At 41.0% G+C, this 278,931-nt stretch overlaps 4 protein-coding genes and 5 non-coding genes across 10 annotated transcripts; 6 read left to right on the top strand and 3 right to left on the bottom strand.

Annotated features, from left to right (window-relative positions):
- Positions 1–56,058: 56,058 nt before the first annotated feature.
- On the bottom strand, positions 56,059–68,906 carry c25h12orf75 (chromosome 25 C12orf75 homolog). Its single transcript, XM_030730693.1, has 6 exons — positions 68,566–68,906; positions 61,497–61,521; positions 57,909–57,944; positions 57,501–57,580; positions 56,695–56,725; positions 56,059–56,604 (listed from the first exon to the last, which is right to left on the bottom strand). The coding sequence occupies exons 1-5, from the start codon at positions 68,606–68,608 to the stop codon at positions 56,721–56,723; spliced, it is 189 nt and encodes a 62-aa protein (XP_030586553.1). The 5' UTR covers positions 68,609–68,906; the 3' UTR covers positions 56,059–56,604; positions 56,695–56,720.
- A 3,733-nt stretch (positions 68,907–72,639) lies between these two features.
- appl2 (adaptor protein, phosphotyrosine interaction, PH domain and leucine zipper containing 2) lies at positions 72,640–88,938 on the top strand. Its single transcript, XM_030730739.1, has 21 exons — positions 72,640–72,968; positions 74,222–74,320; positions 74,890–74,949; positions 75,887–75,958; positions 76,803–76,890; positions 77,024–77,065; positions 77,155–77,213; positions 77,537–77,683; positions 77,870–77,952; positions 78,278–78,430; positions 80,723–80,911; positions 81,058–81,100; positions 81,350–81,406; positions 82,586–82,680; positions 83,453–83,608; positions 83,832–83,884; positions 84,088–84,262; positions 85,040–85,076; positions 85,168–85,323; positions 85,411–85,458; positions 85,829–88,938. The coding sequence occupies exons 1-21, from the start codon at positions 72,912–72,914 to the stop codon at positions 85,958–85,960; spliced, it is 2,001 nt and encodes a 666-aa protein (XP_030586599.1). The 5' UTR covers positions 72,640–72,911; the 3' UTR covers positions 85,961–88,938.
- A 45-nt stretch (positions 88,939–88,983) lies between these two features.
- tubgcp6 (tubulin gamma complex component 6) lies at positions 88,984–113,708 on the bottom strand. Its single transcript, XM_030730738.1, has 25 exons — positions 113,437–113,708; positions 112,259–113,058; positions 111,942–112,105; positions 111,583–111,796; positions 110,109–110,267; positions 109,602–109,723; positions 109,379–109,442; positions 109,168–109,277; positions 108,921–109,012; positions 106,008–106,147; positions 103,520–103,669; positions 102,422–102,503; positions 101,786–101,874; positions 101,493–101,608; positions 100,434–100,572; positions 100,257–100,355; positions 98,374–100,153; positions 97,575–97,736; positions 95,221–95,389; positions 94,328–94,469; positions 92,390–92,584; positions 91,362–91,494; positions 90,439–90,652; positions 89,826–90,019; positions 88,984–89,525 (listed from the first exon to the last, which is right to left on the bottom strand). Exons 2-25 carry the CDS (start codon positions 113,036–113,038, stop codon positions 89,434–89,436), a joined length of 5,601 nt encoding a protein of 1,866 aa, XP_030586598.1. The 5' UTR covers positions 113,039–113,058; positions 113,437–113,708; the 3' UTR covers positions 88,984–89,433.
- Positions 113,709–116,058: 2,350 nt separating this feature from the next.
- Positions 116,059–244,879, bottom strand: plxnb2b (plexin b2b). Of its 2 annotated transcripts, XM_030730891.1 has the most exons (37): positions 244,299–244,879; positions 219,538–219,724; positions 156,751–157,886; positions 153,919–154,107; positions 153,688–153,813; positions 152,653–152,753; positions 151,243–151,369; positions 150,608–150,767; positions 149,819–149,930; positions 149,162–149,270; positions 148,686–148,787; positions 147,338–147,430; positions 146,702–146,789; positions 146,198–146,364; positions 145,097–145,245; positions 142,427–142,532; positions 141,624–141,760; positions 140,989–141,171; positions 139,718–139,802; positions 137,474–137,671; positions 135,957–136,121; positions 134,791–134,927; positions 134,335–134,435; positions 133,771–134,000; positions 131,907–132,088; positions 129,923–129,989; positions 128,405–128,551; positions 127,123–127,279; positions 126,168–126,268; positions 124,923–125,007; positions 124,368–124,519; positions 123,986–124,146; positions 121,040–121,187; positions 120,796–120,860; positions 120,582–120,657; positions 119,583–119,657; positions 116,059–119,039 (listed from the first exon to the last, which is right to left on the bottom strand). In XM_030730891.1, exons 3-37 carry the CDS (start codon positions 157,882–157,884, stop codon positions 118,935–118,937), a joined length of 5,520 nt encoding a protein of 1,839 aa, XP_030586751.1. In that variant the 5' UTR covers positions 157,885–157,886; positions 219,538–219,724; positions 244,299–244,879; the 3' UTR covers positions 116,059–118,934. The 2 variants fall into 2 exon arrangements, with proteins under 2 accessions (XP_030586751.1, XP_030586752.1); XM_030730892.1 differs by lacking the exons at positions 219,538–219,724; positions 244,299–244,879 and adding an exon at positions 162,968–163,093.
- Positions 244,880–252,413: 7,534 nt separating this feature from the next.
- Positions 252,414–252,554, top strand: LOC115782395 (U4 spliceosomal RNA). The gene has a single exon (XR_004020135.1). It is a non-coding gene; the product is annotated as a U4 spliceosomal RNA (small nuclear RNA).
- Positions 252,555–253,167: 613 nt separating this feature from the next.
- LOC115782398 (U4 spliceosomal RNA) lies at positions 253,168–253,308 on the top strand. Its single transcript, XR_004020137.1, has one exon. It is a non-coding gene; the product is annotated as a U4 spliceosomal RNA (small nuclear RNA).
- Positions 253,309–253,906: 598 nt separating this feature from the next.
- LOC115782400 (U4 spliceosomal RNA) lies at positions 253,907–254,047 on the top strand. The gene has a single exon (XR_004020138.1). It is a non-coding gene; the product is annotated as a U4 spliceosomal RNA (small nuclear RNA).
- Positions 254,048–254,645: 598 nt separating this feature from the next.
- LOC115782394 (U4 spliceosomal RNA) lies at positions 254,646–254,786 on the top strand. Its single transcript, XR_004020134.1, has one exon. It is a non-coding gene; the product is annotated as a U4 spliceosomal RNA (small nuclear RNA).
- A 578-nt stretch (positions 254,787–255,364) lies between these two features.
- On the top strand, positions 255,365–255,505 carry LOC115782396 (U4 spliceosomal RNA). Its single transcript, XR_004020136.1, has one exon. It is a non-coding gene; the product is annotated as a U4 spliceosomal RNA (small nuclear RNA).
- Positions 255,506–278,931: the final 23,426 nt, after the last annotated feature.

The following is a 278,931-nucleotide window of genomic DNA, read 5'->3' as shown; positions in this document are numbered from 1 at the left end:
CTTCCACCCAAACAGCAATGAAATGTAGAATGAAAACAAATGAAAAGATAGTGCTTTGAAAATGGATCCATCCCAGCAGCTCTCCACACCTCCCGCCTTAATTCTGACCCCCTCCTCCATCCACTTGTGCAGGCTTGATGAAAGAGTATACTTTGCTTCATCGCACGCAACTGAGGGTGGGAGGGTTGAGGTAAAATGTAAGAAAAAAAAAAATGTGAGGGAGGAAAAAGGAGTGATGAAGACAAGAGAAAATGAGAAAGTGATGTTTAAAATAATATCCATTTGTGGAGACTGATGATGAAAAAACATAGAATAGCTTGTGTGTGTGTATATATATATATATATATATATATATATATATATATATATATATATATATATAGGAGAGGAGGGAAAGAAAAAGTGATGGTTCTTGTTTTTTGTAGATGAGGAATAGAAGGAGGTTTAAAATGGCTAAACAAGGGTAAATAGGTGGAGGAGCTTTGAAGGGCACACCTGTGGTTTACAATGCAGTGGTCACAGAGGGAGGGGATGTTTCTTTAAATGTCATATATACAAGGGAATATGTATATTTTACTTTATTCAAATCTTTTTTTCATGTTTTTTTAATATAAGACTGACTCTAATTTGTAGCATTCCTAACAAAACAATTAATCAGGCAGCTGATAGAACTTGTTCCTCTGACCACTCTATCCATTTACAGAGAAAATCAGTACCTGACAACATCAAAGAAAGTGACACACACAAGCCTCATGCACTCCTTTATACTTTCATACGCTAATGACACACTATAGTGGTGAGCAATGCACTGAGCAGGGTGGGAAAGATTAGTGAGCTGACAGACATTCCTCCGAGGTGATGCTGAGGCACTATCGCAAAATATGCTCACTGTGACATTACAAACCAAAACATGAACCTCCTGGACAATATGATAGCTGATATGTTTGTACAATGGTGCTCCCCAACTGGCTGACCCAGAGGTCACAATCATAACTTCTGAGGTGGAAATTCCTTAGGCTTGGTTCAAGGAGAGCGTTACAAAGGTGAGAGGAGAACCAGGATGCCTTTGTTGCCAGACTTCGGAAGCAAAATGCTAGCCAAATGACTGGTTCCCGGGCCTGCTGACCACAAAGGCACATTCCAGACATTCTGCCCTCAGACAGTTAAGTCTTGGTGTGTTTACAGAGGGCAGATGGCCTCCTTACAACCTGTGTGGCAGGAGGGGTGTCAGAAAGCAAGCAGATGATCTTTTGATAGCACTGTTTTTTTCCCCACTTCCAGACTTGCTGTGGTTTGAACTCTGGTGAATCACTCTGTATGAGTCCCTGTAAAGCTCATCCATCTAAAAGCTGCCAGAAGTTTGATGTTGGACCAGGAAAATTAACTTTATACCCTGCAGGCATCGCAGCCAGCTTGTAGTTTCAAGGTCAGGTCATCTGAACATAGAACAGAGCTCAAATTCACGTGTCAGGAAAAAAAACACCGTCCCTGGGAAACGAGAATCTGACAGAGGCTTTGTTGAAGCAAATTACTAATAGTATCTACTGTGGTTTGCAAGCAAAGCAGCATTAATCAGTATTTGGGGAAGTGACAAAGTGACAAACCCACAATCAATCATCACCAGAGTCTTTAGGAACAACACATATGCCTTCAGATACCAGTTTTAGTGCATTCTCAATGACAGTTTCCTACATAAATCTGCCCAGTGCAGCATTTCTATATTAAAAAGCCATCAAATTGCATAGCCAATGTGGTCCAAAGATAAATATGCCAACAGATTAGCTTGTTTGCAATAATGCAGCCAACTCCTTACTTGACTCTTGCCTTCCGAGCATTAGAGCTCTCGTGTAGTCTCTCCGTCAAACTAAATGGAATTCATTCAGCCGCCATCTGGTTCAAGGTAAATATATTCAACATAGATTAAAACAGTTATCTATATTGTTAGGTCTAACTGAAGTGCATTTAAAATACTTTATTGCAATGTAACTTTACTGTTTTAAACTTTTAACAGGGAGTTTTAAAAGCATGTCAAGTGTGGTTTTAAAAAGTAGCTTCAGATTTAGTAACAGTAACGGGTCATTTGTGAATGTTCATCTCTTTATCTGCTCATTGCAACACAATCTGTGTGCAGCATTGCAAATCTGCCAATTCAATTCTCTTGAATTTTTCTCAAAGGGTCAATTTAAAGGGCTCTGATTGAGGTCTACCAGGTGTCCATACAGTCTTTAGACGTGGTATTTTCCTTCACCTAATTCACATCCTCAAATGGCTCTTTTATCTGGAATTTTCTCTCAATAAAGCAGCTGCATAAACAGGAAAAGCAATTTCTGTTTGCATGCAACCCTGCAAGCGCCAAGGCTTCCTTCGGCACAGTTGGCTCTCAGCGAAATGTCAACGACAGTTTAGGGTTTCATTCCCGATCTAGTTTCCCTCCTGCAGAGAGAAGCGTTTCATTATGGGAATTGTTATAGGAAGACAATCTTACTCCAATTAACCTCCACCTTCTGTGGATGGAGATAGCAGCTTTGCGCAGCATGTGTGACAAAAATGAAAGCTGTGTATGCACAGTATCAACACAGGAATCACTGGAGGGCTTTTTGCACTGAGCCTTCTGCATTGATAGACTACAAAAGGTTTCATCTCACTGGCGGTGTGTTTAACTTCCTTTCCCGCACACATGATTTGTCTTTCAGTCAGGCTTGACCATGGGTGGAATGGCTACTTCCTGTGCAAAGCAGAGAAGGCTGAAGGGGTTAAATGGGAGGCAACTGACCCACATAAACAAGCACTCTCATTCATGGCCTCTGTTACTCCCTCATTGCTTAAGTCTGACTCACAAATATCCAAACACTAGTGAAGTGCCCCCCCCCTCCAATTCCTCTTTCAAACCCAATCACCACTACCAGACTCTTCTTCTTCTCCCACACAACTCCAGACAAGCTCACTTTGGTTTAAAAAAGAAAAAAGAAAAACAGCATTCATATACCATACACTTCACACACACAGCGTCCCACAGCACATGCACACTGTATGGTGCTGTGGGACGCTGTGTGTGTGAAGTGTGAGCATAGATGCATGCTTTATACACGCATGTATGCAGGCTCACACTCAGTATTTCCTTTACACACACAAACACCCTGAGAGAGGCAGAGGAGGTCAACATAACTCTTCTCTCAAGAATGCAGAAGAAGTTTATGTTGCCATTGGAAAGGGAGCGAGGCATCTTGTGTGAGCTCAGATGAGCAATTATCCTTTTCAGCACACAGACAAGAAAGGGCCCTTTTTCTGGGAACGTGCCTCCCACCAATATTTCTCCTTGCAGCCACAGGAGCACAGCAACACTTGAACTAAATGGGCAAATGTCGATCTGTCACTCGGCAGGAATGTGTTATTTTTACCGTGACTATTTTTACCTCCACTTATTTCCATGGCGCCAAGTAATAAAATTTTTTTGGAAACATAAAAGCGCAACCAGTAAAGGTTCTTGAAGTGCTGGTTTTTCTGTTGCACTTTGCATTTATGTTACACGGCCATTATGCAGTATATGGTGGATATTGCGTTCTCAATTATGAGCACTTGTGCTTATTTGGTTTGTGGCCCCAGCTTACTAAGATGTGGAGACACAACGTAAAGTAATGGCATTGTAAAGATAGAGCAAAGAAGCTATTACAAGCTATTTAGATAGGAAAAAAATGTACAAGTTAAGCAAGGATTGCCGTGCATTAATTAATGACAGTCTAGCTTTGTCTGAAGAAGTGCACACAACTTTATGACTGTGGGTTTTGAGGTTGTATAAAGCAAACTTCTGCACTGTTCCCAATTACTCTTATAGGGACTTTTATGAAGAGTAGAAATAAACATTCAGGGCTGTAATCTTTAAAAAGACCGAAGGCTCCACACCCATACATACACTCGTATATGTCGCCGATCCGTCCTGTTCTTCTGCTGATAGAGAGTGTTTACAACTGAAATCCCAAAGTTGATCAGTAATTCCTGTCCTGCCAACATTTGAGCCAGTCTGTTTATGTAATCCATGACTGTGGAAGGGTGGCTTCTACGGCACATTTTCCTTCACAATCTCTGTTTATATCTCCTCTCTCCCTATGTGTGCGTTAATGTGTTTATCCTGTATGATACTCAGTCTTCCTGTCCTCTGCCAAAGATTAATTGGATTGTTTTCTGGCATCCCCGCTCACAATGTGAATAAACGACAAGCACGCAAGTGTTTACACTTCATTTCTCCAGCTGGCAGCATGAAACTGAAAAGTTCATGTTTTGCTTTGCCTTCACAATCCATAAAAAGACAATAAGGGAACAGGAGTGTGGTGTCTAAGAAATGGCACATACATGAGAAAATGAAGCCATTTCCTTTCACTACACCGTGGGTTTGTGTTGGGTTTCTGCATACATAAAAGCCATGTGGGTTGTTTGTGAATATGTCTGCACAAAATATGTTTTTTAAAAATCCCTGCAACTTTTTACTGACATGAAAAGAATGAAGGGACATTCTGAATCAGCAGTTTAGTCAGCAGCTTAGTATGTAGGTTCCTGTTGCAATAAACATATTCCTTTGAAAGATGGTATGCTAAATTTAAAACAGTTAATATTCCTGCATATATTTATTATTTTATTTTTTAGAAATATTTTACAAATCTTAGAGTATAACCTCTGTGATCCCAAATTGGGGGATTTACCTTTTTGTTTACCTTGTGTAAGATGCACTGCCCTTTTCTTCTGACCTTTCCTTATCTCTGACCATGCTGGTTGGCGAAGCAGATACAGCCTTGTGTAGAAAAAACAAACAAACAAACTCATCCAGACAGGACGGGGACCTTTATTTACATTGCAGATAAGAATTGTGGGTAGCGGTGGGTGCAAGGTGTGCCTGTACGTAGGCATGTTTTGGGGAAGCATCTGGGATGTCTGTGATAAGAACTAAATGTGTGAGGGAAGGAGGGCTGTTTCCAAACAATTAAAAACAGCTCTAGTAAACCTGTACTGTCCTCCAAGGTACTCTTGGGTCATCAAGCATTAAACCACACGACTATAAGTGAGTCTTACAAGAGAGAAACAGCAAAACAGATGACACTAAAAACCACAGAGGCAATGTCACAGTATACAACAATAAACTTAGTACTGAGCTACTTTCAGTTGCTCCTTTATTCACAAGGGGGTGACCACAGCAGGTAACTCCACATGTTTGATTTGGCAAAATTTTACGCCAGACGATCTCGCTGACACAAATCCCCTTTGGAGTTGTGTTAATGACTACATTAAACCTATTTTTGCTTTACTGAACCCCACAGCTGTACATTGGTTGAAATGAACTACCCCATTCATTGCCAGATGTGTCCATATAAAGAGATTTTAAAATGTCTTTGATTAAGGTCATTATAATCACTTTTTTGTACTACACAGCTGCAGGTGACATTTCAGCCACGTCCAAGTTTGCATTGAAACTGTAATGATTGCGACAGTTGTACACTTTGTGAGCTCAGACACAGTTTGCATGAGGAAAAATAAAGCAAAACAAAACAAAACAAAACATAAAAACCCAAAACGGGCATTGTGTTGCAGTTCCATTGTGCCACAATGATTTGGTTTTGGCCAGATCCATAAAACTCACCAAAGCTCTCTTTGAACTTTCCTATTCTAATCTCTGCTGTATGAAACCACCATGACACCACCATGATGTCACCCATTGCTTAGTGAGGTTCCATGTTTAAGGCCAAAGCGGCCTGTTTTAGTGATGACCTTCTTTGTGTTTTCAAAGCAGACGTGAAAAGTGAGAGAAATGTAGGGACACTACATGCCCATAGGAACTTGTCAGTCAATTACATGGTATGCTGGCTTTGTCAAATTTTTTGACAGTAATGGAACCATAATTTATCACACAAACATCATTTTGTATTTAATATTTGTGTTTTCTAACAAGTGATTAAGACCATAAACCCATAAGGAAAGTATTAACGTGAAGTAATGGGTCAAGAAAGGTGAAACATTATTTTCCCATAGACTTCAATACAGCTGCACTTCCTTTTGAGAAAGTATGTAGGGTTCAAGCAAATTCTCATTGTGTTCACTTTTCAGACCTAGAAAAAGCATCCATCTTTCATACACATCTCTGTCTGAGGCTTGAATACTGTTCTTTTTGTGCTTAAATAAAATAGGCGCTAACTACAATCCCTCAAAGTCCTCATGGATTTGCCTCTTTTGGAAAGCCATAATGTTTAGTCTCATTCACTTCATGCCAGAGGTACCGTAGTCACTTGTTTCGTACTTGTGCAGTTTCCTACTTGTAAACCCCATTTGTGTCAATATTTAGGTCACAACTATGAGAGGAAATATGGGAAGCCACATTTTTCTCAAAGCCCCTGATGCACCTAAGTTAATTGGTGCTAAAATGTAAAGATGCAAAGCAAAGAAGAATATCTGAGTCTGTGGTAAAAGGCAGTGTAACACTGAATATTTATATATGTAATAGTGCTATATAGAACAAGAACTGTATTTTTAGTGCACACATGTCCAACTCTGCAGTGAAGAGTCAGCTTTTTAGTTGCTATTTAAAATGAGCTAAAGTGGAATCAGGAAGCTCACGTTAGTGAGAAGCGGTGGAAAAGCCAAAGCGGTCTCATAGAAACTTACAAAATCACCACAAACAGCTCATTCTGTAATTTGAGCTCACTGATTGTACAGCCATGGAAATAATGCTAAAGGAAAGTCAATTTGGAATTTGGTGTACACAAAAACTCCCTGATTCCCCCGAGGTTGTAGTGTAACTAACACACACGTCCCACTTTGAATTGAGTGTGTAGCTGTAGAGTGGCTCAAACCCAAGACTTTCCAGTGATCAGGTTTTAAGAGACTGAAAACAACCAAGTTTTACAAAAGCCACCTCTAGTCATATATACAGCTTACTGCACAAGCCTACTGTATGCTGATTAAAACTGACTCTCTGCTTCAGACTATTGTAAGCTTAAAATGTTCCTTTAATGCGTGCAGAGAGGAGGAATGCGTGTCTGTGCCAGCTGAGGGAGACCCAGAAGTGTAAAGTGTGTTGAGTGAGAATTATAGCCATGTGTGATCACTGTAATTATAAAGTTCAGGACAGCTTGCGCTCCATTCATCATCACTTGTAGGTGGCTCGTATCGTTCACACTTTGGCTGATTCAGCTGATGAATGTGTGTCAATGAGGTAAAGTTTGGGCCCAGTATTTTATTTTTGTTTTCTTCAGAGTTAAATATTCTCTCTAATCTTTCTTACATGTTTTTTTGTGTGCACAGTAAGCATGCGCGTTTACCCAAGAGTTTGGCAGACAGAACGAACACCTCCAAATTATTTTTTTTATTTTCATAATTCACTCACATGAGTACTGGAGCATGCGGGTTTTTGATGTCCTCAAATGAGCCAGCTCCCAATCTGTTCTCGAAAAAAGCCTATCTCCTCTTTACCGATCCACAACAACATCATAATGTCTGGCTCCTGTGATGTTTTTCAACCACTTCCCATCATTCCTGCTCATATTTATCTCTTAACGCTAAATTGCTGCTGGGAGCGGCGGTGGGCATATCCATCACTAAAATGCATGAAAAGCCGAGATAACTCGATTGACGTGGGATGAAAACAAGGCCTTCCAGCATTCCCAAACATCCCGCACCAGTCCACTGGATGTACATTCATCCAATCGCTGATTCAGCTGCATGTTGACAGAAAATATGAGCTTGAGAGACACGAGAACACCTGCGAAAGGAAGAGCTGTGGAAAGCCATAGCACGACTATCTTCACAGCAAGTTGGTTATCATGAATGTGGTTCGTGTCAACTTTCGCCAAAGAGCATGAAAGCATGCGTGTGAGTGTTTGTGCATGTATGTGCGTGTTTTTAGATAAATTGCATAAACAGAGAGAGACGGAGATAAATGAGATATAAGGAGAGTAAGACATCTGCCTATCCTTGCTCAGTTTCATCCTGAAACAAAAAAAAAAGAGTTTCCAGTTTACAATAAGGCTGCTGTGCTCTTCTACAGCGTCAAAGTTGGCCAGCAGTATTTCATTAACATCAAAAAGATGAATCAGGTGCACTGCATTTTCACCTTGTGTTGCACAACAAATCAGCAATTAGCTCATTCCTGTGCTTTGGCATCATCCTCCTCCTCTCTGGTTTAATTTAACTTACGTAACAGTGTCCCCTTACTGCAGAAGGCCTGCTTTATATGGATGCTTTAGCAATGACTATGTGGGTGAAACTGACATTGTGAATGTTTATACCCTGTTGTGTTTACATGCTTACAAGTGTGTGATTATGAGAATGCAGCTGTGACTGCTCACTGGATTACAGGTAGATGAAGGCAAGGCAAATAAACTTTTGCTTAGAAGCTAATTGAAGCAGGATCCACAGTTAAAGGTGTAATGTGTAATGCTGGATTGGCTCTTTGCACAGTAAAGCCTGTGCAGCCTTCAAGGATTTCTACATTTCCAAGCCTCTTGGACCTATATGATACACTTCAGACATTAATAAGACATTAATAACCCTCTATGTACACTTCGGGGAAACAGTTTGTCTATTCATGGCAGGGAAAGCACATATGTTACTAATAAAATCAATGATATTTACATTTACAGATGCTAGTAAGCCTTGCTGGTGTGTCAGAATTTAGGTATTTCAGTGGCATACGCCTTCATCTAAACATTTGTCAGCCCTATATTTAGTAAATAAGAGAACTAATCTAGCTAACATTAACAAATATCAGTACCACACCTCAGTCATGGCATGGCATATAATGACCACAGTTTTATTTTGACTTTTTAACTTTATTGTGAGCACAGTCAGCAGAAAAATGCTTCCAACTATGGAAACACAACATTTAGTGTACGATAGGTGATATGATAGAACAAAACAAAAAAAAAGAAAAAAAAAAAGAGGCAGAAATCTGCACTTACATCCACATTTTCCTTGTTTGGGTGTCAATCAACGTTTGGTCACAGCTGCTGGTGTGGCTGGACGCACCTGGGTTGCAGTGTTAGTGAGACTGGTCTGTCACTCCCATTTGGTTGCTGTTGTGAAGGTGTATAGAAAAATTGATCTTTTTCCTAAACCCACTCAAGTTCTAAGTGTGAGCATATGTTGCGATGACATGACACCTCATCTTATTCAGTCTTGTGTCAGTGATTTGATATTTGGTAAACAGGAAAAACTGTCTGCTAATAGATGCTACCAAAGAGCACTGTCCAGCATCACCACTATCCCTGAAGATGGTACACATTTTTATCTTGTGCCTAAAAGTTGTAAGCATGTGAACACAAGAAAACCATTTTCATGGCTAATGTATTTTTTTTTTTCCATCTGAGTAAGATTTAATCACAAAAGAACATCTCTTAGTTATTTCAGCCATTCTAAAAATATCTAGCTGTGTTGTTTTACAGTAGGTAGTTATACATTCAGTGTAATATATGAGTTTCCCATTGGCTGACTGTCATTATAGTCTGCTTCCTTCAAGCCTCTGTTTCCTTTTTAAGTGTGGAGAAATAACTGATGGCAACCGGCCCAGACAGCCAAATTCATGCCAGTGATTAAAAGAAATTAAAAAAGCTGAAACTTGAATGAAGCATGTAGGTGGGCCGCGTGCAAAATGTTCTTTAATTACGTGTACCCTTTCTGAACCACAGGACTTTAAACAGTGCTGCATGCTAGCTGTAAATGTTGTCTTTCTAACACTGGCAGGAAATTGAAAACAGGCAAAAAAAATAATATTTTTCCGGCATTAAGGATGATGGATCACAATTTATGTGAAACAAAGCATCTTTAAATCCTTTATTCAGAGAAAACTGGCTTAAATATACCCTTTAATCGATTTGATGAAAGATTAACTACCTTGCATGAGTTCATGCTTTTGAGCTCTGTCTCTGCAATTATCATGTGTTCAAATGAAGTAGGTTCATTATCAAAGGCAGATGTTCATTTAGCTGACATTGCTAATTGCCGGTCTCCTCCAGTGTGTGTGTGTGTGTGTGTGTGTGTGTGTGTGAGAAAGAGAGAGAGAGAGAGAGAGAGAGAGAGAGTAAACGAATGTGTGTATGTACATATACTCAAAACACACAGCAGGCAAAAATCCCAAAGAAAACCAGAGGCGATCCAATCTGACTCCAAGCCATCTGTCTCTGCCAGAAGAAATGATAGAGGGAGCAGTGATAAATTATTCCTCTGCTTGTGATCTTCAGGGCAGCATTCTTCCCTTTCCACAAGCATATGTGACCCCTGTCTTCCGATTTCTTTCTCTCTTTTTTTGTTGGGGGTGGGGGGGTAAATATACTGCCTTCCTCTAGATAGATGTTTTATCCTCTTCCAAATGCACTAGTTCCTCACTCTTGTTCTTATGTGGTTAGCTCTGCTTGTTGCGTCGTGTGGCTGTCTTTCAGATGTCTCCCCAAGGCCTCCATAAGTAGCAGATGGGTATAACGGGATCCATGAGTATTTAGAGCTCCATATCGAAGCTCATGTGATGATGTGACACCCAAGGGACAACAAAAGGAAAGACTGATCTCATTTCTTTTCCATACAAGTCCCCTCCCTTGTTTAGGCTGTGTAAGCCTGGAAAAAAAAGAACAGATGCTGAAGCAATTTAATGTGGAGTTAGTTAAGAATTAGCAATGGGAATTCTCTGTGGTGGCTGCACCCTTAAGCCAGACCCACACTGGTCTCACATTTACAGGCTCGTCTCCACACTGGAATTCACTGTGCCAATGCACAAGGAAGGGCAAGCAGAACCCACTATCAGTGGTACTGTAAGTGGAAATAAAATGGGGTTTCATGGAGTGAATCTGAATTTGCATAACGAGTCTATAACTTAGGCTGAAGTTATTAAAACATTCTTTCAAACTTTAGAGCCATTTTCCACTGAATAAAAATAGACCACATCTACAGCAGAGTTTTTAAGAGGCAAAGCAGAATGAATATGTTTGCTAGTATATTAACAGTTTTCTTCTGGTTTTTCTATTGTTTACAATATGACAATTTCCTTTCTGCTGGGGTGGGGTGGGGGTTGGGGGGGCACCAATGTGTCCAATCTGAGCGAGAGCCTCTTGTTATAGTTATTTGCATGCTCAGTAAAATATTTGGTGCAGTTTGGTGGAAAGGAAATTGGGAACTTCTGCCAAAGCAGTCCAGATGAATAAATATCACTGCACGCTAGAGGAAAAGTATGAAACACCTAAAACTGGCTTATGAATCACTCAAGCACAAAAAAAAGCACCTAACTCAAGGGATGAACCAATGTTGTTTCTACACATAACAGACAAGTTAGCAAAGGCATTAACACTTTGTTACTAGCAGCTTGTTGCAAAAACACATAATTTGTTTGCATTTATTTAGTTGAATCTAAAAAAAGTCAAAGGTAGCACAGTTTGTTTGAAATTTAAAAAAATCCAGCAAAGACCTGACACAGGACCTGACGTAGGCATCTGGCCCAGCAGTTGATTCGTCTACTGTTCACTGAGGCCTCATCAGAAATGGTCTCATTGGAAGGGTGGCTGTCAAGAAGTCATTCTGAAGGAAGGGAAACAGGAAGAAAAAGCTGAGGTATGCCAAATTACACAAGGACTGGACTGAAAATCAGTGGTAACAGGTCTGATGGAGTGATGAATCTAAATTTGAAAATTTTGGTTTAAAAAAATCAATATGTACAGAGGCGGTCAGGAGAGAGAGAAACAACAGTAACTGCAGCCATCTGTGGAAGACGGTTGTGGCTGTCATGGTTTGGAGCTGCATTTCAGCCAGTGGTGTTAGGGATCTTGCCAAAATGGATGGAATTATGAATGCAGGAATGCACCATCAGATTTTGATCCACCATCTGAGGCAAATATTAACTTTCAAGCTTGCCAGAATTGCAGAAACTCTACTTTGCCATATATATATATATATATATCTCTTTCACACATACGCACACACACATATGCATGCACGCATGCACGTACACACACACAAACACACACACACACACACACACACACACACACACACACACACACACACACACACACACACACACACACACACAAACAAATGCTTTTGAAAAGTGTTATTGTAGGGCACAAGATATTAGACATTTTGTGTCTTAATTGGGGCTGTTTTCAGAAGCAGTGACACACTGTTCTCTCAGATTTTTCATTACTTAACACAATGATTTTAGCGGGGGCAGCTGTTGTAGAGGAAATATTTGAGTTCTGTGCTGGTGTGCTGGAAGTGAACACGCCACATGAACCCGAGTTCACACTGGTCACACTAGTCAAATGAACAGGTCTTTTGGGGGTCAAATGTACTCGGCCATAATACTTGTGTGAGTACATCCTATGTTGGGACTCCAGTGACAACGCACACGCTTACCTGCCACAGGGGGCAAAATTTTCAAGTAGTTTTTTAAATTTTTATAAGGATTGCCATCATTTTAAACAGTACTGCATCTGAGAAACCACAATAACATTAAAAAAAACAAAAATTATATGTTATAATTTCTATTAATCTGCTCATCAAGTAACAGTCATACACAACTGACACCCGTAGAAGGTCTATGGTTGCTCTTTTATTTTCCAACTTTAGACTGGAAAATATTTGTCCTTGATGCCTTGACTTATTCTCTCCTCCTTAATTTGGCTACCAAACACATACCCACATGAGATCATTTGATCTTTGATGTGAAGCTGTTTGGCACTGTGTCTCATGCGTAGGAGCTATCCGTACTCCCTTTGATCACAGGCTTGATGTTAGTGATGGAGTCATTTTTACATGCTATCTGTCTCTAGCCAGCCTCATCTAATTCCCTCACAGCTGGTCGTCCACTTCCCCTGCAGCTTCCTCCTTAGCTTTGACACCTGTCCTTGGCTCCACTGACAGGTAAATCCTGAAAATGACTTTACACAGCTTGCACTGCACTACTCAATCTACTGTACACCACATCGCCTACACAGTCTCAGACTACATCTTTCACCACCATACTATGATGGCCAGACCTTTCGATCATACAGTGCCAGCGATGAAATGGGCTGTCCCTGCATATAAGCACCCTGACTGGGAAAACTACACTGCTCAAAAAAATAAAGGGAACACTCAAATAACACATCCTAGATCTGAATGAATGAAATATTCTCATTGAATTCTTTGTTCTGTACAAAGTTGAATGTGCTAACAACAAAATCACACAAAAATCATCAATGGAAATCAAATTTATTAACCAATGGAGGCCTGGATTTGGAGTCACACACAAAATTAAAGTGGAAAAACACACTACAGGCTGATCCAACTTTGATGTACAGTAATCCCTCACTTATCGCGGGTGTTACGTTCCAGGACAACCCGCGATAAGTGAAAATCCGTGTAGTAGGGACGCTATATTTATTTTAATACTTATACATTATTTTAGTAGTTATACACTATTTTTTATAAAGTTCTTATAAACCCTCCCCACACACTTATACACCAAACATATACATTACTGTACAACACGTACTACGTACGTGAAGAACAATACCGCAAAAACCCGCGAAACAACGAAAATACCACAATAAATATTATATACTAATATTGATTGAAAACCCGCGAAACAGCGAGTCTGTGAAAAGCGAACCGCGAAGTAGCGAAGGATTACTGTAATGTCCTTAAAACAAGTCAAAATGAGGCTCAGTATTGTGTGTGGCCTCCACGTGCCTGTATGACCTCCCTACAATGCCTGGGCATGCTCCTGATGAGGTGGTGGATGGTCTCCTGAGGGATCTCCTCCCAGACCTGGACTCCTGGACAACTCCTGGACAGTCTGTGGTGCAACGTGACGTTGGTGGATGGAGTGAGACATGATGTCCCAGATGTGCTCAATCAGATTCAGGTCTGGGGAACGGGCAGGCCAGTCCATAGCATCAATGCCTTCATCTTGCAGGAACTGCTGACACACTCCAGCCACATGAGGTCTAGCATCCTCCTGCATTCGGAGGAACCCAGGGCCAACCGCACCAGCATATGGTCTCACAAGGGGTCTGAGGATCTCATCTCGGTACCTAATGGCAGTCATGCTACCTCTGGCGAGTACATGGAGGGCTGTGCGGCCCTCCAAAGAAATGCCACCCCACACCATTACTGACCCACTGCCAAACCGGTCATGCTGAAGGATGTTGCAGGCAGCAGATCGTTCTCCACGGCGTCTCCAGACTCTGTCCCGTCTGTCACATGTGCTCAGTGTGAACCTGCTTTCATCTGTGAAGAGCACAGGGCGCCAGTGGTGAATTTGCCAATCCTGGTGTTCTCTGGCAAATGCCAAGCATCCTGCATGGTGTTGGGCTGTGAGCACAACCCCCATCTGTGGACGTCGGGCCCTCATACCATCCTCATAGAGTCAGTTTCTAACTGTTTGTGCAGACACATGCACATTTGTGGCCTGCTGGAGGACATTTTGCAGGGCTCTGGCAGTGCTCCTCCTGTTCCTCCTTGCACAAAGGCAGAGGTAGTGGTCCTGCTGCTGGGTTCTTGCCCTCCTACGGCCTCCTCCACGTCTGCTGGTGTACTGGCCTGTCTCCTGGTAGTGCCTCCAGCCTCTGGACACTACGCTGACAGACACAGCAAACCTTCTTGCCACAGCTCGCATTGATGTGCCATCCTGGATGAGCTGCATTTCCTGAGCCACTTGTGTGGGTTGTAGAGTCCGTGTCATGCTACCACGAGTGTGAAAGCACCACCAACATTCAAAAGTGACCAAAACATCAGCCAGAAAGCATAGGTACTGAGAAGTGGTCTGTGGTCCCCACCTGCAGAACCACTCCTTTTGTCTTGCTAATTGCCAATAATTTCCACCTGTTGTCTATTCCATTTGCACAACCACATGTGAAATTGATTGTCAATCAGTGTTGCTTCCTAAGTGGACAGTTTGATTTCACAGAAGTTTGATTTACTTGGAGTTATATTGTGTTGTTTAAGTGTTCCCTTTATTTTTTTGAGCAGTGTAATTAGGCCAGGAAAGATTGGGAAATTTAGGTGCAGGTATACTTGACTTTTCTCTTTACAGAAAAGACCGTCTGTAGTCCTATGTGTGAAAAAGCTGCTGAAATCAAACCTAAATCCAAACATAATGCTACATTTGTACATAAACCAGGACAAAGGAAAAAAGAAACACTTTGGCACAGGCAACAGTCACAGAGTGCTGTAGGTAAGTGGGTGACTCATGCATCTCATGTGTTGACACAGTCTGGTTGGAGGTTCACAGCTTCATAGAAGCAGAAAAGGTCACACACCTGCACAGGCCTTTCCACTTTATTATGTCCACTGGTCAGCTCCTACCATTAGCATTTGAATTCACTGCTGCAAGATACACACAAGGTGGCAAAGTCTATGTTCTTCACTGGAGATGTTCTGTGAGAAGCTCTTTGCGTGCACAACATCCATTCATCATTGTTAGTAGCCTTGTGTTGTCTGGCCAACCCCCCCAAAAAGCTCAGGGATGAACCACTGACTCCTGTAAAAGGGGTTTCAAGTTAGCCAAGGTTCAATAAAAAAAAAAAGGCCAATGCACTTAATGTGCTGTTAATTACCCCACTTCAAGTGAAGCAAAACCTGTGTTAACTTAATGTAATGGACTCTGTCGCCAGCTGTTTGGGGTAAACAACGGGTTCTTTTAATGCAGTAGCTTATTGTATACACAGCTAAGCATTATTTAGTGGTATGTCTTATGAAAACAACAGACGACTGTATTTAGAATTGACCTCTTTCTCATCATTAAATTTGCATTTGCTTAATTTTACAACAATTCAATTATGATTCCTGAACTTTTTTAAAAAAATCTTTCTTTAAAATGGCATGTTACCAATGTGATGTTTCTGTTGTGGGTAATAGACAACAATATAATATTTATAGCATGAATACAATCTAACAGCCAACATTTGACACTTGCGAAACACAATTATGAACTATGGTAGCATGACATTGAAACATTAGTGGAATAGAATAGAAATTTATTGTCATTATACATACAATGAAATTAATCATTATAAAATGAATTATATACTCTAGTATAGTATTACTAACTATAAGAATTAATTAATTTGTCCCCATTAATCTAGTGAATGCCAGTATAACTGGGCAGACCAACAGATACTGCTGTCCATAGAGGACCAGCTTTAATAGGCTTAAAAAAGAACTGTCCTCCTTTTCAAAATAAAAGCAGTGGGTATAAAGACTGACCCATCTCTGTCTTTTAGAGGTCATAAAAGCACACAAACAACAAACAGAGGAGTGGAGATATGTGAGGCTGAGAATATCTGGCCTAGTTCTGAAGTAGCCCTTTCTAAACTGGTACACCTCACTCAAAGGCAGCTGGCCTCACTGTTTATTGCTCTTTTTTTAAGACAAATGTGTTTCTGTAAATGTATGTTTGCACCCTTGTGGTTTTCCACGGGACTTTGAAACAGATAATGTTGGTCTAGCGAGGAAGCAAACACATGAAGACTTCCTGTCCTCTGAATTTCAAGCAAATGATGTTGCAGCTACCCATTCAATTACTGTAAGTGGAGCGGATTCCAAATGGATGTGTCCGGTTCAAATCGGAGCTGCTTTCAACTCAAAATATCAAGTTTTACTTCACTAAATGTAATATGAGCTAAGCAGCAGCAGAACTGATATTAAGACTTTTGCAGACAAAAGGAGAAATCAACTTTAATAATTTTAAATGAACATAGCAGTGACGCTGTATATATCAAATTGTCACTGGCAATGCCCTACTTTCAGGACATCAAGATTTCCTGCAATTGCTGTCTAATTAATAGTGTCTGGGGCAAAAATTTCACTTTGAACTAAAAGTTCATTTTGAGCTTCAGATCTTTCAAAAGCAATTACAGCATTTTTTTAAAATTTTTATCTGCAGTAGCAAATAAGTCCCAGATAAGGTTGAGGTCATAACAACTTCTAAGAAGTTCCATCTGACACAAGACACTTCTCCCACATGAATTTACGTCCTGTATTTCAGGTGAGGCCAGTTAACTAATTTCATTTGGCCAACCTGTGTGTGAATCATGCTCTCTTTTTGTCGGTGAAGAGCTTACCTTTACAAAGAGGTAAATTACATAATGAGATCAAGGGCCAGAGTGTTTGTGTGACCCAGTTTGACGAGCGGTAAGCAGACATGATCTGAGAACCATTATTCACTCTTACAGACCCAAATGAATGGGCCATTTCTCTAATGTGGAACAGGGATGGGGGGCCTCAGATACTTCAAATGTTTCAAATTCAGCAAAACAGTCACCTCCCTCCAGAGAGCTGCAAAAATAAATCCCCAGTCACACACTTCAGCAGCAGGAAAAGAGAAAAATGGGGCCCGTCTGTGTAGCCCACTCGCTTGCTTTCTTGCCAGCACGTGAGACAAAGTGGAAAAGTATGCGGTGCTCTACTTGCATTATGTTCCATGTTTTTTTATATGTTTCATGACTTTTTGGAGGGGGGCCTTTTTGTAACCTCATTTCTCCTGTATATATATATATATATATATATATATGTGAATATACAAAAAACGGTGCTTTTGTGTTATCAATTTACATGTATGAGTGCATGCCCCTGAAAGACCATTTGTAATACTGTTGTGTGTGAGATGGAGAATGTCTGTTTTCTCAGTTTTCCATTTCCCTCTCGCCTCTTGTTCTCTGTATCATCTCCCACTGTCAGTCTGCCTACTAGGCCAGCGTCTCTGGACCTCAGCCATGGAGAGGCCATTTTCTGGCTCCAGTGGTGTGTGCAGAAAAATCCCTACTTGAACTCATCAGAACCATTGGCTTTGTGAGTTTCCAGCTTCTGGATGGTGGTTGCCAATTTGAATCCACTATGCTGGCTGGTAGAGGTACAACCATGTATTATAATAATAAAAAAAAGGATTATATTCTTGGAGCACAGTGGATCGCGGATATATAAAAATCAGTTCCGATTTCAGACTCCAGAAGGCACTCACTTATGATTACACACATAAAGGTGGTGTACTATTAAACTGCTTCCGCTGAGAGAGTCTTCAGAGGTAAATGCTACCTCTGAAAAAGTTTACAGTCTTTTGGGGTTTGTGGAAAACTAAAGAATGTGAATTTCATCTTCATATTTTCATCTTGTAACCATCAAACTATTAACTATCACTATGCTTATATTGATTCAAAAAGTAGAATATGAATATTACTCCTGCAATAACAAACTTTGGTTGAAGCTTCACATGATCTGTTGTACATGTATGCTTAGAGGACATTATGCTCACCAAAGTTCCAATAAAGATTTAAAAACTGCACAGCGTAAAATTCAACCACACTCCTTGTCGTCCAAGCTCCCACTCACATGTCATACTTCTTGTCACTCAGTCTGCGAGCGGGCTGGCGGAGAAAAGGAAGCCATAAAACCGTGAAGTGCTTCTTTTCCTTCCCTCTGACACATTTCTCTTTCGACAGGGCTTTTTTTGCACGCTGAGCAGGCAGCAGCAGGACTAGGAGGAGGCTGATGGAAAGGGCCACCTGAACAAACCCAGTGTGGAACCAGGCAGCCAGGACAACCAGGCCCAGCCAGATTTATGGCCCTCCACCATTCTTTTCCCACAGTGAGGCCCCTCTCTGGAGCTTCTGGATGTATTATTCCTAGTCTATTACTTTTTGTCACCTCTGTCTACTTCTCCTTCCTCTCCCTTTCCTGTTCCACATTCCCAATTCTCTTTTTTTATGTCTGTCGTTTATCTTCCTCTTTTTCTCAATCTTGGTGTCTCCCACCACCCTCTTCCTTTTCTCCCAGACATCCTGGCCAGCTGTTCACTCAGACAGGGTGTCTACAGCTCTCCATGTAAGCTGAGTTGCAGCTCCAGAGGTATGTCCCATAGCCTGCAGCGCGGAGATCTTTCTCAACACCTTTGTCTCCTCTCTTCACAACATCCACGAGCTGAGCATGACCTTGACAGCACAACCGCGTGTTTTCTCCAAAACCACCCACGCACACTACGCAGGGGTTGTCTGTTGGAGGTAGTACTGCTGAAAACATCAAAACAATATACTGCGCCATCCAGAGGCACACGATACAATATAAATGCATTTTGTATTTGAAATCGCCATAAAATTTAACATTTCTTTGAGGGAGTATCATTTACAGTACAGTAAACACAAAAAACAAAAAAATGTGCTCTCAGCTTTTTTTTCCCCCCTCTGTCTTTTTTTCCCCCTCCACCAAGCAACAGCAAAGCTTTGGCAAATGCTTCACATTAAAAATCAAACCACTGACTACAGACATCAGTAAAAGGGTAAAAAACTTCCCCAGACAAGGCTAAACTCTGTTACAACACCCCATGAGACAAGGGGTAGTAAAACCAAATGAAGTGTGCTGCAAATTAGTCCTGCTTTGCTGTAGATGTAGCAATAATTAATCTCGTTCTTGCATGCTTTTGTGCTGTGGTATTCTGCCCTGTTGGCCAAGTTAGTCTTAGATGAGGAAAATTTTAAACTGTACCTTAATGGATATTTGCCTTGGGAACTGTGTTTCTCAGTTATTTCTTATTATTTCTGAGAGAAACAGCTTCTTAAAAGTTTACAGAGTTGCATTCCTGTTTTGTTTTTTTCCTGGAGTTCCTGGCTAATTGTAGAGATAGGTCAAAAACAACATTCCTTTGTCACTTAACAAATAGCAGATTCAATTATTGGAGGCAACAGTTTAAGACACTTGAAGCAACACTGACTTAAACTACAAATAATCCGGTGTTTCTTAGTTGGTTGTTGCAGTAGACTTTGTTGTCATCGATGCCCCACTGTAGAGACCTGAGACCTTTGAGATGGACGTGTTTACCCTGCAGTTAATCACCATGTCTGATGCGGCCTCTCTGGATGTGTGAGGGGGAAATGCTGGCTAAATGCAGTCACCACGACCTAATGAGGTGGTTTAGCTGCAGCAGCGTGCCTTCAGTTGTACTCTGTAATTCAGAGACACCGATTCCACAGTTCCCCTGACCAGTCTGCGTCACAAGTGCGTTCGTCTGTATTCACCACGTTGCCCACAGCCCTGCGAAACATGTTGAACGGCTGCTTTAGGAGACCGGGGTCCTACAGGCCGTCAATCAATGTGGAGCATGTGGTTTGACAATGGGGAGAATGGAGAGAGCGAGGAATGGCTACAGTGAAAAAGGAATTATAGTCTATTCATTTTTTTGTGAAGTAAGCATCAGACTTCCCATACGAAAGCAAAATGAGTGTAAAAGCTGTTAATGTCTCTCAAATGCAGAAATCACTGCAGCAGGGCTTTCTCCTCCTCTTTGTCCTCGTGGCACAGCATTGCTGTTCTTGGAAAAGCGTGGGGCCGTAGCTCCACTCCTCGCTAATGGTTAAACAGCATGCCTATGCCATGCTCGCTAATGACAGGCTAGGCTTATTCCACTGAAGTGGCGCTTTTCAGAGTCAATGGCGCACAGAGAGCATAGCGAGCACCTCCCAAAGCAGCTGAGGTGCTGTGAGGACACTGTCTGCAAGAATTCATGCACGTATTAGCAAACACTCAGAGGGGCTCAAGCTAAGCTGTGGCAACTGAGAAAGTACATATTACCTGGCTGTCATTCCTCCTTTTGAAAGCATTCATTCACTTACCTTTAGTTTACAATTAAAAATCATCAAAACTCAACCTCTGCATCCCGAACGAACTCTCCCAGATATCCTGTATAACGCAGCAAAACATTTGTCTATGCATGAGAATGAAATGGAAATAAATGCTTCCCAGATTCACAGGTTAGGGCCTTTCACTGAGCAATCAACAGATGAGAGCAAGTAGATGCCGCTTGGTTGTCTTTCAAAATAGAAGCCCTGAGCCCATCGTATGACTTATTTGTTTAGACACATTACTAGCAGAGACTTTATGTGCACCACATGTTAGGCTTTTTTTCTTTTCTTTTCTTTTTTTTTTTTTTACATTTCTCAAGAGACAGCTAAAGTGTAAGAGGACCTCCACCTATTCCCACTGTGAGGTGATGTCGGAGAGTTAGAGGTCTGAAATATGCTGGAGAATTTCATGCACATCATCCATCATTTCCACCGAGCAAAGCACGAATACACGTGTATGCATGCACATGAGGAAAAAAAGAACTTTTATTGCATTGTGTGTGTGTGTGTGTGTGTGTGTGTGTGTGTGTGTGTGTGTGTGTGTGTGTGTGTGTGTGTGTGTGTGTGTGTGTGTGTGTGTGTGTGTGTGTGTGTGTGTGCCTGCGTGGGTGTCTGTCGATGTAAAGGCATACGTGCACTCAAATTCTCTGGCTTTGGGATATTTGACTCTCAGATCCTGACACACTTTCCCAGCATCCACAGGCTAGATATGTTTCTGCCCCATGGCGAGCCCACTTCAACACTTCCTCCACAGAAAAGGTGGGAGCACAAAGAATGCAGCTTTTCATCAAGACTGGCGCTGCATAAATATTTCAAACACGCAACATGATTCCTCAGTGCCACCACGGCACAAAGGAGAGGTCTCTGGGTGAGTTCAGGGGTGGGGTAAGCGGAGGTGAAATCTCAGATTGGAGCTTGGTTTGCAGACGCCACCTGTTCACAGCGTCAGACATGCAGACAAGGCCCTGAAGCTTGTGCCGCGACAGAGGTTTGCCTAAACCCTATCCAGCTATGTCTGTATGAATCAGTGCCAGGCCTGCCACTTTGCTGTGGAAAACCATAAGTACAAGTCCAGGCGTGTGCTTGCATTGTTGATTGTACGTGTGGATGGAGATTTTGGGTGTGCCTGGACATACCGGGCATTCCAGGCTGGCATTAAAGCCAAATTGAAGGTGGGGGATGAAGTCGGGATGTGTTGAGTGATACCTGGGCAGCTGGGAATGAGAAGGTGGGACATTGCATTGGGTAAAGTGGGGAAAGATTAAACTCGAGTGAGGATTTTTGCGGTCAAACCGTCATTGACTGTGAATTAGATGAGTGTGCTCTCAAGAGCCAAGAAGAATATATGAATTTTACCCCAGCTGTGCCACAGTCAGCTGGACTGATTGAATAAGACTTGAGCAGTTTGTGTGAATGTTGTACTGACTGAACATGTAACAAACAATCATTGTGGTGATTCTTGTTCTATATCACTGCCAACAAACACACTGTCTTATTGTTATTGTAAATGTTCATGGCGGTGACTCTGGATTGGCATGACAATGCCAGGTGTTTAGGTTTAGAAAACTTTTCCAATGTGTTGGTGACGGCATCAGCTAAACATGCTGTGCAGATCTGAAGCAGATAGCTGATACTTGCTATAAAATTACACAGGAAACTAAGTGTTCTTTCAAGCATGTTGCAAAGAAATAAATGTTCATATTGCGTTGCAGTGATTTAAAACCTTTTGACTTTTGACAACTTTAAAGGTCCAGTATGTAAAATCTCACCGCTAGATGTCAGTAGATTGTAGATTGCAGTCAAGTGAATTCTGTTTTCTTACCCCTCGCAATTCAAGTGCATAATCCTAGCTACAGTGGCAACTGTAGGTCAAGAGAGAACAAAAACATTAAATATTGATTGTACTGTTTTACATTGGTCTTGAAATTCAGGACACACTAAAATCCACACCAGACAGATTTCTTTTAAATAGTGTATTTTAACTACAGACTATATTAAAAGATGGAGTAAAGTGGCATCCACAGAGGAAGCAATTCTCTTGTCATGCATTGTTTTATCACTGAGAGCTGGTCACTAGTGGATGTTCCAACATCAAGTTGCCTAGGTAACCCTCTAATGTATTTACCACTCTATAATATGGCAGTGAACAGTATTCTTGGCTCTCACTGGTAATTACTTTAATTGCTACCTGTGTGCATGCCCCTTCAGCAACCCAGTATCACGGCAAAGCCTGTAACAGAGCCGCCCATCCACTAGAGGACATTGTGTGGATGTCACGCTTTACCTGTCCTAGGCGTGAAATGGAAACACATGTTGAAGCTGCAGTAAGTAATGAAGTATTGTTTAAATGCCCGATAGTCAGCTGATAATCAGCCATTTAAACAATGGAGAAAGGTGATAGAAAGTTGTTGGCTAGAAATTAAATCTCGCACCCTGCTGGTACTGCAAGTTACTGCAAGTTATTGCCTGCAAGTTATTCAACATGCACGTACATTTCACGCCTAAGCGAGGCAAAGCGTGAAATGGACACGGTGGACTGGTGGATCTCTTACACTCTTTGCCGTGATACTTGGTTGCCTTGAGTGTTCAGAAGCCAAATGAAGCCTGTGTGTAAATGCCTTAAACGAGCATTTTCTCTGATTGTCAGCACGGTGAAACCTCTCCAGTTATTAAAATGAGTTGGGGAAAACAATGAGCTTTGTTTCTTATTGAAAACATCATGTATATTTTGTAAATTATGTTATATGTTATGTCCAGCTCTTTGCTTGTCCCTGACCAGATCACATAAGAAATTAGGATTAAAGCATAAATAAGCATACATCATGCAGTTTCAGCCACCAAAGACTCTTTGGTAAACTCCCCATCAGAGAATGGCTTACTTTTTTTGTTTTGTTTTGCTTTGTTTTGTTTGCTATTTTTGTGGGAAATCACAATATAACTGTCTTGGTTTTATTTTAAAAACAACCCCTTTTTTTTTTGCTTGTTTGTTTTTTAATTCATGCAAGCATTTGTGTGCAAGTGAATGCAGCTTCACTGTAAATGTGTTGGAACAGTTGTATATGAGAGATGTGAGAACCGTAACAAAATGGATCAAGGGCACTGCAGGAAATCTGGAGCTTCAGCTGAAAGACAAAGGGGACAATTTAGACTTTTTTCTTTGGTTCTGGGCAAGAGCTGTGATGTCTGCGATACACTCCCGTTACTCATTTTGCGCATGGGATAACAAAAGAGTTTGAGATTACGGAGGAGCCGGCAGCAGTGCATTCAATAGAGGGATTACAACAGGGAATGATTTGTTCATGGAGGTAATTGCATGCTTGGATAGGCTTGGGCTGAAATGGGACAGACTGGCAGGTGTCACAACCGATGACTGTCCAAATCTGACCGGGGGTGACACAATAAACTGACTGAAATGAGCCTAGCACTGAAATTGGTATTTTTGCATTATATTATATGCCAGGAGGTGTTGTCTAAGTCAGTGCTAAAAATGAACCATGTTGTTGATGTTGTAACTAAAATAGTTAACTTCATCAGGGAAGCACACTGAATCACAGACAGTTTGTTGCACTTTTGGGGGAACATGAGACGGAACTTGGTAGCACGGGCTACCACACAGCGATCAGTTGGCTCAGCAGGGGCAAAGTGCTCAAGAGTGTGGGACCTGAGAGCAGTGTTTTGTGCGAACAAAAGCGAGGACATTCCTAAACTCTCAGATGCAGAATGGAAGGCAGAGCTTGAATTTGCTGTTGATGTGACTGTGCTTCGTATTTCCACTTCAGACATTAAACCTGAGTTTGATGCAGTGGTTCAAACCCAAAACAGACTCGATTTCTCTCACTGAACAACAAAAAAGAACTGAAAAACTGCAGCTGAGGTCATTAAACTACAAACAAAATAGGAACAGCACTTTGTATAAAGTTAAACGTCTCCAAAATGTTGCAGAAACGTTCACATTTAATTCACAGTTGTTTCTGGGAATTTTGATTGAATAGTGATAAAATGTTGGCTTTTTTTCATTGTCTAATTGTAACATCTCTGACCAGTAGCAGGTTTTTGTTTTGCTTCTTAGCAAGGCACATTCAAGCATCACTATCAATACAGCACAGTGCTTGTTTTTGGGGAGTTTTTTTGCCTTAAAAACAGCACGTCCATGGACAGAGTCTGGTCGGTGGTCTGTGCATAGTTTATTTATCAAGTCATAAATACATAATAGTGGCAGCACAGATTAAAAATGTTATAGTTTTACTACTGCTTACGTTCACTGGAGCTACTAAATAACTGGAGCTACTCAACCCCAAGTTGATGGGGTATTCCTGATGAATATTCCAGCTGAAAACTCAGAAATTCTGACTTCCAGGTTCATCTGAAATGCACCAAAAACACCAAGATGACAGCCAAAATGCTTGAGGCTTCATAACGGCACCCCACTAATATACACTAATTTATATACACTAATATGCACACTTATATTGTGCAGGTAATTAGTTAACTATATATTTATATTATCCTGTATTATACTCAGTATGTCATGTGATTGTTGAATCAGGCTTCATTAACACACAAATATGGCTCTCACATGTGCAGTTTTGTGATCAGCATGTTCTAAAATGTAAATGGGCTTGATACAGTTTCGGATGGCTGTTGGTGAGTGCAAAGTACAGCTAAAGGCATGGCTCATTAAGCTGCAAGACTGAAGCAATTAAAGCCAATTAAAAGCCTGTTAGAGACCAATGGGCTCCCCGCTGAGACAGGCCGTGCAACATGAGACTTGGGAACAATGTTGCAGGTCAAGGCTGCTGACATAATTTGGTCATCAGGGCTCAATGGAGTATAATGTTCTACAGTGTTTGAGTGGAGCAGCACTGACATAAGACAAAACTTTCAAAATGTTTTCCATGTTCCGATGTAATTTCCCCAGTGTGTCACCTAAATGCTTTCACCTGGTGCTCACCTTTTAATTTTCCTCCAGTAGTGGACTTTAAATCTGCAAGGCTGAAAACCTCCATTGTTCTTTTGATACACTCTGGATTCCCTCACTCTCACACACACTCTGCTCTCTGTTGTGGCAAAGGCATGGAAGCTCTGCTGAAGCCACAAATAAGCCTTGGGCTTTAATAGTGGAGCAATTTCCAGAGCTGTGTAATAATAACTCAATGCCCATAGTTAATGGCAGGCTGCTCTTACATGAGTCTTTGGACATCTGGATGCTCAGCAGATAGTCTCCCTAACATGGTATGGTCAATTCAAAAAAACAAAAAAAAAAAGGGCTGTTTCAAAAGACAACAGAATGGGCTTTTGTCTTTTGTTTGACCGACCTCCAAGCAAAATGTGGACAGGGCAGCGATTTTACTCTTTAGGTATGCCCTGCTGAATTCAGGGCCCTTTGTACTCCTGGACAGCCTAATGTAAGCCAGATTGCTGGTGCTTTGGGGGAAATATAGATCTCATGATTACCAACAATTGACCAATTCATTTGAGACCTTCTTTCACATGGTGTGTGTGCAGCTGCATTTGAAACTGTGGTTATATTGTGTGTCTGGGTGTGTGTGTGTGGGTGTGTGTGTGTGTGTGTGTGTGTGTGTGTTTAGGCTCGATCACGCTCACAATAATAAATCAAAAGTGGCTGGTAGCCTTTAGATCTTGTTGGGCCTCATGTTTTGAAGAATGGCTTGGCACTGAATATGAGCACTGATTGAGCCACCGAGAGGGTGTTTGGATTAGAATGAGCCTATACATTACACAGATGGAGCTTCGTCTAAGTCTGTGTGCGTGTATGTGTGTGTGCCATCACACAGCAACAGTTGTCTGATGAACAGTTTAAATGCTCAACTGAGATCACCAGCGTTTGTATAGTTGGAGCCCAGATAGCTTCAGATGGGCTGCCATAAAATCATTTTGAAAAGGCAAAGGGAGGCAATAGAATAACCTTACTGGCTTAAGATGAGTGCTTGTCTACAAAGGAATTCCAGAAATGCCAGGGGAGACTGTCGCTGCCAGGTAGCTTTCTAAAACATCCTCTTTCCTTATCACGAAGCAATTCACAGCTGGCTTACACCTGCTTTTCTGCACTGCTCTGCCTAATAGCACTGGCACTAGAACTTATATACATGCTAATATAATTGTGAGCACTGCAAGATAAATCTGTAAAATCCTCTTCCTGCATGTTAATCAAAACTGAATGTTACTATCCACTGCTGACGAGTTCCATCTCTTCAGTCAGTTTGAAAGAGTTAGCCAGAATAACAAAAGCAAATGAACAAATAAAAGAAAAAGCCATCCAGTTTTAGCTCCACTTTAGGAGCTTTTTGTATATGTGTAAATTTTGTCTTCCAGTCAACAGCAGTTAGTGTGTGCCACTTCATGCAAACAGTCCTTGTTTGTGTGTGTAGATTTTAAATAGGTGAATAAAATGTTTTTGGTTTTTTTTTATTAGTCAGCATCACACCTGCTTTCGAATCCTGTATTCATCCTGTTGTTGTGTTCTCATGAAAAAGTCTATTGCAGTTAAGTGAACAGCTTACATTTCCTTGTATGCTTTACTACTTTTTGCTAAGTTTGGATTAGACTAAGCCTATACTGTGTGTGTGTGTGTGTGTGTGTGTGTGTGTGTGTGTGTGTGTGTGTGTGTGTGTGTGTGTGTGTGTGTGTGTGTGTGTGTGTTGAAATTTGTTACTTAAATGTCCCTGGGTAGTTCTGATTTGGGTAGTGTTTTAAAGGTTAAAAAATGCACTATGTAGCAGAACTAATATTTAGTTTAGTGTTGCCTTGATTAATTGCTTGATCATTGGTTAATCAGCTAATGTGATCACATTATAAACATGAGTGCACATCGTGTTTCCTGCTCACCTGATTTTCGTAGCGGTGATGCTGACTGGTTCTTTTGTAGAAGCTGCTAATGGATTTTCATGGAGTTTCATGGATTGTTGGCATGTCATTCCTTCCCTTGTGCTTTCATCTGTGGTAAAACCCCATATAGGTCTCCTCCTCCCTGAATCAGAACAGTTGACTGTGATTGATACTCAGCATTTGCTTGTTGTGAAGCTAGATTTCCGTTTTGATGCAGCATTGTTTTATCATGCATCTCTGGGACTTAAGGCCTGGGTTGGTGGACCACTACTGCTGCTCTGGTCTATGCTGCAGGGATGCTGCTGCTTTGCCTTTCTGTGTAGCTTTTTGTGTTGTTTTAGCTTTACCCGTTTGCTTTATTTTGGCTTATTGCATTGTTTCTATCCTTCCATTTGGCTTATGTTCTCTAAAGTAATCTGTTCCCCTTTTACTAATTACTAATTTACTAATTAGTTGGGTCCGCAAATCCGCTGTAATTTGCATCTAATTTGCATCTAATTTGCATCCCGCTCCGGCTTGTCAGGACCGCTCTGAGCCTCGGTTAGCTAACGCAATGGCTGCCACGAGTTCGGGCGGAACTATTAAACCACAGGTAAGTCTCTTTCAATGGCCCATATTCTTGTCGTGTAAAACTCGACTGATTTTAACAAGTTTCCTTTCATCTAGCTTAGTTGCGTCCTAGTCTTACAGAGGCCTGTAAGACCGCGAGCGATTGTTGGCTAATGTGCTTGAGCTAGCTAACTCTCTTGTGTTGCCCCCAACCCTCAGAACTTAGAGGCCAGTGTGATTGCTGCTGCCCAAGGTCTGATTAATGTGCTACAGCAAAATATTCAGCAATCAAACACCCCTCCAGTACTGCAAAGTTCAGTGCCCACTAATGAACAGAGAGATGGGCGAGCACAAGCACCAAAGCCAGCAGTTCTAGAGGAGATGTCAAGGTTTGGTATCTATCTTCTTTTTATACATTACCTGTTTCATAGGAAAGTGTGCTATGGGCGGGGGGCAGTTTATACATTAATGTTTACTTCTCACATGCAGGTCATTTCCAGGCTTCTATGTCAAAAGAAAAGGAAAAAAACGCTTTTCCCCCTTACAACCTGCTCCAGGGAAGGCTAAGACCTGTAAGCCATTCATTGTGTACGTATATTTAGTGAACAGGGGCTGTACCAGCACTCCCTCTGCTACTGAAGAGTTGGAGTTGACCCAAGCAGGTTTGGGAAAGCGATCCCTCACCTTGGCAGATGATACGAATCATACAATGGTAAGAAAGTAATAATTTATGGAACAATTATCTAACAAATGCATGAAATTATGATAATTCATATTACAATACAGTGAGTGGTTGTTGTACAAGTCTACAGGTCTATATCATAGCATTTACATACCTTTATAACTTCCTGCAAGACCTTGAAATCCCAGGTTTCACACTCAACTTGTCATTGATCTGAGTACTAGCCACAAAATTTGGGGGCCATAAAAATGGTCTTAACACTTGATTTTACTTATTTTAATTGAAAATAAAATTACAGGAATGGCATCAAAACAAAGGTTTTTAGTATTTTTAATAGTCCATAGTCTTGCTTTTTGGTCAAATGTGTTAAGATTTTGACCTAGAACATTTTTAATTGTGGACCTTTTCAGTTATTTCTATGTTGAGGCTTTCAGCGTGACTGTTATGCTTGTGCTCCAAAAAATTTTCTTAAATTTTATTTATCTGCTAATAATTTTTTTTTTAGCCAACTGAGAAGAAAGAGTATTGTGTTAAACAGTAATTAATGAACAGAATTTAAAGCTTTTACAGTGTTTGAAGTCTGGACAAGGGGTTTAAAAGGAATGTGCTGTTTATTGTAGGAACGGTAAAGGGTATCAAATATACCAGTGTTGCATTGGAAAAAGAAATCTCAAATCAGTTTTTGGTGATTATCTTTTTTTTTATCAGCTAGTTGTCTTAGTATCAATATTAACAAATAAATAATTCCATGAAATACAATACCAGTCAAACTTTGACTCATTTATCAGGGCATTTTTTGTTATTTTAATATTATAACAGTAGAAAAGGAGCCTGGGGGAGAAAACTGATAACACATGCTCCCTACTTAGTTTTATTATGGTTTTTGGAGATTACAATCAATTCCTCATTATCCTAAAAAAGTCAATAGTTATTCCTTCAATCCACTTACCTTTGGACTTCTTCATGAAGGACAGCTGTTTCTGTCTCTGTATCAAAGTCTCCCTCACCTAATTAAAAATGCTGGCTAGGGTTAATCCTGCAACCACACATTATGGGGCGCAGTGGCTGATGATTTAAATTGTATGTATGAATGGACTGACAGCTTTTTGTTTTAAAATAATTATAAATAAACGAGCTTCCCAATGGCCTGAGCCACGTCTCTAATTCAGCAGTCCTGAATGCCCTTTTGGTGATTGGTACTGTTCTGAAGTAAATATTCCCTTGCTAGAAATTCCAAGGGTGGCATTTTTGGATTTTCCCTCTTAACATTAAAGCTCATGGGCTCTTTCTATCAATATTGTGTATTTCTGTCAGCACAATCAAATTTGCTTGAATACAATATTACTCACACAGCACATATGAACAATAGAGAAAAGTCAGAAATCACAATTTATTACATTATATCTTTGTTAAGTGTATGTTCAAGTGGCTTGAAGAGGCCAACTTCAAGCCAAATGCACAAGTCACCATCAAGTGCGGGATTCATCAAGGAGATGCTCTGTCTCCACTGATGTTCTTCATAGGCCTGAACCCCCTTGGCCAGATCATTAACAAGGCTGGCTACGGCTAACAACGAATGGAGCAAACATCAGCCACCTCCTCTACCTGGATGACATCAAGCTGTAGGCCAGGAGTGAACAAGACATCGATTCACTGATCCACACCACACAGATCTACAGCAATGACACTGGAATTTCATTCAGACTGGAGAAGTGTAGTCAGATGGTGACAAACAGATGGAAGGTAGTCAGAACTGAGGGGATTTCACTACCAGAAGGCAACATTGCAGACACTGAGGACAGCTACAAGTACCTTGGAATCCCACAGGCAAATGGGAACCACGAAGAGGCCGTTAGGAAAGCTGAAACCTCCAAGTACCTTCAGAGAATAAGGCAAGTCCTGAGGAGTCCGCTGAATGGGAAGAACAAGATGTGGGAAATCAACACCTATGCCCTGCCAGTTGTCAGACACCCTGCTGAGATAATAAGCTAGCCAAAGGAGGAGATGGAGGCCACTGACATCAAGACAAGAAAGTTCCTCACTATGCATGGAGGGTTTCACCCCAAATCCAGCACCCTGAGACTGTACGCTAAGTGAAGGAGGCTGAGGACTAGCGAGCGTCAGAACTATTATCCTTGAAACAACAAAGATCCATGAATACATAAGGAAGATGGACACAAATAATCACATGCTTAGTAAAGACCTGAGGCAGCTGGGCTGCAACGATTCCTCGAGTAACTCGAATAATTCGATTATAAAAAATCCTCGACACAAAATTGTTGCTTCGATGCTTTGTTTAAACTCTGCAGCACTCATGTGCCACCGTGTAAGCAGAGTGTTTCACCCACATTAGCAGCATTAACATTCTCCATCGCTATGACGGATTTCCATCATTTGGAAGCCAACTCTGTACAGATTTTTTTTTTTTTTGTGCATTTTTGGCCACAGCGGCTTTTTATTATCAGTGGGGAGAGACAGAAAATGGGGGAAAGATACAGGGGAAGACACGCAGGCAACGGGCCGGGACGTGAACCCGCGCTTCACCACTAAGCCACCCAGGCGCCCAACTCTGTACAGATTTGAATTAAGTGTCTTGATGAAATTAAATCTTGGATGGCTCTAAGCTTTCTGAATTTTAATGAAAAAAAGACAGAGGTGATTGTTTTTGGCCCTAGTACCACTGGTGGATCTCCTCCCGTGGACCTGGGTCCATTATCACAATATGTAAAGCCGTCTGTCACAAATTTGGGTTTTATGATGGATGAGAGTTTTAAGTTGGAGGGCCAGATCAGTGCAGTGGTGAAATCTAGTTTCTTTCATTTGAGGAAGCTGGCGAAGATAAAAAATATTTTATCAAAAAAACACTTTGAAGTAGTGATCCATGCCTTTATCACAACTAGGCTGGATTACTGTAACGCTTTGTATGTTGGTGTTAGCCAGTCTTCCCTATCTCGTCTACAACTGGTTCAAAATGCTGCTGCGCGGCTTTTGACGGGATCACGGAAGAGGGAGCATATTACTCCTGTTTAATCTTCACTGCACTGGCTGCCCGTCCATTTTAGAGTCCATTTTAAAATTCTTTTATTTGTTTTTAAGTCATTACATGCCCTTACCTTATCTCTCGGTGTTGCTGCACTTGCATACTCCTTCCTGGTCACTCAGATCAGCTGACCAACTGCGCCTTGATGTGCCGAGGACACAGCGGAGGCTCAGAGGAGACAGAGCCTTTGCTGTGGCAGCTCCTAAACTCTGGAATTCACTGCCATTGGGCATTAAACTACGAAGTAGTATTAGGGCCACATTGAGAAAAAAAAATTAATTGTGCATTTTGAGAATAAAGTCAAAATTTCGAGAATAAAGTCAAAATTTCGAGAAAAAAGTCAAAATTTCGAGAATAAAGTCGAAAATCTATTTCGAGAATAAAGTCAAAATTTTGAGAAAAAAGTCAAAATTTTGAGAAAAACGTTGAAATACTACTTCGAGAATAACGTCAAAATTTTGAGAATAAAGTCAAAATTTTGAGAAAAAAGTTGAAATTTTGAGAAAAAAGTCAAAATAGTATTTTGAGAAAAAAGTTGAAATGTGCAGATTTAAGTCGTTTCAAGTCAAACACCTGCCATGCCACGTCTACTATAACCTCCAGAATGTCTTGTATTATGAGTTAGCGAAACTATACTTAAGAATCGAAACTTATTTCTCTTTTAGTACACAAACACAATGGAGTGATGACTATGAGGATGGTAATGACGTGCAGAAAGCTCCATCGGCTCAGAAGGAAAACCACACAAACTGGCAATGGTTAGATGCAAGGATTTCGATGAATGCACCTTCGTGCAGTACAGAGGGGATTTTCAGAATCACAAGTCACAATAAGGGGCTCGCCTCTCGGGGAGCGACGTCGTTCGCTCTCCATTCATTTCCTATGGAACTTGTGCAAGGATGCCACAATCGCTTCGCAGAAGTTCCATGAATGGAGAGGGAGCGACATCGCTCCCCATGTGTAGAGCCCCTAAGACAGCTGATCAAGTTGTTTCATCTACCCAAGGCATTTTGTAGAGGGTATAGCAGCCGCTATGACGACTTCGACTTTTTTCTCGAAATAGTATTTCGACTTTATTCTCGAAATTTTGACTTTATTCACAAAATGCACGATTTATTTTTTTTTCTAAATGTGGCCCTAATACTCCGTCGTATTAAACAGGCATCGTCACTGGCCAATTTTCAATCTGCTCTTAAGACATCTTTTTCATTTGGCCTTTGACTAGTATGAGCTGCTGTTTTTGTTTTGTTTTTATTTTATTTATTTATTTTTTAGGATAAACTGTATTTTATTGTTTTTATTTATTTATTTTTATTTTATTTATGTATAATTTTTTTTAATTACCTTTTTAAATTTTATCTTCTCTTGTCCTGATGTGTTTTATGTATAGCACTTTGGTCAGTGGTTACTGTTTTTAAAGTGCTTTATAAATAAACTTGGCTTGGCTTGGAAAAAACAACCCTTTAACACTGAGTGGATCATCACTGACACATTTTTCCATGCCTCCACTGCACAGCTGTTAGCTATCACAGTTTGCTAGCAGGCGCAGCCATTAGCACTAGCGATCGTTCGGTAACGACATGATGCACAATGCTGTGAAAAAGTATTCGCTCCCTTTCTGATTACTTTTTTTTCTTTTGCATATTTGTCACACTTACATGTTTCAGATCATCAAACAAATTTTAATATTAGACAAAGAAACCAGAGAATATAAAAAATGCAGGTTTGTTGACCTATCTGATTCTGTGTGAAAAAGTAAGGACAAGAACAACTGAGAAACAAAGTCATTGACATCTATTGGTCTGGAAAGGGTTACAAAATCATTTCTAATGATTTGGGACTCCAACAAACGACAGCGAGAGACATTATCCACAAATGGAGAACGCTTGGAAAAGTGGTGACCCTTCCCTGGAGTGGCCAGCCTACCAAAGTGACTCAGAGAGCACAGTGACATCTCATCCAGGAAGTCACAAAGGAACCTAGAACAACATCTAAAGAACTGCAATCCTCATTTGCCTCAGTTAAGGTCAGAGTTCATGATTCAACAATAAGAAATGGCATCCCTGGGAGAGTTCCAAGGCACAAACCACAACTGAACAAAAAGAACACACAGACTCATCTCACATTCGCCATGAAACATCTTGATGATTTCCCCAAGACTTTTGGGAAAATAGTCTGAGACCAAAGTTGAACTTTTTGTAAGGTTTGAGTCCCATTATATCTGGTGTAAAACTAACACAGCATTTCATTAAAAGGAACATCACACCAACAGTCAAACTTGGTGGTGGTAAGTGTGATGGTCCAGGGCTGCTTTGCGGCTTGAGGACCTGGACAACCTGCTGTGATTGATGGAACCATGAATTCTGCTTTCTACCAGAAAATCCTGAAGGAGAATGTCCAACCATCAGTTCATGTCCTGATGCTCAAGAGCACTTGGGTTTTGCAGCAGGAAAATGGCCCACAATATACAAACAAGTCCACCTCTGAATGGCTCAAAAATCAAAATCGAGGCTTTGAAGTGGCCTAGTCAAAGTCTGGACTTAAATCCAATTGAGATGCTTTGGCATGGCCTCAAACAGGCTGTTCATGCTTGAAAATCTTCCAATGTGGCTGAATTAAAACAAAAACTCTTCTGCAAAGAAGAGTGGGCCAAAATTCCTCAGTATCAGAGATTCATTGCCAGTTAGCGCGAATGCTTGATTGCAGTTCTTCCTGCCAAGGGTGCCACAACCAGTTATTAGGTTTATGGGGCAATTACTTTTTCAAACAGGGCCAGGTAGGTTTGGATAACATTTTTTTGTCCTGAATAAATGAAATCATAATTTATAAACAGCATTTTATATTTACTTGGGTTATCTTTGTCTAATATTATAATTTGTTTGATGATATGAAATGCAAAAGTGTGAAAAAAAATAAAAAATAAAATATATATATATATATATATATATATATATATATATATATATATATATATATATATATATATATATATATATATATATATATATATATATATATATATATATATTAAATTAAAAAAAAGAAGTCAGGAAGGTGACAAATACTCTGTATGCCAACTGAAAGTCATATCTGTTTACTGGAAAGATAATGCAGTCAATATAAATATAAAATTCCATACACAAATCTTTCCTACCATTTTAGCTCAGAGATTAGAACCAAACGCCAATCATTCCACTGCCTGTTAGCGTGCAGTTCCTTGATCCCACTGTAACGTGAAACTTGTGTAGCGAGCCGGACCACATGGGGAGTGCGATGTTGTGAGGTGAGGTATTTTTCAACTGGGAGACAAAGATGTAATGTGTTCCAGACACTCTGGCCGCACATAGCTTTTTCCCCTGCTACCTATAGGCATCAATCCTCTCCTCTTTCACTAGAACAATAAACTCACTACCACTAAGGAAGAACTCTTTGCTGATCCCCAAAACACAACTACCTTCCTGGAGCTTGCAGAGAGGGATCCCACTATACTCTCCTGGCTTAGAGTTGGACTCTAAATGCTAAACCCTTTCTCTGACTTGCAAACATGGCAAGACCTTGTAACCAGTATCCACACAGTCTACACATTAACCTTCAGCTCACCCATGGAGCCAACCAGGACACTAAACCTCACCCTAAAAAAGTTGAGGTGGTTATCTAAAGCATGACCTCTTGGATAATCAACTCATACAAAGATGTTTCTGGTGACTCTCCTACAAGGAGGCCTGAGGTGGTTTAACTGAGTTACATAACTGGTATGATACTCATGTTTCTCTGTTCAATAAGGGCCAGATGGAAGATGTGTATTTTAAAAACAAATCCCAAGGGGATCTGCTTTCTCCCCCTCTAACTTCCTACCTTCACCTCTCCATCCTGCCCTCATCTTCTAGACAATCAGGATTGAGCCTAAAACAACAATGATGGGCTCCATGAAAGCCTCTGTTTTCACATTGTCAACACTGTGTGGAACACAAAATCAGCTTGCATACTCTTTCTTTACACACTTTTTTTTTTTTTAGCGATAGTCATTTGCAACTTCCTCTTGTCATTTTGGTCTTCTTTTTACACTCTCTCTTTATTAAATCAGTTCCACTGAATGTTATTATGTTGGGACTGACTCACCAAAGACAGCCAGAAGGGAATAGGGATGGCAAGGTAATTTGATATATTTCTTATCTTAGTCAAAGCAGATCCATGTACTCATGCTTTTTCAAACTGCCGCCAAAGAACAACAGACTGACAGCTCTCCCTGTGTGAAATGAACACTCCTGCTTGGCCTTCATTTAATAGGAATGCACGAGTGGAAGTGTGTCTGCATGTGTGATGTCTGTGTGTGTCTCAGCTTCCCCATGACGTTCCAATGTTCTCTTCTCTTTCATCCCCTCATGTTTTTTTGTTTTAATTCCTCTCTTCTGAGGCATCTGATCCTGCGGACTTTCTGACACATGAGAGCTCACGGAGTGTACCTCTGAGAGGCCGCAGAGCTTTGAACTGAGCTGCATGAAGCAGAGTTAACAAGGTCAAACTGAGCTCTGCTGGGCTGCATTTTACCTGTATTATACCTGTGCATTAAAAAAGTGCTGAATATTTATGGCTTTGTGGCTTTGATGAAATTTGTTATTTCTCCTCAGTAGAAGTAAGCTTTCCATCCCGTTTGTTCATCGGCAAAGACAATATCCCAGGCAAGATGTGTTTTCTTAGCTGTTGGTCTGTTTGTTTATCTGTCAGCAAGATTACACAAATGCTATCTCACTGTTCTTCATGAAACTTGGTGGACAGGTGGAGAACGGGCAAATGAAAAAATCCACTATTTTATGTGGATTTGGAGTATGTTCTTCAGGCATTAGCCTTGGAAGAGGACTTTGTTTTCCCACTGCACTTCTAATTGAAATTAATTTGGGCACTTGGAGGCAGTAGAAATACATTTTGCACATAACACTGACATATCTTCACCTTTTACATCGATATGATTAACTTATTGCTGTTCTACAGTAGTTGCAGAGCAACACTGACATTCATTTAGTATCTATGTAATGGCCAATAAATAAAAGTAAATTCAATATTTAGTTTTTAAACTTTGTTTTTAGTCTCTATCAGTTCCTGAGGAAAATAGTTCTGAAATGAGCTACTTTGCCAAGTGGGTAGGGTCCAGAAGGGTTTTAGAGTTTCCTCTTCTTTCTCTTGAAAAGAGCTGTCTGTTGTAGCTGGTAGTGGCATCCTGACAGCAATGAAAGTGGACTTAGGTCACACTGACCTAGAGCCAGTCTAATGGATGGCTTTAAACTACGGGCTGCATCTGGCATTTAGCCACCAGAAAAAGGTAGGTGGAAACTAAGCTGTGGTGCAGCCCTCCACATACCATAAAGTCATATACATCTTTGCGTCTTAATAAATGTAAACACAGAGGGGCAGTCCTCCGCAAACTGCATACCACACTGGGTCTGATTTCTTTGTAGGGTTGCTTACCTGCTGCATTTTTACGTGCATGCCGGCCTCTTTATGTTAGTGTGAGGTTCACTTTCATTTGGAAGTTATTACACGAAGTTAGAAAAGTGTGAAAATAAGATGACAATTGACATAAAACTGTAACTATGTGATAAAGCAGACTTGCTGTGTGCATTTTCTTGTGGTGCTGCAGTGTTTCACAGTTTACAGTTTACATAAACGTGATACTGTCACAGACTTTGGATAAGAAGTCTAACAAATTAAGTGTGCTTCTTTCATTTAGAGGACAGCCTAGAAACATGAATGCCATGCTAACTGGCACATTGCACACTCAACTACCTCTGAGTCCTCTTTTGCTTTCTGAGAATTAAAGTCCAAACTCTCCTTTATTGACCTACTTTTAAGGTGGTGCACAGTTGATATATGGAGCAGGCTTTTTTTGGAGAGCAGGACTAACCAAGTGGTGGGGGTTGTTGCGGGCTGAGTGGTTGCATACTTCTGCAAATGTACAAGTTGCAATTTTTTTTACCTCTTGGTCTCTGTGCTATCATTGTCTTTGCAGAAGTGAACATCACCAAAAACTGAAGAGAGAAAAAAAAAAGGAGGCAAAATAAGTAAAAGTAGGAGTTTCATTCTCAAAGTGAGAGCCAATTCACAAACCCCAACAGTATGTGAGTGAAGAGGCCACTTATGTTCAGCCTACAAATCATGCAGGCAGCTTTAGGAGTTGGAGTGATAAAGAGAAAATAATAAAGCAAGAGAAATAAAATGACTTACATACTATCTCAGGTTGTAACTCTAATCAGCTCTGCAGAAGGGAAAAACAGACAAGAGTGAAGACACTGAATGCCTAGCCTTTCAAATAAAAGCCTTGGGCAAAGGCTTCTGACCTGTCAAACAAAGGTGCAGCTGAACAGTCTTTCCTCTTATGGTATTGACCTCTAACCTTTTGCAATAGTGAGTCAGAATAACTGACGTGCACTTCTTTTAACTGTAAACAGAAGACAAGAGCGCCGTCTGTTTGAAAGGCACAGACTCGCTTATGTCGATGACTGTTTTTAGACTTTAAAACAGGAAAACAGTTTTAGAAGAGTTACTTCCACAGTAAGTATTTAGTAGAACAATATGCTGCATATGTGTGCTATTTGATTAAACTTAATGTTTTTATTATATATTTCAGTAAGGTTAGTGAACTTAAAGCACTTACTGGGAATGTGATCCAACTAAGATGATTGAATAGCAAGAGAAAAATTAGAAGCAACATTTTGGAAAAAACAACTAGAAAAATCAAGAAGTGTGAACCAACAAAACCATTTCACATTAGCATTCCCATTATAGACCTCTGACCTCATTGTTATCTTCTCAGATAAACATGTAAAGTCCTTTTACCCTAACAACAGCAAAATACCAGAACCTGAAGAAACTACTCAAACACAGCTCTGTGATTGATGCATTGTTTTTCTATATTTTAATGAGCTAATTCGAGTAACGGCGCCAATCCAGCAGCACTGAAGTGGTACAACGCAAAGTGCACCAGCAAAAATGATAAATCAAAAATAAATAAACAACTACAAAGGTTGAATCTAACTCAGCATTTGAAAGGCAACATCAGCCCACAGTATTGCCTGACCAAACAAACAAACACATCATTTATGTGTTTACCTCGAAATTATCGTGACTAAGATAAAACTGTTTTGCCATCATTTTTTGTTTACACAGTTGGTAAATTCTGCCCTAGAAACCTTTGTGCAGCATTTTGGTATCTGATAGGCCTTTAAACACACTCTAAGTGGACTTCCTTGTATATCATGTCTTAGTGATAAGATAACACACCCTATTCAGTCAGGACAACAGCCCTGCATTGTTTCAACTGTTTTCAGTCTTAAGGGCCACAGAGTCCACAGCTGTCATGAATACTAATGTTAGCACGCAAACATGCTCAAAGTGACACAGTTCGCGCACTAATGCTCGAACATTTGCACCATTCACCATTGTCATTGATCCTTCAACGCATTTGAAACTAGCAAAACTGCATCTTGGGTTGTATTAAACTCCACTGCATTGTTGTTTTCTGTTCAGCATTACATGTGCAATCTGAAGGTTGTATAAAGGTGATGTATAAAAAAAAAGGAAAAAACAAAAACGGTCACATCATCTAACACCCAATCAACAATAAAGCATGTAATCACCCTGCTTCAACCACTACCGTCACTCTCAGAACAGTGGATTAGAGGTGATGATGATACGCACATTGTGATGTACAGGAACATGTTCCAACAGGTGCATGTCCTGGACACCAGGAGTTATTACATGTTGTTGCTGTGCCATTGCATAAGAGGTTTCAGACTGGGGTAAAGCATTCTTTCATGCTGATTCACAAGTGTAAAAGCATTATAAAACACTGAAATGAGTAGTCTGTTCATTGGATCTGGAACAGGGAAGCAAACAGGAGAGATTAAATCGGTTTAGGACCTGAGCAGGACAGGGACAGGTGTGAGCAGTTTCCCAGGTGCACCTCCACAGGCCATGTATTGCCAGTAATCAGCAGTCAAGGCTGCTAATGACAGGGTGCTGCTGTCAGAGAACTGCAGATATATACACATGCACACTCACACAGAAGCACGAATAGTCATAACTGAGAAGCGTTCTTGCACGCACACAGTCAATTAAACACTCAATAGGCATTTTGCTTTCTCGAGCATCTCACTCATTCTCCGTCTGTCTGTCCGTCTGTCGCTGTCTAGACATTTTAACACCTTTGTTCATATCTTTCAGCTGCTACTGCGCAGGTCAGCACACATGAAGTGAACTTAAACAGCAGCTGCGTTGTTACATAAGCACCTACTAACCTGTCTGCAAAACTGTTGACCTCTGGTCCTTTTTTTTTTTTTTTTTTAAGTCAACCAACACTTAAAAACAAAGTACAGAATGCAAAAGTGCATTACTGTGTGTTACTGATAATGTGGAAAACAGTACAGTAATGGTGTATTTTTAGAATGGAAATTTGGCCTCACTTTGCTTTGTGTGCAAGTAAATAAATGAAATATTCTAAGCCTTATTCCATAGTATAGTTGGCCATTCTGTCAAAGTAAATTTGCGCTAAGTACGGTCATTAAACAAAAATACAGTAAAAATACATTTCTATTAATTTTAGGCTACAACTTTTTCAGAAACTATTAATTTGATGCATATCTCCATTCTGTCAAAGTAAAGCTTTATGTAGGAGAGATTTGTGTATCAGCAACTTTGAAAGATAAAATGAAATATGTCACCTGTGTGCTGCAGATCGTTTATTCTGATGGGGGCTACAGGTATGTAGGACATGTAGCTGTTTTTGTCTGTGTTTCCCACAGCAGGGTATGGTAACGGTGCTGCCGGCACATTGTGTCCTCGGTTAGAATGTGAATGTCAGTGGTGCATCCAAAACCACACCACACTTAGCACCAAATACATTTCAACTAGTGGTGCACATTTTTCTCCTCAAAATTTCCATGATGGTGACTTCAGATGTGTAGGGAAACAAACAATGTGCATTTCAAAAGTGGCCAGGATGCCACCGTGAGATACTGATGACACCACATGGTATTTTAACCTTACAGCCTGACCCTGCAGTTCAGTCAGTATCCAATCTCACACACATCTCATACTGTATATGCCTGCTGATTACAGGCTCTGTCAGAGCTTTTTCAGTAGCACTCAGTGTGAAAAGCCTTGCGAGTATGACAATGGTGCCCATCCTCTGTGACCCTCCTGATGCTAAACACACACCAGGAGTAATCTTTAAGGCCATCCTTAAACTTCACACTAAACTGAAACCTTGACACTGTAGGTGTGCCAAGGCATTAAAAAGTTGCCATTTCATGTAAATATGAAATATACCCATTACTTAATTTATCATTTTGGGCTTTCTTTTCACGAATCATCCCATTAACCACAAGTAACATCATGCATTTTTTTTTCAACACGATAGCATAAGATTTAAAGAAAATGCCATAGTGTTGATATTTACAGTGATGGGGTAAATGTGATTTTCTGTTTTATTAACGATTGCAGGAGTGACTGCAAAGGGTAGTAACACCACCCATACTTAATTAAGAAAATGTTCAGCTCGTGTTAAAAGTGAAGCAGAGATTGCATAATTATGCATGTGTTCCTGAGGAAAACCTCCCTTCCCTCCCTGCTGACAGGTCCTCAGCAGCTCTTCGTGCCACAGCTGACACGCTCTTCAGACTGGCATCATTGATCTTACATAATCTCCTTCCATTCTCCAGCCACCACCTCCGCCTCAGAGCTCAGGACAGAAAACAAGCTTTTGTCTCCAAACAAAGCCAAACCCCCACATCTATCAGCAACGCTCATTTGTTTTGAATTCCTCTTTATATCCTTTTACATCGATATCAAGCACGACTGGGACAAGTATAATGACCTACAGCATAGAGAAGAAAAGCCAGTTGCCAGGCAGTTGTGTTTGTGTAGGCTGTGGGTTCTGCTCAAGGGAAGCTATGGGTGGTGAGAGGAGGAGGAGTGAGGTGAGTGGATGTGGGGAGGACAGGAGTGGCTTGGCAAAAGTCACTGTTGGTGAGCATCAGCCCTCTTTGGCTAATGGGTAGAGAACATTGTGCTATGTAGCATGTGCGCTAAAGGGTTTTTATTGAGTGAGAGTGAAAGAGGGGAAGGGTGATTATTATGGCTCCTGGGATAGCATAATTAGAGAGAAAGGTCTCCCTGTCCCACTGTCTGTGAGTGTACATATAGGGGTAGGAGTGGGTTTTTTCTTCTCTTTTTCAGGAAGATAAAACAGTGTGCCATGCCTGCTACGTTTCTGTCAGACTTTACTATTTTTTTCTGACTCTTCACAAATGATACAGTAATATTATAACCTTAGACTGCATATATAAGATGGGTAGTACTGTTGGTGCCAGATTAGCTCACAGTGTGAGCAGGCAGCCATATATCTTAGATTTGAGGCCCTTTGTTGCATGTCTCACACCGCTCTTTCTCCCAACTTTCCTGCCTACTCTTCACTGTTGCATTAACCAATAATGGCAAAAAGGCCAATAAATTTTAAAATAGATTGGCACTGATTTTAAAATCCAATATGGGTCGAATCCTCCCCCAAAAAATCAGAGTTGCTGAGTTACACCTCACAGACTGTAAATAAAAGATGGACATAGCCTCCAGGTCTGAAAATTGACACCAAGACTGAAGTGGATTAACCTTCATTACCTCTAATAGCCAGCAGGGGGGGGGGATTCCTCTTGATGGAATAATATGTCTTCTTACTATGTGAGAATATGTCTACTACTCACATAACTTAGGACCTCTGTCAGTACTTTCTAAATATGTGGCCACTTTTAAAGTGTGTGGCAATAACAAGCAACCTGTCATCATAAATACATTCTTTTCAGCAAAACATACATTCATTAAAGATTTGCAACTTTTGGACAGCAAAAATAAGGCATAAACACAAAATCTGGCATAACAGCACCTGTCAAACTTTGCTGCATAATTACAAACCCAGCAGACAGAGCGGCATTGTTAGTCAGTTGTGTTTCTGATTATGTGATAACCCAACCTTTTTTCAACTTCTAATTCTGTTTTCTGTATAAACTTTTGAGGAAAATATATTGCTCTTTAGTTGCTCCATACTTCACAAGAAAATGTGGGTGTGATAGCACATCAAGGCTTTGTTCAGGAAATAGGAAGTGAACACTTAGAGTAGTGCAGCTGCAAACGGCAAAATGATTTTCTCCTCAGAACAAAGGCATAATCATGCTGTTTCCAAATTTAGTGCTCCTCCATTTCCTTTAACAAAGAGCAGATTAAGCACAAGTGCACACGCACACTCCCACGTTTGTGTGCAGGCACACTTTTACACGCTCCGGGCTAATTGCATACATGCATGTGTATGTTCACACACACGCTGCCATTCCACACATCAGCTTGACTTGATTAACAGCTGCTTGTGTGTGTAACTGCTGTGCTGATGAAAGACAAGAAGCTGGTTCTGTCACTGCTGCATGGGCATTACAAGCACAACAATTTACACAACTGTGGAGCACTAAAGTTGCCCTTCATTAGAGGGATTAGAAGCCTAATCTAAAACACTGTTTAAGCCTCTCATCCCAAACCCTAAACACTCTCTCGAGGGGGGCTCTTCCCTCCTACACCAACCATAACATCTCAAACTTCAAACACTCCATCTGTAACCCCAACCTCTGGGTGCTATCCCCTCTCTCATCGACCCCTATCTCAGAGTGAGGGGCTGCAGCGGGTGATGGAGCCCACGTGATGGTGCAGCTGTGGAATGATTTATTGCTAGGCTAATTGTTGGGTGAGAGGGAATTGTGCCCGCAGGCTGCTACCTTTTTCCTGATTACAGGTTCACCTGCTATCAGATTGTAGCATGCATTTCATTATCTTCTTATAAGGGCTTGTGTGTCCTTCTCAGCCCATCTTTGTACAACTGAGGCCATGGCGGGAAAGGTTAGAGATCAGGGAATAGACGCTACACTGAAGTATTGCAGCAATTAAATGCAATTTGTTTTGAGGACTTCCTGTGCTGACCATCTGCACAGTGTCTGTCCACCATAAAGCTGTGTGGCCTAACAGGTATCTGATCTTTGTTTGTACAATACATGCGTGTGTGAATATCAGGCTGTGGCTCAGCAGGTAGGGAAGGTCGAACACCAAGATACTGAACCATCCACTGGCATGTGTTAATAATGGTTAGAAACTATATAAAGACATAGAATGAGTTATTGTGGTGCTCAAAGTAGAAAAGACATAAATAAGAAGTCATATGCATTTCAGATTCTTTGGTGGATTGTGGTTATATAGTATGTTGCATATGTAAACACAGTGCCCAGTTTTAACACTTTGTTAAGAGTATTAATGGTTTCAGTCATGTTCAGTGAATTTTCTTTTTTCTGGTTTCAGCTTTGTGAGTGTGACGTTCTTCTTGGCAATAAATCTTGTACCGCTGGAAAGCCTGAACATTTCCCCTTAAATGGTGCCACATTTGTAAGGAAAATGCATTTGTGGGTTAAACGGCAGAGTTGAGTATGTGGGCTGATCCCATGAAAAATGGGCCAAATCTTCTCTGCCAATGCCAAACAGCTTATTCTGCTTTTGACTCTTGTTTGGTGTTGTTTATTGGATTGGATGATTAAAGTCTGAAGAAACAAGGCATATTGGCAATTTAACTATTGATTCATTTAACAAACAGGGGCCTCAGTAGCATGTGGAAGAACCATACAGAGCCACAGCAGCCTGGCACCTTCTCCTCTTGCTGGCCACCAGCTTGGTCGCACACACTGCTGTGGGATGGCATCCCATTCTTCAACCAGCATTTGTCACAAGTCAGCCAGTGTGGTTGGGTTGGACACTCTGTCATGAACAGCACGCCCAAGTATTCAGTGGAGTTGAGGTCAGGACTGCAGCCAGGCCATTCTATCCTTTCATCTCCCAAATTTTGGAGGTGGTCTCTGATAAACCCCGCTCTGTGGAGGCGAGTGTCCTCATCTTGGAGGATAGAGTTCGGTTCTAGACTGTGGCGATATGGGATTGCCACTGGTTGCAGAATCTTAGCTTGATATCTCTCTGCATTGAGATTGCCTCCAAGCCTGATTGTCAGCACCTGGGGCACCAGAAGCTCAAAACAAGAGTCAATAGCAGAATAAACTATTTGGCATTGGCAGAGAAAATTTGGCAAGTTTTTAATGAACACAAACTCAACTCTGCTGTTTAATCCACACATGTATTTTCCTCCTGATCAGTAAGTGAACTGTTATTTGTATAACTAACTTTATGGCATGAAAACACCACACCACATGAAGACACCTGCACTCGGTGGACAAAGAGTTGAGATCCTTAAAGATGCAGTGTGTAAAATATCACTGCTAGATGTCAGTAGGTTGTCCACTGCAGTCAGCTGAATTCTGTTTTTTTTAACCCTACCAATTTAAGTGTTGTCATTCAGCTGTAGTCCACATCTATTTAGTCTGGCTGTAAAACTTTGTGAAAGGTGTCCAATACAAGTTGATGAGTCAGTGAAGCTCACTTCTATCTGATTACAGCAATAGTGAGGTGAGTTGTTGAGCAAATCCCATGGGCATAGGAATGAGTTTACTATTGGGGGGACACATATCAGAAACCTGAAAGATCCATGAATACTCTGAGCAAAGCATAAAAGAAAAATGCTATTTGATGTCTAACTTTCTTCTTTTTCAAATGTTTCTTGGAAAACAGTGTTGTGTACACCTATGTTATTGCATGTATAATTTACATATGTATGTTTTATAATCTAAGACTTGGGCAAACTGGCTTGAGCACAGATAAATGTTACCAATGCATAGATAATTGTTACAAATGCACACATAAATGTTACCAGTGCACACACAAATGTTACCAATACATAGATAATTGTTACTAATGCATAGATAATTGTTACCAGTGCATACATAAATGTTACCAATACATGGATAATTGTTACTAATGCAGAAATAATTGTTACCAGTGCACACACAAATTTTACCAATACATAGATAATTGTTAATAATGCATAGATAATTGTTACCAGTGCACACACAAATGTTACCAATACATAGATAATTGTTACTAATGCATAGATAATTGTTACCAGTGCGCACATGAATGTTACCAATACATGGATAATTGTTACTAATGCAGAAATAATTGTTACCAGTGCACACACAAATGTTACCAATACATAGATAATTGTTAATAATGCATAGATAATTGTTACCAGTGCGCACATGAATGTTACCAATACATGGATAATTGTTACTAATGCATAAATAATTGTTACCAGTGCACACACAAATGTTACCAATACATAGATAATTGTTACTAATGTATAGATAGTTGTTAGCAATGCATTGATATTTGTTACCAGTGCATTGTTACCAATGCACAGATAAATATTACCAGTTTATAAACAAATGTTGCTAGTGCACTAGCATGTTAAAAAAAGTTTCATTACCCCCATACCCCCTGGTTCCTACACCTATGGCAAATCCTGAACTTTTCTGTCAGTAAGTGCTGCTGTTTTTGCCGCTGTTAGTTGCTGAACTTTCTTTAAGGTGGAGCTAACATTGTTGGATTCGGACACTTAACAAATAAACTCCCATACAGTGTGAGAATTGTATGAGTTTATCAGATGGAAAGTGTGAGTTTTAGGACACTCGAGCCAGACATTAACTGGCATAATGTTAGCTTATAATCAACTGTTGTTGCTGTTTACCCTATTCATGGTCAGCTGTCTGGAGACAGGATGGTTGCATGTCTAATCTGCTGACAATAAGTAACTGTAAGGATATTATGAATAAATAAGCATGTTTGTGCACATTGTCGCGTGTTAGAGCCCAGACTTCTGTTTAGGACATGAGGCTTAAGGCAAGGAGAAAGCAGATGAGGTGGAAATGAGAGAGGAGAGAGCAGTGGTGGAGGAGGAGAAAGAAAAAGATGAATATATACATGTGCAAATGGTCATATATATAGTTTGAAAGAGCTATTTGCAGTCTTTAAATTAAAAAGTAACTTATAAGGTGTATGTGGCTGGCCTCTAGCCATGTACATAAAATGCAATTAGATGAAATCTAACACAAAGTTCCGTCCAACTCTATTGTTTGGTGTTGGCTGGATTAACTTCAGTTTATTTTCCAAAAACTTGAAACATTAAACCAAAACTAACATGTTAGTTAGCAAACGTATGTCTTTGTGAACAGTGCAAGTTAACTTTCAAGCAGACATATTATGAGAGAATTTGTGTAGCACAAGTCAAGAGGAGAAAGAGAGAAAGCAAGAGAGCTGTGACAGTCAGGAATGGGCTGTGGGATGCGGAATGAGAGATGGTATAATCAATCCTGGGGGGATCGACCTAATGGACCGAAATCTTCTGTTTCCTGATATTAACTGCAATCAGCAATCAACCTGCACAGCAATTTGTGACCTTATAAAAACATGTTTCAGTGAACAATCAGTTAGACTCTTGTTATGAACACTACCAATATTGAAAGAGAATTAAACTAAAATACCAAATTTGCGGAACTGGAAAAAAAAAATTCTGCTCATTAGCCTAGAATACAAATGGAATAAGAAATTAATGTCAGGTTTAATTTCTGTTTTTAACACATGAAAATCTGGGACACAGCATACAATCTAAGAGCAGGAGATGGATGGAGGTGATCGTGCACATGATGGAAAAACAGCTGCCACATTTTTAAATGCATGACTGGATTAGTTTTGGCATGGCTTTCCACCCTGGAATCTATACTTTTTTTTATTATTATTATTATTTCCCATTATACAGGTACTGGCGGAAGCATGTAGAAAAAGGTATCCCTCTGTAAGTGTGTGAGCTGTGAAGTAATCACCCAAATATGTCCTTGTTAACTCAGAGTCCAGTTGACACTCACTGGGCTTTTGCCCAAGCTAAAAATATGTCTCTTTTTCTTTCATCTTGCCTCTTTTTTATTCTGCATGTGAGAGCTTTACTGGGTGCTGCTGGTCCATGGCCTAACTGAGCCCTACAGCCCCCCCTCCTGTAAAGTAGTGGGATGCCAAACATCCACTGATTTACAGCTTGGAGCACACGCTATGCGTTTGCTCCTATGGGCTATAAAAGGCAAATGAGAGCGAGATGTCCAGATCCCACTTGCTATATTAACCTACATTCTTTCCAATAGAGTAGAGTGGTTGCATGAACTGACTATAACCACATGCTGAAAAGAGGAAAACCTTCCAGGCCCCAACAGAGAGCTCACGTGAAGGGCAGAAGGAGGGAAGGGTCTGATAAAATCAGCTGCTGACCTTCTCTTGCATACTAGGGCAGTCAGTAACATGCCTTCTCTCCTACACAACCCTGCCCCACAGCCTTGTCTGGCTTCAGACTCTTTTACTCTCTAAAATATTACAAATATTACAAGCAACTCAGACTGTCTGATGATATGTAAATTGAAATGTGGATGATTAATTCTGTGCAATCTGAATGACAATAAGTTAAAGACGTATGCAAAACAAGACTGAGAAGAATATGAAGATTTACTTAGTCTTAGCCTACATGAAAAGTCAGGATTGCCAGGTTATTGCAATTCATCATGAGAGGAACATAATTGTCTCTGTTAGATCTTGCAGGAGTCCTTCAGACATTTCAATCATGACCAAAGCACTGGCCTGGTTCCCAGTGTCATCCATCGACCCATACTGCTAACATGGATCAGGAGACTGGCAGACCCAATAGGTCCAAAGTAACATGAAGGGGGATGATGCTCTCAAGTTCACATACTTCTTTGAATTCCAGGACCTTTTGACCAATGTGAACCTTGTCCTTGCTGAGGTTGGCTCCAGGACCCTCAACTGCCTTTACCCCAGCCGTTCCTCTCAGGATTAGCTTTGCTATGATTTGGTGCTGATTCTCACTGGCCTCTGGAATGCGACGGATGACGGATCTATTTTCCTACATTGTTTCACCTGCTCTAAATGGAACCACATGCTGCACAAGACCGCCTCTCCTTTGTCTGTAATTGAAAGCACATGCACTGTGAAGTCAAAAGTAAAGCGAAGCCGACACAGCCGACAAGGCTCCTCTCCCCTGCTCCCGCCCCGCTTCCCCTCCCTTTGGGTCTGGGGTGCCACTTTTTGGTCCAGACCAAGTGGGAGAGCATTTATTGAACTAACTGACCTGGCATTACATGTCAGATTCAGTTCAGTGGGATGACTGTATCATATGTCCTGTGAGCCTTTCAAACCTAAGATTTAAATGTGAGTGACAGTTAAGAGCTTGTTGAGGAGGGAGACCTTGACATTGGGTCTGACATGTTTTCAGGACACAAGCAGCATACTGTACTATGCATTTGCTGCAGTCTGTGATGTCTGAACAGGACAGGCCAAGGATGCAAGACATAAGCATCATCAGCTCTTACCTCACTTGTTTGCATAAGAAAAGAATTTATGATATTCACTGATATCAAAAGTCACAGTGATGCAACATGTCTATCACCAATGTAAAGGGAGAACTACAGAACTCTATAGTTGACATAAAGAAAGGCTTTTGCAGCTTTTTCAGTTCAGTCAACATTATTTCTAAACATTAAGCTTTGAATATTTTCCTCCACACAAAGTCACAAAGATCTGCAGAGGATGGAAAAATGGAAAAAGGCCAGGTAGCTCATCAGCAGGAATATTGGGTACCCCCCATTTTCAACAACTCTAAAGCATGGTTCCTTATTGACTTTGAAACTGGCTGTATACACATCAGAGTAAACTCAGAGACCTCTAACTGGCCTGACTGCCCTGAAAACTGGCACATTTTTTTCCCCTTACCAAAACAGTGATTAGCACCCCGTTACAGTTATTGAGCTAGATTACAAACTGTGCTGCCAAAGATCAGTGCAACCCCCTGGCTTCACAATTCAAATGGAGAAGATTGTTCAAACTGATGGCTGGCTTTAACCATTTTCTCTCTTTGTAGACCTGAAAGAAGCTGCAGAGGCCTTGAGGGTGGGAGAAGGACATACCTTTCATTTTTCATGGCTATCACAGAAGGAAAGATTTCAACCAAATGTAGTGTAGAGTGCACTAGATCTTTGTTGCTGTTTCTGGGGTTGAAGCTTAGGCTGTGCTGCAGTGACATCTACTGGTAAGTAAGAGGACTTACAGATCCAATTGTGAATAGGTGACAAAGTCTAATACTTTTTTCTCTATAAAAATTCAACAGTTCCAACACAGTGCACGATATTGAATTGAATAGGACGGGTTTCTGCACTTGCCTCTTCAGAAAGGGAGACCTCAAGACTTGCCTAACTTGTCATCTTAGTAATAAAGCACTTTCTTCCTTTTTATTGGGAATCGCAAAATCCTGCAGCTTACAAACTGTGTATAAACAAATGCCTGCGAACCTCAATGAAATTAAATCAGTTGTAAAGAAGAGCCCTGGTAAGAACTAGATATTATTTTTATTATGTTCTGATATGTAAAACCTTGTAACTGATAGAGGGTGTTCTTTCTTTTTGCCTTGACTATAGACATGTTAAGATGTCTTGCTTCTATACTTCATACGCCTGATGATAACACAGTATACTATGTTCACTGTCTGAGAGATGAGCCAAAATATTGTCGTGACAGTGAATCTACTGCATGTTTGGTCCTGTGGAGTTGTTCACTGGCCATGAGAACAAAAAAAAAATTGTAAAATTAAGGATACTCAAAAGGCACTTGATTTACAAGTGTGTCATTGATGCTGCTGATACCCTCTGCTGTCCTACTGTGCAAAGCACAAAAAAATGGAGAGGTTGATGCGGCAAAATTAAATTAACCCTGTGAGGTCTAGGATTAGGTCTAACCCTATATGTTTTTAAGAAAGAAAAGAATGGAGTAAAAAGGGGGAAAAAAAATGATGTTTTGAGGGGAAAAAGTAAATATTTTTGATGTGTGTCAGAAAAGCAATTTTCCAAAGCCACAAATCACATATTTTGATATCACAGGGTTAGACTTTAGGACTTCTCATGTCGATGACTTGGCCTTTGTCTGCAATTTAGAATTTTTCAGAGGTATTTCTTAGTTTCTAAGTACATGTCATTTTTAATTTTCACAATATCTCATAAAATAGATTATTGGGTATAGTGGTGAATTTAAGTAAATTTAAAAAAAATTCTATTTTCTTTTAAAAACATTAAAAAACATAAGCTTGAGAAAGAACAGCTGTGATGTCTTGGTAGGCCAGATGCACAGATGATATGATTGAGGACCTGCTCTCACCATTCACACACAGTGAGAGCTCTATCTAACATGATACATGATCAGCTCACCATAAGATGGGATAATTTTGTTGAAGCCTTTTTTGTTGTGTCTGCTTTTTATTTGAAAGTCAGTTGCTTCGTTTTCATTAAGTTGGACATTTCATTTCTCCTGGCAACCACCAAACCCAGACTCGTCCATCGGCTTGCCAAACGGAGAAGCGTGATTCATCACTTCCACTGCTCTAGAGTCCAGTGGCAGTGTACTTTACACCACTGCATCCAACGCTTTGCATTGAGCTTGGAGATGTAAGGCACAGATGCAGCTGCACAGCCATGGAAACCCATTCCATGAAGCTCTCTGTGCACTGTTCTTGAGCTAATCTGAAGGCCACATGAAGTTTGGAGGTCTGTAGTGATTGACTCTGCAGAAAGTTGGCGACCTCTGTGCACTATGCGGCTCAGCATCTGCAGAGGTTGCCAGCTATAATTTTAACTTGCCTACCACTTCATGGCTGATTTGCTGTCATTCCCAATCGCTTCCACTTTGTTATGTTTGTCTGTGGAATATTTAGTAACAAGGAAATTTCATGACTGCACTTGTTGCACTTCCCTGAGTGTTCTGATTACCATGGGGACCACTGTTACCTTCACCTTCCACATGCTCTCTAGCTCTTCTCTTAGCCCTTGATATTTATCGAGCTTCTTGTGTTCCTTCTTCTTGATGTTGCTGTCACTTGGTATTGCAATGTCTATCACTACAGCTTTCTTCCTCTGCTTGCCCACCACTACTATGTCCAGTTGGTTAGCCATCTCCAGTTTGTCTGTCTGTATCTGGAAGTCCCCCAGGATCTTAGCTTGGTCATTCTCAACCACCCGTGGGGACTTATCCCATTTTGGCCTTGAGACTTCCAGTCTATACTCGGCACAGATACCAGCCACTTGGTTATGGCATTCCATGTATGCCCTGCATGCTAGCATTTTGCACCCTGCTGTTATGTGATGGATTGTCTCAGGGGCATCTCTGCACAACCTGCACCTGGGGTTGTGCCTTGTGTGTCAGAGTCCAGCCTCTATCAATCTTGTGCTTAGACCTTGTTCTTGTGCTGCCATGATTAGTGTCTTTGTGCTGTCTGTCAGTCCAGTTTTGTCCAGCCATTGGTCAGATTTTTCAGTATCAGCCACTTCTTCTATCTGTCAGTGGTACATGCTGTGCAGGGGCCTGTCCTTCCATGTTCTTGCTCCTCTTCTTTCTTGGGTTTCTGCTGTTGAATTTAATTGGCAGGGTTGATATTTCTGTGATTTATGAAATTCTTGTTTCAGAATAATTCAAGTACTAGATACAGTATGTTTTTTATTTTACTTCATTCATGTTAACGTTCAAAAACACAAGGTAATTAGTCCACAGCAGCACACAAATGCTGCACTCTTGAATGGATAGAGTTCAATAGTTCAGTAAATTCTAAAACTAACAATTTTTGTATTTTGTCATCTGGAAGAAATAACCCTTGTCTAATGAAAGCTTGTGTAATGAAGTCATTTCAGATAGCACTACACCTCACAAAGAACAAAGTCTGCTGCTTTAGGATTTTTTATATGTGCGTGGAGGCTGCATATGATCGTAAAAGTCTGTCCTATACACTGTAGGTCTCTGTCCCTTGATGACTTATTAGTGGAGTTCTATTTTGTCTTATCTTGACATGCCCGGCTTATACATTTTCTAGTTTCTGCAGCTAGAGCAGAATATGATATGGGATCACTGGAGAGGATCAAATTGTTTGTGGATAATGAAAGAGGGGTCAGTTAACTCAACCTGCTCCTCTTTTCCTGTCCTCCATGCAATCCCAGCACAGTCAATTATCAAGATGGAGTTATGATTGATCATACTGCACAAAACGGCCCACAGCTCTAAACAAATGTTACTTGATTTTGTCAAGCACTAGCATTTGTGTAGCATTTGTGAAGAACATGTTTAATCCTGCAAGCCTCGAGACTATTGATTAACAGAAGGTAGATACATTTCAGCAAAGACCACAATCAATAACCACAGCTGTGTGTGGACAATATAAAAGTCTTTAATCATTAATAATTCAATCAGAAAATCATGGATCTGTTGCACAGAGGCAGTCACATTTTTATCTTCATGTCAGCATCATTGATAGATTAGGTTTAGAAAGGAGTGATGGGTATTTATTTTGTATGTGTGAAAGACAGACATGATAAATAGCCCATAAAATGCTTTTTTTTTTTTTTTTAGCATGAAACATCACTGAATAACCCAAGCATCTCACTTATTACCTCGTTAATCATAAAGTTATACAGTGGTGGGGAGTTTTCTATGACTACTTCAGGTCTTTTCCAGTGTTGGAATAACATAAAATATTTAACAGCTGCTTCGACTTAAGGTGGTTTCCAGAATTTTTAGCATTGTTAGACCATAAAAAACCAGAAGAATCTTTTATTTAATACATAAAAAGTAATAGTATTAGATTTTAAAGAAAGACATTTGATTGAGTTCTTGCTTCTAACAACAGATACAATGTGTCCTTTTTAAACTTGGTTTTGAAATAATCAAAACCATATCAGGTGTTAAATGGTGGCCTCTAAAGGTGCGGATAGATGGCTGTTTCCCTGTTTCCAACATTTACGCCAAGCTAGGCTATCTGGCTGCTGGCAATTAGCTTGGCTTAGAGTGTAACCCTCCATAGCATTTCCCCAAAATGCTTCCGTAAGCACAGCTCACCCCTACTACATTCAACATGCCGTGCTGCAGCAACTACAGCAGCATTTTAATGTAGAGGACATCAGACAGTTTTATTCATCCACATTCTGCCCTCTTGTCCCTGTTAAACTCACTGAATAGGGCAAAGGCAATGACATTCATCGTATACAGGAGGAACACCCATAAAGGGCAACGTGAGGCTGATAGAGGAGGGAGTGGCAGGCAGCACAACACGCTGTAAAAGCCAAAGGCCTCTGGTGAGGGCTGATGCAGCAGTGGGGAAGAAATGTAGACATCGAGGAAAAGGGACAGCAAAGATGTAATGCCTCAGGTGGGACACTGATCTGGCACTGTAGGCACACTTCAGCTCCTTTCACAATATGCTGTAAACTACACAGTACATAAAGCAGCTCTTTGTATCTGCAGTATATTCTATCTCTACCACAGGTGAACAGTGTACACACTGCAACAATGTGAGCAGACAAATGGCTTCCAATTAAAAGACACTACATGAAATCCCTTGGTACCAGTGTGACTGATAACTGGCAACGCAGCTTGGCAGCTGGTGGGCGTCAATGTGAAGCGCACCCGCAAGAAAACAGACAAAACAGTAAACAGTAAGCTTGTGTGCAGGCAGGGTGAAACAAGTCCCCATTTTTATGAGAATCGTCAGTCGAGGCAGTCAGAGCTTTGCAGACGGGCGTATAAAGAGCTTTGTGCAGCTTGGACAGAACATCTCTTGAATCTCAAGTGTTTAATGTTGGCCTATTTCCATCCTCCTCTATGGTCCTGTTGAGTGGAAGATGTTGTACATTCATTAGGGGAGAGAACTGTCAAGAGCCCGGCTGACAAATGACCTTGGAGCCTAATGCCTGCCCAGCTGTAATGTGTTTTCTTTTCTGGGAACATTGTCGTGTTTGATGAGGTTTTATTGTTAAAGAATAAGGCTGCTTATATTGTGTATTTTTCTTAATGTCAACAAACCTCACAAATAGACCAATACGAATTGATCTACTAATCCAGTGTTTATTACTACGAGTTTATTTCTCCTGCGTTTTAAATGTCCAAATTCTAAAAATCCATTAACTTAGACCCTGCTTACACTTGATTATAAATTGCACCTTTTTGCTGATCAAGTTACAAATGAGAGTGCTAAAGAAAAAGAATCGATAAGATGCACTGTGATCCAGTTACTCAAAGCACTTTCTGTGGTGGTTTGGGCCACATATTTCTTGCAAGGTCAGTGAGTTCATGTTCTGAATTCTTCAAAACAAGAATGCAACTGGAACATGTTATGAAGCATTGCCATCAATGCAAGACAGAACATCTCTTTCATTTTGTCATACAAACATTAATATCAGTAGCTGGAATACAGATTCATACAGATACAGGAGTTCTTGTTTTCTTTGCTAACCCTTGCTAAGCAAATCTGGCAATTTGACTGGCAATTGATGGAATGACTGTGTTCAGCAGTAACAAATCTCACCACTCATGGTCAGCTGCAGACACATGATTGTCACAGATCTAAACAGCAATGTGTTTCTGTTGTCCTCTCGTGACCTGATCACCCGAGATGCATTTTAAAGTTAAGTGTAAACTGGGTCACGCAGGTTATTTTAACCGTAGAAATAGTGGTTTGAGCAAAGCCTAAATTAGACACAGTAAACTTTGTTTTATTCTTTTATGGGGATTTGTTGACAGTTTAAAAAAAATACAAAATAACACATTTCATATAAAGATAACATATAACAAAAAAGCCACATTCACAACCATGTTTAATACAGTACAAAATATAAATAGAATAAAAATCAATGCAATTGCTACAAAGCAATTTCAATAAACTTTAAGGGAAAAGATGGAGTGGAAACCAAATCACTTTTTTTGGAATGTCTCTACATTTTTTTTTTTTTGTTTGTTTTGTTTTGTTTTTGCAGTGTGTTAACATACATGGATGTTATGAAAAAACTGTGTGTCAGTTCTGCATCTAGAGGAAAATTATAAGAGTTCTGTGAATGAGCCACAAGCACAATAATCAGGGATCTTTGGGGGAAAAGCAGAAAAAGACAATCCTGCAAAGATAGATGAGCACAAACAAGAAGGACAGAGAGAGAGAAAGATGAGTGGAGGGGAGAGAGCTTCTCTAAGTATCATGACTCATATGCTGAGGTTACATAATCAGTCTGGGGCCAAGTTAAGTGATAACATCAGGTACGACCTGCTTGGTGCACCCAGGACATTTAGGAAAATCGTCTGTGAAACCCTTGACTTCACTCATCACTGTTATTCACATTTAGAGCCATTGTTAAAATCAATGTCATTTCAGACTTTTCCGTGGCAGCAGCAGGTCCCTGATTGCAATCAGCACTATTTTCAACAACACAGAGATGCTCTGTTATACATTAACAGGAATGTGTTTGCTGCTTTTTTTTGCGAAACTCCGGTTTGTCTCTCTCTAACACTCTGTCTCTGCCACACAATCAATCATTGATGGTGTTTTAGAGAAATAACTGAGCAGTGATTATTATTGCAGAGGGCTATTGGGGGTGTATGAGCCCCACACAGTTATTTAGTATGTTGGCTGAATCCTCTGTCTCCTCCTGAGAAAGAGAAATTTCCAGTGAATTGACCGAGAAGCCAAGATGACTGTCGTCGTGTCCGGTGCCACTGCCCACAGCTGCCAGTCCCAGAATGGGTGCTTGTCTAGTACTTGCAAAGTAAAGGATGATGACACAATCTGCTTGAAGACCTCTGATGTGCATCCCTGTTTTACTTTGCCACCCATTACTCCATGAGGGAACATCCCCTGAGCCTCAGCAGACTAGCCACAGCTTCGCTTAATGCAAGTGTTAATGCCTGAGACTTAATTCAGTCTGTGGTGGGCCATAATCAGAGGGTTTAAATGCTCTTTGCTTCTAATGTGACTGTTTTTACATAAATTAATATGCAGGATCCTGTCAAGACAAGAAAAAAATTTGAGTCAGTGGCTTTCACATGAGTCTTCTGTGTTAAAAGCTGAACAAGTAGCTTCATTTTCCAGGTACCTGTGTTGTGTTTCCTTTAATGGTTGCTAATCTGCAAGAAGGAAGAAACAACTGACTCAGTGTTCAGATATTTATAGGACAATTATTTGACAAAAAATTGTTCTTTTTCTCTGTCTCAGCAGCAGTCAAGACTGTGTCCAAAAACACCCACACACTCTACCCAGCAGTTTGAACTTCTAGCCTTAAATAAAAACAAGAGCCAATACTTCTCATGCCAGAGGATACAAAAATGAATCAATCCATTATTATATTTAACCTCAGTGAGTACAAGGATGTGTATACAAGCAGGGAAGCCTTCAAGACTACAAAATACAACAGCAAGGTAGCATTTACTGTACATTTACTGTAAACTCTTAATTCAGCATTACAGTTTACCATTTCTGTTTGACATTTCTCTCATAGAAAGGCAGTTACAGAAATGAAGATAGTCAGCTGTAAACAGAGACAATAAATAAAATGAAAGCATTTCAAAATTTACAAAAAAAAAAAAGATGTGCTCGTAACACACATTTTGATATATAATAAAAATTTTGGACAAGTTAATTGTTGTGAACTATATTTATCTTTGTAAATACCAGTACTTTGTTAGGTATAGCAAAGTAAATGTTTCTCATTAATATTCAGTAAAAATAAAGGTCAAATGAAACCAAAGATGCTGCCGGCGACATGGTTTCACGTGGTGGTGTGGTTTCACGTGGTGAGATACCTTGCTGTAAGATGCTGATTAATGTGAGTGTTCTTACAGCTCAGTGTTTTCCACACCAAATCCTAAATGTGAGAGGTACATGATGTGTGCTGAAGTTCACCTTTACGTGTAGCCTTGGACTGACTAGCAGCCACAGTGGTCAGGTCTGCTGGCAGACCTACATACACGCCACCATAGTTCCTGAGAGGAGAGGAGAGGAGAGGAGAAGAGAGGTTTTAAAGACCAAGCAGCAGTTGAAAATCATAGAAGGCATTGATTTTTGTTTTAGTGGATGCTTTTAATAGTATTACCAGTGTCCCATCAAGCTGGCAGAAACCTAAATGGAATTCACCTATTATTTTAGTTCATTTTCTTTTTTAAGTTATCATTCATTTTGTTGTTTAAACCTTGCATTTCATAATTAGAATGCTACAAAACAAAGTATTTAACATGTTTGCAATTATGAATATCAAAAGTGTGTATCAAGCATACTGCAAAAAATAAAATCTTTGAAAGAAAACATATGCACCTTCTTTTCTCATCTTCTGCTGAGGGATCTTCTGTCCTAATTGAGGGAATAGGCACAGGTCAGGTCAGCTCATATGGGAGCAGAGAGAACATAAAAAAAATCACAAATATACAAAATAAAGAGACTGAGCAAACATTGTTCTTTGGAGGTGCTTTTGCTTAGTTGCAGAAATTTTTGGGTACGCTGCTTAAAGCCCTGTCGGGAATACCTTCCTGTCAGGAACTTCTGCAGACTGACCTGCCGGTTTCATTTCATGGCTACTGAACAACCAGCTTCCAGTGACCTCAGGTTCAATGTGGTGGGCGATCATTAAGATCAAACATGACACCAACATGAAACTCACATGTAGCTTTATTCACTGTGTGTACTATCCCTTTGCAAGCCAAGCGGTGACATAAATTTCAGCTGTGTTGGTAGATTATTCCCTTGATCTTCTGTTTTCCTCTGTGTGAGTGTTTATGTGTGTGTGTGTGTGTAAGTTCTCATGAGTTTTTGTGTTGTATTTTGCTTTGTAGTACAGACCTAGGAAGCTGTGATTAGTTTCAGTGAGTCAGTGCTTTACTGTCAGCTCTCATGGGTCCTGTGCTGGCTGTTCAGATGGTTATGAAGCAGACTACACACACACGTGTGCATGCGCACACACACACACACACACACACACACACACACATGCATGCAAGCACGCACGCACGCACGCACGCACGCACGCACACACATACACAAAATTTCTAGGAAATGCTTTAGAAAAAGATTCCCCTCCCAAAGCTTTACTGTATTGTAGATAGCAAAGGAAAATATATCCTCTGTGTGAGACTTAAGATAAAAAAAAAAAACAGAAAAATTAACATGAAACCTTTTTGAAGCCAACGTAAATCATTTTTATATAACAAAAGCAGAGCTTTGGATTCATATTAAAATTTCTCTTCTCTCACTGTCAAGGGGGACAATCAAGTTTTGGATTAGGTAAATGACCCACAATAAATTTAGCATTTTTATTGCATTTATCAAATTTATCAAATTGTAGCTTATTGCAGCATTTTTTTTAATCTACATCGTACAGCAAATAATGCACATTCAGACTGATATACAAGTACTTTGTCTTGTAGGTCATTACAGAAAAGCTACAATGTATTAATAAATACACTATATTGCCAAAAGCATTCACTCATCTGCCTTCACATGCATATGAACTTGAGTGACATCTCATTCTTAATCCATAGGATTTAATATGATGTCAGCCCACCCTTTGCAGCTATAACAGCTTCAACTCTGCTGGGAAGGCTTTCCACAAGGTTTAGGAGTGTTTATGGGAATTTTTGACCATTATTCCAGAAGTACATTTGTGAGGTCAGACACTGATGTTGGACAAGAGGGCCTGGATCACAGTCTCCGCTCTAATTCATCCCAAAGGTGTTCTATCAGTTTGAGGTCAGGACTCTGTGCAGGAAACTCAAGTTTCCTGAATCATCCATGTCTTTATGGACTTGCTTTGTGCACTGGTGTGTAGTCATGTAGGCATAGGAAGGGGCCGTCCCCAAACTGTTCCCACAAATTTGGGAGCATGAAATTGTCCAAAATGTCTTGGTCTGCTGAAGCATTAAGAGTTCCTTTCACTGGAACTAAGGAGCCAAGCCCAACTCCTGAAAAACACCCCCACACACCACAATCCCCCCCTCCACCAAACTTTACACTTGGCACAATGCAGTCAGACAAGTACCGTTCTCCTGGCAGCTGCCAAACCCAGACTCATGCATCAGATTGCCAGACAGAGAAGTGTGATTCGTCGCTCCAGAAAACACGTCTCCACTGCTCCAGAGTCTAGTGGTGGCATGCTTTGCACCACTGCATCCGATGCTTTGCATTGCACTTGGTGACGTAAGGCTTGGATGCAGCTGCTCGGCCATGGAAACCCAATCCATGAAGCTCTCTATGTACTGTTCCTGAGCTAATCTGAAGGCCACATGAAGTTTGGAGGTTTGTAGTGATTGACTCTGCAGAAAGTTGGCAACCTCTGTGCACTATGCACCTCAGTATGATTTTATGTGGCCTGCCACTTCATGGCTGAGTTGCTGTCATTCCCAATTGCTTCTACTTTGTTATAATACCACTAACATAAGACTGTGGAATATTTAGTAGTGAGGAACTTTCATGACTGGGCTTGATGCACAGGCAGCATCCTATCATGATACCATGCTGGAATTCACTGAGCTCCTGAGAGCGACCCATTCTTTCACAAATGTTTTTAGAAGCAGTCTGCATGCCTAGGTGCTTGGTTTTATCCATGAAAGCAGCCATGGAAGTGATTGGAACACCTGAATTCAATGATCTGGATGGATGAGTCAATACTTTGGGCAATATAGTGTAACTAAATGTAAAGTAAACTTTTGCAAAGCTTTTTTTTTGTAAAGCTTTTTTTTCTGCATGCTGTTCATTACGCTCCAAAGTTTTTGCCCATCTTCAATATGGGTCATTATAAAAATCTCACCAATATTTATTCAATTTTACAAAATATAATTTAGTATAAAGTGTGAATGTTACAAAAAGAGAAGAAATAAAAAGCATAAACCCTACTGCATGCTTGCAAAAGATCTAAACTGTTGCTATTTATGAGCTTTACTGTCAATTGTGTGCAGATTTAACAGTGCAGTGTCACTGCTAATATACAGCATGGGTATGTAAACCTCATTTTGTGCATGTGATGCAAACTTTCAAGGCCTGGAGGCTGCAGATGATAAGTTTTAGAAATACTTCGAATAGTGCATGTGTGCCTGTATAGCTGGTCCTGGGTCCGGGGCTTGCTGTGCCTCACCCCTCGTGGGACACATTTGCTCCCCACAGGTCGTTGCTGCCCACCTGGGAGGCGGGCAATCAGCGGTTCAAGTGGGCATGGGCCGCTTTTGCGTGTGTGTGTGTGTGTGTGTGTGTGTGTGTGTGTGTGTGTGTGTGTGTGTGTGTGTGTGTGTGTGTGTGTCTCCCTCCTCCTTCTCTGGGGTTGGGCATATGGTTGTTATCGGGATGTGTGGTCTCGTGTTGTCAGTGCTCATGGGGGGCTGCATGCGGCCTGGGTTTCCTGAGTTTCTCTCTATCTCTGGCTCCGAGGGTCATTGTTGTGGTTTCTCACCCTCTTTACCAAGTACTTTTCATGACAAATGCACACACACACAGGCATGCACACACACAAGCAACAGAACAAGAGTATGTGTTTGTTGCGTGTTGTATTCTTCTTTTTCAGGTGCTGTTTGTTGTGGGTTTCTTTGGGGGTTTTTTTGTGTGATTTTTTATTTTGTTACAGATGCAGCAGTTGGTGACAACCACCCCACTTCCCGACTGTTGGCTCCGGTGTTGTTGGGCCATGTCACTTAAACTTGTAAATAAAGAAACAAACAGAGGAAAAAAAAAAAAAAAAAAAAAAAAAAACTATAGGAGACTGCAATACAGCTCCTCTTGGCACAGCAATGGTGTTTGGCAAAACAGAGCATGCAGACAATAATTTTGCTTGCTTAAGCTGCTGGACAAGACAGGTTTATTAAAAAAGGAAGAAAGAAAGAAAGAAATACTTCAAATAATTAGAAAATAACATGTACTTACACATCTTTGGAGGCTTCTGCCGGCCCTGACAACAGATGACAAGCCAAAAGTTAATTTAATTTCATTATGAAATGTATCAAAGCAGGTGTGTTACTGAAATAATAATTAGTTCCTTTGCATTTACAATGCATTTGACTATTAATCACTGATTGTAGAAAATAAAAACCCCAGGTTTCTTTTCAGCACTGTAGCCAGGCAGACAAAGTGTCAGAGCTCTGTTCAGCCAAGTATTTCTTTAACCTTAACTAGTAATGACTTTGTGAATTTCTTCACAAATAAAATTTTAACTATTAGAGAATAAATTATTCATAACCATCTGACAGACGTATCATTACATACAACTGCTTTCAGCTACTTTTGCATCAGCTATTACTGATATTTTAGAGTCTATTTACTTCCTCCCCACCATCAACATGTCTATTAGACCCCATTCCCACAAGACTACTCTAAGAAGTCCTACCACTAATTAATGCTTCAGTCTCAAATATGATCACTCTATTTCTATTAATAGGCTACATGCCACAGGCTTTAAAGGTGGCAGTAATTAAACCATTACTTAAAATGCCATCAAATGACTAAGCTGTCTTAACTAATTATAAGCCAATCTCTAACCTGCCTTTTATCTAAAAAAAATCTTGAAATAGTAGTTGTAAAACAGCTAACTGATCATCTGCAGAGGAACGGTTTATTTGAAGAGTTTCAGTCAGGATTCAGAATCCATCACAGTACAGAAACAGCATCAGTGAAGGTGAATGATCACCTGCAGCCTCCAGCATCAGTGAATGATCTCCTTAAAGCCTCTGACAGTGGACTCGTCTTTGTGCTCATCCTGCTAGACCACAGTGCAGCGTTCAAACCACTGACCATAACATTTTATTACAGAGATTAGAGCATGCCATGGGTATTAAAGGTATTGCACTGCAGTGGTTTGAATGATATTTACCTAACAGACTCCAATTTGTTCATGTTAATGAGGAGTCTTCTTCACATACTAAGGTTAATTATGGAGTTCCACAGGGTTCTGTGCTAGGACCAATTTTATTTACACTTTACACGCTTCCCTTAGGCATTATTATTAGAAAGCATTGCATAAATTTTCATTACTATGCAGATGATACCCGGTTTTACCTATATACCTACCTATCTAAGCCATATGATGCCACATCAGTTAATTAAACTGCAGGAATGTCTTAAAGACATAAAAGCCTGGATGACCTCTAATTTCCTGCTTCTAAATACAGATAAAACTGAAGTTATTTTACTCAGCCTCACAAATCTTAGAATCTAACCAGATACTCACTCTGGATGGCATTACCCTGGCTTCCAGTAACAGTATGAAGAATTTTGGAGTCATTTTTGACCAGGATATGTCCTTCAATGCACATATTAAACAAAGGACTGCTTTCTTGCATTTGCACAGTCTCTTTATTAGAAACATCCTGTCTCAGAGTCCATCCATCCATCCATTCACTTCCGCTTATCCTGTTCAGGGTCGTGGGGGGGCTGGAGCCTATCCCAGCTGACATAGGGCAAGAGGCAGGGTGCACCCTGTACAGGTCGCCAGCCTGTCACAGGGCCAACACAGAGAGACAGACAACACTTACACTCACACTCTCATTCACACCTATGGGCAATATAGAGTAGCCAGTTAACCTAACCCCAGTAAGTGCATGTCTTTGGACTGTGGGAGGAAACTGGAGTACCTGGAGGAAGCCCACGCAGACACGGGGAGAACATGCAAACTCCACACAGAGGCCCAGACTAGGCTGGACTATTAAAATTCATTGTTATCAGGTTGTCTTAAAAGTTCCTTGAAAATCCTTCAGTTGATCCAAAATGCTGTAACAAGAGTACTAACAGGTACTAGAAAGAGAGAGCATAGTTCTTCCATAATGGCTTCTCTTCATTGTTCCCCTGTTAAATCAAAAATTCAATATAAAATACTTCTTCTCACATACATCAGGCCCCATCTCATCTTAAAGACCTCATAGTGCTGTATCACCCAAAGAGAGCACTTTGCTCTCAGACTGCTAGTTTACTTGTGGTTCCTAGGGTATTTAAAAGTAAAATGGGAGGCAGAGCATTCACTTTTCAGGCCCTTGTTCTGTGGAACCAGCTCTGAGTTTGGATTCAGGAGACAGAAACCCTCTCTATTTTTAAGATTAGGCTTAAAACCTTCCTTTTTGATCAAGCTTATAGTTAGGGCTGGATCAGGTCAACCTGAACCCTGCCTTTGTTATGCTACAATAGGCCTAGGCTGCTGGGGGGTTCCCATGATGCGTGAGTCCTCCCTCACCTCTTCTCACTCTCTCTGTGTTTGTACACCACTCTGCATTTAATCATTAATCATTACTAATCTTTGGCTCTCATCTACCCCAACCGGTTGGAAGTTTCTTCCTATTAAAAGCGAGTTTTTCCTCCTCACTGAGCCTTTACCTTACAATATAAAGCGCCTTGAGGCAACTGTTGCTGTGATTTGGCACTATACGAAGAAAACTGAATCGAATCGAACTGAACTGAACTGAACTGAACTCTGTATCATAAAGGTTGTTTCAAACTGCTTTCATTAATATGACAAGTCTGGTGGACTTGAGTGGCCTTTCAAGTTACCAGATCTGCATTCAACTTAATGCTGCTAAGATCTCCAGTAGTACAAAGCACACATGAGTATGCAGTTGACAAATCTACAGAAATCATGTGATGTAATTATGTTATTTGAAGAATCCATGCCACGAAGAACAGAGGGTAAAGAGCAAAAGAAGGCCCTACATCATATACTGGGTAATACATTGTTGTGTGAACAGTGACTACAGCCACTCCTGTATGACACGCCACACATTAATGCACATCTCATCAGACTTCTCTTACAAAAATTAGTCACTTTAATGGCTCCTTTAATTTCTCAGAGTGACAAAAGTGAAAGCATCAAGGTGCCTCAACTGGCACTATTTTAGGGAGGTGTAGAACTGGCCCCTCCTGGTTTAATCAACATGTGAGGTTTTGAAAAGCATGAAATTAATCCAGACAATCATTATTTGTTGAGGTTGAATGTACTGTTGTGTTTGTTGTGGTAACTAAAACCACAATTTCCCCCAACTTTATCCAAAATTTTTTTGTTGCCTAAACCTAAGCACACACTGAAAAATTCTTTATAAGTATCTGAGTCCCGTGCTTTGTATACCCAGCATTCACCCTGACTACCTACCAGCAAATGCCTTCAATTACAGCAAATGCATTTCCTGTACTGGAAAATGTTGCTGCTCAAAATATCAACAACAGGATGGATCCAATTTAGTCCACCATCTAGTGACTGAGAAACAGGATTTACACATAGATATTGACATTTTGGAAAATGCTTGGAAAAAAAACACACACACACACACACACACACACACACACACACACACACACACACACACACACACACACACACACACACACACACACTGCACTCATATCTGTCCATTAAATGGACAATGCATTACATCTGACATAAAGATTTACTGGGATACAAGGATTAACTGATTAGAATCTGGAGGTCAAAGGTCCTCACTAACCACATTTTTGTCTGCTACTCAAAAATTAATATGCTAATTTTGACAAAATTTCATGCAAATGTCTTAAGCTGAAGCGATGACATTTCAAATACAAAAGATCAACAGTTAACCTCTCTGTGACCTTACAGTGTTCTGCAAAAAGGCTTTTCTGGCCATGACTCAACACCGTAATTCAGCAACAGAAGAGGTGATTTTGACTTTATTTCACATTTAGTTGGCTACTGAATGGGTGACACTAATCTTTGGTACTTACAATAATATTCCTTGAAAATCTTCCCAACTTAACTGCAAGCTGGTGTTTAATTATTTACTTTAATATTTTTGTGCACATGATAGTTGCACACAACCTCAAAGACTTTCTGACCACAAACAAAGTTGTAGCTAATGCTATTCTCTGCATTGATCTGACAAACCTTTGATTGCCCTATTTTTAAAGGGGCAGGTACACAATATGAATCAATCCCAATTTAATTGCATTTATACCCTTTGTTTGTGATGCTTATGTTTCTCATAGCCTTTAAAATGCACTACAGTCAACAGGTTTTTTTTTTGTTTTTTGTTTTTTTTTTTTTGCACAGTGTAATCAAAGTGCTCCAAATTTTTTTTGGCTGCACAGCCATGCTGTGAATCTTCTATTCTCTCCACATCCCAAAGGTGCTTAAGAAATCAGTTTGGGAGGATCTGAGCTTTGCGACAGGGTGCATTAACCTGCTGGAAACAGCCATCATCATCAGACCAGCCAATGTTTCTCCAGTCTTCTTCTTTCTCCAGTGTTGGTGAGCCCATGTGAAATTTAGCCTCAGTTTCCTGTTCCTAGCTGACATGAGTGGCTGCTGCTGTAGCTCATCTGCTTCAAGGTTTGAAACACCAACACCAACAACCATGCCACATTTAAAGTCACTTAAATCGCTTTCCTCCCCATTCGGACGCTCAGTTTGAACTTAAACAAGTTGTCTTGACCATATCCACATGCCTAAATGCACTGAGTTGCTGCCATTTAATTGGCTGATTACATATTTATGTTAACAAGCGATTGACTGCCAATGAGGGTATATGTGTCCCTACTGTGTTTATGTGCGTAGTCACCCGCTCCAAAGGCCCATTTTAAGTCAGGGAAAATCCTGACAAACAGAACAAAACATAAAGAATGGTACAATAGAAGTAATATTACCATTTTGTATGTGAAATTTATATTTTGGGAATATTGCAATTAAAAAATATATAGAATAATCAGTTGTGGTTTTGAGTATATAGGCTATTCAGAAGACTAATCCTGTTCACATGGATATTGTAGTTATCCTAACTTGATCTGCAGAGAGGCACATGTTGTAAAATAACTTTAGTATATGATGCCTCAGTGGGAGACACCCACTGAGCTCATCCCCATGCTATCTGACTCTTTTAGGGACAGATGACACTTCATGCTTTGCCAAAATGCAGACAGTCAGCTAAGCTTGATTTGAATTGCAATAACATCGTAATGCATTCTGCACGAGGATAATCTCGCTTTCTTCTTGAATGTACAGTCACATATTGACAACAACGATGAAACAAAAGCCTCAGTTGTGCCCTTCAATTGCTTTTTCATGTCATACCCTATTTTATCAGAGTAAAAATGTACCTTCAAAGTAACACCATAAGAATCACTTGCAATAGTTGAAAATTGGATAATCTTCATTACATAAAAAGGCTACAGCACATTTCATCTTTGTAGAGGGAATGCTGACATGACACAGGGGCCTATTCAGTGCCCTGACAAAAGCTCATTCATATCCAAGGCTCCACATCAGGGTGCCTAAGACTAGGGACAGGAAATGTGACAAACTCGTATGACTGAGGCTGTCATTTGAGTTTTGTTCGGCCATATCCTGAACAAAATTGTTTGTGTAGGACTTGACTTTATAGCGTTCTGAAAACTTGGGCTACGGTTGTGACTTGGTTGCCTCGAATCAAACAACTGAGAATAAAACCAGCACAGTAAATACTAACAGACTAACCTTCTAATTTGTGTTTGATTAATGGAAATATTGGCAGTGTACAATATACATTTTGTGACAAAACACATTTTGTGCAAGTGTTACTTGATGGCTTTATTCAGTGGCATTACTAAACTAAGGTGAAACAGGTTTGCATATGTATGTATTCCTTCAACAGAGGGAATATATCACTCGCTGATTACTATCAGGGAAATAAAACAATGTATAGGGACAAAATTGTTTATAGAATAAAATAGTAGGAAATATAAAGAAGAAAAGCTTCCATCTTTATTTACAGAAAACAAAACATTTGATTCTGACCTGGTGTCAGCTGGTATGGACAAATGAGCGCAGCCACTAGTCCAAATTTATCAGAGTGACAGGATGTCACACATCCTTGACATTGTACTGATTGCTGACTTCTAAGAGCAGACAAAATGGATAAGGCCTGCCACACAGAAATAAACACAGCTGCTGTCCTTCATAGGCAAACAAACCACCGTTACTGTGCACTCACACAACTGCTTAGATGCTGTTTGTGTACCTCAAGGTGGATCCCATTTAAAGCATAAATCAACACTGGATTGTGTTTCCCAGTAGCTCTCTGAGCTCTGTTAACATGCCTGGTGAGCACTGATTAGGTACCTGCAAACACACACACACACACACACACACACACACACACACACACACACACACACACACACACACACACACACACACACACACACACACACACACACACAGACCATGCTTTAATAAGTAGTGGTGGTGAGATAATCCTGCAGATACTTCAGTCTAATTGTTACCCCAATTCGACTGTGGTGCCCAGAGATTTACTTTGTATAACTTAAAACATATATTTAATCAGCCTACATCAGCTGTCAGAGGTGTGTTACAAGAAAAAAAGCCACAGAAAAGCAAGATATCCCAGTGAGAGTTAGAAAACCACGTGATACAGAATGTTTTTTTGTTTTTTTCTATTCAAATATGTCCTCCGTGTGAATGAACCTGGCCGTTGATTAAACATTTTAGTTCTGCCTGCTTATAGGGCACAGCGAGCATCAGTCAAGCGGGAAGACAAAGATGGATGGATTTCAGTGAAACTGCTTGTCTTTCATCCTCAAAAAAAAAACCCCTTTGAAACCAACACTAAGACAGCGAGAGAGAACCTGTTAATGTAGATGTTAAGATTGCATTTACAGTGTCAAGTGTCATGATTGTTATGAAAGAGGTGCATTCTTCAGGCGGCTCAGGTGCCTGAAATGAGGGAGACCCTTCGTGATCGATCTGCCACCCATGGCTTCGAGAGACCACCACAGGCATACACACGCACAACCCCGCCCCCGAACACACACAGATGCTCTCTTGAACGCAAGGGCAACCCCGACACACTTCATTTACATTCAAAACAGCTTCTCCCCTCGCTGCGGATACAGTGACAACTCTTTCTCTCACCTGCCCCCCCTCCTCAGACACGCTCACTCAATATTGCACACACAAACAGAGGCACACAGAGATTCCTGAAACACTTACCCCCTCCTGTGGTGCTGGTGGCTGAGGAATTGCCACAACCCATTTTGCATCAATGCAGCCACCGTCCAAGCAGAGCGGACACGTTTAATGAGTGGAGGGATGGGGAGGAAAGGAGGGGAGCGCACAACACATTGGGAAAAGAGAAGAAAGTGAGGGAGAGGTGACAGAGGAAGAAAGAGAGGGAAGGTCAAAGGAAATGCCTGACAGGGACCTCCATTGGTTGTATCCCCTCCACTGTCTTCAGCCTTGCGCTTATCCTCTGCAATGCAATGAAGAGCTCAGAGTGAAGTGGGAGCATGGAGAGAAAGGCTTTTATACACACACCATACACACTCACTGACAGAGAGAATGAGAGAGAGAGAGGAGCAATGAGGGGAGAGCGAGAGAAAGAGAAAGATGCTTTACCCTCACATGATTTGCTCTTTTCCTCCACCCTGACAAGGTTGCCCGGGAAACCAGGGGAAAGGGGGCGGAGGGTGGAGTGAGAGGCAACCAATAAGGAGCTTCCTTTATATATAAAGGTGCAAAAAACTGGAATGCATTTAAGGGCATCAATATATTAACCTGTTTGTATGGCATCCTGTGAAATTCCTAAATTGCTTGTTGTATGCTAAAATATTGATCAACAAAAGAGGGCTTGTTCTTTTCAGTAGAGGGGACACATATATTCATACTCACCTATGACCTGAGGCTTATATATTTGGGGTCTTAGCAGTCAGTGAGACTGAAAATATGGAAAAGCCTTGAACAGTGAACACATGGAACCACAAAGGTTGTGCAGGTCCGTTTATAGTCCCGAGTAATTCTCAGTGCATCTCTTTTCTTCATTTCAGTCACGATGAATGCTCTTAGACTACAAGAACAGTCATATGAGTAAAGTATGATGGCAAGCTGCATTACATTAGCACTCTGCACCAGTCAAACCAATTCACACATTCAGTCAGTGTACCTTATCACGAGAGTCGAGATTTTTAAAATTCAAATGTGAAATTTCAAGAGGAAAAAAAAAAATTGACATCATAAATTATCCTTCTGTTTATGCTAGACTAAAAATAGACTAAAAATTCTGAGTATGTAGAAGGATGAGAACAGTTTGTATATAGTGAAGTCAATTTTAAACACAATCCATTGCAATTTGGAGTAAAAGATATTTGAGGGGAAAAGGCTTTTTCCACTCATGCGTGCTCTTTATGTGCACTGTGAGACAACTGATGACACCCCCATCTGTCAGTTCACTGTAAAACTGTAGCTGGCAGCTGGTTAGCTTAGCGTAAAACACAGGAGGAAACAGGAGGAAACAGCAATACTGGGGCTCTCTCCAAAGGTGGGCTGCAAAATCAGTTTTGGACCCGATGCACCGTCTGACATACCAAGGGGTGCGGACGTCTGTGAGGACACAGGTCAGAGAGAGATCCTGTGGCAGTCAGCGGCCACTTGGAATAGTTTACTGCTACCAGAAGGAAGGAGTGTGCCACCTGCTTGGATGCACTGGCAAACACTGGACAACTTTTTTTTTCTCTAAAAAGACAAGCTGTGCAGGTTTTTTTGGGTTTTTTTTAAACCACAATGTCCATGCACCTGTCAGTGTCAGCCACCCACACAGAGAATGATGCAGTGGTGACCTTGAAGTGTAAAGCATTTGAATGAAATTCACCAAGTCAAAATCCTGCAGTCTTGGTATGGCACACAAGAGCAGGACACCCACCACATTTTCAAGGTGTGGGAAGAAGTCTGATTGAGAACTCAGTGTGCATGGTTGACCTTAAGCCGTGCAAGTAAGTAAGTAAAGGTTATTTTTAGAGAGCTTTTCAAGAACAAGAGTCACAAAGTGCTTTACAATACAAAATAAGAGACAATTAAAACTATATAAATGGATAAAACAAATTAAAGACAAGTTTCTTACAACAGGGTCCACAGAGCTGAAGTCTAATGGAAACAAGTTCCACAACTTGGAAGCCACAACCTCCTCATCTTTAATTTAGATCTAGGTACAGCCAACAAGTATTGATTAGCTGATCTCAAAGACCTAGCAGTTACACACGGATGAAGTAGTTCACTAAAATAAGGAGCCATCTGAACATCACCAGCTCTGAAAATCTTTAACTGAACTCCAAACTTTAAAGGTGTAAAAGGGACCTTTTAGAGCAGGGATCCTCAAATCCAGGCCTCAAGGTCCGGTGTCCTGCAGGTTTTAGTTGTGTCCCTGATCCAGCACACCTGAGTCAAATATAGAAGCTTGAGGCCTGGATTTGAGGATCCCCGTTTTAGAGGACCTGGTGAGCAGCCGCACATCAGCATTCTGGAACATTTGCAGGCAATCCAGGGATGACTTTCTCAGGCAAAGGAATAATGAATTACAATAATGGAGGCATGACAAAATAAAGCATGAACGATCATGACACAATATAAATCGCCACCCAGGCCTTAGCTAAGCATAGCTTTCTTTCACCAATTTCTATCATCTGATAGACCAACAGCTGTTGTGGTTTATATGAGTAGTCTGTGGGATTCAATGGTTACTGGGCAGAGATAGAAGTGGACAGAGAGGGTCCTCTGACTATAAATGGTTGGATTGCCACAGTATTTGGAAAGGTATCTATTATCCCCAGAAGACTAGAAGAAGTTCTAAAAACGTAGGTGCTCCTCTCTTTCACTTTGGCACCTTAACAAGGTTCACAATTGCATCGCCTGTGAGAAAACTTGACAACCAGGACAGGGATCGCAATAAAATTTCCCTCATGAGGATGAATTGCAATTATTTTAGAGACCAATAGTGCAAAACTGATATGCCCTCTCAGTCTTAACTGCATTTATATTTTGTACTTATTACTATTTAGCAACTGTTAGAAGGCTAACATGTTAAAAATATGACTTATAGGGCTTTTTATGTATACTTTCCTATATGGGCTTTACTTTTACTCTAGAAAAGTGCAAATAATTAATTGTAAGCAAAACAATGAACTGTAATGCAGCTTGCTACTTTCAGTGTGGTCTTTGGTTAGCTAGATCACTGCTTGGCTGACATTAAGCATGCCCGTTATACCAGACTTTGTCAAGCCAGCAAACATAGTTCATTATCAGAGTTGGAGCTGAAAAGCCTTGTCTGATTTACAGCCACAGCTAAACCAATTAACCAAGGCGAGTCCACTGGGGAGGGAAGAATGCTCTCCTGCTCAGGCTGTAAGCTTGATGAAGAGGCACTGCTTGTCACAGCTTGTCTACATAATCAGGGCACAACACAACAAGACGTGGCCATCCTAACAAGTCAACGACACAGTTATTCAGACCTAAAACAACAGCAACAACAACAACAAGAAAGTAAAGGAAAATACTACGCAGGTGCATATTTTATGTTGTCTCCTGTCTGAGTTCATAGAGTTTATATTTTTAAAATAGCCTGAATTGAGATACAGATTTTTACAGAACGAGAAAAACCACGTCAGTATAGGTTTTGATATTATGATTAGAGCAACAGTGCTATGTTTTGGTTTTGTATTTTCATTTTGTTTTGTTTTACTTTGTGTAGTTTCTGCAATAAGTGTGATTTACTTAGAGAGGCAGAAACTCAGCATATGTCATGCTTAGCCAATTTGTCTGTTGTGACTGATGCAAAACAGGACGAGAGCTGATTACTTCCCAGACTTGATTTTATAAGGCTTGTGCAACTTCTCACCAATGCATTACATCCATTTATTTTTTTGAAAAGTATTCCCAAGTTGCTTCCTTACCACAGTCAACAGTCAGTTCAACCAAGGCCTCATCTGGATATTAAATGGAAAAAGAAATTAATTAAGACTAAGGAGTAATTGGAAACACTACCACCATCATTTTTTAAAGGAATATATTTTAGAAAAATGGTGATTCATCCTATCAGTAGAGTTTCAGACTTCTAGGATCAACGCCAATGTGTTTCTAGTGGCACATGATGGTTCAACACCTTAATAAGAAACTTTTTGGGGTTTTTCCTTTAATTTGTCACGGGTCTTATTTTGAAATTAAATGCTGCAATTCTTTATGTCACCAGACGGGGTCACTGTTGACACTAAAATCTCCTACCTTAGTGTAAGTCAGCAAGGTTACACGAAGCTTTGCTGTTATTAATTCATAGAACAGAATAAACTAAAACGTGAACCTTTTTTTTTTGTAATCGACTTTAGAGTTTAGAGTTTGGGAGTATTTGTTCTTACTGGTCACCGGCTGCTCCTAGCTTAAGTATATGACATAATGATTGGGCCCACTACCAAATGCATACGGGTTACTCTTACCCGCGTAGTGGCGTCTGGGAAATTGAGTCAACATTCTAAATAATTCAAGCCCTCATTCCCTTCTCCTGCACAGCTAACAAGATGCCGGCCGTACATCACAAACTGCTCCTTGAAGAGGCTTTACAGGACAGTCCTCAGGTAGGCTTGCATTTGTTTTCTCATGCTTGTAAACCCAAAACTGTCTCATTAAAGACGTTACGAACGCCGAAGTTAGCTTAGCCCAGACAGTATCCAGTTCCCGTTGTAAGCTGTTTCCAGTGGTCGATGACAGCTCTCAATTGGCACATTTTACAGGAATGTAATCCCCTGTGAGCAGTAGCTGCACCTCCCAGTCTGTTTTAGTTTCTACGGCATGTCACGGTTATCTGTTTTTTTGTGTCCTTGTGGTATTTAGAAAGCTACCGCCCTTTACAGGGATTTCATCTCTCAGAGGTGATTTTTCTAGTGCACATCCAGACTTGTTGTCAGTCACAACCATATAACCCCACCAGACTCGGTCTCCTGCAGTCGCTTTTTTTTCTAACGCTGTGGAGTTATTTTTGAGCTAAAATCTGTACTATAGCTCTTCTGGGCCTGATTCCCAGGATGTGGGAGGGGTTTCCATTATCGGACGCCCCTGGAATAATTCAACAACCCGCAACAGGGTAGTGTCGCTGCAAAATGGCATGCTAAATACTTTCAGGGTATAAAATGATCTCACAGTGTAAAAGCTAATTTCAAGTCCTGCACCTCATGCATGACTATGGGCGGTGAAGATACTGAACAAAGTTCTGTGCTTGCTACATCAACTACATCCTGTTTTATGCTGTCCGTTGCATCACTATTCCTCCAAATAGGGCTGACCTCATTGAAGGTTGAGCAACCCATGCTGGAGGGTCACTGTCTGCTTGGGTTTTTTGTTCTCTCAAAATGCAGTTCTCAAAACAAGAAACGGACCTGTCATATTTCTATCGGCAGGCCAGGTCAGCTAAAGCGTGGTGTCTTTCTGGGTGTGAAAGGACTCATGGGCCTTTTGTTGGAAAAGTCAGCTGGAGTGAAATGTAAACAGACTTAACTGGATGGGTGTGTGCCATTCTGCTTTAACTGCCCTACCTTGCTGCACCTGTTTATGGAAAACACTTCACCAGACAGGATTTCGCCTGTTTGCATTGCCGCCCTGCAGTAAAATCGTTTTAGCTTTAGTTGAACTTGAAATCTAGCTTCAGTACGACAAAGCAAATCCACCGTTCAGTTATCAAAATATTTAAGATCTGTAAGTTGATTAGTAGGATAATTGCTTCAGATGTTTTTCCAGTTATTTCACCCTTGTCTCATGTTTTCTTGCCTTTATAATGTTCATTGGAAAAGTCTGTAATGTTTTTGTTTCATTCTTTCTTTCCACCCCCCAATAGACTCGCTCTTTGCTCAGTGTGTTTGAGGAAGATGTGGGGATGCTTACAGACTACACAAACCAGCTGCTACAGTCAATGCAGCGGGTGTTTGGAGCCCAGGTACTAAACAAATCACTATCAGGCACACGTGAACACTCCTCTCCATTTGCTGTGGAACGGAGCCACTTGTTCAAACACATAATGGGAGGATGTTTCTATCTGGACACGAGTGCTAATTTGACTTGCTGATTCTGGGTTTTGCATCACTGAATGGCAGGAGAGTGTTGTGTTGATTTGTACTGATTTGAAGATGCCATTTGAGTCCCTGTTTTTGATGAGAAAAGTACCAAACTATAACACCGTAGTCTCAACCCCACAGGGGTTCCATTAAAACTTTTGCTCAAATGTTGCTGTTTTATCACATTTTATTATTATTCTGCAACTTTGCATGATTTCACATAAACATAGCTTCAGGCCTCTTTTTGAGCCAACATTAGTGCACTGGTAAAAATGCCATTTATTTGACCCATAACCTTTTCATAGGAATTTTAATTTGGACCCTTCAATTCTTTTTTTTATTCCTTTACGATAGACGAGGGCTGAGGAGCAAAAGAAAGAAGGTAGCAGGGAAAAAAAATCCCCAGTGTGTGTTAACATTTCTTTTTTTTCTCCTTTTTGTTCCATCACAGAGTGAGATGGGACTGGCCACAGAGCAGCTCTCAAAGCAGCTTCTGGAATATGAGAAGAAAGTAAGTATGGGTGTAGTGCCGCAGTGTAAGTGAAATAAGTAACTCAGCTGATATGCTGAGTTATATGCATGATTGCACAAATAAAGACAGAAGCCTGTGCTGTGAGTACTATCAGTATAGGCTGTGATGACACACCCTTTAGTATTATCATTTCCATCTGAACTTTAGTCCATGTGTGAATTTGCATGTGTCTGTGTGCAAGGAAAAAAAATACTGTGAAGGAGTGCACCTCTGTTAGTAATGTAGTCAACATTAAAAAAAAAAACAGAATAGTTTCCAAAGTCTGCACAACTGTTGTATTAAATCAGTTATAGAAAGACATGTGGCTCAGTTGATTTTGTTGGTACACTTTGTTCTGGCTTACAGGGTGAATGTGAATGTTGAGTTAAAAAAAACAAAACAAACGGCAATGATCTGTAACTGCAGCACTTTCTTAGCTCTCTTGAACAAGGATTAAAACTCAGCACCTTGGATTTACGTACTGGGTTTATTACTATCTTTGGCTTTGCTCCATGAAAAGGATGTGCCAGAACGCAGTGTTATTTAAATGTTAAACTCTTGGAAAAAAAACACAGCAAGTTACCTGACAGCAAGAAGATTCTGGGTTCAAACCCCAGCTGGGGTCTTTCTGAGCGCAGTCTGTTCTCCCTGTGCCTGCATGGATTCCCTCCAGGCTTCTTCCCACAATCCAAACACATATGTATTAGGTTAATTGGCGATTCTAAATTGACCTTGGATGTGAGGCAGATAAAGTGCTTAGAGTGTTTTAATGTATGGTTAAAAGTGGCCTGCAGTCTAAAGCACGTTGAGTGGTCCATATGAGTAGAAAAGTGCTATATAAATGCCAGTCCATTCCATTTCCTGTGCATTAAATAAATCTATGCAGCATTATGCAGTTTCACGGTCTAAACTCATTGGCCTCTCCTTTTCTGTCTAGAATTTTGCCCATGGAAAAGGTGATGAAGAGGTAATCACCACGCTGCAGAACTTCGCCAAAACTGTAGTGGAGGTGAGGCCTGTGCTTGCAGTTTTCTTGTTCTATGAGTACATTTATGTGCGGTGTGTGCACAGCAGAGGAGCGAGATGATGAGCTACCGCAGAGTCTGTAGTTGCTTTTTTATCATGTTACAAAGCACCTACGTTCCCCTAGCACGGTAGAGAAAATAAGCTCAATGAAAAGAGCAGAGGATTTTTATGACTGTGAGACCAGAACTGACTGATATGATGGGTATCTCACCGGATAGAGGAATAGAGGGAAATAGCAGTGGGTGGATGGATGGATGAGGAGATGATGGAGCGGCGTGCCGGCTCACATATATAGACAAAACAGATGGGCTTGTCACTGTCAGCCGTGGGGGTCCACAAGCCTTGCCCAGTCAGCACTCAGGACACACACATATATGCTCAGAGGACACAGGCTGATTGTTTGCTTGACCTTTACCTCATCGTGTACAGAAAACTCATTTCACACTGAGAATTAGGCCGACAACTGCACCTAATCTTGTGAACTTTAGCACCTGCTAAATCTGCATGTAGCTTGTTGATAACCACAGGGAATAATAGCTGAATTCGTCTGATACGCAGCCCCGTTTCCAATATCAGAGTAAACAGTGAGCTTTATTATGCTCTTTATGAAATGTACTCTTCCACAGTATAGGTTTATTATGATGTAGGGGAGGCATTGTTTGCCGCTATGCCCCCATTTCACTGAAAATGTAATTTTCCAGCTTGCTGGCAGGAAATGTTACTGTAAATATTAAACTGAAATCCCTCAAGATGTTTGGCAGGGGTTCATCTTCTCTTTGTGTCCTTGTTCGGCGCCTCATATGTGTAATCTGTTTTGTATGGTCCAGCTGAATGCGCTCCACTCCGAGCTAGCTAACCAGATGGCTGACAGCATGGTCTTCCCCTTGATCCAGTTCCGGGAGAAAGACCTCACAGGTAGTTTCTGACAGGCTTGCACTGAAAACTTAATTTTAAAATGCATTTCATCAAAACACAAGTAAAACATATGCAGCAATGCATTTTTACACACCTGATGTAGATAAATCTGTAATATTTGTGCGTTTTTCAGAGATAAGCACACTGAAGGAAATATTTGCCATTGGCACCGATGGTAAGCACAGGCTTTTCAGTCTGAGAAAAGTAAATTACAGGAAGTAGTTACTGTCTGATACTGATTGTCTTTCTGTTGGTACTGTGCAGAGCATGAGGCAGCTATGGTCAAGTACAGTCGATTGCCCAAGAAGAAGGAAAATGAGAAGGTAGAGTAACTGCCAAGTGCTTTCTTAGCTTCTTTCTCATTGATCACGAGCCATAAAACACCGTGCAATGCTGTAATGCTCTCATTAATGCAGTGGGAGTCTTTTAAAAGCATTTGAAGTACAAATAGATTAAACTAAATAATCCTCTGCTGCTGTGCGTCCTCATGGGAGGCACAGCAGCAGAGGATATAACTACACTATGCATTATAATGGGTGCAAAGACTTTTTTTTTTTTTTTACTATGCTAAACAATGTGTTTTCTTGGATGTACAAGATGATGCAGCTGTGTTGTTTATTTGCTTTTCCCTCTCATGTCTGGATAGTTGAAGGCAGACTTGGTGAAGGAGGTGGCTTACACCAGAAGAAAGCAGCACCAGTCCTCACTGCAATATTATTGTGCCCTCAATGCCCTGCAGTATCGCAAGAGAGTAGCTATGCTCGAACCAATGCTAGGCTACACTCAGGCACAGGTACTTGGATTCCTCACCATTACATCACCATTCAAATTCAGTGATTTTAAAAATATGAAGTGATTCCTTATTACATTTAGATATATAAAATTGAGTCCCCAAACTGTAAGCATGTGAGTTGCAACAATTCCAACTCTACATGTACAGCAGTCTAAAAGTGGCTTGCTGTTATCTTTCACGTCACAGATCAGCTTCTTCAAGAAAGGCTTTGAGCTGGTGTCGAAGAAGATGGACAGTTTTATCTCTTCTGTTTCCAACATGACACAAAGGTAAAACACATCTCATTAATGACAGTTATAGTTTAGGTTCTTTTAAATAGCAACTGATTAAATATGACTTTGGAGTATTGTGGCTTGTGTGTGTGTGTGTGTGTGTGAGAGACAGTTAATGTTATTGTGATGCTCTGCAGTATAATTTCCCCAGTATTCCCCATTTGTGTATTTTTTTTTTTCTTTTGTGATCGAAGTCATAGCATTGAATGATTTTTTTTTTTTTTATTGTCCTTGAATTTTAATTATCTTTGTTTAGAAGAGGAAAAAAAAAAAATCAAATTCCTGGAACCAGTTTAGATGAATTTTGGTTTTTCTATCTCAGCATCCAGGCCCAGCTGGACTTAGAGGCGGAGGCCATGCGAGTATCCCAGAGGGAGCTTCTGTCTGTGGAAGATACTGTCTACATGCCAGATAAGGACACTGAGCCTGTCAATCGCACACTTATCCAGAAGGCAGGCTACCTCAACATTAGGAAGTAAGATTAACTGCACTCATTACGGCCCTATCTGAAATCTAAGGACACTTCCTATTCACTTCCTGGTCAATATGTTAAAAGATGCGATGAAAGAAAACAAATTTACCTGCTGGTGAGGAAGCTTTAAATCTGGCCTTATTTTACTTACGTGGCATTTCCAATTTTGTCAGGAAATTAAATGTGGTGCAGTAGATGGTGCCATTGATCCACGGTGGCTCCGGGAGATTCTGAATGCCTAAATAACCAAACGCAACCAAGAAATTATTTTTGCTTCCTTCGCCAAAGTTGCTTAAAAAATAAGCACGAACACAGTAAACAGCAAGTCTGTCACAGCAGACAAGGTGTGTCAGGTAACATGGTTGACAGTGTGCTCTGTCAGCTTATTCTAGAGTAGATGTATGAGAAGGGAAACTTTCTTAATGGCTTCAAGGGGTAAAACTGCTGCGTAGCTCGCATTGTGATTTAGTGAAATGTCAGAGCTGTCAAACTCTGTCTCTCCCTCATATACATCCAAAGTCTTTGACAAATGTCGGTGACACCGGAGAAAAGGTTTCCACAGAATGCCATTCTGTTTAATGACACGCACTGCCAGCAGCCTCAAACGCTTGTCAAATGGAGCTGAGGCCAGAAAACATTTTCTGTTTCAAATGGTTTCTCAGTATTAAGGGTCTGAATCACCCATGGCAACATGAGCCACACACTTAAGTATTTATCAAAGAAAATGCATTTGGGAATATTTGGTGAACGGAGCGTACAAAAAAGAAGGCTTACAGATGAGCAGTTGAAATGAGTCACACACGTATAGATTAGGTTTGAAATGGAGTGACTCAGAGATGAATTGCATCCAAGCTTCGTTATAATTGCATATACAACATTAACAGCCAAAAACATATTTAGAGCCAAAATCAAACAACCTCAGAAATCAAATGTTACATTTAAAAAAAAAAGAAAAAAAAGTGAGGATAATTCTGGATCCACTTGTGGGGGGGAAAAAAGGAAAAGTTGGTTTGAAAATGTAATTAAAATAGTGTTTTCAACAAGACATTTGATCAAAAAATGGCTTCTGTAAAATTACCCGAATAATATAGTTGACCACACCAGACACATACTGTTTTGTATTGATCAGTTATTGCTTTTAAGTGGTGTTTTGATAGGAAAATGGAGCCCTGAAAGACGTCTCATAGTTTTTAAGTAACCAGCATTTATGAATATAAACACATAAAATAATATTTGATCAGGATCTTTAGCCTGTTTGTATAACCACAGCAACGTGCAAGCCCATACTTCATAAAAATGCAATGAATCAAAGTAATTAAGTGTCTGTCATGTCAGAGATCTCATCTTTCTGTGGGCTTTGCATAAATGTGTTTTGAGTGTTATGTGTCATTATTAAAATATGAGCTCAGGTGGGCTGAAAGCTCTTCATAATTAAATCTTTTATGAGTATATGAACAGCTTTAAGCTGCGCGGATTGAAAATTAAGGAAAGCTGAATCTTTTAATATTCAGAGAAGGTTACCTGCCTGTCAGATTTTTAGCTCAAGTAATGTCATGAAGTCACTCTGAGCTACAGAAGCAGGTGCCCTGTTTGTGTGTTTGTAGCTGGTTATTGAATATTGCTAACGTTTATCGGGCTGTGTTTGGCATGTGTTTAGAGTTTCAGTGTAGGAACTAAGCGAATGGAGGTGCGTATAATGGCGTTTTCATGGAAAATGTGTCATGTTTTCCAAAGGTGTGTAAAGTCTATTATGGCTGATAAGTAAGTTGAGTCAAACTACTGTCAGTAGGTAAGATCTGCCTGTTTAATGTATATGTATTTTTAAAGCAGTTCATATGAATTTGTCCTGTGGAGCAGTCGTTGCCAGTTGTTGCACTAAGTCATGTCTTACCTTGTACAAATGTGGAGGGCCACAGGTGTTGACTTATACCACTCATTTTCTGCAGGCTGTTTCCCAACAAAGCGCTTCCATGCAGATAAGACTAATATGGTAATTTTACTTGTAGTCTAAAATGATACAAAAATGTCAAGAATGCGAAATTAAACACTAAAATTACAGTGAGAGACACCTCTGAGCCACAGATTAAGAGACTAATCTCAGAGGTCACTGGGTTATTATGATCTTTGAGAAATTACCAGATGGAGAGAGCTTACACTTTGTTGTTCAAATTTCTGTTTCCTACCTTGAAGAAGTTATATAAGTTAATATAGAATCCATGACTTTATTTTAAATTTATACTTACAGTCTGGCTCTACATATATGCCTTTAATCCATATGCTCCTTTTCTTCTCCAGTAAAACAGGCCTAGTGACCACAGCCTGGGATCGACTATATTTCTTCACCCAGGGAGGGAACCTCATGTGCCAACCACGGGGGGCGGTAGCAGGGGGCATGGTGCTGGACCTGGATAACAGCTCTGTCATGGCTGTGGATTGTGAGGACAGACGCTACTGTTTTCAGATAACCTCCCCTTCAGGAAAGACGTGTGTATTCTTTTCTCTGTGTCCAGCAATGACAGTAATACAGAAACATGTATGAGAGAGTGTGTGTGTGTGTGTGTGTGTGTGTGTGTGTGTGTGTGTGTGTGTGTGTTTTAAAATTTTCTCTGTTATTATTCATGTGTCTACAGGTCAATGATTCTACAAGCGGAGAGTAAAAAGGAGTATGAAGAAGTAAGTGCGTAAGAGGCAGCTCAAAGAGCCGTGTTTGACCTTCGTTATTGTTTTACAGAGATATCTGCTGCTGCAAGTATCTGTCATAGAACAATGGAGAGACTGTCAAGACTCGTTTGTGTGGTTTTCATATTAGGTTTTGTGCTCGGACACATCTGACTGGCCTGTCACAGCTGGTATCTGTCAAGTGATTTCATGCTGTGCCCGAGCTAGATGAAGTCCTAATGTGGGTTTGTGTTTCTTTCTCAGTGGATTTGCACTGTGAACAACATCTCCAGACAGATCTACCTGACTGACAACCCAGAGGTAAAGATTTCATACTGACCAACACAGTTACACACTGTAACTGTAACTAAGCTTTCACCTAGTTTATTGTGATTCAGTTAGGCAGTGAATGTTTACTCACTCCTTTAGTTAACACATTAACTGGAGAACTTTTATTCTATTAAAGTAACATAACAAATAATAGTTATTATGTCTCAAAGTTGTCTTGCAACTATTGGCAAGAGTGTTAGCTCTACAAATGTTAATTCTTTACATTCTCCAGAGATGAGAAGACTGTGGCTGCATCCAAAATTGGCCTCTCTGTTATGCACTTACTTCTCTTGTGTGGTAATCACTTGGTGGTTTCACATAGATTTAAGATGCCATCATCAGTTTCAGGTGCACATTCACAGACCTGAAAATGTTTATTACCTCAGGAGCAAAGGCACAGCATTGTGGGATTTCTGGTAAATAGCTGTTAGACTGACTGTTTTTCCACTTTCACAATTATTGAGGGGGCTGGATAGAATTACAAGAAGAGCTGGTAATGAAGTGTAGTGCGGCAGGCAGCAGATGGAGAATGATTTTAGACCCAGCTTATCTTGTTTATCTAATTGTAAAAGTTATGTAATTTGCCTCCGTTCTCTTGCAGCTTAAGTGTTTGTGGAAAGCTGCATGACCTCACCCTCATTTGTCTTGTCAGTGATGTGTATTTTGTGTTCCCTTTGCGACTTTTGTTAATTGTTTGGCGGATTTTTGTTAAGTTAGTTAGAATGAAACCTCCCAGGCAGTGATTAATTTTGCTCTCCAATAAATCCTTGATATAAAACATTCTCTACGTTATTTTTTCATATTTACAAAAGCGTGATTTTTAATAATTATTATTCAGTGATTCTCTTTTTTCCAAATTTGCAATCCATCTTACTGTAAATAATTGCATCCATGGACATCCCTCAAATCCTACACTTGATTATGTATGAGCTAACCAACAAATAGAAACTTAGAAAACAGAAGAATTAAACCAGGAAACCATCTGCTGTTTTTTTTTAGGGATAGCTGCCACTAAATAGACCCTGCTTATGGTACACGGAGCAAACATCAGGTTGAGATAATGCAGAGAATTAGACAAGTATTTGGAAATGTTTTTGGAACATTTATACATGCTAAATGACTCAAACTACTGATGTGAGATACTGAAATGCCCCTGCTTTTTGATATTAGGCTGTGGCTATCCGGCTGAACCAAACCGCCATCCAGGCAGTGACTCCCATCACCAGCTTTGAGAAGAGACAAGAAGGCTCACCCAACCCTGACAGGTCAGGCATGTAGCTCATGTAAGAGTATAATCCAGATCCTACACACATCACTGTAGAGTTAGCCAAAGCTTGTAATGAAATGCTTTTTTTTTTTTTTAGGCTGCAAATCTGTTGTGCAGACTGCAGCACTGATTGTGAAATTGTAGTTTCTAATGTTACTACAGTAAGATTTTAAATCAGTTTGTATCGTGGTAAAAATGCTGATCACTAAAGTAAAGTGTGACCATTTTTTTCAGTTTTGTCACATGAAACCTCCTGTTTTCTGAGTTCTGCCACTGAGCTTTGAAGATGTGGAGGGCCTCTTATGCATCACTGTAAATACCTGTTGTTGAACAAGGTTGTTTTGCTGAGATGAAGCTTTGTGTTTTTTAGGCGAGCTTTGCCTGCTGTAATCTCTCCTTCTGTTCATGCTCGCTGTTTTGAGATCCCTTCTTTAAAGCAAATTAAAGTCTTAGAATTGTTAGAAGACCAGAAATACACTCTGAAGTTCAGTCAAATCCATTATGAGGTCGGTCTTAAGTGGTTCTCTTTCACCGTTAGGATTTTCAGTGTGAAATTCCCTCTTGAGGATTGTAGATTTTTGCCCCGTAAACCGGCACTGTAGTTTGGTTAGGAATGAATCATTTCACAGCTGATGTAGACTGCTGACTGAAGTATTGAGACAGGCTTGAAAAATGTGAACCTATCCTTTATTTATTTATTTATTTATTTTTCAGGGAGGGGTCTTGGTTTATTTCTTAGAACTCATCTTCATTTTGTCCCATTCCTGCAGAGCTAAGCCAGGAGGTGTTCACACTACCAGCAGTGGCTCTCAGAAAACAGGAGTTGCCCCAGAACCAGAGGACCTGATAGCCCCAGGGACACCCATTCAGTTTGACATCATGCTGCCTGCGTCTGAGTTTCAGGACCAGAACAGAGCTGGGGGGAGGTGAGAGGACGGCTGAGGCAGGAAGTTTGTGTGGGTGTTTGTTTATGCTTTTGCAAAAGACAGATAGGGGTGAGATGCTGGTGGACGATGACACTAATTTCCTAAATGTTGGCCTCATTGTGGTTTTTATATCATTTCCAGGAAGCAGATTGCTTTGTAACTACTTAACCCAGGACTTTAATTGTTTGTATTTTTGCTGTTGTATGTGCTTCCGTCCTGACAGACGCACAAATCCATTTGGAGAAACAGACGATGACTGTTCGACAGAGACTGATGGTAATAATTTCCTGTTCTAGATGCACTTTAATGGTCCACCCTCTCTCAACTACTTTTTAAGTTCACCTTAACCTCATGTGTATTTGTGTTTGCACTCCCTTTCCTGGTACAATTTTTTTATTTTTTATTTTTTGTTCACTGTCCTTGTGTTTTTATTCTGCTGACATATTTTGCTTGTGAATAATGTTTGTATGTTTCTGCAGACTCTCTCCTTCAGCAGGTATTTGCTGTGCGCTTCCTGGGCTCTATGGCGGTTCGCTGTGGCGACAATCAGGAGGTGATCTATGAGGCCATGAGGCAGGTGCTGGCTGCCCGTGCCATCCACAACATCTTCAAGACCACAGAGGCCCACCTCATGGTCACTAGCAGTAGTCTCAGGTAGAATCAGCACTTTTTTTTTTAAAAAAAATACAATTTTCATCAATACAACTGCTGGAGACAGACGGAGGGGATTTGTATGATGCACTGAGAAGTTTCCTGTTGATTTAGATTTAAAAAAAAAAGCCTAAACAATTGCTTTAATTATTGTTTTCTTTACAGTTTTGCTGGTACTTATGCAAATTTGTCACTTGTTATAATATATTTATAGTGTTTTCCTAGTGGCTCCTCAATCCTTTTGGAGAAACAGTTATCCTGAATTCTTTCAATAATTTTAAGATCTTGACACATTTTTACACTTCAATTTTAGTCTGGCATAGTGACATAGTCTGGTTTGGACATTGGGCACAGCTATATACATAGATTTGTTTCCTGTAACCCAGGACACCATGTAAAGCACATAAGTTTCCTGTCCTTGTGTGTGCAAATCCAAGTTGTCTGTAACACCAAGTGGGTACGTGTCATTAACATAACTGTGAATGAATCTCAAGTTAAGTAAGAGCCACTGAAATCATTAAAAACAAACAAAAGAACACTGGTGCTTTCCTGTGGCAGCTCGACAACTTAAACATTGGCAAGTTGCTGTAGATCATTGCCTGATGTAACTATAAAAAGAACCTTGAAGCAGGAACCCTCTGAAGTCTCATCACAGCATCAATATTGGCAGCAAAGAACAAATTGTTTGGTGTCGAATTGCTATGTTACCCACATTTTTTTATTTATTTATTTTTTTTAAATATTGTGATAGAAATATATTGTATTTGTTTTCCTCAACAGGTTGATAGACCCACAGACTCAAGTTACAAGAATAAGTGTAAGTATCAGTGAGCCAAGTCAGGTTGTCTGCAGTTTAACTTCTAAAAAAAAAAAAAAAAATCTCTCTCAATTTTTTTATTTCTTCTCAGTTCCAGCTTGGAGAAGTGTGTCAGTTTGCAGCCCACCAAGAGAATGGGAGGCTGATGGGATTTGTAGTTGAAGGCCGAGACTGGAGTGACGGAGATGAGGAGGGAGCGCCCTCGTTCAGCGCCTTCGTCTTTGAGAGCAACACAGAGGGCGAAAAGGTTGATGGACCAGAATCAACAGCGCTGAAAGCTTTCAAGCAGGGGAACACGATAAATATAATAAACTGTATCTTTCTTTATTCACAGATATGCTACACCATAAACCTGGCAAAGGAGATTACAGAAGCCAAGAAGGTAATACCATCAAATAGAAATTTGAAAAACTTGGGATCTTTTTGTTTTAACCAGTCACTATATGTTTTAATTTATTAAGATTATTATTTCCTGCTAGACAGCTGCCACTTTATATATACTCACCCGTCAGAGACAGGATCGTCAAAGATTAAAGTATTATGATCCTGACAGCAAAGCACATGAAGCCTTCCCACCATTGACAAAAATCAGCTGTCATTTGTAGTAGATTAAAAAAAAATGTAAAAAACTGACAATTACACAGACAAAAAAACACCACTAATGGAAAAAATGTGACAAAATAAATGAAGGAAATTGTTCCTCAGCAAGTCTATGTAACTTTTTTTTTTTTTAATATATATATATATGTAAGGATCCAGAAGCCCTGGCCCAGCTAATGAAGAACATGCCTCTGACCAATGACGGCAAGTTCCTGCTCCTTGAGCCTGAGACGGGCGATACGACCAACGGAGCAGGACAAGAAGATCTGGAGTCGGAGGCCTAATTCCACTTGGATCCAAAAGAAGAAAAAAGACGAGCCAACCAAAACCAGGACCGCAGTCCTACTTTTGCGCAGGAGGTCTCATCTTAACCCCTAACCCCAACTCCGGTACTGTAACATCAATATTAGATAGTTCACATCCACTGACCCACAGTAACTACATCTTTATCTCTTTTGCTGTGCTACAAACTGAAGACGTTGACAGGAGGTTGACCATACACACACACACACACACACACGAAAAAAAAAAGGGGGGGGGTGTGTCATTGGATTTGGAGTTTGTCTTTGCACCACTATCTGTGGTACGCACATCAAAAAGGGACACTACGCAGATACCGGGTGCGTGTCATTGTCTTCTAAAATCCCGAGCCGTTTAACAGAGTGGTGACTCTCTCTCTTTCAGTTTAGGTTTACATTTATTTTAGGTTTACATAGTTTGATGTGTTTTGTGTTTGGAGGATTTAAACCTTTTACCTTATTTTGCTCGTTAACTCGTATGTAAGGCTGGTACGCATTTATTCCTTGATTATTTATGAAAAAAAACATTATTGCACTTTGAGGTTTATTTTGGTAAAACACCATCAAATTAGCACAGAATGCACTAAATTGATCAGTTAGTAGGAAACTTTTAAGATGGTGAAGGATAGTTGAAATAAAATTGCTTCCTTTTATGCTTAGAGCAGTGATTCTTGCCTAGTTTATTACTTTTATCCCTTGAGCATCGTAATGTGCGTCTCAAAGCAGGGAACGCACTTGGCACAAGTGATTCAGCAAAACATTTTTCTTCTTTCGGCACTCTTGCCACCATGAAGTTACAACTTGGCATCCTGGCTATCTTAAGCCTTCCCACAAAACTGAATTACTTTTATGCTCGACATTTTCCTCGGCTACCTATGTAAACAAGATGATTTGTATGTCAGTTCTTCAGTGAGAAGCCCAGAAACTACTTCACGCTCCTTTTCCCTGAAAGCCCATGTAAATATGATCCGTCTATGTATGTTTAACCAGAGTCAATATGCTAGGATCTATTGCAGTGCATGATTAAATAATGGCATTCAATCTAGTTCCCTTTGCAGAAGATGAAAGCTTATACTATGAGCACTGAGCTGTAACACTAAAAGAAAATCAACTGAACTGTCACACTGACGCATGTAGACAGATCACAGTGAACTCATGAAAAACCAATTTGCCCTTCTTTACATATGAATGCTGATCAGAGCAGAACAACTAACGGGGAAAGAAATGTGTGAAATTCGTCGTCCCCTCTCGTTGCCGGTGCAGTTTTGTTCAGTCTCGACCCGACTGAGCTGCGGCACAAATCTCGATGGACATTGGCAGCCCGTGCAGTGTCAGTGTGTGGCCTGTTTAGTACAGAGGAGGTGAAAGAAACCGGCTAGAAGTTGAACTTGAAAGTTTGTTTTCCACAAGCAGAAACATGTTGCACAAAGGACACAGTGGCTATTTCATTTAGACCTCTGAGCTGTGCTAACAAAATTGTTTGACTCATTACCTACACATTGGAATTACAAGTGAGCGAATTACTTGATTTGTAAAATAGTTTCTTTCTTAGAAGTTTTAATTAAAAAAAAAGAACATCCTGGCTCTATTAGTTCTTAAGCTCACTAATTGATAAGGTAGAGCTTGTTTGTGTGCAAAAAAATGAACGCCCACTCACAGATGGCTATTGACAGAGTAATGCTGCGTTTCATTCAGATCAGAAATCTCTAAATTGAACATTTTTAAACTCAGCTGGAAACGTTCCACGTTGATGTCAAACGTAAACACTCAGCAGGAGACACTCAGCAGGAGACACTCAGCGTCTTACAGCAGGCAGCAGCTGAATATTCATGTCAGCAGAGCTTCACAGCATAAATCGGAGAAAAGGAAGCCATAAAAGTCTGTTACATATACTATATATAGACCAATATCCTTTCGAGTTCCAGTACATGTTTAAGATGACATTTACTAACCCAAGTAACGGTCATGTGTTGTGACAGAAGTCAGTACCTGCTTCTTGATGAAATCAAGGTGCAGGAAATTTGCTTGAGCTTCCCAGTTTCTGAGCTCTTTTTCCGAGTATTAGGTTGAAAATTTGAGCTGCAGTTTGTCAGGGTATTATCCATTATGCTATACTATTTCATAATTATGAAATCCCATCATAATCTAAGCACCTCTAAATCAAAGTGGGCTGCAACAAACAGAAATGTATCTTACACTGGGTTAAATATATCAGCTAAATGTTCACACACAGCAGCTGCCTAGAGGATTGCACGCTCGCAGTGACTGGGAGAGCTAATTGATTAGATGGTGTGGATGTTTATGGCGTTTATTGATTCAGGCAGTAAACACATAATGAGGATTACAGATCACCTGTCAGAAGTCTGCAGTAGTCAGAAGCGCATTTAAGCTCACTTAGAGCGAAGAGTGAGTCTCACACTTCGAAGGGAACAACTGCTGTCTGGGCAACATGTTAGAAGTAACTTTTTTTTTTTTGTGGAAATGGCTGAGTTCCCAGCGTTGACTCATGAACTTGTGGCGTTGCTTGTTGCCAGAAGAATACACACGTAAACAGTGACTCTATTCCAGGAAACCAAGTTCATTTCCCTAAATGTCAACCTCATCACCTGATTGGACATTGCAAATTTGATGCTGTATAGATCAAGCACTCTTAAATCCTCTTAGTGTATAGGTGGCTGCTGCTGTAGCCCAGTACAGTCATTTCAGCTGCGCTGCATAGTCTTGACATGTTTTCTCATAAGTAATGCACTGTCAGTAAAAATAAGTGTTCTGAAAGTGTTAAATACATTTCTGTAATATAGCAAGAACTCCATTTTCTTTCCATTTTTTCTGTCTTTTTGTAAAAGGCTGAAGATGCCAGAATTCACACCCCATAAGGCTTTGCACTTAATTTGTCCTAATTTTCTAAAACCATGTAAACATGCATCCTTTAATAAACATGAGTCATTTCTTACTTGTGTAAATGTTGTGTTTTCTTTATCCCACAAAAGGGGCTTCACAAAAATACACCAGAGAATAGATTTTATTTAGAAAAGCTTTTGCTGTTGTATATACACACACTTAACTGACACTTATATTTTCTAAAAAATATACATGGACCTTTGCACACCTCACCAAGTGATGTATCACAATAGTGTCATCTCAGTCACACACACACACACACACACAGTCAGCAAATAGATTTGTACAGAATCTGGGTTCAATTACACACTCAAGCACACATTAAATCCTGCACATTGATGCAGGATGAACACCTAAACTGGTTTCAGTGTCAGCCATGTCCTAACATTTAGTGCAGGCAGCATTTAAAGATATTTTGGCCATGAAATGAAGGTGAGAAAGATCTATTACAGATAAATGAAGACCACCTTTCAAAAGAAGGGATTCCCTTAAAACAAATACATTCAGCGTACACTATAATATGACACTTAGCTGATAACTTGCAGTTCGGACACAGATCATGAGTCTTTGTAGTAGTTGTTGAAGTTGATGCGAAGCAGGAAATCCTCTAAATGAGGCTGATAGCCTCTGTTCACAAGCTTGGTCACCACTGAGAAGAAAAGAGACATTTGCTAAATGCTTCAAACTCACTCAGTGAAACCAGTTTTGCAGTAAAGAGTATAATTCTGATGCTGTTACGTCAAATTATGACTGCAGGACTTTTTAATAGTTTTGCAAGTTAGACGAGATAATGCTAATCACCGCTTAAGTCAAATCGAAAATAGTAATCAGACTCCAACTTAATTACTTTTTCATGGCTCATGTTAACCCCTGCTGACCCTATGAGCTTTGAAGGCAAACAAACAAGATGAATCTTCATTCAAACAGCTGAAACATTCCCTGGCCTTACCTTTGAAAAGGAAGTGAGAGTAATACTTGAAGGTGTTGTATGACTGCTGCATGGCAATGAAGCTCGGGTGCACTGCCTCCCCCTGGTGGTTGTCCCAGGGCTGTGCAATTAGCTGGGCCCGAAACTTGAGGATCAGGCTGAAGATGCTGTGGATGATGTTCATGACCGGAGCCGCTTTCTCTGTCAGCAAACCCCTGGGGACACGAGAGGGGACGAGTGCAAAGTTTGAGACATGACAAGAAACTTTGAAATGACTTTCAGACAGGCTGAAGTTATACAAATAGCAGTGTGATACTGACAACCTCTCCTAATGAGATTAAATCATTTATGGAGTTCAAGAGTTAGCCTCAGATCCAGTTGGAATTTTAATTAACTTGTTACGTGCAGGTTTAATTAATTTTATATGAAATTATGGGAGCATGCCATTTCAACATGCTTTACCTGTAAAGAGCCTGAAGAAATGTTAATTGTTGAAAATGCATTGAGTTCAGAACCTTTGATCTTAAGTTATTTCTTGTCCTCTTAAAAAAATTAAATCAACTAGTACCTAATTTATGCACAGTCAACAGAGAAATACCACAATAAATACTTAAGTAGCAGTTCCAGTACTCACCTAAAGATGGCTCTGTTGAGGTAGTCTGCATGTGTGCGGTGGATGGCATCCAGGTCGCTGGCTGTGGCCAGTTTGGCTGTGAACTCACTCCAGGACACTTGCAGGATCTGATTAGCGATGTACCCCTGAATCACCTTGACAAAATGCTGCATCTCGTGTCTGTACAACTGCAGCTGACGGAACTGCACCGAGCGACCTGCACCTTTCACCAGCGCTGAGGGACACAAACACCATCAGAACAAGTTATGCTGAGAGCCGCAAGGACTGAAAATACAAACATCTGCTGGTTACAGACTCCGACATGTAAGGATTTGCGGCTGCTATCAAATCAATGTAATAATCAAAACCTCCAGGCTCTCTGTATTCTCTTGGTGTGACAAAAAGCCATTACAGCTGACTTTGGGCTCTGGAAACTTGTAGCACTCCTTTTTTTCCCCCCCTTTCTTTTTGACAAAAAGTCAATATATGCGAATCGGTAAAGAAAATAGCTGATAGTTGAAGCTACATTTATAATACACACAGACCTTGGTGCATTCCAGTTTCCTGCATGTGGCAAGTCCATCCTGTTTACAGATGAAAAACACATCGACCCCCTCTACTAAATCATCTACATTTGCCCAAGTCCTAATATTATAGCTGTAATATTAATATTTATTCTTTTTTTTTTCCTATCAGGATGTCCATTTATGCAGGCTGCTCTGGCTTTGGCTGATCAATATTATCTAACCCAGTGACGCGCAATGTTTTACAACAATCCCCCAAGACTGAGGTGTGCTTCGTATAAATAAAATAAATGAATCTCAACATTCCCTTCTTTGAATATTTTATGAACTATTGGAGCACGAGTGAGAATCTTAACTCTTCCTTCTCAGAGGTAATGCAGAGTTCAAGGTGCGGCTGAGTCAGCTTCTCCATCTTCTCACCTGTTCTCTTGAGGTGAAACCAGACATCGCGGAGGCTCCACACCATGTGTTTGAGCTGCAGCAGGAACGAAAACAGGCGGTTGTACTTGTTCATGCAGCTGTCTGTGATGATGATGTTCAACGGCCAGTCGACCTAGGAGATGCCATGAGAGAACGAGATGAAACCGATGTTAAGAAAGAACAGCGTGTGGAGCTTCGAGTGTGAAGGAAAGCTAAGGGAAATGGAGCTGAGAAAACCAGGTAAAGGGAGAGTGATGGATGATGTGAGGGAAGACAAAAAAGGTGTGAGTACAGAGACGTTGAGGTGAGAGGATCGTGAAGACAGAGTGGTGAGATATAGGGGGTAGAAGTAGAAGAGAAGTTGGGATGAAAAATATGGGGAAACGAAGCAAAACACACAAAGGAAACGATAAACACGAGGAGGGGAAGTGGGTAAGGACAGTTACAGGACGGAGATTCACCAAAAACAGTAAAAAGTCAGAGAAATGCTAAACAGTCTTCTATAGCGCTTTTCTACCAGAGCACTGAAAGCGCTTCATGCAACATGTCTCATTCACCCACGCACACACACACATTCATGCAAGCAAGTTTTTCTATGCCAAAGTGCTTTCTATCTAACATTCACAGTCCGATGACTATCAGGAGCAACTTTGAGTTAAGCATCTTGCCCAAGGATATTTTGGCATGTAGGCTTGGTGCAGCCAGGGATCAAACCACCAACCTTCCGATTAGTAAATGACCTGCTCTACATCCTGAGCCGCAGCCACCCCGGGAGAGAAAGGAGGGAACAAGCGCTGAGGACATTATGTCCAGCATTAGTCACTGTGCACGTCACCGAAAAGACACAACTTCAATCGATCTATGAGCTTGAACCATTTAAGTGTGCGATAAGCTCATTTTCCACACCCAAAGCAGTTTGTCAAAACATGACAGGCTGTCACACTCAAGCTGCCACTCAGGCTGAGATAAGCACACCCATGCAAGGGTACTCACTCTGTTATTCACCCCATTAAAACGCTCAGCCTCACCTTGTAGCGCAGCTCCAAGCAGTTAAGAGAGTCCGGGGCGTGTGGGTGGAAGGTCTCAGGGAGAAAGCGAAGTGCGAAGGTGAAGTTTCCAGCTAAAGGCGTGTCCCCGTGTAAGCTATACTGCAGCGCCTTGCTGAGTATGGAATTTAGGACTAGGGGGGTTAGGAGCTCGCCCGGTGTCTGGCCACTGCCCAGCTGGGTGGAGGAAGAAAAAAAAATATCAACCACTGTCATTTGTCAAATCCTAGGTGGCATCGTTCGAGTTATTGTGTTCACAAGATTTTCAGAAAAACTGACCTCTGACCTTGACTTTGAGGTCAAGGTTGCCAAGATTCAAACTCATCTGAGATTTTTAGTAGATGCAGCTATGGTATGGCATGAATTTGAAAATCATAGGTTACATCATTCTGGAGTCATCGTGCTCACAAAGTTGAAAGTTGGCTGCCCGCCTGCCTGGCAGGATGATGACAATAATATACCATCAGCCGTTTTAGGCTGAGTACTAAAAAAACATTTTTTAAAAAGCTGATTAACACTCTTTTTTACTGGAAAGGAAGTTAATTAGTGAAATTAGTGTTTAGCTGGAAAAATAAAACCTTCTGTCTCATGAGACTCGAGTGGCAGCTAAACATGATCATTTCTGCAGAAAAGCAAGAAGGTGTGAGCAAAGGCTGTGCTTGTTAATTCATGGCAGGAAGTAAGTAGTCTAGAAATATCACAGTGAAGCTTTGTGTGCTTCAAAGCAACAACAGGGAAGAATCTGATATAAAACACTTACAAGGTTAAACATTAAAGCTGCTTCTTAGTAAGACGCAACAGCATCACCACTGTGATCATCCTTAGAAATTAATGAAATATTCAGGTTTATGCAAACCCTGTTGTTTTGTTTTTTTTTCACTCAGATGTTTGTCATGCCTTAAAAATAGTTCACAACACTGCACCTCCACCTTTAAAAAGATCTGTACAACTTTGCTCACAGCAGACGAGCAGAGCCTCAGTGTTTGAGCTCAAGGTGAGTGGAGAGTGGAGAGAAAAGCTCCATTTGTACACGATCATCTTTTTCATTTAAAGAACATCAAACAGTTTGAAAAACTAGGTTTTTATACCTCCTCTCATCAAAAAGTGATTCCATTTTCATGATGACATTAATCACCAAACACTCTTCTTTTTAAAAGCTTTTTCATCTTTTAGACTATCCTCATGTATTGATAGGATAACTCTGGCTTTAAATGTGATGTGTATATTTTATAATGTATATGTGTTTTGTTGGTCAGAGGGGGCTGGACAGTTTTTTAGGACTTCATGTATATAATATAATGAGTTTGTGCTTTTTTCTTGGTTATGTACATTTATATTTTTTATTTATTTTTGTGTCCACCTGCCCAGAGACTGCAGATCAAAATTAACTAGTGGGTAAATCTAGAGTTCTTTTTTTTTCTTGTTTTTGTGAATGGTCCTTGAATGAATGAATGAATGAAAAATCCACTGAGTCCTGAAAAGAAATCGGGCTCTTTAAATGCTGCAGTAAATAGTTGTACACATACATGCACACAGTCACTGAATCACGTTTGCAGGAGGACACACGAACCCTTAAAAACTGACCCTCTTCGTAATAATGCAAGAAACAACTTCTGTAACTGCGGCGTATACATTTTTAAACTGCAGCTCTTTAGCGTTATAAATGGCCAGGGAAATTTCAAGGTTACCTGTGCGTGTTTCACAAGTAAACAACATTTAATATATGCAGCATACATAAAACAAACGGCTTTAGGTTTAAAATCCCCCCCCAAATGGAGACCAGAGTATTTGACCTTGCTCCAAGATTCTCTTTCCTGTCCTTTCCCACAATGCAACACACCAAAGAGAAACAACGGCTATGAACCTATTTTCAATGTGCATAGAGACAACATAAAAACATATAAAGCAAAAGAGCATCACCTTTTCAAAGAGCAGATCGCTCAGGGACTGCGCAAATTCGCCGTCCTCCATCAGCAGAAAGTGGCGCAGTGCCTCAAAGTGTCTCTCCACCCCCAACTCCACAAAAAAGTAGTCCACCACTGCCTTGTTCACTAAAGATACACTGTGAATGGAAGGTGGGGGGGGAAAGAATGGCCAAGATAAAGAGAGAAAAGTTTTGACGTGAGAATCAGTAATGAAAAGGATGCTGACTTGCAAATTTCATACAGGTTACAGAGAGGACAGGCATCAACCCTGCTGAAGCGCAGGGAATATAGCAGCGTTGGTTTTTTCACCCTGTGGATAACTTTCTATGTGGCATTACTTTAAATTGTCCCTCAGCAATTCACATTTATATAACATGATTTTGGGGAAGGTCTTCTTTTACTGAGAAGTTCGCAAGAAAGAGTCAAAAATAGATTTCTGTCAAAACTCCACTGCATTGTCTACGCATGGTATAAAAATATGTTAATAAAAATTATGAGCTATGAATTCCAACACTAAATATTCTGCACCCTTTCTGTGCTCACTGAAGGATGAGAAAGTCTTTTTTTTTTTAAACACACAAAGGCTCGACTACATGGGGTGCAGAAACACTGTAGGTGAAGACTGACAAGCTTGTCTGGCATTCTGATGGCATCTTAAAATGGATGAAAGGTAATAAGAATTTTAATTATTCCTGCAGTTCTGAATATCCACTCGACTACAGCTTAAGCGGTCTGAATAGAATCTATGAAAACTCACACCTGCATTTCTCATAACAATGTATTTGACTTTAACACTCACCTGTTAAGAATGTTATTACCATTTTTCTAACACAAAACACACAAACGCTTTTTTTTTTTCCTTTCTGGAGCGTTATTTCAGACACTCACTGTGTGATGAGCGGCGCGGTGACAGAGTGTTTTATCAGGACTGGCAGGGAAACCATCTCGCTGAGTTGGACAGCTGTGGTGTCTGTGGCTCTGTGGAGTGTGGGGTCCACAGGAAGGCCCCAGGGGCCCCGAGTTACCTGCTTTAGCAGCTGACACGTAGGGGACGAAGCTGTGGGAGAGAGATGACAGGCGTGTTGCTGAGGAAATATCACTCTCACGACTGCAGAAAACAGTGCTGTTTCACAAGTGCAAAAAAAAAAAAAAAAAAACATGGGCCTTAAGCAAAATATATTTTTAAACATTTAAGATGTCACAAACAAATGATTTAGCAACTTATTGAGAAAATAATCCTATAAATGAATCATGAATATACTTGTTTATTGCAGCTGCAGAGCTCCTAGGCTTTAAGGGGCACTGTAAATGCTCAATACCAGCTCCATTTTTTTAACCTTGGAGTTGGTTTCATATACTGGTCCTCTGTCATCCTTTTCCTTTAAGGCTACCCTTTCAAAAAGCCTAGTTTCTTTTGCCTGATTGGCCCTTAAAAAGCTGGAAAAGCAGGTGGTTGGAGCTCCTGTGCTCGTAACCAAAGCTGTGCGCGTGAGATGATCGAGGATATTCCCTCTTTGTGACATCACAAAGGTCCGGGACCCACAAAAATCTGCCAGTAATTGAGTATTGAGACCTTAGCTTTAGGAAATACTGGCCATGTTTCATATGTTAGGTCTAATTAAAAATTTTTCAAAATATACATTTACATCAGTTTGATTTCCACTACCGTTTACTGCAAGTTGATCCTGTCATTTTTTTACCCCAACCTCATATCTTTCATAAAACTCCCTAAATTACTGCTCCTAACTTTGCTCAGTGGTGTGGAAGACGTATTTGTCCGAGTAGATTTCCATAACTGATTTCATGGAAACTCTAGAAACAGGGATGAATAATAGAGGCATGACTGAATGTTGAACACAGAGTGAACAAGACAGGATATTACTCCAGCGAGCCATGAGGCGTCCCACCCGAACATAAACCAGACCTTTATGAAATATTACTGCTTTTTATGCGAACCCTTGCTTGCTGATGGAGCAAATATTCATCAGCGTCTGGAACTGCAACACTCCTGAACATGTAAAAATAATTGTTTTAATTTACATCAAGTCCCACAAGCCTGAGCTGTTGCATTTGAACTGATGTTTTAAAAAGATGTGCCCAAGGCCTACTTGGCGTAGGCTGCAGCTATTTTAATTTCTTACAAGAACAGATTAGCCTTAAAGTGCTCCATGTGCTTAGTTTCAGCTCATTTCCATCTAAAAGAAAACTGCAGCAGTATTAAAAGAATTATTTCTGGTTTCTTGTTTTTGTTAACGACACAAATTAATGTAAAGGGTATTAGAAAAAAATGTAAAAACATTTTCAGCTCATAACATGTAGATCTTTATTCTATAAAGTGACATCTTTTTTTAAAACTAACAGGTATTTTGGAAATCTAACAGATAACCTTAGTGTTTTAAATATTTATTTATTTAATTAATTAATTAAATGACATTTCACTGCCTGACCTTTCAACTTAAACAGGCCATTACTTGGACACTTGTATTATTTTTTTCTGTCTGGTAGCAAGAGAATAAATATGACATTTAAATGAAATTAAGATTTTAATAAGAAGTTAACATTTTTCTATTTTTTTTTCCTACTGTACCACCTGACGTGAAAAGTGTGCCAGTCTACATATGAGCTGTTTTTAAAATCAGTATTTAAAAGACGGAGATAATCCCTTCTCAGCCAGGCTTTTCACTTTTTTTTTTTTTTTTTTAAATCAATTAAAAATAAATTATGCCAGAAGGTTTTATTTTTAATTTATTATCATTTAAACAGCATTTTAATAGTCTCATTAGTCTGTTTTTTTAAGCATAAATAAACAGACTAAGATAGTTTGGAGTTTTATATAGCAAAATATAAAAGACTGCATATTATTTGAATGCACTGAAAATGAATTCAAACTGAAAAGGTTTTAGAACAAAAAAAAAAAAAAAAAACTACAGGTCATGAATTGAACACATTCACTCAGACACAAAAACATTAATGACCCACTTTAACTTTTGTTTTGCTGCTGTGCTTGATTTTCAATGTCAAGTACAAACTGCTCAGTTTGATATTAACTGATAACTAGACTGTACCTAAAGAAAGTTACTTCTCATCCATAACACACAAATGAGATGCCACTGTGTCTAGAAACACTACCCACCCCACCTTACTATACAAGTGTACAAATTTTGTCTTCATCATCATTTTGCCCTCAATAAACAAGTCCCAAAGGAACCATTCATTTCGAGCCCATCATATTTTCAACTAACCCATTAGGCTGTAGCAGTCCTCATAGTGTTCCACCTGGTACTGCACAGCCAAAGCCAAGAGGTATTCCTGCTCAGACTTTTCTCCAGGGGACAGCCCTAAGCAGGCTGTCCAGGACCCCATGCCCTCAACCAGCTGCTCACTGGGGCTTCCTGACATAGAACCTAAGGAAAGATGTAGAGCGCTTACTTTTTACAAAGAAAGAACATAATTTGCACTGACACCTTAATTTACACTACATGCAAAAAGACACTAATTTTCTTTAGACTTCTAGTTTTTCACACTTTAACGCAAAGAGTCGGACGACACAAATTTTTGACGGTGATTACACCAAGGTTTGCGAGAAAATGTACTTCAGATGTACTACTTACTACCCTACTACAAGCCTCAGACAACAGTAAGGATACAAAAAAAAAAAGACAATGGAAAGCAAAAATTAAGAGACTGAATGGAGCTTATGAAAATTCATAGCAATTCATCAAACATTCTGGGAGAGATTATAGCTTTAACCCATATAATGTCTTAAATCTCTACTGGGATAAGGACACAGCTTTTAAATATTCTACAAAGAGGAGAAATAATTCATTCAACTGCACTGAAAATCAAGAGAAAGAATCTTATTCAGTTTGATTGTTATTGTGCTTCTTTTACTGTAATAATAATTCTGTAAACAAAAACACTAAAGAGAAACTTAAATTTCCTCATAGATCACAGCATTTTATAACATACTGAGCTGAATATGTGGCAATTATGTGTACATGTCAACAGAATGTGTGTGTTTGACTTTGCTTTATTTCATACCTTTGTTTTCATTGCCCTTTGTTCGACTTTCTCTGTCCTTCACCATGCATCCAACACCAAGTGAAGAATCTGACGAGTGGCCGTAAGTGCTGCCAGGCAGTTTAGAAGGTTGCGGCTCCGTCCCCAAAACCACACAGCCGACCCCCAGTGTCGAATCAGACGAGTGTCCATAGTTGCTGCCTGGCAGCGGTGATGGAAGGGGTTCGTTTTGAGAAACAACACATCCAACACCTAAACTTGAGTCTGAAGAATGACCATGGGCACTGCCAGGCAGAGGAGAGCGCTTGGGCTCATTTCCTGAAACCACACACCCAACGCCTAATGTTGAGTCTGATGAGTGTCCGTAAGAGCTTCCAGGCAAAGGAGACAAAGCTGGTTCTGCTCCAGATACTAAACAACCTGGCTGAAGGGTGCTGTCTGAGGCGTGCCCATGCTTACTCCAGCGAGGTCTCGCGTCAGGAATGTTGGACACAAACTCACCAACTTTAATATTTGCGTCAGAGGAATGACCGTGGATGCTGGGAGCATGAAGTTGGACAACAATCTCTGAAACATTTTCCCCAACTTTAATATGAGCATCTGAACTGTGCCCATGAACATTGGGCAGAGGTAGAGGAGCAACTATATCTGAAACGATTTCCCCAATTTTAATGTGGGCGTCTGAGACGTGGCCATGGATATTTGGAGTAGGAAGAGGAGTGACAAACTCTGAAACATTTTCCCCAACTTTGATGTGAGCATTAGAAGCGTGACCATGGACACTGGGGGAAGGTAAAGGAGCACTGACTTCCGAAACATATTCTCCAATCTTGATGTGTGACTCCGAGGCATGACCTTGGGTGTTCTGGGAGGGAGGTGCAGCAGTTACCTCTGATAAATACTGTCCGATCTTTATGTGAGCATCAGAGGAATGTCCTTGGATGCTGGGTGAAGTTTGGGCACCGACATCTGGATGGGCACCGGAGACAGGCCTGTGAAAGTCTGGCAAAGAAATATTTTCACAATGTTTATCGTGTGTGTCTGAGCTGTCTGTTTCCTGTGGCGCCACCCCACCGCCATCAGAAAGACTTGTCAAGACTCTGTGGCCATCTTGGTCACCTTGCACTGCAGTAGTGGAAAGAACCTGGTCAACCACGTCATCTTTTGATTTACTTATGTCTTCTACTTTACTTTCCGCATCCTGCTGTTGTACAGGTGCAATTTCCTTGTGCTCGATGTCTGGTGCTGAGCCGCCGCTGTCCACCTGCTGTGCTGCAGATTGCGAGTGTTGCCGGTAAACACTGCTATTTTCAGACTCCTCTGGGGTGTGCTGGCCTAAAGGAAAGCTGGACTGAGATGCTTTGGCAGACGGGCTGGCTTTTGTTATTGTTTCCTGGACTTGAGGTGTTTTCTCTTCAGAGGGGGTGTGAGAGGGGTGGTTTTGGATCATGTCAGGCAGGACTACAGGTCCCCAGCGGGGCCTGGGCTGGACTAAGGCTTGGCCAGTGATACCTTCAAGTGGACTAAAGGGGGCACTAAAGTCATAGTCTACTAGTAGAGCTGTAGGACAGGCTTTGGGTAGGTCAGAGCCAATCTCCTGTAGGGCCATATCTACCTGCTGATTGTCAGACTTTGGTGACTTGGGAAGAAAGTCAGTGATGTCGATTTCCTCAGAGATGAGGGCAGGGTCTGCTGTAACTGGCGCAGGCCTTGGCAAAGACAGATCGTGCGGTGGTGATACAGCTTCAGATTCTTGAGGTTTTTTTGTCTGCTGCTCTGACAGCTCCTGGGTGGGAAATTCCTGTCAAGAGATGTTAGCAATTTGAAGACGTGCCTTGAACACACATCAAGAGAGTACAAAGTGGAGAAAAACTGAATGTTCAAAAACTAGCTTGATGTTATACCAGTGTTTGCTGTGGAGCAATCTGCTGTGCTGAGGGAACAGGCGAAATTACTTCCATGGGAGGTCTCTCCTGACCTAAGGGATATTTTTCCAGTATGGCCTGGAAGCAAATCACAATAGGTTTGGTTACAAAGGTTTGGATATGCATGTCTTCTGTTTCTATTCATTTATAACAAACCTGAGTTTTCTGCCTGTCGTCCCTGAAAAACTGAGCACGAGCTTCGTCGAGTCTCATTCGCTGCACTCTCCACATGGCCCGTCTCTCTCTGCGAGCTGCTTCCTCTGATAGATGGCTGTACTGAGCAATCAGTTCCTTCCTACAGTTTGACAATAGCAAAACAATGTTTAAGCAGCCGAGAGTCTTACCCTCAGCTGCTCACTGCAGTCTGCAGTAAGTGCCTGTCTAAATGGTCCTGCCATTCCACGAATAGGCTATTAAGTCACCAGGTTGGCTTTAGTTAGTTTTATGTTAGTGCTGAAGTTATATTCATATTTATTCATCAGCATGAAGCCTACACATATTATGTAATTTCTGTATTACAGTGATGCATTAATGTCTAATTAGAGTAGTGTGTCTTATTTGACTAGTGAATAATTTATACTTAGATTTGAGAGTAAATTATCCAGGAATAAATGCTCAACCAACATGAGCTTGTGGTTTAGAGGGACTCTGATAAGAGTATTGGTTGTCTGTGTGCTTATAATGTGCATTTGTTTTAATTACGAGCAATTTGCTCAACTTGTTATTAGCCATTTTAATACCCTACAATTAATTAATCAGTGAGGTCTGTAAAAATATTAAGTCTGCGCTTTCCTTGATAAAAGCTTCCTTTCCACATCTGAAGAGATTTTTTATTCATTTATTTTTTTTTGCCTAGCACTACACAAATAAAGAAGGTATTCATATCTTGATTGCTGAAAAGGTTGCAGCAAGGGAGGAGAAGTAAAGTATGTGAACTGGCTGGATGAAAAACTGCAGATGACAGGTGGATTGCTTTTTTTTTTTTTTTTTAAACTTTGGTACACTAATCTCCAACATGTCATCATGTTAAATAAAAGCTTAGTGTTCACATCACTTGCTCATGCTGCAGCATCACACAGTTATGGAAACCTGGCACAAATCCAGCCAGTGAACGACACCGCACCCATCATGTTTGCACCGAGTCGGTTAATATAGAATTCAAATACAATCTTAACAGAGATCATCATTCAAAAACAGCTGTAAAGGCAGACAGACCTAGCTCTCTGCTCCAGCTGCTCCTCCAAAGCTTGAAGTCTCTTTTCTCTGTCCCTCAGCTCTCTGGCAAAGCTGAAGTCATCCTCCTCCTGCTTCTTCTTGGCTGCATTTCTCCACTGGCACCACACACACACACACACACACACACACCTCATTACTTTATGTTTATCACATGGTCTTTTCTTACCGTCTAGGGATCACATGCAACACCTTATAATACACAGTTTTAGTTAGGTACTCCTATTTACATAGTTTTTTTTCTCTCTCTCTCTCTCTTTTTCATGTCTTACTACCTCTTGCTCCTGCTCCAGGTGCTGTTTCAGTTCCTCAAAACGCTCCCTCTTCTTGGCCTCCTCAGCCAGACGTTGTGACACCTGGCGCCCTACAGGAGGCGAGGGAGATAACAGTGAGCCGCTTACCCCTCCACACACACAGAAAAGTACATAACATTCTTGTCTGCCTCTCGCACACACTTAAACAAAACAACATCACCATCTGCCCCATATAAACAAACTCAAATATGCCAGTGCCAAGACACGGAAAGCGCATCAGGCCAGACATTCCTTCCATCCAGCCACCACCGCTCCCCAGCAGCGCCACACATCTTCTGAAGTAATAAATGATGTGAGGAGTTTGCTAAACTGTGCAAGTGATGATTAGATTTCACAACCCATGGTACTGGAAAGTATTCAAAGCCTTCCTCACTGCAATTGCCCCATGCATCTCTTCTGCTCTCCCGAGGAATGTGAATGGAGCTTCAGGAAGCGCTCGTATTTAGCAATCAACGAGCGAGTCAAGCTTATACTTAGAACTGAGCTATTTGTTAAAGGTATATCCCGTGGGATGAGGGTATGCATGTACATCACACAGTATATAAAATTCCACTTACAGTTTGTGTGTGTGTGTGTGTGTGTGTGTGTAACACTGACCGCGGATGCTCTCCAGGGTTTTGGCTGCTGACTCTCTGACCTGATTGATCAGCTCCTGGCGTGCCTGCTCTGCTCTCAGGGCCTAACAATAGACAAAAAAAAAAAAAAAAATCATCATTAACAAAGATCTATGTCCCTGCCCTGTCGCTCACCTCTCCTCCCCCTCCTCAGCCAGCGGCTCACACAGCATCAGCCATACAAGCCAGGCTGTTACACTAAATCGAGTACAAGCTCGAGACTTCATCCACATCATTTTAATGACTTGCTGCTGAAATTCTCTGTACTTGAAGAGCTGTGCCACTTTGATGGATCATGTAATGTAAAAAGAAGAAGGACAAAAAAAAAGGCTCGTACTTTGACCTACAGGATAATACCTGTAATCAAACACTGTATATAAAAGATAGACACACTCTCTGAGTCTAAAAAGCGAAAAAAGGAATTTCTGTAAAAATGTTGCCTGGATATGAATTTGCAGAATCTGAGAACAAGATTTTAAGTAGTGGAAGCTTTCTGGTTTCTGTTTTTAGTCTGATTCCTGCTGACCAATCCGGTTTAAGCAGGCTTTCGTGGCACGATGGTTAACAGTCCATGAGGTCAGCACAAACACTGAACTATATTCGCCTAAATGCAATCCTGAAATCATCAGCTGTTGTTTGACAGTGATTGCACTTGATTTTCGGTTGTTTTGTTGTTGTTGTTGGTGGTGGTGGTGGGGTTTATTTTATCATAATGTCCATTTGAGAAATGATAGCCCCATATAGTGCAGTGGAGGCTATTGTACAAGTTCTGTTGCTGCATCAGGTTTCAAAAAACTAACATGGCAACTGCCAAAATGCCAAACCTGAGGCTTTGAAAATGCTAGTCCACAAATCAACAGCTATGACCATCTTTTACATACAGTCTATGGAAATGAACTGTTTTGCTGCAGTTCTATTTTCACTGCCTCAAGTTTAGCTTGTATAGCTGACTAGAGTTCTTATGAATACAACTGATGGCTCTGAGCAATGACAAAAATCTCAGACTCAGAAAAAAATAAGGAAAAATACATCACAGACATCTAAGATGCTAGTGCATGAGAATATGCATGTGTGTCATTACCTGCTCCTCCCTGCTGATAGCACTGTGCTTTGCAATTCTCTCCATGCGTCCACGATATACTGCACAGCCTCTCTCAATCTCCTCCACCTCCTGGAGAGAGAAGGTGACAGCAATGCGGGGTACTGGCAGCTCCGACCAGCAAATGTAGTGCTGTGGACACACAGTTGACAGAATATTAGTACTATAAAAGAGGCATTTTTTTTTCCCCCCACAGATCAATTCAGATGACTCATTTGGTGGATTTTGACATATTTTATAACCTCAGAGTTTCTTTCATATGAAAATATGTGCTACCAGCTGTCTGAAAATGTAACTCATTTTTACAGCTACCAGCAAAAAACAAACTAGCTATGAATTTAGGATGATCTGCAAGACAGATATGGGAGTGAATTTGAATTGGTATGACCTGTGCAGGGGTGGGGCTGCATCCATTTCAAATCAAAGCATTCATTAGATCATTCCATCTTAATACTACAAATCTGTTATATCTTTTGTTTAAAGAAGAAAGTACAATGTAGGCACTGTAACTGGCTTTGCTCCACTTTAGGATCTTATCACAACTGCATGGGATTCATTCACTAACAAGCCTTCAGAAATTGTATGAATTACTGCCAAAAATGAACAAATGAAATGGCTATCAGAAGATCCCCTGGCCTCAGACTGTAGAAATGAATAATTAGATTGACTGTAACATAAGACATTTCACAAAATATGGACACCTTTTATCTAAATCACTGTGCCTCATTTGCGTTCTATTGTTTCATGTAATCATGTTTTACTGTGCTAAGTATAAAAAAAGTGAACTACTACAATGGACAGAGCTAGCTCTGTGCATTGCATTAAGCATTTCTTTCAGAAGATAACAGTAAAATTATTTCTTTAATTAAAGACATGTATTTATGTGCCATATCAGACGGCCGCTAGCAAGCACATTAGCAGCTATCAGATCAATTTTTTGTTTTTAATTCTTCTTAGGTATTGATAACCACCCTGCAGGCAAGCAAGACCCAAACATCGCAGGACAATAACAGAGAGGAAAAGTTACACAATTACAGTTAGAAACAAAGGCTCTGCAGCTGCAGAACTCAAAAAGTTATGCAAAATACATTTTTATAAATGCTTCATCTGATTTATTTTTCTGGTTTCCTAAGTAAGAGATCTTGGAATTTAAACTGTAAGTTGGATGGTTTCTTCTTTTCAAATGTGAAAAGTTGCTTTCTCTTGTTGTATGTGACACTAAAGTAAATAACTCCGGGGTTTCAACTCATGGTTGACAATAGCCCAACTGATTTATCAGCAGGCCAATATTATCAGTGGATATTGGCTATTTGTCAGTCTATCAGCATGTGCATTCATAACAGCTGATAAATGAAATTTTAAAAAGTAAGGAGGAGACAGGAGAAACATCCTTCATCCATGTTAGGAGTGTTGGCATTGCATAGTTTGTCCACCAAAGGGCACTCTACAATTTCCCTCTTGGCAAAACACGTTTGTAACACCACAAACACGTAGACCAGCTGATCTGAGCGAAGTCAGGCAGAGTATAAATGAGTAAATAAATAACTACACACAACAGATATTAGGGAAATCCATTTGTGTTTCGTGTGTCTGAAAGGAAGGGGGAAAAAAAAAAAAAAAAAAAGGGCCAATATGTTGGAATATCGAATCTTTATCAGTATCACCAAATATCTGCACTGGTATTAATCTTAAAACTCCTATAGCAACTGGAGTTTCATAGACCAAAGAATTCATGAAATAATCAGGGTTCACTGAAACCTAAAAATGTTCAATGTACAGGGAAGCAAGCCAAAGAAAAGTACACATTTCTCACATTTTCTAAGGTTGAAGTGGTGAAGTGACACTTTTATATGCAAAAAAATTCACTGAATATACAAACAGTGAAAACAGTTGCAGAATAGTTTTGACACCAACCAAATGATTTATGAAGTAACATTTCACGATAATTAGGTCAGCAATAGCAATATTAGTATTTTACAAAGCAGGAGTCAAACTGAAAAGTTCACATTAGCAATGGAAGACAAAAAAAAAAATCTCCCTGAGAATAACAAGAAATGTATCACAATACTGATGACAGCATATTGATAAAGTTTCAAGGAGACCATGTTCCCATCTGTTGCAGTATTGATCATTTTTCCCACTATTTGTGGGCAGTATGGAGTTTCAAATGAATAAAATTTGTATTGTGACAAGAGGAAAAACTGTGGCATTTGGGTGGGTTTTGTGGCTGCCTAAGCTCATCTCCAAGTAAATATAGTAAATTCAATTGATATTAAAAATGATTAAAACCATCCAAAATGGTTAGGTGCTGTTAAGGATATCTTTATATGCTTTCTGTATTCATAAGACTCAAAAAAATCTGTACTGAATAAATTAAGAATGCCATCTAGGTTATATTTACTGGTAATTTTATGCAGAATTCAGCCCTTGCATCTACATAAATGTGGATTTCAGGATGTGCAAAACAAACCTGTGGGCAGCAGATTTTGAGGAGGTTGATAGTCTTTCCACAGACATACACATCATTGGCAATGTGTCTCAAGAAGACTGGCACACAATCCTCCACATCCTTTGAGATCAGAGTGTAGCCTTGGACCCAGAAGTGTTTGTCTGCAGAAATTCAAAAGATACCCATTACATGTTGTCCTACAATTTACAGCAAGTAGTTTTCCTGGTCCATTATGCCTTTTATAACAGCACATCACACTGAAACATCTAAAAAGCAATGCTGGTGGAATAATCAAAGCCTGTGCCGGGGCTAAAACTTTTCCTTATTAGTATGACTTACAGGGCATTGCAAAACTCTGGCCGCTTGAATTAACACTTGGAAATTGTTAGCTCTTAGCTCAGTGATCCTCAGCAAAAAGTATAAGAGAACATGAATGCACCAAGCTTCCAGAGCTCTTTACAGAAAGCCTGCGGCTTGCCAAGAAAGCTTAGCTGCTGATTGCTTCCTTGGCCGATGGAGTTCGAGGAGAACAATGACATTTGTGTGTCCTCCAAAAAGCAAGAGTGAGAAGTGCAGAGGTTCGCTGCAGGAGTTGATGAGGTGTAGCCGATGAGCAAATGAACCTGTTACCCAGACAATGCTGAGGTGATGGTCTGACCTTGAATGGGGTGTTGCATGACGTACAATATTTGGACAGGCTCTAATGATTCATGTACCAGTCTAGTTATGGAGTATTGTCACAATGAGTGGCAGAAGAAAAAAATAAATAAACTTAAAGCGTGTGCAATAAATAATCATTAAGCTCAGATTTTACTTGCATAAAATTCTCTAATACAAGGCTGCAACTAAATGATTTTTATTAATGGTTAATAAAATTACTAATCCTTGGTCTTTAAAATGTAAAAAAAAAAAAAAAAAGCAGCAGAATCCTGATATTTAAAGGTGATGCCATCAAATACTGAGCATTTTTGTTTACCGGAAGAATTAAATGATCAGCTGATTACCAAAATATTTTCCTGGTCGATCATCTGTCGACTGACTAAGCAATCTAAAATATTTTTCCTAAATCTAACAAGAGACCTGTTGGCCTATAGAGTTCCACTGTCTAATGTTTTACTTGTACAATTTGTGATATTTTAGAACGGTAACTAACTTGGCTGTAGATCAACCATCGCTGACCTGACACTTGCTTTTTTGATTTTTTGATTTTTTTTTACAAAAGGTTGAGATTTGTGAAAAATAAAAAAGTAAAAAATTGGAAATCTGTCTCCAACATTCTGTAGATCATTGCCCAAAGTTTTAAATAAGACAATAAATAAGGGAGGAGCAGCAACTGAAGTTAAACATCAATGTACAGTATTTCTAAAATTAGTAAAACATAAAAAAGTCAAAAATCAGAAATTCATCTGCAGCATTTTGTATAGATTTGCCCATTGGATACTTGTAGCAAGTTTCAAAAGATTCAGCCAATAAATTAGGGAGAAGTAGTCACTGAAGTTGAATGAATGTACAGTTTATTTTCAAAATTTAAGAAAATATTTAAAAAAAATATTTAAATAAAAGATTTGTCTGAAGCATTTTTTAGACTTTGCACACTGAATACTCATATCAAGTTTCAGCCTAGGAATATGGGAGGAGTAGGGATTCAAGGTAAACATCAACATTCACCATTTCTGAAAAATTTTTAAAAATTCATTAAAAAAATTTACATTAAAAATTGAAAATCTGTCTCCCAGTTTGTAGAGCCTTACCCAAAGAGCATTTGTGACAAGTTTCAGAAGACTTCAAATATAAATGAATGAGGAGTGAATTTAGCAAACAAGTTGATGGACGGCTCGGTATCAAATCAGCTGTCGCCTGTCAACGCAGCGGAGCTAAGAAAAATCTGTTTTCCTTTTAGGAGTGAATATTAACAGACTTCAGTTTTATTAAAGTTACCTTCAATGCATCAGTCAGCTGATTAAAAGAAAGATCAACTCTGACCATTTTGATACCTGGTGAATATTTTAAGTGTCCTTTGAAGTAGAAATAAAAACAGAACGTGAGGCTTCTAGGTTATCACAAATAAAAAAACTATTGCTTGTATATTATCAGAAATCGAATTACTTTAGGTGGGTTTTGCACAGGTAGCCACAAAAAAAACAACAACAAAAAAAAAAAAACAGCCTTTCCGTTAAGTTGCCTTGTACTCTGGGTAGGATACAAATGACATTTCTTTTTTTTTTCTTACAGTTTTCTGATCTTTTGAGTACTAATCACTGGACTTAGTCAACAACGCTGTGAACAATAAAAACAACAAATAGCTGTACACCTAATTATGATGCCAACAATATTCAAATAGTCACATTTCATATACATCTCTAGATATTATAATGTTTTCATTTTTCAAGTCTTGATAATCACGATGAGAAAAAACTATTACAGAGATGAGACATGGCAATGAAAAACAGTGTGAGCAAAGCAACATAACAGAGACATAAAAAGTCCTTCAGTTCCTGTAGAGTACAAATGGGTCTAATCTGCCCTCAAAGCCTCCCTAGTCTCCTCAAGGAACTGAGTCTTTAATAAAGTCATTAAATTTTCTGGAAGCAAAAAATAGTATTTGTCCATGGTAATTAAACCAGAATGTTGTACCAACTACAAAGAATAAGGAACCATTATTTATCGGTATTTGTCCCCGTGGCTTACTGACTGAAGACATCTCTGGTTCTTCCAGCTGGGCTAGCTGATTCTGTTTCCCACTGATTATCGTCCAATAACTTCATGACAGCTTTTATAGACACAAGGACAAATCCTACTGGGCAATAAAAGCTGTAATAAAATCTATTTTTTCTGCTTGACTATGTGTCTGGCAGGTTTTTCATTTTCAGAACCTGCTGACCGAAGCCAAGGTTTTTATGTGATGACGTGTGCGCACGGGTTGCGTCTTCTCACCTCTGTAGCCAAGGTATTCCTCATTGACCTGGATCATGAATTCTCCATAAACATCACGAAACACGCCACTGTACACCCAGTCAGACACAAACCTAAGTGAGGCACAGGATAAACAACCAGAGAGATAGTGGTGACACTTAGATCAATCAACCAATTTGTTATTTTACTAAAGTAATGTTAAATCCTTAGGTTATATTTTGTTGTTTTTTTTAGGATGTCTGTCTGCATGAGGTGCACAGCTACTGACCGTGTGTAAGGTTCACAGCTGCTCTTCAGCAACGAAAGGAGAACGGGGTAGTTCTCATTGCTGCAGTTATTCTGCGCTTCATTGTACAGGTAGGACAGCAGTTTAACACCCTGAGGAGAGCCGCACGGCACTAAGCTGACAACTCATCTGATAGGCGAAACACAGCTGTGATAGAAGACATATTGCAGTTTGCAGATAAAAGAGTACTCACCACGGGGAAGGTGGCCTGGCCTGCACCCAAAGGCCCATCTACACAGCACAGTTCTGACAGGTATCTTAGATTAAAAGAAAGCAAAGCACTTTTTTATCTTCTGATATTTGCATCAAGGTCCCCCTCTGTAAGGACATGGCTGTACTGTCGACTCAGTGAGGCTGAGGTTCAAAACTATGAAGTTAACATCAGACACCAGTGCATAAAAAGGGTTTGACCTAACCTGAGTTGGCGGCCCACTTTGCGGAAGAGGAAGCCAATTGTCAACAGGCTGAGAGTGGGTGGCGTGCTGAGGACACAAGCCCGGTAATAATGCAGATACTTCCTCAAGCCACCAGTAAAAGCCTAAGAGAAGAAATACATGTTTTTAAATGTCTTCATTTTTGCTGATGTAAAGCCACTAAAACGGTCAATTAGCCTTGTTTATATATTCAAATGCACATGGCCTTCTTTGTGCCTTTGTAGTGCTGGATTTTGTTGCCTGCTACAGACTATCTGCTGACATTTGGAGCACTTTATCTCATTTCTCTATCATATTTATATATTTATATAATATTTTTAGATGCATTTACTTATTTTGCTGAGTGCGTGAATGAAGTGCTCATACGTTTTTGTCTCAAAGTGCCCATTCAGGAAGATTATTTTTAATTTATGAACACAATACAAGTAGAGAACTGAGAGGAAATAATGTGCAGCGTTAGTGGTATTAATGATGCTTGTGCAAACATACCTGGAAGACTAAGCCCTTCTTGTCAGCACTCTGCAGAGAAAAGCGGCTGAGCCTCAAATAATAGGTGCCGTACTGGGCCAATTCCCCCAAGAGACGAGACACACTCTCTGGAGAGGCTCCTGACACACACACACCAGGCCTGACGTCAAACTGAACACTCTAAGAAGGAAAACGCACATTTACAGATGGTGGACAAAACACAATAAATAACTGTACAGTCTTATAAAATCCAATAAAACAGCCCTGCAGCAAAGACTGTCTTTAGTGCATTCGATATTGAATTTTGCCAAGGCTGTAGGAGAGTCACCTCCACGGTGATTTCTGAAGGCATAGATCATGCTGGTATTATTTTAGACTGCATCACATAATCTGTTGTGTGTTATTTTGTTATTTTGTCTTTCACATTGATTTTTTTTTTGTTTTTTATGAGATATTTACAGTGCTTCAAGACAGCACTCATCTGGGGGCACAAAACCCACACTTTGTAATCCAAAGCCTTGATTGCATTTGCAGTTAACAAAACACCTCTTTAAGTATATGAACAAAGTTTTAACCTCGAGGCAACCTGATGAAGGAGTAAGGACTCATTTTAGATAACAATATACACTAATATATTATTTAAATTGTTTAAAAAAAAAAAAGAACAAAGTGGGGAAGGGGGGTGAAAATGATCAAATAAATATATTTATCTATTTTACTCATTTTGTTTGCCCGTTTTATGAGAATGTATTTAATTCAGTTGTACAACTTTTACCTGTCATTTTAATTTCTCTCCTCTGCTCTCGGTTTCACTGCGTGTAAAGCCCCCTCACCATAAACACAGACCAGAGCAGAGCAAATGAGAGACTCATGAAGTGAAGAAAGCATTTCTTGAGCTGAAGACAACTTGCTACATTACTGGGGGGTGCAAGAAAAGCTTCCTAACAAATCTTAATCTTCCTAAAACAACAGGGGAGAATGACTGAGATTTGTCGTTATAACAAAGATAGAAGTGGGAAAAGCTCTGTCTGCCCCATACCCCCTGGGGTCCACCAGCAGCAATCAGCCAAGGGGAAACACTGATGTTAATGATAAAAATCTGCCAGAGAGCCAAGATAAGTGCTTGAGAAGTAAACAACAGAACTAGGGTGCACTTTATGTTGTAAAAATAACTATAATCTTCTGACAAAAATAGGAATGTAATGGGAAACAATTATCTATCAACAGAGCTCCCCTGGGTTTGTGTGTTCAGAATTAGAAATATTTTATTTTATTTCACGTCCATTTAATCAGGCAGCTGACTTAAGTATATACTTTACACTGTCAGGTTTTATGAGTCAATACAGTTTGTTTATATGCAAGAATTGCCCATCGAATCACATCCCTGCGTCTCCTTTTTATCTGTGCTTTTATTCATTTTAATCACTTCAGTCTGACAGACTGCTAAAAAAAAAAAAGTGCATTTCAGAGACTAATAAAATATAACTAATTGCACCTGGTTGAGAGGGAAAGTAGTAGAAGCCACTCCAATCAGGACATTAAGGAGATCAGATACCAGCTGCGTCTGAGAGTCCAGGGGTAAGGGGAGGACAGGAGAGGGTGTGCTCGTGCTCACCACCCTCATTTCGCCCTCCCAAAGCCGATAGAGCTGATCAAAGGCCTCCCTGCCTCCCTCTGTTAGATAGAAAGACTCCCTTTTTCCTGGTGGGCTAGTGAGACAAACAAGGCTTTCAGTGTAGAGTTCCAGAGAACTATATCTACAACTGTTAGTTTATTGGTTACAGCTATTTTTTTTCATTAAATGAAAAGTAGTTTGGCATGCTTAAAGCGTGATCAAACTGAGAGGTCACTCACCAGCCAACAGACTCCCAGCAGCGGCGTCTTCCAGGCTCAAATGTGTGGAGAGCCTCCCAGATATCAATGTCTGGAACGGGGCTGGGCTCTGACTGAGAGTCTGGGGTCAGGTTGGAGGCTGACTGAAAGCCCTCATCTTCACACTGATCTAAACAAGGGGGTACCTGCACGGAACACCAATAAGAGAGTACAAAGATAAATAACTTAAATCAACCACCATGCAAATATGAATATGTTGAGGAGCTAAAGTGGGCATGTGACAAGACAACCTAAACTAAACAATATGTATTACTTTAAGCCTTAATATGGTCTCTTACTCGAATTGCCAGCCCTGTAACATCAATATTACTGGGGACTGGAGGTAGATCTAGTCTTATGTCCATGTCTGAGGTGCGAGTGTGCTGCAGTGCTCCAAAAAGTGTCAGTCTGGTCTCTTTTTCAAATCTTTCTTCTGCTTCTAGTTTTGTTCTCAAAGCTAGCAGCCCTGTACCCGGTGGAGCATCCATCAACCTCTGAGTTCCATACAGACCCTCCAAAGTCCCCCATTCCTCCCCACACACTAGACCCCATGCCCGGGCCTCCAGCCTCTGCAAATCTTCACTTTGGTAGCTCCAGGGTTGAGGCCTCCGCAGTACAGGCCTCTCTCGTCTCATATAGTCCCTGCTGAATGATGTAGCGGGAGGGGGTGCCGATCCAGCTAGGTTCACAAGAAGCTCAAGGATTGCGTCTACTTCCTTCAGACCGCAGGATGCTCCCTCTGGCAGCTTCCCAAGCTGCTCTTCCAGCCTTTCTGCTTCCTCTCGACAGCCAGCCACCCGCAAGTCAAAACATATCATCAGGACTTTGTTTCTGGGTGGTGTATTAGCTGTGACGCTCGGTCGTGGGGTAGATCCTTTTGTGCCATCTTGAAACAGCTTAGATAGGAGGGCACCATAGGCACGTTTCTTGAGAGCCCTGTGGAAACTTTCTCTTGAAACTCCTCCCAGTGCTCTCCGCTTCCACGACACCCCAGTCAGACTGCAGTCACACAGGGCATTCAGCAGCTCAGTGATGCTGTTGCAGCTGGGCATCATGGGGTGCTTAAGGCTCGGATTCATGGTAGCACACTTCCCTTAGCCTGTATGAGTAAAACAAACAGGTTTTAAATGTTTGCTATTGCAAATACACAGGATAATAAAAACATACATCAAACAATAACTCTGCACAGTCAACATTGGTGTGACAGACCTATTACTGCTAACTGCTACCTTTGATAAACCACAGTATACATACGCCCACATAAACTGTATATACAGCGTATGGGAGTCTGCTGCACAGAGTGTTATATGTATACACTGTCGGCTAACTAGCGTCACTGTTAGCTTTAGTAGCTAACGTTTTGACATACATACAAACGGCATGTGTTTCTTTAGCAAGCCCTGTGTTGTTCCGAGCTAAAATTACTCTTCTTGTAGTTTTATATCTTCTTGGGCTAGTGAGTTATGCATTAACTCACCTGAGAATCTGATCTTTGCATCCACATCAAGCGACTCCGTCCCGTTCATGCTACCGTTTGTTATTAGCGATATACCCTGGATCGATTCGCTTTTCAGCTAAGTTTAAGTGCAGTAATTGGACCATCTACGCAGCTCCAAAGATATCTGTATTTTGATCTCTTACTCCATCATATTACTACTACTGCTACTACTTAATATGCAACTTCGGAGCCAAAAGCAAGCTAAGCGCTTCATTCATCTTCCATTATCCGCCGCCAGGAAACAACAAACATTAGAATCTGCCCCCTCTGCCTCTGATTGGACAAACGAGTCTTCCGCCACAAGTGACTGGCTAATGGCATTGCAGAAGACACGCTAATTGGTCGATCTTTTTGGTCTATCACGGGATGGGAAAACATTCATTTGTCACCGCGCTTTGCTGCATTCAAGTAATACGCGACAAATGTAATACCATCTTCCCTGACAAGACACACTGTACATTTAAATACTTAACTATAAGTATTGACTTAATGAACACCCAAAATAACAAACATATGCAGAGTCTCGTTCTGCAATACATTCTGATAATCAGCTGCAGCTAAAATTAGGTTTATAATGTCACAACCTTTATATAAAAAATTATGTTTTAGATTTAGTCACCCATGATTTTGTTACCAATGTCTGTTGAGGAAAGGGTGCCTCTTAAATGGCCAGCATGAACAGAAATAAAGACAATTATCTGTACTAATGAGTATTGTTTTAAGGCAGATGTTTTTTTTTTTTTTAAAACAACAAAAAATACATATTTTAAAAAAGGGTAGGTGTGTGTGTGTGTGTGTGTGTGTCTGTGTGTGTGTATCTTCCAGATCACAAAGATCTGACAAAATCTGAACACTATTTGCTGATTTTATACAGTGAAATTGTTTAGTGAGAGGAACCTAGACCTACTTAAACAATTAAGTCATCATAAATACATTTAAAAAGCAGTCCGAGTACTATTGGTGGCATTATTGTTGCCTACAATGAGCTAGTTATATTTATAGTCCACTTGTTTTCACATGTTCATAGTTTTCCAAATCACAATTAAAAACTGATAAAATCATTTTGAGGTTTTGTTTTTGTAATTTTGAAACATCAATAGATCAGTTTTTTTTTTTTTTTTTTTTTTTTTTTTTTAGAAATTTCAGCCTCTCTTACTTCCCAGCTCATTAGACTCAATAATTACTTGGACTTCAACCAATTTACAGAGCTTCAAACTCATACTCAGATCCAAAAATTACATTTGTTTCTGTTTGTGAATATACAGGATAACCTAACAAGATATTTCAATTTACTCTCAGGATGTGAGTTTGGAGAACCCCGGAGTCAGTAACTGCCTGCATGGTCTTAAATTATTCATCAAAACAACTGTTTAGAATGACACCACACTATCATTGTTTTTATTTTCTCCAAGTTCTCCTCGTCCTCCTCCCCAAGGCAGACAAAATCAAAGCCAAATCTCGTTAGAAGGTTTGAAATATGGAGGTGAAACTCAACCTGCTGAAGGAAAGCCTGGCTGGATTGTGTGAAGAAGCATCCTAGGCAGAAGAACAGAAGCCAGGAATCATGCAGATTTTAACCCAATTTCTTGAAACCCAGCAACCGAGGTGGAGTGAAAATAATTATTCTTAGTGTGCGGTATCATTGATTTCTAGACAGTGAAGGGCATGGTTATTTAGAAATCTTATCACAAGCGCAGTGCACGGCAAATAACGTTGAATCCCAAAATGATGTAAGCTGCGTGTCCTAATAGGAATATAAAGTACTGTATTGCCTTTGATTTCCCACAAGTGATCAAGGATAGTGTACAAAATGCAGTGTTTGCGATAATCAAGTGTAATCGCTCTTGCTTTGGCAGCAGCCCTTGAAGTTATTCTATCTGTTGCTGCATCAGTGATCTGCTCAGTTAGAAGATGGCCTGTACAGGCTTCTAGCCTGTCTTTGATATCTCCACCCCTGCGTCTGGGTTTGTTAAGCAGTCAGATGAGGCAATTTTGCCTTTCATCTTTCTTTTTTCCAATTTCATTCTTAGCTGTCAGTACTTAATTAATGTTTTTGCCGCAATTTTTCCAACCTTCACTGCCGATGACAGAGATGATGCGCGGCTATTTATATTATCAACTCGTTTCATGAAGCCAGACCTTGGCTTCTAGTTTGTATTCTGAACCTTGTGACAGGAACCTGATGTGGCATTTGGGGGAAAAAGCATCAGCCATCACAGGGTATGCTGCATATGAAGACTGATGATATCAACTGATGTTATCAACAAAGTCGTTTAGGGTCATAATATGAAGGAATATTTGTGTTAAGAAAAAAAAACCTGAGGTTCTGGCACTTGGCCCTCTTCTTCATAAAGGGATATGCTGGTTTTAATTTTCAGAAAATTCACCCATTACTCTTACCTTTATATATTCTCTTCATAAGGTCATGCATTGAGCTGTATAAATACCAAAGACTTACAGAAAAATATTTTGCTTTAATGGAGAAAAAAAAAGCTATTCTATCATCCAAGGTAAGTGTTTCTCATGCATTGTGATTTGTGAGAGGCGGGTGTCCAGTTGAAGCAAATCAATATTCTGAAAATGAAAGAAACACAGCAGATATGAAGGGCGTATATGTCTATGAGTTTATTAACGGAGGAGCGTATGATGAAACCTGCAACTCTCCGTCCACACACAACTTTTGTAAAATTAAGTTCATCCAGTACAACCAGATCAGGTACAAGATCGAGAATCTTCTGAGCTGCCTCGGATGCGAAGGAAAACGTTGGCTTCCGTTAATGGTCCTGTACTGAAAATGGAGCGTCCCAGTTTCTTTTATCATTACAGCACATTCACAAGTTTCAAAATGGAAAAAAGTCTCGACAACTGCACGAACAGTTTTTTTTTTTTTCTCTTTTGTTATTTTTGTCCTAGGACTCAATGCATAGGATTATACAGTTAGAATACAGTATTTCAACCTGTTTTACAAAGATTTATATGGTATAGGAAACAAGAAATAAAAATAATAACTGCACAGCAGTAAGAAAGGTCATTTGTCGAGTATAGATAGTCATTTATCGTACACACTGTGGAATAGCTGAGAAACACAGGGCAAAAAATGAACACAACTGGAACAATTTTGCGCTATATCCATCTACATAAGGATAACCTTTTGGCGTTAGACTAATTTAGGAATGCCAGACATTTTCAAGGGAAACCCAAATCACATTGGCCACTGTTTTACATTTATTCAGTTTGGCTTTTTGCCTTAGCCACCAAAGTCCTACTAAGCACACATCACAGACACCCAAAGGAAATGCACACATCAAAACTGCAACCATAAAAGAAATCTTACTGAAACATTTTCAGCCTATTGGCACGCAAATGGCTGCAGCAGGGCATCTAGCATTTTTAGACAGCACACATAAGATCACAAGTCCAAATACATTGCTGTGTCTATATCACTATCATCATCATATTCACCTAGGTTACCAGTAGAATAATTTAGAAACAATATATGTATTATCCTATTTATTAAGGCACATTTTTGGTGAAAGAAAGGCTCTGAAAGAAGCTTCTTGCATCAACTCTGTCAGTAAGAAAGGACTCAGCAGTAAACAACAGTGGAGACAAGGATGGAGCCTGCAGTCGGCATGCAATTAAGATCAAAAGCCTCCCCTGCTGATTCCATTATACAGAGTGCCACTCTGCACTGCGCCGAGTGGGCAGTGCCAAGTGCCGTTGGTCGGGATGCCAGGGTGCCATGCTGAGACAGCAGGCAGGCAAGCTCGAGGTCTGTGCACATCTCTCTCTAGCGAAGGCAGGAATCGTTAACATTCTCGGGTCTCTGGAGCTCGTTATGCTCCGTCAAATACACACAACCACGATCAGATACAGCAAGTACAATTAAATCATCTGTCAACAGCAAGGCCTACAATTTAGAGATGGCGTCTAATGGCCCAAGAAATAACCCACCTACCCTGGCGACACCTCGGTTCTGACACTGACATATCAATAACCCAATTAATATAACAATTATGTACACGACTGAACCAAACCTCTCCGACATCATACAGAGGCTAAAACCACGATAACTGTTCAGAGCATGCCATTTAAGTACCAACTGCATCTCTGGTAGATTATAAACATCAGCGACAGGCTATTTTGTGTAGAGGCAGAATGCTTGATGACTATTTGGAACGTTACAAGGGTAATACTAAAAATATGGTACAATAATCATAAACATGAGTAATGCATAAAACAATTCTAATAATCTTCTAACATATTGCTGAATTGCTACTTTAGTAAGCTAATGCAACTGTTTACTGTGGCTCATGGTATACTGACATTATTGCAGGCCTAATATGAGTGACATGAATCAGTGGCAGGAAAAAGGTTGCTTCTTGCTGACATTAAAAAAATAATAATATAGCAAAGAAAAATAAATTTGAAAACAGTCATTAACTGAAATGTCTTTTAAAACGTGTTAAATGTCCTTCTGTGCTTTAGTTGAAGTGGAATGTTTCATGGCACTGTACAATAAAGGGAGACAGACTGTGCTATTATTGATTTCCACAAGCACAACTGGCAATGCAGCCTGAACCAAAAGAAAAGAACTGAACTGAAATGTTACCGATACTACTGGTGACCTGTCATTCATATGAGCCTGCACATTGCAAGATTAACCAGCGTCCTTTTGAGGACCCTTTGGTCTCTGTCATAAAGCTCATTGAGAGCACAGGCTCCAGTGTGTTACTGAGTATGGGGACTTAAAATAACAAAGCAGGCGTCCCTTCGCCCTCACGCCTGACCAGTAGGCATCCCGTGTGTGCACGCACAATCCCACACACATTCGCACATGTGCAATCCACCCAAACACACACTTAAGGTTAGCAACACACACTCTTGCTCACAAGTACTTCACACAGGCATCTACGCGCACACAGGCTAATAAAAACACTATCCGCACCACAAGGTGATCCATTTAAAAAGATATTTTTTTTCTTATAAAGCTTTCCGCATAAAGACTGCACAATAAAAAAAATATATAATACAACTCTTAAAACTTTTTTTTTTTTTTTTTTTTTTTTAATACACAGCGAGAAATTGAACATCTGATTATCTCCTATGCCAGTGCTCCACAGAGGGGCTTAAATCTCAGAGAGAGTTCTGCCGCACTGCATTGTGGGAGCAATATTCAGTGAAGCATGAATGAGTGCACAGACCTTTAAGGTTTGGCAAGTGAGCTTTAAGGCGTACCTATGACAGTGTAACCCACCATTTTCTTCCTGTCTTCTCTTTTTCTGCATTTCATTAGTCTGTTACTCCACAGAACAGAAAATTACCCCAGGGCCAAGTTCTCCAATATATACGCCCACATCAGTCCCTTCTCACATTTCCTCATTTCTATATTTTATTCACTAAAAAAAGAAATAAGCCCCTGTAGTCACTGGCAATACCCCCACCCCCACTCTAGGTCCCTCCTTCCACTTAGTGGGTTAGAGATCAGTCACTTTTTTTTCCAGGGCGGCTGCTATCTGCTGGAGCCGCAGGGTCAGCTGTTTACTCTGGGCAGCTGGGTCCTCTTCCAGGGATGTGATTATCTGAAAAAGGGATGGCAGGTAAGGAGGACAGAAATGGAGGAGAGAAGTCAGGAATAGGAAGTCGAGGAAGAATTGGGAGAAAGAAGGCATAGGGGTAATGTCGGAAAAGCAAAGAAACAAGGAGGAGGGATGGATGGAGAAGAAGCACAGGACAAAGGGGAAGAAGAAGGGTGGAGAGTGGGAGGAGAAGATGGTGTTATTTGACATCAACAATCACGTCACATAAGCCGTTATTGTTTGTGAGTCCCACTTAGGGGAGACTGACAGCCCCATTTGTTTATCCAACTTGTTCATTAGGTTTTGTTTATCCCCTTTTCGTGACCTCAAGTGGCAATGCACAATGGACTCTTAAAAATCAATTCCCAGAGCAATTTTCCAATTCACATCCCACAGAAATGCTTTCAATTAAAATTTCATACAATCACTCTTCTGGCATATCAAGAGTGAAGAGAGAAAAAGGGAAAACCAATAATATAGTGGGCAGTAGTGCATTCAGTGGAATAGCCTCCTTTGGGTGTGATAGGAAAGAGAAGGGCCTCTTACCCCATCATAGTATTTGCTGGCGTACTGGTAAAGCTGATGGAGAGCCACGTGTGTGTTCAGTTTGTCTGTGTGAGACTGGAAAAGATAAACAGAAATTAAAAGGTTAAAGTAGAAATGTAACTAAACCATAAACCTGCACCCAGCTGAATAAACTGTGTCCAGGTTTTTAAAATGCCGTAGATGCAATTGAGAATTACTGCACAGAAAATAAATAAGCCTTTGCAAAGAACAATGCCGATATTTAATACCACCGGGCATTAAAGTTATAATCCTTAAGATTTTCATAAACTCAAATCCTGTTTTTCATATTACAGTATAAAGGAAGTCAGTTATCGGCATGCTTTTTGTTTAAAACCATTTGAGTTCATTTGGACACAATGTAAACAAACACACCAGTTCCTCTTCTGTTTTTTTTCTTGCAGCATAGAGTTGCAAAGTGCACCCTTGGCTCAGTAAGTAAAAATACAATTTTCATATTACATTTCCTGTGGAAAACATTATGTGGAGGGGCATTTGTAGCCAAACGGTTAGAGTGAATGCCACATTAATGCAACATGATTCAATTACAACTTTCTCCACTGGTTTCCCGCGTCACCCGACCCGATCTGCTGTCAGTTAAAGGAAAAAAACAAAATTAGGGTTATTTTAACGTTAGCATTAGCATGAATCACTCTATGTCTAGCTATGTCCAGCTGAATAAACTACATCTCTCACAGTTAACCTGCCAGTACAAAAGATGCGGCAGGTGGCTGGCTTTAGAAAATACTTCATTCTTAACCAAGAATAGTACTTCACTGCAGGTCCCCGGGTGCATATAAAAAAATAAATAAATAAATAAAATCAGCAACCTTAAATATGTTCAATACCTACACTTTGCTGAATTAAAAAAAAAAACAACAACATGATTTTAATAATAATCCAGGACTGAAATCTTAAGGATTATAACTTTAACACCAAGGTAAATGAAATAGCAAAGAAAATGACAGATGTGTTCCTCACCCGTGACACCTCTGCCAAATGAGTGTTCATGTCCTGGTCACTGACAGGTACCATCTGCCTGATGCCCTTGTAATAACTACACACAGACACACACACACACACACACATAAAGAGGAGACAAGAGGTGGTAATTGCTCCATTATGTTAATTGTTATTTAAAAAAAGGTATTACAATCTCCAATGAAAACAGATGGAAAGAGCTGACCGTACTTACTCATCCACCATCTTCTTATATGTGGAGATCTCCTTTGCATAGAGTAGTTTGTTACTTGGAGAGTCCTAGAGGAAAGAAAATACAGCTCAGTGACAATGGCACTTCAAATTAATAGGCCTATGACCTTCTCATATTATCAAACTTGCTCTCATCTTTTGTTCATCATTTCACCCATCCTCCCCCTTTCCCCTCATTTCCCCACATTCTCTATCCCCTCCACCTCCGTCCACTCATTTCTACTCACCCGGCTGAGTTTGTGCTCACTCTTGGTGCAAGCATCCATAAAGGTCTGGGCGATGACAGAGAGCGAGGCGTCCACCACTTCAGAGACGTGGACATCGAAGATGAAGTGGGGATTTTTGAGAATGTTCACCCAGAACCGCAGAGGCAGGCTGCATGGGTAAAAGGGCGAGAAATCAGTCTATCATCGTTGGTTGTTATCATTATTATTGCTTCAGAATGGGGGAAAATCTCATCAACCACATTACATCCATGAATTAATTTAAGTCAGGGAGGCATTTCATTTCATGTGTGAGAGCACTTGCCTGAGGTGCAATTGAGTGCAGTACAAGATAATAACAGGGATGGAGAAAAGCCTTTCTTGTAGGTGTCAGTTTATTCAGAACAATACCCTTGACTGTCAGTTTATATTACTGTTTCATATGATGCTGACCTCCGTGAAAACTATTGCGGTTCACAGAAAATTAAATGAAAAAAAAAAAAAAAAGATCTCGGAAGACTTTTTTTTTTTTTAACACCTAAAGGGATCAGGACAAAGTAACAGGCAGTGATGTTTGTCTACTGTAACAAATAGTGATTATAAATAATAAGGCAGCTGCAAACCTTTGACCTCTAAAGTTCCTGTGTGGCCTAACAACTTAAAGCCCAGACTACATAATACAATGCTCGAGCGCTCTTGCTAATTTCCCTTCTGAATGGAAAAACACAAACTCCACAGACTTTCTTCCAACCTCCCGTCAGCTTTTACATTAAAAGGAACACCAAAAATACGGAAGTTTACAGGAAAAAAACAAAGCTCCTCCTCTTGCCATCTGAGAGAGGAAACACACCGTGTAAAATTCATACTGGTTTGGTAATATCTCCAGGGACGGCTGCAGTGAGAATACAATAGAAGCATAAAAATAGCAATGTTGCCATAATCACAGAATTAAATTAGCTTGGGACATAATTACCATGTTTGTTTGTTGTTATGCCTCATACACACATTCATATTTAGTACATGGCCCTCAGTTGATTTGATAAACAGAACGGGTGGATGCAGAATGTGGTGTGGAGTGTAGTAAGTAATTAAATCGCTCATCTTCTGTCCTTGTGTGGCTGCTCTCTTGCCAGCCTTGCGTCAATCACTGGCATCTACATGCAACACGTCGTCTTGTATGCTTGAGCCTTAGCCGACGTGACACTAATTTATGCACTTAAATGTCACATGGGAGCAGGGGGATTGCAAATGCAAACTAAGTAAGCTGAAATTGTGGATTTGTATTCAGTCCTTTCTGGGATAAGTAAGTTTTATTTCTTGGAGAGTTACAGTGTCTCAGGCAGCAGGATTTATGTTGGTAGGAATCAGATTCCTGGGTGTTTGTGTGTCAGCTGTGAAATTATACACTATAGTCAAGTCTGAATATGAGGCCCTATTACTTCATTTAGGAGGTTTCTTTTTATACTATGTCATACTTCTACACCACTACAGTGAAGAAGAAATTATACTAGAACGATAGTTTACTCTTTTAGATTAAACTACTAGGACTTAGCTACTCAGTGGTTTTCAGATTTTAAAAAAACAAACAAACAAAGACATAAAAAAAGCATCTATCTAATGGAAAGCATTAAGACTAACTGAATCAGATAATCAGTTTAGTGGTTCAGTTAGTATAAAGAGTTGGAGGCCTAAGGAGGAAATGCATTTCTCTAAAACAGAGGAGGAAAACAAAGATTTATGTTGATCACAGATATCGACCGGCAAAAATGTCAAAGATACATATACAGTCCAATTCTGGGGGGAAAAAAATAATGTTTCTGTTTATTAAACTGAAGATGAAAAGATTTCACATATTCCAGTGATATAAAATGTTATTTTAAGCATTTAGTCAGATAAAAGATACTATCAAGATTTATAAGACTCTATAATTTCCTGTTCTCTTAAGAAAGAGGTATAGGAAACAAGATTTAGTAATTATAGACATTTGGTTGAAATACAGTTAATAGCAAGTGAAAAGCACCCACAACAATGGACTGGTTGCTAATGACCAGAACACTTAATGAACCTTAATGGAAAAGGCTGATATCTATACCGACTACATGGGGCACAGAGCCACAGAGGAACAATGTGATCTGCATCCTTTTGCATGTTCTGACTGCAAGGATTGGAAAACATCTTCAGGATCTAACGTTATTTGATTAGTGTAATGTGCCCAAACTATTATACAGATATAACCATTTAAAAATGACCCAAAATGCACTTTTTAAAGTGTTCTGCAGCAAATTACCAGAAAACAGATTAAAAAAAAAAAATCCAGTGCACCAATGCTTCTCTTACTCTGTATTATAGAAATTAAAATGCTGCAGTCTTGCTTAACCATGATATATTCTTTGATGTGGATGGTCAAAGAAAAAAATTCCTGGCGAATTAAAAAAAAAAAAATTATTTGCTTTACATTGTGACACTTGGAGTGGATGTAAAATTGATTTGGTTCCAGTTTTTAAAAGAGCTTAAATGTGTTTTTCAGGTGAGAATATTTTGAGTGGCTATCTCCTGTACTTATACAGCTATGAGGGCCCAAAAACGATAGGGAGAAAAATAATAGTACTTCATATGTACTTCAGGGGCCTCTAACTCAGAAAATATTCATTATGTTTTGAAGGAGTCATGTGGGGGTACAGTAATTGATTTCATGGAATGAGGCCAGAATTAGGAAAAAAGTGCAAAAAACAAATATAAATTTGTGTTGCTGAATCCTTTTTACAGCATTAATCATTTATCTTACTTCATCTTAGCCCCTCTGCTTTAATCAACTACCACACTTTTACTAAAAGTCAGCTTAAACTGTACTTTTACATAGTGATACTGGTACTTTTACTGAAGCAAAGCACCTTATTACAGTATACATCCAGCATACAAATGGAACTTTGAGAGTGACCATCAGTATATGCAGTTGTCCTGTTGTTTTACCTATTTGTTTTCCAGATATGGATAGTCTCCTCATCCACATTGTTGTGTTTCACCGCTTGCTCATCCAGGAAGTCAAAGAAATATTTGACAGCAGGTGGGACCACTGCCCCAGAGCACAGCACGCTGCGGAAGAAGTCATCCACAAACTGCTGCAGTGTTCCCTGAAAGGGGGACACAAATAATGTGAGGCAGGGCAAAGACACAAAATACAGCCAGAAATACCAAAGACAAAGCTATTTACAATGAGAGGGTCAAAATTTCAGCTCTTTCCAAAAGGGCTTTAACTGAAAAACCCTGGTCTGAAAAGCAGATTTTACTGTTTGTTCAGTGTGACAGTTCTCTACTTAATAATTGCATATATAGTTTCATGTTTGTCTCGTACCTTTACAGAAAGGAGCCTTGTTAGATAGATCTCTGTAATGGCTTTGGTCATCGACTTGTCCTTTATGCTTCCTCGTTTAGATTTGATCTCATCCAGTTCGTCTGCTGGCCTCACCAAGTGAAACACTTTATCATCCTCCAACAAAGCATTTCCTATTGGAGACAAACACCAGTGTAAACTTTCTTTGGGTAATTCTACATATTTATTCATGCACATGCTTACAGAAAGCATTCAGATGATAAAAATGGGAGGGTGTGTCAACTGAATTTGAATGCAGAGAGACTACCCAAGAAGGAATGCTAAACCATACTCTGAAATATACATAAAAAACAAAAGCTAAAGATAAAAGGACATACTATTTCAGCATAATCTCAAAGTGTGTGATACATAAAACAACATGTATTAGCATGCTAAATGAGAGTGGGAATATTGACAAAAACCCTGGAGAAACAAAACAAAGGCAAGAATTCTCAAGTACACATTTCATCTGAGCCCGTCTGGGTTCATCAAGTGCATGCTTACGTGCACAGCATGTGTGTATTCAGGGATACGTACGCTCCTCGTGGTTTTCCTGATTCTGGTCATAGTTCTGTTGAGTGTGTTGCACTTTGGACAAAACTAATGTGGCGTTATCTCGCACCTGGAATGTACAGAAATCTTCTGTTAGACAGCGCGCACAATGATGCAAACTTCACACACCTTTGAATTTAATAGCTACTGTGACTGTGGTCAGCAGCACCTTTTAGCACCCAGATCTAATTCTTAATCAATGCAACTGAGTGGACATGAACAGAGAGTCTTTACTGGGATATTTACAGGCCATTTTCTTTGGAGTCAACCTATTATTGACCTCACAAATACTGTGATTAGCACTACTCTGACACAGCCAATTAATCTATAGGAGTGCGGCTGTTGTCTAAGAACAACAGTGCGACAGCAGGTAGGATGAAAGAAAGCCGAGCACCTCTGAAAGAGGCGGATTTAAGTGGCTGAAAAGTAGAACAGGTAGGGGATATTCGTGAGTGACCTTTATTTTCTGTGGATCAATACAGTGCCAAGAAGATTTAGTGGCATTCTGTCGCCATTGAGAGCCAACGAGACCAAACAGAGAGCAAGCCTTCAGAGTGGCAGGTAAGAAATTTTTAGCTGATAAAAAACAAACCATGAAGAAATATCATATCATCAGTGCGATTTCATATAACACTTTTTGTGCAACATTCTTGTAAATGAGCTACCTTGCATAGTCATGCACTCCATAAAAGGTAATGACATAAGTAAGTAGCACTTTAAGGACAAAACCTTTCACATAGCTTGGTAGTTATTGGCAAGGAGAGGGAGAACTCCATGATGGTTGCTAGACTTGAGCTAAAGAGCCATAAAAAAAGGACCACTTTACCAGCTTCCAATATTGTCCTTGAGTACATATCGCACATTTATTTCTGCCTATATGGTATATCATACATATTTTATCTCAAAACAGGACTGAGGAAAAAATTTCAATATTTTACCCTCATGTAGGGTCACATGGGAGCTGTTGTATGACTGTAATTTTGTACGTTTATATAAAATGCAACACATTTCAATGTGGGACTGTAAGTAGAAAACTGGGTCCTTGCCATACTTATTTATTTTTTATGTTGTGGGAAATTTTGGGGATTAATTAAAAGTCCCTAAAATGGCTAAATGTAGAATAATATATTGTATACTTTGTAAGTACCAACAATTTATTTTTACCTACAGTAAAGGGAAGTTTACAGTATTCTGATAGATTAGACTATACCTAAATTTTGCAGTACTCACATTGTAGTGTGCCAGAGTATTGATGCGTCTCCACCTGCCTTCTTTCTGGGAGGTCAAGTCCAGATCTGATAAAATCTGCCCCGTTGAGCCCGGGCGCCACTCTGTGATGAATGCAGGAAGAGAAAACTCGTCAAAGCTGAAGTTACCGCTGCAGTGAGTGAGAGCGCACTGAAACTTTTTACGTTATTTCAAACACTCTTTTCTCGCAGGTTGCTGTTATCCTGTACTAATGTACATACAACAAACGCAGCTATCAGCTCAGTCATCTCCTAGGACTTAATGATGCAACTGCTGAATTTGCTTGTTAATTGAAGAGTCGAATTTGGGTGAAGAAGTCACATGTTAGCATTTTCTGTATAATTTATACATAATAAAGAAGTTTGATTTGCACTCAAACTGCTTCTGCATAACTGAGCTCACTGCCATCTGTGTTTCATTTACAACTAAAACCAAATACAAGGCAGTTAGCTTGAAAGAAGATAGATCTCTGCTTATCTAAAATGTATAAAGGAATGAGATCTACAGCATGCGTGGGAATAAAAAATGACTTTGAAGCTAGAAAATGTCTATGGAGCTTTAGCCTTTCAAGTCACTCCCCAAGGTTTCTGACTACAGTAGTGAGCAGTAGTGATGGAGGATTTTTTCATGTTGCTGACAATGAATAACTTCTCAGCCTCAATAACGATAATTTTTTTCTTATTCCGCAAACTGAAATGCAGATATGTTATATTAAATTTTAAAATATACTGAGTAAATCTGGAAATTAAATAATTATTCCCCCTCCCAGACAAACACACGTCTGATTCAATTATGAATTCATTTCACTTAGGACTGAAATAACTTCACCTAGTCAAAATTCGCAGCCACTCCCTTTAACAGTTACATTATTTATCATTACCAGGCTTTTTAGCTTCAGTTCATCATCTTTCTTTTTAGTTGACCCTCATTTACTCACCCAGGGTGACACTGTCGACCTTGGGCCGCTGGGAGTATGGCAGGTTCCTGTACACCTGCTCAATGATCTTCTCTTTCACCTGTGAGATGGTGTCGCAGTTCAGCACCTTGACGGGCGTAACATCTGGCCCCTCGCCTTGAACCAGTACTTGCAAGGTCTGACAAACAGAAACACACATTAAGACCGCACGCTGATGAGCAATTCACGTGCACCTACCATCATAAAACAAATATGCAGAAATATTCAAACATGGTCAGAGCACCCAGGCACCCACCCACACATGCCAAGCTCTATTGGGATGTTGTTGTCACGGCAACAGGGCTTTATAAGCACGCGCACGCACGCACGCACACACACACAGTGATGACACCTGACAGGACTCTTGGCCAGCTAATGACCAAAGCACAGCGGGAGTAAACTGACCTGCCTCACCTCTTATATTCAGTCCTGTTAGAAATAACTGACCATTCAACACTTCGAAATGGGAGGCAGGGAATGCGCTCACAATGGCAAGCACATAAGCCCATCCGCATGTGAAGTGTATAAGAAGAGTGCGCTGTGAATTGAAGCCAATAGGAAGCAACGCATCCGCCTTTGAAATCTCACTTGTGTGTTTTGTGTTCTTTTTTTTTCTCCCTGTGTAATTCAATCACAGAAAGCAATCCATCACAGAAGGAGACGTGTAATTCAGGCTAATTTGATAATTGTCCTCGACAACGCCATTACCCATGGGTCTTTTTATTTGTGCTGACTTTAACAAAAAACAGCTGTGTTCATATTAGCTTCCATTACTGAAACACAATATCAAAACAAGACACACGGGCTTTTCCTGACTCTTGAAAGCTGCCCAAGTGGATGGAGAGCAGGTGCAGGTTGCAAGGTTGAGAGAGGTTGTGGAGTTGGCTTGTACTCCATACTCGTACCCACTTGTAGGACTTTAACCTAAGACACACATTTCACTGCTACATTGGAATCGGTTGCCTGTGTCGTTTTTCAAGCTGCGAACATTGACACTGAAAATGGATGTCACACAAAAAAAAAAACGGGCAGTCGCCTCAGGGTGTTGTTTTTTTGGGGGGGTGGTTACCACGGCAACTGCACAGTGTGTATGTGTGCGTGTCTGTATTGCTCACCAGGCACAAAACACCGTGCAGTCTTGAAGCAGAGTGTGCAGTTTTTATGACACAGAGTTTCTGAATTTGTATGTCTGAGTGCTTGTGAGGGGTACTTTGTCTGCGTGCTCGTGCGTGCGTGCGTGTGTGTCTGTCTGTGTCTATCTCACCAGGACAGAGTACTCTACGTCGTCACCCAACAGGCCTGTGTCGTTGAGAGTGTATTTGGCTTTCTTCACTCTGACATCCACAGGCCCTTTCTCAATCTGGTGCTTGATGGCTTGGAACAGTTTGTACAAGGGCTCGCCTGCAGAGTCCTGTTACACACACACACACACACACACACACACACACACACACACACACACACACACACAAAGCCATTTAGCTTGACGCAGCTGTTGTAAAGAAACTAATTGTTGTGATTAGCAGCTTAGAAGACAAATAAATTGGCACTGTCAATACAAGCACTAATGAAAGAAATGCAGAAATCCCATACTTTAATACTGAAGCATCTAATCATAAGCATTTTTTATTTTGCATTAGTGATAAAGTGTATTCACTCTTGAAAAAAACATTTATTTCATTTTTTTTTGTTATATTAAAGTTTCTTCTTTTGAAAAATAACAATATCACAAAACCCTGAATATCCGTTTCAGTGTGCTGGCATCCTGTGTTTGTTTTATGAGACCAGCGGTCTACACCACAAAGACGTGAAGTTTATTAACCTCCACCACACAGGTTATGTTTTTGGAAGTGTTTGTGTGTCATTCTGTCTGTAAACATGATAGCTTGAAAAGTTTTGAATGAATTCTGATATAACTTTGTAGGGGTGTAGAGTGGGGTTATAATTGGCCATTAAACTTTGGCTTCCATCCACCAACGTCTTCAAGGCGAGCTTAATGATTTATTAGTTATAAACTGACAAAGAGCCTCATAACTTAGAAACTATGACTCTCACAAGTGTGTGTGTATTGTCAGCATATAGAAAGTGCATATAAAGATTTAAAATGTCACATTTGACCTTTGACCTCTCCTTCAAGGTTAACAGATTGAAAAGTGACATTAATGCTATATAGAGCTATTTAAAACTATGTTTCTTACTGCCATTTTTTGTATTGACAACATATAGGCATATAGGGAATGATATAAGGGGATTCTAAACATCAGGTTACTTTGGACCTCTGCTTCTTCAAGGTCAAATATTTTATAAAATGTCTTTTTTTCTTTAAAACTCTGCTTAAAATTCTACTGCCTTTGCTTGCATTGGCAACATTTAGGAATGACACTGATATATGAAGATTCTAAATATCACATTATAGTTTGCATCCAAATCACGTTTGACCTCTGACCTCACTTTTACATTTCACATCTGCCTTTCTTTCAAGTTGACCCCAAAAGTCTTATAGCTTTAAACAAATTATTGTCAAGAGAAAGAGAATGAGCTGTGTGTGTGTGTGTCTGTGTGTTGGGGGGGGGGGGGATTTTGGAAGTGCTTCTTGTTATAACATAGAACAATTAGCAATATAAAAATATCACATTTCAGAAGCTGCATGAAATATTTGCTGTTATTTTAAAAAATGTTTTTTTCAAATCAATTTTCTGTTGATTTACCGATTATTTGATCAGTCACTGAATCATATCACATCAGCTGAATACATTTCCAGTGACACAAAAACCCTCATTACCTTCAAAAACTGGTAAAGGCAGATTGACATCCAGTTGCACAGCATCCGTTCCACCACGGTCTCTGACCTGAAAAACACATTGGTGGAGTACTTTTTACTATTAATGTGAAAATACAAGATATTTATTTTGGTGTAAAAAACTGTATATCAATACATAGTGCAGAAACAGACACCATTTACTTATGGACAAATGTATCGTTGAATTCAGGTGTTATCAGTTCCATTGCTGCAGGGGTATAAAATCAAGCACCTAGTTATACAGTCTGCCTTTACAAACATTTGTAAAAGAAAGAGATCACTGAAACCAAGCATGGAACTGCAATAGGAGCCACCTTTGCAACAAGTCAGTTCAGGAAATTTCTTCCCTCCTAGATATTACATGTAGTAACAAATGGTAATGTTGTAAAGTAGAAGTTACAGAGCGGGGCCGCTGAGTGCTGATATGTATAGTGCGCAAAAATCACCAACGCTCTGCTGACTCAGTAACTGCACAGCTCCAAACCTCCTCTGGCATTAACATCAGCACAAAAACTGTACCGAGAGCTTCCTTGTGGGACCTTTAAGGAATCCACATTTGTACAGACTGTCAGTGTCAAGATATTTTAATTCAAAACTCATGTCATTGGTCACTTGACAGATAGCCCATCATAATGTCAACTATCCACTGGTGGTGCCCACTGTTAGCACATAGCATGCTTAATTAAATCTCTTGTCTATAAGGGGCCCGTGTTGGCACAATGGCCTAATCAGCATAATGAGCTTCTTCATTGGGGGATAATTAGGATGTGTACTTGCATAACAGTCAGTCACAGCATGCCTAGGCACAGCAAATAGTTCAGATCGCATAATCGCCCCTCAGAAATGATGAGCAACTGTGCTGTCAGACAAGTGTGTCCTGCTGAGGGAGGGGAAGCGGCAGTCAATGGATGACTTGACCTTGACATGATCATTAAAAGATCAAAGAACACCAAACCCAGAGCTTCTTTTCTTCAGGCTATTTACTTCAAATTAATCAGTTGGATGTTTACAGACTCTAATTTCACAAAGAAATTATGACATTTTACCAGGGGACACAGAGCAACTACAATTTGTTAAAAGCCACGGAAAAAAATCCACAGTATTTGGCCAGTTTATAAAAAATACTAGTTAATAAAACAATAACTAGTTATAATTTCACACTAACCCAAAAAAATTATAATAGCAATTCTACACTTTTCCAGTGTAAAAGGTCAACTATTGAAATTTGGGTTAAATTACATTGGCTCAAGTACTAAAGCTGATGTTATAGTTACAAGCAGCGGGATAAGAAGGTGAAGATGACAAAGAGGGGAGGAAAAAGAAGAAGAAATGTCCAGCACATTTTACTTGGACTCCAACAAGGGAAAAAAAAAAAAAAGAAAAAAACAGAAGGATGAACAGATGGAGGAAGACTGGAATAGATGAAGCAGCAGTCTGGCTCCTGATAGTGGACTACAGTATTCCTCACAAAATTCAACAGAAAACATGGCAACAGAATGAAACAGTCCGCTGCATTCTGAACTGAATCCCAGTCTGCCTCAACTGGTTCATATCAGTGCCAAAGTTTAGCTATGAGGCAACTCTGATTTAGAACTGCATAAAGAGGACATTTTACAATCTCGGAGCAATCACTGCTAAACAAATCTAAGAGTCCAGCCAGAAGAGCGGCGCTGTGAGGCTGTCCTAAGGCAGCAGTACTCAGAGCTAAGTAGGTTAGCGTGCGAAAAACACTCCCAAGGAGAACATTAATAGCAGGTATTCACTGTTAAAATTTTGACCTACATAACAAGGATTGCTAACATATCTGAAATTAATCTTGAAAGAGGCATGAATGTTTGTATCAGACTTCAAGGCGATTAATGGGAAGTGAGCACTAAAATATTTTGAATCTACACAATTAATCCTGAAAGCACTACAAGTGAACCAATATCCACTAAGAAGCAACACAGAGTTGGTCCACACTCACCTGCGCAGCATTAGTTTGGGGTTCTTGCTGTTGACGTATTCCTCCATCAGCTCCAGCAACAGTGTTCTCATAATGTCGGTGTAATATTCCAGCTTCCCGTGCAGAGCTACTGTTAACAGGGAGGCAAAGTACACCTTGGCCCTGGCGTTGAAGTCATGACTGCGCTCCAGGGTACGGATAAACTGCAAACACACAGAAACAGGAGGCAGACGATGAGGTAAATTAATCATCGCGATGAAGCGCACGCAGAAGCAAATCCAACATAATATGCTTTTAAATTATCAAAAGACCAATGCTAGTGAAAATTCTAATTATCAAGGTAAATTTAATTCTGCCCTGTAAAATACTGTGGCTTAGAAATGATACCAATTAGTGGAAGAGGAATCACCCCACAAGTGCAGTTAACACCTCAGAGGCTGTCTCTGTGCCAGCAATATTGGATTAACAGGAATCTTCACACGTCTCCCTGTGCTATGTCTTCTGCCTCTCACTTGTAATACTGTAGATGCTCCACCAACTATAAACACACACAGTGCTCACAGTTCAAAGAAAGGGGGCCTGGATTCAAAATAGATCCTTAAAGTGTATGGGCTATGGCCCATTTAAAAAGCACCGTCAATATAGTATTACACAAACATTTAGCTAAGTAGCTCAAGGTAATGGTGGCTGGATCAGACCTTTTTTTTTAAAAACCATATATTCTCAGAAAAACTACTGAAAGAAAGCCTCCGATGCATTCATCCTGCTGCCTTTTGAGATTATTGTCTCCTGTGCTATTGCTACAGCCACCTTGTGACTCTGCCACAAAACTCCACTGCTGTCTGAATACTCACAAAAGAGCTGTACTGGTGCATTCAGCAATTTGCTTCTTTCATTACACGAGGCCAGTTAGTTCATTCAGAAACAACTCCACAACTAGATTCTCAGTAAATCAGCTTATACCCACAGAGTTTATGCAGTGCTGCAAATCTGATGAGCTGAGAGGAATTTGTTAAAAATGCAATACCGTCGGCTCCTACGAGTCAAGTCCATTTATGATATACAGTACATTATATCTCGTGAATTAATAGGCAAATCTTTATATCTGTCTGTCTGTTCTCTGACAGCTGTTCAACCACTATGCTTCAAACATGACGCATGGGAACTCAGGTAAGTGCAATGATGAGTTTGAAGTTGGATGAGCAGTTCAAATAATGCAGTTTAGAAGTAATCTTCTAGTGACTGACATTTATGTAACATATGAAGTAATATAGGTGATTACATGTCTATATTTAGACTGACTGATGTTTCATAAGAGTCTAAAGCTGTGCTAGCTGCAAGCGGTGAATCTGCACTAAATGTGATAGTCAGAATAGCAGGTATAAAGTCTCGCATTGCTATCATTTCAGGTTAATGTTAGTTAGCATAACAAACGATCTAATAGCCTAAATTAACCCAAATTAGCTGAAATCTTTTTTTTTTTTTTTTGAGCTTACTGTGGTTCAAGAGTAAAAATCAGTGAAACACCCAAATTTTTCAAAATTACCCTGTGGGGTAAAGTAATATCTGTGCAATCTGTCAAGGAGTTGGCATCGTTTCACTCAAGAGAAGTAAATCCTAAACTGCTGGTGGTATTAATGGGAAATCTGGGATAAAGTCATACATCATCCAAGAATCATAAATGTCTTTGTAAAACTAAGTGTTGGACCAAGTGACCCCAGAGTCCTAAAAAGAAAGCTTTGAAAAACTGGGAGCATCCAGCATTATTCAGTGTTTGAAGGTTTGATTTTGCACCGTGTCACATGACTGTAAACTCCCTGTAAACAGACATTATCAGTCCAAGCTCATTGCTGACCATTTGATGATGTGTGTGCAGTATAATTACATTAATGAGGAATGTCTTGGAGTTCAGGAGGTTGGAGAACTGGTTGAGTGACTGAATCACGATGGCCCTGCGAGCCTCCGGGATGTCTAGCTTCCCTGTGATCATCACATCATTAGCACCATCTTTGGAGGGCAGGAAGAAGACCCGGTCTGTGTAGGTCTTGTAGTCCAGGAAGGGGATTCGTCCCTCATTCAGGTCATTGGTGTGGTCCTCCATCTCAATCATCAAGTCTGCAAAAAAATAAACAAGAAAACATCACACGATCTCTTTTTAATAAGCAACTCTTGTCACTTGCACACTGCTCGTCTGTCTCAATTATGATGCTGCGAGAGACAGAAAATGGAGAGCATTGCCAGGAAAATTATTTCAACAGTGAAATATTATTTTCTATTAATATTACAGCAAAACTGCTTCTAATAATGACAATAATGTGACATTAAGTGAGAGAATTTATGCATTTAATCAGAGCTATGAAGCAATTCATTTACAGCTTCTTAGAAACATGGATCCTTAGAGGGGCATTAGCAATATTGCGAAGCGTCGGCACAGCTGCACCGTTTATACCTGTGAATTCCTTCTTGCAGCGGTCTCGTACACTCTCCTCCAGATTCTCAAGCTGGTGTTTCACCTTCTCATACTCCCTCTCTGCCTGCTGACTCTTTCTCCTGAACAGATAACACACACACACACACACACACACACACACACACACACACACACACACACACACACACACACACACACACACACACACACAGAAGCAACACACGTCATGAAAATAAGGTCAAACAGATAAATGTTAATATTACAAACTGCTACTTTCCCTTTTGGCCACCAGCCTAGCTGCAACGTATCTGTTCAGAATTTTGTTATTATAACTTGTAACAAACAAAGTCCCTTTTTGGAAAAACACAATGTAGAAAAAGCTGGGTCTGACTGGAGAAGTACCTACACTCTAAATAAATGCAATCAATCGTCTGCTTCTGCTGCATGAAGTTAACCTAAAATAGCTCAATTCACCTGTAGCAGTAGACAGAGATAGTGATGATGAGCAGCATGGGCACAATGACAGCAGGGATGATGATGTAGAGTGGGAGAGTGATCTTTTTCTCATATTGCACCGAGCCGACCACCCACTCCCCACTCCCAAACTTGATCTGTGGAAAAAACACAGTGAAAATCGTATTATTTGCACAAGCATCCCGACATTTTAGCTGGACGATGGCAGAGAGGAAGTAGGGGTAGAATCTAAGAATGAATAATTTCCCTCAATTCTGCTAAAGCAGCTCTAGGACCTTTAAGTATTTTTAAAGTGCGTATGTTCAGGTTGGTAGGGCTACAAAAGGGGATAATTACATAAATGTACCAAGTCTGACACTTTATCAACAGCACCAGATACCCATATAGAAAAAGCTGGATTATAGTCTCGCGGTGTCACTTCTTTATGCGGCCACAGACATGACAATAAGAATTACCCAGGGAGAGGTATGGTATTCATCACAGTTGTGGCTTAGCTATAATTACATGCAATTATTGGGCCTGTAGCTACATGAAAATTGTTCAACCAGGGGGGGAAAAAAAAATGGGATCTCAAGATGTATAAACGATACACCTGGAGAAGTACAGTAAAGATTCATGATGCATGTATGCATGCTGTCATCTTCAAGTCTTGAGTATAGATCTTCAATGGTCCATTTACTCAAGTACTGTACTGAAGTACACAATCGAGGTACCTGTACTAGGATAAAGTAGCAGGAGACCAAAAGATCTAATAGCTTTATTGGTGTCTAGTTGTTTATTAAAAACCAAACAACAGTCAATCAGGAAAAAAAAGAGAAAATAACCAATTGATTTATTCATTATTAAAACAGTAACTGATTTGAGTTTCATGTAAAACAGCTAAAGCGCCATCAGTAAAATTGTGCTTGCATGTAATGCATGAGTAATAGCAATATAATGATATACAATCACACAGAATCCCAAAGGAGTCTTTATCTGTGGCAGACTTTTATTTTGAGTACTTAAAGTTCATTCTCCTGATGCCTTTATACCTTAATAATTTGGAGGGGAGTACTTTTATTTACGAAGCAGTGATTTTACAGTGTTGCATTAAAACCTTTACTAAAATAAATGACGAGGCTATGACCTCCATCACTCTGTGATGTCATCTGTTTGTGTGGTCTGACCTTTAGCTGCAGCTCGGGCTGTGTGTCTCTGGAGTGAGCGTGAAGCGAGGTGGAAGGTGGGTCCAAGAACAGCTTATCGTCCTGAAGGGTGTTGACCACAAACTGAACGTCGCCTACAAAGGCTTCAGCCTCTTTTGCCGTCATTGCTTTGGAGAAACCCCGACCCTGCAGAGGAAGAGTGAATGAAATGCTCTGAGGGCAGTGACTGAACTACATAGGAGAGAAATTAATTAGAGCCATCATATGATGAGCACTGAAAACATTATCAGCAGCATTTTATGAGTAATGGGTGGAAAGTGTGCTGTATGACAGCCCTTCAGTGCTCCAATATGAGCCAAAAGTAATTAAAAAGATAAAGATTACAGTTATTGTAAGCACCTCACTCTCAGTAATTTCTTGAGATCCTGCAGCGCCCTTCTGGATCTACAGACATTTAATTATTCTAATGCGGGCTGGAAGAAGGTGAAACCAGCTTTAGTCAATCAGCATCTGAGTAACTGGAAAGGCATACTTGTACCTAAAGTGCATTCACCAACAGAAACTTTGAGATGGTATACTATGGGACCTTGAAACAACAGCCATAAAAATAATAAACTATAAAAAAAAATCCACAGCTGAATCGATAAGACAGAAAATATATTCATTTTCTGTTTCAGGCTTCTTAGTCATTTTTGTTTGCTGCATATCTTTGTGACAGTGCTTCGCTGCACTCGTCAAACAAAACAAGCCATGTGAAAGTGTCACCTTGGATTTTAGGAAAGGTGCAGCCCTTGGGAAGTAAAAATAATGCTACAAAATAGGTGCAAAAATCAATCCAGATGATGAGAAGATTAAAACTGGAAGAGTTTTCTTTGTGTTTTATTTACTAGCTCATCTACATACCGTCTGATATCAAGAGCACAGTATGCCAAACCGCTTTTCAAAACCAGATTAGTTATCATAAAGACAAACATTATAAACATCGTATCCAGGCTAAAGCAATAAATGTGTACTTGTGTGCAGACTTGCAGGGTTTTCAAGCATTTGGCTTAACACCACTTCAAACACAGCTATGTTTAACTGGGCCCCCTTCCCAAAAATGACTTATGTTTTCAGTTAAGTGTTTTGAAAGTGCACTTTTTTTGTAAATTCCTAAAAATCAGTTTGCGTAAACACTTGCATTTTTCCCATAACTATTCTGCTAATCATCATTTATTATAAAACAGTTTCACAGCAACACACTAAAAAACACGTTTATTCTACACGAACACGAACAGATCAAAATTGTTCATTAACTGCAGCTACTATCGTTTTTTTGTTTTTTTTTTTTGTTACTTCCAAAGCAAAGAGCTCACTGAGCTAAAATGACAAATGTGCAGCAAATGCAACTCAGCATCTTTTCCATTTTTATTCTCAAGTCTGATAATAAGATCATTTGTCTTAATTACATCACACAGCAGACACCGACTCTTCAGAAAAACAAAAAAACAAAACACCGCACTACAACTGCATTAAAGCGACCTGGTGGCTGTACTCACAGTAACGCTAATGATGCTGTTCTCAGTGATGACCTTCTTGGTTATATTATTGAAGTGGGGGTTGGGGTGGTAGTAGAAGGGCTTCAGTTCGTGCTCCAAGTTGTCTAGCAGGATGACTGTTTTCAAGGGCTGATTGAAGAAGCCCGTTACTGCCGGAGACTGAAACTGGATGATGGTGTTGTTCTTTATCTGGGCGGGCTGGGGTGCATTGGGGGGGGGGGACAGTAAAATGTTACAAAAATAAAACAAACTAATATAAACATGACAAGACACAACGGAAATTACAGCATAGGAAATATGGAGCAGCACTAAAAATAATAAAGCAAACAGTGGGTGTTGCTGGAGTGAATATAATGTTTTTGATACACGGTGGTGGGAAAAAAGCCTGTTTTGGTACAATGAGAAAGGTAAAATTACATGTGTCTTTTCAGTCATTCTATTAAAAACTCCATTTTCCATCATAGAATGAGGCCTCCGATGAATCATAACTCACACTGAATCACTCCTCCGCTGCCTTTCTATAACTTGTTTGCGATTAACTGGACTGATTGTGATATTCCTGTCACTTATTGTTTCAGCAGTACACGCATGACAGCTAAACTCTGCAGTGCTACGAGTAGGTAAAGTTTTTCAACATGGCAAAAGCCTCAAAATCTCTTGATCAACACCTCCAGAGACTTTATGAACATGGAAATAGGTGGCTGTGAAACATCTGGCTCAGGTTGTCATTGTGGAATCACATGCTGCAAGCCAAATGTTGATTTTAACAACACTTGATGATTTACACATTGTACTTAATACTTATTCAAACAGGACTTATGGAATTATATGTAAAACTACCAATTTTATGCACACTCAGGCCCTCTAGTCCTCAGCATAAGTAGCTGAAAGAAGAAGCGTGGCACAGATGTCTCTGGCATAATGTCAAATATTGTTATTTCTTCTAATTCTGTTCTTCACGCTCTAAAAATCTCACAAATTTCCCCTTTAAAGGCATGTGGTCCCTTAATTGTACAGAGATGTAAATACATTCTGCTGTATATAAGCATACAATCAGTCCTACATCTTTTTATTATATTAACAAGTTCTACCACTCATATTTTATTCTTTTCCTTTTCTCAGTGTGCTTAGGTATATTGCTTTGCCAACAGCACAAACAATACAGGCTCAATTAGCTGTGCAACAGTTAGGTCTAGTATAAGAAAACATTTAGTAGCAACTATTTAGAAGGAATTTCTGTGGTCCAATCAACTCCAATTTAGAAATGTATAAAAATCTAGGTTGTAACTACAAACATCTGCTGCACAGACTCAGGAAGTTTCAAGAAGTTTAAAATCCAAAGTAAGAACTGGAGGGTCTTTACAGAAAGAAAAAAAAATACCAAAAAACCCCCCAAAACAAACAAACTTCAAGTCACTAACTTGACCTACAACTCAGCATGTTGTTAACACATGCCAGCAGCCGTAATGGGTCCACACATTTAGGTCTAGTTCAGCTGATGGACTTAAACCAAAAGAATCTTATGAGGCTGACCAACCAAGGCCTTTGAGATAACACTTTACATCCACTGCTAGTTTGTGGCAGCCAGAAAATTATTTTCAAGTCTTTACTGTCCCTCGGTAGCAGGGCCCGGGGACTTGGCTGGGACAGGAGTAAAATGGTAAAGGGGAACAGGCACACTGTAACCATAATTCTGGTTTTAAATGTATTCCTTTAAATTAAATGAACAAAACTGCTACTTCTTAAGAAGTAGTAAATTGGAGGGCAGGTGGCGGCAAGCTGTGTACAACTCCTTCAAGTTCCCTGGCAGAGTCAGTCCACCTGATTAAGCTGGACGAGGGCCATAGTTACATTTTGGGTGAGAGTGAAACAATGGCACTGATATCTGCAATCCTACAGGTTTTAGGGATTTATGGTTTAGGAAGTGAGATGAAGTATTACTGGCTTGTAAAATATCACTGATCAGTGGCAGCAAGGAGGAGGAGTAGAGATACGTGTTAATTTTGTTGTCGTGCGTCTTGCAGTTGAAATGCTTCACAGAGTTTGAATGAATCAAAACTAGAGTTGGGGCTCATGAGAAGTGGGAGGAACTACAGTGAGGGGGGGGAAACATGGAGGAAAAGCAACATTTAAGAGTGAGAAAATGAGAGAGAGTGAGGAGATCTAAGAAATGATGACTGTCAGAGGTGGATCAGTGCACTGACTCAGAGAAGGAAGATGCTAAGAAGGAAAATGAACAGGAACCTCTGAGTTGCCTCCCTGGACCTTCATGACTGCAGTCTGGATTAGGTCAAAACCGGAACCAACCACCACAATGGTCCTCCCTCCACTAAAACACACACACACACACACACACACACACACACACACACACACACACACACACACACACACACACACACACACACACACACACACACCAAAAACACAGGAAAACACATATTAATCAAATGCATTACCAGCCGCACAAAGACAAGAACACGAGCTTGCAGGGAGAGTTATGTAAGGCAGGCACAGTTCTTAAAATGCACATGTGGTAATTTTCACTGGAGATGGAAACAAATTGTTGCCTGTTGTTCTGGTCGGTGTACCTAATACGTGTCAGAATCATGCCAGAAAAAGCAAGGTAACCATCAAATGCATCAATTTTCATCAATTATCAAGCAGTTTGTTCCAACATCAAAAATAGCATTTGTCCAGCCAATTTCAGCCAATCTGAATTAAATTTAGACGGGCACATTCAGCAACTCTCGGAGAACAAATTCTGCAAATCCTGCAGTCTGCTCTTAAGAAAAAAAAAACTTTCATGACATTAATGAGCTTTACCATAGCTTCAGACAGAAATGTGCAGGGCAAAGAACGAGGCAGGTGACTTACTCAGAGTCCAGGTTTCTGCATACCATTCTACCCGACCTTGTTATCAATGTTAGCTTAGAAGCTTTTTATTTCTAGTTTAAAGCACAGATTGAAAAGTAAAAGTTAATCTGTATCTAATTCTCTTATTTTTGTCCATTAGTAATCAGACAGTAATCAGAATGGCATTTTCCACTTCTGAGGTTTAGAGATTTGAGAAATGTGAACTCTGACAGGAATGATGTCAGTCGGGGCAAGAAGAGTGAGCCTCTTCTCCAACTACAACTTCCCAATCATACCCACTCTGTGAGCCTGTAGGTACAGATCATATTTACTACTTGGTCATAAATCACAGTACTGGAGTTTCACAGAAGTGCATATGTGCCAAAATACTATAAATGAGGGCATCACTAAACTCACAAGGGTTTATCTTCTGGAATGCCTGAATAAAATCTCATCTCATATTAGGTAAATATTTCAGTCTGATATTTTTATGATCAATAGTCTGAATGGATGAAAATAGGAGAACACAACACACATTTTTCCCTGAATTTTCATCCAGCGCTGCAGATAAAATGGAGGCAGTAAAAATACAGCGTGTAATAAACAGAATCAGTGCATATCACAAACACAATGACTGCATGCTGCTATGTTAAACTGACCAGACAAAGCTTCCTTTGGGATGGTGATCCAGCACAGTGGGGTTTTCAACAAACCAAAAGGCACTTGGGATGTTTTTTGTGGTACTCTTTCCATACTTCATTACGACGGCGAGAGGGTCGGAGGGCACCTTATCCGCTCGGTATTCTCCTGTCCTGCAGGTGATATTTTCTCCAAAGTGCTCCCTGCCAAGACAAGGACATAGCTCAGTGCTTGCTGGCTGAAGGAGTGGGGGTGGCACAAGGTCACCATGCAGTGGTAGCCAACATGGCAGCAGCCTGACAGCTTGTTAAAATCTGGCTTTGCTGCTTCTCTTGCTCGTTATTTTTCTGTTACCTCTGCCTAAAATGTCACCATGAACCATTTTTGACAGAACACTGGTGGTCACAACAGTAAAGGGAAAATAGTAAGAGGAAAAAAAAATCCCTCCTGATTATGACCTCGAAGTTAAAGGTCAATTCCATGTTTGCTTCAAGAATATATACATTTCCAAAAATAATCAGTTTATGAACTTCAAAGTGTGGGTACTGTACAATCTGCATAGAACGCAGTGTCTGAATAACAAGTCCTATCAGCTAAAGAGTCTGAATTGGTGTTTGGCGTGAATGACAGTTACTGAAAAACAACAAATCCTTACACAATGCAGTCCACCCCTCCGATGGTGACCTGCACATCTTCCTTACTGCCAGTATGCAGAAATCGTCCAGAAATTCTAATGAGGGTTCCCCCTGCTTTAGGACCTCTAGCTGGTTTCACCTCATCAGGCACTGGGTCCTAGGGAAGGGGGGGTGGGGGTGGGGGGGTGTCACCAAATACAACCTTAATACACACTCATATTTAATATACACACAAACGACAGGTAGATTCTGGCACACAGAAGAAGAACACACACAGACACAGTTCCATGTCAAAAGCACACACATTTCTTCTAAGCCCGATCTACCCACCTACTCTTTCAGAAACATTCAGACACACAAACTCCCACAAGCACCACATCTGCCTCAATTTGCTGAGCAAACAGTTAGGAGGAGCACTCCCCTGTGGGGAAGCTTTAGCAGAGCCAGAGATATGAAAAGCCAGTTAAATGGCTACGCTGTAGCCTCTTAGAGTATTAAAGTGACAAAAAGAACTGCTGCACAGCATCTGGTTAAAGAGGAATGCCTGCACATTCTGACTTATTGTACAGTAAATTACCACTGCAATGTGCATCTAGGTGCTTAATTTACCGCTACATTTAACATGTTGTATTTGGTCAGTCTTCTTAACTGTCATGGCCTTGGTATGATTGATAAGAGTTTCTCTGGAGCTAATAAATGGAAAACATAACAGAGTCCATAAAACAACAAAATCAGCTGAAAGCTTTTGGATGAGTTTAATTTCTGAGTAAGAAGTTGTACAACTCTAGATTGCGTGTGTGTGTGTGTGTGCACGTGTATTTACCCTGTAGGTGAAGAAAACGGAGGAGGTTCCTCTCTTCCCTCCATTCACCTCAACCTCCACCTGGCCCCAGTCAGCTTTATCAACAGGTCCAATCTCACACACAACTCTGAGTAGAAAAAAAGAAGAAGTGAATAACAGGTCATCAGATCTCTTTTTTCCTCAGTTAGTTGATGAATCATATTTTTTACAAAAAGTTATTCTCCTGTCGAGGAAACTCACAGGGAGGTCTTTGACAAACTAGGTAAACAGGTACTGAACTGAGCAACCAGACATGTTTCCTCCATCTGATTGGAGATTTAGGTTCAGTAATGTCAGCCGGCTACCTGTATATACTCAACAACCAGGTTTTTCTGTCACTGGATTTCTTCTTCCATGATGGCATGAGCATATTCCAAGAGGACAAAGACAAGAATTACTGTCCTCAAACTGTGAAAGAGTGGTTCATGGAGCATTTTAGGCAAAAATAAAACTTTTGTAAAAAATGACTTGGGCCATTATTGGGTGATGATATGGACTAGTCAGCACAGAGTCCAGCCCTTAACCACTGACAGCCCTTTGGATGCTGGAGAAGACTTTATCAGTCTGACTGCTAAAGTTGGAAACAAATGTTGTGACGATGCATCAACAAATCATTCACCGAAAGCATCAAAATTATTTCTACTTTGAAGGCAGTCAAAGCTAGAAGTGGTCCAACACAATATTAGTGTGTGACCTGTTTTTTTTTTTTGTTTTTTTTTGGCTGGGCAGTGTACATCCACATCTAGAGGCTTCCCAGTACAACCACAGTCTGATCTGCTGGTCGCTTAGAAGCTACTGGAGCATCTGGAACAAGAAGCTGTTGCTCAACAGCAAATGTGTCAAAGTTTGTAATGAGGGCGAGTTGCCTTCTCACTTCACCCACCCACTGATTTATCTGCTGTGCCAGCGATCAAACTAGCAAAGCTGGAGAAGTCTGTTTCTGTAACCTTTAGGCCATCATTGCGATTATTAAGCAGTAACGTATCTTGTTTTAGTTAAGTAGAGAAGGCAATGGTTAAAAAAGTCAAATTGTTTTTATTGACATTTTGAGAGTGGGAAGACACACTAAACATGTTCAACTGTCAAAATATTTTTGACTACGCAGCTCTGAATGTAGTATGAGCTCTAAAGCCAGTTTGGCTGCTTCCAATCCCTTCAGGGATTTTCTTTCATGCATATCAGTGTCTGGAGTTTGATGGGAAGCATGTGATAAGCAGCTCTTAAGAAAAATACAGTGCTGATGAAATGGCCATCGTAACACAGTGAGCCTCATTCATAGCAAGTCCCCAACAGGAGGGTCGTGATCAAACAACCAGCAGCTCACACTAAGATGGGGAAGAGTGAAATACCAAAATGCAAACTCTGTCCAGACTTTAAGCAAGTGAGGTACAACCTGCTTCACGAACATGCAGGACAACTAACAGTAAGGGCACAGGAGGCATTTAGCACCAAAAGTGGATGATTTAAAGGAGAAACACTTCCATCTGGCCCCATAAATCCTATTTTATGCCTCATCATACAGATGGTGGGGCAGGATTTTGCCATAAATGTGGCTCCATCCTGCCAGGTGTCAACACTTCTGGCCAGCGGCTGTGGAGCAACGATGTGGCCGTTTTCTCTTTTATAGACCATTTGTATGAAGTGAGCGCTTTTTAAAACACAGCTGTTACTGAAGAGCAGTTTGCTAGACTTGACTTAAAGTTCATTCCATGTTTTTACAGTGCTCAGCCCATAAATGCACGTTTGGGATGAGGTAGAACAGAGTGCCTGCAGCATGAATAGACCACTGAAAATCTGTGTGACTATGAAATCATTGAGGTATAGTTATAGTGAATACATGCATCTCAAAGAATTTGTGGCAAAAAAGAAGCCATGTGCAAGTGCTTGAGTGACATTCAGTGGTGTGTCCTAGCGGTGGAAAGCAAATAAATACAGTACAAGTGCAGTACTTAAGAAAAATTTCCATGCACTTGTATTTTACTTAAGTGTTTCAATACCTTCTATATTAAACCCCACTGTATTTTATCTTTTACATGTAAATATTGTAGTTTTAATGTAACAGTTTTGGGGAACTTTTATTGGCAGCTTCAGCCACTTTTTAGATAAGAATTTAAATGCAAAAGCAATTTATACAGTTAGAAACCAAAGTACAAACCAGATGAAAACACCAGTGAAAAGCAGAATCTTGTTGAGTCCCGTTTGCACATTTCTATGTCTATGAGCTTTTACAGCATCACTAAAAGACTGATTTCCCCTGTAAAGTCTGTATTTAGACCGACTGTCTTGAAGAGCTACCAAAAGTTTACTGAAGAATCAATCTGTGAGCAGGACTTTCTACATTGTTGCTTTATAAAAAAAAAATATTTAAATACTTCTTCCACCACTGACATTCCCCTCTGGAAAGAATGACTGTCTCTAAATCAAACTGTGTCTGGAGACTCTCAGATCAATACAGCTGCAGAATGAACTAATGAAAGCCTATAGTCAGGTTACCCTGAGCAAAGGAAAAGCACTCCTTGCACAGTTAAGTATGCAATGTTTAAAAAAAAAGACTTTGGATAAAACGTGTCCATGCACCGTTTGAATGATGCCCACCACAGGCAGCATACATGCACCGCTCATACTGCACGCATGCATGTGTGTAAATTTTACCTTTTGGAGACAGAGTACTTTTCTGGCTGATGAATGCAGGGCTTCCCAGCCACTGTGATGCTTTTAATGTCTCCCTGATGGATACCGAGGTTGGAGCCACTGATGGTGATGGAGATGCCTCCCAGCACGGGGCCAAAACGAGGGGTGATCTGGATGTGGAGATGCAGAGGAGGGGGTGTTTATAGGAAGAAGGGATTTGAAATGGATTTAAACAGATTATCTGTGCAATGAGAACATACAAGAGATTTACACAGTCTGTTTAACCAACTATTGAGCTGACTTAAGTATTTATTATTCAAGGCCAAGTGGAGAATTACATCAATACTGTATGAGTCACATCTGTATGCATGTGTGCACGCATTTGAACGTGACCTATATTATATTTTTGAGTCAGACACAACAAATAAGGGCGGATGTTCAGGTAAATACAAAACAAAAAAAAAACATTTTTGTGAAAAAACTATACTGAATATTTTTATCACAATTTATTTATAACATTTTTACTTCAAATAAAATACATTAATACAAGACACACATAGTGTGCAGCCATCCAGGCAGTTCTGTAACTGTACTTCAAGATAAAGGTGCTTCAAGCTAAACTGTAAGACTAACATGAAAAGCATCAGTGTCAACCCTGCAGACCTTTAATGTCTTCAGAGATTTTCACTGCAATCCACTGTAAAGTTGTTAAGATGAAACTCAACAACAAACAAAGTCATGTTGATTTATCTGCAGTCTCTCTGTCTGCCCCTGTATCAGTCGGGGCTGCAGTGTGTTAGGTGATAACCTCTGTCAGAATGATATAAATACAATTACTGATGGATTTATATCAATGACAAAGAGGCACGAACAATTAGGTGAACAAACAAAGAATTGATCCAATCGACATGTGCTAAGGAAAACTGCCACACGCTCTCAAGGAGAAACACACTCGCTCCTCTGTCAACAAAAAGAAGTGAAAGAAAAATCCACGATCAGTGAACAGCTCAGTCCAATCACCACAGCCAATGTGATCTCACCGCTAATCACAAGATTTTAAAGAAGGTACAGTTTCCATTTCAAAGGTAAACATGAAGCGATGACAGCGCTGTAACGACTCACATCGGTGATCTCGGGGTTAGGGCACTCGGTGTTGTGGGGGACAGGATCGCAGAGCTGCTCATACACACACGCCTTCCTCTTGCTGCACCACACACACTTGTACTTTGGGTCGGCGTTCTTGCAAAGACTACAGTCGTTCCTCTCAACACCGCAGTTGTACAGGGTGACTGTAGAGAAAGCGGTGAGCGAAAAGCAGCAATCACATTTTGTGTTATTTTAATTTCCTTAATTTTGAATTCTATTTTTTTACACTTTCTAAAGCTATATTTTTGCATTCTTATCGAAAACTTTCAGCAGTCTCATTTCAAGTGCATCTTACATTAAAATACATTTATCTGAATCTTTCATGTCAAACCCTGTTAGATTATACAGTCATTTTCTGTCATTTTCAGTTGGCGATTAAAGGCAGCTTCCTTAAATCCAGTGGAGGACCCACAATGGGACTTGCCGTGAACACACAGGGCATTAAAAGTAAGACCTCCTCATTAATATGTGAAGACACACCGTTCACTGTGCTGTCCATCTTCTTGCCAGACTCCTTGTCCTTCACGTAGAAAAGAATATTGGTCTCCGGTGACTTATCATAGGCAAACTAAGAAATTGGAAGAAAATGAATTATTAATACAGAATCCTGTGATTAATGGCACTTAAGCTCTTCTCCTGCAAACAGTGTGGGCTGCTGCTCCCCCACGCCAAGGGAAAATAAGAAAGAAGAAAGAAAATATACCCACTCTGGCAGATTTTCAGCTAAAGAAATCAATGTTGGAAAAGAACATGGCTGGGGGCTAAGCACTGTTTGAGCTTCCCAATCACAAAGTTCACAATGTGGGGATGGTGCTTAACGCTCCAGTGAGGGGAGTATGTCCATTAGAGGGAGCCAGAGAAAATCAAAGGGAATGTGGAAAAAAAAAAAAAAAGCTAAAGGTTGACTTCTTTTATTAATCTGGAGAATGAAAACAGCTGTTCATGGATAGAAAGTCTGTACAGAGGCTTTTTGCTACAGTCTGTACATACATTCACCCTTTAAGTATAGTTCTATATTGTACTTTGATATACCAGGACCACAAATCAGCCATAGTTCAGAGACCTGTGTTGAATGTGTTGCATCAAGACAAATGTCAAGCGAGGAGTCATGCTCACATTGAAGCCACTGAAAGTGTAGAATCGCCCCCCCTCAAACGTGACCTCTTCTTCCTTTGTCATCAGCTCAGTGCCAATGGTGAAACCACGACCCTGCAGAAATGCACAAATAAAAATGCTGCATATTAGTTCATGCTGATCCCACTTTTAAAAATACTGTTCTTTGATGCTTCTCTATGTTACATGCAAGCTCTTGCAGTCCCTCTGTTTCTACCCAGTGTGTAAAATCAAATCAGCAACACTGAACACATTCAAATAACCAAAAGGGAAACAGAGAGCCCAGAAAGCTGTCTGATAAACAAACTTTCATACTGGGCTTTAAACTTTAGATTTTCACAGCTGTGAAAGACCAGCTGTCAAGACTATGAGGTATGAGACAAGAAGAATGAAGGTACAGGTTCCCAGGGATCCAAAGGCAATCAGAACTCACACATTCAAAGACAAATATCAACATGTGTGCTGTATGATAACCAAATGAACTGTTACCAGCTGCCTGGTCTCTCTATTAAGAACACAGATTTGCAGAAGAATTGGGATTTTTAATCTTGTTCATGTGGAAAGATTCTCTGCACGATCTCCACATAAAGAAAAAGCAACTTTTAAGTCCTCTTCCAGCAGCACACTCCAGTCTTATTATGATTACTTCCAATCCCAAAAATGTATTCTTGGATTTTACAAGAGTAGCTTTGCATGATTCACAGGCAAAATAATCCGTATTTATCTTGTACTGGGCTTTGGTGCAGCCCCTCAGTTCCTCCACTGTCCAAATGAGCCATTTTAGCCATTAAGACAACTTCCTTCTGATTGGCTGCCCCTTGTAAACAGGTAGTGAGTGGGGGCATCTGTGCTTACAGCCAGAGCTGTGCGCGCATGAGATGAGCAACCCCATCTCTGATATCATATGATGTGGGGATGTAAGGGGGATCTGGAGCCAGTCCCAGTTGTCACAGGGGGGAGGGGGTACACATCCTGTACAGGCCATCCATTACAGGGTGAGAGACAACCACACGCTCTCAGATTTACAACTACTGCCAATTTAAAATCCCCAATGAACAGATCCAAGAGTAGAAGAAACTGTCTGAAACAGGTTTGGCTCATAGGGACGGTTAATTGGTAATTCTAAATTGCCCATAGGTGTGAATGGCAGTCTCTCTGTGTTAGCCCTGCGACAGGGTGGCGACCTGTACAGGTCGCCCTGTACACCCTTTTGCCCTATGACAGCTGTCAAAGGGCAAAACCTATTATGTTTCTCTTATTTTCTGTCAAAGGGATATCTACAATCAGAAATGCAGTTTTTCCTGTCCCTGGATCTCAGATGCATATTGGGGATGAAGTGGGGTCATTTTACCTTGTAAAGTTCCAAATTTACGCCTTCAAAGCTGATTTGAGTTTTGTGGCCCACAGGGATGAGCACCGGATCAGGATTCTCGAACTGAGGACACTGTGCTCCCTGAAAAGGAATCAAAACAGATTAGATACTCCCGCTTTTAATCATTTACATTTTAAACATGCCAGCCACTTAACGGACACCCTCATCTGTGGCGACAGATAAGTATATCGCTGAAACATCTGCTGACTTGGAAACTGATATCCTCCACCCTACAACATTTGTCATGCAAGATGGTGGCAGCTGATAGTGGGATTTGTGTATTTATTAATTTTTCAGGAGGAATTTGGACCACTCAGGCGCTCAATCACATGTGGGGCTTAAATGTGTCCTTTGAAACTTGTCCTATACTTTTTCTCCACATCTGTCATACACATCCCATGACAGACAAAAATCCTTGACCTGCCACTGAACACGCAGCCCTAGAGAGGACTAACCTGACGGTGCTTGATGATGCTGGGGCCGACCACACTGTCGTTATCGCTGCAGGTGTGGTCCTGCATGTTCCACTGGCATCCCCACGGACTGCCTACACATGACATGCACCTGAAAACACAGAAATGTGGACAAATAAGCAACAAATATAAGGAAATACTTTCACACACATAATCAGGTTAGAGCATGCACACACACACACACACACACACACACACACAAAAGCACACACAAACAAAATCTAAAACATGCAAACTCATCAGAGAGCGTCCGGCAGAAAAATCCATGTTGCTGACAATGAAATGGATCTCTGCAACTTCACATAAGCAAAGCTCGTTCATCACACATTCCTCTGTGTGAAAGAAATGCAGGAAAAAAATGAGAAGAAAAAAATAGGCAGGATCGACTTTCATTTTTTGATTAATGAAAAGGAAACTGAGGCAATTTCCTTGGCTTGGTAATAGAAGGAGGAGAGAAAATGCAAGAAGTGCATTCAAAACTACCATGCATCACAATTTACAAACACAGCCTTGATCTCTCATCTGCTCATGCATGGTGATACATTTACATCAAGGATGTCAGTTGATGCTGTGTTCCATGTCATTGTGTATTTTCAGTGAGTGACAGAGCAGAACTGAAAGATTAACAGCCTGACTCACGGTGTGTTTTCAGATTTCCTCACTGTGGCAGCGCAGTTGTAGAACCTGAATTCCCGCCCGGCCAGCTCCACAGTCTCATTGACAAAGATTCTGATAGTCACGGCCACAAAGTCTAAGAAGACAGTAAAGCAATGGTTAAAATGTGTTGCACTGGCTGTTTGGGTGGATAACATTTTTTATCATGTATGGACAGTAAGTGTGTTTGGAAAGGAATGTGAATAACTGAGACAACACGTATGCTAAAGACAGAACACCACAGGATGGATGAAATATTTTGACAGAAAGCAGAACCACTCTGAAACCGATACAAATCTTCTCGCTATCAAGTCAGTGATTATTTGACTGCCTGAACAATAAACTGATGCAGGATTTTAGTGGAGTCCTCACCTCAGCTCTATTTGCAAAAAGCTTCATGTTTTATTTTATAAATTCATTTTTATGGGAGATATTCTTTGTTCTGGTTAAAGCTACCAAACACCATAAACTAAAAGAATAAAGCTCCTTGAATTAGATTCTGGCACAATGTATCCCTACATGTCATGTCCATAAAATTAATTCAAAAACAAAACGTCTGTCTTGCTTTCTTGTAATTTTCTGGTGCAAATTTGCCATCAAAACAACAATTAATCAACTGTCCAAAGCCAGCTGACATTAACTTAACCTTATGTATTTTTCAGCCCATTTCCCACTTTGTCCAGTTAGTAACGCAGCATTAGCTATAATAGAGAAGAACAGACATTGGACCTTGAAGAGGATAAAAACATGGCAGGTTAATTAAAGAGACCATACCTTGGCCCTCAGGTGTTTTCGGTATAAACCCAGGCTGGGGCAGATCACAGGAGACCTGACCAGAGTCTGACATGATGCCGTCACTCTGGAAAGACTCAATCTTGCACTGCAGACGGTCAGAGTGTCCAATGGCAGGAAGGGAGGGGATATTGATCTTTACCTGAACGGACAAAAACATGCTGACTGGAAACATTGTGGATTCTCACCGAGTTAATATCTCTGCCTGACAGAACATCTCAATGTAACCTAAGTTACAATAAGGAAACAGTTTCCTTTTTAAAGGCAAGAAACAGAATGATAAAGGAGAGACATGCTGCTGATGGAAATTCATGTGTGAGTCAGACAGGGAAGAATGGAGAAGCAGTCAGAAACCAGAAAGTGGGAGAATAGGAAGAGGCTCTCCATCTTCAGACAATGAACCAGGTAGGTTATAATAAGATATTTCAAAGTTTTCTGGATGGATCAATACAGAGCTGGAAGACCTAGAGCTCAGGGTCTCTGATTCACAGTGTAACCAGTTTATTACTCAGTCTCTACATGTAAGTGGAGCTAGGTACTGCAGAGAAAAGGGGGACAAATAAGAGAACAAAGGAAGAGAGAGAAACAGTATGCGTGAGAAATAAACAATGCTGTACCTTGCCGGTCTTTCTGCAGGAAAGGTTTGAGGGATAGAAGGATACAATCTTGACACACTGCTGCCTGGGGCTCCACAACCAGCCATTCTTCTCCTCCGCTCGTCGGCACTCAGACCTCCTGGTACACCTTCAGATGAAGGATGAGAAACTCCCATCAACCTGAACTGCACATCCCATAAATGCTTTCACAAAAAGTCAGTTTGTAAATAACAACTCAATGCCCAGGTGACTTCAAGCAGAGTGTGCACAAAATAAAGATTTGTATATGAAAAAGAAAAACATCTCAGGTCCTCGCTGGTAACTAGTTTTCTGCTTGTATTAAGTTAATCATTTGGATCCAATTTAAGCAAAACACTAAAAAATATTCCTCTGTTCTTTCTTCACAGCTGTATAATAATTAGTTTCAATTTTATGAGATTATATATACATAGCATGATGATATACATAACATGATACAAGAAATTAAATTATTAGTGATAAAAATAATTGTAAATATAGCTTGATATAAATATAATGTAATTTTTAAGACTTTTGCAATTACATTAAATTACATAGGCGAGAGAAAAATGTGATTACTACTGTACTAAATGCAACAACATAGACTAAAATACATGCTGGAAAGGGAATACAATATAACAGATGTGATAATGTGCATATAAACAGAACTGGAGTGTATGTAGCATCAAATTTGCACTGAAAATCACATGATTATTTTTTTTTTTAGAAAGGAGTAAAAAGAGTAAAGCAGACAAGTTAAATACTGCTTCAGATCATTTGCAGTGATGGAAGGCAAAGAAAAATTGAAGAATTATCCCATTCAGAAGCTTAAACTGTCGAATCTTTTGCCTGAAAAACGCCTGGAATGATTAATCGTTTATCAATAACGTTGCTGATTCATATTCTGTCAAATGACTTATCAACTGATAAACAGATTTCAGCTCTAACACTAATTAGCATATCAGATAGTTCCAGAGGGACAGAGCTTTCTGCTTTATCCTGTTTGTGATCACATCCCTGCAAAATACATGATACATGCACACTTTTCTACCCTCCAGACCCTGATAAATATAGGCTGATGAGAGTAAATTGCACAGTCTGCCTTCGCTTTATGGGGCTGACAAACAGCTTTAATTCCTTTAGGCTGCATGGACAACAGGAGATGGAATATAAACACTGAGGGGTACTAAAAGTGTCTGCAATAAAACACTGAACAAATATCCTGCTGTGTTTTGCAGATGGAATTGCATGTGTGGGTGTTTGTGTTAGTCTGTTGCTGTGTGAATGCATTTGTAAATGCATGCAAGAATGTGAGAGTGTGTGTGTGTGTGTGTGTGTGTGTGTGTGTGTGTGTGTGTGTGTGTGTGTGTGTGTGTGTGTGTGTGTGTGTGTGTGTGTGTCAGAGCTCCTCACCTGCCCTCCAGAACACACCAGCCACAGTAAGGGTCCCTCAGTTCCACGCATGATTGGCAGTCTTTCATTTCGAGGCACGTCTGCACTGGCACCTTGGTGATCTGGATTATTACAACATGAAATATGATCAAACAGTGCACCTCAGAGGACACAATGGACAAAAATAAGAAGTATTTAAAGTATAGCTATAAATGTTTCTTGGTATGTTGCAGGTGAACAGAGTGGGAATGAAACAAGTCCTATCACAGCACATGGTCTCTCGTGTCTTCTCCCCAATGTTTACTGTACCCAGTGGTGGAAATTCTTTTTTACACGTAGATGAGCTCCATTAGATCTTCCTTCAAGACACGGGCATACTTCAAACAGAATATGATTGTTTAACAGCATCTGAAACATTAGAAACCCTTCTCCCCTCAATGAAAGCTAAATGTGTTACATATTAAACAACAACAAAAAATTTCAATCTTGAATTTGATCACATTGTTTTTATTTTTTATTTGGGGGGGCTCTATCTACTTTCCTAAAATGTTTCAAAAAATCAAATTTCTAATATCTAATTCTAAGCTTCATGTCGTGTGGATGTGAGATCAAAGGCCTGATTTTCTCCAGATCATTTTATTTCTTCTTGATGCAAATAGTCCTGCTACTTTTGATTCTTGTTGATCTGTGAAGTCAATACCTTCCAAGAGATGCTGTACAAAAATGCCATCTCCATATTTAAAGGGTTTTGTATCTGCTCGCTCTGTAAAACAGTCAGTTTTCCACTCCACATGTGACTGAGGCTGCTCAGCAGAGCTATTAACACAATCAGTTATAAGACACTTTGAAAGTAACATCTCTCATTTTAATCAAGACAGCTTTGCACAGTGGCACGGTACAGGCTTTTCTCCATGCATAGCCAATGGCTTCAGGTCCATTTTTTATGTTTTACATAAACACAGTCTTTGTGCATCTCGCTCTTAGCACCGGCAAGTACTCTGCCTGAATTTTAATGCAAAGATACACGTGTATGGTGAGCGCTAGATATACACACACCTTTTTCTCTGTGGTAATGTAGAGGTGGCTCTGGCTGAGGTCAAAGAAAAGGTTCTTGTTGACCTTCTCTCCTATGTTGTTGCCAGGAGCCTTGCCGTACTCATCTGGCTCAGTGGTCAGGTGAACCTGGACAAAAAACAAAAGATGAGACAGACGTGAGTTTTAAATCCTCTAGATACTCCGTCTCTCAGGGAAAAGTGGTGGTGGGGGGGAGAAACAAGAGAACTCTACCTTGAAGACATCTCCATTGGCGCTGCCCAAAAAGGCGATGGTGTGATCATTCTCCACAGCAACAGTTACAGCAATCAGCAGGACCGGCATGGTCAATACTGCATCTGCCTTTAAGGCAAATCTTGGCTTGCTTGCCAGAGGGGAAAGCAAATGCTCTGCACCACATTTGAAGTTTCCCAACGTGTCCTTCTGTAAAGGAAAAAGACAGCATGAAGGGAAGATCAGAAACTGTGTTTTTTTTTTTTTTTAGTCCAAAGGAACATGACATAGAACAAGTGGGAACTAAAGTACCTTACAGGACTGTTTGTATATGGCAGAGATGAGACATTTGCTGGAAACACTGGGCCATTTTTGTCTAAATTTTTACTTCAAGTCTAAACGGCTTTCATATGTTTTGACTGGTAATTTGATTTGATTAAAATTATGAATAAAAGTTACAAAACATTTGCTTTAAAGTTGCATTCAAGGGGAAGTCTGGGACAGGAAAGATGGGCCAGCTCACTTAAAGAGAAATCACTAATATATGCAAGAAATTTAAAGTATCCAGCAAAATTTTTAAAAAAGTCTTTTGCAAACAGAGTGAAAATTGTTCATGGGGGTTCTTGAATTAATTTAGTCATAAAACTCATGGTTAAAATTATTCATTATTTCTGGCTTCCTTCCACAGTCCAAAGACATGCAGTTAGTGGGGTTAGGCTAATTGGTGATTCTAAACTGCCCATAGGTGTGAATGGTTGTCTGTCTCTCTGTGTTAGCCCTGTGACACCTCTGATCACCTGTACAGGGTGTACCCGGCCTTTCGCCCTATGAAAGCTAGGATAGGGTCCAGCCCCCCCGCAACCCTGAACAGGATAAGCGGAAGAGGATGGACGGATAGATGGATGGATGGATGGCAGATTGTCATCTAGGCTCTGAGCTCATCACTCCTTGCAGATTTGCCACATATAAAATTGGGGAGTGGTAGGTAAATACCTCTCCAGATCCTACAGGCGGATGCTGGAGAAGTAAAATATCAGCAAGTGATGCAGGTCACAAAGTTTACAGCACAAAGTGCCAAATTAGACAGATGTGTTTAGTACATGATGTGAGGAGAGTGAGCCATGATACAGTCAGACCCACAATCTGTTGGACTAACAACGTTTGTGGTTTTTGTATACCACAACAGCAGGCTTTAAACAATCAATATTAGATTGACATGCAGCTTTAATTCAGGGCACTTTACAAAAGTTTTGCATGAATTCTTTGGGACTTACAGCCATTTTTATACACACAGTCCTCGATTTTCAGAGGCTCAAAACCAACTGGACACTTGACTGATGAGCAGTTTCAGGTGAAGCCTGTTCCCTTGTTATTTCATGAAGCAGTGTTGAATTTACATTTTATAGCTTTTCACTGCAAGTTTGAATATGAGGCCCAAAGAGATGTTAGTGCAAGTGAGGCCAGACATTATTATACTGAAAACCCAAATGCAAAATAAAGCTTTCAGAGGGATAAAACAAACCTTTAGGAGTGGCCAGAAAAAAAAATGTGATACATAAAATAGGGAATGAACTGGCCAGCTTAGCACCACCAAGAGGCCCAAAAAAGGTCACAGAAGACATTTAAAGTGCATGATGACTAAATAATTTCCATGGTTAAGAAAAACAACTTCATAACATCTAACCAAGTCGAGAACACTCAAGAAGGTCGGTGTATCATTGTCACAGTCTACAATCAAGAGATGCCTTCATGAATGGAAACAGAGAGGAGTCACAACCAGGTGCAAACCACTGGATACAGTCTAAAACAAGAAGATCAGATTAGAGTTCGCAAAAAGAAAAACTGAATGAACCTGCACAGCTCTGGGAAAAAAAAAAAATATTTGGACAGATGAAACCAAGATGAACTTGTACCAGAATGATGGGAAGAGAAAAGTGTGGAGAAGGAGAGAAACAGCTCATGATCTGAAACATACCACACCAACCATCAAACAAGGTGGAGGAAATGTTATACAGTGGGCATGTATGGATGCTAGCAGAACTGGGAAACTAGTGTTTATGGATGATGTGACAGAAGTAACAGGACGGATTGAGAAGTGTACTGGGTTATGCTCTCTGCTCAGATTCAGCCAAATGCTGGAAAACAAAAATCAAAAAAAAACCTCCTTGAATTAAAGATGAAGGTCACATATTGAGTTTCTGATTTAAAATCCACTGTGGTGGCGTACAGAAGCAACGCTACAAAAATGTCAAAAAACTTATGGAACTAACTGTACATCTGTATGAGCCAGTGCAGCTTGAGTTGCCTGCCCGAACTAGCTTGTTTTCACTCCATGCAACCAACCTGGATTCCATTACAATCACTAGTGTTGTTCATTTGCCAAATGTACTTATTTCAGCAGCATGTGCTGTTGGCACAGCGGCCTCATTGGCATGTCTCTCTTCTCATGGACACGGTATTAGATGTCAATGTCATGTATGAGCCTTGGGTGGAACAGTACCACAGTGTTGTAAAAATTTTAATTCAGCTGTGACATGGAAATCTTCATCATGGGATCAAATATTTTTTCTAAATCTCCTGATTTGTCCCACAAGCCACTATTCACCAACATTTGTTATATGGTTTTACTGACGATGAGTTAAGTGAACTGGGAAAAGAAAGAAGGAAAATGTGAGAATCAGTGATTTTGATAGAAGATTAGAACAATCAGTAGAACAAATTAAATGCTAAGACTTTATGGTAACAAGTGATTGATTAAAACAAACTGATTTGTCAAAACGAACCACTTTCTTTCATTTATTTCAAAAAGATTTTTTTTACATTTCAATCAGCTGACAAGTAAGCAGCACTTACCGCAATTTTGGAATTGCATGCTTCATAGGTTTGAGATGAGTAGGGGACGTCCACAGCAGGAAACCCGGAAATCTTCCCAGAGTCACTGTAGCATGCGCTGATGATATCCACCAGCCGCTCATTGATGGAGTTGAGCGGGTACATGCAGAGAGCTGAGCTGCTGTCGTCGTCATCTGGACGAGCCACCATGAAGAGGACTTTAGTAAATGTGGACACCGTCCCATAATGACCAGATTCAGACATAACCCGTGCCAGCTCTTTTCCCGGAGAAGCCACATATGCAGCTTGGACTTTGTTGTACCGGTTATCTGTACCGCAGCTTAACTGGAGCTCTGTGTATGAGTAGTAATGGTGGTCATCTTCACAAAGACGAGACACAAAGGTCAAGTTTTTGTTATCTGTGCCGTCAAGAGTCCGAGAGAAGAGGAAATAAACAAAACCATCCTCTTTGAAGGCATGTCGGAAGTCGTGTAAATACTTGAGAACAAATGGCGCTGTCTGTACCCCTGACGCCTCAATGATGTTCTCAAATACAACCCATTCGCTGTAGTCCTCAAGGATTCGTGTGCTGATTATTTTTGTACTGTCCAGGTTTCCATAGCCCTTTCCAACAAGGAACACTTTGAAGGTCTTTCCATCTTTCGTGTAGGTGGACATGACGCCCACCACGTTCACATTATCCTCTATGCTAGCCACGTAAGTCCTCTCTCCTTTGTTGTCATTGTAATACAGCTCTTGTTCTACATTAGACAAATTGAGGAGGGAACATATGCCTTTGTAGCGACTGCCGCATACTATTAGTGAACCATTGGACGGGTGGACCAGCAGAAGCTTATTGCTATTGGGCATGAGCTCTGTGTCCTGACAGCCTAAAGCAGGAGGCGTACAGGTTCGGGCATCTTTTTTGGGGCCCGTCTCGGTGCGGGCCTCCAGCTGGAGGGACGGCCCTAGCTGGAAGATGGTGTTGACTGCTCCCAGGTAGATGCGACCGGTCTGTGAGTCCTGGACCACATTGTTAATTGGGGTGTCGGAGATGAACTCCACAGTGGGGATTTTGCTGTCCGCTTCGTGGGCTCGTGACTGCCAGAAGAGGAAGAGGAGGAGGAAGAGGAGGAGGGAGACCCAGCTTGCCATCTCTGGAAAGATCAGAAAGGAAGAGATGTTTTATTATTAATGAAGTTAAATGCAACTTTAACACCCCCCCCAGTCTTCCCAGTTTAGTGCAAGAAAGTGTTCACAGAATTCAAGTGATTTATATGAATAAAAGCAACAAGAAGTAATTTGAATTAACTGGTCTTTTAACGAAGCATATCGAGCAATAGATTTACAGATTTAGGTTATGGGGGTAAAACCATTTGAAAACTGCCTCGAGATAACAGCGCATGGTGTAGGTGTTTGCATGTGACTCAACTCCCTGTTCCAGTTATATTTAGGGGGTGGGTTTTTTTTTGGATTCAACTGCCTTATCAGAAACGATCACTGGTGAAAAAATAAAACTGCTCTGTGTAGGGGTAAAGAAAGATGATGGGTAAGAAACAGATCTCAACCTGTAATCAACACCTATTTAAAAAGCCTGGATCACAGCCAACTTTATTTGCACTTTGCTTTTTTTTCCACCCCCCCCCCAAACAGCTGCACAATGTGTTCAGGAAGTACACTGTTTTGTCTCAGGAAATATGATCACACAATATCCTTGTAAACTACAGACAGCCTCATGTTCCGGCTAACAGCAGGTGCCTGTGGAGTCCTCGTTCACTGCTGTTTGCGCAGGCTGTGGTAAATATGGAACTGCAGGTGGCTTTGAAGCAGCCATTGCCCACACAGCAAATGTGAGTCTATGTTTGCATGTGGTATCAGTCTTGCACACTCTCAGTAGTACCCTTCTTCTCATTTCATCTTGCCAGTCAAGTCCACAGGCATATTTGTCAAATTGAACACCCTCCCTCCCTCCCAGCGAAACTTCCAGGAAGTCACTTGCTAAAACTGTGTTTTATTATGTCAACCTTCCTTTGCTCAGTGGACTAAGTGGGGAGACCACTGATTGGACATTTGCCCAGGGGGAACCCTGTTCATTTCACTGGAAACACTCATTTGCATTTAAGTACCCACCATTCGATTTTGTGATTTTATTTTTCTACGCATTTACTGCCTCAAACCATCCACCTCCCACCCCCCACCACCACCCCATTTCACTCCTTAAATGTATTGTGCCCTTTTTAATTCATAGTCTTAAATATTTCCATTAAAATTGAAATGGTGCAATAAAATCCCTGTCTCTGCTTATTCAGGACAGAAATGTGTGCGGCTGGTTTTTACAGCTTTAATTAAAAAGGAGGGGCAGTAAGTGTTATGCCAAGATTTAACTGAGAGGAAAAGGGGGAAAAAAAAAAAAAAAAAAAATTTGAGTTTACATGCACAGTACAGAGTGGACGAAATAAAGGGTGCATTATGTAAACTATTATTTCAGCTCAAAAGTAACAACTTCAATTTCAAAGGACACATCCACTGGCAATTACAAGGCTGTGTCAGCTTTAAGAGGCAGGACAATAACGCTTCTGTCTGAGTTTTCGCGGAAGCATCACAAAAACTGCATGAGTTGCAAAAGACTCTCGCAGGCTCAAAATGTTCACATCAAAAACAAAACAGAGGCAACCTTCACTGACAAAATGAGGCGGCAAACGGCAAAATGTTCACAGACAGAAACTAAAAAATAAAATCATCACAGAATTAAATGAACACCTCTGTGGGCCAGCTGCAGCGTCATGATGTTTGCTCTATAAAAGAGAAACTTTGCTCTGAGCAGATTTTGGTGAGATTTTGTAGAAGTTTGTAGTCATTTTATCACATTTCTAATTTACATAATGTTGGTATGCTGAAACATTCTGAATATATTTTCCTCACATAAAGGTGCCGTCGGACAGTCTTTTGATTAATAAGCTGTTTTGCCGCAATTCATAATTCCTACTTTTTTATATACACAAGTATGAATACTGTCTAAAGACTTGGTGTGACTAGTTCCCAATGTATTATCAGTATGCGTCTTCCACTAAAAACTCTAATATCCTCATTTCTGTCATTTTACCCTGGTATGACAGACTTCATAAAAGTTGGATTATGTCAATGGTTTTTCGTGACAGAAAATTACTTGATTCCTTCGACTCCCAATAAAACATGCTGTGAAAAGCAACTTTTTCAGACCGTGGATGCAAGGACAATCATCTTCTGGCGCTCATTTAGTTTTCAGAAAACTCCAGAATCACTTACAGGCGTGACTTCAAAGAGTCCTTTTCCTATTCATGCAAATCCTATGGCCAGCCCCTGATCAGAAAAAAAAGTGTCACACAAATTTCCCTCAGATGTTGCATTGTGGGTCAGTGCAAACGAATTTCTTAACATATTTCAAAGGAGCCTGTTCTCTCCTAAGATGTCTCCTGTCACTCTATCACTTTTTATCCTTTTTTTCATGGGCTTAATCCTGAACGCTTGAATTAAAGAGGCTTCAAAGAGCTGAGGACATGCAGACGCCTGGTGGGGGTGGCACAGGTGGAATGAGGCCCATTTCTCCCCAGACCAGCCCACCTCTTTTTTTTTTCTCCCCCCAACATGTCTGCTGTGAGCAAACATGACAACTGGGCATATCATCCAACACGCGGCTATTCTGAATAAATAAAAGCCTGCTAAATTTAGAGGCTGCGTGCTGCATCAGCCTGCAGCTAATGAAGCCTCCAATGGCCTGGAATAAATAATAATGAAACACATCATGCACTAATGAAGCTGGCACATCTGAAAAATGTGAACTGGTGAAAGACAATTGTTGAATTCAAACAGCCCAATGCCAGCACTGAATTGACCTTAAGTTAGGCCTTACCTAACTTAATTTATTTTCATGTAACACTTTTTGGTAACGGAAAGAAAAAAATAAACCATCAAGCATAAAATAACGTCTGTGGGACTCCTCTCACAGGTGACAAGAACGTCGATACGCAGCATGTTGCTTCTTCCATAAGTTTATTATGAGAACGCAGAAGAAATTGTTTGTCATCTTGAAAGATTTAACTAAGAAAAATCATAACATTATAAGAAACATGTAATTTGATGTAACTAAGCTCCATGCTAGGATAACAACTGATGATACTGTCTCTGCTATATGTAGTCATGGTAAAAAGAAAGTACACCCTCTTTAAGTTTTAGGGCTTTACATATCAGGACATAATAAACAAACATCATGAAAATAATCTGGTCCTGAACGGTTCTTAAAATGAGGTAACTACAATTTCAGATAAACTACAATACATGGCATTACACTGTGCCATTATTTATTTAACACCAGTAAATAATGACAGGACCTGGAGCATTCAGCTGTGTGTGTTAACACTTTGCCAAGGAGGAAAGACATTAGCGATTATTGCTACCCATGAATCTGGGAAGGGTTATAAGGCCATTTCTAAACAATCTGAAGTCAGAAAGATTATTAACAAGCAGAAAGCATTCAAGACAGCTGCTAGTCTTCCCAGGAGTGGACACCTGAGCAAATTCAGCAAATCCCCCAAATCAGACTATGCAATACTCGGAGAAATTGCAAAATAAATAAAATAAAACAAAAAAGCTACATCTCACACTCCTCGGGCCTCAGTCAGCATGTTAAATGTTAAAGTTCATGGCAGCACAATTAGAAAAAGCCTGAGCTAGTATGGTGTATTTGTTATCAGGAGAAAGCCTCTTCTCTCTAAAAAGAACCATGGCAGAAAGGCTTAGGTCTGCAAAATTGTATCTGAACAAACCACAAGATATGTCCAAAGCACATTGTTCTAGAGAACAATATGCTTTGGACATATGAGACTAAAGTGGAGATGTTTGACCATAATGCACAGGGCCACATTTGGCGATAACCAATCAGCATGGACACCTTGCTTGTCTGAAAATGGGTCATGCACCCGGACAATGATCCCAAGCACAGCTGCAAACACACACCAGAATGTCTGAAAAAAGAAAAGAATAAAGGTGTTGCAGTGGTCCAGTCAAAACGCTGACCTCAACCTGATTAAAATGCTGTGGGAGGACCTTAAAAAAAAAAAGCTGTGAATAAATGAATTCCCGCAAACCTCAAACTGAAGCAACATTATAAAGAAGAGTGGCCCAAAATTCCTCCACAGCAATGTGAGAGAGTCCTATAGAAAATGATTACTTCAAGCTATTGCTGCTAAAGTTGCTTCTACAAGCTATCAAGCCAAGGGGTATGCTTAGTTTTCAATCACTGCTTCTACTTTTTGCCTCAGTTGCTCTTAAATAAATAACACGGTTGTTCATTGAAGATTGTATTTACCTCTTTTTAAGACCCAGTAGGGGACTAGATCATTTTGATTGCGTCCTAATATATAAAACCATAGAATTCTTTTTACTATGCATGTATTCATAAGCCTTTTTAATGGACCTTTTATCATCTGAGTTTTTTGGGATTGGGATGAATATTTCCTTAAATGTCACCATGGAAACATCGCCAGATAGCCAAATCACAATTTAATAGGTAGTTTACACCTATATTACAGCATTAAAACTAATGCTTTCTATTACAACAGTACCTGAAATATCTTCATGAATAAATCATTCATGAAGGTTATAATGTTCAGTTCAGTTTTAGTATTCAGCTTTCATTCATTTGGATTTGTTGATTTGTGCTGTTCTTGAATTTTAACACATTATACAGAAAAAAAAAGTCTGATCTAAATAAAAGGAGTCCTATATTATATCACTAATGTAGTCATTTTAATGCAAATGCTGTGAAAATATGAGATACCGAACGGTCTTGGGGCAGGTCTCCAGAGGGTGATTTCTAACATTTGATTTGTAAGAACAAGTGAAAATGAAACTAAGCAACAACAGAAAACAAAACTAGGCAAAAATAAAGTGAAACTAATATTTTTTTCCCCACTGTGGATGAAAATATGCAGGATATCTTTGTTACTGTATAAATAAGCTTAAAACAAACACCTGAATGGAGCAGCAATTGAACCCTTGTGACCGTTTTTAAGGGACAGCAGACTGTAACTTGTGCAGGACTAATCTAACAGCATAATAAAAACTGGCATAAAGTCCTATCAAAAATGTCATGTTCATACCAGACAAAGCATACAGTACTTCTATAGACACAGAGTGTCGTCAGTAAACCAAAAAGAACATCTCATAAACAGTGCTTGTATAATCTAAGTTGCCTACTGACCTCAACATAACGGCACCAAACTGAATCAGCTCAGAGTTGAGTGAGCCATGCAGACACGATGTGTTTCAGCAAGTTGATTTGTAATTTCCACCTCAAATTTACTTCTTCGGTTTGAGAGAAACCATGCAGCAGCGATAAACTGTTGAGGCACGACATGCACAGGCTTGCATGTAGCACATAGGTGTGCCTTTTTGTTGCCTTGCTTATCATCGCACACATGCACAAACCCACAAACCCACATCTTTTGTTGACAAATACAGAGGCATCTCTTCCACCCTTCCTCCACAAGTTAGGACATGTCTGGACAGGCGAAGCAGCTCTCAGCAGAGAAAAATGAAAGATGATTGAAAAATGGCAGGTGTGCGCCCTCACACACACACACACACACACACACACACAGAGATCCACAGGCTTAAAGATACATGTGCAATCCCTAATACATGAAACCAGCCCGGCTTGAAGTGCTGACGAGGTAATCCCACTCAGACCACACAGAGACACTCTTCTCCTCAAACTGCCATGCTGTGTTTCTTTGACACAGGGGCACTAAAACCCAGCATGGCAGTCTACATGCCTCTTGGCCAATCCTAAGGAGGAAGCGTGCAAGTGTGTCGGGGTAAGGGAGCAAAAGATCAAGGAGGAGACAGGAAAAAGAAAAATCTTTGGAAATATGTCTCGATGATTCGATTAGATCAGACACACAAATGGTTACGTAACTGCTGACCTGGCAAGTTTTGAAGCAGCACGAGTACTCCTTGCCCTTATTAAAATAGCTACAGAAAGGAAACTGATTTAATAAATAAAAAAAAAAAACAGACACCCTACCCCAAAAATGTAATAGGATATCACCCCATACTGTGATCATTCATATTTAGCACTTTCTTTACTGCAGACCTGGCTTTGACAGGTCTGACACTGATACGTGTGTGTGTGTGTGTGTGTGTGTTTGTGTGTGTGTGTGTGTGTGTGGGGGGGGGGGGGGGGGGTGTCGTCTCCACACTCAAACCACTTTCAGTGTTGTACACCGATAAAAGTGAACTACGATTAAATTACTAGCCTGTCCCCAGAGACCTCAACCCTGGGTGGAAAGAGGTGAACGCGGGGTTAATGCTCTAGGGCAAACCTTACCATGTCTCTAACAGCATGTAGCATGCTGAAAAAGCCTGATAAAGTGAGCACAAGGAAATACAACAACCTAGATTTAGAGCCATAACAAGGAGCTGAAACCAAGAGGCGGATCCTTGTCCTTTATTTTCCCGCCACCACCAAGGAAACCACAGGCAGAAAAAGAAGCATTGTTGAAGATGAAACGTGAAGTGGGAGAGTGTGGAGAACTCTTTCTCTGCATGTCTTCCACCTCACCCCCCCCCGCCCCTTCATTTTTTTTTTTTGACATGCAAACACTCTTGTCCCATCCTCAGAGTGAAATTGTTTCACAAGTTGCAATGGAGGGCTGGTGTGACGATGGTAATCCAATTTCCATATGAACAATTACCCTGCCGTCAGGGCTGGCAGTTCATTTATTTCAATTTGACTGACTGGGAAAACCATGCTCACCAAAGCAGCCAGCCCAGCCATTGTATTCAGGGCACCAGGCGCAGGAGGGGAATTGATGGGGCTGGTCCATTTCAGCAGGATCCAGCTGCTCTGGCCTAAATATGCTAACACCTTTAAAGTTGGCCCATGACCCAGAGTGTGTGTGTATCACACTTTGCTCTCTTATTAGACCATATGTGTCCCAATTTTCACATATCTCTGTGTGTATGTGTGTGTGTGTGTGTGTGTGTGTGTGTGTGTGTGTGTGTGTGTGTCTACATGCGTCTGCCCTCTTGTGTATGTTTGTCCGTTTTGATGTATGACCATGAGTCAGCCGGTGCGAGCGTAACCTGCACACACACAAACATACAGATGCACACGATCCTTTTAGACACAGCAGTTTTCCTCATTAGGACTGATAGACTGTTTGTGTGTCTGTTTACCGCTCCGTCACCATTTTCAAGGCTCCTGCTATCTCCCCTCTGCCAGCTGGACACTTGAGCAGCAAGAGCGCAAAACCACAGGCTTGCACACACAAACTACTTGAGAAGAGTACACATTTAAATGTGCGTGTGTTCAGTGACACACACACTCCCACACTCCCTACTAGGCTTTTCTGCCTCATACCTCCCAGCAGCTGACCTCTGTGTCTCTTGTAATCTCTCAATCTCTGTTTGTCTCTCAAACAAACGCAGAAATTCAACCTTTTCTGTCTGGCCAGCAGCAGCTTGGGCTAATCTCCCAATGCTAACTGGCCTCTCCCAACCCCAGCTGGATGCTGTAGCTCTCCAGTGGGACAGAGTGGCTGTTTGCAGTGTGGACACAGCTGGCAGATGCGGGAAACCTGATTAAACGGCCTGGCCTGGCAGAGAAAAGGTACTTTCAGGAGCCAATGCCTCCTCTGACCGACATCGCTGCCATATCCAGACATTTACTAATGCATACTAACAGTTGTAGGGGTACAGAGGCATACTCAAACTCTACTACTTAACTCACTCACACATAATGCACAATCCCAATTCAATAAAAGCTGGGAAGCTGTGTGACATCTTAAAAAAAAAAAAAAAAAAAAAAAGAGGTGGATTGATTTGCAAATCTCATAAACTAATATTTTACACCTCACATCTCAATACAGTATCACTATGAAGCATCCCCTCTTCTTTTAACAACAGTCTTCAAATGTCTGGAAGCTGAGGAGACCTGTTGCTGGACTTCCCATTCTTGTCTGATAGAGGACTCCAGCTGCTCAATAGTCATGGGTTTGCTTTGTGATGCGCCAAATGTTTTCAATTGGTGTTAGGTCTGGACCGCAGGCAAGCCAGTTCAGCACCTGGACTCTTCTACTATAATACTACATGCTGTTATAATAGGTGCAGTATGCAGTTAATCACTGTCTTGCTGAAATACGCAAGGGTTTCCTTGAAAAAGTCTCGATGGGAGCATTTGTTGCTCTAAAGCCTGTATATACCTTTCAGCACTGATGGTATCTTTCATGATACGCAAGCTGCCAATTCCACTAATGCACCCCCATACTATCAGAGACACAGGCTGATAACAAGTTGCGTGGTCCCTCTCCTCTTTAACCTGGAGGACGCTGCGTCCATGTTATCCAAAAAAAAAATTCAAATTTCCATAGAACAGTTTTCCACTTTCACTCAGTCCATTTTTAAATGAGCTGTAGCCCAGAGAAGATGGCACACATACGGCTTCTTCAAATGACAGATGTTTAACCTGCGTTTGGGGATGGCACGGTGTGGTAGTTTTATGCTGAAGAACATTATTCTGAAATTGTGAACTTTGTAGATTTTTCTTTTGCAGTTTGGTGAACCTCTGCCCATATCTGAGAAACTGCCTCTCTAAGATGCTCTTTTTACACCCAATCATGGAACTGACCTGTTGCCAAGTAACCTAATTAGTTGCAAAATCTTCCTCCAGCTGTTTCTTTTTAGTACCACTTACTCTTCCAGCCTTTTATTGCCCCACATCCCAACATTATGGAGATGTGTTGCTGCCATTAAATTTAAAAGGATGCCCCCCCGCCTTTAAAATAGTGCATTTTCTGAGTTTAAACATTTGAAAATATGAGTTTATGAGATTTGGAAATCATTGCATTCTTTCATTCTTTTTTATATTTACATTTTAGACAGCACCCCAACTTTTTTATAATTGGGTTTTTATTTGAAATCTAACTACTCCCCCCCCACACCCACAGCCAAAGCTCCAACTAAAATATTTTCATTACCAATCAATTAATCAATCTTGTTTTTATTGACATAAATATGTTGTTTGATGACAAGCACACCAACAGATTAGAAAAATAGATGTCCAGTGTTTCTGCCAATCTACTACACAAACAATCCACTCGGTGTGTCAGCGCTGACCCTCATTTCCTTTTGACACAACAACTGCGTAGCTGCAGGGAATTTCTCATTTCAACATCTTCAGTCAGAGGCCAGACTTTTTTATTTTTTAGAGCAGGTAATAACTCTGTGTCTTGCTCAAGGGCATTTCAGCACATTGGAAGCTTGCTCTCACACACAGAAACTTAAATCCCTGCTTCCACGGGCTGAGGGGCAGCTTCTCTAATCTGTGCTCCACCCCGAGGTGATCCCCTGCTCCAGGACCACAATCAACCCTGCACTTACATACACAGTACAGCTCACACTCACATTCCAACACACATACAGTGACAATTAAGAAGTCAGGCAGGCAGACTGACTGCTGGGAAGGAATCCATTACACAGCTTATTGGTTATAATGATTTCACTTCTCCAGCATAAATGCCAATGAGCCATGAAGGTATCTTGTAATGTGGTTTAGTCTCAGTGCCCAGCTTTCGTTTGGTTTCAAGGGGAATACAGATCTTATAGTGACTGATTTGTTTGCCTTCCCTCGTTTCCGAATTTACAAGAAACCTTTGTAATAGTGGACATTAAGATGTAACTGCTGTGAATTTCTGAATCATGATGGTATATAAACTATACACCTATTTAGTTTTAAAGATGAGAAGAGTGATAGGACTAATGTCTGTGTGGTTGTGCGACTGGAGTCACATGTTTAGTGTTTATGCTATGCGAGCCTAAAGATTCACCGAGTACAACTGTGGGCACATAAGAATCCCGCTTACTCAGAGAAGTCTGGTTATGATGACATTTAGAAAAACTGTAGCTTGTTTACTGTATACATGTAGCAGGTCAGTAATTAGATTAATTCCCTGCCATGTCTGTGATGACAGCTAGAAATGGTTGTGGTTTAGTTGCAATTACTACAATGTTGTTATGAGGCAGACAGCCAGAGAAGAAATGTTTCCACATCCAACAGGTGTACAGTTGTAAAGTCAGACCCTCATTTAATTAAAAAAAAATTTAAGAGGGAGGGGGGGGGGGGGGGGGGGGGGTGCAGTGAAACGAGAGAAATGCAAGTGTCTGTTTCTCTTTAAAACACAATATTTGATTGACAGCTTTGTTGGTTGTGAAGGAGCGTTCACCTTGCTTACACAGGGTAGTATTACAGTGCTCATTTCTTAATATAAAAAAAAAATAGGTTTATACCATTTATGGTATATTCACCACACACAATAACATCTCAGGGACTTAACAACAATCTCTCTCTGTCCTTTTGGTATAAGCGATGTGATCCACATTCAGCTCAGCAGGATGAGATGCCTTGGTTAAGACATGGAGTTTTGAGGTTTTGTGTTTCTCTTTCCCATGTGTGGAAATTGGTTTGTTTGTTTTGAAAGACCATTGGACGGGTAACACTGTGGATCTTGAGAGCTTGAAAAAAGAAGGCAGCTGGACTTCTGTAGGTTTGTGAAGATGTTTCATCCAAGAAGCTTACACAGCTTATTGCTCTCTAACCAATTCTCAGGACCACCTCCAAAGAGGATAACCCCCACTAGGCATTAAATACCTGTGACTCTCCACAAATTGTTTTTAGAACTGAAGAAACCTCTTGGGTGAGAGTTGAAATATCTTCACAAACCTAAAGACGTTGCCTTCTTTTTTCAAGCTCTCAAGACTACAATGACCTGGATGACTGAGAACCTACACAGATATAACATTGTGGATGTTGGCGCAACTGCTTAGTGGCTAAATATTGTCTGGGTACCATCAGATTTATTTAACAAGCATTTCTTAGTTATTGATTTTACTTAGTAGCAGACTGACTCCATAGCACGGAGACTGGCAAACAAAAGCTTTTTTTTTTTCCCCCATAGTGCAAATGTGTGAATAATTTAAAAACACTCCATGTAATGATGTGCCTTTTTATCCAGCCACTCTGCTGTTACTTTTGTTGCCCCCCCTGTACATGTGTACTAATAAAAGGCTGATTAAAAACGCAATAACCCGTGCAGAGAGATCAGGGAGATCGGCTTCCTTTGCCCTTCCAATTACAGAAACCAGTGTGCTTGTTTACATGACATTAAAGAAATCATGAAAGCTGACAGTGAGGACAAGACACCGAGAATCTTTGCACAGGCATTTCTGTTTGTCACGAAATAGTTCAACTGAGTGGTTCCCACCAAACCCCAAGAGTGATTTCTGTTTTCTGTGTGTAGGCATTTAACAAAAAAGATACAACATGGTAATTTTTGCATTTTAGAAGTGCCAGTAGGTGTATTTCTCCCTCTGGACAAGTTTGATGCAATCTTCTTATCTCACTGTTAGAAAGAAAACAAATGTGTATTCCCAAAAATATATTCCTTTAAAGCGACAGGATGGTGTATGAATAGAGCACAAGCTCTAGTAACTTCAGGAAAGAAAGCGGAATGGAAGCTCGAAAGGAAGAAGGACAGGAACAGAGGGAGGGCAATCACACACGTTACTGACTGAGTCTCAATAGCCCCTTTGTGCGAGCTGGCAGGTGCCTGTCACTTGTCAAGATGAGTCAGAGTGTGGATGGTGACTGAGCATTGTGATGGTGGGGATATAAGCGTTGGCTGAGGACCAGTAAGACTCTAGCTTTTAGTAATGACTAACAGCTATCAGGTAATGGCCCAAAGATTAACCAGCTCTCTTCAGCATATGGAGAAAAGGTCACATTTAGAGCTTAAAAGGTAATGGCTAAATTAGCTGCAAGAAATACCTCATAAAATTAAATAGCTTTCAGCAAGAAGGAGTACTTTCCGCTGGTGGTGCAAAAGGAATTAGACTGGGCTACTTTTTAATTAGTCCAGCGAAGAGAACTAATCACAGGAAGGGTAGTCTCTGATAAAACCTGTATGCCTCGACACAAAACCTCAACTCATAACACAAGAGCACCATCCAACATCCTCCATTTCTCACAAAAACTAATGGAAAAACCTACATTTGCCTAAACTACTTCCACCACTTCTTCTTAGTATGGCTCAGTGATTTGGACAACATTTAAAAGTGATTCTTGCATTAGTGATTTGATTTGCAGTGATTTTTTTAAAGGCAAGCTTCAGTTGTAATAGATTTAAAACAGGTCCATCCAGCCATCGCTGCCCTTTTCCGTAGTCACCCCCCCCCCAGCTCATCCAGGACGGCACAGAGGAGTTTCCAAGTAAGCCAATTGACATAATCTCTCTAGTGTGTCCTGCTTCTCCTTCGCACTCCTTCTGGCAGGACACGCCTGAAACACTTTGCCTGAAAAGCACCAGAACCATTATTTTGTAATTAAACCAAAATGTTACCTCATCTATATTATAATGCAAGGATGAGAACTAAAAGATATAAACTGCCTGAAATGTGCATTTAGCATTTTCTTAACTTTGCATACAACAATCAAACATAGAACAGCTACCACAAAAGCAGGCTGGGTTAAAATCCTAAAATCACTAACTTTAACATTTGTCAAATGCATTGCTTCAAATCACAATTTCGATTTAAAAATCGATTTATCATTCAGTCCAACTCCTTAGTGCGACACACTTCCACCGAATATTCTTGACGCTATTGAAACCACTCCACGACACTCATTCCTCAATCCACCAACCCTCGTAATCTTCATCCATCATCTTTCAGCACTGCTGCAGCCAGAGGGGAGAGAGCTGCTAAGCAGGGCTTGACTAATGGCTAAACAAACACCATTATCAGGCCGCAGTGGCCAAACGCTGAGCTACAGGAGCCCCAGAGCAGCTGAGGCACTTTAATGCTTAATCCCCGCTGCCCTGCTCTGCTAGGGGCTGTGCTAAGCAACGGGCATCACTGAAGGTCCACTAATGGGGGAATAAGCATAGAAACATAGGGGACTATGGGCTACAATAAAGAGGAGTGTGACACATATACACACACACACACACACACACGCACAATCACTTACTGCAAAAGTCATGAATAGATTGAGAGGGGGTACAGACAAGAGTGGCCCACTCGTCTTGGCCAATTCCCTCTTTAAAAAAGGCTCAGGGAGAAGTTAATGAGCCTGTTACTGCCCCACAGTTCCCACGATAAGGCTGCTGATTACACCACATGTTTGGGGCAAGAGAATTGTGCGTGTATTTAAATTTGTGTGTGTGTGTGTGTGTGTCTGTGTTTGTCACCTGACCCAAAATGGTCACCTGCTAATGGTACGTTCACAGGTAAGGAATGCACCCTTTCACACACCAATCAGCACCCTCTTGGGGTACAATTTATCCCACTCACGCTCACTCGCTTGCCTACGTACACCAAGTCACACCCATAACCACGCTTCCCTCTCTCTCTCTCTCTCTCTCTCTCTCACACACACACACACACACACACACACGTATGCACGTGCACACTCAATCAAGTGTGACTGAGCAAGCAGGCCACTCAATGAGAGTGGGTGATTAGGCCCTCTGAGAGTAGGTCTGACCTTTCCCTCCACATCAAGTCCTTCGTGCGCATGTGTGTTTTTATGAGTCAGTGGCTATAAGCTCTCGGGCCTGCGCCACTTCACATCAAATGTCACCGACTTAAATGAGATGACCAGACAGACAGGACAATGGAGAAAGGGGAGACACAGAAAGATATGAAGGACAGCTCCACAGGTAGATTGGTACATACATCCACTAATTGGAAGGTTGGTGGTTCAGTACCTAGATCCTCAGGTTTGTATGTGAAAAGATCATTCTGCAAGATACTGAACCCCAAAACTGCACCTAATGTTTTGGTGTGCGAGTGTGTGATCGAAAATGCACTGTAGCTATAGAATAAGCCATCTGAACTAGCGAATGTGGCTTGGCGTGTAAAATTGCTTTGGGGTAGCTGAAACACACACACACACACACACACACACACACACACACACACACACACACACACACACACACACACACACACACACACACTTTATAAATGCAGTCCATTTTCAACATAACATAAGCAAACAGAAAAAAAAATATGAGAAAATGACATTTTTACTTTAGGCTGTGAGACAAGGCTAAAAAAAGAGGAACGACTGAAAAAGGAAGAGAGAGAGAAGGACTGAAAGAAAGAGAGAGTCCTGTCACCAATCAATCCACTGTCTTGGTTCTTCCTCTGCCTCTTCGCATGAAAAGTAGCAAAGCTGAAGTATTTCTATATTCCTGGTTAGTTGTGGGAATTTTGCACAGACCCTTGTGGGTACACAAACTTCCCCCTTAGACGGTAGAGATGGTTGAGTCTGCACTTCTGTGTTCTCAAAGCTCAGACAGACAGAAAGGCAGACGGTCTGAGTCAGGTCTCTGCGGATGGCATGAGAAGGGGGGAAACGGTTTTGTTTTGCTGAGGGCAGCATTCATTAGCCAAATTATATTTTTATAGCTTCTTTTGAATTGCACTGTAAAGAGCTTGTGTGTAGATGTGAATTTTTGGTCCAGTTTTCACTCTGAAAAAATTCAGGTTAACTTTGGGTCATCACATATAATCTTTTGTTAACAAACTTAATTTCTGAGGTAGGCTGAAGTATATCCAAAATTTAAAATGTGAATGATTTCCAATTTCATCAAGACTCAAATAAATGGAACATCTAAATGGACCGTTGGCTAGACAAACCAATCGAAGTGAAGACATCACTTTGGGCTCCTGGTGAATTTTACAGTCCAAACAATTAATTAATCACTTCTGAATTAGTCAGTGAAAGAAAATAATTGTTACCTGCAGCCACAAACATCACTACAAAACATTCGGTGAAGTATGAATAGACAGAGGTTTCAAGCACACCACAGGTTAGCCAAATTCATTTGGAAAGAAAAAAACAACTAAAGTTTCTCTGCCATCCATTACAGCTTACAGTCTATTATAGTCCTTAGAATCCTTGAGCAAGATACTGAATCTGAGTTGCTCCCGATGCGTTTATTGGAGTGTGAATGTAAACACTTAGATGTAGAAAGTGCTTGTATGAATGGGTGAATGAGATGTATAAACCTGTATAAAGCACTTTGAGTGATCATTTAGAGTAGAAACGTGCTATATAAGAACCAGTCCATTTAACCAGATCACAGTAAATAAACTGGTAAGCACAACGTTGTCACATCTAATAGAAATCACACAAACATCTATGAAAATAAAACTCAAGCTGTGATGAACTGAAATCACTCCTTCATATCAGGTTAAGGCACTTGATGCTGGTGGGATGACAGATGCTCAGTCTCGTCTTGCCCTTTTCCCCTTCTTTCTCTTCCTGCCATCAGAGTTGATGTGAGAGGAGGTGGTGAACACTCCCTGCTGGCGGGCCAGAGGATGTGTGGCGTGACGCCCAGGTTAATTAAGTTTGAAATCGTAGAGATGATCAGTGGCGCTTTCACTCAGGCTACCCTCCCATCCGTTGCTGTGTCCCTGCTACTACTAGAGCGTTGTCTATCTGAAAAGTAGAGGGGTGTTTGTTTGCCCAACTGTGAGTGAAAGAATGTGTTATTTTGTGTGCGACTTTGAAGAGGAAGATAAACAATTAAGCAATGGGAGTGAGCTGGTGGCACTGAAGCAATTAAACAACAAACCAATTAGAAAATATAGGTTTTCTACTTTTCATTCACTTAAAATTTTGGTCTAAGGATAGACAGTGTTACAAGCCACTGAGGCACATTTTGTTTTTTGGATATTGATATAAACTTAATTTCAATGGAAAACTGATTTTAGTAACTAACCTGTTATAATTTTAGCAATTAATACATTGTAAACTGTCATTGTAAATTGTAAGTCATATGTGGTTTTGGTCATATGGCAAATTTAATACATCACATGGGGGAAACTAAAATTTGAAAAAACTGATAAACGACAGACAAACCAATCAACTGACTAATTGCAAAAATTGTCCCGAGATTAACCGATCATGAAAACAGTGATTTGCATTCCCAGTGGGTATGGACACGTGCACTCGATCACATCTTTTTATTGCAGAAAAGTAGTCTCTGACAAAAGTTTAATTTTTCATAATTCTGCAGCAGTGATGTGTCACTAATCCTTTTCCAAGGTAAAGTCAGTTTTTCAGACAGAAACTAAAGACAGTCAAGATTTTTGTTCTAAGTGATTAAAGTGCTCACTAGTAAAGGCAATAGTAAAAATTAGCTGGACCCTGACCAATTGAAAAAAGTAATGGATTATAAATAATACAGATTTAATACAACAAATGTATTCATTCTGAAACAATCTGACCTTTCATTATTTAAGCAAATGCATACATACAGTATCAGTCAAAAGTTCAATGTTTTTACTTATTTGATTTATTTTCCTACATTATAAATTAACACTGAAGTCATCCAGACTATCCAGACACACATAAGGAATCATGTAGTAAACTTAAGTGTTCAAAGTAGGCACCTTTTGCTTTCATTACAGCTTTGCACACTCTTGGCATTCTCTCAATCAGCTTCATGAGGTAATCACCTGAAATGATTTTCCAACAGTCTTGAAGGAGTTCCCAGAGGTGCTGAGCACTTGTTGGCTGATTTACCTTCACTCTGCGGTCCAATTCATCCCAAAGCATCTCAGCTGGGTTTAGATCAGGTGATTGTGGAGGCCAGGTGATCTGACACAACACTCCATCACCCTCTTTCTTGGTCAAATAGCCCTTACATAGCCTGGAGTTGTGTTTGGGGTCACTGTCCTGTTGAAAAACAAATGATGGTCCCACTAAGCTCAAACCAGATGGGATGGCACGTTGCTGCAGAATGCTGTGGTAGCCACGCTGGTTAAGTGTGCCTTGGATTTTGAATAAATCGACAACTGTGTCACCAGCAAAGCACTCCCATGCCATCATACTTCCTACTCCATACTTCACAGTGGGAATTACAAAAATCTCAAATTTGGACTCATCAGACCAAAGGACACGTTTCCACTGGTCTAATGTCCATTCAAAGCCATTCTCTTCCTCTTGTAGTTCTTCCTCAGAAGTGGCTTCTTTGCAGCAATTCGACCATAACATCCAGAACCTTGCAATTTTCTCTGAATACTTGATGTTGAGATGTGTGTGCTACTTGAACTCTGTGAAGCATTTAGGTGGGCTCTTATCTGGGGTGCTGTTAACTTGTGGTTTCTGATGCTGGTAACTGATGAACTTATTCTGTACAACACAGGGAACTCTTGGTCTTCCTTTCCTGGGACGGTCCTGATGAGAACCAGTTTCATCATAACATTTGATGGTCTTTGCAACTGCACTTGAGGATACTTTCTAAGTTCTTGAAATTTTTCAGATTGACTGACCTTCATTTCTTAAAGTAATGATGGACTGTCGTTCTTCTTTAATAGCTGAGTACTTCTTGCCATAATAAGGATTGGAATATTACTCAAACAGGCCCATTCACTGTATACAAACTCTCCCTCTTCACAACACAACTGATGGTCTCAAACACATTAAGAGTCCAAAAAATTCAAGAAATGAGCTCTTGACAAGGCACAGCTGTTTACTCTTTAGCACCGGGCGATCACCACAATTCACCTGTTACCTGCCCTTACTTGCTGTGAACAGCTGGTTAACACCAAGCGTATCATCGCGGAGACGTCAGATCAAACGTGCTTTGAATTACCGTACTTACATGACACTTGGTCCTATTGGAAAAATTCAAACAGTTTCTGAAAGCTGAGAAATTGCGCTTCACCCCCAACATAGGGTTATTATGGTAATTGTTACCTGAATTCTGCCAACGGTGGGACATTTGAAGTATGTTCTGTCACCCACGACAGGTTCGGTATTAAAGGGTTAAATAAAAGCCATTCCAGGTACCTCATAAAGCTGACTGAGAAAATGCCAAGATGTGCAAAGCTGTCATCTAAGCAAGAGGTGCCTACTTTGAAGAATCTAAAATATAAAACATATTCTGCTTTAACACTTTTTGCTTACTAAATAATTCCATATGTATTTCTTCATAGTTTGGATGACTTTAGTATTAATCTACAATTCAGACAATTTTTAAATAATGAAAAAACACTGAATTAGAAGGTGTGTCCAGACTTTTGACTGGTACTGTACTTTTATAAAGGATTTCTAAGACATTCATTTTACTTGTAACTTCACAAAATCTTACTTCAGCAATTAGTTTAGTGCAAATGGGCCATTCTGTAGTACTATCACTTTTGATACTTCAAATAAAATAAAAAATAAAATAAAAAAATTGCAATACTACAAAGGTTAGGGCTTAATGTAAAGCTTTTAGTTATACCAGAGTATTTTTACATTGTTTCATTATTGGTTTTACTTTAAGTATTTATATAAATCTTTCACCACTGCTGAAGGTTCAGATGTGTCGTGATGCATATCTGTGTTTTCTCACTTGATTCTAGTTTATTTTTGATTTTTTTTTTTTTTTGAGTAATTGCTCAGACCTTGGGTGATTGCCATTTCTAATCAAATACAGAGGCACAAAGGTCAGAGGGAATTAGTCCCCCACTGTCTAAAAATAAGCTGCTTTAATCAAGTTGCAGATGGCCTGATAAGCAGCAAAGTGGCATTATGGGCCAGTCGTGTGGCGTAGCTGAGGCATGTCAGCGATAACATCTGCACCTCATCTCTAAAGGTGTCACCGTGTCTTTCATGTCAGGTGACAGCGTTGACATTCTGTCACATCCAGACTGTGTGTAGGTGTGTGGGGGGTCCTTCCAGTCCTTTCTGCTGGCAGGGGGCTAACAAAGATGCATATAGAAATGTCATACAAAAAGATATGGACCCCTCTGTACACGCGCTCACATGCACCAGCCATGACAAGTGTTGGGCATGAGATAGCACTGATGTCTGCCAGTGGAAGCCTACATTTCAGACTCGTTATCTCCTGAGCCTTCTGCCGATAATTACAGCCATTCCCTTCTTTCAGACTCGGTCACACCAAAGCTGCCAGTCTGCGCAGCTCAAGCCAGAGGAATTATCACCCGGGCCATCGCAAGAGGGAGCACAGCAAGGTCAGGCCCCGTGTTCAATTTCACTTTTGATTCCAGTCCACCTTTCTTTCTCCTCTACCACTTATCCACTCCTCCCTCCCGACCTACCCATGCCGTCGTTGTTGAATTTCACTTCAGGCCTAACCTCTATTTCCAGGACAACCACTGCTTTGACACTCATTCATTTCCAATCCTGCAGAGTGGTCAGCTGAATGGAAATTGACGATTCAATTTTTGGAAAGAAACTCAAGAGTCCTTATGGAATTGACTCTCCCCTCCTGCACGGGTGCCCATTTTGCCACCCCCTCTGCCCCCCCACCACTCGCTATCTTCGTCCTGGTCTGCTGAGTACAGCCAATTTCTCCGCTTGTATGGAGACGTGGGCGCGATGGCTACCGCGGCTTAAAATCCACCCTGCAGCTCACACAGACCTCTCTCCAACACCTTTTCTGCATGCCCTCTCTCATCACTAAACTGCCGTCAAACAAGCAAACATTTAAAACCAAAGGGTTTCTTCTCAGCATTGCTCCCAGCTGGATGTTGGGTGGCAATTTAAAAATGATCTATGCAAATGTAATTTCACTGTGTGTCATCCAACACAGCCAATTAATGAGTGAGCTTCCACAACCCAACTATAAATTAACAAGGCTAGATATAACAGCTAGATTAATGTGTTTTTCTGGCACTTGCCTAATTGCTAGAAGACTCCAGTGGGGCTAGTGTGAGCTGCCTCGTTTCTACATGTGATAGAGTAGGTTTAGACAGAGAAGGATAAACGCCTGCATCAAATCTATTTATCATTTACATGAACTTTGTTGCTTCTTCTATCCTTTTTTGGGGGAGGGTGAAGAAAATGCACATAAAGAGTCAGGGAAAGATATTTTGTCCACTGGGAACTTGTATTTACTTGAGAAGAAATTACTAGTATCATTTGTTAGACTGAGCTCAGTCTGAAGGACGTCATTAGCTTTAGTCAGACTCAGAAATTTATTAATGGAAAACAAATCCATAAGTGGTCAGAAGGGCATATGCGCAGTGATGGCATATCTGGTAATGAGAAATGAGTGTTCAAGGCAGAGTGAAAAGTCAGTAAGAGGTAAGGGGGGGGTTAACTGACTGTCTCAGCTGGAGGAAGGAAAAGAGAGTGAGAAAACCACAAAACAAGCTTGAGGATCCAAAAGAGAACATCACCAACAAGGAGTTCTTTTGTTTTGCCCTTCTTAACCAATAGTTCTCTTCGCCAAGGGTGAGAACGCTAATCCGCTATGGAATGGGGAGTTGTGAGGATTTACTCTAAGTATCCTTATTAGTGGGAATTCACTGATATGGGGGTGGTGAAAGAACTGAAGTCGGGGGTAGGGGGTTATGGTGAAAAAGAAGAGGGCAGAATGAACAGGGAGGAAGAGCAGCAGGGACGGAGTGTGTATTCTGAATACACTGTAGGTGCCATATGAATCTTTAATGCGGGGCTTAATGGTAAGGGAGGGAAGCAGGGAGGAGTGGAGAATATAAAGAGTGTGAGGGAAAAGAAGTGGATTCTCAGAGGAGGTTACTGAGCCCCCCATATCACAACACTCCTGTTAAGTGCCAGCCGCCCAGGATCAAACCTAATTCTCCACACCTCCAACTCTACCAGCTATAGAAGGTGGTGACAAAGGACAGACTTGCCTTTGTCATTTAAAACAAACAGAGATGGGTCAGATATGAAGACAAAAATGGATAAAGGATCGTTCCAGGTGATAAATTTATTAATTACTTTTGTTAAAGACATACCCTGCTGGAAGCTTGGCCATGCTACATCATTTTAATTACACGCACAAGAGCCTAATTAGTTGTATCTGTTGTACCAGAGGCTAACGTGCACCCAATTAGACCCAAATCAAAAGGATCGTACAGTCAGATGAGGGGACTCTATGCTTCTTTGTTCTTGCATAGTATTATTTAACTAACAGAAGAAAGTAAAGAGGGCGCTTAACTTCCCAAGTTGCTGATGTCATGATCACGCCTGCTATCTTTAAAATAATTAAAGACATGTTTTTGTGTGAGCGGTTGGCTGCCTGGCTTGCCAGCGTCCCCATCCCTTTGTCTGGCTGGCTGATAATAAACGCCAAAGTGGAAAAAATTATTTGCACATGCATAGACAGTTAAACAACACAGCTTACAACTGTGGAATTTATGCAACAGTTTGTGGATTAAAATTGGCGAAGTACAGCCTGCAGAGTCAGATCCACCAGCTGGTTCCCACAAACAGCAGCAAAAGAGGTGGACAACCGTTTGAAGTGCGGTAATTGTAGCACAAATGTTACTTCTCCTGTAAAGATAGGATGACATTAATTGATCACTTAAAGAAGGAGTCTTGTTGGTAAGCTTTTGCTCTGTGGTAACTAACTGTCAAGCAGGTCCTCAGGGGAGAAAAGATATAACCTTATAAAAAACATCTGACATGGGGAGTGCAGAGTTTAAATGATTAATATACAAATGGCTTCTCTAATGGCTTGGTGAACAACACACACACACACACACACACACACACACACACACACACACACACACACACACACACACACACACACACACACACACACACACACACACACACACACACAAAAAACAGAATGAGAACTTCAACCACTTTGGAAATACATGTACATCAAAGTCTTTTCTTCATTCCCAGAAGAACAGCCTCCCTCCGCAGTGGGGCAACTGATCCCAGAAACTTCCACATCTATTGCAAAAAAAAATAAAAAAGAACTTTTTCAACATTCAGCGCGGCAAGGTTCTCCTTCCCTCCCTTGTATGAATTTACCGCATTTCAGAGCGCACATAACAGTCTCCTGGGGCATTGCTACAGCAGAGTCAGAAGGAGACGGTACTGTTGTGATTCATTTCTGCACGTTCCCCTGTTAGCTGTTAACAACTTTGTAGGTCTGTTCTGCTCTACTCTACATTTGCTCCCATAAGTCAATGAAAAGCAACTGGAGTGCATCACAGTCTTGGTTAAAAGGACTCCTGTAGTGTTTTTTTTTGTTTTTTTCCTTTTCCAGCTGCAATTAAATGGGGTTGCTGACTTTCAGCTATCAACTGGAGTAGAGTGAGTTTCCAAAGCACTGGTGGGGTGATGGGGCGGGAGGTGGCTGTAGAGGCCCTAGGAGAGGTAGGGAACCACCGCCCTATCTCCCATAGGGAGCTATCCCCAGGGGCTGGGGTGGAGTAATACTATCTGAGAGGGTAGACAGTTAAATTATGCTGATTTAAATTTTTAATAAATCAGGGAACCAGGTGGGTTTTTTTTCCCCTATGGTTTTCTATTTCTATATTTTGTTAAGCTACATTAATAATTAGAGCAATCACATTCTACATGTAGTCAAGGGAAACATCAATGTGCACAATAACATCAGAACTGCAAACAACCTAAAAGAGATTGAAAAGAAATCTGAGATAAAAACCTTGACATGAGTGGAAACTAGGGATGGCACGATACCACTTTTTTATGTCCGATACCGATACCAATATTTTACATTTGGATATCAGCCGATACTGATATAAATCCGATATTTAAAATTGATCCAGGCATTTAAAAACATTAAAAAAAAAAAAAGAAAAAAAGAAGTCAACAATCTCTCACACAACAAAATCAAAGTCTTTTAGTTGTCCCACATACAAGACTAAGGACCAGGGCGGACAGAGCTTTTTAGGCAGTGGCACCAAAGCTCTTGAAGTGTTTACCACTCCAGCTCCATTTAGCTGACTCTGTGGTGTCATTTAAAAAATAGTTGAAAACTTTTCTGTTTAACCAGGCTTTCTGGTTTCTGACTTTATTTTTATTCTTTTTCTTTTAATATGGTAATGTTATTATGTTTTTAACATAGTGTTTTCTGGGGGGGAGGGGTGATATTGTGTTTTAATTATTGTACAGCGCCTTTCTGTCTGTGAAAAAAATTATATAAATAAACTTTACTTACAACAATAACTATCACCTGAATCCTGTTGCTTCTGTGTGAGAAGGTGATGCATTGGCTTATGGCATGTTGCAAATTTCATTAGGGCTGCAACTATCAATTATTTTAGCAATTGCGTATTCTATTTATATTGATTACCCAAGTAACTGGATAAGAAATACTTTTTTCATATTAACAGTTCATCTGCATATTTTAACTTCCGTACTGCAGTTTTTCCCTGTGTGAAACAAACAGGGTGGATGGAGCAGCTACAAAGTTCTCTTTTCTTCACTTACTGATCAGGTGGTTGATGAAGGACCTCCAGCTGTTTCCCAGTAAAGGTTTAATGGAGGTTACAGGGATGAAAAGACTTCTTTTGGGCACTAGAAGAACATTTCGTCCGCTCCATCTGAGCTGACCGGCTCCACCTCTTTCCGCTTGTGCAGACAGACTGCACATAAATCAGCTGACTGCTGCTGTTGTGTTATCATTGTTTATGTTGAAAAACTAGGGGCTGCGTGAGCGTAATCTTGTAATGCTTTATATTCACAAGCATTCTCCTAAATACGTTTCTACTGCAGGTCTATATTTAGTCACAAATCAGGGATTAAAGTATCAAAAATATTTTGACGGGGAAGGGGTCCTTCCGGTACTGGACAGTCACCAGTGCTAATAGCTGCGCTCGCTAGCAGTATGTCCGGGAGCTGAAGTAGATGGAGATGGAGAACTTTATAGAATCTGAGGGTTTTTTTCTAACTCCTGATCCCCCACTCCATTCCAGTAGGTGGTGGTAATGCAGCTCTAAGCTGGTTTGGTCAACCGCAAACCCACAAGAAGAAGAAGACGACGGACAACTGTAATGCAGCTAATGTGAGCGAAACATTATTTAATGTATCAGATTACATTTTTTATTTCTTTCCGATATCCGATCCAGTAATTTAGGCCAGTATCGGACGATACCGATACTGAATATCGGATCAGCGCATCCCTAGTGGAAACTATTTCTGACTTTAGTGAACGAATAACATTTTTTACAAACTGTGATATAAAAATGCCTTGAAAGCCGGAAATAAGCTCAAGAACCACGGCTATAACTGCGTATGTGTGTGACAGCTCAGCTGAAGTGAAGGAAAGTACATGGCTTTACAAACGTTGTGCTGGAATTCATGCAACTCCCTTTGGAGATAAGTCATATGAATGCTGCTGCTGTATGCCACATATATTTAATAAACTCAGAGGAAAGATTTCTATAATCAGCTAAACTGGTTAACGTTTTTCTAAAAAAAAAAACAAAAAAAAAAAGTGGATTTTATATTCTTTACTGGAGAGTGACAGGTAGTCAATCTGATGTGTTACAGAATTTTTTTATTGCTATAAAATTGTGTTTCTGTAGAGCTGACCCTTCAGTATGTAACAGTCGTAAAACTTTAGCACAAAATTAACGAGGCAAAAACTGACATGTATGAAAGGAGGCTTTGTGATTTTTCAAGAGGCATACTGTATGCGTTCAGCTCCAGGCACACAGACTGTGTCTTGCATGCTTTGTTTGGCGTTCATTGACCAGCACTAAAATGGGAATGTTGCAAAAGCCCAAACTTCATACTATGTCCTGCATGCAGACAATTCAACCGCATTTCAACGCATATAGTCATTTTTTTTTTTATTTATTTATTTTTAATTAGGGAGGGGCTTTGAAATTTTCTCTTATTTGATATGAAATTTATTTGGACAGTCAAAGAACGTGCTACAGAGACTAAAAGCAATTGTCTTACTCTAAAAACATGACATTTGGCAACCCTGGGATTACAGCACGAACGCTAATCAGCAAGAGCGCTTCCCGGTACCCACAAACAACTGTTTTAATGCAGGTTTCCTTTTTTTTGTTGTTGAAGACAAGTAAAAGGCGCACAGTTATCGAGAGGCACAAATAAATAAGTAGCTGTATGGATGCACATGTGAAAGTGCAAAGAAGTTAATGTTAATAATAAGTGGCATCTGGTGGAGCTGGTCCATTTTCTTGATTGGTTCTATTCTGCCTCTGCAGGAGACATGCTGGGCTTGAGGCCTGGCAATCCACATCCTGAATAGCCCCTGACAAGTCACATCTGAGTGGTAAGAGTGGAAGGAGGAATGAGGTGGTGGTGGTGTTGGGGTGTAACTACTGATTGTTACCATGGCAATGGTAGACCAAGGATCAGGAGGTTAGATCACACGGCGTGCAGCCCTTGATAGCTGCGTGAGGACACACGTGGGAGATATTCCAGAGGTTTATAATCACTGTCAGCCAGAAGCTCAAGTGGTCTATGCACACAAATGTGTATTTATGTCTGCGTGTGTGTGTGTGTGTTTGTATGCACACAAGTGTGTTACAATCTTCCTGGGAAACTCATCTGGCCTAAGCTTCCAACTGACAGTAAAATCCTAAAATCCTACCTACCAGCTTTCTCATGAGTGACAATCTTCTCTCACTGGTCCCTTGTGGGTTCTTACTTTTGACGAAAGAAAGAAAAAAAAAAAAAACATATTTTAAGAAAGCAGGTTTTGTGATTCTAACAAGGCATGGTCTGTGTTGAGATAATAAAAACAGACAGCTATGCTGCTGCACAATCATCCAACATTGCCCGTGCTTTCTTATTTCCCAATCAATAACTGGTATATACACCAACAGCAGCTCTAAGAGTTATGCAACATGCATTCAGGATCAAATCAATGCCAGCTTGCTTTTAAAAAAAAAAAAAAAATTAATCATTATTTAGCTGTGGTATGCTCATTGAGTTGCTCCACTCATCAACTTAAACAGTGAATTTTCATTAGGAGGCACTTAATAAAGACAGGCGCGTTCAGAGTTTCTCCCTGGGTGGGTGGGTTGTGTCGATCAGGCTGAGTTAATCTCTATCACAATAAATAACATTGATTACAAATGCTAAATGCTGAGGGGAGGGTGTTAAAATGAAAGTGCAAAGGAGGATTGGGTTTAGAGATGACAAGAGAAATGGAAATGAATAATAGGAGATTGGCTGGGATTTATATATGAGAAAGGGCGTGAGGGAGACAGAGTATAAGAGATGGAGAGTTGTGTGTGTGTGTGTGTGTGTGTGTGTGTGTGTGTGTGTGTGTGTGTGTGTGTGTGTGTGTGTGTGTGTGTGTGTGTGTGTGTGTGTTTGTGTGCAGTGGGAAACTAAGCAAGGTAGTTGCAGTCATTCCTTTAGGACTATCGGATTCTCAGTGAGTCACAGTGAGACCACTAACAGACACACTGGGCTTTTTCTGGTAGGACACATGCACTGTGAGTCTTTAACATACATGGAAAAACAGCATTGGCTCACATTTCCTTGGCAGAGGTGAACATTAAAAAAACAAAAACAAACAAATCAAACTGAACCCGTAACGACAGCGCCGCCGCTGAAAATAATCTGCGGTGCACACTTTGGGTGAAGAAGCATTTTCTCGCCAGACACAGTTCAACCAAGGGTCACAGTAGCAGAGACGAATGGTTTTCAGCTAAATCCAATCCTGAGCTGCTACAATGACTTCTTGACAGCAGGGAAAGTACCAGAATTATACTTGGGCTCTGCACAAATGAGACGTTTAGTTTTACTTCTGTCTATAAAAAGGAGGAAAAATGGTGTTAGTATGCAGCTCTCATCTAATTTATCTTCTTATGCTGAACATAAGTTACTTCTCTGTTAATATCATTCAGTTATAAATGTACAGTTATTCAGTACAAGTGGGGAAAAATGGAATCTTCTCTAGAGCTATGACCTTGCGCAGCTTAATAGATCTTTTCGACATTTGCCACCTTGGTATGCTGTCTGGATCTGTTTACAATGCAGCATGCCCAACATTACAAATCGGGGATTGCCTGGCTGTTGTCAGGGATTATCGGCCTGGTCTTTGGGTTTTTCATTAAACTGCTATGTCTGAAAACAACAACACAGGGAGAAAAAAAAAGGCAGCCTTTTAGTAGAAAAGAGCATCACACTCAGGAGACACATTTAAGCAAATAAATAAATAAAAATAATTTTCAGATGTCATTGATAGTGCTGTGCTTCCTCATGAATAAATAAATGGTCTGTCAGAGTGCACTGACAAAGACATGCGAGCTTTTGTATTTTTAAAATTTTTTTTTAGAGTCACATTGACACTTTATGGGGAAAGCATAAATCAAGAAACTGCCTCTGACCACAAGGTGGACATCATATAGAGTGTTTTTTTTTTTTTTAAGCTGTAATGTATTTAATATCTAAGCTCTTTATCCTATATAGGACTGCAGTGTGATTTTGTTTGACACCGTAGAGAGTGGAATCCTCTTACTTTCGTCTTTATGAGGTCAGCAGTGGAAATGGACAGAGTTCAGACAGATGGGGCCCGAGGGAATGAGGCAGGGAAAGGAGATAAAAAGTGGGGAGGAGCATCAAAGCAAGCAGAGGATAAAGAACGCCATGGGTGGCTAGACAGAAATATGTAAAAATTTACAGGCAAAGATGACAGACAATTAGGGGGAAAACTGGGAATGGGGTGTATGAGAGATTAAAGGCTTCGGCGTGCTTAAATCAGAGTGCTGTCTCTATGGTGTACAGTGTTCAATTTTCCGACATCCCAAGTGGAGGAGTTTGCATCCAACTATTTTAGAAACTATCCAAAACAAAGAAGAAGAAAAAAAACACTGACATTTACACTCAATCCACAAGCAATTGGTCAGGCAAGCAGAGGCATGATTTGAACTTTTCCCTCCTTCTTGACACAAGTACTTCAGTCCCATTTTGCATGTACAAATGACAGCCTTTCTCCTCTGACTGCCTGTGAGGAAACATTTTCCAAAAGCATGCACCATTTGAATGATTATCGCACCTTACCCCTCTCTGTGATGGCAGCTTTCTCATACTGCCTTCAAGTGTAGCTGTTTGGAACAGAAATAAACACTTTTGCCTTCAGACTTGGTCAGACTAAATGTCATACAAATAAGTGTGTTTGGAGCATAACTTGACCTTAAAGACACTTAAAGCTTGGTTTCAAACTCTAGGAGCCTCCACCACGGTCACAGTCCTATCTTTCAGTTTTTGAGAATGTGACAACCAGATTCAGATTCAGTGACTCAGCCCTGAAATTTAATGGGTTCTTCCTTTGTGCGTGTTCCATCTTTTCAACAAGACTGGCCCGGCAGTTTCTGCATAATTCTGCTGACAGCCACACAAGCAGCACTGACAACATACCAACAATTTGGTAGAGGAATTGAATTCTCAAGTAAATAAGCAAACCTTTAAGGTTATTCTGTAGTTTGAACAAATATCATCGGGTATTATTTCTGGACAGGTTAACATTTAGAGCTCTGCAGGCAGACTGTGCAGCTTTTGAGCAACATTTACCAAACAACCCACTGAGTGTCATAGGATTCTGATGCAAATTTTAAAAACGTACGTGACATCAAACCAGGAAGCAGAGCCCCAAACATAAAACCAAATCAGAAAGCCTCCAGCAAAATACCAAAACCTGTTCTAACTTTGGAAAAGAACAGTTTCTCCATGATAATCTGCACTGAAACAAGAAGCTAGTTTATTTTAGTGAATTTAAATGCTTTACCTTCTAACTGTCACCAATAGCAGAGGTAGTATTTCTGCTATTAAGACACATACTTGAATAATTCAAAGCACTCACATTTTGCACAATGAAGAAAGTTGATTACTTTTATTATAGGCATGTGGAGATGGCTAGGACATGAAAGATGGAAAATAATGTGTGCTGTAAAGAGCAGAACAGTGCAGCATCAACTGTGCAATAATTTACTGCCTTTAAAAGGAGTTTTTGGTCTGTACTTACTCTTTGAAAGTGAGAGTGGCAATGTTCTGCTCTGCAAGGTACTAATTTTGTTGACTTCCTCTTTGCGTAAGGTGATTAAGGGACAGATTTCCCATCATTCACAGAGGAAAGGAGTCCCACTTCTGACCATGGCATCTCCTCCTCAAGTGCTGTGTACTTCAGCCCCTTTCCTCATCTGCTGTTAACTCTGCTGCCCCCTGAACATTGATGTGGGCACTTTTTTGTAGCCCAGGCCACGGGGTGCTGTGTAAAATGTGACTAGTCACCAAGTGCTGTCTGAACTGAAGCTTTGATAAAAAAAAAGTGCATTTTTTTCCACTTCGCTGCTCAGATCTGCAGGAACCCGTCTGCTCCAGACACCCCCCCTTCCCCCCTGCCTCCTCCACTCTCGCTGCCTCTTTCTTTTAGAAATGAAGAAGGGCTAGTCGCCATCCTCGGGGCAAGAACACAGCCCTGACAACTATCTCCTCCCTGCGACAAGCAATCCCTCTCCGCAGGGCTGCCCAAAGAAAAGTGTTGATGCTAACAAAATGCATGACAGCCACTCACTTATGTTAACAGCCACTGCACACAGAAGAGCAGCATCCCTCTGCCTGAGTCTGGTTTTATTTTCAATCACCCCGTCTAACATCTGAACTTTGCAGTCCCATGGGTGAGGGAGGACAGCTGACAGTGAGCCAGACAGCTCCTCTCCACCAGAGGTTTGAACTCTTTGTCCTGCAGGGAGGGAAAGGGTGTGCCGGCCGGGATCACGGGGGTAGAGGAAGTGCTGGCTAGGGGGTAGATTCTTTTAGCAGAAGGGGGAAATTGAGGGGACTAGGGAGAAGAGGGCCATCAATATCCTGTCACGGCTGCCTGGGAGAGCAACTTCTGTGGAAATGCTGAGGTAACACAAGAAGTTTGCTTATTTGATTTTTAATTCACCGTGGAATACACAGCTGGGGAAAAGTTTTCTTTACTTCCACTTAAAGACACAAGTGAAAAGCTGAGGAGCAATCAGTGTCACTGTACCTTTGCGGATAGAATAATTAGAAGGAGGAGCAGTAACTGTACGGCATGTTTTACAGGGGCTCACTTCAAGACTTGCTCGTGTTATTCAAAAACGAGCAAACGGTTCTCCGCGGAGCAAACCTCACGAACAAATCTGAGAGCAACAAACTAAAAGGTTTCAGGCATGTCTGAAGAGGAATTAATAGTCTCCATTTTGGTGAACATCATTTAAAGAAGAGTAGATTTGAAAAAAAAATAAAAAATAAGCAGAATTTGAACAAACACATGAGTATTACTCATTACTCTGATTTCCCCTTCCCTTCACTTATTCACTCCGGAAACATGTTTATTCCACTGTAGTTTATTTTCTTATCATTTATGAAATGCAGTGCCTGAAGACTGTGACCTGTTAGTGCAGATATTTTAGAGATAAATTTCTTATTGGGAAAATAAATTGTGCATCAAACCTGTCAACACTGGTAAAAGGGCAAAGACAGTTTCCATAGACCGTTACACTTCGGCACTTTTAATGCATGCTAAGACGATGAGCCTGGAAAATTAAAATCCATATCAGTTACTTTAAGTCTCCTCTGACCCATGAAAGGGAGTACCGTTTTAAAATATCACCCAGTAGGTGTACATCATTAAAATGCATTACTGTTGTTCTGGGGGCAACTTAAGACTGTTGAAGGATAAATGTATGTTCTGTAATTTCTCAGGAATGAAAACTGAAAAAGAGAAAGCCAGGCAGCAACACAAAGCCAGCCATTTCTTTTAGAAGAAATTACCTCGCAGGTGTCAGCGCTTGATTCACTACACACTCACATGCTTTCCCAAAATCCCCCCTTGCATTATTATTTAAAACGATGATCAAACATCTTTATTTCCTAGAGATCCCAATTCCACTCCCTTCTCCCATCTCTACAGTCCCTCTAAGAAAATACTACAATGAAGCGGTGCATTTCTGGAGAGCGTTCACACAGGCTCAATAAAGCCATGGGTGCATCTCCCACATCCCATTTAAGATAGCAAAGAGTGGGCTTTGGGGGCCTCCCTCACTCACAGCAGACACTACTCTAGTTGGTTTTTCCTTTTCTTTCTGGCAGTGATCGTGTGGGACATTCCAAGTTTGCATCAAAGAAGTCTGTGCTCTTTGCGAATGCAACACAGCGCCTTCTGCTTATGAAGCCCACAGAGACTGAGCCCTCTAACTAAATAAAAAAAAAAAATCACAGTAAAAACGTGCACATCAATTGTTTTGATCAGCTCAAGCAGATGGCAGGCCAGCTAGCAACATATCACACTTCCAAACAAAGGCTGGTTTTATTTTATTCATCTTGGACTCTGTTTATTGTTTGGCTTTGTTTTACAGATTCAGAAAATTAAATCAAACACTATTTTCCCTATGTAGGCTCCATAACTATAATCTTTATCGTCAGCGGTGCAAGTGGTAATCAACCACAGGCACCAATACCCCACTTTAAAGATATCTCATTGCCTGAGTTGTTAGCAGAATGTACTTCTAAGCACAAAAAGTATTTTTTTCTGCAGAGGAATGGCCTCTGTATCCGATTTCTAATGTTATCTGGCACTTTGAGCAGTATTAATACTGTTAAGCATTTTACAGTTGAAGATAGTCAGGGTTGAGCTCATTTTAAATACTGTCAAGCAATTCCCAACCATAGAAAGCCCTCAGAAAGGCCTTTTTCATGAATGCTATTAGTTACTCTGTGATCATAAGCATTGTTAATCCAGTCTGGATCACCTAATTATTGTTTGTAGTATTTGTTCCCTATACTACAAACTGTCAATGCTTTTTTTTTTTTTTTTACTTAAATCCATCCATCCGAAACTGATCATCCCTATATTTATGATCTGTCTGTAAAAATTTGGATCATTGTTTATGCTTTTAAATTTGCTCTATAAATAAATTAACTTGACCATTGAGCTTTTCATCAAAAGCTTTGCTTTTAATAAACAACACGGTAAAAGCACAATGGATAATAACACATAACCAGCTGTGAGAACAGGATTAGCTACAACAATTGGTGATTGTTGCAGGATGCATTCTATACATTTAGTTAAATCCCTTAGGCAATCTTGTGATTTTTGACTCAATACATAAATGTACAATTTGATTTTTAACAAACTGGGCATTTGTGCTGAATGAGAATACGAAAACAATAACTCTGAAAAATTGAGAGTACATGGAAGTGACAGAGCAGATGAAGTAAGTCCTTAAGTCAATTGAACATTCACATTTCTAACTCACACATATGACCAATGATGTTTGTTTTCTCTCTCATTCACTCCATTCATTACAGCCAAATACACTTGCAAGGAAAACACCTACCGGACAAAAGATATTCCCAGTCTAATTTCTCTCTCCTTATCTTGGACCCCCACTTTCTCAGAAGGTAATCAGAGGGCCAAAGTGGGTATTTGAACAAATCTACAGTAGAGCAGCGATACAGAAATCACAGTAGGAAGAGGAAGTCACAACTATCTGGCTCCCTTTGATCAGGAGGAATGGTGGATTAGAAAGGATTCGCCAGAAGTTTCCACTTAATCCGCATAAAATTTACTCACCAGTAAATGTTACAGCAAAGAAATCAAGACTACTTACGACCCAGGTTCCCCCACTGCATCAGGCAGCATCGTTCCTGCCTCAGACCAAATTACTCCAAAGCAATACTCCACTAAACACTGGTCAGTATAGCTGTCACTTTGCACAAAATAAAAAACACCTTTAGCCTCGGTCTCATTCCTTTTCCAGTGATTGATGCTGTGGCACTGAAGCTACCAGGTCAAGTTTTCCACTGTGTCTTAGGTGTGGATTTCTGAGAGAGAATCAGACAAAAAGTGACAAGAAAAACATTTCTCCAGGGGTGTTAACTATTGAGAACTGTGATGTTTTCTGCCTACAACAGCCCTCCGGCCTCTTTTGAACTTTAAGTGTCACATCTCCAGAAACAATTTGAGATTGTGGTGGGAATATGTTTGTGTGTATGTCCTCTGGGGGAAAGTATTATGTCTGCAGGGGTGGACTGATGAAAAAGGCATGCCGACTCTGTTTCGGAGTCGTCAATCACCTTCGTGTACAGTAAATGATTTTTCAACAAGCTCCAGGGTGATGGATAATCAGAACGAAAGGGTGGGCTGAGTGCTCCTCTCCTTGTTTTTCAATGGGCGGCAGAGAAGGAAGAGAAGGTCTCTACATCACAGCGCTGTTGTTGTTGTTGTGCTGTGCACGTTTTTTCATTTGGGCGCTAACGTTAAATGTAACGCCCTGGGCCAAAGCTATGATGGATTCCCCCTTCTGGCAGCTCCCCTTGTTTCAAAGGAACACTCAGGATGAGAGAAGGGGGGAGGAAGGGGAGGCGGTCGGGGTGTCTGGGGACAGAAGCCTCATGTCGAATAAGAAGCTGCCAAATGGAGCCTCCACAGCTCTTCATCAGGGCCGGTGGTCCTGGAGGGGTGGCTGCTCCAGGCAAGTTCTAAAAACTGCAAACCGGGCAACACATCTGTGCAGCTGGGTTCCCTCGGCGGCATGAAGCATGCAAAGCCATCAGCAAGAAGAATGTGGATCACAGTCAGAAATGAGAAATTCAAAGGGGAAACTGAGATGGAGCAAGTCAGAAACAGAGGAAAGTTGAGGGTATGTGTGGCTTCTGATTCCAGATACTGAAACCAAGACTTTCTCTCCCCCTCAGCATCAACCACACTGAGCTGAAACCAAAAGCAGCCCTCCAAAGGCGCCAAAGGAATGCAAGGCAAAACACCACAAATCTCTCTGCAATAATTCTTCTTGTCTCTTACCAGCTGTATAGCACACACGGTGTGTCTCTATTTTCACTCAGGCATAATTAAAACCCACTGTTTACTTTGTTTAGCATCAATTAAGATGATTCACCGTCTGGTGTGAGGACTTTTGTTGCTTGATGGGATTGTTGTCACAGCATCTCTGTCTCACTGTTGATCAGTCCAAGAAATGTATTCAGAACTGGGGCAGCAGTTTGTGCTGACATCTACTTTTCATATGATGTTGTTTGCCACCCCTCTCCAACCATGTTCATATCTCATTTGCCAGTAACACTCTCATTCTGTTGTCATCAAACCTCTTCAAAAATTTAACACAATGTAGCGGGCCTGCTCTCCCAAACAATGCATTAAACATAAAAGCTAAATTGAAAGACGCTTTCCCACACAGGCTTTTGATGTTGACTGAATTCTCACGTAGGAATTACCGACAGACAAACATTTTTGAAAAGAAAGAATATTTACTTAATCATTTCATTTTTTGTTTTGTTTTGTTTAGGTTGAGTGGAAAACCTTCCATACTGCCAAAACTAGCAAAGGCCTGGGCCAAATGTCCCAGACTAGCTGATGACAATAAGGCTTTTAATCAGCAGCAAACTCCCAGAACTCATGAGACTTTACATGTGGTTGCTTCTGTGTTATGCACACTGCACAAGCAAAACCTGCACACTGTCTCTGCGATGTCTGAATTACTGAAAGCCCACATTTTAAGAGCTAATGCCTGAACAGCGCCAGAAGTTGCGCTGACCTCATTTGTATGACCAAATTTAATATATTCATCTCATATTTTACGACAAGCCACATCCACCAATTTGTGCATATTGTACTTGAGGACTCTGATCTGCAGCTCTTTGTTCGCCACATATTCATAATGCGCTGATTTATTGGTAATTACATAGTGATTTTGGTTAAATCATTGCACCGCCATTTCCGTCAACACGAGCAATGTCAGCTTGTTTAATAACCAAAAAAAATAGGATGAGACACATGATTACAGTATGTTCCCCATAGCGGTAACACCCTAGCTTAATATGCATATATGCGAGGCTGTCTTGTATAATGGGAAAAGTGTGACCTTAAGTTTCATCACGGTAATCATGACCCTGTCCAGGATTTCCATTTAAGAATATCTGTCTCGTTATATTATGGAATGCAATCTGTGCATGGAGAGATAAAGTGGTACCAGGTCACACACTCAATATCTCATCATTATGTAACAACAGGGAGTGCAGTCATTGCTCTCCACACACTTGCCTGCATGTGCGCACACATTCTTTCTCCCTCCAGATTACAGTCAAACTGGCCCCCTTCACATCAATTTACAACCCAGACACACACACAATACACAAACTGCAGCCGCTGCAGATAGGCATGAGGATTTGGTGAGTGTTGCTGAAAATCAGAGGGTCTATCCAATGAAGGGTATTTGGGGTTTTTTTCTCCCTGTTTGCTTTTTGGGGTTTTTTTCCACTGCCTTCCATTTTTTCCCTCCCATCTAGTTTTAGTGCACTTTCAATACTAATGCACATTGTTGGCAACAAAACACAGCGCTAATGATTTACAGCTATGGAAAGCAAATATACCAAGATACAATCAGTGCAAAAAGGCCTTGGAGGTATTGTTCAGGGACGTTCCTGTGTACAGCATGACTGCAGTTTCATTTAAAAACATTATTTATGGAGAACAATTTCCCCAACAGTGTCTAGAAGAAAACTGTAACGGCACTTAACATCTCTCTGCCTCTTGAGAAAGAAAATGTCATGCAAATGGATGATTTCTCATGTGCTCAAATCCTCCTCAGATGGTGCCCTGCAAATCACTTAATGCGGTGGGGAAATGGGCATTTTTGCCTCGTCTTACTGCGCCTCAGCGATGGAGTACAAGATTGCCACTGTGTAATTCCACTTCTTGCCCGATGCCAGCAAAACCCTCTCTCAAACATTTCAGCCATGATTTAGGGATAAAAAAGGAGGAAAGAAAAAAAAGAAAAAAAAAAAAAGAAAAACAACCCCCATCCCTCTGCGCTCTTCACCCATTTGTGATGAAATTATTTTTAGGTTTAGAATTCCATGAGAATGAGAAACAGCGAGAGAGAGGAAGAGATGCTCCTTGCAGTGCCAGTGGATTATTGGCAGCTTGCTAAATCCCATCAGAAAGGACGGGGTAGAAGCATATCACTCTGTGTTACATAAAGAATAAGAGCTGCAGCACATTGTATAGCCGGGGCTCGCTGTATTGCCCTCCTCATCTCTTCCTTCTGAATGCTAGGCCACTCCCGGGGAATTAACCCCACAGTCATTATGCTGGTGAGGGTCACTAGATCTGTGGCATGTGTGGAAGCACCAGTCGTTGTTTGGCTTCAGCGCTCTGCCTCAGGCGTCCCGCCTGCATGCCTGCCTCCACATACTCTCAGACACACATGCACAGCCCAAACTGAGCAGTGTCATGAACATAGAGGATAGCCACACACCCAGGCTTGTTGCCCGGTCACCAGTCAGCCTGCTTAATAAGGACAGCAAATAGTCCCTGCAGCACTAAAGGCACAATAACAGAAGCCATGATATTCTCTCTGTAGCTGGAGTTTCACTGTCTCCATGTCCAAGCAGAGGGCTGAAGGTTCAGAAGGCTAAACACACACGCTCCATTTAAATTAGAGCTGGATTCATGAGGTGACAGGGCTTGTTTTCAGCTGCAGCCACCAGGGAGAAGGCAGCCAGGCTATCTCCTCAACCAGCACCACACTGATGTGCCACAGGTGAAAACGCTGGTCCCAATAATGAGCATGATGAGAGTAGGCAAGGCAAACAATGGCTTCAGGTAGCTGCTGTAAATGCTGGCATCAGTTTTTAATTGCCACTGTTCTCAGTTACGCTTGGTTGAAGGGGAAGGGAGGGGGGGCAGTGGTCTGTTCTGTCGTGCTCAATCTGCAGCGTGCCATCCTTTACACACCTGCTACGTTGAGACCTCCCCACCTTTAACATGAACATCAAACAGATGGAAGAATTACCCACTTTAGCACCCGCCATGAAAGGGCGTTCAATATACTGCCTGCCCATAGCAATTTTCCTTTCTTCTACTTCGACTAAGGTGGCAAGATGAGCAAACAGACATTCGGGAACACACTCACCCCCCCAGGGCATCATTATCCCAGACACAAGAGTTGCTGCCAAAAGTAATGGAGCTCTGGGTCTACCTGGCTCATGGCAGCTCCTACTTTCTTATATTGAAATGGAAGGTATGGGAGAGCTCTGAGCACTGTTTATAAAAAAACTGCTGCCAAGGGCTTTACTGTGGGATTACGAGAATTGGCCAAAAGTCAGAATCGCTAGGGAGGGGTGAAGGGGAGCAGTCCTGCGTTTAGTGTTTTTTTTTTGTTTTGTCTGAGTATTTTTTTTTCCCCCCCTGTGCTGGCTGGTGCTGTGCTGGGCTGGGCTGGGCTGGGCTGGGCTGGGCTGGGCTGGGCTAGACTGGGTTGGGTCAGGCTTTTACTGCCAATTCCTAGAACACACGGACCCTTTTTTCCTTCCTGCCAATCACAACCAGATGTGTCCAGACTTGTTTTAAAAATGATGATCCCTTATTTGGTCCTACTTTCAGAGCAAACCCTCGCAAAATTTGGTGAGGCACATATTCTCATACACAGACAGAAATACACATACACACAGACAACATAGTGACAGGCATGCACACAAACACAGCAGACTGAGGCAATGTAATCACAGGGGCCCAAAAGGAATCCCAGAGCAGAAATGGGCTCCAATAACAAGCTTTTCAGCAGTGGACGCTTGTCTCATTCACCAATTCCCTCAGGACATGTATGTAGTTTGGGAAAATTCAACCCGACATGACTGAGAGATTTACGAGATAGAGGATAGAGGCCTATTTTCTCATGGACACCCATTCCTATCAATGGAACGCCAAGGTCTATCAATTATAAACAAGTTTTTGCACACACAATTTCTTCAACAGGGTATTCTTAGGCCTAGAAAGTAGAACCATCTCATAAGGCGCTCTGCTACTGAGGCGTTAGTATGCCTGTGGGTGTATTTTAATATTTGAGTGTCACTGGAACGTTTTTCCTTCAAACACAGTGTGAAACACAAATTTATGCCCTCCAGCTACATAAAGCATTGATGCTAATGATAACAGCGGAGGCACACAGACATCAGTTTTCACAGCGACTGTGCTGCTGGTGTCTGTGTAAATGAATCCAGAACTTCAAGGGGGTCATATGTTGTGTATATAACCAGTAGGAGCTGATGTGCAATTAACTATTCATTACATATATCTGATTAGGGAATTAGTCATCCATACAGGTTATGCGAATAAGTATTACACAGTGCCTTAACCTCCATTCTCCTTTCTTGTACACGCCGGAGGATCTGGTCTCCCCTCTCTGTATCTCTTTTGCTATGGAGCCACCTCGGGCAACATTATCAGCGAGTACCATCTGTTCCCTGCAGCAAGTATAAAATTGAGCTGCTTGAAAGTTGTCCGATATTGATCGCAGCCACATTAATTCTATAATGCCACATACAGTGTGTCAACATTCAGAATCACATCATGGAATCTGTGCACCCGGTCATGCCACTGCTCGTGACTTGCAATGTGGGACTGAGTCAGAGTTGTATATGGCATATGTGTAATGAAAGAAAAAAAAAATGAATAGTATAATTGGATTTTTTTTTTTTTTTTTTTTTTTTTTACAGAAAGAAATCATGTTTTCTTCTACTAGCAATAAGATCACTGTATAATCAATACATCTGTGCTTGATCATGATGAGACTGTTTTTGCTCGCCATTGCATCTTCTACAAAAAGGTGAGATGGCAGTGCTTAACAAACAGAAGGGAAATGTTCATTCATGAGGCTCTACTGCAAAAAAATCCACACTAACCTCTTCTATATGGTTGCCTTTATAACTGCACTTGCACTGTCAGGTCTTCGGGCACTCTAAAGCAGCTGTAACTCTACACACGCTTCAAAAAACTGGGTCCAAACTGTATTTCACTAGAACAGTTTCAAATGTTATATTTATATACCTGCAACTACACCTTTTGCTAATTCTAAAAATACATGCTGTATCTCTGTGTCTGCCTTCTGTGTCTGCCTATCCTTTAACTATATATGCTTTTTTTAAACACAGGTCTCACTTGGGAAAAAGGGGAGACTCTGATCTCATGATTTAATAATAGAAAAAATAATAATTTAAACATATATGTTACAATATTTTTCACACGTTAGAAATAAATGACTAGGGTTAATTACTTTGGTGCCCCAGGCTGGGTCTGATAGATGACAGAAAATGAGTTAGAAACTTTTTATGTAGTGACTGGCAACCCGTGATTTTTACCTCAATCTAACAGAGCAGTTTTTGTGCCTAAATCTCACCTAGTTGTGATGCTTGAGTCTAATCAGAGTGAAATCTAAACTATACTTAAAAGTTAAAATATATATATAAAACTAAGTGGAAAAAATGGATTAGAACTAATATGGATGAAAATCTTGACTAAGCCTTCACCACCTTGCCTGCAGGCTAATCTTCTTCTTTCGGCTGCTCCCTTCAGAGGTGGCCACAACAGATCATCTGTCTCCATCTCACCTTGTCCCTAGCATCCTCTTCTGTCACACCAACCCTCTGTGTGTCATCCTTCACTACATCCACGAACCTTCTCTGAGGTCTTCCTCTTTTCTTCTTGCCTGGCAGCTACATATTCAACATCTTCTGTCCAATTTAGCCACTGTCCCTTCGCTGCACATGTCCAAACCATCTCAGCTTTGCTTCTCTAACTTTGTCTCCAAACCGCTCAACCTGAGCTGTCCCTCTTATATACTTATTTCTAATCTTGTCCATCCTGGTCACTCCCAATGAAGGTCTTAGCATCTTCAGCTCTGCCACCTCCAGCTCCTCCTCCTGTCTTTTTGTTAGTACCATTGTCTTCAAACATCACAGCAGGTCTTACAACCATCTTGTGAACCTTCCCTTTCACTGCTATCTTTCTGTCACAAATCACCCCGGCACTCATCTCCAGCCTGTCTGCACTCTCTTCTGCACTGTCCATTGCATCAGATGGTTGGCCCCTGGCATTTAAACTCATCAACATTTACTACCTCAGCTCTTTGCAGCTTCACTGTTACACCTGTCTCCCTCTCATTCACACACATGTATTCTGTCTTGCTTCTACTGGCTTTCATTCCTCGCCTCTCCAGAGCATACCTCCAGCTCTCCAGCCTCTCTTCCACCTCCTCACTACAGATGACGTCACCTGCAAACATCAAAGTCCACAGAGACTCCTGCCTGACCTCATCTGTCAACCTGCCAATAACCATTGTGAACCAAAAAAAAAAAAAAAAACACAGAGCTGATCCCTGATGTAATCCTACCCCCACCTTGAACCCATCTGTCACCTCTACCACACACCTCACCATTGTCTCGCTGTCCTCATACACGTCCTGCATCACCCTCACATGCTTCTCTGCCACTCCTGAATTCCTCATGCAGTACCACAGGTCCTCTCTTGGCACCCTATCACATGCTTTCCCAAGATCTACAGAGACACTTCTCTGTACTTCTCCGTCAACATTCTCAAAGAAAATATCTCATCTGTAGTGCTCTTTCTGGGCATGAAGCCATACTGCTGCTCACTGATCGTCACCTCTCTCCTTAACCTAGCTTCAACAACTCCCGTAGCTTCATGGTGTGGCTCATCAACTTTATCCCTCTGTAGCTGCTACAGCTCTGCACATCGTCCTTGTTCTTGAAATTCAGTAACAGAACACTTCTTCTCCATTCCTCCAGGATTGTGTTAAACAATATGGCTAAAAAGCCCTCGAAATGTAAATAGGAATGTACTCTGGTTGCATGGGAATGTAATTTTCAGAGCCAGCGTTGGATGAGTAACATGTTTATTAGAGTTGAGCAGCTAATGCTACCTAGAGAAGAAAAAGACTATAAACCATCCTGACTCAAGGAGGCTGCATCGTTAATCAAAATATTAAAGTACAAAAACAACAAAACAAAAAACTAAAGCACTGACCATTTTATTATTGACAACAGAAGACTGATTTTTCCACAGATCCAGAAAGAACAGCTTGAATTTTCAGAACAAAATGTCAGCATTACTACTAATTTAATCAATTGTGTAATTCTTGCAAACAAAAATAACAGGGATGAACCCCAGCAGATCATTTATAATGCCCTAGACTGGACAGATTTATTCTTCCCTGCAATACTCAACAGCAGTCAAAACTGACAAAGGAAAAAAGATAATGACTGAACAGCAGATAGCAAATCTAAAAGTTTCTGGAGACCCCCTAGTGCATTATCAGTAACTTACTAAAATAAATTCACTAGGCTACATTTACAGGCTGTGAGACTGAACAATATAATGAAAAATACCATGTCATTACCTAAAATGCTGGTTGAAAAACAACTTTTTAACCAGACTATGGCACGAGATGAAAGGTTAGGAAAGCTTAATTATAAAATCTCTTTTTGGACCATGAAAATCTATAACAAATTTAATGAAAATTCCCTGAAGCTGTCATAGACAGGCAAGCACACTGACCAGCCATGCTTGCCATCTTTAAGCCGAGCTGCAAGGAGGACAAACACAAAAGCACTGGCAAAAATCCTGCAAATGCATTAAGCACAGCAGAGTCATTTATTTGTGTCTTGCAAATCCCTGAGGATTTCATCCATGACAAGCTCAACAACTGCAGTCAAAGGTGCCACAGAGCAAACAAGACACAGGAAAAGATCCAATCAGATGTGTTGCTAGTGTTCAAGTGGTTTCTTCACGTTTGCTAGACTATATGTATTTACACCTATATGAACACCAGGCAGTAGGGTTTAATATTTTTCCCGAAAATGACATGAATCAAATCCCGGGAAATGACGAGCCATTTCCCGGGAATCCCGGGAAAAAGTTTATTTATTTATTTATTTTAATTAGATCTTCTGTAGCCTGTGTCGGCCTTAACCTATTGTGATATTGTAGAGGTAGCTTTCCAGCTATGTCCTGTTATGCCCAGTAGGGGGCAACGTCGGCTTGATTAACGCAATAAAACCTACATCTCAGCATTCGAGTGCTCGAGCTATGCGGTTTTGTATCGTTCCTCAACACTCCCTTAACAAATATAATTCGAATATTCCTCCATTGTACATGGAATTATACCAAGATATTTTACAACTGCTGGTGCAAAACAATACGGTTCATCTCCACAGCATTGATAATGGCTCAGCCACGCTGTCGTGGCGACATCTGTTGCGCTATATCTCCACCAGTGGAACGCTGTAATAGTCATTGAAAAGTTAACTACTGTACTACACTATAATATGGCATAACACAGGGCCTTGAGTAATGCACTACGACTTGGTCATTGCCATTCTGGCAACAACAAATTTATAACACCGTGTCTGAGGGTTAAAGTAGGTTCGCTGTGAATCGTCTTTTGAAAAACTGGCCGATCCTTATAGCCTAAAAAATATACATTTTACTCAACTCCATTTTAAAAGCGAAATATGTTAAAGCAATCTATTTCATGATAATTTCTTCACACATTAGGCCCGTATCCTAATTCATGATTGTTAGTAAGCGGCTGCAAATGAGAAAAAAGAAACACTCGAAGTTATACAGATATTTCTTTATTGTTCAGGGCAGGCAAATTTTATAGGCTATATGATCTAATATAACAATATATAATAATATAAAATTATATAATACAAAATACCTTAGGGTAAACACATTGCCTACGATTTCAACAAATTAAAGAGGAAAAAAGCACAACTGTGTAATACCTCTATTAAAACGCTTGAGATGAAGGCTGAAGCCTTAAACGGAGGCTGAACGTGCCTGAAATGAAGAGTAATGCTTTTCGCATTAAACGAACCCTTCTCTCAATATTTCCTTAAATTTAACATTCTGAAGCTTTCTTTTCTTTCTGAAAGTCAAATCGACGCGCGCGACTTTTTTCCCGGTTTCCCGTCTAACGTTTCCCGGGAAACGGGAAATGGTTCTGATCGCATTTCCCGGGAATCCCGGATCCCGGGATTAAACCCTACCAGGCAGCCTATAAATAGGATCCCCCTTAGCCTGCAGATGTTTAGCACTGTCAAAATTAGAAGGTTATGTTAAACAAAAGATAAACCAAGCTGGATAAAACCCTATATCGCACACCTGCATTACAAATTCATCTCAATCTGCTGCCTCATTTTTGATTAAATCAAGAGGCAAACCTTTTGCAGAGGGCACAAAAGTCAAAGCCCAGTTGAGGCAATCTCACTTCAAACATACCTGACACATGGCTGAGTGTCTGTCAGCAACTCATTTACACATAGACATTAGGTTAAATGAAAATAGTAAAAATGTCTATCTGTACAACATCATCTGCATGCTATTTAGCAGCAAAAATATATAAACCACATTATAGCCACAAGCCTAAAGCACATTAATCTCCGGTGAGGTTACACAGGCTACCAAAGTGGATGGAGACTGGTTGCACGGGAGGTGGGAGGGCATGATTCAAGTGAGTAGTGTGTACCCTAAAGGCTCCTCTTTAGTGGATGGTCCATTGTGGTTGACTGTACAGATCAATAGATCAGGTCAATAGATCATTAAGCAATCCCTATGCTCCTGAAATAACACAGGGATCAGAGTGGAGATAAGAGGCTGGATCAATGCTGGATGGACAAGAGGATGGAGCAGTGGATGGAGGCTGGAATAAGGACGGACCCTGTCGCAGTAGTTAACTGGTTGGGTCTGCCATGTGCTTCGATGCAAGTGATGGCACAACTAAATCATAAAATGAAAAATAAATTATATGATGTTGTATCAAGCAATGCAGATGGTGTTCTTTCCAGCCAAACAGAAGAGATTAATTGTGGTGTTAAAAGTTTTCATTAGCCCGGTTTGGACAGGAATACTATTACAGAGTCATGGGTAATGAAATGTTTCCCTCTTCTCTTGTAATAAGAGTTGTCGTTGTTCCAGACAGCATTTAAGCCAATGGCAAATTAATGGGGGTTTGTAACACACAATGAGAAGCTGCAGGAAATTATAAGAGCATCACCACCAGGCAAAGTTTCATTTCTAATATTAAAATTATTTACTCCATTTAGCTGTAATTAAATTATTTTTATAGCAGTGAGAGAAAAAAAAAACTGCTGAAAACTACATGAGTAACTCCTTGTGAATGTTGATTTGACTGTTTTTAAAAGGACTGACATACTCTATATGAAGCTTACTACGGAAACAGTTCAACTGTAGTCTACAAGCAAGTATGAAAAGACAATCGTCGATAACTAACGTCTATATTTAGTTTTTCCCCTCACTGTGAGAGTTGACAAATGTTAATGAGCTATCAGGTTCCTCTTCCCTTTCTTCAGCTGTCACACAGTGTGCTGAGCTTATGAAACCCAGTAACAATGAATCCACCTGTATGCACAGTATATAAGTGCAGAGATGCACTTATATACTGTTTGTCCAGATGGAGCTAAAATTATGGGAGATCAATCAAGAATTGAGCAGACAATTAGCGCTGTAACAACTAGTGAGGAGGAAGGACGAATTTACACCATGAAATCGGTGACTAGTCCAGGAAATACTGAAATCACACCAGCTCCCCAAAGGATACAAGTCACATCTGAATTTAAGTCCAAAAATATTTTGTCTGTTGCGATATTTGTGAACCAACCCTTCAAATCATTAGCTTATGTGAGCGCAGATTGGCAGGACGCTTACCCACGTCTGCCAGGGTTTGGTGACCTCTGTGTCTCTGGAGGATGAGTACCTGAGAGAAGCTCCTCTACCAAACAAAGTAGCCAGGAGGATTTGGCAGCATCAAATGGATGGTGGCTTTAGGCAGGCAAATGGGAAAGCACAGCTGGATAGAAATCACAAAGGCTAATCCTTTTCTACTATGTCTAGCATTGAGTTTATTGCCTTTTTAAAATTCACTAATACAGATTATTCTGTCTGTTTAACTCATTAACATCAGTAGCTATCTGGCGAACCGATTTAATGACGTACATTATTCCAAACGCCTCTAGGCATAAGCTGTGTGGCTCTGGCTTTAAAAGATGCTTTCTATCAGATAAAGATGTAATTATACAAAACAACATTGCACTGACTGATGCCATCATAAAGTACTTAAATCGTATAGCAGCATTAGTATGCCTGTGCTAATGCCTTTATAAGGCAAATATCAGTGTAAGCCTATTCTTATGACTGAGATCCATTCATAATCTAAGAGCTTCATTTTAAAGGTCAACACTTGGTGTTTATCAAATTCTCTCATTAAAAAAAGGCTAAAAATATGTTTAGGATCAAATTTCTTTTAAATTGATTTTGTAATATATCAGCATTTTTATTCAGAATGCAGGCAGAGAAGATCTGTGGCTTTGATCATCCTTTCTCATTATCATCTGTACGCAAGACTTATGCCCTGTAAGACTATTAAAATATACAGGGCAGGGGGTAAATCCAGCGGACTGGTGTTTCCTGTCCCCTGCCTGATGCCGCCGTGGGCTCTTCCTGTCTGGGTGTCTGGCCCAGGTCTGCCTGCTGGGAACCTTAGTAACTCCGTGCAGAAGAGGGGGAGGGAAGAGAAAGAGTGGCGCACAGCCACACACACACACATAAGCTCCACCCTAAAGAGGAACAGCATGCCAGCCCCGGTGGACATCTGTTTTCACAGGTGTGCTCACCCAATGTGATTAAGATTGGCGCTATACACCCACTGAGCAATGCTGCACTGGTGCGCCAACACTGTGGGTGCTGGGGCATTAGTGTGAGACGCAAGGAACAGTTGTGTTGTTTTGGGGCAGATGGAAATGATGATGAGAGTTTAAAGAGGAAGAAGCAAGTGGAGGAGAAAACGAGAGGTGTGGAGGAGGCAAGTTGCACGAGAAAGTTCATAAGGCTCATTTATTGCAAACAACTGTTTACAGAAACATCACTTAGGATTATTCGGAGCACATGCAGATTATCCTCTGCTGTTTGATACTTGATGGGAGAGGAAGAGATCACATGAAAAGACTGGAGTAAGCCACACATGGGAACAGTATTTCTTAAATTCCAGCACAATCCAAAATGTTCTTAGAGAGAAAATGGTGTGAAAGCAAAACCATTCACCCCAAGGAAAGTCTATAGGATATAGGTGGGCAGTAATTTTGGCAGACCCAACACAGCTGGTACGCAATCCTACAATGCACCTGCTTCCATGGCAACCAGAAGAGGGATTGCTTTCCCTTACACCAGCAGGCCACTTCATGCTTTAATGTAAAGCGACAACTTGCCGGAATTAATTTGTGTGTTGTCGTCAAAAAAAAAAAAAAAAAAAAAAGAGAGACCCCCAAACAGATTTAATTCAGAAAAATAGAAAAAAAAAAAAGCAATTTTCCTTATTTATGTCCCCTCATCCGCTGCCACACCGCTGCTGCCACACCATAATTCTCCAGTGGTTTTTGAGAACTTTCAGCCACTTCAAGTGATCTCACTCCTGGAGTAGTACGAGGCAGCGACAAGAAAATCTTTAATGAACGAGAAAGCAATTCCATTTCACAGCAGCGAGGAACCGAGGAGGAGGAGGAGGAGGGGTGGGAGAGCCAGTCACCAGCTCCTAAAGAGAAATAGAAGCCTTGGATAAAAGCTGCTCACCCCAAGATATCTACCAAAAAAAAGAAGAAAAAGAAGAAGAGCAGACAGACGACAGACTTAACACCAAATCATCCTGCTGTACGATTCAGAAGCTTACCTAACGCTGACAAGTGACAGGAAGAGTGCTGTGCTGTATGTCGCTTATTAGCATTTGTGAATATCACTTTGCTTGTGCTCCTGAACTTCTTACACCTCTATCTGTAACTAACAGAGCAACACTATCTGTACAGCAGCAAGGACTGGGTAAACATGCAATAAATAATAACTAAATGCATGCTTATATGTTGTGTTCAGAGTGGGTATCAACAGCTTTGAGCTTTGTTTTCGCCACAAGTTAGTGATTTTACAATGCTGCCAGGTAAAACCTGTTGCCAGTGAATACTGAAAACTATCGGTATAAGAGTGATTCATGTGCACATATGTGAGCCAGTATGCAGAGTTAATGGTGCTTGATGTAACATCAAGCTGCAAAAAAAAAAACATATTCCATTAGTCAGTCTGGGATATTTATGATAAGCCCTGATCACACAGCCAATGTCTCGTCCTGATTCCATTATCCAAATGTCTGCACTCCTCCCCTCCTTTCCAATCTTCCTATCGAGGAAGAAATGGCAGGCAACTATGCCCGGCTCCAATCTGCTCTCGCTTCCCATCTCCTGGCGAGCGTATCTCAGTGAGGGGTACGACTTCTCTCAAAAGCTTGATGTGAGAAATGTATATATTTGTAAGTGCTAATACTAAGCGGCACAGAATGTTGGGCCAGCACCAGACAGATGGTTCTGAAAAAGGCAGAAGATCAGAGAGATGCTCCCTCCCACCCTTTCTGTCCCCATTCCTCTATTTCTCAGAGAGAAGTCACTATCACAGCGCTGCACAGCACTGAAGAGCTTCAGTGTACAAAAGCGGCCTTAATTCCCCCGATGGTGGAATCAGCTCACTCTAACAAGGGTATCAAAGTACTTCATCAATGAAAAGATATTTAAAACTCAGTTCTCAACAGCCTTTCAAACTGAGGGTGGAATACTATTGGGAGGTTATTGGGGTGTAGGACAAATAAAGAGGCATGCAATGTAAAAAAAGAAAAAAAAAAGGCATAAAAATAACACAAAAAACAAAGAGGAATATCAATTATTTTTAATCTTTGGAGTCTCTTATATTTGTAGAAGGGTTACTAATGACATGGAAATTCTCGTATGTATCTGGTTTAAAGGCACAATTAGCCTTGCCCAGTATGTCCTTCACAAAGCACTGCCAAGGCAGATTAATTGATACAATCAGAGGCCAAGGGAGCTTAATTTATGAAGCCAGCAATCTCAGGAGCAAAAGTTATAAACAGTGAACGTGAGAATTGACTGTAAATGCACGGTCTGTGTGAGTAGGAGGGTTTCTTTCATTTCACAACAGGAGGGATTTCAAGTCTTTATTTGGCATTCATCCGTTGTACACTTGGCTCTCTATGACACCTCATAGGAGGCCAGGGTCAAATAAAGTGCAGAGCTTAACAGCTCTGGCACACCAGGGAAGGCAGGGCTACTCATGAACTAAAGCACAGGCACACAAACAAATGGATTCACTTTCTCTCTCTGTCTCACACACACACACACACACACACACACACACACACACACACACACACACACACACACACACACACACACACACACACACAGAAACAATAAGCCTCACAGATAGATAAATTCAAAATCTCTAGACACACAGAAAAATCATCCTTATGATTGAATGAGGCTGGCAGTCTGTGTGGGCTATGTTAGCCATGCTTTCAGAAGCCTAAATGGCTCAGACACATGTACAATAATAGAATGCCTAGCCCACTGCTTCTGTCTTTAACTATATCTTTCTATCTGAAACTCACAAATGGAATTTGCTACAAATCACCCACAGTGCAAAGAACTCAGTTGGGGTGAAGTCGGCACTGGCAGGACTGCTTCCATGCAAAGAATATGATGCTCGGTCTGGTGGAAGGGGAGGAAGCTCGTGCAGATGCTGCCAATCGATTTGGATTCTTATTGTTCAGATGGGCTATAAAGCTCTCTTTGTCTGCCCATGCTCTTCTGACCTTTATCGGGCCACTGAAGAAGGCAAACGCCACCATGCCATTAGGGAAATGGAGTATCTGTTTTGCTCTTAACACACTGCTCACAGATTGCAGAGCTGGCATGGTGCGGCGGACACAGACTGTCTGTCGACCTGGGCGCGCTCCGCCCTACCCGACCTTGGTACATATGACTATGCCAATGTGCCAATGAGCGCTCCCACACTGTCCTCGTCTTTTTTTTTTTTTTTTTTAAACTCTCCCTGAGGCAAGGCTGGAGCTTGGGCTTGAGACACAGAGTTCATTAACAGATAAACAGCGGAAGTGTGTGTGTGTGTGTGGGGGGGGGCAAGAGATGGGAATAAATGAGAAAATGACAACGGACGGAAGATATGGAGAGAGCTTGGCAGCCGTCCATGTAAAAGACAGCTGGCAGCGGCATCCTTCACAAACCTGGCGACGCAAGCGGCGTGATGGAAGCAACCTCCAGAGACACAGAAAAAGGAAGAGAGGAAGGAGGAGAGAGATTGGAGGGGGTTGGAGGAGGGGACTGTGGCAGTAAATATCGTGGCTTTCGACTCCAACTCCCGTGCTAATTAACACAGTTCCACATACAAGGCCCCCTGTCTGCCTCGCAGCCTGGTCCCGGTCTTGAGCGCCGACACAGAGGCCTGGCAAGGCCCCATGTTAAGCTGCTGGTGGAGCTTGACTCAACTTTCCTTGCTTTTGGTATAAGATGCTTTTCTATATTTCATTCTCCCAAATGAACACATATAAGACTTTTGAGGTGCTCATCTTGGTAGTGGGGCTAGTAGGGGCTTTTACCCAAGCACGAGCATCTGATTAAATATTTTTTGTTAAGAGCATGTTTTGAATTGGTGTAAACCGTGTGTTATAATAGCAGCTGAGGATGCTTATTGTGCTGCTTATGATAGTTGACCTTGTGGCACTATAATGAGGGCTTGAGACACAGAGTTCATTAACAGATACAGAGCGGAAGTGTGTGTGTGTGTGGGGGGGGGGACCACTGATGAAAGTTATTTTTATTTAAAGAGTGTTCAGATAAAGAGTGAGATGTGAGTAAGTATCAAAGGATGATGGCCGCAGTAAAGATATTTTTCCTGTTTTTTTCTTACTCATAACATCCAAAAATTAGGGTTTACACCAAAACCAAAGATTTAATTAAAGATTTAATCACCACTAGATGTCAGCAGATTGCAGACTGCAGTCAACCGAAATCTGCTTTCTTACCCCTCCCAAACCAAGCGCATAATTCTAGGAGTCCATAAAACCTTGCGAAAGGAGTTCGATACGAGTCGAGTCAGTGAAGCACACTTCTGTCTGATGGCAGTGATACTGAGGTGAGTTGCTAAGGATGTCGAACTTTCCTGTCGGTAAGCTCTGCTGTCAGCCGGTGTTCATGAAACTTTCTTTAAAGTGGCCCTAACATTGTTGGACTCAGAGAAAAATAAACAAATAAACTCAAACAATGTGAGAATGTAATCAAACTGTTTATCAGTGGGAATGTGTGATTTTTTTTTTTTAGGACACTCAAATTTAGCATTAGCTAAATTTGAACAGCTGCAGCTGTTTAGCCAGCTCATTGTCAGCTGTCTGGAGCCGGGAGGGTCTGCCAACAATAAGTAACTGCAACGATATGGAGAATAAATAAGCATGTTTATGCATTTTTTTGTGTGTTAGAGCCTGAAACTCAGTTCAGGCGATGAGGCTTGAGATTAGGAGAAAGACATAAAGAGAAAGAGATGAGGTAAATATACATGTACAAATTGTCTCTAGCCACATACATAAGATGCAATCACAACCCCAATTCCAATGAAGTTATGTTGTGTAAAACATAAATAAAAACAGAATATGATGAGAATCTTTTTCAATCTCTATTCAATTAAATAAACTACAAAAACAAGATATTTAATGTCCAAACGGATAAACTTTATTGTACTTTTTTTTTTTTTTGCAAATATTCACTCATTTTGAATTTGAGGCCTGCAACACATTCCAAAAGAGTCTGGACAGGGGCAACAAAAGACTGGGAAAGTTGAGGAATGCTCAAAAAATACCTGTTTGGAACATTCTACAGTGAACACGTTAATTGGAAACAGGTGAGTGTCATAATTGGGTTTAAACGGAGCATCCCCGAAGGGCTCAGTCGTTCAGAAGAAAGGATGGGGCAAGGTTCACCACTTTGTGAACAACTGCGTGAGTAAATCATCCAACAGTTTAAGAACAATGTTTCTCAATGTACAATTGCAAAGAATTTAGGGATTTCATCATCTACAGTCCATAATATCATCAAAAGATTCAGAGAATCCGAAGAAATCTCTGCAAGTAAGCGGCAAGGCCAAAAACCAACATTGAATGCCCATGATCTTCGATCCCTCAGGCAGCACTGCATTAAAAACAGTCATCATTCTGTAACGGATATTACCACATGGGCTCAGGAACACTTCAGAAAACCACTGTCAGTGAACACAGTTCGTCGCTCCATCTACAGGTGCAAGTGAAAACTCTACCATGCAAAGCGAAAGCCATATATCAACAACACCCAGAAACGCCACCGGCTTCTCTGGGCCTGAGCTCATCTGAGATGGACTGATGAAAAGTGGAGAAGTGTCCTGTGGTCTGACGAGTCCACATTTCAAATTGTTTTTGGAAATCATGGATGTCGTGTCCTCTGAGCCAAAGAGGAAAAGGACTGTCCAGATTGTTATCAGCGCAAAGTTCAAAAGCCAGCATCTCTGATGGTATGGGGTGTGTTAGTGTCATGGCATGGGTAACTTGCACATCTGTGAAGGCACCATTAATGCTGAAAGGTGCATGCAGGTTTTGGAGCAACATATGCTACTATCCAAGCAACATCTTTTTCAGGGATGTCCCTGCTTATTTCAGCAAGACAATGCCAAGCCACATTCTGCACTTGTTACAACAGCATGGCTTCGTAGTAAAAGAGCGCGGGTACTAGACTGGCCTGCCTGCATCCAGACCTGTCTCCCACTGAAAAAGTGTGGCGCATTATAAAGCGCAAAATACAACAACGCAGACCCCGGACTGTTGAGCAACTGAAGTTGTATATCAAGCAAGAATGGGAAAGAATTCTACCTATAAAGCTTCAACCTGAGCATTTGTGAACTGAGTGTCCTCAGTTCCTAAACGCTTATTGAGTGCTGTTAAAAGGAAAGGTAATGTAACACAGTGGTAAACATGCCCCTGTCCCAACTTTTTTGGAACGTGTTGCAGGCCTCAAATTCAAAATGAGTGAATATTTGCAAAAAAAACCAATAAAGTTTATATGTTTGAACATTAAATATCTTGTCTTTGTAGTGTATTCAACTGAATATAGGTTGAAAAGGATTTGCAAATCATCGTATTCTGTTTTTTTTTTTGTTTTTTTTTATGTTTTACACAATGTTCCAACTTCATTGGAATTGGAGTTGTAGGTGGAGCCGCGATGTCCATTTTGACCACTGTATTACCGGGGCAGCATGGTGGCTTCAACAAGCTGGTGCCTACTTCTATGCATTTTCAGTGGATTAATTCCAAATTTATCAGAATGCTGGAAGATGTAATTACACACTAATTGATGTATATTTATGGGTACAACAGTTTTTTTCTGTTAAATAAACTCCAAACTGTACTTACTCTACCTTTCATAAATAAAAAAAAATAATTCCTGTTCCTGCTGCCAGTAGCTTAGCTAGCCTAGTCCAACACAAGTGATGATTCTTGTTGGCCAAATCGGTGGTCTGCAGTGTTTTCACATCACCATTTAGGAGCAGCCCCCAAATTGCTTTGAACCACAATCATTGCAGTACCAAAGTAGTTGCGATCCACAATAAAAAAAAACAAAAAAAAAAAGAAACAAGAGAGACAAGAGTCCAGTCGAGCTGCACTGGACTTTAGTGTGTGGGAAATGAGGGTTTCGCGTGTGTGAAGATGTGCTGAGGGATTTTGAGGGAGGAAAAGAAATAAAAGGTGAGACAAGGTCTAGTGGCCTTGTCTGAAGGTGAGTTGAATCCCCCGCCAGCCTGCAGCCTGACTCCTCTGGCGGAAAGGGGAGGGGGGGACAAAGACAAATGAGGCAGAGTGTGGGGATGCTGATCAACAGCCGACTCACTCGCTGGCCGTCGCTCACCACATCCAGAGGGAGCAAGTGAGAGAGAGCGACAGAGACAGAGAGAAGTGAGGAGGCCAATGAGCCGGCACTGGTCCAGTCACAACACCACATACACAAATCCTGGTTCTGTACCATTAGCTCCAGACTGTCATAAATCAGACAAAGCCAGCCAGCAGGACAAGGGAGAAGGCCAAACAGAGAAGTCAAAAAGCCACAGCCACACAGCACTGATCAGACAACAAGGGAGGGGAACAAACAGCCACCTTTGGACAGAGGAAGCATTTATAACACCACAAGACAGAAAACAGGCTGCATACACATAATAGACGAGCTGGAGAGAGAAAGACCTGTATTGAACCTGCCTTTTTTTTTTCCACTACTGCCTGAAATATGTCCGTAGCGCTGGTTATAGAAATGCTTACATAATAAAAGTCACAAACACTGAATGCTGGTCAGAATTATTTTAAATCTACTCTTTCATTAGATATTTTCTTATATGAATCAGACTATGTGCCCTTGCTATATGTCTTCATTAAATGGCTGGCAGTAGAACGGTTGGAGAAAATGAGGCTAAAGAGTTGAGGAACAACATACAATAAAGATCCATAGCTGCACCTAAAATGGGGACTGCGCCTTAAACCCTTTGACCCTTGAATTTGCCTTCTCTTAGGGATGCCTGTATTAATACAACATACGACACCGATGCATTTAAATGATTCAGATCATTTGTCAAATAAACAAGAGGTTTTACATAGCGGGCTTAACACTCAAGAACTGTACTGGCACAGGTCATTAGTACCAGTGTAAGACGTCTTTTATTTACTCAAAACAAACCGATAGAAGCAGAGAGGCTCTGGTTTTGCCTCTCATAAAGGCTTCTATTAACATTCATGATCCAAATTGTATAGTACACTAGATATTCAGTCATTAGGATTTTGTCATTGCAAATTGTGGTGCTCATTTAGAGCATGTGGGTTAGTGATTTCATTTGGTAATGCCATTACTGGAGCAAAAGCTTCATTTGTATTTCTGCTTGTAATAACCTCAACAAGGGATTTCCTAACCCAGTTTTCAACCACACCCATCCCAGGCATGCTGCCTTGGCATGCACCCTACTGGCAGATAAACAACACATCTGCCTTCCTTCACTGAAACTTGTATATACATATTGTATGAACCAGTGGAAAAAAATATGCACTTTTTGTTTTGTCTGTGCATGTGGGTGAGTGGTGGAGTAGGGTGCAATATAGTGTGCGTGCAAAATTTCATATATTAGACTGTGTGTAGGAAGTGATGATCCAGATTGGCAAAAACTGACACCAGAGCAACTATTGGTTTTGCTGTAACTTTTGGTGAGTGTGTGCCAATCCTACCTCGCAAAGCAGCGCACCACGGGGGGGGAGGGGGGGGGCACTTTCTACAGTTGGATCCAATTAATTTCATCTCCACACGCCACACATTTCGACATGCTAGGAGCGTAAGAAGAGGAAGTGGAGGGGTTGAAGGGGGTGGAGGTGTGCAGTGAGGCAAGTGGGAAATAACCGAGAAAAAAGGAAGTGGAAGGATGGGCCAAGGTTGGGGAAACTTAGAATTCCCTGTATCTTCCATTGAGTTTCTGCACAGGCGGACGAAAAATGCAATTACACGTGCCCTCTCAGCCTTTTCAGGCAAGGATGGTGTGTAGAAGTGAGGAGGGGGAGGGGGAAGTGGTGGGGTTTGTGCCCTGTGGCCACCAGCACTCCCATTTTCTATGCTAATAGACGCTTGTTCCGCATTCTATCAGGCATTTGGTGGCACAGCTCTGAGTGGGGAGCAGCAGAGGGTGAGTACAGCGCGGGTGTGTAAGGAGCGGGGAGGGAGAGAAGGGGGTTGTCGCCTTGTGTCTCCGGAGATAGTAGGAATAATGAAAAACTCTGCTGGGACTTCAAAGCAAACGGCCGGTCATTTCCTGTGGTGATGGCTGATATGGGGCGTACATGTTCAGGCAACAAGCACACAGACACTTAGTCACACATTCCTGCTAGCAAAACCCTGCCAATGAACACCATCTCCTTTGATGGCGTAGTGGAGCCAAGTAAAAGGAGAGACAAGTCTTTGGACAAGGAACAAATTTGAAAAGCCTTTTTGCATGTTGCTGTCGGAGCCATCTACATGCTTTGGCTACAGCCTTGGGTCAAAAGTTATGCAATGTGGGTGTAATGCCAGTAACGAGCTTGTGATTTTCTTTTTAACATTTTACAAGACTTGCCTTGTTTTCAAATTAAAACTGACAATATATTAAAAAATAAACAAACAGTTGTTACAGAGCAGTCAGACATCTAAATCCATTCTCATTTTTGGTTATTGCAGCTGCCAAGCAACAGAACATTTCTTAGCAGGCACAGTTTAGCAGGTAAAATCACTGCTATAAGGGCATTTCATTCAAATGTCCCAGTTCCAGAAATCAGATTTTGTGTTTGTTGGCTTGGCTCAGCACTATAGCCTCCAACACCCTGTGTAATATGGTGTCCTTTAAAATAAAATTTTAAAAAAGTGTACTCTTCAGTTTCTATGTGTTCTCAAGTCACTGATAGCACTTTAAGTTCTTCACATATTTCACACACGTTCTAGGGTTAACCATTCTCCACCATGGCAGGTGGAAGGATTAGGTAGCTCAGATGTGGCAGAGTGTCTCAGAATGCAGAGGGAGACGATTTACTCCTTTTTTGGTCACTAAAGACCCACATGTAGAAAGATGCACAAGCAGCATGGCCAGAGTGGTATGTGAAGGGGAGCGAGCTGATAGGTCAGCACGCTATCCAAACATAAACAAGCCAGCAGCAGTCACATCTGCCTTATCTGATTTCTTATCATGGCATCTTTCACCGTTATGAAAGCCAGGCTCCTCTGTGGATTTCTGGATTCCTGTGTACAAGCAGGCTTAAAGACACACATTCATTCATGTCTGTGTGTTTTATGTACAATCAAGAATCACCGAAAGAACAAATTGTGAGATTGAATTAAAAAGAAAAGAAACAGACAGACACATACACATACATACACATCTGGTTTCATTCAGGATGCCTGGAATTCTTTGCCTGCTTGGCTTGTATTACTTCCTGAGCCCCCATACTGCCCCCAACGGATGAAATATGCCACTCAAAACAATGCCTCATCTATTCACCATGTAACTGGAAAGGTGCAGTTTGACAAGTGAGAGAGGCGAAGCTGAGTTTACAGGAGGGTTCTCAGAGTGGATTGGTCTCAAGTAGGAGACTCCAGAGAAGCCAGTATTCTAATTTATGGCTCCTCCCCTGCTGTAGACCCTCGACTGCAGTATGTCGAGTACAGCAGGAGTGAGTCCTAAGCAAAGTATATGCTAAACACCACATTAACACTGTATCAGAAAACCTCCCACTGATACTGAGAAACTCAGTCAGAGACACGGAGATGAAGGGTCAGGAGGCCAAGAACCTTGATTTTATAAAGTTATTGATATCGTATTGTTTCAAAAACAGACCTAAACCACATGAGGGGGAGGCCAAACAATACTAAAGTAAAAAAAAAAAACTACGTTTATTGTTTTGTTTTGTGAGCCCACAAACATAAGATGATTTCAGCTTCAAAATAAAACCTATAAACCTTGGGATCAGTTTGCTCTACATGCCGTAATTCCTGAACGTCACCTTTCCTTTACATTTCAGAATGCACCCCTTCCAATTCCCCCATTCTAGTCTCTTATCTCCCCGGTCTGACAGAGTGATGTCTTCAGCCAAAATCACCTTGTCTACTCTGGTTCCCCAGGAGATGAAGTGCCAACGATGTAGACGATTCAATCAAGAGAAGTGAAAGAGCAGATCACAGACAATACGCCGCGGCCCCATTACCCCCAGTCCTCAGTTACCAGTAGCGACGCTTAGCTCGGGCCCCCACCTAATGGGCCATAATATCATTTTGCGCCATGTCCCAGCTCTTTATACTAGCTCTAAACATAACTCTGTCGCCAGGGCACAATAAAAACAGATATATTTCTTTATTACTCCTCACGAAGCATATCACCAGATCTGAGCACCCCTACAAAGGAAACTAATATCTACAGGAACCCGCTCTTTTCCTTGGCTCATTTAGAGCAGACGCACAGTTGTTATTACATTGAGCTGCACTCTGCCGGCCTCACCTCCCCATGCCATTCACTCAGGCTGTAATGGATGTTTTATTATAAAGAAATGAATACAATATCGTCACCATAAATAGCCTACTTAAAAAGCCATTTTCTCTGCCTTGCAATAAGTTTGAATGTCCATCACGCCTCAAGCAATGAGGTGCCACATGTTTAATTCAGAGACGATGCAATTTTCGTGTTACTGTATATGTGGAAACAGCAACTCCTCTACCCTTTGCTCACCCTCACTGCTCTCTTCCACGCACCCAATAATCACACTCCACCCTTTCTTGCATATAGTCAATGTAAGTCTCCAGCAGGTTCATTACTTTGCATGATAGTGGGGAAAGGAAATGTCACCTGGGTACTTTTTTTTTTTTTTTTTTTTTTAAGGCATTCGCTTTCTTCATCTCATGTAGTAAATGCTGTTCTTGTAAACCTCGAATCAGATGAACCGAATTTCACTTCAGCAAGGGCAAGTTATTATCCACAACTAGGAAACCTTCCCTACACAGGGCATACCGTGCCATTGTCCTGCACCCTATATGTCATCATGTCTGACCAGCCCATTTACACTACGACGATATGATGAGAGATGAGTGAACACTGGGGCATGAACGTGTGTGTGTTTGTGTGCGGCAAAATGGAGTAGGAGGGGAGTTGGGGAATCCAATCTCTCACACAGAGGAGCAGAGACAGGCGGGCAGATATGCTCCAAGCCCAGAATAACCCCAGCGGTATCCATGAATGAAATGACAGGATTACAGGGGTATTAGAAAACCTGCTGAGATGGTTGATAATGCCGTTTATGGTTGGGCGTCACACTGCTTGAAGGGAAAAGTCAAAATGTTTGACTAATGAAAATATGGACAAGCTCTTCACGTAGTCACCAAACAGAAAACTTACGGAGAGAGGTCTTCCTCTCCATTAACACCTACTGTTAGGTGCTGACAAACAATAACACAGATATTTGAAGATTAGAGTCTCTGGCATTATTATGGATGAACCTCTTAAAATAGGGACAGAAAACATAAGCCCTGCTATCCTTACAACGAGAATGGGATTATTGTTGTGTCAACAGCCCCCATAGATAATAGTAATTACTGCCCTAGCTGCAGCGCCATCAGACTGAGGCAACTTCGCTAGCTGACAGCTTGGTCCTAATTACCAAGAACCACCAATTACGGGCTCCATTTCATTATTTATATTGCACAGCACACCCAAATAAAAGAGACTTCAGTGACTCTGAGCAGTCACATCTCTGGCAGCTGCAGAGGAGCATCCATAGGATCAGCTGAATCATTCTCTTAGCCACCCCCTTCCCGATAATATACTAGTCGGCATGCAAACACATCAGTAAAAATAGAAAATGAAGCCAATAGGGAGCTGCCTTTACTTCCTTTTTGTCAGCCATGGGAAGTAATTTAGCTGCAAAGGAAGTGCATAATCGTCTCTTCTTTTCCTCACTTGCTCCTGCTCGTTGATCTGAGCAGTTCTAAAACATTGAGCCATTTAACTATTAAAACAGCTCGAGTGTTGGATCTACATTTATTCCACTGTGAGGTTTATGAAAAAATAATGTACTTACCTGATGCTATACAAAAGATGTCTCAAAAAAAACCAAACAAAGAAACAAAAACACAACACACTAAATTCTTTATCTGGTGAGTGTATTCAACCATCCATACACATAGCAAATTTCACAGATGTTTCCCATCACCCTCTGCTGCCAAGCAGCGTCCAGTGATGGTTGAGAGGAGGGGAGCGGGGGCTCAGGGCTGGGGTGTGAAATTCTGCTATTCCTGCTCCAGTGAATTCTGCAGGAACTTGGCAGATCATCGTGGAGATTTGTATGTCTGTGGATTTGACATGAAACTGTTTGAGAGAGAGGCTCAACTGGAATCTGTTTCTCAACTTGCCTCCTCTTAAAATGGGCTTGGTTTATAATGCATTTATAATACAATACAAAGCATTTTTCAGCCCCTAAGAATGCAGATGGCACGCTTAGCTTGGCAGACAGGTCATAGGCAATCATCTGAAAGATAACTATTACAACACTGTGTAAAAGCCTATAATCCTCAAAATAGCAAAAAAGCAACTGTTTCACCTCTACAGATTTCTGCATTTGTATACCTTGTTGATTAAAAAAAAAACTCCCTCTATTGTTGAAATTCAGCGATTTTCACAAAATGAGCACAAACAGAAGTTCATGCTCAGTAAGCCATATAGGATGTAAAGCTATCATGTTTCAAGAAAGCAATCAGCCAGAAAAAAAAAGCCAAAAAACCCCAAAACAAGTATATACACAAAGAATCTGCCGTGGCGATCCAAAGCGCTTAGCATTTAGATGACAGCTGCACAGGGCAGGCCTTGTTTGCAGGGGCTGGAGTGGTGCGGTATATGTGGCCCGGAGGCCGGATCTGGTCCAACTGTGCCCTGGCAAGAAAACGCTCAACCCAGTCAGCCTCGACAGCTTGGATATTCACAGGAGGCGATGAAAATGGAGAGCTGCAGTACCATGTTGGAGTTGGGGCGAACTTGCGGGAGGAGGGGCAGGAGTGATGAGTCAGGAATAAGGTGTTTTTTATTATTTTTGTACCACAAGGACATGACATTTGCCATGTTCCGTGAACAAAACCAAACCTAGGCTGGTGACAAGGGGCTGCGTTGGCTTGGTGATTAATTGTATCCCCTGGTTGATGCCTGGAGCATGTTTGCACCCTTTTTTAACCATTTTTACATACTGTGAAGGCATTAGTATACACTTGCAATGCTGTGAGAAAAAACAGGAATGACTCCCAGTTCTCTGTGCTGTCAGCAGGACCTTAAGATTATTATTAATTGTTTTTTTGTTTTTTTTACCTCGTACCCCCCAAACCACTATGACCTGACCATAGCAGTGGGCTTGAGATTACATGACACATTGCAATCTGACAATCTTAGAGTTTCAATAGATCACAGGCATTAAAGATAGGATCATCACTTTGATTTAGCATGACAAATGAATTATTCACTCTCATCTCTGGGGATGCATAGTTAAATTCAGAGTCATTTTTAATATCATAGAAAGGACTTTTGATGTTGGGCAGCTTTCTCCTCACTCGATTAACCTGAACAAACTTCAAAAGTGCCACGGTCTGGGTATCGCCATCAGCAATATTCTAAACAAACGTGGAGCCTTCTTGAAAAACAATATTTCCTATGAGGCTCCTCTTTGAAATATTATGTGTCATAGGTATTGCTACGCATTAAATTGTCTTGTTTACCTATTTTTGCTATGCACTTCAATAATAATAATAAAAAAAAAAAAAGAAGCACATTTAAAATGGTAAACTAAAGGAGTAAGTCTTTCATGCAAAAGTAACAGTGCAGAACTAGTTTACTGCACTGATTAACATTCAAAGTATCAAAATTTAATGCAGAAGAAAAAAGGGCAGTGACACACAAGGGAGAAGAAAACTATGGGACCCACCCACAACAACGCAAAAGACAACAAAAAAGACAGACTGTTCTGGTGCATCCTAATTCATTCATCCCCAAGTATCTCTTTGCTCCAGGGTTGTGCCAAGGCAAAGCCTCAAGGGAGAAATGACTGACACCTCCTAATCCTCATGGATACCAAAAAGCATGTCATTACCATGACATTCACACCATCTTTTGGGAAGTGAGACAAAGTGAATCAACAACAAAGGGATGAAAACTGCAAAAACATTTTTTTTTTAAAGTGTGCCTGTTTAATATGCTGTATTTGGGGTCACGACTGTAGCACTTTGAGCAAAGCCACTGCTCCAACTAAGTTCTAATAATTCAACACAGGCCAAACAACCACCTGGGGTAGCCTATATTTCAAATGAGCCATATTTTGTTTATCTTTAACACCAGCGGGCAGGCTGGCAGGCATGTTGCAAGGGAAAGTGGAGCGCAAGAATTATGACCTAAGAAAACAGCTGATTATGGAAAGATGAGCGAGAAAAGGAGTCATCTGTCACGTTAAGCACTCCACAGATGGACAAGTGTAACACCCTAAGAAACCTGCAAGTCCCGAGGCTGGTGGCAGTTTTGGGATTTAAAGTACACCGCAGAAACAGTTTAAGAAGAAGCGATGAAAAACCCAAATATGCTGTATGAAATCACATTAATATTGCTCACCATTTCATTCCTGTCATCAAAAGAGTGAGTTGTAATTACTGCACTTTTTCTATGCTTAAATTAAATGTGGAAACATGAAGTTCTTACAACTGTCTACACAAAACTATTGTAACTGTAGTTAATTGCTGGGGAGCCTCATTTAATGAAGCCTCGGAGCAGATCTAATCACTTGCGTTCCTTAATAAACAAGCACAGGAAGCCACTGGTGTGCAAATAAAGTCTTGACAGACTAGAACTTATCCCAACTTGTAGGCTAAGACTTGACTTGTAATTGGACCATTGTTTCCTGACACAAACACACAGTGTTAACCATTCGCTAGCCAGAAAAGTTCCACTTCTGTAGGCACAATATTGGTGCACTGTGGCACTTCGGGGCTAAGTATTGCCTGCATATCTCCCAGATGAGATGGACAACTACCTGCTGGGTAGCAGAGTTGTTGCCTCAATGCCTCCTCTGTGTCCTGTACCTCCTATGTGCTCAGATTTTACCACTGAGCTCACTACCACATCCTTCCTCTGCTCTTACACAGACAGCAAAACAACTGGAGTCAAGAAGGCTTTAATGAGGAGAAACAAGAGGCTCGACTAATTTGAAATACCTCCATTCCATTACGCCATCCCCTCCTGTTAACTCGGAATACTGAGCTACAGCTTGGCCAGAGCTGGGACTGTTGGGCTCATCGTGAGAGAAATAAGGGCCTTTTTTTTTTGGGCTGCTGGCCAATGGGGGACCATGGTAATTGCCCAAATCCCACTGTGGCAAATGAGAACAAAGAGTGTGAGGGCCACGCAAGCCAAGGAAATGGAGAAAATGCTGAGATGAAGTGTGGGAATGACAGTCTAGCAATAAAGAAAAAAAAAATACAAAGACATAGGACACCGAGACAGAAACTTAAATCTTTGGGAAAACATTCCAAACATACGTGGTATGACATGGAGGGCCGGTGATTTAGAAAATAGGTCTGAGAAATCTTCTTGTCACAAAATTAGAACAAAAACACAGAAGACTGGACAGAGCATTGTGCAGTGTGAAAACAAAATGACCTCGGGTGCTACTCACTAGGGAGAGGCCGACAGGTGTGCAGTGAGCGTCTTGGCTGTTGGAGTGAAACAGAGCAGGGTGCAGCAGTGACTGCACAGTCGCTGCTTGCTGGACACTTCAATCACAGGCAGCCGGAGCCCCGGGCAAACTTGGCCAATTAGCCGCACACCACCACTGACCCCCAGCTTCATTAAGGGCCTGGGCTCTGGATAAGGAGAGAGAGGAGAGGAGGTGGAGAGGATTAGCAGGTGAGAGAGTAAACCGTCAGCACCGGCCAGGTTTGAGGAGATACACACATGCATTTGCACGCACACACGCACTAGAGGTGAAGCTCAAGGTTACAGATAAACACAATCAGAGCACTCTATACCACCACGCATGTACACATTGGCCAAATCACACTCCCATGTCCCTGTGGGCTTACACCTGCAACAAAGGTGGTAGGGGAGTAAGAGTTATAGAGGCCAGAGGGCGTAGCTCTCCCCTCTTTCCCACACCCCTGACTTGACAGCAACAGGTGTGGTGGCCAGCAGACATGCAATTACCAAGTTTAGAATCTGCTCTTTGTGACAGAGACAACAAGAAATCAGAGGAAAGATCAGACTTTTAGGGGAAGAGAAGGAGAGCAGAGTGTGAGAAAAAGGAAGAGAGGATACAGACTACTCAAAGTCCCCAGAGGTGAGGAAGAGAGAGGGAGAGAGGTTTCCAGATTTCCAATTGCCTCTTTCCATTGTGAATCTCTCACCAGCAACGTGAAAAAGCACAGATCAAAAACTAACACATACAGTAGCTATGACAAACCTGTTGTTCTGCAGCAGGAATAAAAATTTACACACTTTGGTGGTCTGAAGGCACATCACATAAATGTGTGCACAACACTGAGACAATTCAGAGAGGGTGAGGCTTTCTGAGGTGCTCTGGGACAGGTTGTGCTTAATGAGCCCTGACAGCAAGACTGTTTGGTGTATGTGTGTATGTTTGTCTGCATTACAAATGTGTACACCCACATGGGACCTCTGTTTGCATCAGCCTTGCAATGAAAACCACAGCAGCGCTACAGAGTGGGGGGTAGCAGCTTCATGCATGCTCCCCTTCATTTTCTCTGCGTTCCCTCTCAGATTACGGCCACTTCGATCAGACTAAAGTAATGTTTGTGAGCTTTGCCGCTAGTGTAGCAATAACTGCTGTCAGAAAGCTTGCATGCTTGGGTGGAGAGAAGATACTGGCCCTTTATTTAAAACAAGCCAAGGATAAAAGATCAATGGCCCAATTCAAGCCATGAATTGGAGGGAAAAGTTCACAAACATAGTGGGAGATTATGAGCAGGAGATATAGGTGTAGATAGGGGGAAGCGGAGAGTGAAGGGGCATCTAGCTCATCTGGGTGCTAGTGGCTTATTGATCGTTGGAGACACACAGCTCCCAGCCATTCATCACAGGCCACTCTCGGGTCCTTAGATAACTCCTATGATAGTACCCTGCTGCTGAGCAGCTGCAACTGGCCACATCCATTATCCTTCAAAGTAAGGCCCCTAGCTTGGGAAAAGGCATGGAGGGGCTGCTGGGCGACAAGCTGAAGGGAGGGCTGGAATGGAAATGCTTAAGGCCTGTGGTTAGGAGCATGTGGTTGAGGCTAGAGCATACAAAGACAGACGCTAAGGTTGAAGGGCCAGGGTTTTATGAAAAATGGTGCTCTGACAGCCGCAGCAAAGACAAGAAACTGTCTGTTTTCACCAATAGAAGGGAAAAAATGTGACAGCACTATTGTTTCTACTTCTTGGCCAAACAGTATTAGCAAAGCTGTTTTATAGCAGATAGCACACAAACCAGTGAGGCGACAGGCAGCTCTAAAAACTGCTGAGTTGCTGTGTGTGTGTGTGTGTGTGTGTGTGTGTGTGTGTATATACAGACAATTCCCAGATTGGGCAGGTGGGGATCAGCCATAATGAGCCATGCTGGGGGAGAAAAGTGGGAGTGAGGGCAAAAAAAGAAGGGAGGAGGCCAAAGAGCAAGGGAGAAAGACAGTGAGAGAGTGATGGAGATGGGCTCAGAGCCAGAGACAAGGCCCCAAAAGAGCAATTACAGGAGATCCAGAGAAGGTGTGGGCCCAGCCTGCAGGCATAGTTTCAAACAGCACAAAGCCCTGCCAGACATGTACTCACAAGGATTTACAAGCAAACACACATGCGCACACACATTAATTCACTAGCTTAAATTGAAGAAAAACTTGTTATAAGCAAATTAAACAGATGGACAAAATATGGAGGTGATGCATAAAACTCAAAATAGGAAAGAGGCAAACATGAGGTGAGGGGATTTTTTTTTTTTTTTTTTAAATCGGGGTCATCTCAATCCAGAACGTCACTGTGCCACGTTTTCAGTGCAATATTCTGCTCTGGCTGCAACCTGTTCCCTTAACAGCATGGTCTGAAACAAAAGCTAAAACCCCAGGGCAGGTCAGTGTGCACAAAACTTTCAAGCCGATTGTGCTTCGTGTGGTGAGCGCTAAACAACACTGAAAAGTCTGGACAGCCTCACACCACGGTGCCTGTCACAGACACAAGTCTGAAATAGTTTCTGAAGGCAACCGTTTCTGCTCTGCCCCCCCTCCCGCAACACTCCACCTCACCCACCTCCACCTCCCCGGCTTAAAGGAAAACGACAAGCTGGAAAGAACAAGCGTGAATGATAGGGGGAAAAGAAAGAGAGAGATGTGCAAACAGATAAGGGGGAGGGGAAATTAAATTAAGAGAAAAGTTCTCGCGCAATGGTATGCACCATTGATTTCCTATTCTCTTGGAAACATTTAATGAGCTTAAATAGGAGCCTCATCTGACACTGCCACAGTGACTCGGAGGAGCCTCCCAGTGAGAGGAAATCGTTCAGTGGCTGTGACGGCTACCGGAGGGGGGTGTGGAAGATGACGAGACGGGGGAAGGGGGGAATGTTTTAATGCGAAAAACAAGAGATATGAGCAAGACAGATGTTGGATTATACTCAGTAAATGGTCCAAAGATAGCATTGCTTGCCTACTTCTCAGTGAGGAGGGAAAAATGGAAGATTTACTGGAAGATAGGCAGATGTTGGAAGAGGTTAAAGGTGGTCTACATTCAACTGGTCTGCCTAGTTATGCAAACGCTTACTCACAACAGGCACTCATAATAACCAAACAAAAACAAACTGATTGACAGCTAATGCACTGCTGCAGTTTCACCTCATTACTTTCTGTACAACCTCACAACAAGATATTCAACAGATGCAGCTGTGTGGTACCATCTTATTTTTCCTGTCCTAGTTCCTCCCTCTATTGGCAGATCTTTTGTCACTTCAGAGAATGAAGTCCAGAAGTGATTCTCTGCTCTCTGCCACTCATGAGGGCCCCAATGGGAAACATCAGTAGCTGCTTTATGAAGCCGTCTGGCAGTGCATCCAGCCACCTTTAGCATACAATCATTATAATACGAGAGTAGAGTCAGGCATGGCTGTACACTGGCGACACAGAGGGTTTTTCTCTTAACTGGTGGTGTAGTGGCGTGTTTATAAATCAAACGTTTTGTAAATATTAAGGATACACATATCAGATGTAAACAAACACCAAAAATGAAAATATACACTCAAATATTCACTAGCCACTTTATTAATTACACCTTGCTAGTACTGGGTTGGATCTCTCTATTGCCTTCAGAACTGTCTCAAGCCTTCATGGCATGGGTTCAACAAGGTTCTGGAAACATTCTTCAGAGATTTTGGCAAATACTGACATGACAGTATCACACAGTTGCAGCAAATTTGTCGGCTGCACATACTTGATTTAAATCTCCCACTCCACCATATCCCAAAGTGCTCAGCTGGATTGAGATTTGATGACTGAAGGCCATTTGAGTACAATGACCTCACTGACAGGTTAAAAAAAATAGCTTGAGGTGACTTGAGCTTTGGGGCATGGCACATTACCTTGCTGGAAGCAGCCATTAGGAGATGGGTACACTGCTGTCATGAAAGGATGGCATGGTCAGCAACAATATTCAGGTAGGCTGTGGCATTTAAACAATCCTCAGCTGTTCCTAAGGGCCCTGAAAATTAATACAAGGCAGGATGAATCCATGCATTCATGTTGTTTATGTCAGTTCTGGCTCTACCATCTGAACGTCACACTAGAAATAGAGATTCATCAGACCAGGCAACATCCCACATCAAGATTCAATGTGTTGTGCACACAGGGACCCTCTTGTGAATACCGTGCTGTAACAAGTGTTTATTTGAGTTACCGTGCCTTCCTATCAATTCAAAACAGTTTTGCAAAGAGAACAGTCGCTCACTGGATATTCTCTCTTTTCCAGGCCTTCTCTGTACACCCTAGAGATGGTTGTTGTGGAAAACCCCAGTAGATCAGCAATTTCTGAAATGCTCAGACTAGCCCATCTGACACCAACAACATGCCATCCCCAGTCTGATGCTCAGTTTGAACTTCAGCAGGTTGTTTTGCCCATGTATACTTGCCTAAATGTGCTGAGTTGCTGGCATGTGATTGGCTGAATAGATATTTGCATCAACAGGCAGTTGAACAAGTGTACCTAATGAAGTGGCAGGCAAATGCGGCAGTATATCATGGTATAAATTCATGTTCATTCATGAGTTTGTGTGATGTGGACTGTCACACAGAATTATATGATTCTCAGAGAGGTACCTTATCATGCCATGGGACAATGCTTAGAATCCAACCTGACCAGTAACACGTTACCACAGGTTTCCAAGTACAGAAGGCTAAACAGGCTTATCACTCGAAAATGCAATAAAATATGTAAGGAATAAATGAGACGATTGGATCCAAGCCTAAAAAGATTTTTTTCTTGGTATAAAATTGAGCCCAAGAGTAAATTTTTGTGTAAATGCAAAAAAAAAATATATATATATATATTCTTTACATAAATTTAGAAAGACTTTTCAGGAGGACTTAAACAAATCTCTTGTGTGCTTATGACTACATAAACTTTGAAATTTTATATCAAATATACATGCACAATAGCTTCTATTTTGTTTAGCATAAACATCTTACTATATTTATTTATTTTACAGAAATATCTCCCACTGAAACACTACATCCAGATGAACAGATTCAGCTTTCTGGGATTTCCTTACCTGGATGATTAAGCATGCATCAAGACATACAGAAACATCTGTTTTCTGGTAGTGGCTTAGCAATCCACTACAGTCTGTTTCTAATATTAGCAGATCAGAATGGAGTTCTTCAGTTCGTGATCCCATCACCCCCCCCCTTCAGCTTTGACATAGCTCTTGTTGGAGTAGCCGGTTTGCAACACCGCTGAGTATCTATCCAGACAGATGCACAGTAAGCAGCCAGTGTGGGTGTTTTGCGCAACTGGCAGCAGTGCTGTGGCCGTGTTTCACTGGGCTTTTATTTGTGACATGAAACAGAAGTTGTGCTGAGGGACTTTTTTTTTTTCTTTTTAAATGAATCTTGGGGTGAAGCAATCATGTGATCCCCTGGTGATTAATTATGGTAAAATAAAACAGCCCACGCGACAGTGCCCTGTTTCTGTGAAATTCCAGAGCAGAAAGACACAGGCGAGAACTCCCACACATGCATACCAAGTATAGGAAACTGGAAGTGACTAACCGCAGCATAAGGACAACAACACTAGAAAAGGGCGTGCCTATAAGCCTTTGATTGCTTCTTCTCCCTCCAGTGTCTCCAGCTATCGTTCCTTCCAGCATTTTTGCTCAACTTAGCACCAACAAGAGTGAATGTTTTCACCGGAAACTGGCTGAACTCTCTGCAGGAATCCATAGGTCATTATGTATAGGACAGTGTGGATCATTCTGTAAATCATTTACAACTGGTCTATATATAGCCTGTAGAGAAAAGGTCATTATTGAACAGAAAGCTATATTTCATAATTGCACTACCACGCTTCTATCCCCTCACTGAAATTGGCTCTCCAGAATATTTTCTCTCACTCTTTTCCATCTCTCTTTATATCTCTCTTGTCTGTTAGAGAGGGTGATTTTGACAGGCTGACTGTCTCTCCTGATGCAATAACCACCGTCCATTTGTATCTAAGGAGGGTGCATTAACTAGACAGCGTAATCAGCCTGCACAGGAAAGGGAGCAAGCCTCACCAACTGACTGCTTTTTACCACTCTAAGCTATAACAGCTTGCCATTAGGCCACAATTAGCACCGCTCACTCGGGGAAAAATAACCCCTCAAAAGACCTTTGGGCAGCAGGGCGGATGCGAGAACAAGACTTTTGCTCAAGTCCATTGTTGGAATAACACTCAGGAGAGATAATCTTATTTGATCATGCTTGATGGGAAGGCAGGGGACTTTAAAAGATTTTTAAAAAGTGCCTTATAATGCCATGGGACAATGCCAGAGCCCAAACTGATAATATTGACATGTTATAGTGGAAGATTCAGACCGGAAATGAAAAGGCTTATCATAAGCCACTTCAGACAGTGCATAATTCCTTGAAAAGTCAGCAGGCAAAATGGAAGGAAAAAAAAAAAAAAAACTTTTGACAGCACTGCCTTGAGATAAGTGCATTCAGTTCCAAAACTGGGAGTGAGTCTGGTTGAAGTACCCATGTGGTGAAGGTGCACTCCAGGTGAATGTGTTCATCCAGTAGAGGACAGAGTCGCACAAAGTTGCCAAAGCCCTACATTCAGTACGTAAAACACATTCTCTCCCTTGGGGTTTTTGGAACAATAAGAAAAATGTGTGTCCCTGTGGTCATTTGTGGCATCCTGGGAGTGGGGCAGACAGAGATAAGAGTTTGGAGAATCGGTGGGGCTGACACGCTGTGATTATCTCCCACTGCTGGAATTGACCGTCCATCAATCCAGACAACCAAGAGGTCTGGGGCTAAGCCGATCAATGTTTGCCCGAGACTAGATTTTTATGATTCAATGACCCCCAGAAAAACGTGGTAGTGAAAAAAGTCTCAAATGTGTTCAAATGTGTTGTCATACTAGCACACTTTTTGCATTGTGATTCAGACTCACAAAATACTCGTCAAGCACTGCAGTCTCAGAGGTACAATTACTAGCACAGATGCTCTCCCACCAGTCTTAACACACACTTAGACTACCACCTGACTTTCTATGGCTCCTCTCAAGTCCCAGTCTGCCTTCCTGGCTCTCTCACCACCTACTCCCCTCACCTCATGCTGTGTGTTCGGGACCTGAAAACCAAGTCCAAACAACAGAGTGAGCCACGGGAGAGATGGAAGAGGGATCGAGCAAGGAAAGAGGAGAGGCATGAGAGAGAGTGTGTCAAGAACCACATTCTTTCTGCTGAGTGCCATCTGGAACTGGAACGTGAGATAACAATGACGTGAGACACATCCCATCTCCGTCTAAGCCTGACCAGACACATGCTTGCCACATGCAGGAGCGCCACTGCCACCCGATCCTGTGCTGTGTGCCAGCAGTGGTCAGGGGATGGGTCTTATCAATCGTTGGCAGATACTGAGCAGAGCATGAGGCCAAACAAGGGAAGGGGAGAGAACAAAATGGAGGGAGCTGCAAGCGACAATGAGAAACACAAATGAGAAGATGGCTGGGAGCCATCCGTCCAGCGGTCTGGACTGACATTAATCTGGTCAGTCTGCCCCAAAATCAAAGCAATCTCCCCCATTGAGCTGACAGAGGAATAAATCGAAGCCAAGCCAACCCTGCCCAAAAAGGAGTTGGTGTAGAACTGAATGAGGCAATCTCAGACTATGCAGCATTGTGGTAGGAATGCAGACTATTACAGCTAGGGAACTCTCTGCTTTATTAAAAAAACAAAAGAAAAACTCCATTTGCATTCGCTCAACTTGCAAGTGGAGCTCGGGGGCTACGTTAGCTGCTGCTCCTGCTGCTTTTGAATTCGTCACATATATTTTTTGTAGGCACCTTCTGGCATGCATATATACAGTAATAGTAGAAATCTTTATTATTCCTTATGGGGACTGTCCTTGTAGTAAGTCAGAGATAATAACAAAAACAATATCATACAATTCCAACACACAGAAGATGAAAACTGATGAGAGCAACAGCTGGAGCAACAGCTGCAGGGATTCTTCCTGTGGGCAATCCTGCCTCTTGGGACTACCCTGTCCTGTAAGAGTGCTTATCTTGACCTGAGTAAGACATACAAAGGCCACAGTGGGGATGACATGAGGAAAAAAAAAAAAAAAAGAGGCCAGGATGAAGAGACCTTGACAGCTATCCCTCAGGCAGGAAGAGAAGCGGCACCTGTATGTGCCTTGGCTCTGCTCCGTTAAGTTTCTGCCTCTTCAGACTCTATTCCCACTCATGCACACAAAACAGTGTCTTCAGCCCGGTTTTGCTGGCAATGGTGCATAAAAGGAGGAGGGATCAGGTGGCTGGGGAAAGTGGATGGAAAGTGAAGAACTGGAGCAGGCTGACAAATAAGTCGCATCAGGTAACATTCACAAATTTCAAGGATGGAGACGGGGTAAAAAAAAAAATGGGTGTTACGGGAAGAGAGGGGTGCCCTGTCAACTTTCTGATTCATCGGCAAAAGTCTCCAGCCCTGATTAGAAGTTGCTGTGTATCAGGAGTGTGGATATAAGCAAAGAATGTTCTGGTTGCTCCCAAGACCACTTACCCATTCTGACTGAGCAGACAATGAAGTTTGTCTCTCTCTCCTGGTTGGGATGACTTTCACTACGATGCCTCTGATCAAAAAGCAAGGAGGAAGTGAGACAGAGGAAGAACCCTGAAAGAATCCAAGGGCCTGGAAATTTGGGTCAGATACATGACATATTAATATAAGACCAACAAAAAAACAAAAAGAAAATTGAGAAGAGAGGAAAGGGGAAATAGATGAAGGGAGACTGAAAGAGAGCCCAAACTATGCACAGCAGAGATGATTTGTGTTTCAACATGCCCTGGCATGCAGTGGAGAGGGGAGGGAACAGGAACTTCTTTGCAAGCAGCTTCAGAAAATAAAAAGAATATAATCACTTTAAAGTTATTTGGCCAAATGATCCTTCAGCTGTATTCAGACCTTGATAAATGCCTACTGTCTAGGCTGTTATTAAACACCAGAGAGACTGGTTGGTCCCTGTGCCAGCCAAAACTAATTAAAGCCAGGCAGATGTGTCTGGACAGTGGTGTACCACACACCCACAATGTAACACACTTGCACACTTGTGAGCACACTTATACAAGCATGCACGCACGCACACACAACATCTAAATAGGCTGTTAAATATGTCTACCATATAATCATTTCCAGCTGATGAGACTGTCACCCCCACTAACTACACCAGGTGAACACAAAACAACCTTAGCTTCAATTTCTAATTTTGGCATGTTCTACTTTGGGAACTTTTTTGTCAGGCAGCGTCCAGAGAGAGAAAAACGCCTTTCTTCCCTAGTGCCTTATTACCTTCTCCAGCACCAGGCAACACATTTTTCTGTATCCCCTACCTTTTCTGCTGCAGGTGATGATGAGAGAGCTAACAGCAACCAATTAATCTTTCATGGCGCACGTGTTCTTGCTTTTGTTAGGTCTGTTCTATGAGTTGTATGAGACTGCAGCTGTACAATACAAGGCTGGTGACGCTTTTCATCGTCCTCCTCTTCCTCCTCTCCACTTTTCATTCTCATACGTTGTGAGCAAACAGCTGGGCTTATTTTAGTATTTTTTTTTTCAAAAGCTATCATTACAGCAGCCTACAGGCATAAGAGCTGCACTCCAAACTGCTGATGGAAGCCTGGCTAGCAGAGTCAGAGGTAGTGATGAGATTGCATTGGGGATGTGTGTTTGGGGAGGGGAGAGGAGTGGGCTGTATTGTGCTAGGGTGGAGCCATTAGACGATAAACACACAGGCACACATTGGTGCACAAGTACACGTACAGAAGCGCATGACATGAAGCGATGCGAGCACCTGTGTTTCATCTTCATTTAGGCTGTCGGTCTCATCCCCTTGTAATCAAACCTATCTTAGGTCACATACACACACCAGTGATTCTCTCGCAGTCTCAACACACACATGCACAGAGTAGTGACTAATCACCCATCTGGAGCAGCCATTCGCAAGTCTGGATGACAAAGCGCTCATGCCCACAAATATAGGCTAATGCCCTTCTCAACACAAGGCTTAGGCTGCATTACAACCAAAACAGACAGGTTTAGGGAGGGGGAGAGGTGGCTTATGACCTGGCTCAGACATGCATGGACAGGAGAGGAAGCAAGTGACATCACAGATAAGAGTGATGTACTTAGGCTAGCTGCTAGTAGGTGCATGGAGCTGACAAGCCTGTACGTGCACTTGATTTCAACAGCAGCTCACAGAGTCAAGGGCAGGGAGAGGGCAGAGCCAAAACAGTAGGAAAAGCCAGTTCAATGTGACCAGGCAAGTTTGTGAAGTGAAAAATCCATTGTGGCTTACCCCTAGGGCATTGCTCAGACTCCCCTCTCAACGCTAAATATTTGTGTGTTAGCACTGGCAGGTGCTAGCCATCCCCTCTCAGATCCACGCACGAGTTAGGGCTTATCCTCTGAATGCCTCGACCACTGTGGAAAGCTTTTTCCCCCAGCAGAGGCTGGCTGCTAGCTGTCATGATCCAGGTAAGTCTCCTGGTTGTGAGAGGGGCCTGATGCAACCAAAGCCAGGTTCAGAATGTGGGATAAGGTTGGATCAGAGCCAGGAGCCATTAGCAAGCAGTGTGTCTGACACAACGGGCAGAACCTGACATTTTCAAAGGCGTAGAAGGACTTGAACAGAGCCTTGGTGAGGAGTGCAAGGCAGCTGTTTCATTCAGGCCTGCTGATAACAACCCTCTGTCCAGATTGGCTAGCGCAAACAGAGTAGGGGACCGCAAGGCAGCAAGAATACAAATCACTTCTTCGATAGTCTAAACTGAACTAAGCAAAAACTAGTGAACTGGCATTCTCTCATTCATTTCTCAGCTGATCAAGCCTCTAGTGGTTCAGTGTTTTCTGCTGGAAAGAATTTTAATGTCCTAAGCATGCATTAAAACTAATATGCATCCTCACGAAAGATCATATGACAGTATGGTTAATAAGCAAACTCTTTAGTTATCAGGAGGAGCCAGCAGTATGAACAGACAACAATCTAGCTAATGGCCCTAGCCATATCATTTACCATACAGCCCCTAGCAAGACACACACACACACACACAGGCTCTGGAGAAGGGACACTTTCATTACTCAAAAGATAACATTCCAACAATGCTTTTGAACCGGACGACTTTTTTTTTTGCTTGCAACGCCCACTGGGAATAAGCGCACAATTAGTGCATCAATTATGAGTGAGGAAAATGAAAACTCAGGTTATTTAATTCTCTTTTTCCACTTAGTGCTCAGATATAACTACCAAACAAAGCTTAAGAGCAGTGTTACTAACAGATGGAGGCACAGGCACTTAACCCTAACAGCACAGGCCCTTCATTCTGGGTTTTGCAAAATTCTTGGCACTAACACTCATTTCAATTATAAATCAGTGGAACAAATAAGTGATTTAAAAATCACTGGTGAGAAACCATCTGGCTTCGAATGTTACTTGATCTTAATCAGTCACAGATTCAAGTAGACTGTGCACTGGCGGCATACCTATTACACACTGACCATTGCAATCACCAAAAACAACAAGCCTGTACATCTGTGACTGTGGTTCGGTCCCATTAAAAACCCATCACACCCACTACAACCATGCTACACTTAGTGTGCACAAAACCCATTGCTATAATTGGTTCCACTGCACCCTTTACCCACTCTGGACGGGCCAACTGGCAAATGCAAACCACTCTGCAGTAACTGGAAAAGAACCATACCCCACTCATGTCTCAGAGACAATAAAGTGTGACAGACTGTTTCCAAACATGGGGAAGAAGTCAAAACATAGGGATTGCTTCAACCAGACAAGAAATAAGAGATAAAAGAGAAAAGAGAGGAAATGGGGAGAAATGATACAAAGTTCATCGCCCGTTACGGAAGGATAACAGTGATGACAGTGCAACTGTGGGCTGATGGAATCCTTCCAGAGAAGAGCGTGCAGTCTATCACGCCACAAAAACAGACAGGTGCGGTTACACAGCAGATCTGTTGTTTCTCAGTGACCGCAGTGAGGGCCACAATCATTACCTCGGCCGGAGAAGAAGAGAAACCACAGAGCCCGATATTCTGAGACTCCCAGGTGTTTAACAGCTAGAGAAAGTGAAACAGAAAGCAAGGGAGGAAAGTTTAAATGTGACTGTGAAAGTATGACTGAATGCAGTGTGTATGCATGGGGGGGACTGAGTTGAAGAGAGCATCTTGGAGATGTTTGTCATACCAGAGCGAAGATCATATCTGGACTGGGATGAGACTGAGAGAAAATGCTATAAGGGCCTTAAGGCTCTGAACACAAACACGCTGCCTTCTCGCCGAAACAGAACACACTCAAGACAGACTCGCTGACTCTCCCATAACTTGTGCTTTAAGGGAAAGAGAAGTATAAAAACACTCATTAGTATTAAATAGTACAAGAAATTGCAAATGAGAGCAGAGGCGAGGACTGGAAGACATTTATTAAAAAACATGATTTATAAGCAAAAAGTAAGTAATTATCCTCAGCCAAAGACAATAGAAACTCACAATCAGTCATAATTGTTTCTTGGTGTGACATGACTGCAGATAAAGGAAAACTATAATTGATATTCTGAACTGAGTTTTCTTAATTAAAACACTGATTATTCTGCTAAACAGACATTGACAACCACAGGCGCAGCACTGCCCTTTAGAAAAGGCACTTGCACAGCGTTAAACCGAGTTCCTTCGAGGCCCTCATTTTTGACAGCACGCTGTTGTCAGGGGATCGGGATGTTCATTGATATGTAAACAAACACAAAAACGGGAGTGCAGTTTTTATACGAGACAATCCCCAAACCAAGGACTTTTATTTGTTTTCTCCAATAAATGTCAAGTTTTATTAACAGATTGAGCCTCAGAGAGAGAGAGAGAGCGAGAGTGTGAGAGAATGGGAAAAGAGAGGCAGTGTGTAGACAACTGTGATGTTATTTTATATAAAAACCCTTAAAAAAAAATGTTCCAAATCCTTACTAAATCCTTATGTAGGAAAACTTTGGGGTTGAAGGGCTTGTGGATTACAAAGGTTGGACACCGAACAAAAGGCGCTTACTTAGAGCTGGAACTGGGCAAATAGGGGAGGCGGCTGAGGACAGCGCACTTAATGGAAGTGACAGTCAGCAGATATGCGCCAGTCCCCTTCATCCGCAATTGCACCCACCAGAAAAGAAAAGGGAAGAAAAAAAAACACCCTTTCCATCTACTGATTACAATACATCCTACCATACTGGGAGAGAGGTAGGTGAGGTGAGGGGGGGGTAGAGTGGGGTGAAATGAATAGACAGGGAGTGCTGCCGGGGCCTACTTTTAGATAGCGTGGTTATCAGCAAGAGAAAGCGAGAGAGAAACAAAGAGGAAGTTTGCTGCTGTTGTTTTATCTGGAAGCACATTAAACTGAGAGGGACACAGGGGACGAGACAGCAAGAGTAAAGAGAAAGGCCATTCAGAGGAAGGGAAGAAACTGTCTAAAGTCAAGCAACCTTCAGACACATCCCGTCCCTCTAACTCAAAGCTGCACACGCATGCACACTTTGCCCTTGGCTCAAAGTCATCCCTAGTTCATGGTCGCTGGCTTTGATAGGAGACTGGGCCCTGGAACGAGTTACTAACGACCCAGAAAGCTGCTTGTCGGGCTATTGGTGCAGTCTGATATGCGGGGAGAGAGGCTGTCACTGGAATGGAAACTGAATGTGGCCTTTGATAAAACACTCAAAGAAGGATAAAAACAGAACTGGAATTAGGCAACCCATTAGGCTATGATGGAAAGTAGGCAAGATAGAGACTGCCAGCTGATGGGACCTGGGGTAAATCCGAGCCCTTGTGGGTTGTCCTTGACCCTGTCAGAAATCAGGCTGAGGCCTGCATTGATAAACTGTTGAGCAGAGCACCTGCCAGGTGTAGGCTTGGAAAAAGATGAGTGGCATGTCAATGAGAGGGTCCCTCCACTCCCCTGCTGCCAAACATAGCACCCAAGCAGCCCGCCGGATCCAACTAATCAGAGAACTTAGCCGCTGACCTCTCCGTGGGCTCTATACCTTTTAATGAGATCCATGTCTTTGATTTGTCTAGCCGCCTGGAGGGAAAGGCAGATCATGCATAAGCTCAGACACACACAAACACATCAGCATTGCCAACTGTTGGACAGTTTCACATCAACACACTGTATGGACACAAAGACACAAGCGACGTCGAAATAATGAACAGTCTGTAATCCACTATGGCCAAGGGCTCTCATGCATGCGCGCCCATGCACAGAGGAAGTGGATACACAACGATGAGCTAGAACAACCACTGCCTGAGAACTAACTAAAGCCAGCCCAGCTAATCAGCACACACAAGAGCACACAGACCCACACAGACATAAGCCGAGCCCAGCTCAAGGACACGACACCCACCTTGTTAAGAGAAGGCCAAGGGAGGTGCAGGTGAGATTGGATCCAGACATGCTTGCTCACAGATAGAATTGAATTATTGATCAGCCAACAGATTGTGTTATGAGGAATTCATGGATCCATGCTTGGGCTGCCCAGCTCCCTGAGGCTGAAAGACAGACTGTGTGTGGACTCACTATACATGTATACATTTGTGTATGTGTGTGTGAATGGGTGTGTGCTAGGGAAGCCTAGGGGAGGCAGGCAGCCCTGGTCAAAGTCTGAATTATTTTCTGTGGGCAGAGTGGGCAGTGTGAGCTCGCACTTAAGCAAGACAGAGCAAACAGTGAATCGATCAAGCTGGCTGGGGTGATGCATACAGAAGGAAGGCCTCATCCTTGCTGCGATGAGAGGGCTTTAACTGCTCACACACTGAGTGGCTTTTTCACTGGCACTCAGGCAACAGCACAATCCTCAGCTCTTAATACTACCAAAGGAAAGGGAGGAAATGGGATTTTTATTCGTTTGAACGCCACGGGTGGTCTGCAGCTCGTAATAATACACTAAAATCCAGGGTCTAACTTAGGTTGTGTTCTGTTATCAGCATCAACCTTGTCCAACATGAAGTGCGCACCATGACACAAAATTACTGTGGGACTGTATTCTGTCACAAGGCTGTGACGCTTAAAAAGGCAACATTTCCTTAACAGTCATGCACAAAATGAGGAACTGGACAGGGGCAGGATGTTTTTTGCACACCTGATCACTTTTTCCAAAGCGTAACCTAGCTCTTCAAATAAAAGAAAGAAACACCAGTCAAGTCACTCAAATACAATCTAATCAGATTTCACATACTGAGACAAAAACAAAGACACTTTATCACTTGTAATTATACCATATTTAATAATCTCACTGGTTTTCAGTAATTAGGACTTGTTTGTTTATATCTCATGTGGAGAACAGATGTGTCGTTTTAACACACTGTTCAAGAGAGATAGGGTTTTGTTTTCTGTAAGTCTGAAGGTGGAGAGATGCGTAATAACCTAGTGGGATGAAGATGTGACTTTGTTTCTTCCATTACCCGAAGAGGAGGCCAACTCCGTATTACTAATTAAACAAAGAGGACACAGAGGAATGCATGACGACATTTTGATGGCTGACAGAAACAGGGACTGGGAATGAAACGGAACAGAACCCGGATAAAAATATAATAATAATACAAAAGAAAAGAAAAAACACTGGCTGAGGGAGATGGAGAGACATGTCAATGGTTGTGTACTGCTGATCTAAACAAGGACGACAGCAGGACCCTTACTGAGGTCTAGAATGGTAGTTAAATGACTACTTTGGCCCGATCACTGCAGCAGTCGGCACCAGTCTACAAGTAAACAAGCGACTACGGCTCTTACACCCCACCTGACATCCATCTGTTACTGGAATTTTGCACACTTCTCCTCCGCATCCAATTGAAAGAGGATAGGAGTAAAAGAGGAAAATGTTTCCTGGTGAGACTTGTGTGATTTTGGGATCCAATTTGGCAGAATGTTTTCTGTAAACAGCGTATCTGCAGCTTGTTTTCAGAAAACGCACTAGAGAGCAGCATTAGGCCGTTTCATTGTGTAGGGAGAAAACAGACAAGGTCTTAGTAATAAGGTTCTGTAACCCCAGCAGCAGATCTGCTCTTGCTAATGACTGTAATTAAAGAGCCCAGCTTCAATGAGGGACTTGACGTGGGATAAGCTCAGAAGGGACGTAGAATAGACGTAGTTACAGCAGATGGAGGTAACCACAGGGCTGAGTTTAAAAACTTTGAGGCTGAGCATATCGGAGGCTGAGTGGTAGGTTAGCATGCTACGAGAGCTTGTAAATATTTAGGCATTCTTACAAGGGTATGTGGCTACGACTCTGATGTCATTTCTCCAAGGTCTGTCATTTGCTTCGGAGGCCGAAAACCAAGTGTAGGCAGTGTAAACTGATCCGCTGAAAAGGGAATATTGGGAAACAGTGTGTCACAGGACAAAAATAAAATACGCACGAAGTCACTGGTGTGACCATCATATGTCTGACTAACTGTATATTGCACAAGAGATGAAAGTAGGAAATGCAAGATACCACTTTTACAGGATATGCAGACATCAGCATAACAGAACAACTTCCTTTTTTTTTTTTTCTGGCTAAAAAAGTTGAGAGGGGAAACAAAACTGGGAAGCTTTGAGGCTGCCCAGATGAGTCAGTGAGGAATAATGCATGTCATCACAGCTGCGTGAATAGGAGAGCGAGGCTGGGGGGCAAGCGAAGACACCCAAGACATAGAGCTATGATGACACCTCCACAGATCTGCATTTCAGAAGACAGCTCCGAGCCCCAGGCAGGTTTGAAGCACCGGGATTAATAACCACGTACACTACAGACACACCGAGTAAGAAAAGACAAAGAACAGAGTTGAAAAAAGATCAGACAGGGAGAAAAGTTATGGGGAGCAAGAGAAGAGATAGAGACTGCTGATAAAGAGAACTAAGAGAGATGATGATGTTAACAGGAAATTATAAACTGAATGTAGTGGGTACACCTAAACTGAGGGTCATGGCTGGTTGATTTTGAACAACTGAATTTCCTCTATATCACCACCAAACCAGGAGTGTACAGTCTACCGCTGCAGGTCTGCTTTTAGTCCACCACAATGCCTCAATGTGACAAGGTCAAAACTCAGGTAAAGACCTGACTCATACTAATGCCCTCTAAAAATTTGCAACTGCAAAAAAACAAAAACAAAAAAGTCTGCAAGAAACCAAACCATAGCAAAAGCTCACCACCAGGCTTTTCATTTGTTTTTCTGCTTCATCTTTTTCCCCCCGTGGGATCATTTTGCTGCTGCACGGGGCAGCTAATCTTCCCATGCAGATCAATTTAAAAAAAAAACTTTAGAAAAAAAAAAATATATAGTTACCTTAGCAAATCCTGCCACAGACTAGTACCCACAAATTTTATTGTCCAGTGGTTACCAGAAAAAACATCAGTCTCTAAGGTTACGGCAGTATCTTTGGCAGCGTTATTACTGCTGCTGCTGAGACTGCTACCACAGTAAAACGGTCTGTCAGTTTACAGATGAGAAGCAACAGAGCCAGTGGCATTTAACTAGATTCACATCAACTTTAACAATTGCTGTATGAACAGATTTTAATAGGTCCCCCTTGGATCATAGGCAGCTGAAAGGCCAAGATACCCACCTCATTTAACAGAGACAAGGACATGATACTGACCAAAAAGGATTTAATTTTCATAACACCATTTCAAAATGGAATGTAATAAAGGCAGATAACCTTGCCTCTACAGTATACTGTATCTCCCCAGCCTTATGAAAAAGGTTGTGTTTAGATCTAGATCGTGCAGGAGATGTACAGACGCAGGAACTGTCTGTATTTATGTCACGTTCTGCTGAATATGCTACATTGTAAATATGGCTACATAGTAATATCTGATCTCTCCTTCATGCTTTCATTTCATTAAGCATTCTATTCTGTTTTAAATGACATAACCGTCAGCAGCAAGTAAGTGTTAAAGGAGGACTGCAAGCTTCTCACTAACAAGCACAGGTATTTGGAACATCTCATCTCTCCATATTTTGACTGAAACAGACAACCAAGGGACAGACACCCAACCTCCAGCAGTGCTGCCACCCCCATGTCCACTTCCATCTGCCAGCAGGTTTCCAGCAGATGCCAGAGATAATAAGGCCAGCATATGGTTTCTCTTACTATTTTAGTGTTCATACCTCCAGACATTACTGTTTTAACACTTCAACGATAATCTGAATTTAAATGAGGTTCATTATTTTTAAGACACTCTGATGAGAACATTCAAAAAAAAAAAATTAAAAAAAAAAAAGGAAAATGAAGTTGCGACATGAGAGTTTGGATAAATATTGAGGATTCCACTATTCCACACTTTACACATACATTTCTAGCCATTTAACTTAAGGTGTAAATAGGAGTTGTTTCTGATGTGAAAACCAAACAATAAAATGTATTTTTATTCAAATATTTTATTTCCTATTTAAATGTATTGAATTTGGTGTTACTGACACATTACTGTAATGTTTTTCTGTAAAGCAGGAATATGATACACTCAACACATAAACAGCTCCTAAATTCAGTAATCACAGTTATTAATGAAACAGTAATCTATTAAAAGCAATTCAATTACCTGCTTTTTAATGTGGGTTTATGCAACAGTCATCTCAGTTTGTGTGGGAGAGCGGTGTACCAAAAATGGCAGAGCAGCGCACAACTTCTGAGTGGTGGAGGGGTGCACCTTACTGTAAATTCATTGTGGCGAAGGGAAAGTAAGTCACGGCAATGTGCAGACTATGGCCAGGCCACAAACACAAGTACACAACATCGAATCCTTCCAAGCACCTACAAAGGTGACATGCTAAGAAAATAAAACTAACAGCAAAAGACGCAACATACAGAGTGATGCTCAAGCTGACCCCAACCAAGACATCAATGCTTTATTTTCAACAGGTAACGAAAGGAGATGAGCGGTCTTGTAGCACTGTAACAGGAATAAACTGTGCAGAATCACTGCTGCTCTTGTTTTCACTAACTTTGTGTGTATCTGTGTATAGCCTCCTTATTAAGAAGGGGATTTGTGCTGAAATTTGAGGTTTGCCTGTATATTTTGTTAATTGGCAGTTACATTACAAAGCATCTCAAGTCATATAAATGAAATAAAAAAGCATCGTCTCATCTTCGATATCTTAAAGTCTGATGAGATGCGAGTCATCTTTTCCTCAGTGAGTAAATAAGTAAAGTAATGCATTTTTTTTTTTAAATTATGAAGTAAATTACATTACTTTGCTCAAGTAATAATTCTTACTAACACTGTTGGTAACAAAATAAAACCTATTGTTTTTTTTATATACCCAATTCATTTAAAAGAAGTCTGTATGTTTCACTAAAGGCTGGACGCAGACTCTGTAAGTGAGTTCCAAAGATTCAGACGGATCATTCATCTCTTTAACAAAGTTACACTGGCACAGGACATCCCTCTGTGTCTTCCTCAGTTTGCCACATTATGGTCCCCCCACCTCTTCCTCACAGGTTAGTGTGACCTTCATCTCCAGCTGCTGCTAGTGTAGTGACCCCTTACACGTCTGTCACCAACCATTTCTGGCTGAGGCTCACGTTCAGTACTTCATAATTAATCGCCCAGTATTCATACAAAAAATAAAAATAAATAAATAAATAAACATTAAGAAAAAAGAAAAAGAGGGCCAACACTCAAGAGCAACTACCAAATTAACATAAACCAGCAGGACGTCATTTTAGCTGTAAAGCAGAGGTGATAATTAAAAATGATCTTGGCGGGAGTAAATTGGTCAGTTTGAGGATTAGCTGTGAAATGACTCAGTTGGATAAAAATGAATTGTACTCTCTGGTGCCTTAGCTAGGATTAAATGGTACTCAACATAGAGTAACTCTCAGTCAAGAACAAAAAGTGCAGTGAAAATGCATTACAGGTGGTACAAGTAGCTCTGCACAGTTTTTATTATTCTGAGGTTTCCGGGAGTCCCTTTTAAACCTGGATCTCTTTGACAAAGATATATCAACGGGCCGACAAATCCTGCTCAGCCACCTCAATTTGCACAGAGTTAAGCATCATCTCATCTTCGATATCTTAAAGTCTGATAGATGTGTGTCGTCTTTTCATCCTAACGCTAGGGAGGTGGACTAAACGTCGCCTGTCACATTCCAACTGATTGAAGCAAGCACGAACGACTTCCCTCTGAAGTGTGTAAATGGATACTTTTTTTGATAGCAATATGTGCCAGACTCAATTACCAAAGCAAAAAATAAATTAACTTGCTGCTCTCTTTTCTCCTGCCAATACAAAACTTGTGAAGAACGCATCGCGCTAAGATGAATCAAGGTGCCCCCTGACTGTCATCGCTTGTGATAAATGTTCAGATACTCTCCTCTGTGCTGTCAGGCAAAATGACTCACTGGGTGTTAACCTTTGCCAGTGGTCTAAGTATGTGGGTTGGTTGACGTGCTTCCAGTAAGCAGACACATCAGTAGCCTGTGTGTCAGTTTCAACCAGTCAGCTCAGGTGCTACGGGGAAGCTGGTGAGAGGAGGGAGACCGAGACAGACATCTGTATTCTCTACCCATCACTGAGTTCAGCCCTGTTGTTCCCCAAAACACCCTTTGAACAGCAGTGCAGATGATGATTTCCTCTGGGCTAACTTTCGTATTGCAAAATAAGTATGCGCTTAGCTCTGAATACATCATATCACATCAGTTTTCTCCTCTGCTCTCTCAAAAGGACATGGGATATCTCAGTTCTTCTGCAGAACATCCTGCCCAAAATCTCTTAACTAAGCAATAAAAGGAAGCTCCCTATGCAAATAACTGAGCTCCTTCAGGAATGTGAGCATATTTACAATATTCATCATGTTCCTCTTACGCCTTAAGCACAGCGAGACTAAGGAAGAGTCACAATGTTTAAAAGGTAGAGGTGAGGACAGAGGGAGAGCAGAATGGGCAAGACTGGGGGGGGCAAAACAGTTAAAGTATGCAGCAGCATGGAGGAAAGTTTTTCTGACTGTGTGGTATGTGATATGGTACGATATGGGATAAAAGTTGATAGTTGATATGGTATAAAAGTGTGCGTTGATAAGGTGTCATGATTGTTTTAGTGGTAAAAGTACACCTCACTGAGCTGTACTTAACCATTTTATCTGTGAACTGCTGCAAGCAGACCAGCTTAAAGTGCTGCAGTGAACTTAATGTTGTGCTCGGTTGCTGGAGCTGGGTGCAGTGTCTTGCCTTGGTATCTTCCTCCACAGTGTCCATCTCATAGCCTGCTGCTGAGGGAGCCGGAGGTGAAAACTACGCTGGTAAAAACTGGAAAGTTTGTTATGTCATTCTGACATAACAAACTTCTGAAGTGTCATTCTGAAGTGGATGTGGAAGCCGACAAGTGTTGAGTCGCAAGGGCTTCGTATCACGCTGATACAAAAATCTAGAAAACATGATGGCACTAAAGATGCCATGGCTACTGGAGTACCTATGGACATGTGGAACGACAGCAACAGGTGTGATGTGTAGTTGTGCATAAAGAAATTTAAGGTTTGATTCAGACAATCGGTGACAGTTACAGACAACCAAAGGCCAGCGTGCAAACTTTGTCATATTGTTTGAAGGCAAGGAGGAGACACTTTAAATTTTTCAAAGACCTGCATCCCGAGTGTCAGTTGTTTAAACTTAATGACACCAAAATGCATATAATGGCCGTGTGTAAATTGCCAGGGCTGCTATCTGTCAACACTGAGGTGCCTATGGCTCGGGAAGGAGAGTGGATGTCCAGTAATCACAAGGTCACTGGCCCAGTCCCTGGCTTCTTCCTTTCAAAGTGCCCTCCAGTAAGATATTGAGCCTCAGATTAGTGTATGACTGTGCATGAGTGGTTAGTAAGACTAGAAAACTATTTTTATATGAATTTGTTTTAGAAAACAGTGCTTATAAAGGCTACTGTCAGCTTGTTTAGGCGAAAGCAGCCAAGCTCACCCTTCTGGTGTTTGTGTGTTTTAGCACAGGAGGTTTATTGGTATTGGTACCAAATGCCATATATCTAGTAGCATGACCTCCGCAGTACAAACAACACCAAATCAGGTCAAGACGGTGGTGTAACGGCAGGAAATCTGTTGAGAAGATAGTTTAGGACAAGGCCATGAAATCCAAGGACATGGGTAGCAACTGTAAAGCCCAGTGGCGATAAGATCAGAAATCCACCTCAGCATGACGTCCCTTCATCACAGGATAATCCTCAGACATGAAAAGACGAGCCTATCTCCAATCTAAAGGAAATCTCTAATGCCAAGCTGACACACCCTTCAAGCATTTGCCCACACTCCCCTGAAACCTATGTGTGTTTTAGTTAAGCAAGAGGAAGAAGGTAATGCGCATGGATCTTTCCCGTGCATGCCGCACCTACTTTATGACCAATGAGTTTACAAAGTTCAGTCGGAAGAGAGAAATACTGTGCAAACAATATTCAGCAGTAACGCTGCTTAAAGTGAAAAAAGATCCAACAGATACACACAAATACAATTGTGACTCAGATTACATACTATGTTTATTAGGGTCAGACAAAAAAAAAAAAAAAAAAAAAGATTAACTAGTACACTGCAATAAACCTCTTCCACTGAATATACGTGTTTAATGGATCAGTTTGTTTAGGGCTGAATTTGCTGCAGAGAGCAGAAATTGGATTGCTTGTTACTTACGAAGATTATGGTTTCATTTTTTTAAATGAAAATGACAGAAGTCAGTAATCCAGCGCAAAGTAAACACACACACAAAAAGACCGTGGATTAGTTTTAAATTCATTTGACCTCAAAAATATTGCCAAACTGGTGCGTGTAAGAGATGACATGGTTTCAAATAGGAGCAAAAACTGCCCGGCACTCTGGAGTTACAGGATGAACTTTAGCTCACCCAAAACACACAGGAACTTTACAGCTGAGCGCTCGCTGACCAATGATTCACTACCTGTTTCTCAGCTGGTCAGAGGCTATTCACTAGATCCAAAAATACACCCAGTGGATCACATCACAAAGTTCCATTTTCAAACCTAGCAGCGTATTACCCATAAAAAGGGGGTGAGGGGGTTGTCAGGGTGAGGGCTCATGGAAATGCTTGCTTTGTTTGTTGCTTTCCTATTACAGTGCATGAGCTTGCATTCGGCTTTCGGGATTGTTTTTGCAGAATCCTGAAACACTAACATGACCTGAATGAGAAATGTCTCCTATTCAGTTGTCCTGAAAAGAGCATCTATGATGAAGAAGCGTGGTACGCTTGTCTTCTTCACCCTTGCGGGGAGCAGGAGAAAGCATTTATCACTGCTCTCCTCTCCGCAGATAAGGTGTCTCTATTTATTCAGAGCAGAAAAGATAAAACACTGAATGAAGCATTGTGGGACAGAGTGAGAAAAAGAAAGACGAGAGAGATGGCGGGGGAAAAAAAGGGAAAGGACAAGGAAGCAGCTTGGTTCTCAATTGCCTGTGTGTGTGTGTCCATGTGAGCACATGGCATTTATCCCTGTGCAGTCAGGATACTGGAGGCTGACCCCTGCACTAACACCCTTCCAACTACTACTACTACTACTACTACTACTACCACCACCACCACCACCAGCCACCTTTCTTGCCTTCGTGTTTCCTTTCATGCTAATAATCCATTCCCACTATGAGACCACTTGTATAATGTTATTTAATGAGAACAGTCCCCAGGGGATGGAGCATCCTACATACAGTAGACCTCTCCACAGGGTGGTGATTGGGGGGGGTCAAGGACTGTTAATAAAAGCACTATTTAGAAAGGCAACAAGACAGTACAGTGGTCTGTTGAGGGCTGCGCCAGGGACTGAGAGATACAGACTGACAGAACTACACAGGAGATTCAACAGGGACATGAATAGCGCTTCTGTCTCCTTGTTCTCCACAAGAGAAACAAGACAGGGAGCAAAAAAAAAAAAAAAGGAAAAGAAAAACAAACAGAAGGCATAGCTCACTACTACTTCTGTCTCCTCTGATGTTGATGTACAATCTAGTGTCCAGATGTGAGGAACAAGGTTCACACGCCCATTTCTCACTGAAATTGCCTGTGTAAGGGGACAGACGGCTCCTCGGTCGTCTGCTAAGATGCTATGGCTGCAGCGCTCCTGAGATGAAAAGCATGCTTGAGAGGGGAAAGAATGTCTTCCAGAACAATCAGCTGTCGAGTTTGAGAAAAGTAGAATAAGTTTGCACCCAGACAGTCGTAACAGCAACTATAGGTTGGAATGAGATTGAAAATTCCTGAGGGACAACAAATGACGGCGCTGTGGACACTATTTGAAATTTTTAAGAAAACTAAACAGCACCTTAAACGTATTTAACTCTCTTTTGATGTTCTGCCTGTTCGTGAAAGCACGCGTGTTTTTGCAGCACATTTTTTTTTTTTTTTTTTTTTTAGGGCACATACATATATACACCACGCTGAAATGTCACGATAACTAAAATAATAACCAAACAACAGCGGCGTTATTTCAGCGTAGCGGCGTTCCTGGTGCAAGGTTTACGCTCCCATGCTCCATCAATCGGGCGTGTAATAAGCTGTACAAACTTGGTTCCACATGCACAAGAGTCTGAAATTGACTCTGCGTTTAAACTGTGAAGCAAACAGTCCCAGTCCCGCTCTGACGGGATACACCATCATCTCCCCCCCCCGGAACTCACCTTGAAAGGAAAAGAGCGAAGAGAGTAGTGGCACAAGCGCGAACAGTTCCAACACCGAAGAATCCCGCTGGTTAAACAGTAACAAAAAAGAAAGACGTCCGTAAGCAAGTTTACATTTTACTCTCCTCACTCGTCCTGTGAGGGGGGGATTCAGAAAGGCACTATTCCGTAGGAAAACGGACTACTTGGTTAAACGATTTATCAATTCCCGCTGAGAGGCGACGCGAAGAACTCTTCAACAAAAGAGTCTGTTGCTTAGAATTTCGGGACTTTCTCCACGCCCAGGTGCCGAGTCACATGGTAGGTTAGTTTCCAGGTGTGTGTGTCTCCGGTAGCTGCGGATCAGTTGGCAGCAACACACCTGTAGGATGCGCTCATGCGCTCGCGTTGACTGTCATCTCGTTTGAAAAGGCGGAGGTTGTACATAGGGATGAAAAAGAGGAAAGGGATGAAGAAGGAGGGAGGGAGGGAGAGAGAGAGAGAGAGACGCGCGCACTGAAGGCGAACCGACACCGCCGGGAACGCACAAGGAAGTAGCCAGACCCCCTCCTACTCCACTCTGCCGGCAAAGCCGCTGTACGTGGACACAACAAGCGGGAAGTATGGAGGCAGGGAGGGGGGGCTACTTGTATCGTCTGTTCGCTGACGCACCGAAATATTTCCGCGGGCGATGGGAGCGGTGTAGTGACAGCCCCGTGCTGTGGTTTCCAAATTGTGGTCCGGATTCATGAGTCTGCGGGGGTGGTTTCAGGTCAATCCAGGCAGTGCTCGTAGAAAATTGTTAGGAATGAATAGAAAATTGCCCACTAGGTTTCGGTTTCACTTAGCCCACCTTACCAGAGTATATGGTACACTATATGCACAGTTCTGCCTAGTTATCGTTAGCTACTGTATATCCCAGAAATTGAGACCGACTTGCAAGAAATGATATGTCAGGAATTTTCCTGACCCATGACAATCAAAATTTTAAGGTAAAAGTTAAGAAACTAGTTCCCAAGGGGAAAAAAAAAACTAGTCACATGGTAGCCTCAGATGATTTATATTTTTATTTCATAAACAGTTATATACTGCTGAGAGCTTTGCCACCAAAATAACGTAACAAAGGCTTTGCCAACAACATGCATGGTAGAATAGGATAACTGTATATTAAAAACAACGCAATGGCTTGTTTTTTTAAAAACTGTGGCATCCCAGTAAACCAATGATGGTGTGGCATTGAGCCATCATGGACCATAAAAGGACCCTGAAGCAATAGAGTTATCACTCAAGCTATTTTAATATCTTTCTCCCACTCATGTCACAATACTATGTGGAGAGAAAAAAAAAAAAAAGCAGATGGGCGTGCAAAAGCTGTCAGCAATCCAAATTCTTCCTGTTGCAACTCAACATCTGTATTTTATTTACTCTTGCCTCTCAAAATAGATTCTTTTAAGCTATTAACTCAATTATTCCAGATTTTATGAGGGAAGAAAAGCCCATTATGTGTCGAACTGTAGGTTATAGACTCCTCTTCAGGTTGAACTGTTGACAAGGAGGCCTGTCAGTTCTCCAGAGAAAGACACATTGCTGTTGAGTTGTCATTTGCTGATCCTGTGAGATTCCTCCAACAAGTTTTCACTGACATTGCATCGGAGTGGCAGCAGAAGCCTCAGTGTCAGCTACCTTTAAAGCAAACTGACAGTCACAGTAAATTAGCTGTCAGTATATCGTAAACAATAGGCGCACCGCTGTTATATTTTAAGTGGCTAAATATAATTTTGTTAATTGCCCTCACTCTGGTAAACAGCAAAACAAGACATAAATAAACCACTAGTATTCCATACAAATGAATACAGATTAATGTGGCAAGGGAATCCTGGGATATTGCTTGGTTTAAAAATATTCTCAAAAGCAACCACTCCTCATTTATTTACAATTCACTGAGCCCCATTTGACTATGTCCTTACAAGAGCTGTATTAGTATAGTCATTATACCACAAATTATTGGTGTGCTCGCTGTACCTTGGCTGTGAATCGTTAATCACGAGGAGTATCATTTTGCAGCTCTTAAATCCAGCTATGTTTTAGAGAGTGAAACAATCTCTCATTGGCCCGTGACACTGCAGAAACCTTTGAATCAGCCATATGTTTTCATCTTTTATCAGCTTCACAGATTCTTGACACATCCATGCAGCAAGGGACTGAAAGTGGCATTGATTTCAGATATGGGCCATATGTGTTGTAAGCGCTCTTTAAGCTTGATTGGCTCTTTCTCACTCAAGAGGTTATATGAGTAGCTTATTTTTTTTTTGCCTTAGAGCCTAATATCACATAACATTGCAATTTGGCACACTGAGTTTTCTGACACTGTGTCATGCCTTGTTGTGTGGCTGTGTGTCAGGTTTTGAGAGTGATTTATGGGCATGCAAATGAGAGTGTCTGGTGAATGAGGAGATGTGCTGCCTTTGCCCAGCAAGCCCTGGAGCAAAGACTGGAGACAGCGTGGGGGTGTGAGTCAGTCCCTAAGTGCTGACACAGGCACAGAGCTGGTGAAGATTCACAGAGCAAGATGGGGAGATGGCCTTCACAGGTCCTCACATTGACTGATGAGATCAAGAAGAAAGTAGGCCAAGCCAGACAAGTGTCAAGGAAACAGACACCCAGAGATAGAGTGAGAGAGACAAACACCTTCCAATCACACGTCGGACTGGGAGAGTGGAAAGTGGCGGGGTAGAGCTGGATTGTTTTGGGTCTGAGTTCAATATGTCCAAATCTGTTTGTCTAAAGAGTAATGAGGCTGCTGAGTCGTGGAACATGCTAGCCCAGGGGATCTTAGTAGAGTCCAAGTCAAGGCTCTCTAAATTCACTGAAGTGGAACAGAAGTTCACTTTGTTCTACTAGATAGCCTGACTGTGATGACATTTTGATCAATGCGCCTATACCTCGCCTTTATGTTGCTTGAATAGTGATGATCTGTTATCATGCCGGTGTCAAACACTACCATTTGTCACGCAGTGTCCCTCAGCTGGTCTTGGCAGTAAAATGTTTGACTATCAACATATTATACAATGTAATTTATGGCACAGCATTTCAGCTGTCCATAATGATATAGTGGTCATATTACATTCAAGGTTCAGAGTTCAAAGTCTGTTTGCCATGTGGACAGACTGCCCTCTGTTGGCCACAGCTTGTATTGTTTTATAACCAATTTATAACAAACAGGAGCATAACATAAGTCCTCCTCTTTAGCATTCATAACTAGAATCAGATTATTTAAATGGTTGCATGCTTATTTAAGGTAGTTGCATGCTTATTTAAGAGGTTCCCTCTGCTTATATCACAGTCTAACTGCAGTTTGCCCAGTGCATCCTGTATGGTCCACGTGGCCTCACTCTGAGGGGTAATAGAGGGGGTTTTACTAAGTGTCTGTTAATTTGTTAATTGTAGGGCTATGCATGTTTTAGCCATTACAGTCCTGTGCTAGTTGCACATTTCGCATCTATCTTTGCGTAAAAATCATATATGCGAATGCAAATAAAGACAACGCAATCAGGTAAAGCTCATAAATCGTTAATCGTGAACAAACAGCATAATGTATTTGATTACACTGTGCTGCTTTCACTGTAGCTCTTTTTGTTTGTTTATGTATATCACTTATTACAAACAGCAATAACATTGGTACAATATAAAGAAATGGACAGAAGGCACTGCAGCATGTCTTGTTTTTGGATTGTTTATTGAGGTTAAGGTAAACTGATTGCATTATGCCGAGTCTCAGAGACTTATCACGCCATTTCCCCCCTCACACAGATGGCATATGGAGTTCACATGGCTTTATTCCTCACTAGAAATAATAAGACTCCCACAGATGAAACTGTGTAAATCATATGCCATTTGGTAAATAGCACAAATCATTTGAGCTTGGCTTTCATACAAAAATCCATACAGCATTAAATTTTAATAGAGGTGGCTGGTTCCTGGCCATTTTATTGCTGCGTGACTGTCAGTGTGTGTGCATCTCAATCACCTCTTCAGTAAAGAAGAAGGATGTTAAAATATTCTGCACATTCTCATAACTGTGCCCTTGTGCTCCTGCTACGTAGCTGTATTGTCACTATCTTATCAGTCTTGTTATTCCCTTTATCACCGGGTGAAGGTTGCCAGATATACTGTTGTGGCAAACGTAAAGACGGAGAGACAACAGATGGAGCAGTTCACAGACACAGGATCTTGTCACGGTGGTGATTGATAAAGGTGTGAAGAGAGATTCAACGGGGAGACAGGGGAAGGGTTATTTAAAGCATAGGCTACACTTTGATATGAATGGCTTCCTGACTTAGTGAAGTGCATCTCCAGCTGTCAGTGTGACTTACAAGTAATTAAAGAAGGAGGAGCGCGTGAGTAACCGAGCTATGGCTACTGTTTGCAGAGCTCACATCCTTTGCAAAAGCATGTGCGACGAGGAGACATCAGGTTTGGCATAAAACGGATAGACAGGCTTATGGTGCTGTTCTGACTCAGTCTGGGAATAACCACAAGCTGGGAATAGCAGGGTGGCAGCAGTGTGTGGGTTGGTGTGAATAGTCTGCAAGCATGTGTGTGTGTGTGTGTGTGTTTCTGCATGTGTGTGTGTAAGAGAGACAGAAAGACAAAATGTGGTCAAGTATACAGATATGTACAATTAATAGATATATATGTATCATATAAACACATTGCTCTATGGTGGCAAAACTGCAATACTGAATGTGTGTCTTTGCAGAACCTAAAAGGCACCATAAGAAACATTTGTCTTGTGTTATCAGATGCCCCTTTAGACCAGCCGAACTGTCATTTTACCCAAGAAAAATGTCATTGTTTTCCCCTCTCTGCGCGTATCACAATCTAATCACAGTTTGCCCAGCTCATCCTGTATGGTCCAGGTGGCCTCACTCTGAGAGCTAATAGAGGGGGTTTTAGCATTAATAAATGTCCTTAACCAGGCTGATGTGATATAGACCAGATTACACAGCGACCTCTTTATGTCCGGCTAGACTCGTGTAAGTAAACAAATGCATAAATCCACCAGTTGCACTTACAAGTGTGCACTGTCCATTTCCTCTCTGATCAGAGATTCAAAGAGATGGTGTGTCCTTGACAATGCCTGTGAATGTGTGAATAAAACGAGTAAGCTGCACTGTGTGAAAAAGCTGGGTAATCCTGCTTGGTGCATACACAGTGTGGATTTGACTGGAACTCTTTCATTTTCCCAAATCAACACAGTGTTTCTTAAAATACTACAAGCTGCTCTACATGGTGCAAGACAGATTAGATCATGACTTGAATATGACACTGATTTTTTTTTTTCTCTTCTTTTATGAGCCCTGTGATTGGTGGTTCAGGAGGAAAACAGCTCTCAGCTTGTTGAAGACTGTGGGCTTTCCGCTGAGCCCCTTTTTGGATGCCATGTTTTTATGTGGGCTGCCCAGCAGCCTGTGCTGAATGGTGGAAACAGCTAAGCCATCTGTTACACACTATTTTCATCAGTCTTCTTACCAGTGGGGAGAGCCACGGCCCAAAGGGACTTTCAGCTACTCCGACAGAGTCCTATTTGTCCAACAGGTCAAATTTAAGCCTCACAGCGAGGGACCACCAAGCCAGATCTCATTTTATTACACAGCCTAGGTGATTATAAAACCCACACGTTGCTTGACTGGGCAGAGCTGGTGATAAAAGGGACTATACTAATACAAAAAAATAAAAATAAAAAAAAGCAATCAGGTGCCTCAGAGAATTAGAAGAGATTATTACTGTCACAGTTGTTAAGTGACCATAACCTGGTGTGTCCTCAAATTCATTTTAAGCCAGGTTAAAAGGATCATCTTGTGAATTGAACTTTGTTCATGTAATGTGTTTCTTGGGATGAGAAAAGACAAATTTGAGCTTTCCAGGTGAGGATGAAACAGAGGCTGGCAGGATTCATTTGAGATTACTTGGCACAAACATGGTGTAATCCCCTTATCTGCGTACTTACCTGTCCCTGACAGTGATCCAAGCCTACCTCTATGAGCCTCATTGGCCTGACATTCTGGCAGTAGAAAAATCCCTGTCTAATGTGTCAGCCCAGGCAGCTTTAACACCTGGCACGCCGGTGCTTATCTGCTGAGCACCCAAAAGCACCTGCATTATCCCACTGAAGCTTCACAACAAGTGAAAAGGCCTCTAATATCCACACAGTGAAATTACCATTACTGCATCAGACACAGTGTGCAAAGTACATGCCATTATGAGGGGCTTACATGCAACATGAGACACACCTCGTGCCTTTTAGCATCCTTCCTCCTGGTGGCCGGTCTGGCGAGGGTTTCACGACTGATAAATCAAAGAATAGTGCTGCTGCTTCAACTCACACATGAAGGCACTTCATTAAAACTCTGCACTTAAGCCTTTGAGCCATACTGATGATCAAATATGCCCAAGAATTAAGTGCCTATATCCCCAAACCTGTTTCTGTTTCAGATTTGTCACGAAAATGTACTTAAAGTATTAAAAATTAAAAGTACTCAGTACCAAGTCAACTAATTGATACAAATACACTTAATTTTAACATTACTTTATAAACTGCTTAATTTATAACAAAACATGCTATAGTTTAGAAGTCCATTGTATGGTGTATGTGGAAAAAAAATATCTTTGCAACTTAAAGCTGTCAGATACATGTAGCAAAAAGGTGTCATACCTTGAAATGAGAAGATTAATGGGGTGAAAGAAGAAGCTGTGACTAATTTTAACTGTTTTTTTTTTTTTTTTTTTAAGTCAGCGCTGCTAACAACAGTGCAGTTTACCCATTTAGAGCTCTCTCGGGGATATAAATATTCAAAGCGTCATGCTTCCAGAGTTGACAGTCTGAAATAGTCTCTGACCCAGTGGAAAATTAATGGCCTTCTGCAAACATGGAATTTGTTTAAGGCAATATGAAAGGTAATCCATTACACACGTATCTATGCTTTTAAAAAAGAAGAAGACAGAATTGTTTTAATCAATTTCCGGTCTGGTCATTTTTCATTCCTTCCACATAGGTTTGCCTAGCATCACCGGGGAGCATCGTTGTAACAGGATGGAAATTACTTTACCTTGAGCGCCCTATTTGGATTTTTTTTCCTTCTTCTTTTGGGGGGAAATAACACTATAAGCATTGCCAAAGATTTTTTTTTTTCATTATAAATTGGAGTTTTTCAGCAGACACGCAGCAACAGACAGGTGAGAAACACGCTAGTTTCCGTGTGTTTTTAGGGCCTTGAGCTTTGTACAGACTTCGTTCAGTTACAGGGTTGCCTTGCTGTTTCATTACTTTGTGATCATTTTAAACATGTCGACAATCTGCGAGATGGTCTATTTGAATATTAACATTAGCTTTGTTAGTTAATAAATAAAGCATGGGAAGACTGCAGTGTTTTACATGTATTTGGAGCTTGGTAAGTACATATAGGCCTTCCAATGACTGCATAGTTTTTACAGTGAGGCCTTGCCTGAACTATAAACAGACTTATCCTTGTCTATACTGACATCTGGTGGTGTTTTGATAACGTTGTGTAAGCCATGCCGGCGCAGTTACCTTTGTTGGACGTTTAAAGTGGTCATTATTGGAGGAAACTGCGCGCCGCCGTCAGATTTTAATGCACATCTTTGGGACATTTGCTGTTTCTGCTTTCAACTGTGACAGTTTGGTCGGCGTGTTTGCGTTAATGTTAGTTTTTCTGAAAAAAAAAAAATGGCGATTAGAAATTCAGTCAAATGAGCCAGCGTAGATTAACGACTCTTCCTAAAGCATCTGAAATAACTGGATGTGTTTTTATTGTGTTCGCGTAATTTCCTTACAGCCTGAAACTGGCGTGCCTTGAAATGAAGCACCCCGTTAACACTGGGGGCGGTGACGGTGGCGTATGTGATTTCCCATGATGCACTGCGTCATGGCAACACTTTTTATAATAATTTTAAACAAAAAGAGGCGCACACGTCAACAAACATTGGCGGCAGATAAGTGGGTGATTATGACTTTAGTTTAAAGACCGCACGGTTGTCTTAATTTATGAATCAAGACACCGTGACTGAGGATCGCATGCAGGGAAGTGACTCCCCTGCTCCGGCCGTGATAGAGTCAGCTTTGCGCAGTGGCAGTATCGTAGCCTATGAGGTTTATCCGAGGCGCGATTATTGCTAGTTGAAAACTTTACCCAATACCCCGCCTTGACGACTTGAAATATAGTCGGCAATGGCAATTTTTGACGGTCTCTACGGAGACTTGTTTATTGTCGGAAAATAAATATGGTAGTGCATTAATAATGTGAGGAACTCTTACAGTTTGTCATTATGTAACAAAGTCAGAAACAGAGGTTTGTAGATACTTAGTTATTATGTGCTGTTGTTTCAGGAAGTGGAGCTTTAGCGTATTTATCGAGTTTCCGGATCTACAATGACTGATGGACCGGAGGCTACGTCATTTCCCTTTTAACCTACAGATAATAATAAAATAAGTAAAAAACAAACAAACAAACAAAAAAAAAAAACATAGGTACATTTACTACAATCTTTTTTCTTTTTCTACATTATTTTATTGCTAGTTTTACTCGCACTGATAAGCCACCTCACGATTTAACTGCAGTTACATGTGACACCACACAATAGCGGTGTGCTTTGTGTGTTTTTGCATGATTACAGTCAGTCTTTGTGTAGCTGTGTAAATTGCGTAAATATTGTATTGGGCTACTAGGTGAGGATGATTTCAGTTAAATGTGTACATACCAAGAATCACAGCTTTAAAAAGGCTTGTGAATAATAAACCACACCCACCTACAACCCTGATAGAGAGGTGTAGAGAAGGGAGACACTTCCCCGTGTGCCGCTGTGGCTCTTCAGCCTTGCGCAGTGGCAGTATCGTAGCCTATGAGGTTTATCCGAGGCGCGATTATTGCTAGTTGAAAACTTTACCCAATACCCCGCCTTGACGACTTGAAATATAGTCGGCAATGGCAATTTTTGACGGTCTCTACGGAGGCTTTTTTTGTTGTTTAAATAATGATTGTTAAGCTTACTGAAAAAGCAGCTTCTCCGTGGGAGTTTTTAACGCAGCTAATGAAAAATTACTTAATTAGTGTAACTTCCTGCTGTTTAGATATTGTTAACTGTAACTTTTAGCATGCTTATGAGTGACTTTTCGGAGCCACAATGAATGATGGACCGGAGGCTACGTCATTTCCTTTTGAACCTACAGATAATAAAAATAAAATAAATAAAAAAAAAACATAGGTACATTTACCACAATCTTTTTTCTTTTTCTAAACTATTTTATTGCTAGTTTTATTCGAACTGATAAGCCGCCTCTCGATTTAACTGCTTTTACATGTGACACCACATAACAGCAGTGTGCTTTGTTTGTTTCTGCAGGATTATAGTAGTCTTTGTGTAGCTGTGTTAAATTGTGTAAATATTGTATTGGGCTACTACAGTATGTGAGGATGATCTCAGTTAAATGTGTACATACCAAGAATCACAGCTTTAAAAAGGCTTGTGAATAATAAACCACACCCACCTACAACCCTGATAGAGAGGTGTAGAGAAGGGAGACACTTCCCCGTGTGCCGCTGTGGCTCTTCAGCTTTGCGCAGTGGCAGTATTGTAGCCTATGAGGTTTATCCGAGGCGCGATTATTGCTAGTTGAAAACTTTACCCAATACCCCGCCTTGACGACTTGAAATATAGTCGGCAATGGCAATTTTTGACGGTCTCTACGGAGGCTTTTTTTGTTGTTTAAATAATGATTGTTAAGCTTACTGAAAAAGCAGCTTCTCCGTGGGAGTTTTTAACGCAGCTAATGAAAAATTACTTAATTAGTGTAACTTCCTGCTGTTTAGATATTGTTAACTGTAACTTTTAGCTTACTTATGAGTGAGTTTTCGGAGCCACAATGAATGATGGACCGGAGGCTACGTCATTTCCTTTTGAACCTACAGATAATAAAAATAAAATAAATAAAAAAAAAACATAGGTACATTTACCACAATCTTTTTTCTTTTTCTAAACTATTTTATTGCTAGTTTTACTCGCACTGATAAGCCACCTCTCGATTTAACTGCAGTTACATGTGACACCACATAACAGCAGTGTGCTTTGTTTGTTTCTGCAGGATTATAGTAGTCTTTGTGTAGCTGTGTTAAATTGTGTAAATATTGTATTGGGCTACTACAGTAGGTGAGGATGATCTCAGTTAAATGCGTACATACCAAGAATCACAGCTTTAAAAAGGCTTGTGAATAATAAACCACACCCACCTACAACCCTGATAGAGAGGTGTAGAGAAGGGAGACACTTCCCCGTGTGCCGCTGTGGCTCTTCAGCCTTGCGCAGTGGCAGTATCGTAGCCTATGAGGTTTATCCGAGGCGCGATTATTGCTAGTTGAAAACTTTACCCAATACCCCGCCTTGACGACTTGAAATATAGTCGGCAATGGCAATTTTTGACGGTCTCTCCGGAGACTTACGTTCGGTGAAAATGAAAGAATAATATGTAGTCTCATTTTACATTAATAGTCCAGCGTATGTAGGATAAGTTATGTCCTTCCACTGTTGCTGTGTTTTGTAGAAACCTGTGATCACCATATGTGCTGACTTTCGGGAGCTTCAAGAGGTATTGGTGACACGTCACTTCCGGTTACAACTTCTTTCCAGTGCTTTTATTTATGCTTTTGATTTTAAGCCAGATTTTTTAAATTTAATTTTTTAGATTCTTTGCCCGCAATTTTATACACATTGATAACAAGTCATCACATGGTTTAACCGCAGTTACACGTGACGCAGAGGTGCAGCCGTATGGTTGTTTAGGACTACAGTTACGACTTTCTTGTGTTTTTGCGTGTTTAATCCATTCTTCTCTGCAAAATTTCATGTTTGTGAAAATATTTATACAGTGCTAATGATATTGGTTGTAGATTATTACTGGTAATACACCTAATTACAACTATAAATCGCGTATTTTCAAACCACGCCCACAGCCAAAACCGTGACAGAGAAGTGTAGGGCCCAGAGACACTTCCCCGTCACAGCACTGTCTCTTCAGCTTTGCGCAGTGGCAGTATCGTAGCCTATGAGGTTTATCCGAGGCGCGATTATTGCTAGTTGAAAACTTTACCCAATACCCCGCCTTGACGACTTGAAATACAGTCGGCAACGGCAATTTTTGACGGTCTCTACGGAGACTGATATAGTTGTTGATGAAAAGTTACAGTACGGACAGTAGGTGACGATCACAGTGGTTCAATGTTCTATTGTTATTAAATATCGGCCTTCATTCAGATTATAGAGCATAAAGACATCAGTTTGGCAAAAGTTGAAACGTGAGTAACACGTCGTTTTTGTTTTGTTACACTTTTACTTTGAAAACTCTGAATTGTGTTACTTTAGTTAATCTGGGGAAACACAGAGAATGCAGGCGTTTTGCTGTGAAGACCGATACTTGCTCAAAGATCGTGATCAAATATTTAACATGTTAATTGGATGTTGAAAGTAGTGCATTTGACGAGTTCGTGTATTTGTTGTTTGGGCAGTACTTGAAACATAATAGCCAACAGTGACAATAATAATGATAATTACTTGAGGTGGAGCAGAAAAATGTTACTGTAGCTTCTTCAATAAATGTCTTCAGTCTCATCCAGTATAAGACAGGTTACGTTTGGGAATAATTATTCCCACCTACCAGAACTGCAGTCCCAAATAACATTGATCTAAACATGAGTGGTGCATCCATAATGCAACCTTTCCAAACCCAACAACTGCATTTGCACTGGCAGCAGAATAACCTAACTGGTGCACATTTTGAAGACACCCCAGCACTCACAGCTTGTTATGCTCTTGCACTGACAGTATGGTAATCTGAGGCACAATCATTGCTAGTTGAAAGCCAGTGCCCTGCCTTGATGACTTGAAATACTGTCAGCAAAGTTAAGCATGTGGTAGATGCTTCAGAAGACTTTCATAGTTGTTTTATATTCCTTCCTTGTCTGGGAGTATATTGCACACATTAATCAGATAGACTGGATATTTAAATTAATAATAATAAGGAATAAGGGAGCAGACAGCTTTGTGTCACTGTCTGTTATCTTATTGTTCAGAGGCAGTATCAAAGCTTATGAGGTTCTTGCAATGTGCAGTTATAGCTAATTGAAAACTTTTGCCAATCTCTGTGAAGACCAGGTTGTTGTTGAATATAAGATATTCATGCAGCTTCAACATTCATCAGTCTATTTGACCTCTCCCTTATCTGTTTTCATACTTAATAGATATATTCATTGAGAACCCAAGTCCTTTCTCTCTGATAGTCACATATGCGTCACGAAATGATGCAGTGCAGTTGCCAGAGCAGCAGGGGGCACTATATAGTTATGATGAACTGGAGGATGAAAAAAGCCTAAAACAGATCATGCATTTTTTTTTTCTTTTTAAAATCTTTAAACCAAAGGTCATCTATTTATTTATTGCAGCAACGTGAAGAATTTATAAATATGCTTTCTTTTTTTCCAAACTTGATGATGATTGCCACATCGTGATCCTTTGTGCTTAATAGTCACTTGTAATTGAGATTGCTTTTCTCAAGTGAAAATACCATTTGCGTAATCACGTTTTAGCACCCCGTAGAGACTTGTGATTGCAGTGATCTCTGATTAGAAGAAGGGTGTGTTTTAGTCAATCGCAGGGGTGGAGGGTTTAATCAAGGCGGTGTTCTTGTTTGGCAGATGAGCTCCAAAGCCTCTCGCCAAGCCTGTAAACATTTTTACACCCCTGTCATGTGAAAGCATTTCCCCCTTTCCACCCCTTTCATATTGTAAGTACATGTAACTGTGATATATTCATTTTTTTAAAACCATAATAGTAAATAGTAATAGCACAGTAATAGCAGCAGTTAAAAGAAAGTGCTCATTAAAATGAAATTGTAATCAATCTAGTACACTTAAATACAAAACAGTAAATTACTTCAACATTGGAGCTGTTGAAGTACAAATCATTAAGTCTAATCTGAAATTTATAACCTGTGTCAGCAGGTTTGTTTCTATGACTGCAAAAACATTTTCATCTACAGTCTCACAGTTAAAATATTAACGATATTAAAAAGAATGAACTGTATTTAATTATTGTTATATGTGTCTGAACAGTCATACAATTATCCTGGAATTTATTTCAGTATCTTTTATTAATCAGATCTCTTGTAATGTGTTTTATGTAATCTTGCTGCTTGTAGGGTATCAGTCCTCATTTCTGTTAACCAGATTGTGGGGAAGGAAAAAAAAAGAAAAGAATAAAGCTTCCAGACATTTGGCTGTGTTCATCAAAGGTGAAACTCCGGTTTTGAAGGGTGATTCATATTTCCATTAATTACTCAAGTCGGCTTTTGCATTTAATCTACATTCAGTGTGACGCGCGAATTGTTTGCTTTTACTGTCGGTTATACACGTCCGCCGAGCATTGATCAGTCTGCGCCAAATGGAGCCTCTTAGCCAATATTCCTCTTGACCTGCTTATGGCCCTGTGTTTTCCAAATGTAAGAAAGTAATTATGCTCTCAATCGAATGATGTCAGGTACTCTGTTTATTTATTTTTGAAATTTAGTCATTTATTAAGCTCTGACCTTTCCGATGTCACTGACAGCTCTATAGTCAGAAATAAAATGGAAGACTTTGTTTTATGTAAGCGACAGCTGCAGACATGTCAAACATAAACAAATAAATTGCACAGCATCACAGGACTAGTTCCTAGGTAACCATGTGACAGTACCGACAATTGCTATGGAAACCAGTGTATCCCCTCTCTCTCTGTCTTTCTCCCCCCACCCAACCTCCCTCCTATCTCTCGGGTCTTTCAGGAAATGTGTGAGAATATTTCTTTTTTTCCTGCGAATTGGTTTTACTTTCCAGTTTGGAGAATGATATAGAATCATTATTCATAATAAAACGAGTTGACAAAGCTTTCTGAAATATCAAGCCTACTTTTCTATATTACCGGACAACTCACTGCCCTGCTTTCATGTCCTTCTTTTAACTCACATGATATGAACACTGGGATTTGCATTAAGCCCATTACAAATGAAGATATTTTTCAAGATCAGAGTAAACAAAAACTTGTTTTAATCATTTTCCTTAGATCTTTTGTTCAGCAAGCAATTTGCAATCTGCTTTGCATAAGGTCTTTTGTTTTGATCCTGTTTGTCACAAATCCAGTTACAACTCCATGCTCCAAATGGAAAACCAAGCTTCTCTTCAAAGACAGACATCACAGCCTATTCTATTTAAAAAAAAAAAAAAAAGCAGGTGCAAATCTAAAAGAGATGCTTTGATTTGCAGCCAATTATGGACATCCTTGTTGCTTCACCTTTGTGTAAGGCTCTCTTTTTCTTTTTCCTCGAAGCTGTGCCCGTTACTCTTGGAGGAGAACCAGTAATGTAGGGATTGCACGAATGAACAGAAACCTCAAAAGTTATCAAGTTATTCAACACACCCAATTAAACTTGTTCCAATCCTCTAATGCCATTTCCCTCTTAATCACTGCGTGGTGTACAAGGGGTTGCCCCCAATTAGTTGCCTCATGTGACATCGTGACACGGAAGACGGCTATCGTGATTGTATTTCTGCCTCAATTACGTTGAAAACTCTTCAGGCAGAGGTGAATGGTCTCCTCCTGTCTTATCTGTGTTTTTTTGTCTGTCTTCCTTTGTTTGATTGTTAGAATGTATCAAAGCATAGCCCATCATTTTTAGAACTGAAAGAGCCTTAAACTGTAACAACTATAGCCATGTTTTGTAATCATGCAGTTCTGAGAAGATAAGCTATTTTTAACACCTGCTGTGCATTATGACATTGTAATGTTTTAATTACCACTGAATTTTCTTTCCTCAAAATAGGTCTAGGATGATGTCAGTGTGTCATGAATTCAATTTACAAAAGTTTGAAATATATTTCAGCGTGTGCAGTAATTTTAGTTAAACTAATTTTAAATGATTTTGTACCTGATTGCCAGTGAACTTTAAGGTCAAATCACTTATTTTAGGAGTAAGTGGTTATACTCAGGGCAAATCCTGGAAAACAGTCATTTAATAGCAGATAATTTAAGGCCATAATTCTAATGGGTTTCCATCATAGTTTTATACTGCAGCCAGTATATCATGAAACATATTCAGTAGCATTAATCTACCAATTATCCATAAAGGGATGAGTTGCTGCCCCAAGTGGAGGAGTTTAAGTATCTCAGGGTCTTGCACACGAGTGAGGGGAGAGTGGAGCTGAAGATTGACACATGTATGGGCACAGTGTCTGCAGTGATGTGGACACTATAGCGGTCTGTCGTGGTGAGGAGAGAGCTGAGCGTGAAAGCGAAGTTGTCGCTTTACCAGTCGACCTATGTCTCTACCCTCACATATGGTCATGAGCGCTAGGTAGTTACTGAAAGAAAGAGGTTGTGGATATGAGTGACAGATTGCCCTCTGAAGGGTGATAATATGAGGTCAGTTGGGAGGGCCTCAGCGTAGAACCGCTACTCCTCCATTTTGAAAGGAGCCAGTTGAGGTGGTTCAAGCATCTGACTAAAATGCCTCCTGGGAGTTTCCTGGGTGCGGTGTTCCAGGCATTTCATACTGGTGGGAGGCCCTGGGGTAGATCCATGATGTGCTGGCTCGATTATGTCTCTTGGTTGGCCTGGGAATTCCTCGGTGTTCCCCTCAATGAGCTTGAGGAAGTGGCTGAGGAGAGAGAAGCCTATGCCTCTGTTTTTAGGCTGCTTTCCCCATGAACCAGATCCAGATAAGCAACAGGAAATAGACTGATGGATGAATAGATGGATAGTTTATTGTTAGGTTTTAGTTTTCATGTATCCTTTAGTATTTTAAGCATATTTTAGTTCTAGTTTACATTTATGATATTTAGTCCTGTCACTATTTTTTTCTATCTTATTGTGGTATGATTCACACCTTCTGGCTAAAGAAGCTAACTGCACTCCATTAGCGCCTGGCAGCACAAATGAACCAGCTGCTAATGGCTAAGACACACCCAGAATGGCTGATTGAAGGCCGGACAGTCCTGATCCCCTAGGATTCATAGACGGGACCAGTCCCATCCAACTACGCATCCAATAACCTGCCTTAGTACAACAAGGAAGCTCCTGTTAGGCATCATAGAGGCCAAGATGAACAGGCACATGGCTCAATACATGAGCATGGCCCAGAAAGGAACTGGTAGAAATACTAGAGAAGCAAAACACCAACTACTAGTAGACAGAGCAGTCACTCAAGATTGTAAGACCAGACTAATCAACCTTTGCACCGCCTGGATTGATTGCAAGAAAGCTTATGATTCAATGCCTTATATGGGGATCCTGGAATGCCTAGTACTAAACAAGATCAACAGGATCCTAAGAGCCTTCACCACGAACTCAGTGAGGATGTGGAAAATAACACTAGAGGACTTCAATCCAATTGCACAAGTCACCATCAAGTGAGGGATCTACCAAGGAGATGTTCTGTCCCCCTTGCTGCATAGGCCTTAACCCCCTCAGCCAGATCATTAAAAAGACTGGCTACGGATACCGACTACAGAACGGAGCAAACATCAGCCACCTCCCCTATATGGATGACATCAAGCTGTATGCCAGAAGTAAACAAGATGTTGATTCACTGATTCACACCACTAGGATATACAGCAATAACATTGCAATGTCATTCAGACTGGAGAAGTGTTGTCGGATGGTGACAAAAAGAGGAAAGGTAGTCAGACCTGAGGGAACTGAACTACCAGAAGGCAACATTGCTGACATTGTGGACAGCTACAAGTACCTTGGAATCCCACAGGGAAATGGGAACCATGAAGAGGCTGCTAGGAAAGCTGCAGCCACCAAGTACCTCCAGAGAGTAAGGCAAGTCCTGAGGAGTCCACTGAATGGGAAGAACAAGTACCGGGCAATCAACACCTATGCCCCGCCAGTTGTCAGATACCTTGCTGGGATAATAAGCTGGCCAAAGGAGGAGATAGAAGCCACTAACATCAAGACAAGAAAGTTTCTTACATGCATGGAGGGTTTCACCACAAATCCAGCACTCTGAGACTGTACGCTAAGTGAAGGAGGCTGAGGACTAGTGAGCGTCAGAACCACTATCCTTGAAACAACTATGAGTACATCAGAAAGATCGACATAAATGATCATGTGCTTTGTAAGTACCTCAGGCAGCAAAAACAAAGGAAGAAAGAAGAGGAGCAAGAACAGGAACCATCATGGGAGGGCAGGCCTCTGCATGGCATGTGCCACCAGCAGATAGAAGAAGTGGCTAATACTGAAATATCCTACCAATGGCTGTGCAAATCTGAGCTGAAAGAGAGCACAGAGGCACTAATCATGGCAGCGCAGGAGCTAGCTCTAAGCACAAGATTGATAGAGGCCTGGGTCTGCCACACCAGAAAAGACCCAAGGGTAAGCTGTGCAGAGATGATGCTGAGACAATCCAGTACATAACAGCAGGGTGCAAGATGCTAGCAGGCAGGGCATACATGGAATCCATCTGTGGTATCTTTGTCAAGTATGGCCTGGAAGTTCCGAGGTCAAAATGGGATACGTCCCCATGGGTGGTTGAGAATGACCAAGCTAAGATCCTGTGGGACTTCCACTCAGGGCAGTGACCCCCAAACTGGGAGAGTGGCTCCAGCAGTTTCCAGTGCAGAGGAACAACTAAGATACTGCGCAGGTCTCTAAAGCTCCCAGACTTCTGGTAGAGAATGCAAGCTTGGAGGAGGACCGGCCGCAGGGCGAGTGGTTCTGTACCACTGAGATTAGAGTACTGAATCGCTTACAGTACCTGTTGGCCTGTTTATGCCTGTTTCACCCTGGGGACTCCAATGATACCACTATTTATTGCTGTTGAGTTAATGATATGGTTTCTACAATATAAGCATAACAGCAGAACAGAAATTGAATATACTTTTGGGCAATGGCGCATATTAATTATGCTGTCAACAAATCCCAGAGTTATTAAATGCAAGTCACTCTGAGTAATTACTAACACAATCTCAACACCATTCCCTCAGTGCCCCCCCCCCCCCCCCCCCCCCCACACACACACACACACAACCCCCTCATTGTACTGCAAATTAACATTGTGTGCACAATGTTACAAAAAGATGGGTTTGACAAGCTAGTAAGAAAGGTAAAGCTAAAGAATTCATCCAACCTTATGGTACATCATGGCTCGGTTAAACATACAGCCTAGCTCACTAGTTAGCTTAGTGAGATCAGAATGAAAACAGAAAATTATCAGCAATAATATTATGCAGTCTAAACAAAAATCAAACCATTTACAATTTATTTCATATAATTTAATTATGGAACTTTGTATTTTAGAAACTCTTCATGGTTCAGTTCTCGGATGCCATGTGCTTAATTCTTCATGTGTAAAACTGGGCGATTCCTTCAAATTTTCTCAGCAAGACTGAATGTGTGAATAATCACACAGTGTAACTGCAATGTAACCGGGATGTCCATAACACAACATTTCAGTTTCTTGTTGTGCAATGAAGCTTCTTCTATGTAAAGTAAGTAGTTAATACATTTTGTCATTATTGCTGTTAACAAACTGTGATAGAATTGACACATGAAGTCAGTGTGCAGTCAGTGTGTTTACATGTTCATATAAACACGCCAGTGTAGCGGTTGTCATAAAAGGAAACCCTAGCTCTTTCAGACTATTAGGTGCAGAGTCCTTGTAGCCTTGAGTAGCCTGCGGCTCTCAGAAATAACTTTTCAAAAGGTACCAGTCTCCCGTGTTTCCCCAGGATCCAGGTGTTTTTAATTGGATTTCTTTGACAAGATTATTGCCTGCTCTCAGGCCAAACTTCGATGGTGTGTATTTTAACAAGTGTGCCTATATAGCTCCTTTAATCATGAGCAAACTTCACAAAGAACTTTAACTTGATTGGAAATTACAGTGTGACCAAATGTTGACCCTACACCCACCCTTTTCCAGTGTTGCAATTTGATGTAATCCTCCATAGAGCCTAGTGAAGACATTGTGAATCATATACATTATATCTTTATGTAATACCACAAATTGGAAGAAATTAGAGACTTGGCACTGCTGAATATTTCCAGAGCTAATTTGTAAAACTAGCTTTATCAGGGGATGAACTAAAATCCCCAGTATATACTCTGTTATAAAAGCATTTATTCCCATGCACCCAGCCCCTCCAAGGTATTCTGACCTTCTTAAATGAAACAGAATTTAAGAAGAGGGTGCACTGAAGACAGAGAGTTATACCAGCCAGCCATATAATCCCTTAGAAAAGGGCTCTTTTAAAATCCTATTATAACAGCAGAGTAGGTCCAAGCCTGGTCAAAGCAATTAGTCAGAGGAAATGGGCAACATTAAATGTCTAAATGGGTACGAAAAATGATAAAGACAAAGAATAGAATCTTATCATGCCAATTTGAATGTTTTATTGTTTAGTAAAATTTTAATTAATAGAGCTAGGCTACTTGGTGGTTCCATGAGGACATTTAGTACTTAAGTTATTGTTCTTGCAAGACAGTTAATGTCCAAAATTATTTTGTGCGATTTCACTTTCAACCTGTGTGGCTCAATGGAAAAGTGTGACCTGAAATGAATGCATTTGAATTATTGGACTGACAAGGCAAATGGAGGCCCAGTTTCAATGCTTCAGTAAAAGCTCAATTAGAAAGATTTACACCATTTTTACTGCGGTGAAATCCAGTCAGTTATGTTCTTGATTTAACCAGTTTGAAAAGCCAGGAAAATATAAATATCAAGAAAGTGCAGCAAGTTCACACACTCAAAGCAGTTTAATTACATCTTTTGTTAAATCCATCTGAATACACTAATGACTGGAAACTCGAATTTCATATGAGTCTGTTTAAGTTACTCTGTGACAAAATGGTCAACCCATGAGATATGAATTTTATCCAGAATCATAGGGCCTATTGTACAAGAAGTGCTGTCTCTGATAGTATTCTTTCATGTTACCGCTGAGAGGCTTTGCAGTTGAGTGAGAGCAAAGCATGAAGTGAGATATAAGCTACTTTTCTCGAGGCTCAGCCGGGAAATCTTAACAAGAGGCAGGACTTTGAAGTCGGGACATCAGGTGGGAGTTTATTAAGACACAAGTTCTATATCCACTGTGTCACGCTCTGCATGCTGTGTCTCATCTGTCTTTGTCTTGCCACTTGTTATATAGCCAGCTAAAAATGGGTTCTGGTGTTGCTTGCACTATTATAACACCATATGTGTTTTTGGAACTCAGTACCACCTGCTAAACTCTGAAAGTAGCATGGGTGAAAACTTCACAACTGAGACTAAATTTTAACTCAAGTCAGAGTCATTGTTAGAGCTGTTGAAGGAAGTGGAAGTTTTAGCCACACTTACATTATGGCAAGAGGAACAGTGATGTTAGCCAGTCAGTAAGTCTGCCATTCTAGTCTAGACAGTAGAAATTGAGGGCGGAGAAAAAAAACAAACGTGTATTTTTTTTCTATCTAGGTATGCTTTTACTGCATTGGTAGTGTTTGGGATCACTGTAATGCTAAAAAATCAGATGCTTCCAGATGGCATTGCATGACGGATCAAAAGCTTTTCTGCATTAGTAATTCCATTAGTTTTGACAACATCCCCAACAACACTGGCTTAAATGCATCCAACCATAAACCATGACAGAGCCTCCACTGTGTTTTACAGATGGACCTCCTCTGTAACATATTGAGGACAATTTGAACCAAAAATTTCAAATTTGGATTCATCCCTCCGTAAGACCTGTTGCCACTGATTTTTAGTCCAGTTCTTGTGGCTGCTAGTAACAAAATGTCTGAAGATGCAATTTAAAATTGGTTCTTTGCTAAGTTGTCTGTTGTGTAGACACAACACTGTTTCATCCCTTGAGTTTTATATGCTTGAATGATTTATAGGTCAGTATTAAGTGACTTAACAAAGCACAAAATCCTCTGAAAATAGTCAGGACTAGACTGAAAATGAGTGAAAAAGCATCCTGGGTCCAAAGAAAGATCTTCAGAATGTCTGGAGAACTATTGCTCAAGATGTCTCTGGAGCTTGAAAAAGGCGACTGGACTTCTTTTTGTTTCTTGAAGACGTTTCACCTCTCATCCGAAAGGCTTCTTCAGTTCTCAACCAAATGGTGGAGAGACCCAGGTATTTAAACCCCTGTGGGCGTAGTCCCCTGGAGGTGGTTATGACCCTCTATTTATCATGTGCTGGAACACATGTGCCCAGGTGTGAAGGGGGCGTGGGTCATATTTAATCAGTGGTTTCAGTTGAAACCAACTTAGGACTCCGCTCCATTGTTTCCTGTGGCCTATTGAGGTCACTGGAACAAAGGTGTGAATGGGGGTTGAGACGTCTGGGAAGGGAGCTCAGGACAGCACTGTAAGCGGGGGAAAGTTGGTGACGTAATCCACCTCCTCTGTTCAATGATGGTTGTTCACAGTGGACATAGATGGCTTCTTTCACTCCTCTTTCAAACCATCTGTTTTCCCTGTCCAAAATGTGGACATTGGCATCCTCAAAAGAGTGCCCTTTTTCCTTCAGATGCAGATGTACTGCTGAATCTTGTCCTGTCGAAGTGGCTCTTCTATGTTGTGCCATTCGTTTGTGAAGAGGCTGTTTGGTTTCACCAATGTAGAGGTCCGAGCACTCTTCACTGCACTGAACAGCATACACTACATCGCTGATCTTGTGTTTGGCGGGTTTGTCCTTGGGATGAACCAGTTTTTGTCTTAGGGTGTGACTTGGTTTGAAGTATACTGAGATGTCATGCTTGGAGAAAATTCTTCTGAGTTTCTCTGACAAGCCTGACACATATGGGATGACAATGTTGTTCCTCTTGTCCTTCCCATTCTCTGTAGTTTGTGTTTGGCCTTCATTCCTGTGCATCTTAGCTGATTTGATGAAGGCCCAGTTGGGGTAACCGCATGTTTTGAGGGCTTTCTTAATGTGTGTGTGTTCCTTATGCTTCCCTTCTGCCTTAGAGGGAACACTTTCCGCACGGTGTTGTAGGGTCCTGATCACCCCAAGTTTGTGTTCCAGAGGGTGGTGGGAGTCAAAGAGGAGATACTGGTCTGTGTGTGTGGGCTTCCGGTAAACTTCAATGTTGAGGCTTCCATCTTCCTCGATAAGCACCGCACAGTCCAGGAATGGTAACTTGTTATCTCTGGTGTCCTCCCTGGTAAAACGTATGTATTTATCCACTGAGTTAATGTGACGAGTGAAGGCTTCTACTTCTCGGGTTTTGATTTTGACCCAGGTGTCATCTACATATCTGTACCAGTGGCTAGGTGCCGTCCCTTTGAAAGAACCAAGAGCTTTACTTTCCACTTCCTCCATGTAAAGGTTGGCTACAATGGGAGACACTGGGGAGCCCATGGCACATCCATGCTTCTGTCTGTAGAATCCATCATTGTATTTAAAATATGTTGTGGTAAGGCAGAGATCTAAAAGTGCACAAATCTGATCTGGGGTGAAGCTGGTTCTGTTCAGTAAGGAATCGTCTTCCTGTAGTCGTCTTCTGACGGTCTCCACTGCCTCAGTTGTAGGTATGCAAGTGAAAAGTGAAACCACATCAAAGGACACCATGGTTTCATCTGGATCCAGTACAAGATTCTGGACCTTGTTAGTAAAATCTGTAGAGTTTTCAATGTGGTGGGGTGTGATGCCAACAAGCGGTGATAAGATGGTGGCGAGGTGTTTGGAAATGTTGTAGGTGACCGAGTTTATACTGCTGATAATGGGTCGAAGTGGGACTCCTTCTTTGTGGATCTTTGGGAGTCCATAAATGCATGGAGTGGCTTCTCCAGGGTACAGGCGGTAGTAAGTGGGGCGGTCAATGGCTTTTTCCTTTTCAAGTTGTTGCAGGCAGCAAACAACTTTTTTCTTGTAGTTGCTTGTGGGATCACGTCTCAAGACCTCATAAGTATTGTTGTCACTGAGGAGTGTAGTAATTTTGTTGTGGTAATCCGATGAATTCAGCACAACCGTGCACCTCCCCTTGTCGGCTGGCAGTATGGTGATGTTTTGATCCTTGCTTAGGGCTGTGATGGCCTTCTTCTCCTGAATGGTGAGGTTGGATGGAGGAAGTCTTGCACTGGAGAGAGTGGCTGAAACTTTCATCCTGATCTGTTCTGCTACAGGATGAGAAAGTTTGTTATTTCTTATAGCGGTTTCTGTTGCTGTGATGAGGTCTACTATAGGAAGCTGTTGTGGGGCTATGGCAAAGTTGAGTCCTTTGGCTAGCACATTTTCTTCTGGTTTGGTGAGGACCCTGTCTGATAGGTTCTTCACCCACTTTCCTTGGTTTCCATTGCTTATCGTGTCGTCCTGTTTGTTAACAGATGAATGGTATGCCTTGGTTTGCAGAGTTTGAAATTTACGTAGTTGTCTTTCCTTGCCTTTGATGTGTTGTGCGAGCTGGGCTTTGTCCACAAATGTAGAAACTTCTTCTGCGATGGTGTGAGGTAAGAGTGATGAGAGTTTCTGCTGAGTCTGGTGGATTTTGTTCTGGAGTGCATCTATGGTGAAATGGACCTGTCTTATCCTTTCACTTAAAAGGTGGTTCTGTGCTCTCCATAGAATTTGGTCAGCTCTATGTCCTTTTACTGTGGACCCAAGGTGCAAACTCTTGGGAACCAGTCTGGACTGTCTGCATCTCAAGTTGAAACGAAGGTGGTTCCTGTAGTCCGCTAGCTTTCTTGAGTCCCTTTCATACTCCCGCACCAATTGAAGGGTGTTCCTCCCAAAGTGCAAGGCAATATGTCTGTGTAGATTCTCAGTTATCCAGGTCATAGTAGTCTCTGGAGCTTGAAAAACCAAGGCAAACCAAGGCATACCATTCATCTGTTAACAAACAGGACGACACGATAAGCAATGGAAACCAAGGAAAGTGGGTGAAGAACCTATCAGACAGGGTCCTCACCAAACCAGAAGAAAATGTGCTAGCCAAAGGACTCAACTTTGCCATAGCCCCACAACAGCTTCCTATAGTAGACGTCATCACAGCAACAGAAACCGCTATAAGAAATAACAAACTTTCTCATCCTGTAGCAGAACAGATCAGGATGAAAGTTTCAGCCACTCTCTCCAGTGCAAGACTTCCTCCATCCAACCTCACCATTCAGGAGAAGAAGGCCATCACAGCCCTAAGCAAGGATCAAAACATCACCATACTGCCAGCCGACAAGGGGAGGTGCACGGTTGTGCTGAATTCATCGGATTACCACAACAAAATTACTACACTCCTCAGTGACAACAATACTTATGAGGTCTTGAGACGTGATCCCACAAGCAACTACAAGAAAAAAGTTGTTTGCTGCCTGCAACAACTTGAAAAGGAAAAAGCCATTGACCGCCCCACTTACTACCGCCTGTACCCTGGAGAAGCCACTCCATGCATTTATGGACTCCCAAAGATCCACAAAGAAGGAGTCCCACTTCGACCCATTATCAGCAGTATAAACTCGGTCACCTACAACATTTCCAAACACCTCGCCACCATCTTATCCCCGCTTGTTGGCATCACACCCCACCACATTGAAAACTCTACAGATTTTACTAACAAGGTCCAGAATCTTGTACTGGATCCAGATGAAACCATGGTGTCCTTTGATGTGGTTTCACTTTTCACTTGCATACCTACAACTGAGGCAGTGGAGACCGTCAGAAGACGACTACAGGAAGACGATTCCTTACTGAACAGAACCACCTTCACCCCAGATCAGATTTGTGCACTTTTAGATCTCTGCCTTACCACAACATATTTTAAATACAATGATGGATTCTACAGACAGAAGCATGGATGTGCCATGGGCTCCCCAGTGTCTCCCATTGTAGCCAACCTGTACATGGAGGAAGTGGAAAGTAAAGCTCTTGGTTCTTTCAAAGGGACGGCACCTAGCCACTGGTACAGATATGTAGATGACACCTGGGTCAAAATCAAAACCCGAGAAGTAGAAGCCTTCACTCGTCACATTAACTCAGTGGATAAATACATACGTTTTACCAGGGAGGACACCAGAGATAACAAGTTACCATTCCTGGACTGTGCGGTGCTTATCGAGGAAGATGGAAGCCTCAACATTGAAGTTTACCGGAAGCCCACACACACAGACCAGTATCTCCTCTTTGACTCCCACCACCCTCTGGAACACAAACTTGGGGTGATCAGGACCCTACAACACCGTGCGGAAAGTGTTCCCTCTAAGGCAGAAGGGAAGCATAAGGAACACACACACATTAAGAAAGCCCTCAAAACATGCGGTTACCCCAACTGGGCCTTCATCAAATCAGCTAAGATGCACAGGAATGAAGGCCAAACACAAACTACAGAGAATGGGAAGGACAAGAGGAACAACATTGTCATCCCATATGTGTCAGGCTTGTCAGAGAAACTCAGAAGAATTTTCTCCAAGCATGACATCTCAGTATACTTCAAACCAAGTCACACCCTAAGACAAAAACTGGTTCATCCCAAGGACAAACCCGCCAAACACAAGATCAGCGATGTAGTGTATGCTGTTCAGTGCAGTGAAGAGTGCTCGGACCTCTACATTGGTGAAACCAAACAGCCTCTTCACAAACGAATGGCACAACATAGAAGAGCCACTTCGACAGGACAAGATTCAGCAGTACATCTGCATCTGAAGGAAAAAGGGCACTCTTTTGAGGATGCCAATGTTCACATTTTGGACAGGGAAAACAGATGGTTTGAAAGAGGAGTGAAAGAAGCCATCTATGTCCACTGTGAACAACCATCATTGAACAGAGGAGGTGGATTACGTCACCAACTTTCCCCCGCTTACAGTGCTGTCCTGAGCTCCCTTCCCAGACGTCTCAACCCCCATTCACACCTTTGTTCCAGTGACCTCAATAGGCCACAGGAAACAATGGAGCGGAGTCCTAAGTTGGTTTCAACTGAAACCACTGATTAAATATGACCCACGCCCCCTTCACACCTGGGCACATGTGTTCCAGCACATGATCAATAGAGGGTCATAACCACCTCCAGGGGACTACGCCCACAGGGGTTTAAATACCTGGGTCTCTCCACCATTTGGTTGAGAACTGAAGAAGCCTTTCGGATGAGAGGTGAAACGTCTTCAAGAAACAAAAAGAAGTCCAGTCGCCTTTTTCAAGCTCCAGAGACTACTATGACCTGGATAACTGAGAATCTACACAGACATATTGCTCAAGATCACTTTAAAAAATACATGAAAGTCTGGCTCAGTAAGAAATGAGGAGTGGCTCAAGACTTAAATATATATATATATATATATATATATATATATATATATATATATATATATATATATATATATATATATATATATATATATATATATATATGTTGCTGTGACATCGTCCCCTTAGAATTATAAGGTTATATCTTCATTCTGACCCTTTTTGAGATATTAAATAATAGAACCTTATAATACAAAGTTAAAGCTTGATTTTGCAAATAGAACCTTTTTGTTTTGTGAGTAAAATGGCCAAAGTTGTATATAATTAAAAAAAAATCTCATATATTGTTGATTAGCGGTCAACGAATAAGAATATGACAATAAGTCAACTTTGTCAAAAATGTCAGATAGAACCTTATAATTCTAAGGGGACGACATGTTGTATGACATCCATGATCCCCAGCGGTTGAACAACCTGAGTTTTGGTCATCCCCTTTTACAATTGTGAGTATCCTGTTTGGGAACTACAGATTGATTGTTTATGTCTACAAACACAGCAAATATTATCCACAGTATTCCTGACTTTGTGCCATTACTCCTAATTCTTCAGCTGATCCAAAATGCTGCAGCTAGAGTACTGACAGGGACTAGAAAGAGAGAGCATATTTCTCCCATATTGGCTTCTCTTCATTGGCTCCCTGTTAAATCTAGAATAGAATTTAAAATCCTTCTCCTCACATACAAGGTCTTGAATAATCAGGCACCATCTTATCTCAAAGACCTCATAGTACCATATCACCCCAATAGAGCACTTCGCTCTCAGACTGCTGGCTTACTTGTGGTTCCTAGGATACTTAAGAGTAGAATGGGAGGCAGAGCCTTCAGCTTTCAGGCCCCTCTTCTGTGGAACCAGCTCCCAGCTTGGATTCGGGAGACAGACACCCTCTCTATTTTTAAGATTAGGCTTAAAACTTTCCTTTATGATAAAGCTTATAGTTAGGGCTGGATCAGGTGACCCTGAACCATCCCTTAGTTATGCTGCTATAGGCCTAGTCTGCTGGGGGGTTCACATAATGCACTGTTTCTTCTCATTCACCTTATTTACTTTGTTTATACTCCACTCTGCATTTAAACATTAATTGATATTAATCTCTGGCTCTCTTCCACAGCATGTCTTTCTCTCCCCTCAGCCCAACCGGTCACAGCAGATGACTGCCCCTCCCTGAGCCTGGTTCTGCTGGAGGTTTCTTCCTGTTAAAAGAGAGTTTTTCCTTTCCACTGTCGCCAAGTGCTGCTCATAGGGGGTCGTTTTGACTGTTGGGTTTTCTCTGTATTATTGTAGGGTCTTTACCCACAATACAAAGCGCCTTGAGGCGACAGTTTGTTGTGATTTGGCGCTATATAAATAAAATTGAATTGAATTGAATTGAATTGAATTAATTCATAGCGGAAGCGGGTATTTTACTTCCGTTTGCGCTGTTGTTTATGGTTGCGGGCTTACACACTTGCCGTTCATTTAAACATTTTGACACTGCAGTTTCTTTCAGTAACAGTGCCTCACCCATCGCTTCTCACTGACTGGGTAGATGACATGAAATTATGGCCCAAAATCAGCTACATCCACATTATCAATTACCTTGTTTTTTCTGAAGGTGTTGATGGCGAGGAATCATGTAATTATAAAAGCACCAGATTACCTTCAAAGCAGTAAATTCGATAAAGTAAAGCTGAACAAACAAGACAACGTTGTTTTCCTTAAAGCAGCTGTAGAGCTGAGCCAGAGCATCGGCCAAGCTAAGCACTTAGCGTGGGTCATGCTAAGGGAAAGTGGAGTGGTGGAGACAGTCAGCTGTTCCTGTATCGCAGATTAGGGAAATCATGTAGTCATGCGGCAGCTATTCTGTGGAAGGTATATCAATTATCTGGATATCAGAGTGTTCAGATCAGTGAAACAGAAACACTGGACTGGCCGAAGGCTGTGATCGGGGAGACACGCAGCTGTCATCTTGCTAACTGCTACGTGTTTACAAGAAGGCATATAAATAAAATAAAATAACGTAAAAAAATAAGAGGCTGTACATTAAAGGAAAACTTAAAACATAAGGAAAAAATACAGTAATAGGATGTGCAACTGGGTAGTATAATTTTGGGGAAAAGAACAAATTTACAGAATAAAATAATTTGAAAAAATGTACAAACTGATGTAGTGACAACGGACAACAACAGCCCAAGTTCAACTCGAGCTCATGTTCCAACTAATAAAGCCGCCCGTTACAGCACAAAGTAACACAATTTTAACTCTGGCTCTGACTTTGGGTAACCGCAAGTATAAAACCGTACAGCGGAAGTAGCAGTCTGTCATAACAGCCTACGTACGCTCTTACAGAAACCTGTGGATAGAAAGCTTATTTGAATAAGCCAACTAAAATTAACTTGCAAAGGAAGAAAGGATGTTTGAAAGAATTAATGTCCTTGTCAAATACTAATGTATGTTGCAGTTGTTGCCATTGCTGAGAACACAGTGAGTGCTTTAGAGGGCTTGGTCGTTAAAAAACCACTGGTGCATTGGTTTCTTTTATACGAAACAGATACAAACATAGGAAAAAAAAGATTATTCAGAAAACGTAAAATTTTGTGTAATATATTTTTTTATTTTGAGCCCAAACTATGTGTACTATGTACAGCATAAGTATGAAAAATGTCAAGGTTATTATTTATGAAAGATATGTTGGAATATTGTTATTCTGTTACACTGTTCTCTTTTGTGCTAAGATTTTCCTCCTATTTTTCAGATGGATATAAATTTTTTATACTGAAAGAGATTTACACCACTTTATTATTCAAGAAAAAAATAAGTTTCATTTTTAATTGGAAAAAACTATATTGCCAAAAGTATTTGCTCATCTGCCGTCACACTCATATGAACTTGAGTACCAACCCATTCTTAATCCATAGGGTTTAAAGTGTCGGTCCACTCATGCGGCTGTAACAGCTTCAACTCTTCTGGGAAGGCTTTCCACAAGGTTTAGGAGTGTGTTTATGGGAATTTGTGACCGTTTTTCTAGAAGCACATTTGTGAGGTCAGACACTGATGTTGGATGAGAAGGCCTGGCTCACAGTCTTCACTCTAATTCATCCCAAAGGTGTTCTGTCTGGTTGAGGTCAAGACTCTGTGCAGGCCACTCAAGTTCTTCCACACCAAACTCGCTCATCCATGTCTTTATGGTCCTGCTTTGTGCACTGGTGTGCAGTCATGTTGAAAGAGGAAGGGGCCATCCTCAAACTGTTGCCACGTAGTTGGGAGCATGAAATTGTCCAAAATGTTTTGGTATGCTGATATGTTTCTTTCACTGGAACTAAGGGGCTGAGCCCAACTCCTGGAAAACAACCCCATACCATAATCCCCCCTCCACCAAACTGCAGTCAGACAAGTACCGTTCTCCTGGCAACCATCAAACCCAGACTCATCCATTGGATTGCCAGATGGAGAATCATGATTCATCACTCCAGAAAACACATCTCCACTGTTTTAGAGTCCAATTGCATCACTGCATCTGGCGCTTTGCATTGCTGTTGGTGATGTAAAGTGCTGGATACAGCTGCTCAGCCATGGAAACCCATTCCATGAAGCTCTCTATGCACTTGAGCTAATGTGAAGGCCACGTGAAGTTTGGAGGTCTGTAGCGATTGACTTGTGATTGACATAGTGCGCAGAACGACCTCTGCACACTATGCGCCTCAGCATCTACTGACCTCACTCTGTCATTATATGTGGCCTACCACTTCATGATGAGTTTCTGTTGTTCCCAATCACTTCTACTTTGTTATAATACCACTAACAGCTGACTGGAATATTTAGTAGTGAGGAAATTTCACAACTGGACCTGTTGCACAGGTGGCATCCTATCACGGTACCACACTGGAATTCACTGAGCTCCTGAGAGCGACCTTTCATAAATGTTTGTAGAAGCAGTCGGCATGCCTAGGTGCTTGATTTTATGCACCTGTGGCCATGGAAGTGATTGGAACACCTGAATTCAGTTATTTGGATGGGTGAGTGAATACTTTTGGCAATACAGTGTATATAAACTCTGTTTTCACCCAAATTAACCAAAATCCACATGGCAAACAGGTTATTACAGTGAGAAAAATCCAACAGGAGCAAACAACAGAATGCAGAATTTCATATTCATATAACAAAAGATGTAATTTAATTTAACTTAATTTTCAAAGACAGATACTAGTATGACTAGTGCTCCACTTGATACATAATTTTTCTCCTTGGTTAATTTCATTTCTGTTAATCTTGGCACTTAACTCATTTTAACATCGAAATGGTCTGCATAATTCATAATGAAGTAAAATGTTTAATATAGAACAGCAAATACACTCCCCACTGATGTAGCAGTTGCCCCCATGAAGCATAACAGTCATTAGAGACACAGGAATTGCAATTCATCTCTCCATCCATACAAATCAAATTTAGAGGTCATAATCAATTATGCTCCTTCATAGGCAGTTAAATGAGTCTCCTTAGGGTCCAGCTGGCTTTTAGAAAGTAGTCATAATTTGTATTCTCAGTTTGTGTGATCCACAGGCAGACAGCGGGCCTTTGCTCAGTAAGGTGGAAGATTGCTTTTTTTTTTGTTTTTGTTTTTTTGGGGGGGGCGGGGATCATTTTTTAGCGCCCCATCAGCTTTGTCATATTTAATTATCAGCACTCTAAGATGATTGACTAGAGCAATAATGGAAAGGGTTCCGGGTCTGAATAGGATACTCTAAATTACAGTGGCAAAGAGTGGTGATTGTGTCAAGCTAAATGTGTGCAGTAGAAATCGCTTTGCTAGATATGTCAAAGGACCACTGTTGTGAAAAGAAGATTGATATTTCCATATGCAGTAATTTTAGCATAAGTCCTCATTTAAGGTTTTCGGTGCACAGTAAGCAGATGTAAGTATGACACGGTGTACATTTAAAGATGGATTTTGTCTGTAGGTTTTTTTGTTTTTGTTTTTCAGGTGTAATACCTCTAAAAGAGACAGTTGTGTAGAGCTGTTGCTTACCTGAAACGTATCTAACAGCCTCTATGTTGCGCAAGAAGTCAAAACGTATTTGCTGTCAGATCTTGACCCGTATGCATATTAATGCAGTTACTCGTTTTTAATTTTTAATTTTTTGTACTTTTTTGTGAGGCTGCTTTTGTGTAGTCTAGAGTTTTCGCTGTATTAATTGTGTAAAAACGTGAAAACCTACTGGCTAGCTGTAAAATCTCAGGCTGCCAGTAATAACATGTAACAGCCTGAGATGCTTCACATTTGGTTCAGCTAAGGTTTGCTCAGTTTCATCAAAACACTGGTATTATTGTGGACTCAGTGAGAAGTTACAGGACACAGCCAAAGCTTTGGCACTGCGCTCTCAGCTTTGAGCTCTCCATCTGTGCCAATTACGCACTCATTCTGATAATATCGCCTCCTGGCATTCCAAATTGATTAATGCTCCTAGCAGACACTATCACAGCCACATCGTTAAATTTAGCACAATTTCCAGTACATTGTGTGGTTCACACCTTGGTAAATTAAGTTTGTGTGATTAATTTAAATACTTTCCTCCCAAAATTTGCACTCTAGAAGGGGGAAACTCCTACAAATATAGCAATGAGGCTAGCCACAAAAACACTTTTGTCAATGCCTTTCAGTGTCATAACTGACATTGTGCCTCTTTCGTAAATCTCAGCAGTAGCTTTTTAACACCAAAAGAGGGTTTTGCGATAGTGCAGACTGTTAGTAAATGTGACCCCCCAAGTCTCACACACTACGCAAACTTGAATGGCCAGAGTGACGCAATCTGCAAGATGACCTGCTGAACAAAATCAGATGTGTTTTACAGACAGTTTCCTTGGGACTATTTTTTTTTAACATTTCAGGAAATGGATTCTTGCTTTTGCTCCCATAAAATTAGTTGAAAATAACATTCCATTGAAAGCCTCCAACAGGTTTGCCATTTAACTCAGCCAACCGACTCAGCATGTCATGATCTTTTGTAAGTGTATTTGTGGCAACTTGAACTGTGGGGGTTGGAGACAAGTCAATGAAAATACTTGTTTTTGACATTTGCCGTACAGAGCTCTTCTCTGTCAATACCGGTAAGTCAAGCTCTGTCATAAAGAGGATCTGTTGACTTATGAGGAATGTCAATGAATCAGCAGGAACCCAAACTTCTACCCGTTCCTGTGCAAGTGGTGATTATTTTTCAAAGAGCAGACTTATCTGGGTTTCCATTTAGGTCTGGCAGGTCACAAATACCCACACAGAAACCTGGGAGCGATGGAGCGTCAGCACATGTTCAACATCCATAACAAATCTCCTGTCAGAATGGTTCTCATTCCACCTGCTAAACATGTAGGGGAAAACATGATCTTGGAGGCAAGATCTAGCTTTTTAAGAAACAAACATCTGTGTAGAATCCAAAAGCCAGACACAGAAAGGATGACAAAAAAGGGTCTAGACTGTTTTGTTCCAGTGTGAAATTATTAGAAATTTCACTAAGATTGCCATCACTTGGTCTTTGTTTAGAAATGTCTTTATTTTGAAAATATTCCTTCCCCGAAAAAAAATGCATTGCCTACCAGAAGGTAATAAGTATAACAAACACATCTGAAAGCTTGTGTTACAAATGCTAGTAATGAGTAAAACAAGAGCAGCTCAAATGAAACCCGTGTTTTTGGTAATAATATGACCAGTAATAGATCCAAACTATGAATCAGCAATGCCATCTGGCCATAATTCTGTTTGTATTGTATATTACTGCTGTATTTTCTGAAAATCTGGTTGAACAAAACAACCTTCGTACATGAACATTTCGAGAATGTATTCTGTAATTTTTTTACTTTGTGAAATGATCTTAGAAGCCGTGTAAAAAGAACATTTTCAAAGGACTCTGTGCAGTCCTGTGAAAATCTAAGTACAATCTTACTGCTTCCATAAGAATTAAGAGGGTAAGTGGCAGCCAGGTGCTGATTATCAAATGCAATTGGTTAATTGAGCAGAAGCAAGCATGACCACCTCTATAAAAGCAGAAGCTTTGGCAGTTTACTGGTCTGGTCCATTCAGGTGTGTTAAAAAAAAATCTTCTCAAGAGTGGACATCCCAGCAAATTCACCCCAGGGCCAGATCATGCAGTGCTCAGCAAATCTGCCCCCCCCCCCCCCCCCCCCCCCCTTAAAAAAAACAACAGCTACATCTCAGCACATTTTTTTAAAAAAAAAAACAAAAAAAAACTTTTTTTTGGCCACAGCAGCTTTTATTGGCAGTAGAGGGACACAGGAAATTGGGAAAAGATACAGGGAAAGACACGCGGGCAAGCTGGCAACAGGCTGGGACTCAAACCTGCACCGCCCACACGCGGCATATGCATATGGTTGCCTGCTCCACCACTGAGCCACCCGGGCACCCTACACCTCAGCATGTTAAATGTTAGAGCTCATTACAGTACAGGCACTGCCAAAGCTCAACTGGTTGAACTGGTGACCCACATCCCAAAGGCTACCACAGGGTTTGAGTTTGCTCCAGGCCATTTCCTGCAGGCCATTCCCCCATGCTTACTCTGTACACTGTCCTGTCAAATTAAGGTTTCGAATACCAAAAATAATTCTTAAATCTTCTCTGTAAAAAGAGCATAGCAGCCAGACTGAGGTTTACAAAGCTGCATCTGAACATACTGCAAGATTTCTGGAGCAGTTTCCTTTGGACAGATGACACCAAAGTGGTGATGATGGCTGTAACGCACAGTGACATGTGTGGCAAAAAACAAAAACACAGCATATCAGCACCTCATACCACCTGTCAAGCATGGTGATGGAGGACTGATGATTTGAGCTTGTTTTGCAGCCACAGGATGTGGGCACTTATTCTAGAGTCAAATTTGAGACCATGTGTCCAGCAGCTAAAGCTTGGCCAAACTTGGGTCATACAGCATGACAAAGATCCCAAGCATAGCAGCGAATCTACAACAGGATGGCTGAAAACAAAAATAATCAAAGTGTTGCTGTGGTCCAGTTAAAGTCCAGGCTTTAACCTGAGTGAAATGCTGTGACAGGACCTTAAGGGAGCTGTTCGTAAACAAATGCCCGCAAAACTCAATAAACTGAAGCAACGTTGTAAAAAGAGTGGACCAAAATTGCTCCACAACAATGTCAGGGGCTGATAATCATACAGAAAATGATTACTTCTGGTTATTGCTGCTAAAGGTGGTTCTACAAGCTATTGAATCATGGGGTGTCTCAGGTCTCAGTCCTGTGAAAACCCTCTTTCTCACATGACTGTAAAATATGTTCTGGTAGTTTCTCTCCATTCCTATGCTCGCTGTCTGTTCTTCTAAATGTGTGTCCATTTCACCATGTGTATGCGGG

Source organism: Archocentrus centrarchus, chromosome 6 (genome assembly GCF_007364275.1).
Source record: "Archocentrus centrarchus isolate MPI-CPG fArcCen1 chromosome 6, fArcCen1, whole genome shotgun sequence".
In the NCBI taxonomy this organism is placed as follows: domain Eukaryota; kingdom Metazoa; phylum Chordata; class Actinopteri; order Cichliformes; family Cichlidae; genus Archocentrus; species Archocentrus centrarchus.
The sequence above is the reverse complement of the archived record's forward strand: the minus strand, read 5'-3'. Positions and strand labels throughout refer to the sequence as shown.

Excerpts from the sequence above, each read along its gene's own strand:
- c25h12orf75 (XM_030730693.1), bottom strand. The coding sequence starts at position 68,608 with ATGGGTTGTGGCAATTCCTCAGCCACCAGCACCACAGGAGGGG. Across the intron at positions 61,522-68,565 it reads CACCAGCACCACAGGAGGGG|GGCCGGCAGAAGCCTCCAAA; the intron begins GTAAGTGTTTCA and ends ATCTGTTGTCAG. Across the intron at positions 57,945-61,496 it reads GCAGAAGCCTCCAAAGATGT|GACAGAAGATCCCTCAGCAG; the intron begins GTAAGTACATGT and ends TCCCTCAATTAG.
- appl2 (XM_030730739.1), top strand. The coding sequence starts at position 72,912 with ATGCCGGCCGTACATCACAAACTGCTCCTTGAAGAGGCTTTACAGGAC. Across the intron at positions 74,321-74,889 it reads AGCGGGTGTTTGGAGCCCAG|AGTGAGATGGGACTGGCCAC; the intron begins GTACTAAACAAA and ends GTTCCATCACAG. Across the intron at positions 85,459-85,828 it reads AGATTACAGAAGCCAAGAAG|GATCCAGAAGCCCTGGCCCA; the intron begins GTAATACCATCA and ends TATATATGTAAG.
- tubgcp6 (XM_030730738.1), bottom strand. The coding sequence starts at position 113,038 with ATGAATCCGAGCCTTAAGCACCCCATGATGCCCAGCTGCAACAGCATC. Across the intron at positions 94,470-95,220 it reads ACCGCGCCGCTCATCACACA|TGTATCTTTAGTGAACAAGG; the intron begins GTGAGTGTCTGA and ends TTCCATTCACAG. Across the intron at positions 92,585-94,327 it reads GCGATCTGCTCTTTGAAAAG|CTGGGCAGTGGCCAGACACC; the intron begins GTGATGCTCTTT and ends TCCTCCACCCAG.
- plxnb2b (XM_030730891.1), bottom strand. The coding sequence starts at position 157,884 with ATGGCAAGCTGGGTCTCCCTCCTCCTCTTCCTCCTCCTCTTCCTCTTC. Across the intron at positions 134,928-135,956 it reads AGCCCGAGCTGCAGCTAAAG|ATCAAGTTTGGGAGTGGGGA; the intron begins GTCAGACCACAC and ends TTTTTTCCACAG. Across the intron at positions 121,188-123,985 it reads CATATCTGGAAAACAAATAG|CCTGCCTCTGCGGTTCTGGG; the intron begins GTAAAACAACAG and ends TTACCCATGCAG.